This window comes from Nipponia nippon, unplaced genomic scaffold (genome assembly GCF_047370975.1).
Source record: "Nipponia nippon isolate SJK-2023a ecotype South Korea unplaced genomic scaffold, ASM4737097v1 scaffold_37, whole genome shotgun sequence".
NCBI classification, from domain to species: domain Eukaryota; kingdom Metazoa; phylum Chordata; class Aves; order Pelecaniformes; family Threskiornithidae; genus Nipponia; species Nipponia nippon.
The window spans coordinates 2,162,889-2,447,194 of NW_028262355.1; the positions used below are offsets into that span (position 1 = coordinate 2,162,889).

General features: G+C 48.3%; 4 protein-coding genes and 2 long non-coding RNA genes across 18 annotated transcripts; 4 read left to right on the plus strand and 2 right to left on the minus strand.

Annotated features, from left to right (window-relative positions):
• Window positions 1-1,625: 1,625 nt before the first annotated feature.
• TXNL1 (thioredoxin like 1) lies at window positions 1,626-20,177 on the minus strand. Its single transcript, XM_087772857.1, has 8 exons — window positions 19,767-20,177; window positions 17,542-17,638; window positions 16,262-16,435; window positions 13,025-13,147; window positions 12,593-12,662; window positions 11,781-11,953; window positions 8,843-8,947; window positions 1,626-1,883 (listed from the first exon to the last, which is right to left on the minus strand). The coding sequence occupies exons 1-8, from the start codon at window positions 20,042-20,044 to the stop codon at window positions 1,854-1,856; spliced, it is 1,050 nt and encodes a 349-aa protein (XP_087628983.1). The 5' UTR covers window positions 20,045-20,177; the 3' UTR covers window positions 1,626-1,853.
• A 396-nt stretch (window positions 20,178-20,573) lies between these two features.
• Window positions 20,574-172,069, plus strand: WDR7 (WD repeat domain 7). Of its 9 annotated transcripts, XM_087772849.1 has the most exons (30): window positions 20,574-20,724; window positions 21,949-22,098; window positions 35,399-35,570; window positions 36,767-36,873; window positions 40,075-40,153; window positions 40,707-40,881; window positions 42,751-42,827; window positions 46,781-46,900; window positions 47,097-47,242; window positions 48,323-48,425; window positions 49,453-49,594; window positions 50,156-50,404; window positions 51,947-52,167; window positions 52,925-53,120; window positions 54,262-54,476; window positions 60,595-61,364; window positions 61,955-62,043; window positions 65,771-65,860; window positions 67,856-67,974; window positions 69,609-69,732; window positions 76,916-77,029; window positions 99,516-99,737; window positions 120,780-120,966; window positions 131,214-131,331; window positions 132,149-132,298; window positions 132,934-133,016; window positions 139,336-139,435; window positions 167,006-167,110; window positions 169,253-169,457; window positions 169,633-172,069. In XM_087772849.1, exons 3-29 carry the CDS (start codon window positions 35,412-35,414, stop codon window positions 169,454-169,456), a joined length of 4,464 nt encoding a protein of 1,487 aa, XP_087628975.1. In that variant the 5' UTR covers window positions 20,574-20,724; window positions 21,949-22,098; window positions 35,399-35,411; the 3' UTR covers window position 169,457; window positions 169,633-172,069. The 9 variants fall into 9 exon arrangements, 8 of the variants coding, with proteins under 8 accessions (XP_087628975.1, XP_087628976.1, XP_087628978.1 ...); XM_087772850.1 differs by lacking the exon at window positions 20,574-20,724 and having other exon boundaries at window positions 21,064-22,098; XM_087772852.1 differs by lacking the exons at window positions 20,574-20,724; window positions 21,949-22,098 and adding an exon at window positions 22,476-22,624 and having other exon boundaries at window positions 40,716-40,881.
• A 12,263-nt stretch (window positions 172,070-184,332) lies between these two features.
• Window positions 184,333-187,527, plus strand: LOC148053781 (uncharacterized). Its single transcript, XR_015707901.1, has 3 exons — window positions 184,333-184,458; window positions 186,274-186,727; window positions 187,426-187,527. It is a non-coding gene; the product is annotated as an uncharacterized LOC148053781 (long non-coding RNA).
• A 22,762-nt stretch (window positions 187,528-210,289) lies between these two features.
• Window positions 210,290-214,503, minus strand: LOC148053782 (uncharacterized). Its single transcript, XR_015707914.1, has 3 exons — window positions 214,420-214,503; window positions 214,209-214,303; window positions 210,290-211,314 (listed from the first exon to the last, which is right to left on the minus strand). It is a non-coding gene; the product is annotated as an uncharacterized LOC148053782 (long non-coding RNA).
• Window positions 214,504-231,548: 17,045 nt separating this feature from the next.
• Window positions 231,549-242,691, plus strand: ST8SIA3 (ST8 alpha-N-acetyl-neuraminide alpha-2,8-sialyltransferase 3). Its single transcript, XM_087772839.1, has 4 exons — window positions 231,549-231,870; window positions 232,776-232,898; window positions 234,898-235,455; window positions 236,186-242,691. The coding sequence occupies exons 1-4, from the start codon at window positions 231,692-231,694 to the stop codon at window positions 236,466-236,468; spliced, it is 1,143 nt and encodes a 380-aa protein (XP_087628965.1). The 5' UTR covers window positions 231,549-231,691; the 3' UTR covers window positions 236,469-242,691.
• An 11,328-nt stretch (window positions 242,692-254,019) lies between these two features.
• ONECUT2 (one cut homeobox 2) lies at window positions 254,020-272,741 on the plus strand. 5 transcript variants are annotated; one of them, XM_087772821.1, is made up of 3 exons: window positions 254,077-254,234; window positions 254,295-255,181; window positions 272,372-272,741. In XM_087772821.1, the coding sequence occupies exons 1-3, from the start codon at window positions 254,077-254,079 to the stop codon at window positions 272,656-272,658; spliced, it is 1,332 nt and encodes a 443-aa protein (XP_087628947.1). In that variant the 3' UTR covers window positions 272,659-272,741. The 5 variants fall into 5 exon arrangements, with proteins under 5 accessions (XP_087628944.1, XP_087628947.1, XP_087628945.1 ...); XM_087772819.1 differs by having other exon boundaries at window positions 254,077-254,196; window positions 254,254-255,181; XM_087772820.1 differs by having other exon boundaries at window positions 254,077-254,196; window positions 254,257-255,181.
• The last annotated feature ends 11,565 nt before the right edge of the window (window positions 272,742-284,306 follow it).

Below are 284,306 nucleotides of genomic sequence, written 5' to 3' on the forward strand. Positions count from 1 at the left end.
CCCATCAAGACCAAAGCTCCAAAACCCCAGGCCAAGCAGCTGCGTCGCAAGCACTCACCCCGAGAGATCCCCGCGCAGCCGGCACCACCACCCGAGGGCAGTGCCGCTGAAAAGGCAGTACGGCATCGTAACCTCAGCGCCGCCAGTTGTAGCTCCTTGGGCACAATTCTACCCCATTCTCCATGAAGCGCAACATGCGACGGTCACCTCTGAACATTTATTTAGCTCTGTGCGCACAGTATCGTTACGGAAGGTATGCATCATGCCACCAAGCAAATCACAGAAGAGTCTCATAAACAATATAAATTCGACTGATCTTTTACAAAGATGAGAATCACTAGGTTATCAAATCTCTCGGGTATAAATATTATGAGGTAAGGAATACTTAAGATGAGGCACTTAAACAATAACCCAAAAGGTAAGTAGTGTACAAAATTATAAACAGGAACAGTTATTCATATTGCCCTCAATTATATTTAAAAACGATTTATATTCTATATACAGTGCGTTACATGCCTTACACCCCCACGGAAGCAAACCATTAAGGAAGTATGAAAGAAACCGAGTCGCCATCGCATGCCACCGGCGGGAATACAGGTAGATGAGCATCCGGGAGTACGCAGCGATCCAGTGAAAAAAAAAAAACCACAACAAAGCGCCTCTCAAAAAGAATGTTTTTCCTAGACAATCCCCAGTTTTCTGTCTGGAGGAAATATCTACGCTAACAGCAAGTTCACTCGGTATTAACGTACAAATCTGCCAAGGCAGAAGAGAACCACCCTACTGCGTTCAAGGAAGGAATGCCAATTAGGACAGGATTTAAGCCTTAGTGGGATTTATGGTAATTAGAAATGTAACAAATTTAACTTTACAAAGAAATTAATTATGCCAATTAGGACACTTAGCAAGTTTTACTGGGAATTTATACAGTATTATATGTATATGGTGCTGATCAATGCGCAATTTATTAAAATTACTTAGGGCGCACTTCCAAGAAAATTTACCAAAGTAGTACAGGAATTCCAATTAAGATGTAAAATTAATATTTGCAATAACGATTTCCTTATCAAGATCCAGAGAGAGGAAAAGCACCCAATAAAAGAAATAAGGAATTTACGTTCGGGTGCACAAACATCGAAATCCCCATAACTGCACAGCTTGCTAGAGTCTGCCTGGGAAACGAGGTCAATGTTTTCTAATAATATTATAAAAACCCAAACACTTCCAAGGGATTCAAGCATTCTCAGTGCCGAACAGCTTGCATCAGCACGCCGTTTGTGACTAATCTTCAAGTTAATGGAACGGTAACTTAAAATGCGCTTCCTCCTCCTATGCTTTTTGAAGGAAACGGACATTTCCAAACCAGGTGAATTGACTCCTATCAGAGAAGTGTCTGTATTTCGTGGGAACAAGGATCCTAAGGTCGCTCGGTCTTGTAACAGAGTAGCTCAGATGCTATTTTTAGATGGCCTCTGAAGGCCATCTATGTTTTACTTCTATTTCACATTTTAAACTCTCTGAACAAATGCAAGCTACGTTATATCTTCTGTTTCTAAAGATAAGCCGGTCGAGTTTTGAAGTTTAAACGGAACAAAGAAAGAGCCACAGTTACCAGAATAACAAAATTAAACTTGGCAAAAGTAATGAATTTTATTTACAAATACATGTACGAGGATTACAACAGAAACACACTAGGGAAAACTCCATCTCAACAAAAGCAATGATTTATTGGTAATGGCATTAAATGAAACAGATTGACAGTCTCTGGTTATGGTCAAGCAATTATCCAGGAGTTGTAGATAAAAGTGAAGATCTCTTTGATTGCGATAAGGCCTTCCAGTGTCTTTTGCGTCCTAGTGGCTCTCTCCTTTTTTGCCAACTACCTGATAAGAGACAAAACCAGAAATAATGTTTAACCAAAAAAGTCCTGCCAAGTATTTTTTTTAAAGTTAAGTCTCAAAATAAACAGGTGCGACTGAATTTTCAACTAAGTTAATGCATTTAAGCATGCATTACTGTAACACTTACAGAAGCTGTGAATCCCTCTGAAGGGTTAAGAGGATTGCAAGACAGACAAGAAACCTTATCTTTAGTACTCATACAGACAGCAAAGCATCAGCCTCATGTTGAGCAGAGTTAGAAGACAGTAACTGCAGCAGAACAGACCACGCTTAAAAACGTACGTGTTACATATCAAGCATTCAACCTTAATACACTATAGAAAAATATTACAGTGGGAAGAGAAGCACTGGGCGCTCGAATGTAAGTTTGTTCGTTTCCCTTGGCATCCTTGCCGTGTACCTCGCTGAGAACATTCACCTTATAATGCGGCTCAAACCCATAAAGAAATCTGGAAGTCGCCCGATTTTCAGTTATTCCTTGTCAACACGTTATTCCTTACCAAGTCTCCTTCCAATCTCCAATTCTGCAAACTCCACCTGCAATCAGAGTCAGCTTAGTGCTTCCCTTTTCTGAAAAGATCACCGCTGCCACCAGACTTTGGCGAGTCGATTTGCCAGGCAGCAGCAAGCACAACTCCAGCACTCTACATACTGCTGCGCAGGTTTAAAGTTAGCGCAGTCACTGCGGAAGGGTATCCAGGCCCCTCGTTAAGATAACTGAACACAAAATCCTGAGAGCAGAAAACGATGCCATTTTAGTCGCTTTTCTGAAAAGATTCAGGCGTAATTCTAGTGCTCTTGCAGAGCGTTGAAAAAAATATCCATTTATAAACCAAACCAAAATAAAAAGAAAATAAGTCTTAAAGTTTAAGACTTCAAACTGCAGGAGGGACCTTGGGCGAGGCACCGATTCCCCAGTCATTTCCATCTAACTAGAGAGCAGCACTTACAGCTCTGACACGGTGTAGTCAGAATTCACATCAACAGAGACTGGAAGATTACGCTAACGGAGCGTGGAACTTCCCATTACTACCCATAACAACGCTGACAACAAAGGAGTAAAACCTTTCTTGTATCCTAACCAACTGGCTGCTATAGCAAATGTGCTCGGTATTAATGACCTCTGCCGTTAAGTGACAAAATACCACACAGGATTCATACAGCCAGTAGTGAAATCTAGAACTAGGGGGAAAAACAAAACAAAAACCCAAACCAAACCAAAACCCCAAACCCCCACAGCCCTGACCCAGGGAAGTCTCATGGACCCACTGGAAGTACTCTTCCTGATCCTTCCCCTTTTTCCATTTCTTGTCAAACTTCAAGAGGGAGAATTTTTCACTATCCAGCTGCTTTTGGTCAGCTGAGTTATCGCTGTCACAAAGTAATTGAGATCTACTGATGAAAAGCACTCTTAAAAACCATGTTCACCTCCAAGGAACCCTTGACCGGGAGCGTTTCACCACGCTGTAAATTCAACCTAATGCTTAAAGGTCAGGAAAATTCCAATCTGACAACATGAGGAAAGAAGAAAAAAAAAAAAAATCAGAAGCCCAATCACTTGCATTAAGATCCAATTAATCAAGTTAAAAAAAAATACAGTTAAACTTGTCAAGAAGCAATATTTATTCTTTGGGTGTTTCAAAAGCACCAAACTGTGTTCACACACAGATCAAGCAAAAAAAAAAAAAAGAAAAAGAAAAAAAGAAAAAACACAGTCAAAAGATTAAAGATTAGGTGTTAGCAAGTGTAGAACATCAATGCCAAATATTGCTATACCAGTCTGAGGCAGAAATTGACAACTCGCCCATGTGTATTATCTGTGAAAATCAATCACATCAACATGGATATTTTGTCACCACAGGTCAGAGCCCCATTTTCTGACCATCCCACTCCACCTTCCCAAAAGGAAACAGGCTAGTTCAACTTAAACCAAACAGCTGTCATTAGTCTTTTCTCAGAAGCAGGCCCATTTTCCTTCCTTTTACAGAAACAACTGCCATCTAGTGCATCCTAAGGTGGTGGTTACAGCCTGTCATTCCCACACAAAAGATGCCGGTTCTGGAGCAGGCTTTTCCCCAAGCATCAGTCCGGAGCCTGACCGTGACAAAAACACAACCAACTCTCTGGTTTATGACCAAGAGTAGGACTGGAAACACCTCATTACTGAATCTTCTGGAGCAAAGTTGGTTTTGTTTGTTTTAAATATATATTTAAAGAGGTTGAGCACGGAGAATTAGTAGGATGCTGTTGGGGAACCCCAGTCAGGCCACATATGTACACTCGCTCACCAACTCCTCACCGCGCCTTCCCTGAGCAGGTGCTCGGTGCCACTAGAGGGCTAACAAAGAGTGGGACTTTGCAGCCCCTTCTGGCTTGCCTACTGCTTACTGAAGGGTCACAACAAAAGAACACCACCAAGCTCCACCAAGATATTAAAAAAAAGTCAGGTCTTGGTAGAGCATTTCACAAGCCGCATCTCAAACAGCTTTACAAAATTCAATACAGGCTGAAAAATGAGTTACAGAAAATCATTTGTAAAAGCACTGTATGGTATTGCCTTTAAAATGTCAAGTTCAGGATAACAGTGGGAGAGAAGCTTGGTAAGACAAAGGCAAAGAGAAGAGTTTAAGGCAAGCTTGGGAGTGGGGAGCGGAGGGGAAAGATGAGTTGATGAGTCAGAAGGTAGAGAAGGCTTTTCCTGATGGTGGAAGGTGCAGAGAAGGCGGCTCTTGCGTCAGTGCTGAGATTGTGGAAGGGGTGAAAGAGATGCTAGATGAGCAGAGGGAGCAAGGAAGGGCGTAGTACAAGACCACTTCCATCTTATTATTACTTTTTAATTTCTTCTGCCTTTTTAGTTCTTTAGAAATGGGAAGTTAAGCTGAAAAACAAACAAAATGTTACAAGAAATAAAGCAGCAGCATGTAGTGCAAATAAGCAGTTCCAAGTAGAAGGGAAGCCTTCATTCAAGAGGAGACAAAAAAACTCTCACAACCTGTCGATATTCATCTATGCCCCAGTCTCAAAACTGAGCAGCACTGTGTTTTATTCATTAATACCAGAAATAAACAAGAACTATATTGGACATCAATGGTTGCACGCTCTTCCAAAACCAAAAGCACCACAAGTTCACCACAAGATTCACCGGAACCTTCCTAATGCTAAGCTATCAATCAATAGTAAAAAACCCACAGAACTCGCCCCTTTATGCTCCACTGGCAGCTGTCTGCCCAACAAAGCAGCCCAGCTGAGCATCTCTGAGCATCAGAAGCAAACCTCAAGCGCAGCCTGCTACAACTCAAGCGCAGCCTGCTCTCGTAGTTCGCGTGATCAGTTGTGCCTTGAGTCAGACCCTGCGTGGCCAAGAAACAGCAGCATAAACACTTCGAGTGTTAAGGGTATTTTTTGAAAGAAGCAAACGTGCCTTTAAATCAAGCTTTTCCAAAAGCATTTCGGAACATATTAAATACCTATAGGAAGGGAATATTCATCCTAGTCCTCTGCTGTCAAGGGCCTCTTCATTTAAACAGGGCAAAGAACAGGTCTCTCCCCGCTACGCTGTGCTTAGCTCACTACACTGCAGTTAGTTCTAAGCAGACATTTTTTCCTTGGTGTCCCCCTTTTCCACCACTCCAAAGACTTCCCTCCTCCCCAGAGGATAAAAATCAGGTTATGCAAGGAGCAGGATACACACAACATATCAGAACAAGTTTGAAAGCAGCTTTTAGAACTTTACCTACGCAATCCAGCAACACCAACTACAAGCAAGAAAAGGAAAGACATTTTTTCCAGTGGGACCAATCCATCACTGGAACAACCTCCGCAGGGACGTGGCCGAGTCCCCACTGCTGCAAGTTTTCAAGATGTGATTATCTGGCACCCTGTCCAGTCTCATCTAGGCTCCCTTCCCCACACAAGGCTGGATCAGGTGACCTGAGGTCCCTTCCAACCGGGGCGTTCTGTGATTCTACGTACGTCCGAACTAACTTGAGGCCAAAATCGCTAAGGAAGGACTGACTTAACTACACCTGCTTAGTACTTCTGTTATTCTTCAGAGTAGATGAATTTCAGCTTTCTATTTGATAGTGTAAGTACCAGGAACAATGCCTCATTTATATTAAACACATGAACTGACTTCCTGATCCGGAAGAGGCGATTCTTCTTACAGCCCTGTTGGCGTTAGCAGAGCACCACACGAGCAAACACGAGTTTTCCCCAACTGTCTGAAGGACTTGGGACCTGCAGTTATGCACCTTAATCATCATAACTAAAAGCAGGCGTTCAGATCCCACCCCAACTGGGAAGCAAAATACATAAGCCTGATCCTTAGCAGCAGGCACTCAAACCAATGCGTTGTTTTTATTTTTTACCTTGAAACTGAACGTGCATACAATCAACTGAGCAGCAATGTGATCAATCATAAAAACATGACCGGAATCACATTCATGTCCACTTCTTAATTCAAACCCTCCGGGTAAGATACTTAGCAGATTCTTACAAACACTTTTCAAACTCAGGGGAAAAAAAAACATTCCCCCATCTTGTTAATCATATTGCAATACTATTTCTATCATAACTAGAAGAGAAATAGGAACAGTAGAGACAGACTGAGATGAGGGAGTGAGACAGATGAAAGCGTGAGGAGTAGTGTGGGTAACTACTCAAGGAGCTGAAAAGAAAAATAAGGTTTCCCAGTTAATCTACAAACCTAAATATAATTAATGCCCAACGCTATATTAAGGTTTCATAACTGACAGGATCACTGGAAGAGAGGAAACAAAAGTTAAAATTCTTAAGAGCACTGCAACTCTGCCAGACTACACAACCCATTTGTTATGATGAAATATTTTAACAGCCTAATATTAAAACTACATGTTCAGGAAGCAAAATAGGACTATTACATATAGTGTCGATGAGTATCCGAATTGAGACACGATTAGCTGCTTCATAACCCAGTAACACCTACTCCTCTATTTAGGGCTGTTCTGACCAGTTCCTGAACATCCTGACGCGACCAGCACAACGCTAACACCGTGGGACTGTTCCGTCTTGGAGGTTTGCGCTCCCTCCCCTTCCATTTAAATAGAAGTCACAAGACACAAAGGCACATCCTTGGTGGTGCCAAGACATTCACCTGCGAGCTTTAAGGAAACCAAAACTGTTAAATGGCACGGTATTTACCAGGCCATACAGCAGCTTCCAAGCATCCACACTGCACCCCAAACCGCGAGAGATCTGGAAATCCCCTCTAACTACAGCAGAGGGCTGAGATGCCTGGAGCCCCACGCTATTTTTAATGCCTTTATATGGTTGTGAGAGGGCACGTGTGAATTAAAAACCCGCTCCCCACACAAACGCTGACTGGAGCTCAGGTTGTTCCAGCAGTCGGTTTCAGGCCAAGGCAGTACTGCAGTGCTGCGTCCACCATACTAACATTTTGTCCACGCAACTTAAAATGCTGCAGGAAACACACGCTGTGCCGGCTCAACACTAGTCCCAAACCCACGTGACGTTCTACAAAAAAAAAAAATCTGAATTGCCTTACCAAGTGCACCCAATCAAGATTATCAATTAAAAAAAAAAAAATCACTGCTTGAACAATCAGAAGGTCAGGTTTAAAGAGGGCATTTGGCGAAAATAAACTTTCAGTACTTTAGAAAGCAAAACTAATCTACAGAGTTGACAGAGAACTGAAAGCGAGACAGAGATCAAATACCGAGTCAGAGTCCCACCCCGCTCCCAACAATACCAGGAAGTACTGCAGATTAACGATGGTAAAATAGAAACTGCACAGCTCAGTGCAGGGGATGCCCTAGTACCATAAGTACTGACCAAAAAAAGCCATATAAACCAAAAAATGTAAGCAGATTGTAAATCAACTAGCGTATTTCTACTTTTGGGAGAATTGGAAGTGCTATATTAGGAAGGTCTAAAATTCACATCCAGTTAATTTTAGTACATTAGAACAACTTTTTCAATGACTTCAAGTTTCACTGAAAGGCACCAAAACCTGTTAAACTTACTTATTAACTTAATTATTACCTGCAAAGACATTAACTTGTACGTGTAGAAGTTAAGATCAAGTTTTGACATTAAAAATTCCAAGTACCTGACATGTTGGTGAGCGTTAGTGTTATTTTTAACCTTCTGAAGTTACAGGTTATTTGTATAATAAACTCTGTGGTGCTTTCAGTGTTATTGGTCACTACGCAGTAGTTTGTAGGCAGGTGTTACAGCAGTATTTGCCCTTTTACAGAGGCTACTAAGCTTTAAAGCGGTTTATTTTAAAAAGACTTATTACATTTTGAAAAAGTTGTAAGTAGCTTTAATGTTTCAGTCCTTTCAAACCCGTTTCACATTCTCAAAAAAAAAAAAATCAGGAATTGGGAGTGCCTTATTGTTCAGCACTAGTGTGTCTGAAGTCATACTGCGACAAGTTGTTTGCTTCTTCATTTCCTCCTTAAAAAAGCAGATATGTTTAATATAACAGACACCTTGTGACCAAATATTTTTCAGATCTCAAGCTTACTTAATGTTGCCCTGTGAATAAAATCCTTCAAAGTAGAAGTCAAGTCAACCACAAGGAGTCTGTTTCATTTGTACATGCAATTGCTTCTCTACTTCCTGAACACCATTGGAAAGCACGTTTCAAAATCAAGACATAAACCTCCCACCTGTTAAAAACCCCAGCGTTGTCTCTAGTGTATATAACTCAACAGTGCCTCAAGTTTTCATATATACACTCTCACCAGTTAATTTTTACAAAGCTGATGAACAAAAACTCGTAAGCAAGATCAAAGATCTGTAAGATAAAGCTACACATTCTTTTGGATGCCGAAACTACCTTAAGTTGTGGAACTGTAGTAACAACCAAGTGTATTTGTTCCGTCAACCCATTTTTGAGGTTTAAACATTCAAAAGTGCTTTTAAGAAAGAGGACTCACTCGCTTGAAGTCATTCATATTTGTTGCTTGGACTGGAGTTCCAATAAATGTGAAGTACGTAATTCTTGTTGTCTCTTCATCACCATGATTGGACTGGACAAACAACTAAAGAAAAAAACCCAAACACAAGAGTTAAGGTAAACTGTCCATGCCTGAATTAATACATAAAAACGTGAGGCGCCCAAGATTTTTGAACTAACCAAATTAACACGTCTTCCAATTACAAAGGCCTCTGTAACCTTTAGAGAAGCTACTGTCCTCTTATTTTACATCATGATTATACAGAATGTTACTATTTTCCTGGTAGTTTGTTAAAAACCCCACACAGCTTGGATTTCCCCAGCTTCCACTTCAGACTCGAGACCACATTCAGCAAGCCAAAAGAGGATCTAAGAAGTCACAGTTCACTATTCGCTGGAATCTTCAAATGAAGTTAAATATCAATTTAACTACACTTGCTGAAGCCCCTAAGGCTATTCGTGTGTAGTTTACTACTACAGCTTGCACAACTCTCTTTTACAGCATGATTACTAGATCTATGAAGTTATTTTAGGGTTTCAAACAAATATCAAGCTTCTTTTGAAATACGAACTAACGAATTATTGCTGGAATCACTACACTTCTTAAAGCGGACAAATGAAAGAACAAATTTTTTGCATGAAGTAGTATTAGTAAGGAACTTGGAGTCAGAGGGGCAATGAGGTGCTTGTGGATCTTTCCACACTTTATTGTGAGCATGGAGAAAAAAAGGAATGAGAAAGAAAGCAAGTAGTGCCATCGGGAGCAGAGGGAAAAAAGGAAAGGGAGGACAACAGGTAGGTTAAGGAACAGCATGCATTGCGCCCTTTCCACAAGCCACAGCCAGTATCTGTGAAGGCGCCCTTTCTGCCTCAGAAATTGCCTGTGCCACAGACCACCAGACGCTGGAGGGTACGCACCACTACACGCTTGCCCTACACTTAGAAATTTTTTTGTGACGACACCAGATGCTTGCAAGTACGTGACAAGCAAGCTGGACTGCTGATCTGGACCAGTACAGACATTCACCCCTCCAAGCGGCTTCACTGCAGTTGAAGACCATGTATTTTCCTATACAAACAAGACGTATGGAAGGTGAGGGTTGAAATGCTGAAGAAGGCACTCTTCAGACAAAGAAACGGAAGAGCACGTCAAGGACCGACTTTTGTCAAACAGGCAAACTGCAGCGTATTCAGAGATTCTGTCTCTGTAATGATATGAAAAGTTCAACAAACACAGAGAAAACAAATGCCACTGAAGCAGCAGTAATGAAGAGAAGCACACAACAAATGGGGAAAAACAGCATAAGATATGATGGATTATATGGATTAGAAACTACAGAGCATAGAATTAATTAAAAAAACAGGTAAGTTAACTAGCAAACCTAGAAGTAATTATATATATATATATATGAAGTATGAACTTCCTAATACTGACACGGAACTGTTCAATAAGTATGTCTGATTACACATGGCAGAAAAGCAGGACAACTTGTGTATATGACAACTGTGCCTCCTCCAGTTGATTAGGAGCCACATGGCAGACTTATCCACAGGACTATGTAAGCAAGGAGAACTTCTTCACCTGCACCGAAAAGCCAGAGGGCAGACAAGATGACTGGCCATCTCCTTTTTAGGGAGCCCTGAATACAGAACCCAGGTTTAGCTAGGAAACGAGGGGAGCGCTACTGCAGTGTCACACGCAAAGAGTGCAAACAAGCAGAACATCTCTTTAATCACCTTACCACTTGTCTGCTGTTTGCACATCATCCTGGCTAAAGCTGACACAGGATTTTATTAAAGAATACATAACTTGCACTTGTCAGCACAGCTTTGTAGAATATAAGGCTATGTGACCGATCTCCATTTCATTTGGGGGAGGATAAAGTTGGTCGCAAAGGTAACTCCATAGAAATAAGAGATATGAAAAGGAGTTATTTAGGTTCGCCTCCCATTACATTTAAAATAATTGCTAGTAAAACATTGCTAAACATGAAAGTAGCCAACTGATCTAAAATGCAGTCCAACAACAGTAATTCAGGAATTTACCAGAAACGTTTTTACAGAAGAAAAAGTGTGATGAAAAGATTGAGGGTGGATCAATGTTTTGGAGTTACCTGTAACTCATAATAAGCTGGTGATTTCTGTGGCCAGCCCACTGAAATATAGTTTAATTCAATCAACTCTAAGTCCATACATTTGCCAACACGTAATTCAGGCCGTGAAAAGCATTGCCACAGAAAAGAATTCAGGGGTCATATTGGAAAAAACAGTTCAATGCAATACTGCGGGAAACAAGGCTAGCGCAGTACCAGATGATGCCAAGCACAAAGCAATTCCAGCATCAATTTAGTCATCGCACATATTGCAGTAGAACCTGCATCTTTCAAATAGAAGAGGAGAAACCGCACCTGCATTTAAGAGTCAAAAACCCTATGTGAAATCTGTGGAAGGTCTCTTAGAGCAAGAGAATTCGAGAGCTCATTAAAAGACAAAGGTGCTTTGATTACAGCATTTAAGAACCCTCGTAGAGAGCAGGTACCGAGTTTAAAGACATCGCAAGTACTTCACTCGATACTCAGAGAAATCCGTCATTTCTGCAATCAGATTACTGAGAAACTGGATTCCTTGTCTCCTCAGCTCTTCAAATGAAGACAAGATGCCTTTCAAGAAGCAAAAACAGCACACTGTGAAGAGGTGAAAGCGAACCTTATGTCTCATGCTAGGTCAAAAGAGACGTTGCATGCACATGGACCTGTCCAACCTTAAATTCCTGAAATACTTTTAGCATAAACATACAGTATGCAATCAGCAGAGAAACACTAAGAACATTTGCAACAAAATCAACAAACATGCACAGTGCTTTAAAAGCCTACGAAGTGTTCAGCTTGCACAGACCTCAGAACAGAAACTTTACTTACAGTTACACTGTTAACATTCTGAAATTTTACATAGCGAAGCTGGACAATACCATCTTCTTTAATATCATCTGGTGTCAGCTCCAGGGCTTGAGTTGGTTCACTTCTTTCTGCTTCTTCAAAATCCATAGATCGAGGAAGGTTGATAAAGATTTTTACGTACTTTGGACCTTGCCCTGTGTTAAAATATAGGAGTGGTATTCCATTGTTTAAATACATTTATTTTCAAAATGCTGCTTGAGAAGCCCTCGCTTATCACAGTCTCCAGACACCACTCAAGGAAGGCATGAGCTATATATAAAGTATACAATTCCAGTATCCTATCTGCCAATCCTACATCACCACCCTGGACACTGAAGGACATCCAAAGTTGCACTACTCGTCTACGCATCAGAGACAGAATTCCACAAAAAAATCCAATAAAAAGTCTAAAAATAATAGTTTTGCTGTGTCATTTAACACCTGAACATTTTATGTAATTGTATAATGTAAACTGAGTTGCCATAAGAACTAAGCTATACCCTTCAGTAGCTCTCACATTCACTCTTGAATTAAATGTAAGCTTCTCTCTGCAGCACATCAAACCATAGCAAATACTTATATTTGCGTCATACCAAATACCCATGCACAAGGTCAGTGAAAAATGAATGAGAGAATTTGTTATGTGATTCAGTTACAACAAATTTACCAAAGCTGCTGTGGGATTCTCAGAAGGAGAAAGGTTCCAGGGACAACAGTGTCATTTTTAGAAAATTCAGCTAAACACGGGCAAAGCCTCAGTTTCAAAGATATGATTAAGCAGACACTTCACTCACCGTTATCTGGCCCCTGAAGTTTCATAGAATAAAGCTTGACAGGTTGACTAAAAGCTACAGTAATAAGCAGCTGTGGAGAAAAAGGTTGCTGTTAAACACTGCTTTCTTCATTCTTAAAAACAAACATAGCACAGTAATTAACTAGAAATAAGTCTGAGCTTTGAAATAAAATTAAGTACTTACTTTCACTATATTCCACACACGCACTAGTCTGTCACTTTAAAACATCAGCAAATGCTACTCCGCTTGGAATTTTTTCCATACATAAAGGGATATGAAACTGGAAATACTTCAACCACCTTTGTACACTCATTTTACTTCCATCCTACTACCATCTCCCACTCTTACTTACACCACCATAACAATATAAAGTAGACAAGTTCTTAAAAAAAGGCTTGCAGACCAGACCATCGTTGCAAATATCCACCGTACCTGCTCGTCACAGTCTGATTCCAAGTAGGTAGAGTCTTTACGTAAACAATTATCAAATCCGTGCTCATCACTCTCATTAAGACATTCACAGCCGGCTTTATTGATAAACGGCATTAAATCCATCTGAAAGTAAAAGCAAGAGCGTTGCTGAGTGCTTGATAAGTGTGCCATGAACTCATCTGGGATTAGTAAACATTGGAATGAATGAAATTCTTCATTCAACAGATTAAAATAACAAGACACACACAAAACCTCAGGGGTTTATATCAAAAGACATTGCAAACAAAAACTATGAATAGTACAGTGCTCAGATGTATCCTGTTCGTAACTCAACAGGATTTTTTTCCCCTCCGTTCAAAATCCTGCACCCCTGGAACACGTGCTTGCCGTTCTGAGAGTAAGAAATTGGGCACAGGGAGAATTTTCAGGTACGCTTTTGATAAGCAAGACTACAGCATCGGAAGTCACACCACAACACAGACAAACTGACATTAGACTGAGCTATGATCAGCTCAAGAGAAAAAAAAAACAACAGAAATGGGCATCCCCAAAAATATACCATATATTGCAGAACAAATTAAAAGACCACCACTGTAGTTCTTAACAGGCTTTATACGCAAAGCTAGTCTTACTTTACTTCTTTTTCAGCACTGTATACAAATTAACTTCATGAAACCTTTTCCTACTCCTTTCTCCGTATACTTTGTTAAAAACACAGAGTAACAGAAAACAGAAGCTACACTATTCACCAGGAACCAGTTTGTTTCATTGCTCAGTTCTTTTGCAAAGGGTCCAACTAAAAGCTTTAACATATGTGCATTCTCAGATTGAAGCAGACCACTATCCATGCTCCAAGCCACTTAAAAGGTGGTATTATTGCAGAGGCAGAATAATCTGCATCCATTTCCAGATAACCAGTATTTTTTTGTCTGCAACTAAAGTAAACCAAGTCCAACTGAAGCACAATAAGCCAGGCTAAAAATCAAGAATTTCATATCTTAAGGCCATATCTTAAGGATGTATCAACATCTCACACCATAACAGGACAAATTAAAAGATCAGCGATGAGGGCTCCCCTCAGCCTCCTCTTCTCCAGGCTGAGCACCCCCAGCCGCTCCTCCCCAGCCTTGTGCTCCAGCCCCTGCCCCAGCCTCGCTGCCCTGCTCTGGCCACGCTCCAGCCCCTCCATGGCCGCCTTGGGGTGAGGGGCCCAGCGCTGAGCACAGCATTCGAGGGGCGGCCTCCCCAGTGCCCAGTGCAGGGGCACTATACATTACATTACGTATACTATACATTCCCACAGTTCCACAGAGGATTCCACAAGAACTATAAACATAAACATTCACATATAAAGTGAAGTGCAACGCGTGCCATGGAACAGTTAGCAAGTAGCTGAACTGCTAGAAATTCAAGTGACCCGTGCCCTGGCAGCTTATTTAAATGAGAAACATTCGGCTGGATTTGCACCCTGCTTACATTTGCCTGATAGGATACAGCTAGCTACGAATTTAAAATACTTAACCTCCAAAAAACCTGGTTCTGCATTTAACAACATAATTTGGGGTTCTACAGACACTCATCACAGCTAAGTTCAACATATTAGATCTGCTAATGCAAAGTAATGTGCACACTGCAGCAACTAGCTAAGCACTGAACTGTGACATACGATTTAGGCGAAATGTAATACACCACATAACTAACTGTGCTTATACTTTTGGTAGAACAATAGACAATCTCATTTAAGGAGTAATATTACACCAAGGATTGCTTGGAGAACACCACCTAGGACGACAGCTCTAGGAAAGTGTTCTGTCACATTAGAGTTCTCATTTACATGTGTTTGTTAGTACAGCTGTCAGACGGGCTTATGATTTGCAACGCACAATTGCCTTGAGGTAACATGAAAACAGGCAGAACACGGTGAAAACAATTTCCTGAGAGCACCAATATTTCTAAGCGGATTGCTCCCTTATTGGAATTTTGGCCAAAAATTCAGGTATCCCTACAAAGTTTTCGTTTACCTAGAAGACGTGGGCAAATCCAAATCACGCAATGATAAAAAAAACCCAGCCTGTTCATGAATACCCCTTTTTAAATTCTTCAAAAGAAACGTTAAAACCAAGTTTTAGTTATAAGAGATTTTGATGCAAGGTTTAAAAACCACTCAGTCTGAGAACATATATTTAGACATGCTCACTTTTCTTTTTCACAAATTACTAGAGAGTTAGAAGTTATTTACTTAGTTTATGTTATCTGGGAATGTGTGATCAGCAGTTACTGGAGTGATAGGCAGTACCCCTACAGAAACAAAGTGAGATGCATTAAGCATTAAATTGAAAGCAAATTCGCAGTCAGCAAGAAGTAATTCTTGTACGCCACTCGGACCAGGCACGTCATCTTTTCCAAGTATTCCTGTGAAGTTTTGTTACTTATGTATTTTTATATCCTTGTCATTCTTTTACAAGAAGACATCAAGAGAATACTTTGTAATACCATCCACTTTTGCAAACATTACCAATGAGGCAAAAGAAAATATATCACGAGATACCGTTTATCTAACAATACCCTCCCAAAGGCAGCCTATTTTCGGGGCAAGCTGCTATAGAAGAAAATGGAGCTGAACTCTTATGAAGATTAATTCCTTTGGCAACAGAATCTCTCCCTTTTTTTTTTTTAAGAGATGAAGTAAAGAGGATTAAAGAAAGAGTAGGGAGCAAGAAGAAGAAAGGAAAGCCCCACATGAACCTAGCACCACATAAACAACAGAGAGGATTTCTTAAGGAACAACTAGAGCAACTTCTCAACATTTTTGACAACCATGTTTAACAACGTCTTTCCCCATGGACATTTTTACACTTTAAAAAATGTTTTGGGAAGACAGATTGTGATGTCTGAGAAGAAGAACGAACGAGAATAAGCAGCTGCAGCAAAAGGTTCATCACAGAACATTAAATTCATTATTTTAATAACTAAGGGCTATGCATGGAGATTTTTCTTAAAACATTTTACAATTCTATAACCATACTTACTAAATATGTACATCTTAATTTTCTAATTTTGTCTGAAAAAGGAAACCCAGACAAGCAATCTTCTCAAAGCCATAGGGAACTTGCAGTTTTGCCTAAAGTAGTATTATTTGAGTTAGAGTATGTTTAGAAAGCAACAGATACTTTTTAAACATTCAAGTTACACAAACATTAAAAAAAAAAAAAAGATCTTAATGTAAGAGATGCATACATATCCTTTCGGGATATCTGTATCTTCACTGTTTCCAGGATCATTCTCCAGGTGCTGTTTAATTTTTTCTTCTAAACCTACAGCATCTGCTCCTTGATATTGGTCGATTCGCACTTTGTTTCGGAAAAACAGAAATGTTGGTGTTGCTGATATATTATTGGTAGCAGCTGTTCCCTGGAATGCATAAATTAGTTACAAGTGTTACCTAACAGAGTATTACCAATACGAGACAGAAACATTAGCTTGCTTCACCTAGATAAGAATGCACACACTAGAGATTAGTCAAGCTACATCACTTCAAACTTCACAAACAATATTTGTTGTTTTACAAACAGCTTTAACTCAGACAACAATTTTAAGTTAATTTAAATTCTTCAGATCCTCCTAATCCTTTACACATTTGGGCATTCTTTGAATGGACTTCATGTTGTCAGGAGATTTGTTGGTACACCATAACAATCATATTACTTATTTGCTCTCAAAATTAGAGGACGGCTTAATCTAACACTTTTACCTCACAAGCTTTCTTTACACCTGCATTCCTTCCTCTCCCAAGCCACATTCACACACACGCAGGAACTGCAGCCTGCTGCTGTAGAAGGTGAATCCCATTTGATTCCTGCCTGTATTCATACCTGTTACGCACCCGTAGCAGTTTTTCCAAAACTTTCCATAATTTAGTGTCATATGCAAACATGGTTACCACTTTGATGTTCACCTCTCTGCTTTGTAATTCCTGGTAATTCAAGACACTTCCTTTCAACATACCATTGTTAATTTTTGTTAACGACCCTGAAGTCAATCGATAGCTCATCTGCAATGCTGATGTCTGTTAAAAACAGCTGAGGAGTACTTGAGAGGAACCTAGTCCCACTAATCCTATCAGTTCATTGCATATTTCATCTTGCTCAATAATTACACCAATATTTGTTTGCAAAGACTTACTCTTTTTAATTCACGCTGGTGCTATCTTCTACATTTAACGGTATTATCTAAATAGTACAAGCAGCAGGAACCGTTAAACTGTCTATACACTGCTTAAAGAAAGGACATCACAGTGGTAACTGCAAGAATACTTTTCTAAATACAAGTGTTGTTTGTTGTGCATATCCTAATTTTGGAGAATTTCACAATATGGCTATTTGTGATTCACCAAACGGGTCAACAGCCACAGGATACTACTCTTAGTATACTGTCTGAACAGTTTTTCTTCAAGTTTCCCATTCACTACATTCTCTGCTCTTTCTCTTCCAACTGAAAATATGTTTTTGAATACCAACCTGGCATTGGTGCACGTCTACTTCCAAAAAAGTTGCCTGGGGATATTTGTTACTCAGAGCATTGAAAGCTGGGGCTATCCTTAAACAAGGGCCACATCTGTGAAAACAACACACAGTTTAACTTAACTCAATCTTTTTTTGAAAAACGTCTGCCCCAAATAGAATTAGCACATTCGTGTTCTTACTGATATCCTTGGTACATGTGAAAATAACCTTCCTACCTGGCTGACAGATGGTGAGCAATCTTGGTGATACAATTAAGAATGACATTTAGAAACACATCATGAAGTGCTAATTCCCACTTCCTCAGACAGCTTCAATGTCACATGATTAGCTTCACCTATTAATTAATACTAACTTCCTATTTTCCCTCTAATGGGTTTAGCTCCAGCATCTTTTACCACAAGCCGAAGTCCTGCTAACTAAACTGACATAAGGGAGGGCAAAGAGTTGCCTGCTTTTCCTGAAACGGCAAAAAACACTCTTAACAGAAAACTAGTACTCGCATTTCAGGTTATCTCCTGTGAAAAAATGGTATCTGCAGTAAAATCTACAGGTGACCTGAAATATTTAACAGTAATGATGTATCAAACCTTTTGCAGGAATCATAAAATTCTTACTACAATAAATCTCACTTCCTACAACTGTAAGCAGTTACCACCATACATATAAATGGTACATATAAAATACATACTTGTTAGTTATTATACCTTTGCTGGCGTATATGAAGCATACAGATGCAACTATTCCCGCAAAGGAGTACTCTTACAACTCAGCTTGCCGTGAAAGAAGCAATTAAAAAGCAAAACGGCAAAAAACCCCTGCAGAAAGCAATTAAAAAGCAAAACAGCAAGAAACCCCAGCAGAAACTCCCTCCAACAGCATATCAACATAGGCTGTATCTAAACCAGAGCGGCCTGTCAATGTGAATCTGCCAACACACAGAGCTGTAAAACAGCACAGACGAGATCCGCTTCACCTTTCCTATTCTCTCTTGACAGAGCGGGTATGGATCCATAGCAGCGTAGCAAAGCAAACTCAGAGATATTGATATTCTAGGACATCAAGCCATTAATCTAACTGGAACCTAATATATTGGGTTGTCTGCAACCAAAACATTTTCCTGGGCACACGTATACGGGGTATTACTGAGCTCACCAACACCTCTACAGTAACGGGTGAGGTTGATTTACCTAAAAAAAACCCAAACCTGACCCCATAACTAAGAAGCAGCAACCAGACATGGGATGCGGCAGAGCAATGCTTTTTTTCAGTACCCATTCAGATACACAGCTAGAGATTCCTGGGGCCTCTTCCGAGTGTAACATCCCTCACAACGTTAGACCTGAAGTCTTTTGAGCTCCAAACAGCCATTGGAAGTGGAATGGTTCAACTGTACATTTAAATAAGGGGTGGAAAGATGAAGAAAAAGAGTATAGGCACTAAAAGCTAGGACTCTGACGATAAAGAGGTGCACTTGGAAGCCCAGGACCCCCAACACTATCCCTATTCTCCCTAGTTCTGCAGATTACTGTGAATAATTGAATCGCTGAGATTTCCTTTGGCCGCCAATTGAGCCAGATTACACCACACTCGTATTTCAAACCCCCGTTGAGCAGGGGAAAAAGGACGTCTGTTTGCCCTAGGCAGAAAGGATGAGGACCCAGCTAAGTTTTGTTAAGGCAAAAGATGTTTTTAGCAGAAACCAGGAACGATGCAGCTCTCTCAACAGCGGCTTCCTGACCTGCAACTGGATTTTAAGCCTCCTCAGAGCACCTGAGGGATGACAGGTTCGGAGGGCGGGGGAAGTTGGCTCAGCTGCAAAAAGACGAATTTAACACCAGAAATACGAAATACCACCTTATTCTGTGACTATACTCGTATACTACAGAGAGGGAGCGTCACTAACGCTAAAGAAACCTGCCTCGCTTTCAAATAAATAAAAATACCAAACCCCCTCGAGGGTCTCTCGTTACGGGGAGCCGCCTCGGCCCCAGGCCGGGGCGGGAGAGGGAAGGGCGGCTGCCGGGGCGGCGAGGAGACGCCTCCCGGTGGGTCAGGCCCAGCTCCCGCTCTCCGCCGCCTCAGCGGGAACGGGGCCGGGCCTTGGGGCAGGGGGGAGGCGGGGAGCGACCCGGGGCGGCGGCCGCCGCCCCGGGTCGCTCCCCGCCTCGCCCCGGCCCGCGGTGAAGGGAAGCGGGAGCCCGCATCCCGCCCTCACTCACCCCCGCATGGTGAACTTCACCACGGCCAGGCGGGAACCGGCAGCGCTGAGCTCGGGTTGGAACTCGGTGTCGTTCGCGATGACTTTCACGCCCACCATCCTCGCCGGGCGGCGGCGGGGAACCGCGCTGAGGAGCGGCGGTAGCGGCCTGCTATCTGCAGCGTCACGGCGGGAAACGGGAGCCCGGCATGCACCGCTCGGATCAGGGCGCAGGCGCGACCGCAGCGCCGCTCCCCGCCGGGCGGACATCTTGAAGGAGGAGCGCCCGGCCGCCGCCATTTTGGGAGAGGGCAACGAGCGGAGAGTGAAGCCGCCGCCAGGCCGTCGGCCATTTTAGTTAGGGGCGGGCAGGGCGGGAGGCGCTGAGGAGAAGGGGGGCGGCTGTAGCTCGGCCGCGGGTCCTGCCGGCGGGAGAGGGGTTGTGCGCGGCGGCTGGGAGCGGTGGCAGGCGCCTAGATGCCATCCCTTCCTCAGGAACGGGGAGGAGAGCCTACCCGCGGCCTTCCTGGTCCGGGGCCCACGCCAGTGCTTTGGCCAGGGCTGGTTCTAGAAACATAGAATTAAAAATAAGCTGTGTTTTATCCTGCAAATCTTCTGTTAACGAGTGGAAACAGAGGACAGTAGGCTTTACTGTGATTTTTGAAGATGAGTGGAGCAGCACTCTGACCAACGCTGGCTGCTGAAGCTGCCTCTGAGACCACCAGTACCAGGTGCCCCAAACCGGCCAAGAAGCTCTCTGGGTTGTCAGAATGCCCCTTCCCACCGCCCCGGCAGGCGCCTGAAGCTCACTGAGGCGCCTCGCGTACCCTAACAACGCAGAACCGAGGAGCTCCTGCGGCTGGAGGGAGCCTGCCAGGCCGGCCGTGCCCCGGCAGCCACGGGCATGCCCAGGCCGTCCCGGGCATCGCCAAGGATGGAGGCCTCTGGGGAACCCGTCCCAGCCTCTGGCCACCCTCGAGGTAAAGAAGTTCCCCTTCAGTAAAGAAGGGCTCCCTCAGCCTCCTCGTTAACGCATTCATTGGTGACACAGGTGGAACAGTATAATTAACGTTTAAAGGAACAAAATGAAAATGGTTAGCATTTTTATTAGCACCTTATTTTAAGAAAACTTAATGCTTTCCGTAATGCAAAAAACATCCTCGAGCCTTTCATAGCAGCTAGTTTAAAACAATCTCTCTAAACACGAGAGCAAGAAAAAATACCTACTCCTGTTGTGATATAATGCTGCACGACTTTGACCAACGTTGGCTTCAGGAATTTATTATTATGGGACAACTGGAGAATCTCCATTCTCCCAGCTGAAAGCAGTTCACATGCTAAATAGGCTGCTGGTACAGGCAGGCATCTGTTCGTCTGGGATGACAGGGCATCCCTGCGCACTTGCCAGGCGCCGGGCGGCTGTGTGCGATTTGCTCTCTCTATACCGATACATTGATGTATCTCGGCATTACTTTGATCATCAAACACATACCAACACGGTGACAATGTTTAGCCATACTTTTATTTCAGCCATACTTTTATATTCCACAGTTGAACGGAAATCGCTTACTAATTCAACAGCAATAAAAATCTGGAGTGGCTTTGTCTTTAGGGAACCGGTGGTATGGAACGTATCAACACCAAGTCCCCACGTAGGTAATGCATTACGTGCCGACATATAGTAAAGCAAGTTGTGAACTAATTTCCCTATTTTAATTACTTCTGGCCAAGAGAAAATGTTCTCTCTAGTTTCAACTGCAGAAATAATTTTCCCTTTCTAAACAGCTGTGATGCATTGCTGTACGGTGTTAAACAGCTGATAGGAAAACCACCAGTGCCGTTAGCATCAGCATCTCTGATGACTTGCATGTGACTAAACCTGATTATTCACACATGCAAAAAGCTAACACCAAAAATGGTGCTTCGGTTGCAAAGAAAATAAAGAAATGAAGTCAACAACCTACCACACCTTCTTAGCATGGCCCACTGACAAGGCCCAGAGAACAAATCCAGCTTGGGTAGGTTGCCATCTCCCAGACCTCTGCTTTATTTCACCTAAAAATTGGAGAATGCGTCGGGTAGGAATTCTCTCAAAATGTGCTAACTTTAAAATTGTCCTCGCTTTGTTATTGACTAGTTTTTGTGACATTATGGGGATGACACTTCTCTTTTACAGACAGAAGTGACTTTTTTTTTTTCCCCAGTTTCCCGATGCTATGGTTTCTCATAAAGCAAAGTGAGCGTGGTAACAACTGAAAAAATGAGGAGGCATAAACGCCCAGAAGCAGGAAGGGGAAACAGAGAGAGCGAGATCGGCAAAGTGTTCGGATCAACCCTGTTCCAGGAGAAACAAGGTACAATTAAACCCAGAACGTTCTCTGCCCGGTTTTGCAACGTCATCGCTGACGACTTATCAGCGCGCTTTACTCGCCCGCACGTGCCTCTGCATAAACTCCACCTGGAGCCGGCGGCCGAGCGCGGCCCTTTCGCCCCCCGCTCCCGCAGCCGCCCCGTGCCCAGCCCCTCCGTGACCGCTACCCCCAGCCCCGCTCCCGCGGCTCCCCGAGGGGCCGCCCTTCCCCTCAGCCGGCCGCGGGCCGGGGCAGGGCAGAGCCCGCGGCCCCTCCGCCGCCCCGGCCCCGCCACCGGCCGCAGGCCCCGGCCGCGGCCCTCCCGGGCACGCCCCGCCACGCCCCGCCGCCCCGTTTCCATGGCGACGCCGGCTGCCGCTGCCTGCCGTCAGTCACGACGGCCGGGGGCTTTGCGACAGCGGCAGTAGGAGTCACGGCAGCCGGCGGTGTCAGCTGGGCGCCGCACCGGGCGCGGGCGAGGGGCCGCGGCGGGGCCCGGCGACCCTCCCCACCGCCCCGGCGGGGACAGGTGAGTGCCCGCCGGCTGCCGGCAGCCTTCGGGCGGGGGGCACCCGCCCCCGCCATGGTGTGCGGGAGGGGGCGGCGGCACCGGCACCCGCCTGGGGGCGAGGGCGGCCTCCGCCCCCGGGGGGCGGCAGCAGGTGGCGGCCCCGCGGCGGCCTGCGGGCTCCCGGCCCACGCCCGCTGAGGCGGCGGCGGCGGCGGGCCCGGCCGCAGTGCCCGGCCGCAGGGCTCGGCCTGGCCTGCCCCCGCCGGGGGGCGGCACAGGGGGTCGGTGCGCGGGGAGAAGGGGTCGGTCACGGCGCGGAGAGGGGCGGCGGTGGCGGGAGCAGCGCAGTGCGAGCCCCCGCGCCCTGGCCTGCAGCCCGGCCCTCCCCGCCGCAGCGGCAGCAGGCTCGGGGGGCTCCGCCTGCGCGGCGGTGCCGGGTGCCGGCCCCCACCGTAACGCCTGCGGGCCTCGGGCTTGCTCTTTCCACGAGTTTCAGCCCAGAATGCACCCCCCTCCGGTGTGCACCGCGGGCTTGCGCTTCTCTGCGACGGCTTGGATGTGGTACGGGAGTCAGTGGTAGGCGACCACTAATGGGATGGAGAGCTCTTCCTCTGGTAATGGAAAGCTATCTGAGGAGTGGCTCTTCACACGGAAATATCAGGGAAATAATCCTTTATAGGAACCTGAATTTCTTTTAATGCCAAATTTCCTTATGTTGCGGCCTCTCTAATCTATTTCCTTTTCCAGTGACAGCCATGTGATGTTACTGGCAGCTAGGGGTGTGATTTAGAGTTTACTTTGCAACTGCTTTGGATAACTGTCCTTCATGTGATTATGACAGTTTTAAACAGGAAAAAGATATGCGGATTTAATGTGTCATCAAATTGAGTGCCAGAAAAACCTGCAAATGGCTTTCAAAGGTATCTGTTAACTATAATGAAGGATTTAGGGTCCCAAATTACTGTTTCCTTTTCTTTCTCATAACCTTCTACATATATAGGGAGTGGTGGATTTTTGGGGGGATAACCAATCTTACCTTCACATTGTTAAATACTTTTGAATCAGACTTTTGTAGTAATTCCCTCAGCTGGGGCAAGCAATTACCTTTCATTGGATTGTCGCAGTTGTTATTGCCACCTAAAGATTAAGGAAGAGCTTGTGTCTTAACTAGTTACTTTTCAATTTCTACTTTGGAACACAAGTTTGTATTTGTTGAATTTATTTTTGTTCTTGAGTGTATTGGGAATGTCGGACAGTAACACGATCTTTTTATTTAGATTATTGTAATACGTTGTGGCCAATTCAAGACATAAAGTCCTGTGACAAGCATTGTCTCAGGGTGCTTGAAACACAGATGTGTTATATGATGTAGCATTGCAGTTTGGAGATAACTATTACAGATAAATTGACTTAGGGGGACGTAGAGGTACTGGTTGCACAATGTTACGGAGAAGCTCCTGATTTAACGGAAGAAGCAAAGAAGACTTGAGGTGATGAATTTTGAATGAACAAAGTACCTGGGGATAAAAGAAGGCCAGGTGCCATTAATTTCTTTATCCTTGATCAGCACCATGAGAATGATGGCCTGGTTTGTTAGTCATTGTTACCTGGATTGAAATCACCTTTTCACTTCACATAAACTTCAGTGTAGCCTAACAGTTTTGACCATGTTCAAAATAGTAGGTTACTTCTCTCCTGCAGATACGCTTAGCTCTGTTTTGATGAGTAGGGTTACTGAGGCCGGTGTGAATATTCATAGGAGTAAAATTAAGTGTGCTGTGTTTACGAAACCGGGGCCTTTGAAAAGTCCTTGCACCACTGAGTTACGTAGGGATACGTCAGTTCTCCTTGATAGCTGTTGGGGGCTTTTTTGTGTGTATTGAAACAAGTAAAGTTGAGTATCAAAATGAATGTAGTTGCCATCTACTCCCAGCTGCTGTCCTGTTGTGTGTGCGTGTTTGGGTGTGCATGCATGTCCATGTGCATGGGGTGGCATTACAACTCCCGGTTTACCTATCTTTTTGCTAAGCCAGTTTCCTGACTTTGCTGTCATCATGAACAAATTGTTTCTTGATTGTACAGCTAACGATTGCATTCTTCACCTGTTTACTTGTAATACTCTCTTAGTGAAAAATTACTTTTTTTTTTAAATACTTCTTTTTAAAGGTCGTTGCAATAATCTTTTTGTAGTTGCAAATCAGAAAGGTGTGCTGTTAATTGGATAAAGTATAAAGGTACAGCTATCATTCTCTAAGTTTTGTATTCAGTGCTTATCAGATGCAAGCTGAAATGATAATGATTTGCTACATGTGTCAAAGTGCAAGACCTGACCTGATAGATTGTTTTATAGCGTTTTGTGTCCTGCAGATATGGTCCAAAATTTCTTTTAGCTAAGGAAAAAAAAAAATCGGGGATTTATTTGCTGAAAAAGTATTACTTCTCGGTTGGCATGGGTTTACAAAGGGCAAGTTGTGCGTAACCAACCTGGTAGCCTCCCATGAGGAGATGACTGGCTGGGTGGATGAGGGAGAGCAGCGAGTGTTGTTTATCTTGACTGTCGTAAGGCTTCGACACCGTTTCCCTTAAGATCCCTGCAGACGAGCTGATGACGTATGGGTCTGGATAAGCGGTCAGCAAAGTGGATTGAAAACCCACGGAATGGTCGGGCTCAAAGGGTTGCCGTTGGCAGCGTGAAGTCCAGCTGGAGGGTAATCGAGCACTGGGACAGGTCACACAGGGCGAGGTGGCGGAGTCGCCGTCCTTGGAGATATCCAGAACTCGACTGGATGCGGGCCGGGGCAACCTGCTGTAGCTGACCCGGCTTTTGCAGGGGCTGGAGGGTATGATCTCCTGAGGTGGCTGCCAGCCTCAGCTGTTCTGCGATTCAACCTCCTTTTGTTAGGTTAATGACAGCTTAAGAAGGCAAAAATGTTTTGCGTTTGGTCCCTTTGTAGTGAGTCAAAACTAATTCCAAAATTACTCTGAAAATTACGGACAAATCTTCAGAAACAAGCGGAATTTAATTGACGTAGCAAACTCTACTGACCATTTGTATTTAATAACAGAATTGCTTATTTCTTCACCATCTATTTAAAGAAAGGTGCCGTTGTCTAAATATGTGGGTTCTGATAATGAAATATTTCTGCTACTCTGGGTAAAGTACTTAATTTTCTTCTCCCTACCTCATTAATCCTTTTTATCCATCCCCAAGTATTAAATGGAAAAGGTCATTTGTAATTAAATTTAAAATCACCAGATATTTATAAAATGCATTGGATTATTCAAATGGAAGCCATGATGTAACAGAAATGAGCCTTTACCGTAAACGTATGATTGTCTATATGTAAATGGTTTTAGGAGGGGTGTTACAATGCTTAACTAATGTGTTTTTGAATGAGAGATTCTGTATGCGTGAAAAATATTAGGCATAAAAATTGCTGTTCATTTGAAAATATGCAATCCACTTAGAAGGTTTGTCCTGATGTCATGGATGGCAGCCATCTCTGTACTTACTGGTGGCAAATCTGAATAATAACGTAATTTAAATTCTGCTGAAAATACAGAAAAATGGCATTAACATGTGGTAAACATTGATAGGGAAAGGGATGATTTATTCTTAACCTTTCTGAATTGCTTTGTTTGAACATAAGCACAGTTACATTTATTTAAAAGCAGATGTTCATTTGGCAGCCTTTAATGGTTCGTTTTGGAGCTCTTACATACTGAGAGCATATATGATAAAGAAACAGTCAATTCATAGATGCATTTTTTTTGGCAGATTCTTTTAGTGTCCACACATATCCTAAGATTAATTCTTTATATGCACGTGCTTTAATTGAAATAAATGTGTTTGGAAAGAGCTCTTCTTGGCTTTTGCTGTACTCTGTTAAGACCACGGTAGATTTATTTATCTTTTTACTTCTTTCCCCAAAGAAGTGTTCCTTTCTCCTGGCCTGCCTCGTACCCTGCCCGTGCGCCTGGTGTACCTGGATCCATCTCCCCGAGGAAACGGGCTCGAGCGCAGCATGGGGCTCGCTGAGCTCAGTCGGGGCAGTGTCGTGCCACGGTGCTGGAATGGGATATACGGAAGTATTCTGCGAATCTGGCGGGGTTTATGTACAGCTGACGCTCTCTGTTTGGGAGGTGCCGCTGCGATTTGCTCCAGACCAGAGCACTCTGTAGCACTTAGGCGTGCAGCGCTTCCGAAAGTGCCCAGGTCACTGCGAATTCCAGTGGGGTCACACGTAGCAGATGAGCAACGCGATGGTAGCGTAGTGTTCACGCACACAGACTAAACCTAAAACAGGTTTCTTTTTGGTGACAGAACAGAAGTTACTCCCCTGGTTTTGTCGTTGTAGCAATATTACCGATGTTTTAAAGTTACGTGTGCTAACTGTTAGGGCTAAGTGCTGTAAGAGGGTGAAGAATTTGTGTGCTTCTGTCTGCCTCATCTGTGCTTCGAAAGCCCTCAGCAGATCAAATGAGTTGGGCAGCGTGTTTAGTTGTACTGAAGGATGATGTTAATCTCGCCTGGAGACGTCTCCAGTCCCGTGTTCGGTTCTTCCCTCCTCTCCTTTAGCTTTGTTCTCTACTCGTGCAGTCTGCAGCATCGTTAGCCCTGCTTCTTCTTAAGCCTTTCCTCATATATCTACCTACTGGAATATATGAGGGCAAGGAAATGTACGTACGCGTCAGATGCTGTGCTGGCCACAACTGTTTTTCCGCACGCAGAGCCTGGAAATACTACCGGCTAGAAAATTATATCCACTTGCTAGTGACAGGCGTGAAAGGAAACTGGTTTTGTTGTCCCAAGGCAATGCAGCAGGGAGAAGTCGCTCTCACTTCTGGGCTTCCTACCATAAATTAATTTTGTTTGGGTGCTTTTTCTGTCTGTAAAAATCCTTATTATGGATGCTCTTCCAGGGTAAATAACTTGAGGTTTACAAGGTTTAATGAGGTCTCGTGGCTTCCCATCATGACTGAAAGCTGTGGGAAAACTTGAGGAAATCGCAAATAAAATGTTCCTGTTTCGGGAACAGTTTGTATGCAGGTGGAGGAAGGCTTGTGGATTTTTTTGCCTGTCTGTTGCTGTCACTTGGAAAAATAGAAGTATATGCAAAAACCGGACAGACAGGAATGCTAATCGTTTTTTGAAATACTGGAATTAGTTTCCAAGTGTGAGTTGTGGCAGAAGGTAATAACCCATATGATAAAGGCTTTGAGTCCTGCTGTGGTTTGTATGCAGAATGTTTCTGTTTAGGTGTTATTCTGATTTGCTGCATATTAGGTTTATTTTATATGACAGATGAGGCAGAGGACCAGAAAAAAATTACATGACTCTACCTTTAATCTGTTACAGAAACAGTTGTTATAAAGCTCTCTGACCGTGCATCTGACCTTTTGTCTTTACACCCGTGGCTCTCCTACCTGGACGTTCCCCTGATTATATTGAACAATAAGCTATTATTAACTTTAAAATTTTCTGTGAATCTGCCTTGTACCTTCATCATCAGACTTCGATTTGAAATTATTCTTATGTTTTCTGATTGTAATTTGGTTCAGTAAGTTAGCTGTGAATAGTTTACCATAGCTTACTAGTCCTGAAACTGCTAGTTAGTGTTTAGAGGACTATGGCTTGATAAAGATGTTTATGTGAGTCTTTGATTCAGTATTTAATACGTTGTACTTAAGGAATCAGTTTAATAGGTTTGCTCAAATAGGAATTTATCCCAGACTATGAAATTTGCCTAAATACCAGCTTCTAAGCAGTGCAGTTGAAAGAGTCACTTGACTATTCTACCAGATGAGCATATTATTTTTAATTTTTTTGGATCATTTGCTAATCTAAAGAATCACTCTCCCTTTAAATACAAAGGACATAACTGAGATGTACGTGTATATAACTCTAACTGGATTATATTTTGACGATATAGTGGACCTCGTAACAAAAGCATGAAAAAGGCTGAGGTATGCAGTGCTGTTTTTGCCTTGGTTTTTACAGGGAAAATAAAAATACATAGGACCAGACAGTGGCTAATGTGGTTAGGAGGCTGCTCTCTATCCTTGGGAGGCCATGGTGACGGCGGGGAAGTTCCCGATGACCACGGAAAGTCCTGGATCTGAAATGGCACGCAGGCCGGGGGATGACGGGCTGGGCAGCAGCTCTGCAGAAAAGGAGCTGGGCACCCCGGTAGATCAGAAGCTGTGTCTCCGTGTGGCTAAGAGTTGGGTGCTGGACTGTACTAGCAAGACGGCAGGCAGCAGGTCGAGAAAGGGAAGCGCCGAACAGAGAGGAAGGCTTAGGAGGCTGCAGGGCAGTGCTGCGTGCGGTCTGGGGCTCCCCGCTGCGAGGAGGACGTTGACGTGTTGGAGTGACCTGGTGGAGGGCTGTCGGGGTGGCTCGGCCTTCGTGTCCGCAGTTAGGTAAAGATACAGCTGCAGAAAAATGGAGATCTACGATGCTGTAGTTTGAATGAAATAAGACACACATCTTTATTTTATATTTTTCCAGTCGTCGTGTCTGGCGAAACATGCTCTGCTGGTCTGGACTATTCTGGTACGTCCTCAAAGGGCTGGCAGCTTACGGGTGCGAGTGGCGGTTGTCTGCTGTAGGCGAGGAGCGGAAGAGCCAGCGTTATGTAGAGGCAATATGGGAGACTGTATGGGTTTGGAATACTCAGCGGCACCTCTCAGGGCTGTGGAAAGGGACTGAAGAAGAGGGCCTTTGTGACTCCGAAGAAGTGAGTGGAAATAACTTCCTAAGGCGCTGCAAAAGATAGTAATGCTGTGATTTACATTGCAACTCTCACCTTACGAAAAAGCAAATATGAGGGAGAGAAAAGGTCCATTCTCGTGGGGCAGAGAACGAAAAAGAGAGCCTCCGCTTCTGTCTGGTCTTTTCAGGAAGGTCGTTTCCCACATCCCTGCATCTGTGTATCTATTGTCTCTTTGAGAGAGGTAATTGGAAAGTGAAGCAAAATAAATACAAGTATGCGTTTGTATATATATACACACGCACTCCTACATACGTGCAATAACACAAACTTATTCTTTTATTGGGTGTATGGAGGAAGAAAACGGATTCTGGTACTTGTGAAAGTGATAGAGAAAAACTTAACAATCCCAGTGAAGACAGAGGGACGTTAAGCAGGAAGAACTCTATTTCTGATGTCTCCGTTTTCCAGTTCAAAGTTCCAGTTCCCTTTTCTGCAAAAATAGTTTATTCTAGAGAGGTACAAATAACTAAAACATGGGGTTTCATTTGTAATGATTTACTGCGTGCTTTTCCACCATTTGTCAATGGGACAGTGCTTATTTGCTCCTGTAGTTTGTCATCATCGATGTAAAAAAATTATTGATTGTTTACAGACAATAAGTGAGTTTTGGTTTTTGCAGGGGATGTATTCAGTGTTTGCCAACGATAGCGAAGGGTTGTTCTTTGTAGCCTGAATTCTTCAGCTGTTAAAATGAGCTTGTGGTATTACCTGAAAATGAAGTTTTTAATGAAGGCATTGCGGTACCATAATAAAAAACTAGAAGGAAAGAGGTAGTTTTTCTTTTTGCTCTCTCTCCCAAGGATTGATATTAAATATTCTAAAAATTCTGTTTCTCTTAGATAAAAGTTTTGAAATGTGAATATCTGTATGCCTTTAGAAAGTATTCTGCTGTTAATGTTTTCAGTGCTTTCTCTCACGTTTTTCTGCATGGAAAATATAAAATACTTTAGGTTACTTATATGTGCTAATACCTTTGTATGTTGTAATATCCTCTACGTTCCCTTTGAAAATTCAGTTTAAGTATGTATTTATAGTGTTGTCGATTTTAAAGTGTTTATAAGTACTTTGGAGAAGCATTAAACTGACTGCAAAATTTCAAGGAACAATTTTGTGCCCTGGTAGGAGACCTTCTATATTTATTCAAAAGTGCAGCCCTTTGCATCCCTGAAACAATCAAGTGACATGTAAATACTGCAACTTGGTCCCTGAACTGTGAGCAATAGGAGACGAAAGGAAGGAGAAGAGATTTCTATGGTGCTTATCAGCATTTTTACTCCTAGATTTTTCAGCTCTGAAATTGATTGGATTGCTTTATTAACCATTAAAATTTAGTCCATAGATTACACTGATGATCAAATATCATTTACTGTCATCAAAAAAAAACAAACCTCGGAGGAAGTGTGGTCAAACAGGTACTTTTGAGATCACTGCTAAACCAGTGTGTCTTCTAGTCGGGGCGAGAGGGATGCTCTGTGCGTGTTAGCTGCGGGGCTGGCATCTTTCAGGATTAATCTGGGCACCGGTTTGCATTTCTAGCCCGCAGCAGCAGAGCTGCTGAAGGGAGATTTTTGCAGGTAGCGAGGGAAGAACACTTTGTAAAGAACGTTGTACCTTGATTGGTATCAAGTGCTTTAATATATATATAAAGCAAAGAAATTTCCATCTCTCCCCACCTTTTCCAATCTGTCCTTTGTTTTATTTCGTTACAAAAATTGGGTGGTAAAAGAGTTAAATAGGTATTTTCGTTTGGTTTTGGCGGTTTTTGTTGTTCTTTGATTGCCTTTTTTGTATTGCAGGTGGACACTTTATTTCTGTTTTTCACTATATTTTTATGATTATTTCACTGTAAATCAGGTATTTTTAGAATCGTAGCTCTTTAGTACGGTCACTGTATTCTTTAAAATTTTTTAATGATTTTATGGTTCTGTATTGTGATCAGACAGAACAATTGATCCAGCATTGCATAACAATTAACACTACATTTACAGGCATGGTTTACAACTACTAGTTTCAGTGTAGCTTGTAGCATGTTGCGATAGATTAAATGCTTGATTGTTGGTATTTATTTATACTTGTTTATTGAATAATAGCTCTTAATAAAATGAATAGTTCTTAATAAAGGTAGTCCAACGGGATGCAAGAAATGAGTTGGCATAAAATGGCACTTTGTAGTAAGTGGTATTACTGGTTTTATGATATGGATTTTGTGAGAAACCATGATGCATCTCTCGCTTTTCAGGAGTTTGAGGCTTGGTACGTCCAGCTGGCCCTGTAAGCTGTTTTGCAGTTTGTAATACTTAGCTATTCATGCTTCTGCTCTTGCTGTCTTCCCTTCCCCCATTTTTCCATGTACGTTATCACATTCGATTTCTCTGGCTGCAGACCTTGTTTGCACTAGGAGTATAGGCAGCGTTTGTCAAAATTAATAAAAATCTACTTTCTTGAAGAAACTGCACTGTAATTTTTATGTAGATAAGAGATGATGTTAATTTATGTTGAACTCCACGTAGTGTAGTAAACAATGTTTTGAAATAGAAGGTCTCCGATGCAGAAAGCACTTGTTTAAGTGTGGGAGTCACCACTGGGAATGGCCAGGGTAACGTAAGATCCAACGGTCAAGTTCGTGGTTGGTGCAAGCCAGATCTCTGTGGCTGCCTCTCTTTATATCCAATCCGAGTTTGTCTCAAAGGGGAGACACTGGGCTTTGCACGATAGTTTTCAGTGGAACTGAAGATTATTGAATTAAATTCCCACAACTTCCATGGAAATCTGAAGCTCGTTGTGCTTCCTTTGAAGAAAGGGCCGGCGGGATTGTTTTGCGGTGTGGTGCGTGGCCGTAGCCGGGCAGCGGGTCGGCGTGGCTCCACCAGTTTGCTGGTTCGTTCCTTCTAACCATCGCTGTTGTCTCGTCAGAGTATCATGGGGAACGTTCCCAGAGAGGAACTGGGGTTGTCACGGTGGGGAAGTGGAGTTGCAGTGAACCTGAGTTAGGTTCAGGATGGCCTTTATTTTTCCCTCTCGTAATTCAGAATTTTTTTCCCCTCTTCTGAAGTGCTGTAAAATAGGTTTACATATCTGTAAGCAGATGCAAACATTGCTGGATCGGTCAAACAAGAAGAATGAGTATGTATCTATAGAAAGACAGGAAAACATGCATTTTAAAATATTTCTTCAGTGAATTCTGCCTGTGTTTGATGTGTTTATACTCCTCTAAATCAGAAATTCTGCTCTGGTTTGAGCTGCGGTAAGTTCAGACCATAAACTGCCACAAGATAGTACATGGGAGTGTTTATTTATCTATTTCTCACAACCGTTTCACCTGTTCATTTATCACGAAATGCTCCAAGCAATAACTTTCCATAACTCAAACGTACCACGGCAGAGTAGAGTAACTCCTGCGGCTCTGTTTGAATCCGGAATAAGAGACCGATAAGAAAATGTCAGTCATTCTGACGTCTTTTATCTGCTTCATAGTTACACGTGCCATTTTTCAGTTGTTGCTGAGGCAGTAATAGTAACTGGAATGGATCTTACATATGTCTTACATAAACTTAAGTTACATCTCGATTGTGCTAACGATAAATTGCAGCATTTTTATTTATTAAATGCAGAATATACCTAAAAAGTATACCCAAACCAATCACGAGCTCAGCCGGTTACCTGGAAAGCAAAAGAAAGTCTGCTATTTGCAGTTTCCCGTTCCCGCGCGTGGACTTTCCCGTGTTCCCCGGCCCAGGGCGGGCAGGCCGGCAGCCCCTCGAGCTGCTGCCTGCGTCGGCCCTGGCCCGGCCGCAGGACTGGCAGCGCATCGGCCAGCTCACTGTAAGCAAACTGGGATGCAAGGAAGCCTACGTTATAAAAACAGTTAAGTGGTTGGCAAGCTCCGAATGTTGCTAACAAAAACAGTGGTTTGTTTTGGTGTTTAAATCTTGCGCTAATCCTCCTAACTGTTTTTTATTACTACAACTTGAGTTTCTACAGTGTGTTCTTTCTCTCTGAAGTTATGATTCAAACACCTTTGTTGTTCACCGTTTCCCAGTCACCAAGAAAATTTGGGCTTTGTGACAGATAAAAATTTCTCCATGTTATTTGTGTCAATATATTTTAATATATTAAATGTTGACATGAAGATAGCATTGCATCTATTTCTTTTTGGACAGTGGCCAGAACCCAGTCTGTATGGCAAATGGCAGTGATCAAATCTGCCTTCAGATATTAAATAAGCACATCTAGTGCTACTGTAGTTCCTCAAAATACTTCTGTTTGAGTGGCTAGCCGATTGATTGTTGCTTTGGATTTCAATACAAATTGACTCTTAAAAAAAAAAAAAAAAAGGAAAAAAAGGCATTTTAGAGCCACAGATGAACTTCACAAAACTTGTCAAATCTGCTGAGTCAGCAGGTTTGGCTGAAGTCAGACTGCCGTGCCCCTGAGTTTTACTTGCAGGGCTTTTTTTCTTGTCTTGGGTTTCAGCGGCGTAGCCAGCTCACAGAACAGCACGCTCGCTGCCCGCGGCTGTGCTGTGCCACGCTTCCCCCTCGGTGGGAGCCGAGGCTGGTCCGTGGGGGAGCAGTTCGCTCTGCAGCTTAAAGCTGGCCGGGGTCGGCGGGGCTGGGACCCGGGGTATTGTGGAAACCGGAGAGGGGAGAAGGGGGGGCACTTGTCGCAAAATCGTCAGCATCAGAATGACGGGATTACACGAGACTGTCAGCATTTATGCAGAATAAATGAAAATGCAACCTTTATTGAATGACAGGTGACGCCGCGGGTCCTGCAGTGCTGTAGTGCAGGGGGTCACAGGAATAACTCAGTGCCTACTTGTCAAGACTCGGTCTCTAAATCCCTTCAGTTCTGGTTTGGGATCCGGGATTGGTGGTTGGCAGCGGTGGAGAAAGGAGGGAGGATGAGGGGGCTGCGCTTGCTGTATTTATTCCTTTCCTGGCTTTTTTTAGTTCTAAATAGTGTCGATAATGCTGGTAAGAATTTTTCCCCCTAATACCACATCTTTTGATATTGCGTGTTCCAATTCCTTTTCCCTTATCACCCCCCTAAGCAGCTTTCGCTTGCGTGCGGCTTCGCTTGCGTGCGACTCTGCCTGCCGTGGAAGGCAGGCTATAGAAGTACACCTTTACTTCTATACCAACATTAGGGAGGTGACACTTTGAAAACATTTACCACCAAGGCTTAGAAACCAGAAACAGAAAGGTTCAAAACTAACATGTATCTTTTAATTAGGCTATTTCTATTTTTAATTAGCTTTTATTTGGTTCGTTAGCATCTTAAGCTGTGTGCGCGAGGGGGAATGAACTGTCAGAGTACGAATTAAGGAATGGCATTAACCTTGGAAATGTTTTCCACCTCTAATTTCACCTAATGCGGGATACTAGATGTTCCACCATAAATATAAATTTGAAAAAGCTATGTCAATGCGACACTGTTAGAACAGTATTTTTGAAAAGCGCATAGTCATCTGTAGAAAGCTCCAGAGCCTATTTTTGATTAAAGGTTGTTGCATTTGCAAATGGCAATGAACTCCACTATCGGGCATATAATGGCTGCTGGAGCCCTGGGACTTAAAGCACTTGTTGCTACAAGATTGTTGTAAAAGGAGTGATTTTTGGCAAAAGTGCCTGTGTGCACAGGGAAATGCTGTTGGTACCTATACGTGTAGGGAAATGCCACTTCGAAAAGTATATTTTGCAAAATGTGTAAGAAATCAAAATTGTGATGTTATAATACTACCACAGTTCACTGTATTTTTTCGAGTGACTGTTTAAAGAATGTTGCGTAATCCGTATGCGGAGATGAGCGCGTTCCCTGATGAGAGAAGAGGTGATTGTACTCTGTATTTTATTTGAAGAATGGCATATATAGCGACTATGTTTCTTTTGTATAAAGTGTTTATAAAGTCGCTTCAGACTAATTTTTTAAGTTTTTGTGGGGGTAAGAGTGTGCTAAGTGCAGGAATGGCATACCTGCTGAGATGCAATATTTATTATCTCGATTAAATCGACAGGCGTGAAAGCAAAATGGCAGGAAACAGCCTCGTGCTGCCTATCGTCCTGTGGGGCCGTAAAGCCCCCACGCACTGCATATCCACCCTGCTGCTCATGGAGGACGCGTCAATGATCGTCACGGGATGCCACGATGGACAGATATGTCTCTGGGACCTCTCTTTGGATTTAGAGGTAAGACTAAAGTCTGTATAATCTTAAGTTTTCTTTGTGTTTAAAGTGTGTATCGTTGTTGCCAGAGTGATTTTATTCTTCGATATTATAGTATCCATTCTGGTCTTCAGTTCTTTCTACGCCCTGTTCGCTTGTCCTTTTTTCCTCCCTCTCGTGAGGCCTGGATGTGACACAACATGCTTCCCGGAGTGAATATTTCAAATGAGAAAGAGACGGTTTTGCTCTTGAACTTTGTTGCTGCTCCTGCAGTGAGTTTTTTAAGTAATTACTTCCTCTTTTCTGGAGCTGCTCTAAACTAGTTGTTACTTTCAAGTTTAGCTGCTTAATACTGTTTTGTGGAAAGAGATTCCAGTGATCGGAGGACTGTACTTAGAGAACTTTTTCAGGTTATTATTTTTTTCAACCGTTTTTTTTCCCCGTGAAAACGGAAACAGGAAAAAGGCTAGTAGGAGAGAGAGAAAGGTTGATGATTAATTTTTTATGCCAGTGGCTGCCCTAGAGTTGAAATTTGCAAGTGTCTGTTTTGAATATGATCTTGTAGTTTGCCTTGGTGCAAAGAGTTTTAAACTCTTGGAATGGAATAACAAAACAATCCTTTCTTGTAAAAAAGCAGCATGCTTCAGGAAGAGTTCATACTGAATACCTAAAAATCTCAATGTCTGTGAGTTACCCCATAAATTATGTTCATGTCTGGTATATTTAAAAAGAAAGAACGGGAGAAAGTGACAAGCTCTTTCTAGAAAGGACAAACAAAGGGCAGTTTTCTTTTTTTATCTTTAATCTATGTATGGGCTTTATATAACCTTATTTATGAATATATAGGGTTGTGAACTATACTTGATCGGGGAGGAAACTGTTGTTGCAGTAGAACAGAATTTTTTTCATTCAAGGTGGGCCAAATTCAGCCTATGAGTTAAAATTATCGATAGCATGAGTTTGATGCAAAATGCATTTTTTCACAAATTTGCATTACAGCATTAGGTAGAAACTCTTTTTTCATGTGCTATAGCAGCATTCTGTGTAAACTCAGGATTATATATCTGTCGCTATGCTAATTAAATACGTGTGTGTGTGCATATATATATTAACACATATATTTATATAATACGTAAAATGGAAATCTGGAGTATGTATAGTCTGGTTAAGTAATAGTGCCTATGTTATTTTTACTTCACGTTTTATTTCCCTGATTCTAGATTAATCCCAGAGCTCTGTTGTTTGGTCATACAGCCTCAATTACTTGTTTATCAAAGGCCTCTGCTTCCAGTGAAAAGCAGTATATAGTGAGTGCATCAGAAAGCGGGTGAGTTTCCTGAGGATTTATTAATATGCAGATCTGTTAAATAATGGAAATGGAGGGTAGAGGAGAGATCAGGTTGTTTACGTACACAGTATTTTTTTTTTTTGCTTAATCTAATGTCTGTAGATATTCCAAACGATGGGACTTCTCCACTGTAGATACTGAGCGGGGTGTGAATTTTGGATTCATGGCCTGAGAGGAGCACGGGGAAGCACCCGAGGTCCTGGAGGGTTTCCTCTGTTCTACTGTGGGAGTCGGGGCAGGACACCGCACAGTTGTGTGTGACACAACACGTGGAGCGCTGGATGTGACTTACGTTTGGGTGGACAATGAGATGTGTGATGTTGTTGCCTTCAGTCAAGGCGCTAATATGCTTTCTGTCATCTTTTTGCTTGTGCAAGTTTGTCAGTTCGGTTGACAGTAGGTGCACGTTTTGCTTCTTTTTCTCTGCTTATCCAAGATATGTTTCTTGAGCGAAAGCAAGCTTGACTTGTAGTGGAGCTTGTTGGCAGGAAATGATGCCTAATACATGTTTTAAAACTTGGAAACCTGTCACACAATTTATCTGTCTTTCTGTTGCAGTGTTTTATTTTTGTCCTTAAGAAAAAATATGTCAGCAAATACATTTTATTTTTTAAGAGGTTTTATTTACTAATCAGAGCAACTTTTTGGAGGGTGGAAGGGGGAAGGATTTCTCATGCGATTGACATTAATGGGGATTGCAGTCAGGTAATTTATAAGACAAAAAAAAAAGTCAGAGTATGACTTTTCAATAAAATATACTTTGTACATTCACATTTTAGCCTAGATTTTGGGCTAATTTATTGTAAAGATACACAATTTGATAAATGACAGGTCAAAGCTTTGGGGCTAACTAGTTTCATCGTTTATAACTCACACGTTGTTTCCCCTTCACCTCTTCTCCTTCCCATCCTCTGCCTCAGGCTGAGTACAGGATCTTTAGTAACAGGCTGTCCTCTACTGGGAGAGCACTTTCAGCTGGCTAAATAACTTGTTCTGCTGTGGTTTCAGGCTGTAGCTTTTGCCATCTGCCTGCAGTTCCCCTCCGGTTATGCAGAGCTTTTCCCCCCACGCCCCTGGGCGTTAGTGGCCGTCAGGAGCTGGCGTCCGGGTCAGCACAGCCGGGCTGGCAGCGCAGCTCGGGCAGGACAGGGAAGAGGGCCCAGCTTAAACAGCCTTGCAGAGACAGGGAGCCCCTGCCGAGACAGCTTCCAGCGCTTTCTGAAGAGCTCTTCAAGGCCAGGCAGCAACTCCTCAGAGCCCAGGCCAGCCCCCACGAGTGGGGAGGATGCGTTCCCCATATCCTTGTACCTACACTCCTACTCTGGCTGGCTATATGAAAGTGAGTCCTCGTTACCAGCAAGCAGTTTCTAGGAAATGGGCCATGGTCTTGTTCTTCTGATAGTCATTCGTGAAGGCAGGAGCCTTTTTTCCCCCCAAAACATGAGCCTAGTTTTGGTTCAGGGAGTTGAAGTAACTGCTCTTGCTATCGAGAGTCTAGAATAGCTTCTGAGTCTCTAAGTGGAGGTACAAGCATTTCGGTTATAAATGAATCGTCTTCCTCCATGGACTTGCCTTGAACAAGATGGGTTGCCCTTCACTTCTGTCCTGTGGCAGGCCATTTCATAACACTGCTGATTTTTAGCATCGCTTTCTTGAGTCTTCACAGCCAGGGAGCGCTATATGTATTGAGGTGCCGGTATAGGTTTAAAATGGATTAGCTCTCTTTGCAGACACTATTATTCTGGAATAAAAGAAACTGTTTTGGAAAGGAGTTGTCGTGACTCATCATAATATTCCTTCTTAAACTAGTGGAGACTTTGAACACTCTTAATGTGGGATGCATGTGTAATTTGTTTTTAAAGTATGCCTTTCCGCTTTACCTTTTCAAAGTTTACTTTGAAAAGTTAACCTTCCAACACAGTTGTCTTTCACTAGGCAAAATATTTGACCTGGAAGTCTTTGCAAAGGTATTCCTTCCAGGAGCATCAGTCTGTTCTTGAGGGCTCTTTCAGTCATGTGCAGAACTCACCGTTTGAATGACAAACTTTTCTGCTATGCAGAACAAGCTTATGAAAGGAAAAAGAAGTTTGTGAGTCTGGGGTTTTTTTGTTTGTTTATTTGCTTTGTTTTTTAAAAGGCTGTTTACCAAAAGGTGGGCCTCCAGGCTGAGGCTGGGTTGATCAGCTCTGGTTGAGGAAGAAATTTCTTAACCTCTGCCTATATAAATGTAGCTGGCCAGGTATAGGTCTGTTATGTATCCAAATAAAATAGTTTTTTTTTATCTGGAAAAGGCAGGGAACAATATGACCGAACAACCTTTTAACCTGGAAGTTGAGAGTACAATGTGCCAAAACTTTAGAATATCCATCTTGTAGTGATTACAGTACTAAGCAATCTTTTCCTTTTGGATTTAGAACCAAAATATGTTCTCATTGTGAAATTACGTATCTGGTGTAAAGGGAAAAAAGGTGAGAAAGCAGCTGACGTTCTGTTCTGATTAAATTTTAATATAAAATCTTAAAAGTTCTTTTTCTTTTAAAATACTGTAAATAGGGGAAATAGCTGCTAATTATTACGAATTCATAAAGGAACTGTAATCTTTGCTCATAAGATAAGTCAGAGAAGTATCTACTGGTACTGTTTCTAATTTGTTGTTCAGTGCTCTCAGTTTGGTCTTACAAGTGCCCAAGAGTGCCAGGTGATGGATGCTTCCCCCCCTTACCAGCCCGGGCCTGCCGAGAAACCCGCAGTGTTCCCTGCCATCTGACGCAGCTCTGTGCTCTGTAGTGCTGTTTTCTTCCTCACAAATGCGGAGAAGGCACGCCAATCTTTGGACGACTCGGGGGATGCAGTAGGAGTGTATAATGACTTGAAACATTTGTGAGAGAAGGGAGGAATTCTCAGTTCTGTGCTTGTGTTTACTTCACGTTGGTTGTTTATGATGAACCTTGACATTTTGCTTGTTTCCCCTTATCTGTGTAGGGAAGGAGAGGTTGTGTAGATTCAGATAGAAGGACTGGAAATTCAAGCTGATTTTGAGTTTCCTTTGTCTAAATAGAATTTACGTAGTCACTAACAAATGGTTCAAATGGTGAAGTTTCCCCCAGTGTAAATGGTTTTTAAACCCTTGGAAGACTGAAATATTTTCCATGTAGTTTTAATCTGCCTTTTATATTTTAGGGAGATGTGCCTGTGGGATGTGAATGATGGGAGATGCATAGAGTTTACTAAACTAGCCTGTACACACACTGGCATACAGGTTAGTACTTTGTGTATGTTTCAGAGGCCCTATTCCATATTGCAATGCGTGGATAACTACAGATCAGTTATCAAAGCAAGGCTGTTTTGTTTCTTTTTAAGCTTAATGATGACATTATATACATACTTCGGTATCTCATAAATAGTTTATGCTGTATCATCAAATGCCCTGGAGCTGGAAATATGTTCTGTGCTTCAGCAGTTGAAAAAGTGTGGCATAATTAATGAGAGAGGCTGGAAAGAAAGGAGGAAAGGGAGAACGTGTTTGGAGGAGCACTGCCAGGGGAGGTGGGAGCGTGAGGATGACCTTAGCAGGGAAGGCGGAGGCAGGCTCCTGTCAGCTCCAGGAGCTGGGTGTGCGGGGTAAGGATTGCCTTGGGAAGGTAACAGGAGAACGGGGGCCTCGAAGAAAGCTCCCCTCATCAGTGCAGAGTAGTAGTTTTTAAACAAATAGGCGTTAGAATATATTTATGAAATTATGATTTTGATTAAAAATGAAGTAGCCAATGTCTCGCATGGCGTATAATTTCTGTATTTTGTTAATATCCATTTAGTTCTATCAGTTTACAGTTGGGACTCAGCGTGAAGGGAGGCTGCTATGCCATGGACATTATCCAGAAATTCTTGTTGTGGATGCTACCAGCCTTGAAGTTCTTTATTCTTTATTATCCAAGATATCTCCCGACTGGATCAGCTCCATGACTATCATTCGATCCAACAGAACACAAGGTAATTATTTTTGTTGCTTTTATGATGGCTTTGCCTCCCTGTAAGAGAAACACTGTTTCCAGCTTTTTCAAGAAGCTGGGGAGGAACTAGGATGTTATTTCTCGTGACCTTGGGCAACACCCCGCAAGCACTAGCCTTTTGGGAAAGCAAAGCATACACAGTTGTTTCTAGTCCCTGAAAAAGAGGCTAGTTTCATGTCTGCGCAGTATTGTCTCTGCTGCCGTTCCATCAAATGGGAGTTTTGGCTCTGGCTAAAATGTAACTGCTTTCTCATGAACAGAACCTAAAATCTACCCAAAGCACTCTGTGTGTGTGCGCTTGGCGGGAGCCAGGCTCACCTGGTAAACAGGTTCAGCTCTGTCATCTGCAGTGCGTGCGTGTGCTGAAACCTGAAGGACAAGGAACCTTCCTACAGGAAGAGTGATTTTTTTTTTTTTGAATAAAAGCGTATTCCACTAGAGTGATAACTTGGTTTCTCTTTGAGAATTGAGAAAGAGTTCTGGAGAGCACTCTGACAGCAAGACCCTGGAAGCTGGCACAAGACTGGAGGAAGGGTTGCAAGCGCTCTAAATGCTAAGGCTGTCATCTGCGTTACTAACATGACGTGTAGTATACGTTGAGATCATTTGGCAAGCTATACATCATAATTTTTGACAAGATATGTATGTACTAGGAGTATTTCTTGTGATTAGTAGCTTTACAAAAAGCACTGTCATAACATTTTCAAAGCTATTATTGCAGGAAATGTGTTTAAGGAGTGTGCTGATTAAAGTACACAATAGGATTAAAAAACCTGAAGACTGTAGAGGGAGGAACTTCTAAAAGTGATGACAGTCAGTTTAGCGGAGAGGTATGTGAGTAGGCTCGTGTTCGGTGGTGGATTAGTTGACATGGTTTGAAGTGATAGCTGTCCACACATCTGTTTTGCTCTGCTAGTTCGTGTTAATTCGCTAGGCTTTAAATTCTGGCAGCTGAGGCGGAGAGGTGTCTCATTCGGGTTTTCCTGCTGTGGAGGCTGTAATTCCTAAGAGGTTTGGGGAACACTAAGGAAGAAGATCCTGACAAAAGGAGAGACTTTTCTCTTGAGTTAAGGCTGACGGCAGTTGTAAACTGAGTGGTCCCAAAGTCCTGGAGTGGGAAAGCTCAATTGCTGTCCCCACAACATCTAAGTTGCTGGAACAACTGGAAGTGAACTCTGGTATTAAGTGTTTCCCGATACTGCCTTTAATTTTATTTCCTGTTTTGTAGTCGTTTTTATATTGTAATCAAGAAGTTACCCCTTGGATTTTGGTCTGACACCAGACTTGTCTGGTAGAAACAGGAGTGTCTAGAAAGTTTGACTAGTGCTTGATATACTTCAGTTTTTGTGAAGGTAATAACTCTAATGGAGTAATTTTGCAGAGATGCCCTTTGGGAACCCGCAGCGAAGAGATGCTTGGGCAGCTGTACAACTAGAGTAAGCTTCCCATTAAACCTCAGCGTCCTCGCAGGCTGCTGTGGACAGACAGCTAGGCGTAAGCAACAAATCTCCCCTTGCCTGTGGGGAGAGTGATGGGACAACCCACGATGTCTGATAGCAATACTAGAAACAACCGTGGCTTCCCTTCCTCCCATGTAATTTGAGCCCTGAGTATTAATTGAGAGATGTAAACACAAACCCATGAGATCTCTGTGTGTGTGTGCATGTGTGCTTCTGGAATACCACTTTGCAAATAAACATTTGATTTTGAAGCAAACACTTCAGGAATGTTTTGATAAACTTTTAACGTTGAGGTACTCTCAGTGTATTTTTGTACTCAGATATGCACAAGTGTGCAACAAAATGAAGACGTCCTTGTACTTATCATCCTAATGCTTGTTTTCCCCCAGAGGATACTGTTGTAGCAGTTTCGGTGACTGGCATCCTGAAAGTATGGATAATAACCTCTGAAGTTAGTCGGATGCAGGTAAACAAAGGCTTCTGAATTAATGATATTTCCTGTTGTGATGAAGGGGGAACTTCTATTAATGCTGTTTCCTGTTCTTCCAGCTACCTAATGATATTAGGTGTTTTTCCTCTTTGCCATTTGAAAATCAATTTTGTTAATTTTGCTTTACTGATTCTTCAAGTTACCAGCAGAACTCCTAATCTTTCTGATGTTTGACTCTGAGAACTTATTTCAAAATTATAGAATCATAGAATCTTTAAGGTTGGAAAAGACCCTTAAGATCATCGAGTCCAACCGTTAACCGAGCACTGCCAAGCCCACCACTAAACCATGTCCCTAAGCACCACGTCTCCCTGGCTTTTAAATCCCTCCAGGGATGGGGACTCAGCCCCTGCCCTGGGCAGCCTGGGCCAGGGCCTGACAGCCCTTTCGGGGAAGAAGTTTTTCCTAATATCCAACCTAACCCTGCCCTGGCGCAGCTTGAGGCCGTTCCCTCTCGTCCCATCGCTTGTTCCTTGGGAGCAGAGACCGACCCCCCCCCGGCTCCAGCCTCCTTTCAGGCGGTTGCAGAGAGCGATGAGGGCTCCCCTCAGCCTCCTCTTCTCCAGGCTGAGCCCCCCCAGCTCCCCCAGCCGCTCCTCCCCAGCCTTGGGCTCCAGCCCCTGCCCCAGCCTCGCTGCCCTGCTCTGGCCACGCTCCAGCCCCTCCATGGCCGCCTTGGGGTGAGGGGCCCAGCGCTGAGCACAGCATTCGAGGGGCGGCCTCACCAGTGCCCAGCACAGGGGGATGATCCCTGCTCTGGTCCTGCTGGCCACACTATTCCTGATACAAGCCAGGATGCCATTGGCCCTCTTGGCCACCTGGGCACACTGCTGGCTCATGTTCAGGCGGCTGTCGACCAGCACCCCCAGGTCCTTTCCCGCCGGGCAGCTCCCAGCCGCTCCTCCCCACGTCTGCCGCGCTGCCTGGGGTTGTTGTGCCCCAAGTGCAGGACCTGGCCCTGAGCCTTGTTGAATTTCAAAATTAAAAGTAGGATAATCTCCAATTTCTACAAATCTTTTTTTTTGTTATTTGTACCATGTAACGATTTGTGTTAATATACAAATGTTCTTGTTAATACACAAATATTTGTCTTTTAATTTTTCCCTCTCTAAAAGTCCTATTCTTTCATTAAGTCATCTTGTACTACATTCCATAGGAGTTTTGATTTCCAGAGGGAATTTTTTAGCAAAGATTATTACAGTGATGTTTAACTTTCCAAACTGATACAGATGCTGTACTGCATGCATAACTTTATTCAGTACAGGCAAAACTTTTATATGCAAGAGCTTGCAGTATAAGGACTCATTAGTTGAAAGAGATGATGCTAATAAATACACGTTTACTCTCTATAGTATCGATAGAAGAAATAAGTCACAGAGTTAAAGCTTGCCCTCGACTGCATAGGAAGTGTGTGTCTTTTAATATGGTGGTGGCATTATAGAAGAGACTTTGTCACAAGACTTCATTTTTTTTTAAGATTAAGTTCTCCAGTAAAATTTCTTATGCTCTTAAAAGATCGGTACCTAACTTTAAAAAAGTTTTCATTATAGTTTTATTATCTCATACTATATTACTATTATTATTATTAAATATAGTATTGAATTTTATTTAGTATTAAAATTTATTATTAAAGGTAGTGTTTTCTTTGAGAAAGATAAGTGAGATGTGGAGATGCCTGAAGGGTTTGCTGAGCAGAGAATCCAGTGTTTAGGAATATTCACTATTAGGGATAATCTACGGCGCGCTCTGTTATTTGGCAGTTCCTGCCTTCCTGCGTACTAATGAATAAAAGTCCTAGAGGAGGTTTGTTATGCACCTCATAGACCTCTGGCAAATCAGCTATTCACAGAAACTTCTTGTAAAAGATATATGTCACTATAGATGCTTGGCAACTATGGAAGAATAACCTTATGAATATAAATGAGCTGGTTTTTGATGAACTTGTTTGTTTCCAGAATAGTTGTAATGCAAAAGCAGCACAGTTTGCATTAGCTTGGAAGACCAATATAATGGAATTCCTTGCTTCTGACCCCAGCAGGGGACAGAGGCGGTATTCATGGTTTTTTGTTTCATAGTTTCAAACTTGATGAAATTATGTTTGCTCTCAAAGCATTTTCTGAAAACCTTTGTTATGCTGCTGGTAATGTTTTAGCTAACATCACGGGTAACAGTTACGCTTTAAAAAAAAAGAAAAAGGCAGCTGTGAGCAGTGAAGAGTATTGGCTGTTACGAATGTAAGAAACACAGAGGTAACTGAACAGGAGCTTGTCACAGTCTAGTCTATTTGGGATGGGGGGAGCCTTGGAAGAATGACACGTGAGCTGAATCTGCTTAGTTTCAGCTGACTCTCTGGACGCAAGGTAATTCATTGACAGTGATGATACTAAATAGGCACCACTAATCTGTCCAGCTGGGGAATTTGTTAGACTTAAGTGACGAAAGAGGATACCACATGCTCTTGCAGATCTTCTTATGAGGAATAATAGAATAAGAACTGCTACAAGTGTTTGGTTTTTCCTTAGAAGTTGGCCATCTGGCGTCTTACGAGACTGCATAGTCCCTTTTCCATCATGTGGTCTCTGTCACATTCCTAAGTTCAATTTGAGCAAGAAAAAAAATCAGCTGGGTATTTTCTTGTTGTCTGATTTCCATCTGTATGTTGTTCTGTGTAGAGACTCTCGGATTTAGACACTGGTTGCTGTCACACTGTCACACCACTTAAATGGTTCCTGTGTAGGACAGAATGCTTATTTCCCATCTCGAAGATGAGGAAATAATATTTCAGGAAAATACTATCTTGCCGGAGAGATCTGTAACAGGGTAAGGAGTTGTGATCTAGGACATCCGAGTCCTCGCTTCTGCCTTAATTGCCTGGCTATCCCGATTTGCTCTGCCCTGCCTCCGTAAGGTTGTGTTTTACAAAAGTGAAGAGCCCTGTGAAATTGGTTGAAGTGACTGGCATTGCAGACAGGTCTTTCTGTAAGTCTCCTGTTTATACCCGCGGCAGGGTATCTGCAGCCTTCTGTTGAATCACCCAAGTTTTTACAACTGCAAGCCAAGCTTTTCAGATGATGAATGCCGTGGCTGTCCCTCCTTCCTTCAAGGTATCCCCAGTCAGAGTGAAGTCAGTGAAAGTGAGGATTAGCTTGGGAGCTAGCCTGTGTGTGTTCTGGGTCTGGACAGACTAGCAGTGACCGCCCTCGGTGCCACCAGAAGAGCAAGTTTTGCTTTGAGGTGGGCCTGGATTCATCACTGATGTGACAGATCAGCCTGATACTCAGCGGAGGGTGTTCAGCCAAATGGTGGAGATCCTGTGCTATTTGATAGTGCTAAATTGAATCTTAGAACAACATGGTCAGCAGTGACTGAATCTTAACTTCTGGCCAAGGGTCGGTCTACAGCTGAAAACTTTGAGATGTGATCACGCTAGTGGACGTGACATGAGGAAGGGAACGGCCCGTGTATTCAGCAGTTCAGCTCTTCGGCTTTGCTGGCGTGCTAGTCAGTACTTGCGCCTGATTATGGCTATATACGTATGCTCTCTAAGCAAAAGTGATAACCTCCCGTTAGCGTCATTTTTGTCTGTCTCTATGAGCCAATTTCTTCCTTATCACTTCTTCAGTTCTGCTTTTCTGCACATTTGCTACTCTTGTACTTGTGACAAAGTCTGCAGACTTGGCTATCACAGGAAAGTTGGTATTCAAGGTACGATATACCCATAGGAGTATCAAAATAAAACATAAGTGTTTGTTTCAGTTAAAATTTACAGAAACATTGACAAGCTCATAACTTGAGCAAATTTAAAACCATCAAGAAATCTTTTTTGAAGATGTTTGTTGTTACAGAAGGTGATATGGCTCTATTTAATTTCAGATTTATAATTTTAAATAAAAGGCTGTTAATTTGATGTTGGTTTTGTTTGTTTTTAGGATACCACACCCGTATTTGAAGAGGAGTCAAAACCTATTTATTGTCAAAACTGTCAAAGCATTTCTTTCTGTGCGTTTACCCAGCGGTCGTTGTTGGTAGTGTGTTCCAAATACTGGAGGGTAAGGCAAGCTAGCTGCACAACACCTGGCTGCTTTTCACTGTAGAAGCTGATTTAATTAAATTGCCAGTGAGACATTTAGATCAAGATGCTCTAAGTCCTTTTAATGTGTCTATATTGAAACCGAAATTAGCTGCTGTCTGGGCATTTTAATCTGTAATTGGTTAATGATAACAGACTGTTCTGTTTCTTTTCAGGTTTTTGATGCTGGAGATTATTCCCTCTTATGTTCAGTCCCTAGTGAAAACGATCAGACCTGGACTGGTGGCGACTTTGTGTCAGCTGATAAAGTGATTGTATGGACGGAAGATGGACAAAGTTTCATATATAAATTACCAGCCAGGTAGTCAACAATGAAATACTCCATTTATTTATTTTGTGAGATAAAAAAAGGAGCAACTTTGAAGAAATGTTGAGTATCTCTGGCTTTTATTTTGCTACAAAATCATACGGATGTAGCAGAAACCAGTATTCCATGAGCGTATTTTAAAGTCTGCGTCCCCTAAATGTATCCTGTTGAAGCAATGCTCAGTAATTTAATTGCCTCGACCAAGACTGCTACGCTATTTTCTGATATTACACTCTTTTTCACGTCCTAATGGAGCTGTGTGATGGGAAGAGGTGCATTTTGCTGTTGAACAAGTGTCATAAATTAAAATAAAATATAATTTAAATATTTCCTTAACCAGGTCCAAATACGGAAGAAATAAGATTTTGCTATATGGAGACAACGTAAATGATGATCGTATTATTGTAACAGAGTATTCTTTCAGCCCATTAAGGGAAGGCACGAACAGTTGAGTTTGTGCACGTAAATGTGAAAACATAAAATTAATTTTAAATTAGGTATCAAAGAGGTTCAATAAATGTAGAATGACAAAAGTAAAATAAAAAACTTTTCTTCTGACATCTTTGTGACATGCAAACATCCCTTTGCTCTGGGTAGAGATACAGTTTTATCTTGGACATCCTTGGATGTTCTCACATAAATCAGGCGAGAAGTCCTTTCCTGCCCTTTTATGTGATCAGCGCATGAGGATGCGAGCAGATCTATCTGGTGATCTGTCGGAGGAGTCCTTGGGTTTGGTGCGTTTTGGTCCTGAGTGTGAGGCCAGATGTGTTTACGTCCCAAGCGGACCTAAAGCCAGGCTACCTTCATTCTTTTTTCCTTCAGTGCTGGCTGGGGGGGGGGGGGGAACGGAGCTGGACACATTTGGAGCAGTTGTTAATTGATGAAGCATACCCTGTGCATTAAAATTAGGGTAATGATCTGCTATACACTGTAGTAACAATTGGAAAAAAAGTAACGTTTAAGGGCTTGGGGGTTGGTTTTGCTTAGTATTATTTAGTTAGCTAGTGATGTAGTAATCACTCTCTAGTAATACAAGGAATTTTATTTCTTTCTTTTTGTTCTTAAACCCAGCTGTCTACCAGCTAGCGATTCATTTCGCAGAGATGTGGGGAAAGCAGTAGAAAATTTAATTCCGCCTTTATTGTACAGCGTGTTGGACAGAGCAGATAAACAGGTAAAATGTATTTCTCTGAAGTTTCTTTTATGGACTGCGTTTCTCTTTTAGAGAGTTGAAGCACGCATACATCATGACCAGTTCTCCTCTTTCTAAGTAGACCTTTAGGATTTCTTCTTTTCCTAGAGAAAGTGGATAGATGCAATTTCCCTGCCGTTTTGTTTGGTTCTTGTTGGGTTTCAAATAAGTGCAGAGGTTAGTCTCTGGTCAAGTGAATCTTCATTCCTGTGTACGAACAGTTTATTATTCATCAGTGCCTGGAGAACCAGAAGTCAAGTTGTGACGTGCATGATGATTAGGCAGTAACCGAGCAAGAGCTTTTAGAATCACAACTTTGAATTTGAAAGCTTAAATCCTTGCAAAGTAAAGAAAATCAAATTTTGTAGGCCAATGTTCTCTTTGAGCTATACTTCATTTTTATATTGTACTGTGAACTGTATCTGCCGTAAACTAATATATCTACAACTGCTGTGTGATATATCTAGTACTTACACTACTAGGTGTAGGTAACTGCCTGATTTACAAATGCTGTTACTACAAGACTATTGTAGGAATTTTTTTTTTATCTTAACCATTTAATCTGTTGCCAAATTTGGACACTGAGACATATTTTTTTTTTTCTTTATGTTGTCAATCAATACAAAAACTGTTTTGCTTCTGTTGTGGACCATGTTCCTTACTGAGTAGTGTAACTTCAGCTCACCATTGCAGTTAGAATGCTAACAATTTTAGAATACACACACACACATATATGAAGTATTCTACATATGAATATGTTTAGAACAAACCCAAATATATATAAAAATCTTTTTTCTTCTTCCCTAAACCTGTGACTTGTTTTGTAACTAACAACAATTTCTTCTGATCTGTATTGCTGGATTTATTCGTTCTCCTGTAAGAAAGATAAAGTAGCTAGTTTTTTGTCCTGCTTTTAAAAGGTACGGTGGATTATGTGGGGAAAGCAAATTTTGAGGTTAGTACATGGTTTGCATGTGTTCTGAAGTTGTTCATTTATTTTCTTTAACAGCTACTAATATGTCCTCCAGTCACTCGATTCTTCTGTGGACATAGGGAATTTTCCTATAAGCTGTTAATCCAAGGAGACTCTTCAGGGAGACTGTGCATTTGGAGTGTGCCTGATACTCTTGAACAACAAGATGGTGCAAAAGGTATTCTTAATTAACAGTCTTGTCGCCAAGTCTTTTAATGGGCATCTGTTTCTCTTGTTTTATCTTTTGTTGCTGGATAAAGCGCTGCTACTTTTCCTACAGATCCATGAAGTTTGTTTTTTTTTTTTTTTAATTGTTAGCTTTTTGCAAGAGTTATAGTAACTTAATTTTTTCATACATGATCAAAATCTTAATACCTGAAAAATATTCAGAGTAAATTAACTGCTTTATTCCAACTACTAGCTATGGTCATTGCTGTCTGCCTGTGTAACTTCCCCTTGTAGCTTAGATCGTGTTCTTTTCCAGTTCTCACATATATTGTTTCCATGTGTTGCTGTAGCTTCGCTCAAGTAGTCAGTAAATTAATCTCCAGTATGTACCTTTTACTTTGTTCAAAGTGTTGTAACATACTGTATTTAAACTTTTGAGATCTTCTCAGAAAAGCATTCCTAATTTCCGTTCTCGGGAGTTTTTTGGTGGTGGTTTTTTGTTCTTTAAATCCTCCTCCCACCTCACCCCTTCCTTTTTTTTTTTTTTTTTCTTTCTTTTCTTTTTAAACAGGACTGCAAACAACAACTTCAATATCCCTCCAGGAAGCTTTTGATAAACTCACTCCTCGCCCTGCTGGGATTATAGACCAACTAAGCTTAATACCAAACATCAATGAACCACTGAAAGTTACAGCCAGTGTCTATATCCCCGCACATGGGCGTTTGGTTTGCGGTCGTGAAGACGGAAGCATTGTTATTGTGCCAGCAACGCAAACTGCTATAGTTCAGCTGCTGCAAGGAGAGCACATGCTTAGGAGAGGTATGCAAATAAGCTTTGGGAAAGCACGGTTGGATTACAGTGTGCGCCTGTCACGAGGTGTACTGAAGTAAGAAATAGTTTCACGAAGCGAGCATGAAGTCATTTTACAGGTAGAAATCATATAACCGTTTTCTTAACAATTCTGATGTTCTATTATGTAATGAGAAACCTAAGTAATTCATTAACTGCGGCCAGCTGCATCAACTTTTGTGGGGGGGGTCCCTTCCCTGGAAAGCCTTGGCTGTTTCTCTTGGGTTTTTGAGATGCAGTAGCAACGATATGGCCGGGGACATCTCCTGTCTCCCTTCCAGTGTTGCTCTGGGCACTGGGGTATCAGTGTGCCTGGGGAGATCTTGGGAAAATAATGAATCTGAAAGAGAATTCCTCTTTGTGTATCCTGTAGTTAGTCGAGTGTTACACGCTGTTGTACATTTTGGTTCCAGAATTTTTAATACTTTTGTGATCACAGTCGCAGAACAAATATTTGGGTTTTGATTTTTTACAAATCCTGATCAATGAAAAAGACATGTAAATATTTTTCTGTGAATATACATATGAGCTTGTCAGTTGTATACAAGGCTGTTGGTTGGACTGTTTCCTTTATATAGCTGGTTTACTTCATATGACTTTATACAAAAATGATTTTTTTTCTTAATGTGAAGTTGAGTTGCCTCAAAGTTGATATATTATTCTGCAAATAAGCATTGGTGATTCTTGCCCTCGTCAAAATACGGAAGTGCCTGTGCGTATTCTACGTAAGGTTTGCTGTGCTCGCTAGAAAACGTAATCACATAGAGGAAAAAAGTTCAACTGTATCATGCAGGTATTGCATAGAATACTTGTTTCTGGTATTTATTTGGCCCATTTTGTCAAATTTGCCATCTAAAAAGACAGTTTTTCTAAGCATCTTTTGCAATAGTTAACTCACTCTCATTCTGACCTTTTAACTAATGTATTTGATCTCGGTGAGCAGAAGACTCGCCATTCTCGCTCTGTGTTCACACAAATTATTTTCCTTTGTAAATTTAAATGTGATGTCATTAACCTATTCTGCACAAGCACCAAATGCATACACTGCAGACTTGCATGCCACTGTTGTGGCCAGTGCAGAGTATGCAGTTTTCCCAGTACTGGTCCTTTTGGTTATAATCTTGGATAAATTTGTGTTTGACAGGGAAAGGAATTTATTTTTTCATATTTTTGTGGCCTTTTTAAATTTTTTTTTTTTTTTTTTTTTGCTGGTACTTTTTGGGGGGGAGGAGGCTGTAAAGTGAGGTTGTTCAGCAAGGCAAAAAGAATCATTCAGTCCATATCCCATAGAAAAGTTTGTGAACATTTTAAGAAGAGACAAGGCTAATTCTATAAGAACTTCTGTCAAAAACTGCAGTATGTCTGTATTTTTTTTTTTTTTTAATCAAGAAGTGTTTTGGATTGTTAACTGTTCTAAGACTTACTCTCTCTCTCTCTCTCTCTCTCTCTCTCTCTCTCTCTCTCCTCCCCCTTCTTTTCTTTTCCCCCTTTCACCCCAACCCAATTTCTCAGGTTGGCCACCTCACCGGACTCTCCGAGGCCATCGAAACAAAATTACATGCTTACTGTATCCTCATCAGGTTTCTTCTCGTTATGATCAAAGGTATTTGATCTCAGGTGGTGTGGATTTCTCAGTCATCATATGGGATATATTTTCTGGAGAGATGAAACATATCTTCTGTGTACATGGTGGAGAAATTACACAGCTTCTAGTTCCACCAGAAAACTGTAGTGTAAGTTTTACATAATGCGTCTGATAACCTTTCTCACACTTTCCATAAGCGGTACAGCTCCTCAAATCCTTCTTGAGAATGTGAATGTAATATGAAATACTGACAAGTCAGCACTGACCTAATGTGTAACTCTTGCAGACACTTAAAAAGAGTTTAACTGTTCTGTTAATCTTGGTTTTGTTCATATCACGTTTTAGCTACATAAAGAATTAAAAATAGTAGAAAAACAGGATACTAAAACCTAGCTGGCTAAGGAAATGCTTGGCATTTTGTGATATACAGCATTAACAGTGGGAGAGGATTTCCACGACACGGAAGCAGTCTTTCCCCTGAAGGTGTATGCGAATGCGATAGGCAGGCATTGCTCACCAGTTAGCCCGCAGGTTTTAAAGGCAATTTTGTTTTTCATCACTTGGATGAGTACGTAGAATTTAATGAACAAAACGACATTGATTTACTTGAAAACCGTGGTTTCTCTTTTTTGCTCAACAAAACAGGTTCTAATACCTCTTTGCTCTTTATGATGTGCAAGAGGTTGGACTCAAGAGAACTTCTGCAAGTGAAATTCTGTTTCTAGGGACCTCAGTGAGTGTAGCCATAGACTTACGTGCCTGTGATTTGTTTATAAAATAGCTTGTTGATCACCATATTGGTCCATTGAAGAAGATATTAAATGCAAACTGTCTGCATTATGATTAAGATTCTTTTCTTTTTTTATCTTCTTTTTTTTTATTATTATTTTTTCCCCTTCTATTAGGCAAGAGTCCAGCACTGTATTTGCTCTGTTGCCAGTGATCACTCAGTAGGGCTTCTGAGTCTGCGGGAGAAAAAATGCATCATGCTGGCATCCCGTCACCTTTTTCCTATTCAAGTAATAAAATGGAGGCCTTCCGATGACTATCTGGTGGTAGGATGCTCGGATGGGTCTGTGTACGTCTGGCAAATGGATACTGGTAAGGTTAAGTTCAAAGACATTGATTAAACTATTTTTTAAATAATATTTAGTTACAGTTCTGTATAAGTTGCATCTGAGAGAAGAGTTAAAATTTTTTCTCACGTTTCTATTTGGAAATGTAGCACTCCACATATTCCCAAAACTTGTAAGCCTTCGTTAAATACATACCTTAGTATTCGGAATAGCTCGTTCCGTTTTGGAGAAGTATAGCTTGCTGGGGCTGTCTTCCCCCACATGTTTTCCTAGTTATCTTTAGAGAGACTAGTTCAAGTGTTGGCTGCGCTTGTAGCGTGCTCTCAGTTTATTAGCGTCCGCGCTTCCTCAGCAGTTTTCTTGAAAGCTTGGTGTAGAAGCGCAGCACCTCGAATCTACAATAGTTTCTTGCTCTGCAGAGTGAAGAAAGTGTTTGTTGGGGTTTTTTGTATTGTTTGACTTGTTGTTTGGTGTGGTTTGTTTTGTTTTTAAAGAGAAACTAATACTTAGTTTAGAAGAAAGTAAAAATGGGCCTTAACAAAATGGGCAACAAGGGATAAAACAAAAACAGCTTTGTAGAAAATTTTGTGGTATTTGAAAGGGAGAAAGCGAGGGAAAAAAATGCATCCAAATATATGCGGTGTGTAATGACCTTTTAACTCCTTAACTCACTGAAGAAAAAACCCACAAACCTGCAATGATGTCTGAATATTACTTTCAGCTTATTGTGAAAACTAGATGAGAATTGTTTTTTATTCAAGCTCTAGGAAGCAAAGAGGAACCTGAGATCTATCGTGGAAAATTTAATCCAGACGGGTAGTTGGGTGGGAGAGGGAATTCAAAATGATTGAAAACCTTCTGCTAGAAAAGTTGAGCAGCTGCAGTCATCACTCTCTTGTCAGTACAGAATCACATTGTGGGGGTTTTTTACACTTGTCTTGACTTTTGTTAATGTGGTTTTTCTTTACACGCTTCAGCTTCATGGAAATTTAGGAAAATTCCATCCCCTTAGGAATATTAGTTCTGAAAGTAGCTGTTAACACAACGGAATGTTTTGTGCATTGCATCCTGTGGTGTAAATTATTCTCGCCCATTGTTGTACTTGTGATATTTTGGACATGCTGAGTTGTTTCTGCTTAAACTCACGCTTTTCAACATATTTCCAGGTGCGCTGGACAGGTGCGTGATGGGAATAACAGCAGTGGAAATCCTGAATGCCTGTGATGAGGCAGTCCCAGCGGCTGTGGACTCCCTGAGCCATCCCGCCGTCAACCTGAAGCAGGCCATGACTCGGCGTAGCCTGGCTGCTCTGAAAAACGTGGCGCATCAGAAACTACAGACTCTTGCCACTAACCTGCTCGCTTCCGAAGCCTCTGACAAGGTAAGGGGTGTTTCAGTTTGTCCGTTTTCAATGCGGTCCCTGAAACATTTATTTCCATAAATAATTGATTAAAATATGGGAAGTCCTCATTGTTGTCACTGAAAGGGTCTTGTCTAAAGCTCTCTGAAATCTTAGTAGAAAGACCTAAACTAGCTTTACCTGGCCTTAGGTCAGTCCTAGGAGTTCGCTTTCCTGGAACAAAAAGTATCGGCGTTCTTCAGTGTCATTGCGCAGTTTCTAATGCAGGTGATGTTATCCAGAGTTACGTTTTAAGAACACATTTCATTTATGTTTTTTCTGTTCTGTGCTCTCAGTGGTAGCGGTTTTCCTTGCTGGAGTCTAATGCTTTCAAACTTCCTCTTCGCTGTCTGTACTGCTTTCACTGTCTTTTTCTCTAGGTTCAGTAAGAACAGAGGTTATGCACCAAATAAACTTATCTCTTTCTAGATAGGCAATAATGGATTTTTAATATCAACCGACACAATCCCTTCTATATCTCTTTAAATGTTGTTCCCCAGTTTATGTTACTGTTCACGATGCTACCTCCCACTTCAGTGTGCATTCTGCTGTTTTGTTTTGGGCTGTTTTTTCAGGTTGAGTTTATTTAAAATCTGGATTTAGCAGCATTTCATAGAATCTGGAATATTTGCTCACTTGTGTATGTTCTGTTAATTTGTAGTATTGACGGGTAGACAAGGAACCAGCCCGTGATCCACATCCATCAGAAGCAAATCTCCCCTTTTTCGTTTTGTGCTAGCTTTGAGGAATGGAATCAGCATTGATCTGTTGTTTCCCTTCTCCCCCATACTGGACATGCTTTATACGTTCCTGCAGATCTTGCTAAAGGTGGAGCTAGAGCTCCATTTTATTTTATTTTGGTAATTGTTGCTGTGTGACAGTTCAGAAAAAGTATTACTAAAATATATGTACAAATAGATATAAATGGATCCAAAGTAACTTAAATGCTGAAAATTAATTACGGTTTGAGAAATATTTTACATGTCTAATGCTAGAAGATATTAATGGGCTTAGCTGATGCCTAAATATTTCAGTGCTTAATGTTAAGGACTTTTTAAGTTACGTTTTATGATTTCAGTGATGAATTCAAATGGAACTGTCTGTAGTAACTTGTTAAAAGCATTCATTAACTGTTCCTGAGTGCGATGTGTCTATGAATAGAGCGCGCGAGCCACAGCATGCTCACGTCTGTTCATTTAGAAACACAGCTTTACAATTTATATGGGCGTTACGGAGTGCAACACCAGGCTCCTTCCCACCTGAGCAGTGAGTAAATGCTCGGATTAAGAACCCTGCTAAGCAGATGTTTCTGATGATACCGGAGTGCTAAGAGTTCGGTAGCCGGGCGGTGAGCCTGCACGTTAGTCTCTGGAGTCAGAGGGTGGTTTTTCTCCATCCTGGCGGTTGTTGCATAAGCTGGAAGCACCTGAAATACTTCGAGATGTGGAGAAGTTCCTTTTTTAACAACTAGTAATGAGCTCTTTTTCCAAATTGATAGCTCACAATAAGAAATAACTTGGATTTCCGATTGTATAGAGAGTAATTTGTACATTTTAGCATTAATTTTATTGTTCTGAAGAGCAGATAGAGTACAATATGGCATGTATCCCAAGAACAGCTAGTACAACGTAAAAATTTTAAGGAACTTCAGTATGGCAGCTAGAACAGTACAAGAGTTAGTTCTGAATACCCTGTTAATTTTAACGTGCCTAATTATTATTCAGTCTGAGTTTGGACTGTCGATTTTGAAAACTACCGGACAGCTGACAGCATCGCATTGCAGAGGTGGTAGAGATGGAAGAGAAAAGCAAACGTGACTTTTAGATACAGGCTTAGTTATCGATGGTGGTTTAGCCGGCGGGCTCGATAGCACGGCAGGGCAGGTTGTCCGGGGAAGAGCTTTGCATTGTGCGTTTCTGTTTTGGCCGAATATAGAGAAAAGGTAAGTCCTGACCTCGCGAGGGTTTTATGAACTTTGTCACAGAAAGAATATGACCCCTGACTCTTCAAATTTTTATCTTTCTGTTAAAGATTAATAGAGGGAAGTGCAAAATTATCTTGAAGGAAACTGGGAAAAATCTCCTTGGTCGCGTATTCGAGAAGTACGTAGGAGGCTTTCCTTGCCCTGAGCAGCTTGCTGTAGCGGCTCCCACTTCGAGCAGGGGGTTGCATTAAAGGGTCGCCAGCCTTAGCCAGCCTGCGGCTGCGTCCTGCTTGCGCTTGCTCGTGTTGATGATTCCAGTGCTCTACCAGTCGTCATAACTTTTTTCGTAATAAAGACGCGTCAGAGTGGACAGGTAGTAAATTCGCTTAGTCTGTCAACGCCATTCAAAACTGTTACCTGAGCCCAAAGAAAACGAGCTTAAGTATTTTCGCTTCTGTTTTCCTGCCGTTCCCGCAGGCGGCTGATGTCCTGGCAGTCTGGGCCGCGGCCGGCAGAGCGCAGCAGAGCTCTGCTCCCAGCAGAGCCTGGCCGTCCGCCCGTTCCTGCCTTATTTTGCCTTCTCCTGTTATATTCTGTTTGGGAAAGCAGTGTCACTTGCAGAGAGCATTCCTTGGCACAGCACGTGTGCTCAGGCTTGCCTGCTGCTGTTCCCGCTGCGTTCAGCGTGACCGTTCGCAGATGTGAGGGTGAATGTTGCACTCGGACGTGCTGTGCGAACGGGTGTGTGTTATGCGCAGGTTCCTCGCGTCTAACGAAGGTATAGCTACCTATAGATGTAGGTCTGGCTACCTACAGAGGCGTGGTACGCAGCACAGCAAAATGTGCTCTATACCAGAGGTCAATGATGGTTAATAGCTAAAATGTTGAATTGTTGCTTTTGATATTACCATTGTGACCGTTACCGGAGACGGTTTCATAAAAAGTTACCCACATGACATTCTGAGAAATGAACTAGATTTTTTTTTTTTTTAATAAATAAGGAATATGTGAATAAATCAGTGCATTGTAGAATATAATTTGCAGCTGTTATTTATTGACAACTAATTATTTCCTCTTCTGGTTTCAGTTATCCTTCATTTGCTTCTCGTGGCAATAATAACTATGTTTAATAAGCATAGTTTATTCATTCTCCGAGCTGGCCACCGAGAAAGGAGCAGAATTTGGCCATTTGCTCTAGTGCTGATGGCGTTAGGCCCTGCCTGTTTGTCTGGCACGGTGAGCTAGCTAGCGCTGCGGCTCCTCCGAGCAACGTAAGGACAGGGAGTGAGCGGGATGGTCTCTGCTTAATTTTTCTTTCATAATCCCTGGGCCCAATGTTAATTTCCCTTCTGGTAGTGCCATAACTTTGTTACATAAGTGAAATGTATTTTAATTTGAAGAAAGGCAGAAATGAAGAAGGATTCGATTCTAGTGGAGTAGCAAATGGTATTGAAGGTTTTGCCAGCTCTGCATTTCGTTGCTGGAGAGTCTTTTGATATGTTTTGAACATTGCTCTGTGTGTGTGCTTTTGGTATCTGGTTTGTTTGTTACAAAACGAGTGCATTGGAATACTGTCAAATATTTATGTGTATTTGTTGAGAATCATCCCCTGGAAGTGAGCAAGAACTAGTGAGTATAGCAAGCAAACCAATAATTGTACTTGCTCTTCTCCAGTTCCACCCCATACAGTAAAATATACGTGGGTATTCATTCTAAGCAAGCAAAATGTTAGCAGCCTTAAATTAAGAGTCTGCAAATGAAATAAAGTATTAGTGTGGTAGAAAAATGAAGATTACAATATCAAGTAAGACTAACATAGTGGATTGCTTTAGGTAAATAGACTTTCTGCGTGTTATGCTTAGACAGGATCAAAGGAGCAGTTTCTTACTCTGGTTTTTCCCCCGCGCCCCTTGCTGTGAAGCAGTCAAGGGGAGAGGTCGCACTCAGAACCGAATTGCGAAGAAGCCGTGGCTGGATCAGCCGCTGCTCCTGACGGCAGCTCAGGGTACTGAGCCTCTCTTGGACAGGCTGGTTTCCAAATATAAAGCTAATGTAAAACTTTGGGGAGGTCAGTTTTTCCTCTAAGATTTTTCCTGTAAAAAGCAATGTTGCACTCTTCAGGGATATACAGCCACAGAAAAAGCAGAGTGCTTTATGAGAAACAAATCTGTGTGAAGGAGAACCTTGAGAATTAAAATAGTACGCTTATTTCAAAAGCAGGTTCATACACTGGAACAATAATTGAACATGATGTGGATATTACATTCTTTCATGCCAGCAGCATTTTGGGGGTCTTTACAGCTATAATGGAGAAGGAATGTATACAAATTACTTCAGTTTTCAAACACATGCTATGAAATCTGTACAAAACTTAAAGCAGCCAAGTAGTTGTAAGACTAGAAATGCTTACTGTCTTGGAAACCAAGTCCTTGAGAGAGACAATAAATGGTACATATGCATGTCCAATTTTCCAGTTATAAAATGTTAAGTAGAGTATGCATTTGTTTCTGTGATTCATAGCGATCAATACATTTGTTAGTATTCAGAAGCAGAATGAAAAGAGTTGAAAAATGCAAGATAATGGGTGTTGGTAGAAATAATAGTTTTACAGCTGAGCAGATTTTCAGTGGCGACCGCTCCTGTGGTCCGGGGTATTTAAGACTTCATAAGATGTGCACATTGCTTCACGTCAGTGAACAGAGGGAGCAATATATCGGGATGGATATAGCGTAGGATAAAAACCTATTGCAAATTAGTGTACGTGTACACATTTTTGCATGATGTATAGAGTGTATGTTAGTTATTTGTATAGTCTGTGTATATTTATAGTGTATATGTGTGTGTGTACACGCATACCTATTTGTAAATATATATACAGTGTATATATACAAAACTGCAAGCCCTGTTAATTTCTAAATAACCGTCCTGCTGTAAAATGTGCTTTTGTAGTTTAGAAAAGACCCCCGGGACTGGAAGTTTGAGAGACTACCAAACTGAAAGAGTTTATATTAATGTTAAGGCTGTTGAGTTATACATGAGGAAAGACATAGGAGCCTGGACTGTATTGCTTTTATCGGTGATATATTAAGAACGTTTGGGTTAATTCTACTTTCAGTAAAGGTTGATGTTTTCTGAACAAACCATTCAGCCTATACCACTTGTGGAAAAAATACCATTTCTCCTGCAGCCCTTCTTAGCCTTGTGTAGGGTAAGGGTGTTTAGGTGCTCCCTTAGACGTAGCTGTCAGTTGAGCACGGGGTTTAACTTCTGCAGCGACTAATACAAGCATCAGGAATGCTTCTTCGTCGCTGAACCCAGCAACTGCTTCTCCTGTAGGTTTTTCTTGCTCTGACTTTGTAATTCTGAATATTCCTGTTTGATGCACAACCTTATGTCCTTCAGACTGTTAATTCAATTGTAAAAGGGTTTATTTCTGTTAAGAGTCTCTTCTTCACTTGTCTGAAGAAAGTAAGTACTTGAGCATAATCTTGTGTTGGTTATGGAGCTAATAAATTTTCACAATGCTTAAAACCCGATGTTAACGTTCTTTTGTCTGAGCTCCTTTTCTGACTGTTTTCAGCTTTTATCCCATAGCATTTTAATTTTCTTTCCTTTTTTTTTTTTGTTTTGTTTTCCCTTTGGGAGGAAGGGACGGAGGAAGAAGATGGACTTAAGTAGTGGAGTGAACAAGTGACACACTGATTGCATATCTGGACAAATTTATTAGTAGCTTATTTTCCAATAGTATAAATTGCTGCTATACTTCAGTATCCAAATATGAAATATTTAATATGTTTTAAGTTTAATGACAAAATATTGACACTTTATTGTTCCTTGGAGTATAACTATTATCTTTTAGAATTCATGAGAAAGAAATGTCAACTTCTGTCTTATCTGGAGCGCTCTATTTATCTGATAACTTACGTAAGGGAAATTCCTGTATTTTAGGGGTGTAACACTTAACACAAGTCTGACATTCCTGACATTGTGAGAAGTGCTGTAAAATTCTTCACTGATACTTCCATAACGTTTATCATAACATGTTTTATACCCGTGTGAGTTTTCAAACTTCGATCATCCACAGCTTCCTTAGTTTGTGAATTAACTTTGTGAAAAGTGTTAAGAAAGTAATCCAATTAAAATGTCAATTTTTTTTTTTTCTTCTTTTTTTTCCAGGGGAATTTACCTAAATATTCTCATAACTCCCTGATGGTTCAAGCTATAAAGACTAACTTAACGGATCCAGATATACACGTGCTCTTCTTTGACGTAGAAGCCCTGATTATTCAGCTGCTGACTGAGGAGGCCTCCAGACCCAACACTGCGCTCATTTCTCCGGAGAATTTACAGAAAGCCTCTGGCGGGTCTGACAAAGGAGGCTCCTTTTTGACTGGTAAACGAGCAGCCGTCCTCTTCCAGCAGGTCAAGGAAACAATCAAAGAGAATATAAAAGAGCATCTTCTTGATGATGAAGATGAGGACGAAGAATCGATAAGGCAGAGAAGAGAAGACGGCGACCCAGAATATCGTTCTAGCAGATCTAAACCGTTAACTTTATTAGAATATAATCTGACCATGGATACAGCAAAGCTTTTTATGTCCTGTCTTCATGCCTGGGGCCTGAATTCTGTTCTAGATGAGCTTTGCCTTGATCGTCTTGGGATGCTTAAGCCCCACTGTTCCGTGTCCTTTGGCCTCCTGTCTAGAGGAGGCCACATGTCTCTGATGCTTCCTGGCTATAATCAGCCTGTCGGCAAACCGTCCTACGATAGCGTGGAGTTAGGAAGGAAAATGTCCGTTACAGAAGGACTGGGAAAGGGGACGTACGGCGTATCACGTGCCGTCACCACGCAGCATCTCCTGTCTGTTATCTCGCTGGCCAACACACTGATGAGTATGACCAATGCAACTTTTATCGGAGACCACATGAAGAAAGGTCCGACCAGGTATGGCAAATATTCCCTGGAACTTGTGAGAACTTTCTTTCAGAGTCTCTATTTTAATACAGCATTTCATTTTGTTTAATTTTACTGTGGGGTTTGATGTATTTAATAGCTGTGAAAAACTTTGGTACCTAGATGGAATTGAGTGTATTTCTTCTTTCTTGAATGTAGTATTTTTTTATGCTAAGATAGCTATATTGCTTTGAATGGAGTTAGGTAATTTACAACGTTAATAGAACCTGGAGTTGTATTAACATATGCGCCGGTAGGTCTGAGAGGCCGTTTTTGTCCTCCTTTTTAGTGCTTATTGTTTTTAACGAGTTTTTGTAATGACTAGGTCAAATTTTAAATAAATCAAAACATACAGATGAACTTTTTATCACCAAAAAATAAGCTTACCTAGGAATTGTAAATGAGATACTTCTTATTTTTTTTTTCTGTCAAGCCAACTGTTTTTTATAGGGTTGCTTTTCAAAGTTTGTTTAGTCACAGTATCTTTAGCAAATAATATCTTTTTTTATTTTTTTTTTCTGTTCCCCCCCCCCCCCCCCCATCCTCCTTCTTCTCCCCCTTCATGTATATTTTGTGTTTAGGCCACCTAGGCCAGGCACTCCTGAGATGTCAAAAGTGAAGGCACCCCCTTCAATTTCAAGTCATGCAGCCCAAGGACAAATTAAGCAAGGTAAAAATCACTTGCTTTGGAACAATTTGATATGTCGTTTCAGCTCGTGACACTGAAGTGATCACCCTACTGTGAAGTGATAAAAATATTGCTACCTTCTATGTGGGAATAAAAAGTAGTGTAATAGTCTAGATAAAAATCTTAATGACTAAGACCTTTTTAAGAATCAATATAAGGTGCTGATACCGGCATGAAGTCAGTCCCTGACAATGGTTTTATGCATATTTTAAGTGCTCCCAAACGTTCTGGTGTTGAGGTGATAGTAGGAGGTTTAAAGTCTGTAACTAAGGGCTATAGAGCCTAATACAAAACTGTTTATGTATGTTTATAAACCAAAGCATAAAGGCAAACACGTCTGAGTAGTATGTATACATTTCCTCTCCTTTTTTAGGAAGGAGGAAGAAACTAATTTATTTTAACACTACTTTTACCGCTGCTGCTGCTATTTTCATCACTTGCAGTTATGAAAGATGGCAGTGGGTGATACTGAAGGATCCTTTAATAGTCCGCATTGTATCTTTCCTTTCACAAGCGTAGTGGTGAAGTACAGGAACACCATGTGATGTAAAAGAAGGATGTACACAAGATTACACATAAATTTTCTACTGGAGTAGAGTGGAGTCGGGGCTGGAGCTTCCTCCAGAGAGCAGGAGCAGAGGGAAACAGTCCTGCTGGGACGGGAGGGATGGAGGAGGAGGAGGTGCCTTCCTGCTCGCTTGTTAACTTAGAGCTGCTGTCTGATGGGGCAAATGAGCTACTCCTCTTAATGCCAACAGTAAAGTAAATGTAAACCACCACGATGTGGCCAGTTCTGACTTGAGCTTAAAGCTAAGGAGCGAGTGAACTGTGGGAAGAGCGTGGGGCAGCTCTTGGAGGCAGCCGGCGCCGGCCCGTGGGGAGCGGAGGCGGCGCGATGCGGTGCCGTAGGCCTGCAGTGCCCGACAGAGGAGGAGCAGTACTTGCCCGCTGGGGCAACGGGGGAGTACAATCCGCGTGGGACCCGCTGAAGGTTGCTTACGGCTTGAGGGGAACGTGGGTTCGTAACCTCTGTCATACGTGTTTTGCTGTATGACAAAGGGGAAAGGTATACACATCATGGCTGCTCTTACAGCTCTTTGAGAGTTTTTGTGGATGTGCATATACTGTAGGGCAGAAGAGGAAAGGTTTGTCTTTTTTCCATCATGTGTTTGGTTATTTTTAACTAAAAGCAGAGATCCTTCAGGACTTACTTGAAATTCCCTTTGAAAATTGCAATTATCTTTTATTTTTAACTGTTAAAACTTCTGTCTTTTCAAGCCATATGAATACGGAGAAACTTGCAATTTGTAAAATGATTGCATTTTGCAGAATATAAATACATTGTCATTGTCGTATTTACCACAATGTACAATCTTTAAAGATGTACATTAAAGACATACGTGCATCTAAAATATATCTTTAAACTGTGGAACTGCTCTTGTATTAGAGAGCTAGTAAGCACAACAGGCTACGTATACATCAGCTGTGTGACTTTCTTCACTCACCTGCCAAAAAAGGGGGATGTTTATATCTGAGGAGGAAACTTGCCCATCAGCAACACTTGTCTGTATTTATTCTTTCCCTAAATATAAATATTAATTTAGTGTGATCTTTGGTTGGAAAGGGAAAATCAGTTTCAGGAGTGGTATGCATCAAGCTTTTTTCATGATGAAGGGTGCTACATAAATAGAGAAGTAGCAGTCAATAACAACAAGCAGAAATAAAAAAAAAAATCAGGGCTCTTGTCTCAACATGTGGGGCTTTTTTGGTTTCGTTTCTTTGTTTTGGTTTGTTTTTTTACAGCCGTTTACTTTTCCCCTTCGAAAGAGAATTATTTGAAAGGTCAGGGTTTCTCAGAGATGGTGTCTATATGGCAAATTCATTGCGAGAAAAAACACTTGTCACAGTGAGAGTCTGTGTTCATGTTTTTGTTTTTTAAAGATATAGTTCCATTATGGTTTTTCTTTCCCTAATAGCAATGATGTAATTTCTTTGAAATAGCTTTGCTAAGTTTGGGGATAGACATACTTCACTTACCCAGTGGAAGTATTTATAACGTCATGAGAAGCAATTGATAAAAATGAAATTCTTTGTGGTGTCACGAGTACGGAAGAGTACTCCTATTCCTAAACTGTCACCTTTTGCTGTGTCTGGTGGCACGTCTTGCATGCTCGGGGGGGAGATGGGTTTGCTTCAAAGTGGTACTCTTAGGTCCTAAGTATCCTCGGTGTCTTATCTTTACATCCCATTGTGCGCTGCTTGCAGTATCTTGCCGCTCATAAATTTCTGGTGCTGCTGTTCTCAAAAATCAACTGGCGATACAATTGATGCGTTTTCTGACATGCCTGATCTCCGTCAATTTGACCTGTATTTGTCCGGAGCTGGGCACAGCTCTGTGCTGCTCAGCTACTGGGCCAGCCGCTTCCATTGCGGTGCTTGTTGTAATTCCTGCTGCTGGAAGAGAGCTGGCAACTGCAACAAAAACGAGGCAAAAAAGAAACTGCAGGGTAAGACGTTTGGGGTGGGTTTGTGTTTTTACAAACCATCTTTTTCATCAAACGAATAGCTTTTCTTATACTTCTACAGAAACTGGGTTTTGCTGTTAGGAAGCGATTGGCGCTAGCCGTCCTGTCACTGTACACGTGCCATCGTGATGCATTTGGGGGGGGGAGTCTGGAAAAAGTAGTTTTGATGCAGATGTCCCACGGTGACAAAAGAAGTTCACTGCATGAAGAGCAAACGGACCATTGAGAAGACAATGCTTAATCGGTTCAGGAGCTTGAACCCATTGTCGTTCCGCAACGGAATAAGAGAGGGGGATTAATTTGAAGATGCTTGTGCATGACATATGGTAATTTCTCTATAGGAAGGAAGTGTCAGATAGTGACCTCTAAATCTCCGCCTTGACCCCGGGTTGTAGCATGTGTATGCCATAAGGTCTGCGCATCTTTTCATGCGATAATATTAAGTCGTGAAGCATTAGTGGAAGTATAACGTTTAGAACCGCTTTTAAGTTACATTTGCACCAAGAAACGGTGCAGTTTACAAAATAAATGTCACAGATGGGGTTTTGAGTACCAGGCTTGAGCGGTGCTCTCCTGTAGCTGCTTGCCTGTGGTCCCACGCTGTACGCTTTGTATGCGTCTGCTTTAGATTCTTAGCCCTTTCTTTGGTCTAGGCTTAAATTATTTGAAGGGAGACACGTTTAAAATGAACCTGTATAAAAACTAACCGTCGGTAATACATTCTGTGACATCCAGGAGTGACAGATGGGGCAGCCCGGGTTTAAAAGGGGTTATTTCTAGGGTTTTTAGTGAGTAATGCAAATTCCAAATCTAGCTAAACATGGGAAAAGCACAAGAAGCAGCAGTGAAACTCCCTGTTTTTTGAATTCGTAGTCAACCGTGCCGTCAAACCCAATCTAGCTATCTAAAGACACCTTTGTAATCGCTTTATTTACAGGTACTTTTGTCTTTTCAAAACATGCAAGTTCTGTGTAGCGTATCTGTGTTTCTCTGCAGTTGCGTCTCTTCCTCTCACTGGCATTGCACTTCTTGTAAAACCTAGAATTTTTTTAAGTTTAATATTATCACAGTTTCCTCTAGTTTTTTGTTTTTCATTCTTCAGTGATATTAATCTGTTTTTCAGAAGCTGCTATCCTCACTTTCCTATTTTTTTCTCTTTTCTTTCTTCTTCTTTCCTCTGCAAGTTGCTCCTGCTGTTTCTTCTAGCACTGAAGCTGGTCACTCTGGCTCTGACACTGCTCCTACTTTACATACCTGTTTCTTAGTCAATGAAGGTATTCTTTCCTCACTTTTCTATCTATTTGTCTTTTACTTTCAACTAATGTCCCTTATCATTGTTATGACATGACTTTAATTTGATCTATGTAGGAATTTTTCTTTGCAAAAAAGAGGGGCAATGAGTTTAGGTTTGTATACTTTGCCATTAATGCTGGCAGAGGCTGAGCAGATTCAGTTTGCGTCTTGGACTGCCTGTAAATGCAGTTCTCAACCGGTGAATCAAAGATATTTGGGATCTTGTTCGGGTTCGCTGTTGTCTTTTGACAAAAGCCTCAGCCCCTGTTAGGCAGGGCAAGCACGTGTGCCTTTCCCCATGGGGGGCGTACGCCGGAGAGAAGCCGCAGCACGCATGGCGAGTTCCACGCGGGCGCCGTGTCCCGGCCCTGCGCTGCGGGCCGCAGGCCGCCTCTCGGTAGGAGGGCTCGGCCAGCCTGGAGCCCGGGGAGGACCCGCTGGGGCGAGCACCCGCTCCCGGGATGAATGAGCACCAGCGCTCCGTAGTCCACGGTATAAATGGAAAGACTAAAAATTTAACGCTCCTTTGAAAATGGAACAGACAAAATCAGTTTCGTGTCACTTAAATTTATTTTTGGTGCTTGTGAAAACTTAGTGTTTATTTACACCACTTGGGTTTTGTGTCGGGGATGATTTTTTTCCAATAAGTATTTACCCACGTTATGAAGAATGTCTTTCTGCCAAAAAGATTGGCACAAAACCCAACCAACCAACCAAAACCCCCTTGTATCCCTGTAGGCAAGTTGCTTTAAATCAGGATTTTTATGCCCTTATTACTAAGCTATAAACTCCTGCTTTCATGCATCTCAAGTAGCAGAAACAGCGTTCTCTTAAATTGGAAATTCCTCTTTTTAATCCATTTTTCTTTAAGGAAAATTGACATAATGATTTCTTTTCTTGTAGCACCATGAAGAGCTTTATTAGTTAAAATACGTAGATTTTTATGCTCAGTATTGCTGACAATTAAAAAATATAGATCTATATGCTCACCTGAAGTATTTCTCAAGTCAATGTAGAGCACAATACTAAAAGAATTCTTTTGCCTAGAGTACTTTACAAGCGTTTTTACAAGCTATGTTGTTTGAGCTTGATACGCTTATCTTTACTGGTTTTAACTACGCAATATTGCAGGCTTGTAGTATGAATGCCCCTGAAGTAAGCGTGTTGAAGTAAGATTTAGGTGGAAAGATAAGGAAAGCAGACAAATGTGCACTTGTACATATTTGCACACCTTTTAAAACAGGACAGAAAATTCTATGTAATTTTTCTAGTGGTAATTCATATGCTAAGTTTTCTGTAATTGAATTATATCACACTTGCATGTAGGACGTTAAATATCATGATAAGTAATGCTAATTATGGTTTGAACAGGGCATCTAAATCTTGAACTCGGAACCATAGCTTATGCTTCTGAAAAAAATTGGCCATAATACTTTTAGGGACTTTTTTATATTTAGTACGTATGTGGAGCATATTCTTAAGGCTGCAAGTTTAAAATCCAAGCATGCAACTAGATACTGAGGTCTTTTTGAGAGGGGCTGGGGAGGAAGAGGGATGTTTGTGTTTAATCAGGACCGATTTGAGGCAATCTCCTGCTGATGTCTCATTTGGCCCTTGCCTGTGTTTGGGATCTGACCAGCTAGTTCACAAGGCACGACTGAGGCCTGGAAGAGCTCGTTCCTGTCTGATCCAGACAGCACATGCACTGTACCGCCTGCCCTGAGGTCAGCTGGCGGCAGTAAAGATGGGGTGAGCCCCAGGTTCCCACGGCAGAAGAAACGATTTTGTTGTTCTGCTGCAAAATTGGTTCTATTCTACTTTTTTTTTTTCTCCTCTCCCTCTTTCTCCCACCTTCTCCTGAAGACCTACTGCATACCAGGCCAGTGGCTAATGTAAATTTACTTGATGGCATTTTGAACTTAAAATTGCTTTGCTGTTTATTATGTTTATGTTCCTGTTGTGATGTGTTTTAACAGGGTGGAGCCAGCTTGCTGCTATGCACTGTGTAATGCTCCCCGACCTGCTGGGACTGGACAAATTCAGACCTCCTCTTCTGGAGATGCTGGCTCGCAGGTGGCAGGATCGATGCTTGGAGGTGACTTCAGTAGTAATGTTGTACTGCTAGGGTTTTGGGGGGTTTATGTTGTCTTTTACTGATCACATTTTCCCTTAGTATGAAAAGAATATAATTCTTCTCTGATGCAAGTTCCTGCAGTTTTTATTTCAGATTTAGTAAGTTAATTTTCCAGTTAACCTGTCAAAATGTTGAAAAAGTTACCATGTCTAAATATATATATATATATATATATATATATATTTTGTTTTTTACCTTCTGGATGCTGTACATATCTTTTGAAGAAATTATTGGATTAAACACTTCCGTGATTCCATTAAGAAACTTAAGATTAAAAAAACCTACCCTATATTTTTCAAGAGACTGCTGAGTTGCTTTATTTTTTGGAGTGTGTATACAGTGGCCAGTAAATGGTTTGTCACCCAACCGTTTGATAAATGACTAGTGGGCCTTAACACTACACCTGTGCTGTTGTGGCAAAAAATGTATTGACTGTGCAGCTTTCCAAGTGGGGAAGGAGTAACGGAGCTGGGCTGTAGGGCGCAGGTCCTCAGCGGTCCTGGAACTTAGTGGGGAATATGTTTTTTGCTACCTGATTGCCTGGTCTTTTGCTAGAGAGGATATACCGTGAGATGGTTTCCTGAGAGGGTAATTACTTTGAAGCTCATTAAAATTTGGAAGCAGCAGAAGTCCAGTTACTGGATACCTTAGGTGTCAGGGTAGCATATTTATATTCTGTTTGTTCACAATTTTTTATTTCACCTTGATCAAATCACTTAACTTCCTTATGCATTAAATCTTTTAGACCAAAAATAATATGTGTATTTATGAATGTGTGTGTTTATGAACTTTTCCGATGGAACAAGTGATATTAAAGGGGGACAAATAGTACAAGATAGTATTTTGTATTTGTTGACGTAAGAACCCAGTTGTTTTTTGGTTTTTTGGGTTTTTTTAAATTTGGGAAAGCTTTTTCTGTGTATTTTCCTCTGCTTTCATTGTTCAGTCTTCCGTAATATGTAGTAAATGAGTAAATCTCGTGGGGAAAAAAAAAAACTTTAAAGAGATATTTTTGCTTGCTTTTATATTGTAACATTCATGACATTTAGAAAACTTCCTTCATTGCACATTTGGAATTTTGGACCCAACTTTGGAAATGCTGTAGAGAAGGGTGATCACAAGTTGCTTCTAGAAAACCAGAGTTTTGGTGGCCTTTCAGTGCATCAGCGCGAACATAAGGTTCAGCCTTGAGTGAGAAACCTGTCTTGCCGTCACTTCACGGGACGGGAGACGGCCTCGGTCTGTGCCGAGAAAGGCCCGGGCGCGGAGGCCGGGAGGAGGTGGGACGGCGGTTCGGTTTGTGCACTGCCCTCGTGCCAGGGGCTGAGCGGTGACGGTCATCCCCTAGGTTTCTCATGGGGCTGCACATCTTTGCTGGGTCCTGTTGAGAGTCGTCATGGTTGGGGCATGTCCTGTTTATGGTTATTTTGCCTCTGTGCTTAAGGTGGAGAGGGGTGGGGAAAAATGAAGGTCTTCTAAAAGCTTCGGTTGGTTTTCTGTAGAAGTTTTCCTTTTGTTCTTGCTAAATTATACTGAAAGCATACTGATAAATATTTGATGTTTGAGTTGGTATGATGTTGCTCTTGGCTTTACAGGTGAGAGAAGCTGCCCAGGCCTTGTTGCTAGCAGAACTCAGAAGAATCGAGCAGGCAGGTCGGAAAGAAACCATCGATGCATGGGCTCCTTATTTACCACAGTACATTGACAGCGTTATATCACGTAAGTAATGCTGTGTTAAACCTGAAAATAACTTGGTTGCTAGATAAAAGAAAAAAACGCATTTTGTACACAAAATCGTGAACAGTACTACTGATCGAGGGGAAAGTTCTAGGGGGAAAAAATCTAGGCTTATATAGAAAAGCTTCTTGAAATTTTCAAAGTAATTTCACAATCATGAAATCGCTTAAGGGCACTAACGTCGATTAGGCAAATCGAACGCTTCAGTACGTCTCGCTGGGATTGGAGCGCCTTTCGCAAAGGCTGCCGCTGCTGTTGGGGGGGCTAGGCTGTAGTTTAGAGGTTTTAGGGAAGAAACCTGCTATGAAAAGGGCTGATAAGATTACAAGGTCCTGGTGGTAAAACGCTGACTTTCCTTTTCAAAGAATGTATAATTAGATTATAGAAATTGTTATAGAGGGATCCTTTGGCATCCCAAGAGCATAAAAGGATTCTGGAAGGAGCTAATGCGGGGTCGTGCAGTGTGTGTCCATCAGCGTCCGTTAAACACTCGATGCGACGCCTGCCCAGTCGGGTGTTCAAAGCCATTGGTTACCAAGTGCTGCAAGGAGATATTGGGCAAAGTTTATTCTCCAAATAAGTTAAATAGCTACTGACCACTATTTAATCGGTTGTATTTTTCTCCAAAATAGCTATTTTCATTTTATTCATTGTTATTAAAGCAGAGGTTGTACAGACTCTAAGATCTGTCAGCATCATGAGATACACTATTCACTTGTCCATCTAGAAACTTGCCTTTGTAGAATAATGTCCAAACGCATCTGCCTTACATAACAAACCAGTAAAAATTTATATTGTCATAAATGAGAATGTTTGCTTTTAAGTTGTAGGTGTTCATCTTAAAATGAGATTCTTTTTCCACTGAAGCACGTAGTTTCTATTCGGAGAAAGATCTCTATTAAATACCGATTGATTTTTGAGAGATGTGTAATAATCTTATTAAATCTAAATTGAACGCATAAATTATATGGAACACAGTACTTTAAAGTGGCGTTGAGAATTTGTTGGTAAGACTAAGCTGCTGTTAATTACAGCCTTTAGCCATGTAGCCTTTGCCTTAGGATGGGGATGTTGTTGCACGGTTAGATGTGCAGCCAAGCAGTGGGTAATAAGTGAAAGCATGTTGTATATACATGCCAAAGAGCCTCGATTCGTATTGGTAGATATTTGGGCTATTTTGTATATTAGGATGTATTTCTTAATTGATCTCCTTCTGAGGTCAGTTACGCGCAGTTTGAGGAATACAGCTGTAGTTGCCCTTTACTCTCAGGAGTAGCTGCTATAGCAACTGTTGATGATTACTAATTTCTTTTCTCTGGAGCGATGCTGAATGACCTGGTTGGGTGCAAGGTTACAGACATAATTGTGTTGGTGAAGTGTATATAAACCACTCTGTAGTGCCTGCTGTAGCCGAGTTGACTGCTTCCAAAAAAGGAACTTCTTTTTAACGTACTTGAAAACAACGAGTAATTTGTATTAAATTCAATAATTTATGATTTCTGGTGCTCCTCCTTACTTAAACAATTACATTTGAAGGTTTTAGAGAAGAGTACGCGGTTCTGTTTTACATGCGCATCAGCTGGAAGCATACTATTTTCTTCTGCCTCTGGTGCTTATGTTTGTGCTGGGGTTAGAAGCATGGCATGCATCCTTGTAGCAACAGCCAGGGACTGGCTGGGTTAAGAAACAGCTCGAGTATTTCGTATGTGTTCAATTCAAGTATGCACGCAGCAGTATTTTGGCCTTTATGTTAGTCGTTAGCAAATCAAAGCATAGCAGTTGTTTTAACACTAAATTAGGATGTGCTTACCTGCTAGAATAAGAAAGCTTTAAAACACAGGAAGAAAATCAGCTGAGCATGGCTGAATGAATGACTTGAATGTAAAGGTTCAGCGTTGTGAAAGCACTGGTATTGAAAACCTTTCAAACAGGCCACGACTAGCAAATTGGAATTAATTTTTTTATATTAATGGTCTTGAAAACTATGTGAATTAAGGGTCCAGAGTTTGTGGTTCTCCTGAATGACAGGGCTGAGAAGGTGTTTAATAGTGTTACTGTCTGTATGAATGTACACGGAGATGCTGACGCTCTGAAGGAGGGGGATAATTACCATATCAGAAAGGAGAAACAAAATGAGGAGCTACAAATGTTGCCGTTGTGGGTAAAGAGTAAAGTCTATATATTAGCTATGTTGTAAGACGTGATTAAAAGATGACATGATTTTTAAAGGTCTGGGGAGGAATTGAAGGGGATAAGGATTATTTAGGATGGCCAAAATGGATGCGCTGAACTTCTGAAAATATAGTTTTATGCTAGAAAGGTAAGGAGAAGCAATACGAGAGATAGAGATACTGCTTTGATTCCTTCATCCTCCGCTTCTCCCAATTTTGTCTCTTGATTTAGGGGCGTAAATTATTATCAGCATATTTTTGTGTCCAGCATATGTTACTACTCTGCAATAGTTCTTATATACATGATGTAGAAACAGTGCTTCTCTTGCATGTTAACAGGTTTGTTTTAATTAAAACAAGTGGTAATCGCTAATAGAAGCTTGCTGCTGATATAAGATACTTTGTCGTATGCATTTAATTGGCTCTTGAAGGAGTCACGCGTGTGGTGCTAGCAAACAGCGATGAAATCTTTCCCCGTTTGTATATTCAGTGCTCGGATCCAGTAGCAATTTTGGGACATGACCTTACTCAGACAGATCAAGCGCCTGGCATGTCTCCCAGCGTTCTGATAAAATGTGTTCGGGAGACTTGAAAGACAGGCAGACTTGCACAGGGTTATCTTTTAATAATCTTTTAACTGATGCAAGAGAGATTATTGTCCCCTGGAGGTGGTGGGGTGGAGGAGCAGGGAGAAAGCCAAGCAGATCTTATGTTCTCTTCTGAGGGCCTGCCAGCGCCCCACCGGCTCGCGCTGCGGGGACCCCCTCGGTGGGCCCAGTTCCGCCGTCACTGCGCCGAGCCACTCGCTCACGGCTGCCTGCGCGGCTTCCGCACCACGCGCTTCGCAGGTCGGGCATTGGGAGACGTTAGGCTTCGTTTCACAACGCCTCGTTAGGGGGAACAATAAATCTTTGTTTGATTTGGGCCTTCAAATCCGAAATTGGCACGTCGGCTTGTTTGACCCCACATCAGATGGGAATGGATGTAGAAGTGATGCTGCGAACTAAACCTATGAGAGATGTTGCAGGTGTTGGTATTTTTCAGGCTCCCACAGGGAGGAAAACAGTTAAGCTTTCAAAGCTTCATCTTGTATCTACTGAGATTATGTCATGCGACTGTAAATATTTGCAATGGCCTTGTCTGCTCCTCATTTTCACAGCGTGCGATTGTCTCTGAAATGCTCGGTGGTCCGTGGGGCGCTTGCCACGAGGCCGTGTTTTCAGGTGAAGTTCAAAAGGGGAAAAACACCGCTGCCTTTTTCTACCTGCTTATTTTTAAGAGCAAAGGCTGTCTTCAGTGTCAAATGGATTCTGCAAATTAAATTCTCTTTTTAAAGGGGGTCTTTTGCTGAATATTAGGTTTCTATTTTGTTTCTCTTATTTATTTATTTTCCCTTGGCCGGTGTAATGTTAGCTTAAAACGCTGAAGGCATCGTTTGGGGGCTCTGTGGCGTGGGACACCTGCAAGCCCTCGGTGGTGGGTATGTCTGCCGGGCCCTGGAGCGACAGATATATTTTTAAATATGTGATGTTACTGCAGATAGAAAAATGGCTACTATGGCTTTAATGGAAAGCAAAAGGTTATCTTGCCCCGGCCTTTGTGTGCGCGTGGGATGCGGATGGAGCCGGCAGACAGGCAGCGCGCGGGGCGGCTGGGAGCTGCCCGGGATCGATCGGAGCGGTGTGAAGTGAATTAATGCGAGGCAGGCAGGCTGCCTGTCACGGGCTGCCGGGGTGCGGGCAGCGCTGGTCAGTCTCTGCAGAAATCCGTTTTCAATACATTCTGCCCAGAAATTAAGCACAGACACTTCTCTTGCTTCCCGTATTGCTAAAACCCAGTTCATTCAGGTAAATGTTTGTATCAAATGACTGTTTCTTTTTAAGTGAATATCTTACACGTGGCAGCACAAAGCGGAAGAAATGTAAATAGATGTCCTTAAATTGTGTCGCTCTTTAAACTGCTTCAAGTAATAATCCATGTTATCACTGGAAAGCAGAATAAATATGAAAAGTCCATAATAACGAATATGCTGTTGTCAGTTTTTATGAATGTCTCTCTGGTAGGCTTATATTTCTGTTAGAAAGTTTTATTTGAAGCCAGATTAATTGAGTAAAACTTAATTAAACTTCCATCGATTTAAATGGGAGTCTTCACTGAGTAAGGATAGTTTGATTGGACCCCAAAGACTTTGCTGTTTGTATATGTGGTTGATCATCTTCCTCGTGCAAGGTTTGACTGAAAAGAGCACAAAGTAGTAAGGCAAATAATTTTGTGCTGCAACATTTTAATGTATTAAATGAATAATGAGTTTAGGATGCTGCAGTAAATAGTAAGTTGTAATAATGGTGTAAGTTTCTACTACAAGTATATCTTAATTTTCCAATATTTTCTAATATGTCAACTGGCTTATTTCTAATGCATTCAGGGTTTTATGATCTTTTCACTTCTAAAATGTGTTTCTAAGACATTTTCTGAGAATTATGCAGGAAACACTTGTGTCCAGGAATACACGTTCCTTCTTACTGGATTGTCATTGTGAGGAAACGATAGTTTATTGCCTGACATATTTGCGCGATGGCTATTTTTTTCCCCTTTTGGCTTTATCCATTCAGTGTTTGGGGGGGGGGAATGTTTAATCATTCTGATTAAATAGATTTTTTTACTTACATTTTTATTTGAATTGTATAAAATTGTAATAAACGTTTCTAACTTTTTTATACACTGTACTTAGAATCCCTCATGCAAAGGCACTTATTTCTGTCCATTGCGCTATAACTGGTCTCGCTAAGCTCTTTAGAAAGGTGTAGCACATCTAATACGGAAGATCAGCCTCTTTTCAGCAACTCGGGACTAGAAAACAGGGAAAGAGGTGAGGTAGTAACTCAATTTTGGCCCAGCCTAAACTTACCGTTTAGGGACTGCTTGACCCTTGGCTTCTACCGACTTGGGTGTTCGGCCACCCTGCCTCTGAGATGAAAGCTCGTCGGTCAGAGCCTTCATGCTGCAGGTTTCAGAAGGCATGCAAACTCTTCACCCGTCTCTGCGCGTGGAAAGGAAGCAAAGAATTTTAGACCGTGGAAGTCATATTTAGGCAACAGCTGGATGCTTGCTACGCCTGCAGAGATTAGCAGCTTCTCGCACTGACTGCAATGCAAAATGTAACGCAGCGCTTAAAAAATAACCTCCTCTCTCCCCCTCAACGCACTGGCCGACTCCAGTGGGTACAGACAAATAAACAGCAGTGTTAGAAAATAGTTGGTGCTTGAAGGTGAAGACGAAAAAGGATTTTGGCGAAGTGGTGCTGGAATCCTGGCGTCTGCGTGGAGGCTGGTGGAGAGCCCGCGGGGTGATGCCCCGGGGCTGCAGCAGCTGCACCCCAACAGCGAACTCCTGATTTTCAAAAGTGTCCCGAATAAGGTGCATGCGCAGTCTGTAACGGCGTGCGATCTCTGTGCAGTCATGCCAGCATGCTTAATGAAGTGCTATGCTATTGATTCGGCAGTGTGTTCCAGTCTGCTTGTGTATTTGTTATCGCTGGTTTTTATACGTGTTGACACAACGAGAAGGACGGTCAGAAAGTCATTAAAAGGTACTAGTTTCTTTATAAAAAGGTTATGTCAGAATAAGGTTAGAAATTGCTGTCAGACGATCGCTCTGTTATCTCAAGGTGTAAGTAATTCCTTTGCTGTGGATAGTTAGTATTTAAAAGCACTACTAAAAAAAGTAAAATCTGGAATACTCCTGAGAATGTTGATGTTTCTGAACTGGTTTAAAGGCGACGTAGAGTTAAATGGCTTTCAGGTGTGGATTCACAAACCTTGTTGTACGCAGCCGACAGATTCCCCCCTTGTGATTTATTATGATGCAGTCATCTTTTCATTTATTAATCACCAGTCGTGTTTGGAGAAGACTAGAAAGTTTTTCCATGAGGACTACCGAGAACTGAAGTAGTGCACGTTAATGATTTTATAAAGACGATCTAAAAGCGGAAGAGGAGCAGCAGCAGGTACAGCGGGCAGCTCTCCACCGCCCAGTGCCCAGCCGCCGCTGGCGCTCGCGTTGGTCAGCGAGAGCTGTCTGCCCTCCGCGAGGCGGGGTCATTTACGGAGACTTCGTTTCATGTTGAAACTTGGTTGGTGCCGACAAAGGGCCGTGGTGCTTTTTTTAACGGGGACTTAATGCCCCTGTGGATTGCAAACCTAATGCCACAATCAGTAAAGCAGCAATCTCTTCATATAATAAGATTTTTGATAGTATAAGCTGACATAGAGGATGTATTGGGAGGAAAGAAGTCTTATCAGGGCATCCCTTCAGTCTGCTTTTTAGCTTTCCTAAAGCTCTTCGGGAAGACTATTTGTGAGGCTTAGCAAAACACTTCTTTTGATAATGCCTTGATTGAATTGTGGTAAGGCTCATGTAGGGAATAATTAAAGATTATAAACGAGCAGAGTATAAACTGGTGAATGACAACTTTAACCACGTGGCGCGATGCGGCACGATTTGGTGTTCATTCTGTAATGTCTAATAGCAACTAACAGATGCATCCCAACCCCGCTGACGTGGAAGCAGTCAGCTGAATCAATACGCTCTGAAGGCAGCCTGGAAAAACCGCACTCTTCTTGGCACGAGAGATGAAGTATTGAGAGGGCACGTAAGAGAAGTCCTGCTGGAACTCTGCGTTTTGTGGCTAAATAAGTTGTTAGTGTGTACTATGTGTATCTAATGTTTTTACTGATGCTAGAAGACGGCAGAAAAAGGAGAAAATACAAAAGAGAGATTTACAGTGTGGAAAAGATTTCTAAAGGATAGGTTTGTGAAAAGGCCGCGTTCAGTGAGGAGGGAAACCAGCAAATAGTCGCTCTTTGCTTTATCTATGTTTCATAGAGTTACGTTGCATGGTTCAGAATATCAAAAGATAATTTATTTTTTCTTGATCTAAGGATGTTATCTACCAAAATGACTGACTTTTGTGGGCGTTTGGTTGTTTCTTTCAGCCGGAGTAACCACGGAAGCCATTCAGACTGGTAGCGCAAGCCCAGATTCATTGGGAACAGAAGCAAAGGTTCAGGAAGAAGAGCATGACCTGGTTGATGACGACATCGCGGCAGGTGAGCATTAATATAATGAATATGTTATTTTTTGACGTACTAGGTACTGTGCAGAGGAGATGGAACGCTTTCTGCCAAATAGCACATTTTTCATGAGAAAACAAAATACTGAGGCTGCTTAGGAAGTGTGTGCTATTAGAAATGAAGTTATTCAAAAGTAGAAGAGAGCTGTAGACAAAAACTAAATACCCGCTTAAGTCTAACTACTATAATACTATTGCGTTACTTTTGAATCATTGTCTGTATTTTAATATATGCGTTTTGAGCTTTTAACTCTGCCTGCAACCTACATGTTTAGCTTGTAGCTCTTGAATAAAGGCTTTATATGATCTTTTGTAGTTATCCCTTAAATTATTTACCTTGGTGGAAGATGTGATGTAAGGGTGCTACCATTAGTCTGCTTGATCGAATTTTTTTTTTTTTTTTCAACAAGGAGGTGCCTCTAGTTTGTCGCACACAGGACTCGAGTGCGTTTCAGTTCTACAGTACTCGTAGAGCTGATTACTGTTGCTCTAGTTTATTCTAGACTGGCAGGTAAAGTCAAGAGTTCTAGTCCACCGAGGCATATTCTGAAATGACAGACCATGCAAAAACGTGCATTTAATTATAAGTAGTTATCTTTTGATTCTTTTTTCATGCTTATTTATGCAGTGTCATAAGGAAAATATCTATATGCTCAATATCGATATCCTTGGAAACTGAATGATTACAGTATGCATTTTAGCATAGCACACTGCAGATTACAGAGCGTGAAAGCTATCTTTTTTTTTAATGGAGCTTTATATAGATTTTTGGGAAAGGCTAAAAGAAAACTAGTTATTTCTGTTGACCTGAAGACAGTTAGTATGCCAGATCTAGTTTGGGGTCACGTCTCTGGTTGAAGGTGCCTGAGACAGGATTACTGCTGGCGGAAGAACAGCCTGTCTGGAGTAGGGAGCATTAACACAGGTTGGGGGCAGAAGGCTAACTGGAACTAGCCAAGAGGGAGGGAGGCTGCTGGGAATGCCCTTGGCAGCTAGAGGATGATGCAGGACTTGTCAAGAAACAATGATGAATGGATGGACCCTCGAAAAAACAACAGTAAATTAATGAATGGGCTCGGCATACCCTGAAACAGATTTCCCCAGCATATACATCAGATCAGCGTTTCCTTCGGGAACATATACCGTCTCCGTGGCTCCACATCTGTTAGCGACCTTCTGGTTCTTTTTCTGGAAGCTTTAGCAATAGCAGTATTATAAACAAGCATGTGTTACATCTGGGACGGCGTTCTGCCCCTTCGATGTCGTGTGGTCTTTTCACGGGAAAGAGATTGAAGATGGGATGCTTTAATAGGGGAAGTTCCAAATTATGTGTGGTTTTTTGCTGTGTGCTAGACTGTTAAGTTTTGAGGTTTTCAGAAAGCTATCAGCTATGTTGCTGGAGTCTGATGGGAGTAACAGTTTTATTTACAGAGCAAGTGTTTCTCTTAGTAAAAGCAGTTGAGTTTAAAAAAATATCCTGAGTAAAGACAAAATTTTGGTCTACAATTGAAAACAATTAGTTTTGTGTTGGTAGAACACAAAACCAAAAAGTTTTGAGACAGCTTAACCTTATCTTAAAAAAATGATGCCACTTCTTTCTATAGTGCTCCTACTAAGGCTAATATTTATTGATTGACTGCACGAAGTAATGCTGGTGTGCAGTGGTCAACAGGATTTTTTTTCAGTTCAAATTGAGATTCATCAAATGCTTTCATTCATCCAAATAATTTTTTAAAAGGATCGCTTTCACATCAGTCCTTTTAGAGATTAAAGCATTTTAGCTTAGCTGGCTGAAAAGCACTGAAGCCTGTTTCTGGAAAATACTTCAGCAATACACTACAGTACCTCTTAAGCATTTAAAACCACACACGCAGGAGTTGCTTAGAAAATTGAGTCTGTCTTCAAATGCACTGAAAATACATGCAAGAATAGTCTTCCGATGTAGCAGTAGTATTTATTGCGATTTTTAATGCCTGACAGGCTTTTCTGGATAACGAAAAGTAGAGCAAATGTTTTGCTCTAAATAACTCGCATGTGGACAACAGCATTTTTTCCTAGTGGGGCATAAAATCTACTGGCTTCAGTGGTCAACATTTTGCAATTCGTCATGATGGTAAATTGGCTTTTTCAAATTTTTTTTTTTTTAATTTTGTAATTTGTAATCTATTTGTATTTTCAGTGTAATTTTAGGATCCAAGATAGCATCTAAGTTTTTATCTTAGAAATCCAAATAGGTTTTTCCAATAAATAAAGGAAGAGCAAGATACTTTAAATAAAAAAAAACCAAACAAACAAACAAAAAAAAAAACCCCACGCAACAAAACACCAACAAAGTACTGTTACATATTTGGACATACAAATATTTGTATTTGTTTTAACACAAGTACAGCAGCATCGGTAGGGGTAGTAAAACAAGGGCATGGCTGAGCACATAACAGGGATAAATGGTCAAATGTCACCGAGGCTGTGGAAAAGGCAGCATTGTAGTGCATCGCTGCCTCTGTGGACAGATTTATTTACTTACAAAGAAAATGACAGAGCAGCATAAATAGACTGTCTTTAAAAATCCACCGAGTTGACTGCGTGAAGCTGTTTTGGAAAGGAAGAACTTCAAGGAAGTAACTTTGAGGTTGCAGAGCTCGGAGGCAAAAACTTTGGCAACGTTGCCTTAGTAATGGACGTAAATAACATACTGGGGCGAAATATGAGAGAGAGAGATCTATATTCTGAATGTTGTAGGGATTGCTCTTATACCTAATCAACAGAAGCTTCTAGCAAGTTTAGAATTAATTTAGTTCTAATGAATTCCCAGGGTAACTGTAGCCGTGTCCAGACTTAGGCGAATGTCCTATGGGTGGTGTCCGGTATCGCTGCCTGTAACAGGAGTGCCAGCTTTCGGTTAAGACCTTGTTGCTGATGGTGCCACACAACGAAAGATGCCTCTTGCCATGAAGAGCTGACTCTAGTCTCTGTTCCACTCACTTAGATAGTCCCGCCAACCTCTTCAGCGTTGCACAACGTGGAATTTTGCCATGGCAATCGCATTTTGTAACCATGACCTTATTCACGTTAATATTGACATTGACACTTGCAAAGCACAAACCCATTCCTGGTTCTAATTAAACGCTATTTTATTTTTTTTTTAATATTTTCCCCCTTCCCTGAACTCTGCACGGCATGGACAGCCACCTTGGCTGCAAAGACTATGGAAGTACAGGCTGCCTCGGTTTTGCAGATACAAGGTTTTCAGAAACATGCTGCTCCAGTGACAGAGGTGGAAGCGGACGCGAGCGCTCCGAGTTCTGCTAGAGCGTTTGGCGTAATTCTGGGAGATTTGGAGGAGTTCTGTGTAGGACACCCGGCTCTTGGGGAGAGAGGGCTAGGTGTCCTTGGAATGTCGGTCCGACCGTAGCGAACGGATTTCCTGCCCCTTCATTGGTTCGATTACAAAAGCTGTTGTCTGCTATGAAATAGTACACAGTTTATGGTTTTGCTAAGCTTTGTTTTTAATAGCTGTGTGAAACCGAAGTGTCAGGGGGTGGGAAACTGAAGGCCCAGACTGCTGTGCCTGCTCCCGTGCCTGCTCCTGGGAGGTAACGCTGCCCCGAGGAGCAGCAACGCCGCACTGGCAGCTCGCTTTCGCGGGCTGGCTTGTGAAATGGTAACACTCGGACAGGTGGCCTGACAGGTAGCAAAGCTAAATACCCTCTTCTTGGAGCAATTATTCTGTTTGGGTATTTCTATAAATACAAACAGTAACAGTTACAATTTTCATTCACTTCCACTTGAGCCAACATAAACATTTATCGCTTTAGGACAGAGCATAGTCAATTGCTGTGTCAGGATAGCAGGGAATTGAATTGAAATGCAATTTATTCCTAAGGATCTGTCATTCCAAAAGGCTGGGAGATAGGGGACGTGGACCGCTTTAGCTACAGCGATAAGGGCTTGCTGTTTGGTCCAGTCCGTTTTCTCCTGCACGCCGCCGTGACGCGTCCGTGCGCGGAACGGGAAAAAATAATGTCAGCCTTCCCCTTGTCCCTTGGTGATCCTTGCACAGAGAGAGAAAGAGCTGTTTGGAAATGTCTTGTGGCAGGGTAAGGCCGTAAGCAGATGCTTTAAAAATGCTCTTTGTTTAGCTGTGTAACCAAAAGGCCTCTCAGCCAAGCAGACTCTTGTGCGTTGTACGGACACTTATTTCTGATATGAGAGAGTTCCAGCAGTTACAGTAGTGCGCATACAAAGGCTTATATGGCAAATAAAATCTAGGACTGCTACTGATAAATGTTCGTCAACTTGACAATTTAATCCTTTAAATCTCTTCTGTCAATATTCACGAATTTATTTTTGTGCATAACGCGTAGTATTTTCCTAAGCAATAACTATCCTTTAGCTGGCAAAGTCAGAAGCAAGAAGTATTGCTAGATCAACCCATACTCTAAACTTAAAAGCAGCTCTTTAGTCAGCGGCAGCGGTTCTGTTAAAGATGCAACGGTGTAAGGGCAGGGATTGCGTTCTTGTGATTCGCCTTGCATCTTGCGGCACCGTTCCCGCTGGTGGAACGCATTTCCAGACGTTTTTAACTTCCAGTATTTTCTCGTATTTTGAGCACTTCTTATTTTACCCCCACTGTCCAGACTTTCTCATTTTGGTACAATCTAACTATTCCAAGTAGTTTTAAATTAGTTCCTAGGTGCTGTATTATTTTTCTCTGTGTGTTATGACAATTTTTTACTCAAAGGCTTACACTGTAGCAGAAGAAATGCTTCAACAAACCGCAAACTGAAAGTTGTGGACAGTCAGCTGTTAGGTCATATACTCTGCTTTTTTTCCTTTTGTTAAATTTTTAACAATATATCGAGCTTCTGGACTGCTTTGGTGGTTTCTCTTCATTCTCTTTCTTACTGCTGGAGCTGGATTTCTTTGAAGCGGGAGCGACAGGTGCCGTTGCCCATTGCGTCCCTCCCGTTCCCAGCCAGCCTTCCGCTGAAAATTTGGGGTGGAGTGGAGGTACACAACAAATGAAACCATCTGCCATCGCCAGCAAACGAGCCAGCGGCCCACTGTTCAGCACAATGAGGGTGCCAAAAGAGTCAGTCTCTGGACAAAGTTCCTGCTGGGTTGCTTTTAAGTAGGTTAGACTGAACCTGAGCACCTTCCACAAACCCTGTCACATACATTTTTGTATCTCCAAAGCCCGCCATAGAGAGATCAAAGCAGCTTTTAATTTGTATTTAATCACTCATTGGAAAACCATTTACCATATCATGCACTGACTATTGTGTAGAACACCAGAAAAGTGAGGTTTTATCATCTAAAGCAAACTTCATCCCTTTCAGATGCTAATTACGAAAACAGAGAAAATACACACTGACTCATCTCTGTCGCTTGGTCTTTTCTGTTACAATTAAAAATGGAATGTGAATTCACAGACACGGGTTATTTAACATGTAAAAGTTAATTTTTAATTGAGTTTTTGAGTGTAATAACAGGAATTCTGAAGCACCTTGAGAAATGTGTCTAATAGATCATTGTATACAAAGTTAGTTGAGAATCTAGGTTCCTACAGTTTGTTATTAGCTGTCTACAAGGAAGCGTGAAATTATGGGTAAAATTCTATTCCTTTTTTTTTTTTTTTTTTAAGGAAACGTAATTCATGTAAAAACACGGGGTTTTTTCAACAAAGCTGCATGTGTTTGAAAAGATACGGGCATCTGCCAGTCAAGCAGATGTCACCCCGTAAACGCCATTAGGAGCCCTGCTCTCTGTGAGGGGGTTATGGGCTTGACATCTGTCTGAATGGCATCTGTCAGCGTTGGGAGAGGGCTCCGTGTATTCGTTAAGGAAGTACTAATGCAAGAAAACTGGCTTGCTTGGGGGCTGGTGGGGTGGCTTCTAATTAATGGAGACGCGCAGAGCAGTTGCAGAGTCGAGGGCCGCGCTGAGCCCCGCGGCGCCCGGCGGCAGGGTCCGGCCTCAGCCGGGGCTGCCGCCGAGCCAGATACAGACCGGGCTGGCAGCTTGTGTTTAGTTGTAAAGTTTTATTGATTTAGAAATAACTGACACTTCTACAATGGCTGTAGATTTAAAAACATAAATAAATTTAAAGCACCTTGGCTGAAAAAGCTAGCAAACTTGCATAAAAATTTCAAAATTATTTACTTAAGAAAAGGCAATATACATAGGTTTTAAGCTCTAACTGGGATTGCAGCATTGTAAAATATCTTTGTCCTCCGTGGGAAGCAACATCAGTTTTTCTTCAGCTTGTGAGCCACAGAGCTGAGAACAGAAAAACTCGGACAGCGGGACACGTGCGTTCAGCAGCTGCGCGTCGGCCGGCTGGAAGGAGCCGCTTCCAAAGGACGCGCAGAGCTTTGGCTGCACGTACCCGCCTGCTGCAGGTTTTGCATCGCTGAAGACTAAGAACTAGAGCTGCTCTCCGCGGCCGGCCGGGGCTGCAGGGCACAGCCCGGCCTCCCCAGTCCGCTGAGGGTAACAACCTGGCAGAGCTGCTGGGTCTGGAGGGTGGACGTCTGGTGTGTTGAAGAAGTTTAGCGTTCCCTCCATACCTGTGCATTTACACCGTGAGGTACTAATTTAGAGGCCACAACTTATATCACAGGAGCAAGTAACTTTTCAAACTTAAAAATACTTATCTATCGCGTAGTTCAATGAAATCAGTATATTACCTGAAAGCTGTACTTGGAGATAGTGTGGTCTTGAAGAAAGACTCTGTTAAATACTGACCTCGTTAGTGTAGCATGAGAAACAGTCTTCAACACGCGTTCATCTGCAAATGCTTGCTTTTGTATTTGACAAAGGTAGCTTTTTTCGTTTAGCTTCATATACTTTCTGATATCTGCACTTATTTGATGGTATACAGCTGAATGCTAAGCTTCGCATAGTGTATCTGAGTAGCGTCGGTCCTCACACCGTCCCACTTTGCGCGTGAAAGTGGGAAGTCGGCATCGTTGTGCGTGTTGTACGTCAGTACTTTGTGAAAAGCGATCGGGGACTCTTGTCTGCAATTCTTTTGTTGTTTTGGTGGCAGATGTCTTCTTCCAGCGCTGTGCAGTCTCCCTTTGTGCCACAGTTACTCTGAAAAATCGTATTAACTTGGAAAAAGTTAGTGTTCTCTGTCTCAGAGCAACACTTATACCTTAATTGTGTTCTTCTGGCTGTTCTTCTCTTCTTAGTGACAGCAAGCAGAAACGCTTCAGCGTGATGTTTTCTTTAACTCGCTCAAAGACTTTTGAACAATTATTACAGTCAAAAGCAAATTATTTAGAATAATCTCTTTGGGTGTAGAAGTGGAGTTTTAAAGAGCCGTAGGTTATAAAAGCCATGTGTTACAATGCATTTTTTCTAGTGTTCTTGAGAGTCCTCATGTTTTGGTTTTTAATGCTGTTACATCTCATTTTTGGTTAGCATTGCAACCAAAAGCTTCCTAAGTCTCATACTTTTTGGTTTTTCTTTTTTTCGGTTGTAATAATAGTGTAATGATGTTAAAGTGTGTGGCAGGATTACGCTTACATCTGTACGGTGTTTTCTCTGATCGTCGAGGCCTGTGAGCGTATCAACAGTTTCTGTTCTCTGTCATTGCTGGGCGATGTTTGGGATGCGTCAAGCTTTTGTACCGTTCTCAACCAACTTCTTTACAGCAGTTGTTTTGCTTAAAAAAAAAAAAAAAAGGCTATATTGTCATGTTTTTCTTGCATTTGAAGAATGCCTTCAGAGGCACAGCAAGTCTTTGTGTTTTGGTGCCAGACAGAGGGGTTTTCCTCCCCGCTGGTGCCCTGGCGAGGCGGCGGGCAGGGATGCCCCTTGCGGCACGTGCCGCGGCCCTGGCAAGGAGCGCAGCGGCCCCGAGGCCTTTGGTAAGACGCAGCTACAGCAGGTAACGTCACTCCCGTGCTGGCGTTGGGACGTGCGACAGCGTCGGTACGGCTCCTTCTAACGGCCGGCCTCTCAGAAAGGTGCGCGGTGACAAACCATTGCAACCGTCTCTCCGATTTCCCTTGATCCGCCTCAGTAAGTTTAACCTTGATTGCACGTGCTAAATAGAACAGTGCTGGCAAGGTGTAAGTGTCTTGGGATAAATTAGCTTTAATCATGGACTAAACACTTTAAGGAAGCTGTTTAGCTGTTAACGTGCAAGGTATACGTGGCTTTTAGCAGTATTTGCTTGCCTCAATTAACCATTTGCCTGTGGAAGACGGTTCTTACGGACGTCACCGTAAGAACTACTGGAGTCTATGAATTTCTGTGTGGAAAGTACTTTCCCAGAAGCTTGTGTTGGTTATTCTTACGTGAATCGTTTACTGGATGACCAGTATATTGTTAAATATAATGTAGAACTTCTTTAAGATTTCCTTTAGTCTTGAGAGCAACTTCTGAAATTTGGGAAGGGTTTTTTTTTGTTTGTTTTAAGTTTACTGGGCATCGGTAGTTTGAGATCGCTGTCCTCTGTTCTGTGCAACAAGTGAGCTGTTTTCCATCTGTAATCCAGCAAGTTCACTGCAGAACATGAATTTACTGCATCAACAGCAGTAATAACAATTCTGAAATTGCTGTGTTTATTACTTAGATATCTAAAAGCTATTGCCCTGAGGTTATACTAATTCCTGAGGCAACGAAGTACTGATGTAAAGCAAAGACCTGAAACCTCTGCACTTTTTTAATTTATGGTTTTGGACTCGCTGGTGAAAAATGGTATAGATGTTAAATAATGTTTAAAATGTCAAGCCATAATTTCATTTATAATTACATATAGCTTATTAAAAGAACCAAACATAGGTAGAGTTTACTGTGTGGGTGCAGAAACATCTCTCATAACTCAGAGTTAAACTGCTGGTGCCTTAGGGTCTGCTTGGAGTCGTGAAAGAAGAGATAAGGTCTGCCCAGAGCCGGCGGTCTCCTCACCCCCGGGTGCGTAAGCCTTTCGGGCGTCGTCTGAACGCTCTCTGTAACCCCAGCAGTATGCAGACTGCATTTCTTGGGGTAATCCTTTCAGAGGTCCCCGCTCCACCTGTATAAAACACATTTGCTCTGTGTACTGCTCTTGTGACTTCGATGCCTTATCACCTCCTCTGACCTGTTCTCCTTCTCAAAAGTATCAGGTGCTGTCTCAGCGCTAAGTCCATCTATGTTGGACTTAAGAAGAAAATATTTCTCTGTGTTGAAATCGCAGAGCCAGCCACGGCCATCCAGTAGCACAATAACCTGCTGAGCAGAAATTGTTGACCAGATAATTGTTTGTGATAGTGGGACTGTGGTCTGTACCAGTCTGCGTGGTATGCCAGGATGAGATCAGAAACATTCCCCGTAAAAACCCCATCCTTCACCTTCCTGCCCAAAGAAACTCCGGTGTGGTCACCTGGACGTAGCGAGTAGCTGTTGCATCTCATCTGCCCTAAACATTCATCCTTCTTGCGTGAATCAAAGTGCTCTGCTTCTCTCTCCAGAAAAGCCCCCTGGCCCATCTCTTTTCGTGCCGCGTAATGAGCTGTGCTGCTCGAAGCTAGCAGGAGGTAGCCATACCACCGTGAGACCGTGCCTGCAGGACCGTCCTGGGCTTTGCCTCCCGCGCTCGCTGCGCCGCAGCCTGCGGCCGGCCTCTCCTCTCCCCTTCTCCAGCCCCCCCAAGCCCGAGCAGTTGCTGTAGCGGTGGCCTCTTTCTCCTGAGCTCCAGCTGGACTTTCCTCGTGATATGTGACAGCTTGGTTAAATGCAGATGTGAAATAAGAGATCATAGAACCATAGAATGCCCTGAGTTGGAAGGGACCCACAAGGATCATCGAGTCCAACTCCTGTCCCTGCATAGGACAACCCCAAAAATCACACCATGTGTCTGAGGGCGTTGTCCAAATGCTTCTTGACTGCTGTCAGGCGTGGCGCTGTGACCACCTCCCGGGGCAGCCTGTTCCTCACCCACCTACGATGATGTAGCCATAACATCATTTCCTTACGCGTGGTCTCTTCCAGCGCCGGAAGAGTAAACTTCACACACTTAGTTTTCCTTACTTTTTTTCCATCATTGGCAGATCTTTTTCACTACTTCTCAATAATTTTTGAAGGCTTTTATTAGCTATGCATAATTCTTCAGTTTTCACATGCAAACCACCCTTCTTGACACGGGTTTTGCAGGACCTGATGATAAGAAGAACTTAAAACATGGAGGGGTTTGGCCGAGGTCAATATTAAGTGGACAAGGGAGCCGTTATCACAATATCAGATTGTGACTCTTCCCTGAGGGAGACAGGAGCAATGAAAAACCAAAGCTGTCAGAGGAACCAGGCTGACATTTAGAACAATAAACAGTGGGTACCACTCTGCACCTTCAGGCTCCTGACTGCTGTTCTGAATCTCCTCCCCTGCCTCCTTCCAGTGCCTCGGGGTCCAGGGTTGTCCTTCAGGCACCTGAAACGGTGATGTGAATTCCCCCAGGCTGTCTTGCTCCGTCAGCGCCGTTTGAAGGGGCGGCGAATGCCTGGTTAAAATCTTGCATTATTTAACAAGCGAAGAATTGCAGCTGGTTGGACTAGTCACCTTTGAAAGCATCTTCTTGCAGGTAGCTACAAAAAGAGAAATTGTGTCCGTTCGCTTGTAATAATTCTAGACTTCACTGTTTGATGTGTATGTGTGTGTATATATATGTATGCATTGTCTTAAGAATCCAGCTGGACCCTTTCCATGGTTAACTGTGTATTTTAAGCATAGGATTAGTCACAGCAAAGTTAGAGGATGTTATTCTTAAAATTAAGTAGTTGTATTGATAAAATGGTATTTCCTTAGTTTGTGTTGCAGTTTTTCTAGGTAGATTGATGAAAACAACTTTTACGTTCTGAAGATCCATTCCTGTGGGTGCTATCCGATGTCATTTTCTTCTAAACAAAAGTATTTTTCACGAAGACAGAGGTCTGATATGAAATGTACAGCAGTTTTTTGTACCAAGTTTTAATAGCAGCTGGTTTTATAGCATTTTATAGCAGTTTTCTATACCTTCTTCTGGATAGTCAGGTTTTCAAGCTAGCAGGTTCAAAACATCAGTTATCTGCATAGTATATGAAAAACCTGATGGAAGTTTAACAAAAAAAAAAGCATTATCTCATTGAATTGGAAATTATTTGTTTTCACATTTCAGCTGTAGTGTGGAGAGCTGTAACTATTCAAAAATAAAACCTAATGCAAACATATCGAGACTTGTTAAAAGATTACAATTTCAATAGTACTTTTTGTATGCAAAAACTTTAATTTTACCTACTTACGCAAGAGAGAAGATGATTAAAGTTCATACGTCTCATTCTTTTACCAGTCTTTGCACTTCGATAAATAAATAGATCATCTAAGATTCAATAGGCCAATTGCAGCATATAATAGCTATTCAGAGGCAATTAAACTGCCTTTTTTCATGCCGGCATGTGAGCGTGCCCTTTCACAACCTTCAACTTGATTTGTGGGGATTCAAAATTAACTTAAAAGTCTTGTTTGCTGACAGCTTAAAGCTTAATTGAGTGAAAGCCAAATAGAGTGTGTTCTGTATTCAGCGCCGGCGCCCTCAATAAAGCCGTCTGTAAATCGCGCGTGCTGAAAGGCAGCGCCGGGTCCCTCCCTGCCTGCCCCAGCCCACGGCGTGGCCCTGCCGCGGGGCGGGAGCCGCGCCGCAGCGTCGTGCGTCGCACCTCGCGCCGGCTGGGCCCGGGGGCTCCCTGGCCGCGGCGGAGGCCGTTCGGCTCCTGCAGGGCTGGCGTGGTTCTGGCGCTGCCCTGGAGCATCCTCCCTCCTTGCTGCTGCCTCTCGCTCCCGCGCAAACCGGCACCCGCCTTTGAAAGGGAGGCTCGTTCTGCCAGGTTCTAGCTGTCCTCGGCGATAGTGACTCAGAAAATGAGAATTCAGTCTCGTTGGTTTCGCTATTTGATTGAAATCATCCCACTGAAAGGTAAAGTCTACTACGGTTTGAATAAAATTTTTGACTGTTAAAGAATATCGGTCTAAAGACTCTCTATATTGCTAAACAAGCAACAAATAAATATCAAAAAGTGTGTTTCACAGTATTGGTGGAATCCCTTTCCATCCGTAGGTGCAGGGGGAGATCTGAAATGTGTTTGCGTAGCTATGCTGCCGTAACGGGACACAGCCGGCGTTCCAAGGCTGTACGCGAAGGCTCTGGAGCAGTGCTGAACAGTACCTCCCCGTGCCTTTCCTTGTGGGTTAAGTTGGGGGAAAAATTCCTGGTGAATTGCAACCCTCATCTCCGTCTAAATCCTCTTTGTTAGGCTGCTTTCCTTTTTCCCCGGGTATTTCTATATAGAACAACTTGTTTGGTTGGGGGGTGCTGCTCAGCGCTGCGTATCGTTCCCCCACCGCGGCTCCCAAAGTGCCGGGTTGGGGCCTTCGCAGCTGGAAGCTCTCCCAGCGACGGCCGATGCCAGGCATCGTAGGAGGTGCCTGCAAATAAATATCTGGTGGTGATGCTGCATTACAGAATGTTCTTAAGGATGTATTAAATCATTTCAAATTAAATAATGTCTTTAAGCAGCGGGAATGTATTTTAATCTGTCAAAATCGGAAAGGTCTTAAAAGCAAAATACCTGAAATTGTCAGACAAGATATAATAGATAGGTCAGAAAAATATAATGGCCCCTCACGTGTTTTCTCCTCTAAATTCTTAAAGTTCTGTTCCACATGCAAGTCGAATTTTAATGTGTAAAAGTTAAAGAACATGGGTTCTGATATTGCTCGATTTCTTATTGATTTCTTGGCAAATCATAGCTATCTAATTTCTTCTGCCTTCCTATTGATTTCCAATAGGAACAACATCTTTTCATAAAGCATCAGGAAAGTTGCCATTGGGTTTCAAAATTACTGTAACGTAAAATAGTTTTAAAGTTCCTTTCAATAAAATAATGTTACTTCAGAATGTGAGATCCAGATCTGTACTGGTTTTATTGAAGTCTTACCTATGTCTAGAGAGATCTGAAACAACAAGTTTCTTTAGTTGTCTCTTATTAACAGCTTATTAAATGCGGTTGAAAAAAAAATTTGTTATGTTTACATTTATCTGGCTTTAGTTATGTGCAAATCAGTTATTTCTAATACAAATGTTAAGAATGCAGTCTTCCACTGTTCCGTAATATTTGGTTTCCCCGACGGCATCACAAATTGTGTATCATTTGATGGCAGAGTTATTAGAATGCTCGGAGTCGTGATACATTTAGAAAGCTGCAAGACAGACATCGCTGTAATTTTCCTAAGCTTGCTGGGTGTAGAAACCGTGCTTTTCTACCTAGAGTACGTACTTTTTGCAGCCACCGTTCTAATCTCTGGCAGTTTACTGGAATTTTCTCTTCTGCTGTGCCGTTCCTTTTATGACAGAATATTTCACTGTGCTGCAGCATCTGGGAACACAAAATGGGTGAGGATGCTGCTTCCGTGCAGGGCTGAGAGCAGGGAAATGGTCAAAGACAAAATGGATTCTGCTGTTCAGATGGGGAAATACCAGGCACGCTTTATTCAGTGTGACTGGCTGTTTTTAAAGCACTGAGTTAATGCATCAAAACTTGCCTTGTTAGAAGTGACATTAAAGTGATTATAATCCAAATCTTGAAAAGGTGTGCTGAGCGTTTAAAATGCTTTTAGTTATGACTCATTTATGTAGACAGTAATGAAGAGAAATCCAGATTTCTGGAAATTGCAGCACAAAACCGCACCTAAAAATTGAAGCAGCAAGGTTAGGCGACAATTAACGCTTGCTTAACTGACGCCTCTGGTTTCTGGATGTGGTATGAAACAATCAAATGTCGCTGTGGTAAAATTAATTCTCAAGTTATTAAATACTTCAGGCTATATGACTTACGACGGGATTAGATTAGTTTAAGGTGATGCTTGCTTAGTCGAGCTTGTTGGTGAAAACCCATGCATACTGAAGAGAACAGCTAATTTGTTCGCTCGCTTTTTGAAAGCGAACAGACGTTTTCAGCGCAGAGTTCACAAAGCGTTAGTGGAAAAAGGAACATTTGTTGCTAAGAGAACACAGGTTAACCTCTATGCCTGTGTATTCCAAAAGTAAAATTTATTATTGCTTTACTTCAGGTATTTGCTAACTGTTAAACGTTTTTTGGTTTATTAGTGTGTTACAGACAGACGGTGACTGACAACAGCAACCTCAGTATCTGCAGTTACATAGATGAAATCAGTTTGCTGCTGGTTTCATATAGCCTCGTTATAAAGTAATAATTGGCACCCAGGTCAATGTTTCCTACTGCAAAACAAAGTTGCAGTGAGGCCAGGTAAGAATCTATAATTGTAGAAAGTAATTAATACGTGTCATCTCTCGCTAGCTTTAACCTGAGCGTGTGACGCAGCCTGGGATTTAGGCAGTGTTCTTCAGCTTTTCCAAGGTACAGAACGTTTTTGGTAAATCCTAAGTGCGTGGGTAAGCACAAATAGAGCCGTACTACACATTTGTCTCGTTGCAAGATAAAGCCAGGTAACCAAAACGCTTATTTGTAAAATTTTTAGGGTGTGCTTGGTGCACACGATGGGCCTGGCAGGCTGGGAGGTGTGTGAGCGCTGTGTTCGCGGTGGAGCAGTGGTTTCCAGGTGTGCCGGACCCCGGCAGCGCGTTGTTCAAGAGCGGTGCGCCCATCCCGAAGCGCTCGCGAGCGCGGGGGGGCTGTACTAACGCCTGGTGGATGCCGAGCAAGTTCAGGCGTTGAGCTTTTTAGGAAGAACGAATGATGGCTAATGATTATTTAATGACAGATCTCTGGACTGAAAGGCACTTAGCGCTCGGTGTGTACTGCAAAGCCTATTTCTCAGAGCTTCCGACAGGTTTATTTGGTCTCACCTTGAGTAGAGCAGTGCTGTATTGATTTCATTGGTGTGGATTTAAACACACTATTGGCTTAAAATAGCACCACCTATGCAGAAGAAAATCAGCGTCTTAACCCTTAAGGCTGCCGGTAGCTGCTATGTAATGCTTTGCTTGGAGGCTAACAGATTCCGGCCAGGTTTCGTTATCCTGAAAACTACCATTTTTAATTAACGAATCCATTGCCGTCTTTCAGTAGCGCGCGTTTCAGCGTACCGTGGGGCTAAACTGTGGGGATTTGCACGTGGGTCTGCCCTCCCCGGGTGTCCGACCTCAGGGCGGTGGTGGGGTCAGACCCTCTGCTTTGAGATAGGGTCTTCAATGGAAAGATTTAACAAAGGTGAACTTTTCTTTTTTCTCCAATTTTTGTAAATCTCTTGGTGGCCGCAGCAGTCTTTTCTAAAAATAAGACTCTCTACTCGCCTAATAAATATTATTATTCGCCATGAGAGGTTTTATAATTCTCTTCTCTTTCGAAGTCGCTGCAGCTGGCTACCTGCATGACACCGTGTTACTGGCGTCACACAGGGAATATAGTATCCAAGAGTAAACCAGAAAACGTCCTGCCTTTAATAATACAAAGCGATGCGACTTCCTGATGTTTAATAATTAAACTTGTCTGCTGTGAGATGTCCTATGAAATATTAAAGTTTAAATACTTCCAGTTTTCACAGTAGTAACAATGCTCCGTTATTCCAAAGACTTCGCTGCGGACACGAAAAGAAAATAGCAAGACAGGCATTATCAAATAAATCAGCTCAGCGTGCCAACAGGGAGGAGACCTTTGGGGGAGGAAAAAAGGCAAAACAAACCAACCCACCAAAACCACCCAAACCCCAGCTTTTGTTTTGATTCCAGAGCAGTTCTTTTGCACGTCCTTACCTAAATTTATTTTCAAGCGGTGTTATCAAGTCCTCTTTCTTTATCTAAACATATACATATCTCTCTTTAAAACGCGTGTATCTTATCAGTAAGAATAATAAAAATGTGCAGGAAATTCCCATAAAAGGTCTTGGTTTCTTCTTATGTGACCGTGTTCCCTATCTAATAGTTTGAAAGCAGATATCTTTATAAAACACAGCAAAAGATTTAATTTAAAAATACTAATTGTTATGATACCAAAATACCTGTATTTTTTCTCTTGAGCAAATTTAATTCAAACAGCATGCATTTGAACTACATATAGATAACGCTGTGGTGTAGTTCATTTTTAATCTCTTATAGTTCTGGTCTCAATTACAGGAATAGTAAAGAGATTAATTACAAAATGCGTTATGTCTTAATAAGCAAGCTAGTGTTTGAAATCTGTTAGGTTCTCCATCTCGTATGTGCTTCCTGGAACAGCCCAGTGTGAAGTACTGTGAAAACACCAAACATGAAAATGATAAAAGATGCTTAATAACGGTAGAAGGTAAATATTAGATGTCAGAGTCAGCAATCCCAGATAAGGTCTCTTTAACTTGCCACTGCATTGCCAGATTTCTGGGCTGTGCTCGGCCGCCACATATTGACTGTCGTGGTGGCAGTCAAGTTGGAAGATAGGGTTTGGGGTTTTTTTATGTGGGAGGAAAAAAAAATTAGTTTCACAAAACACGTGAGCTTTCTGTCTGTGCTCGTGTAAATCTGATAAATATATTGAAGACGCTGGAAATGCTGTGGTTTGTAAGAGGTAAGGGAATGTCACTTCAGGAGTGTGTCAGTTTTTCCATCTTTGCAGGTATTTTTTCGCTATTAATGAATAAAAGACTGAAAATAGAAAGAAGCTGCTCCAAAGAAAAAGCTTTATATATTTGCCTTGTTCTTGTAAGCGCTGGGAGAATGAGCGCCTAAGTACAGACTCGACAAAGGCAGCTTGAGCTGGGGCAGCGCGGGCATTTCACCGGCCGTGGGCCCTTCCCCGGTTTTTCCTTATACATTACTTTATCGGAAAAACATTCAGCACTGTCCTGAGCACCTGCAGCGACCGAGGAAGGCGGGAATGCCGCTGTGAGAAGGCCCTGTCTTGGGGCTGGGCCGACGGGGCTTCCCGGGAGAAGTTCCCGAACTTCCCCTTGCCGTCGGCGCTTCCAGGCGGGAACTGCAGCTCCCGAGGCTCCGCACAGCGGGAAGGAGTCTCGGAAAAGGCAGCCTCAGGCACAGAGTTATCGCTCCTTCTGGTGGACCGGATTTTCTCGTGCGTATTGCATTTACGCTCTGATAGGAGGAACAAATAATGTTTCAGAAGTCACGTAGCTTGAATTGCCAGAAGCGTATTTAGCAAAGAGCACTTGTGTGCAAAAGGCCTGCGTCCAAAATCCACGCTGTCTTTTGGGGGTTTTGGGGTGTGGTGGTTTTCTCGGTTCGGTTTTTGTCGCTGTTGCTGTGATGGGAAGGTGCTTAATTTTCTTAAAAGGTGGTTATTCCAAACTAAGCCAAACTGGAGATGAGGAGAGGCTGTACGGAGGCAGGTGATGTTGTGCAGTCCCTGCTGAGAGGCAGGGGAATGGGCCGGGGCACCGCTCGGCTGGGCACTGCGCAGGGGCCGCTGCTGCCCGACCCCAGCACCCCGCGCCGGTGCGGGTCGCAGGGGGGACCCTTCTCTGCGGGGCCAGTGGAGGGAGCTGTGTCTGTAGGAATGGCCACGCTTCAAGCGATCAAAATACTCGTAATAACCTGAGGTTAGTAATGAGTAACCACGGTTTTCATAAGGTCAGGTAAAACAGATTGCTTCCTGGCCTTCTGCGTTTTCCTCGTGGTCGCTTTCTCTTGGTGCTATTTCTTTATCATATTTTTCAGTTCTGATTTATTGCGAACTCTCTGGCTTTATAAGCTTGCTGAAATTAGTTATTATTCTTCTGTATATGATCTTAAAAACTAGAAATGTAGGCAAACCCATCGCATGGCTTTGACTGGTTTAAGAATCCTGAACAATTAAAGGTAAAGACCAGTATCTCTCATAGGCATGTTTAGTGTACAGTTTTCTTAAAGGTTTTTGCTATTTTCTCTCTAGGTCGCAAGCAGAGCGTTATGTAAATTTATTTGCTGTAAGAAAACAGTACAATTGACATGAAGAAATATTTTAAATTATTGACAGCCAAGATGAACGTAAGCAAAATTGCATTTCCCTCCCATAGCTCTTGTGTGTTCTTCTGTAACATCCCATCTGGTACAGAGAAACTATTACCGTCCCGAATGTGAACGGTTTCAGTGGTTGTTGCCCTAAGTTCTGTCTCTGCCACGTTTTGGCGTGTGCTTGCTTCCTCCCTGGCATCTGATGGAAGGACTGTGAGGATTGTCTGAGTTTAACTAACTATATATTTTTTCAGGTCTTGGAGAGAGAGGAAAAGGAAGGATGAATAGAAATCCTTATCCTGACCCACCCAGTTACACATTTCTCCCCTTCATAAATAAACAGAAAATTTGACCTAAGAAATGCAGATTGAGAGACCTGGCAGATAGGAGGGAGAAGTGATGAAGGTTTTCATGGAGTTTAGTTGGCAAGTTTTCATCCGTAGGTAGTGACTTCTGCACTGGCAAATAGGCAGTGACAAAAATCCCGAGGGCTTTGGTTGTCGGTTTTCTTTGTATCCTTAAAATACCAGATTGGCATGCAAGGTCTGAGCTCTCTTCCAAATTTGATACCAAATGTGTTTCTGGTCTTGAGCAAATTATTTTATTCATTTCCAATGTATTAGGTAGTTTCAAAATACAATCCGTTTTGATGGGCTTACCGCTGCCGAAAGCCCGCAGACCCTCGCTGTGGTGTACCTGGCGCTGTGCATCTGCGCTGTATTTGAGCGCAGATGAGGGTTCTCTCTCGGCCGTCGGAGCGATGGCAATGGAAATGGGGCTACCGCAACGCCTTTCCTAGGTTTTTTCACTTTAAAGAATTTTATGCACGTTAAATGCTGTGACTAAATCTCAGTGATCACCCGTATATTTAAATTATCGGACGTAATTGCAGCCCCGTAGTTAACTGTGTCGCGTTGCCGCTCACCGCGCCGTGGCTGGGTGGCTCTCCGTGGCGGTAGCCGTTTGATGGAGCAGGACTGGGGCATGGTTTTTGGCAGACCGGGGCCACTGGAGGCGACCGTTCCACACGCAGAACCACCCCGGCAGCACCACGCGTGCAGACGGTACGTTTGATAGGAATAAATGGGTCTGGCACCTACTTCTGCGGGGCTTTAATTCCTAATACAGTCCGGGAGGACCATCAGTATGCGCCTAATAGCAGATATAAAGTACCTGGTAGCAGTCCATCTCTCATAAAACCGCCTTCAGCCTTAATTCAAATCCATTGATTCCTATTCCAGTTAAACCTGGAGAACTTAATTTGTCTTTTAATCCTTTTATTGTAAGCTAGGATAAAATTAATTTTACCCGAGAACTGTGCAAAGCCAATTAACATGATCTTTAGAGTAAAGTGCTTCAAACTGTTAAATTTATCCTGACCTCATGGCTGCACTCTCTGACTGCTTTTTAAGTGAAGTAATCAATATCTCGCAGCCTTTTAAACAATTTAAACTTCAGAAATATTTTACCTATATTTTAAACACTTCATAAATATGCTTCGTGCTATCTCTAAAGCTGTCTCCTCTAAGCAGTTGTGGATGTTTAATTCTTAAAAACGGAGATATTTTCAAATATTTAATATGGTCATTTTGTCTGAAGAAAACCCAGCTGGGTAAATGCACGGACACGATAGATTTCTCTTTTTGGCGCGTGGATCTGCAAGTGTGTTATTTTTACAACTAAAACGTAGAACGTTTTTGTCCTTTCACCAGCGTAGCTTCTGTTTTCCACATAGAGCTATTTGAGGTTATTAATTTTCTTACCGTGATAGGGTGATCAACCGTCCTGTCAAGAAAATGGATCTCTGTGTCACCCTTTAGCATGATTAAATGGAGGCACGTCGCTGTGAGAAAATACCAAATTTTCATGAGACAAATGAAACTGTAGAAAGGACTACTTTTATAGACATTATTTCATTTTAAATTCTCCCGACTGGCTGTCAGTTTATTTGTAGGAAATCATTGCAATTAATTGTGTGTTTCCGCTAGTAATTTAAAAAAAAAGAAAAAGTAAAGGCAAAAATATTTAAGGGGTTTTTTTCCCCTCTCATCTAGAGGTTTGGGGGAGGAATGTTGCCGGGGGGAGAGTTGGGATTTCGTTGGTTTGGGGGTTTAGTTTGTTGGGTTTTAGTTTCTTGGGTTTGTTTTTTTGAGGTAGAAAATCCTACGCCGCAGCAGCGAGCAGGAGCAAGACCGTCATACGCCAGATTGCTAATGAAAGACTCGGAATATTTCCCACCCTGTTCCGGTTGGAATTTATTGTTTGGTTAACAAAGAGTTATCTCCGCGACATCTGGGTGCTGGAGTCGCGGGGTCAGCAGTAGGAATTAGCTCAGCTGCGAGTCTCCGCCGAGCGCGCAGCAACCGCAGGCCCGCGGCTTTTCCTGCTGGATCCCGTGTTAACTGCAGACAAAACGTGTCGTCGCGCGCCGGCAGCGCTCGCGTCCATCCGTGGGATGAGACGGAGCTCGCGGGTGCCCGCTAGTTCGGTATTTGCTGTTTAAGGTTGAAATGTGAAAGGTCTGTCGAATCAGACCTGTAATTCTAAGGACGCTCTGAAATCCGTCCTTCGGGATCTAATGAAGGGTTAACTTCATATTGCTGTAATCAAATGAAAGGCGGGCGGGGGGAGGGCGCAGCACCGAGTGCCCCCGTGGTTTAATTTCCTACTGGAAGCAGCACATGTGTTCGCTCTTCCTTTCTTCCTCGCCTGGGAGCCGTGGCCGGCGCGGGCGGCGCGGCCGGGGTCAGCGCCTCGCCTATTGATCAGCATCCCGCGGTCCCCTGCTCCAGCATCTGCTCTGCTGCCCGCTCCCCGCGCCTGCTGCAGCGCATTAGAATAGAAATCCATAACCAGAGCTGTGCTCATCCAAGCAGGGGAAGAAACTAAATTAAATGGTATAAAACAATCTTGGATCAGGAGTTTGTGCCAATTCATCTTGATCTAAGATGTCACACCGGGCTCTGTCTGAGCACCTGGGCTAGAGGCGGCCGCAGGGAGCGGGGAGGGAGCCGCCATCAGTCATTCGCCGGCCGGCAGCGATGCCCTTCGGCGGGGGGCACCGGGAAACGGGCCGTGCTGGGCCGCGGCACGCACCCGCGTGCGGCTCCTGCGCTCCCCGGGCGCTGGGGCAGCGGGGCTGCGGTACGGCGTGACGTGCAGCGGGCTATATGCAAATGGGAGCGAGAAACCGGTGTCTGCAGATGGCGGGAGCGGGATAAGCGATTGCGGAACAATTACAACTGTTACATTTTTTGCTTTGTCTGTTACAGCCCATTTTCATCCTTCTTTCTCTGAAGGCAGTTACTATTGATTTTTTTTCCTTTCTTTTTTTTTTTCCTCCCCTACCGTTGTTAAGCTTTCTGTTGTTTTTCTCTCCCCTTTGGCTGGTACATCGCTGTCGCAGCCGCAGCGTGGTTGCCTGAACGAGGACGGGCTTCTACCGCAGGTTCTGAAATTTGGTTAGCTTTCTTGTAGGTAGCGTTCCGTTTCCTATCAGCCACGTGAATGTCGTTAGCGGAGAGAGACGTACGGCGCGACTCGCTAATTCACCCTTCGTTAATCTGCAAGCCCGATAAGTCTCATTGAGGGCCAGGTGGTGCCTTCCGACTCCTCGGCACAGGTTTAACAGCGGCGTGCTGTAAGAAGGATTAAGACTTCGTTATTTTTGTAGAATATATGGCAGGGCATTTCCCAGTATGCTGTGAGTTAGTGTTATAGGTAGAAGTGAGCTGTACTTGTCAGAGTAAATGAATCAGGTATTTTCATTCCGGTCAATTTCTTTTAGGCTTTTGTTTCTTTACTCCAAAAAAAATAAACTTCATCTGCCTAGTGAAATTAAAAATCCCTGGGCTATATTAGACTAACGATGTGAATTTCAGTTTTAGTTAAAATTCATAATACAGTGAGGTTTCTTCACTGTTTTTAAGAATGTTTGTTAAAATACCATATGTAACATTTTAGTGTACAAAAACACGAGTTTGGTTTAATGGCATATACTGTTAGCTAAAATTTAGTAAGAATCTGAATGCGATGAGGGATCCTAAAACAAAAAGATGCTTTTATATAATACAAGTTCTAAAAATCCATCTTTAAAAAAAAAAAAAAATCGGAACTTGTTATGGAGATTTAAAATTAACAAGAAGCAAACCAAAAATCGCCTTTCACAAAAAGTAGAGGAACACAGAATTCCACAGATCTTTTATCAGCTGAACAAATAAAACTGTGAAATGAGACAGTTTTCTGGTGGCTCTTTTTTTCTGTGAGATCTTGACAGTTTCTGAAGGGTAGGTGTCACCGAAGACAGGCCTGGCAATAAGTGTTATTTAGACTTTTATCGTACGTTGTAGGTTTTGAGATGTAAAATGGAATCATCTCCAGCAGCCGAAAATCCCGGTAAGGGCAGTAACAGTCCTGGAGACGTGATTTAAGTTAACTGGAAACCTCTTTTATTTTCTCTGGGAAACACGATGTTGTTTAGAGTATTAAAGAACATCCCTGCTTTTTTGATTTTTCTCATATTTCGTACTTTTCATTTTAGGTTGTCTGTCTGGTCTCCCACAAATGAAAAAAATATCTACATCCTATGAAGAGAGACGGAAGCAAGCCACGGCCATCGTCCTGCTGGGGGTGATCGGGGCAGAATTTGGAGCTGAAATCGAACCTCCAAAACTGCTCTCTCGGCCACGTAGTTCCAGTCAAATTCCCGAGGGATTTGGTTTGACTAGCGGTGGATCAAATTACTCCTTGGCAAGGCATACATGTGAGTAACCCAGGATACTGTTTTCCCTTGCTCTGGTGTTTGGGGCAGGGGGCGGGCAGGAAGGGGTGTTCTTTACATTTCAGTACAAACTGGTTCATTTAAAATGTCCTTTCACTGTCAAGAAAAAGATTAGAAATTTTGAGCGTACAGTAAGCAGTTGCCAAGAAGTCAGTGCTGATGGAGCGAGCGGGACGGAGCGGTGGAGCTGGTGACAGGGTCTGGGGTTTGCAGTGGTGCTGCTGGGAGGGAGGCACCGACCGTGGGGGAGAACCGGTCCGGTGCTTCCTGGCATCAGCCAGCTCTTCTGCTGAAATTCCACCATCCTTTCTCCTCCTCCAGTCAAACCCAAATGCTTGCATTTAAGACTGCATTTATGTAATTCGCTCTTTGTTTTCAATCCTGAAAACATTCCTTGGGCTAGTAGAGAGAGAGGGAGGAGGCCGTCAGCGCTCATCCTGCCTCTTCCATTGACTAATCTTCATTTTCAGCACTTGGTAGGTCTTGCGCTTGCTGGAGTCGTTCCCCTGTAACTGAGCGCTGGCAAGGGTGCTTACTTCACATGCATACATTTTGGGATGTGGATCGGTAGGCTGTGGAAAAATGTGCTTGGTGATGAGGAGAGATGAGGGCACAGGGAAGCGTGCAAGATGTCTGATGTAAAAATCAAAGACAAATGCATTTAACAGGAAATGGTGGAATTCAAGGTGTGCTATATCAAGTGTTACGTTCTGGTCTTATATCAAAATTAGTACTGCAATGTTGATGTAATTATCCTTGTTATGGATGGTAAACGTGATCTTACCTAAGCTGGTAACATAACTGCGCGTTGACTGTTCGATGTTAATGTTGCAAAATCTAGTAGAAGCAAATGCAACTACAGCGGCCTGGGTTCATACGATTATTTTGGCCCGGTTCCTGAGCGTGCTGCTATTTGTTTTATGTGGAGTCTGGCTAAAGTCCCCTTTGTCATCTCTGTAAGATCTCTGTGACGCAGCACAGACTCATTGCCAGTATCGCTTGAAAAAACATCCCCTATCTGGTAAGCTGTAAAAGAATTCCCCAGCGGTGGATTTCTCCTCCTGCACTGGTTCAGTCCTCACCGGATGCCCAAGTGCCTTTGAGGAAAAGTGAAAAGAACCCAAACCATTGAAAACCAGCGTATTGTCTCAGCTCAAAGCTATTACGGGGGAGGACCTGGTAGTAATGATAAAAGAGGGGGACCGTCCTGCCGCCTGCAGCCCTGCTGACGTGAGCTGTACACGCTTACTTCCAGAGTGCGCTGTTCGGCGCATCAAACCGAAAAGTGATCTGGAGAAGCGCCGACTGTCTCACAGGGCTGTGTTCTGTCCATTTAGCACAAGAAGCCTTGAAGGCCTTGTCCTCAGTCGTGCTCCGGCAGACATGCTTTGTGTTGGCTTCATTTCTTATGTTTCTGCTTGCTTGTACTAGAGAGCAGCCTCGCTCCCAGTGTCTGTATCAGGCTACAAAAACTTCTGGACAGAAAAGGTGCAAAATTTATTCTGTTCTTTTTCCTAGTCATTTTTTACTCCCCACTCATTTTCCTATAAAATATGCAGATAATGAGTTTCATAATGATGATAAATTTTATATTTTTGTTTTAATGAAGTGCAGGGAGAGTGCTGCCTTTAGTTACATGGTAATGTAATACCATAACAATAATAGGTAAACATAGCTTTATTCCTGCACTAATAGATTAAACATACTGTAGACCGTTCCCTTCTGTTGAGGCCTGTTGGCGTGGGATGGTTTGCACCCATGCTGATAAATTTCCTTAGCCTCCAGAAAGGCTGCCCGCGGGGAACGGTCCGTTGCCCACGCAGCCCTGAGCGTGCCCGGGAGTTGTGCGGGAGGGCTGGCACACGACAGCACTGAGCTAGCAGCCATTTCAGCTAAATTGTAGAAGATCCTGTTCAGCAGCTCAAGAACATCGCGGAGCACTGCTTAAGTCACTGGTGTAGGCACAGCCTCCATCTTCCACGCAGCAGATGGTTGAAATTCGTCTTCCATGAAGCGTGGCGCTTCTTCCACTGATTTTGGAAAGGCAAAGGGAAGGCTGGCTGAGAGAGCATGCACACAGCACGGCGCTCGCATCTGAGAAATGGGCAGTCCTGGCGGTGACAGTGTGGAAGCGTGGGGTTGGCTGTGCAGCACCTCACAAACCAAGGCAGGTTTCTGGGAAACCTAGGGAAAAGGTCTGTCATTTTTTTTTTTCAACCGACATCTTCATATAACTCATTTGTAGATCCACAGCTTTAGTAAACAGAGCTATTCTGTCAGCCCTTTGCAAACGGAGATAAAAAGTCTGGCAGTTCTCTGCTTCCTCTCCTTTTGCAGTTTCTTACACGTATACAGAACTCTGCTTTAAATACTTGGGTTTGGTTTGTTTCTTAAGTGGGGTAATTGGGGGGCATTTTGTGTCTTTACTTGTTTTCTCGTGCATTCTGCGTTATTGCCCAGTTTAAGTTTCTAAGCTATTTTGGCTCTTCAAACAGTATCAGGCAATGAAAGGATGGAGAAGACTTTCCCGTGTCTCTGGATCAGCCAGCACAAGGGATCTGCAGCTGGACAAAACAGGTTCTTCCCTGTTTTTCTGTTACAGTGCAAGGCTGAGTCAGACTTCTTATCTTTCCAGGCTGATATTGGGGGACAAAGTCAAAATAAGCTTTGTTTGTCTTTCAGTTTCCTAAAATAAGAGGATGCTGACATCTTTATTAGACTCTAAGCAGTGCAGTGCTCCCTACGTTGTTTGGAAGCTGTTGGTGGTGCAGAGATCAGCTTTGTCTTCTGCAGTCTTCCAGTGGCACACTCCACAAGCGAAGTCCGCTTCATTTCTGCTTCGCTTCCAAAAGGCTATCAAGCCTCGCGTTGCCTGATCTTCCTTGAAAAGAGATCATTTCCATCAACAGTGCCTTGTCTTTGCCATTCTCACAGTCGTACAGGTCTGATGTGAGCTGGTAGTTGGTGGTGTTGCTTTGTCAGAAGCATGGCCGAGACGCTTGGGCCAGACGTCTTTGATCCTCCCAAGTTCTTGCCTCCAGTATCTTTGTTTATCTGTTTGCGAGCTGGTTTTGTTAGCAGAGTTATGAACTCCAGCGGTGAGCTCCTATTAATCATAATCTCAGAAACACTGCACAACTGTCTGGCTGACTGATAGCTCGAAATGCAGTCTTTAATGTAGATGAAGTTTGACATGCTAAAATGCTGAAAATTTAGATCAAGGCCATAAAGTCATATCTGAAATGGACAAAGAGCCGGAGGAAGACCAGAAATAAAGACTAGGCGGAGGAAAAAAATACAGGAGGTACTGGGTTATACTTTAGGTTTGTGATGGCATCAGCAGTAAATTCGATTATCTTCATCACGTTTTTACATACAGCCCTTACTATAAGAATTTGGTTGAAGTCAGCATTGCCGTCTCGGTGGTGTGACCTGCCCTGAACCCCCAGTGCAATGTCGTATTTCCGCAGAGGGGAGAGGTCACTATGTTCTCAGATATTTTGCTCAAGTAGAGGAAGTTGAATTGGAAAATTCAGTCATAACAACAATATTCGTTTCTTCAGACCTGGGTCTGTTTGCATGTGTGGAGGAGCTTAGGAAGCCTGAGAGCGCTTTCCTCAGTGGCAGGAGTAATTACCTGAGGGAGCAGAGACCACTAATGAGCTTTGGGGATAATGATTTGCTTTAGTCAGAAACAGAGCCCTCCTTCCTGACAAGCAAACACAAGTTACAGGTAGCCTGACAGGAAATACAGTCGTTTAAATGGCGCCTTTTTTTCCCTAATATGCCGTTTTCACAGAACAAGAAAACTCACCTTTAATGGTTTTAGAAGTATTACAGGTCTCTCGGATTTGTATGCGGTAGGCCTGAAGTATTTCTAAGCTATACTCTTTGAGGCGAGGAGAATTGGGGAAGTCTTTGGAAATTTCTGCAAGATGAACTCCTCTTCCTCTCAGATGAATGAGTTCGTAATCTTGGCCGTGTCCAAGTCCTGACATGCCAGTACCTCCAACAGCAGGTATGGTGTGGTATTAGGAACAGCTTTCTTTTGAGTCCTTTCCACCATATCCATCTGTGACGCATCTCCCCGAGAGCGGGTTCTTCGGATGGCCGTGAAGTAGAAGGGTGTCGGCGTGACGCCCAGCCCGGCATTTGCTGTTGGAGGTCTGCTCTGGTCCCCAGCCCAGCTCTGTGGGGATCGTACCCCAGCAAGGTGCCCCCAAAGGGGGACGGGAGAGGCAAAGACTCTGAAAATGGAAATACCGCTTGCCAGAAAATGCTGTTCTCGCGTTGTTTTTTCCTGATATGATCGTACTTGTTAAAAGGCCATTCTCATCTTTATTCCCCATATGTAATACTGCAGAAGGAGTTACTTTGAACACTGGACAGTTGTTCAGAAATTCAGTTCTTTGAACAAGAGCAAGCAAAATTCCTAGTACGTGCTCGGACTTACGTGTTTTCTTTTTGATACATGTCCTATTACGACTTTCAGACACCATAGTAAAATGCATACAGTTATTTCTTTGTCTTCCAGTGACACAGAAAATATTTTTGGCCTTTCAGAACAGGTGAAGAGTTGATCAGGTGTAGTCTGGTCTTGTGAAAGCTGGCTGTAGGATGTAAGTGATGGTGTCAACCAGCAACACTTAGATAAAGAAATTACTGGTTTCCCTCCCTTTCGAGCTGTTTCTTTGACGTGCCGGCGCTGCGGTACCTGCGGGGCGAAGGCTGGTGCGGGGTGGCCGCCCTGTAAGCGCTGCCGGGCGAGCACGGCTGCCTTCCCCCGCTCGCTACGGGGGGTGCGAGGGCCGGGGCGCGCCGGGACCTGCTGCCGCTTGCCGCTGGCCGCCTGCGTGGCAGCCTTTCCGGACACCTTTCCAATGATTCCTCTCCTCCCCTTCGGTCTAAGGTCTGATACCTTTTTAATCATCGTTTTGTTACCATATACTGAAACTGTGTGCTGTGAGTTACCCAGAGTAACAAGAGAAATTGCACGTAGCCTAAAGCCACAATATTTCCTATTTCGAAATAAGTTATCAAAATTAATTACTTCTTCATTTACACTGCTAATGCATGCAGAGTTTTCACCGTATAAATTGTCCACGTTGTGATTTACCGTGTTTAAGAAAATAACACTTGCGATAATGCCTTTTTGAGAGGGTGGAATTCTCTAGAAATCCACGCGGTGACCTTGCCTGACATCCTGCATTAATCTCTGTTGACCTTACAAATAGTTCATGAGATATTTAATTATAAAATGCCACCCAAAGAATTTCTCATTACAGATGCACCACATCACACTTAAACTGCAGCTAATGCTGTGTTTATAAAGTTAATGGGCTGATAAATCTGAATGACTGTTCTGTCCTGAATATGAAAATACTTGATTCTGTTGTTAATGCAGTATATTTTTCTAAGCATCTGCCATCAATATAGTTATTCATGATAAGCGTTTTGCCCTTTAGCTCAGTCAGTGTCATATGCGACAGCATGTTCACGGCATCGAGTTATTTATATTGTGTTTGTGGGCTCCGTGTACCTAACTCCTTCCAAAGCGAATTTTAGGGTTTCCACGGTCCATAATCCGTGGCGGTCGCTCCACTTCTGCTGCTTTCAGGATTAAATGAACTAGCCAGCGGTTAGGTTCCTAACGCAGACTCATGGAACCATTTTTCATTTTTTAATTATGAGGTCCCAAATTCACAGCAGCTGACCCTCTTACTTGTTGGGCAGGAGGGGAAGCAAGCGACATTTCTGGACAGAAATAGAAATATATGTGTCTGCATAACTGCGTAGGGTTGTACTGCCTGGTGTGAAGACACTTTTTCCATTACAGAGCCGTGTTTGGAAAATGTTACACCTTTGAGCAGTTACCTTTGGACTGTTCAGCCATGCCTCTGGAAACCCTCAGCCAAAACAGTTAAGTCATTAGGTTAGGATGAAGAAAATATTTATTTTTGCAAAGGAAATACAATTTCAATAACATTGGAAACTTAGCACATCCGTGTTTGAAGCAGGGATTGGCCGTTAAGGAATTAGCTTTTGCATTAGGTGTGTGTCCACCTTGTCCCTCTCTGCCCTCTCCCAGGGAAAGCCCCCAAAGCTGGGGATGAGGGCAGCGCCGGCAGACCCGGTGGGGGTGAGCTGGGCGGCGCGGGAGCGGGGTGGGAGAGGATAAGCAGCGTGCGATGGGGATGGCGGGTCAGCTCTCTAGTTCTAGTACGGGACTGTCGCCGTACGAAGTGGGTGAGGCCGTGCGCCTTTTCTTATTTCTCTCAATTTTGGATTTTTGCGTTTGTGTGTTGTTTACTGCCTGATATGCAGGCTTCACCACTCAGTAGTATCTCCTAAAAGTCTCGTCACTGCAGCCTGTGAATGCCTTTTCTAAGCAATATATTTATTTTCACAATATTTCTATTGCTACTGGAGTTGTGTCTGTGTGTGTGAGAGAGAGATTTGCCTTTCAGTGTGGCTTTGCAGTCCATTTTTACACATACGTAGGCACACAAAAAGTCAGCAAGCACAAAATTACTTGGGGTGCAAAGTCGGGTATTTCACGTGTTTTGCTAAATTGGGGTTTCCAGCGTTACAGATTTTTGTGTAGTATCCTAAATGCGCTTAATCTGAAAATAGAATTTAACGTGGGGTTAAACTTGAGACTCCTGGCAAACACAGGATTTTTTGTACTCCATCAACTACCTTGTAACCTACTCTAATGTCTTTTGATCCATCATTAGTTCGGTATTGTGAAAATACTTAAATCGCCACTCCGGGCGAGGAGGACCAGCCCTGGGAGGAGGAGGCCGCTGCCCGCTGGCGTGCGCACCTCCTGCGGAGCTGATAGGCCGCGCCAGCAGCAGCGGCCAACGCGGGCGCCAGCGCTTGGGAGCATCGCTTACAGCAGCAATAAATCAGTCGAGCACCCGAACAGCAGCCTTTCAGAGCAAATTAGGCAAACTGGCTCAGTAACTTAATTTAAACAAAACCAAAAACACAACAGTGTGATTAAAGCAAATAGCTGGTTTTATTGTTCGCAGTGAGCCTGCTAGCGGAGCATGCCGGTTTGTTGGCTGTATTTTTATATCAGTTAGGTAGAAACCTACTCGGATTTGCATGGGTCCCGTGGTTCATGACGTTATGCTCCTTCTTTGGGTCAGTATGTTTCAGTCAGCGTGCGGTGAAATTCGGCGTACTAGTAAGTCTAAAGTGTTCTTCCCCCCCCCCCCCCGAGTTAGTGTGATTAGATCACTGTCTTGAGCAGAATTTTGTCCCTGAAGGAAGAAAAAAAAAAAAGGGAAAAATGGTCGTTTATGAAAATCTATATCTTAGCCTTAGAGGTAATATTTAGAGAAACAGTCAGTCTGTATGGCAGAAAACAGTCAATCTTTGTGGCAGATATTATGCCCTAATTTAAATCTGTTTTTTGGCTTTAGCAACAAAATCAAATCTTAAAAATTAAATTCACCTTTTCCGCCAAATCCTATAGAAGGTGAGTGATTTGAATTTATATATTTTTTTAATCAGAGATTTCCTTCTTGCATATTTAACATCCTGGCTTTTGTAATGGGTTGTGTCTCAGTGAACTAAAGTCTCTCTTCTTTGTGTTTGGACTGTGAGGAAGGCTCAGCACCGAACAAGTCCCCATCGGTTGTTTTCCACCGGTCCGTGCCCCTCTGTAAGTGAAGGCTCAGCTTTGTCACCGATACCCCGTTTGGGGATAATAAAAATTGAAGATACTGTATTTTTTCATCCAATTTCAGCTTTCCAGAGTCCTGCAGGCTGCTCGGGTGAGCCGCAGGTTGTTCCCCGCAGGGTGTCAGACCCACCAAGAAGGGTCTTGGTGATGGCCAGCCGTAACCGCGTTTGTGTCCGTGGACCTTTAGCTCCTTGCTGTTTCCAAACGCTCGAGCACAGGCTCTTCTATGAAATACTGGACAAAATGCGGGCACTTCTACCAGAGAACACATTTTTGTCTCACGCGAAAGAAACCAAGCCAGCCCGTTTTTTCCGGGCCGCTTACGGGGCGGCAGCACCACGGGACCCGGCGTGCTGGTGCGCGCGAGCAGACAGAGCAAAGCTTCGTTAGCCGGGGCGGGGAGAGGCTAAACCCAACGAAGGAGGCTTGGGAAGGTGCCTGAGGGAGAGCTGAGCCTGCTGGGGGCTGTGGAGAGGAGGCACAGGCTTGTTGTTTGAAGAACACCGAGGTTGTACGCTCAAAGAGTTAAAGCTCAGCCTTCAGCACCGCTCCTCCGTGCTCGCGCCCTGTCGCAGGCTGCAGCTTCACGGTAATCCCCAATCTCACCCCGGTGCAGCGAAGCATGCCCAGTGTGCGGGCGAGCGCGCTGGGAAGGCAGGTGCTTGCGTGTCCCGCGGTACCTGGAGCGTGAAGCGCGTGCCTGCACGGCGGCCTGGTGCCGAGGCCCTGGCTGCCCCGCGGGCCCCGTGCTGAGCGCCGCGGGTTGGTCCCCGTCTCTCGTGCTCTTCCCTCGGCAGGACTTGGGGCCGCTTTGCCAGCAGCTGGGCGCTTGCAGGAGCAGCTGATCTTGGGGGAAGCTGGTTGAAGAGAAAAGGTTTGGTGTATCCAATATCCTAAAAAACCTGCTCTACAAATATGTCAGATGTGAGTGGGGGTTTTTAAAACTTAAAGGGACAATATTATTCCCATTTTACAGATAAGGAGCAGAAGTTTTTCTTGTAGAAGTATGCAAGGGGAACTCGGGTATCTGTTTGAACAAAAAGTGTCACAGGAGATCCCCACATTCGTCATTTCCTAAGAAAACAAAATGTGTATGATTTTGCTGCTGGTCTGAGCATGCCATCCCTTAGTGCCCTTTGAAAACGCTGCCGATGCCAGCAGAGCCGGAGATGTTTGTTTTCTGCAGTTCCTGTAGAAATGGGAGGTTGGATAGGTGTAGGCATCGTGCTGGTGTCTGATGGAAAGGTATGGAGAGCACGGCCCCGGTGGCTTTTGGCGATCTGGATGGATGGTGTTTTAGGGTGAGAGGCAGGTCAAGTGGGATTCTCTTTTTAGTCCAGACACAAGAGCTCCCTTCTGACGTCCCAGAACCCCTTCCCCGCTCCAGTCACGTCTCACTTCAGCCCCTTGTTCTCCGAAACGTGCCTTGCACGGCTGAGTGCCTCGTGTTGCACGGCGGACCCGAGGGATCAGCCCTTTGGGGTTAGGTCCAGTCCCACAACGGTGCCATTCCCGTTGCTCTTCCCAGCCCCTCCTTGAGCCGGGGTGAGATACGTGAGAGTGTAACGTTGCTGAAAACCTCGCGGCGTTTGTGAGGTGTGTAATTCCTGTTCTAAGCTCTTCTGGCTTCAGGCTTACAGCCGTGTGTTTTCAGGTCCTGAGGGAAATGTACGTACGGGAAGCGGCTGTAGTTCCAGAGGAGAACTCCTGCCCGGGTAAATGTCGTATCAGGCTAGCGCGATGTACCGTGGTTAATTCGAATGGGTTTCATTTCCACGTGTTTGCGAGTGTATATGCCTTTGGGCTCCTTAGAAACGGCATTTGTGTAAGGATCGCAGTCCAGTGGCAAGCGTTTCTCGGCGCCGAGCAGATCTGCGGGGTTGCCCGGTGTGCCAGCCCAGGGCAGCAGCAGACGGTACCCGCGCCATCAGCTGGGCTCGCCTCTCCTCCCCGTCTCCCGGAGGCATCGTCTTCATCGACGGTCCTTGCCTATGAGCGTCTGAATATTTAAAAGCAGTTTCTGTAATACCAATTTTTGCATTTAGGTGGGAAATTCAGGAAAACAGATACGCCTTTTTTTTGTTTACACAGCTATTTTGCTTGGTTGTTATTAAGTTTATTGTCAGAGAAGCAGAACTGATGCTGCCAGCCCTACGCCTGTCTGAAGGAAGGGATAGCTTCAGCTCCAGGGACAGGTAACAAAGAGAACTGGAAGCAGGGATGCTTACCCGTTTGCTGTGCTAGAGAAGGTTTGTATTTTGCAGCCGTGGCTCATAATTGCGATAGATGTTGTCTGGCCGCAGAGCGTTGTGATCGGGCGTATTATCTGAGATTCATTCTTTCCTTCCTGATGTGGGTGGTGAAGGGCCTTCTCTATTGGAATCTGATGACAATTTCCATTTTGCACACATAGCCAACCGGTTGGGAGGCTGATGAGATGCGCTCGCTGCCCTTGATGGCGCGACAAGCAATAACGGTCTTTAGCAAGACGGATCATGCGCAAAGTCTAGATTATCGTTCCGTAGTGGTCACGCACGTGTTCTAGCTGGGATAGCCGTGCTAAGGGGAAAAGAGGCGTTCTTTCCCTGAAAAAAATCTCAAAAAATTGTAGGTTTGTTTTGCTATGTTTTATATGGCTGATACCTGCTCTTAAATTAATGTTACATTTAGAGATGGTGTTTGACACGGCAGAGAAGTTGTATTTAAATGTTACAGGGGGCTTAAGCAACCAGCAAGCGGTAGTGTGTTTGAGGATTCAGTTACATTATCTACATGCGACATTACCAACTTAAAATATGTATTTTTCTTATGTCAAATGGAAAATCAAAGCTACGTATGCTTTTTGCTGTTCAGCGTCTGTATCTAAGGAAATAGTGCCCAAACGTTGTCAATCAATAGTTTGCATGTTTAAAAAGAACACTTCAGAATAACTTTCCTTATGAACTGCTGCTTTATAAGCTGTGACAAGTCAATAAATCAGCCTGTGCTTGCCTTTGTAATGAGTGAGATGAAGAGAAACTCAGAAACTAATTTAATTCATCATACAAATTAACATTATTCCTTCATTAGGGTTGCAAATGCCAAGCCCAAGCGTCCTTATCTTAAAAGAATAGGAGAGGAATCAGAGTTTTATTATCTTACAGATATGTGTGGTAAGAATAATGGCAAACTCAGGAAAACACCTGTGAAACATTAGACTTGCTCATTTTAGGAAGGAGAAATGTGGGAGAAAATATACGAAAATAATTGGCATAATATTGCTTTTGAGGCAGCTAGGGATTTGGATTTACAGTGGATGGGTTGATTAATGCTTAGTATTATAATTGCTGGAAATTATTTCTCTTAACTCTTCTGGAGTTTCTCCTGACTTTTTAATTAATAGTCTTTGCTGGGAGCTCTTGCACTCATTGGGAAGAAGGGAGGATTTGCTGAGTAAGAAATGTGTGAAAATCGTAGTTGTCTTTTTGTTGCCCTTGCTCTTCAGAGAAGCACCGGCTGCGTGCCAAACCAGCGATCAAGCAGGAGGGCTCCGATCCCAAGCTGCGGTCCTGCTGCCAGAGCCTTGTGAGCGTTAGGACCACAGGCACGTCGGGGTGCTGCCGGGTCCTCCCGTCACTTCCCTGTCTCTTCCCCGGGCTCCCTGTGCTGCTCCAGCACCGAGCACATGGGACTGGCCCGGGGAGCTCACTGCTTGAAGGTGTAAGCAGGGTTAAGCGTTTATGGAATAACAAGGAGCAGTGAAAACTGCCATAAATACAGGGTATGTTGAAGGGTATAACCCTTAATGCAGTCCTGCCTGCTGGCAGTTAGGGAGTGGGAGCTTGGGGGTTTTGGGGCAGTTCCCCTATCTACTTGTCTACAGCAGGAACTTTTGTAATAGCTACTATTTCAGTGGCTCACGGCGATAAGATTAGGTGAGCAGTCTTTTATCTAATCCAAAATGGCACGTCCTGTCCTCACATGTATGTGAGTGCATATGTGTGACCATAAATTTTGAAGTGTTTTATTTTACGTACACAGTATCAGTGTTATTTTCCAGCTTTTCATCACATACGTGCTCTTTCCGTATAGGCAACAGAGTTGTGTCATTGTGCAACTGGCTGTACTCAGCACTTAGAGTGTAAAAGAAAGCAAAACCAAAAAACAACAATGAAAACAAAACAAAGCAAATCAAAACTTGTTTAAATATATACATCCCTCGTTAACTTTGAATTTCTTTAATTTTATGTTTTATAAGCATTTGCATTCATCTGTGTGAAATGTCATGGCATAGGAGCACATAACCAACTCAAAGGTGTATGACTTGAGTATCATGTTGGGGGTCGTCTCTGAGATGATGGTATGGAGCTGGCTGCAATAAGCTGCTATGGAGGACAGCGGTAAAAATTATAGAATCACGGAACAGCCCAGGTTGGAAGGGACCTCGAAAGATCATCTGGTCCAGCCTTTCGTGGGACAGGGAGCCTAGCACTGTCTAGCACCCTGTCCGATCGCATCTTGAAAACCTCCAGCGATGGGGACTCCACCGTGTCCGTGGGGAGGTTGTTCCAGGGAATGAGTGTTCTCATTGTAAAAAAAACCTCTTTCTTACGTCAGTATGAAACTTTTCACGGTGCAACTTGTACCCATTGCCCCTTGTCTTCTCTGTGTGGCTCCGTGTGAAGATCTCCCTCCGTCCTCTTTGTAGCCACCCTTTAAGTACTGGAGCACTGTGATGAGGTCCCGCTGAGCCTCCTTTTCTCCAGGGAGAAGAGACCCAGCTCCTTCAGTCGGCCCTTCAGCTAGTCCTTGTGTCCCCCGCAGCGTAAAGACGATGGCACGTTGTCTAGGAGCACAATTTCAAACTGTCTAACACAGCTAGCTGCTGCCAGGGAAGCAATCCATCAGCACCGGCACTGGGCTGACACGTTAGTACGCTGGTTCGGAGATCTACGTGTTGGAAAACTAATCGCTGCTTGTGCGGTTATCTTTCTGTTGCTGTAGTTACCATTTTCGCATAAGAGATGTTATTGCTGGTGTCTTTGTTTCAAGCTGTGGCTCGAACGGGTTGTAATTCAAAATGTGTAGCAATAGGTAAAAAGAAAAGCAGCTGTTTTTACCCTGCGTCCTGGCCTTTGGAGAGCTTTGATTTCATCTTCAAAACTACTCAAGTACACGCAAACGTAACCCCTTGCTCCGGTAATGCCCGGTCACTCAGGTTTTACTTTCTCCAAAGATAAATCTGGTTGAATCAATGACCGGGTTGCCCTGTAACGAGCCTAATGAGGATGAGATCAGCTGCAACATAGACCCGGCTATAGGTGTGCTGCCGAAATTGAGGGGACAGGCACCTTTGGGGTGACGGAGCTGGGGGAGAAAGGAGCAGCTTCACATAGCTGGACTGCCACGTATTGCTCACGTGGCTTGGCAGTAGTTGAGAACAGAGTGCGCATCGTTGTTGGTAGGGGTGTGCTTATGGATCAGGTGCTATGGGGAAGGTTAAGTTGTGATCCCTGACTCCTGCAAGTTGTTGCGTTGACTTATGTTGTTGCTGTTGTGCGTCTTCCGCTGTTACGTAGGTCCCGGGTTGTCCAAACCGCTTAAGAGAATTCATTACAATTATGTGTAACGGGAGGAAACTTCAAAGATTAATGTATAGTTTGGTCAGCACTGTGATGGAAAAAACAGCTACTTCCTATGAAATTATGATCATTTTTATGGAAATAGCTTTATTTAGAAAACATGATGTAATTTAGATTAAAATAAATAGCATGGTTTAATGGAATTACGCAATTAACAGGAATGAAAATACAAAGTTTAATGCGCAGTTATGACCTGAGTCATATTGGCTTTCTCCTTCCTGCTAGATTATAAACAAATTTTGGATTAAAATAATGATAGTTTACTCTTTCTACAGCACTGTAATATAATTTCATAGTTAGAGGAAGAATGCGTTTAAGCCAGCATAGTTGGATTCTCTCCATAAATTGAAACAAGTCTGATCTAAAACTCATTTACTGTCTTGGAACAGAATTGATCTTGCTTTCACATTTGATTCCCCCACTGCAGATTTTGAGAGGAAGAAAAATGGCGTTGTTAGGTCGGTGTAACTAGGCCAGAGTTAGACTGAAGAGATTGGGAAACCGGCTATTATAAACATTTTCTTCTTTTTCCTTTGTTTCCCTTTCTAATGAATTATGCAAAATCTTACAGAATTTTAAAACGACTTCGGGGCAGCCTTCGTCTGGCCCCACTTCAGTAATGTTCTTTGCTTGCTGTTCGCTTCATGTAAAAAAACAATATCTGTTGTGCTGTTTAACAGAAATGCTGGGAATTTGCTGCATCCAGGGTTGGGCGTTCTGACCCGGTAAACCTCTGTTCCGTTTCCAGAATTTACATGGATAATTAACACGGAGGAAATGTTCCCCTTAAGATTAAATAACATTTCTGATGTTTTTAAGCCTTCAAAGTGAATGAGAAAACTTCCTTTCTGATCAGACAGGAGGCGAAAAAACTTTTTTTTTTTTCCTGTATTGTTAAAAAATGAAATCTGAACTGTCCAGTAAAGCACCGAGTTATTTATGTGCTGCAGAAACACGTTCGATTAGGAAGCATTTAATTTTCAGAACCCTGAGAGGTTGTTACAAATTTCAGGACAAACTTTGCTCCCTCGGGCGGGCTGGGAGCCGGCGGCACCGGCGGGGCGGCAGCGCGGGCCTCGCGGCGTCCTGCTGGTGCGATGTATGCATGTCCCCACATTTCCCTTTCCAGTATAAATGAGCAAAAGGACTTACAGCGAGTCCTAAATGTCGTTTAAAATGTACATTTTTGCTAATCCCAACTTTTGCTCCTTTTCAGCTAATGGGAGCCTCAAGTAACAAATGTACTGACCCAATAAGCTGGGACTCCTTTTCTCTAGATATTTTTCAAAACTGTATTACTTCTTGAGGGTTTGTGATAACGGGGCTGTCCGTCAGCCCTCGGAAGAGCAAATCCCCGACGGCAGCGGGAGTGGGAATCGTTGCCCTGCCTTTGCAGTGGCGGGCTGCCGATAGCCTGCGCGGTCCGTGCCCCGTTGTTCTCGGCCGCCGGCAGGTAGGGGCAGCCTGCGCCGCCCCCGGAAAATCCTACTGCGTCGGGAATCGCGAGGATTCGTTTTGAATTGTTGCCCAGCGAATGAATCAGCGCAAAGCGAGCGACCGGCGGCGCGATCCAACGGTCCTCGCCTGAGCGCGAGCCACGGGTAGCGATCTCGCAGCTATCGCATCTGATCCGCAGGACAAAATGGCCGCACAGCAATCCAGGCTTCCTGAAGTGAGGAATTTCTGACGTGTAGGAATCGGGGTTTATTGCTTTTCAGCCTCTTTGCTTTTCTCCTTTTATGCAGGAGCAACTCAAATTTAATTCTCAATTGTTTTTTACTTCGAGTAAAATGCAGTCTCGGTACTGTCATGTGCAATAACTACTTAGCTTCTTAATATACTCTGAGACCGTACTTTTGAAAAGAAATAAAAACCTACTTATTCCAGTCAATTCTGAAATTACCTTAGAAGTTGCAAGCATTGCACCTGTTGCAAGAGTAGTACTTAAATGACTCGAAGAGGTCCTCAGCAAAAAGGAAGGCTCTCCTAGCATAAGTTCAGTTGAAAGAATTTAAGTGTCAGAATTATATTAAAGGCCAAAAATAATGCTGAAAATAAATTCCATAAAAATCAGGAAATTTGACATTGAGCGTGATTGAAAAAAAAAAAAAAATCTTTTCATCATTACGTTTTTAGAAAAAAATTCTTCAAATAATATGACTAGTTAATTTTTAATTTAGGCCTAAAAATATCCTCTGGTTTTATACCTGTCTGAAAGATGAGAGAGATATGTAATAAAAATTCACTGCGCTAGAAGTAGGAAGGGATTAAAGGATATGGATTTTTAACCCAGCTATCCAAATTTATATTTCTGTCTTTCTGTGGCCATTTCACACAGGTATACATCAAATCATCCAGAAAGGGTCACAATTTGGTTTAATTTCTTGTAGAAAAACACTATGCCCGCAGACACAGGGAGAGAGGGCAGACTGAAAAAAATTAGAGCTATGATTCTTCACTTTTTTTTTTTTTTTTACATAAAATCAGAAAAAGATGCAAAGCAAGTTAAATCGTGTTCTTGGAGTCCATCATTTTTATTTAGTTGGAACTTGATCTCGTGGCAAATTATGAGAATGGGAATCAGAGTTATCAGTGTCTCGTTCATGCCTCTGCTATTGATTTTCCTGAGCAAATTATTTAATTTTTTTAAATCTATCGGCAAAATGGGGGTAACAATGCTGACTGATGTAATATGGTTAAAGCTCCTGAGATTCAGCGAGGAAAGACGTTTTAGAAATCCAGGCGGGTGTATGCATTGAAAATAACTGATAAGCTTTAGTATTCATGCCACATTTCCATTAATAAAAATGGCATAAGGATCAAAGACTCAAACCTTTATTTTAGCGTTCAAGTAAACACGTGGAAAAGTAGGCAGGTTTTTCACTCCGCCACAGTTTGGGTGTACCTTTGGGGGGTATCCGCGTGCCGTCGCACAGGGTGCTTCCCCTGGGGATGTATAGAAAGAGTTTCAGAGAGCTGCAGATTTGCTCTCTCTATCCTAAACACTGAAAGCACTTCAATACTTGCATCCGAAATTTTATCCTTCTCTACTGGTTGACAAAAATCCGGTCTGGTTTTGGTACTCCTGATAACTCCCTTGTACCGCCAAGGTGGTCGGCTCTGGCCAGGGACAAAATCACTGCCTTCTGCTCTCTGGGTTACCTCCTGTGCTGCTCTCTTTATTTCCGTACGCTTGTGGCATACGGGTACCAATGCAGAATAAAGCATCTGGAACAAAATTATATTTTAACATAAATTTGTATCGGAATGTCATTTCCTGAGCTACCTTTCTGCCAAGTTACTGCTTGAAGTAATTCCATCTAGTAAGTCACACTCTAATTTTTAAGGAAAAGAGCTTTTATTTCTTAATGTCTTGTCGGTTTGTTTTCTTAATGACTTTTTCTCACAGAAGGTACGTGTAAATCATCAAAACTTAGATTTTACTAGGGCAGATTTTTTTTTTTTTTGTTTAAAGAGTACGGTGTTCTCTAGATTTCCAGCAAGAAAGACAGCACCCCCTGCTTATAGTTATTCCAGTATGCGTTGAATGGACGAGCCCTTCCAAGAGCAGGAGGAGCACGCTGAAGTCCAGTCACAAGCCGCATTCTGGCTTGGGAGGATCTTTTCCATCACATCACCATGGTGGCCCAAACTTCTGCTAAAATACCTTTAAATAGGTATTCTCCAGCCTGTTTGATGGTAGCGCGAGCGCGTGGGTCCACTAAAAGACGCCGAATCAGCGCCAGGCGTGAGCGGGGAGCTGCCCTGGGCTGCGCGGGCCGGGCTGCGGTCCTGGGGACGCCCGTTAGCGTGGCCGCTCCCTGTCCTGCTCCGCGTAACGGGCTCAAAGGTTAAGAGCAAAGGATCTCCGCAGCCCCAATCAGCAGAGCTTTTCCAGGGCTAATTACCTCTTTACTGCGCTGACTCTAATGTGACATGTTTATTGCCTTAACTAACAACTCATTAGCTTAGTTGATGTTTTTGTCAATATTAATTCGTTCGTTTAAGCCAAGTCAAAGCTTAAACAAAGATGTCCAGGCTGAGAAACGGGCAGCAGAATTACTTTTGTTTAGTTCATCTTTTCCCTTAGCTCCGTATGCACAAGGTAGGTGTCAGCAGGAGCAACGCTAGGAGCGTTTCAGTGAAAAAGGTAGGCATATTTCATTGTAGTAATGTTTGAGTAGTCACGCTTTTTAATAAGGTTCTTATATTTGAGACATAAAACTCACACAAATTAGAGCTTCATGGCCTGCTGTGCGCTTCAAGAAGAAACTTTCAGTTCTTCTGTTAGACCCGTATAAGGGGTTAGTGTGCATGGACTAGAAAAGTTGTGTTTGTTGTTGGCTTTTCTGAATGCTTAAACTGACAGGCGGTTTATTTAACAAACAAAAGAAGCAACTCATAGAGGACGGTTCTGAAAACTAAAGAAAAATCTATTAAAATCAATAGGTTATCTTTATCGCAATAGCAAGCTAAAGGAACGTTATTAAGAGGTAACAAATAATTATTTAGAGATAATGATAAATTATCTTTATCTGGGAGCATTGCTTGTTTTAGCCCTCCTACACATTTATATATATGTAATTATTTGTATAAAAAATAGTCTATTAAATGAAATTAATCATGTTTCCTCAGTATGCAGAACCTGGATCAGAGTTCAGGTATGTTGAAGTTGTTTGGGACATCATTTCTCTCTCTTTCCCCCACGCCCTTAAGCTATATTTCTCTCTAAAAGAAAAAAAAAAAAAATTAAGAAGGCATTGTGGGGAGGAGGGAGAGTGAGTTCATGGGGACGGAGACCGATGCTGTAACGTAATCGTAGTAAAACGCAGAGGGAGGCGATGCTGCGGGTGGGTTACCGGCGTGGCGGGTGCCCCCGGCCCCGCCGGCTGCCTGCGGTCCTCTGCGGCGATCAGAAGCGATCTGAACATCATCCTGCTTCTGATTTGGGAAATCCGTTTGGCTGGTAGCTCTAGACTCTGCTGCCGCTTTCGGTAAGGAGGGGGATCACGGCCAGCTTTTGTTTGTTTTCAAGAGGGGCCAGTGCTGATGGCAGAGTCTCTCTTTAACGTGAATGTCTGAATGGCCAGGACACTCAAATGGAACAGAAATGACCCAAAATTCAGTTCCTTCACCTACGAGAGCAAAACGTTTGAGCTTACGTCTCTAACTGACCTTAACCGCCAAACACCGAGTCCTTCAAAGGTGGAGGTGTGTCCAGCAGTTCCCGCTGAAACGCGGCCGTGGTTATTCTCTAAAAACAGAGTTGCAGGTCCAAAAGCGAGCGCAGCTCTTCAGCCTAGCCTGCCCCAGTACGGGGTGCTTCTGCCCTCTCCTGAGAGCTGCCTGGTTTATCCCCCAGTGCCCAGCGCCGGGGAAGATGGCACGGCTCAAAACAAACCGCGGCGCTGCAACAGCCCTGCCCCAAAACCCGAGAGTGCTGCGTCAGTAATAATAATGATTTACCAAAAGTCTTCGCGTGTAAGATACGCGTGAGACAAGACTGGCAGTGGGTCTGTAAAACATGGACTAAAGTGGACGAAGTACATTGCCTATTTGAGAGCCGATTCTCAGTTTTAATTGTTTTTTTAATATATGTCTAATGCTCATTTACTGAGGTGCGACGCTGGAACGGTGAAAATTATACATCTGCTTGTGAACTTTCAGGCAGATCTTCTCAACATACAGCTTATTTGTGGGCCCACGTCGGGGAGATTCCTGCTCGGTTGCGTAGGGCGGTGGCGTTATTTAAATGCTCACGTGCTGTCAAGTGTTCCCTTAGCAGAAGACCCAGGCACGGTTCTGGAGGTGCTGAGATCTGGGAGCAGAAGCGGTCACAGCCGACATCTCAAGAGAGAGCAATACGGAGGCTTTACAAATAATTTCGTTCCCTTTCCCAAATGAAGCATTCCTAATCCCTACGCGTCTCCTGTTGAGGAGGTGTCAGTAGGAAGCATGTTTTGCAAGGAAGAAAAATCCTTGCTTTAAAATTGGGTATCTGGTCCCAAATCGCCCATGTCTGGGAGCCGATGCTGCCGAGCATCGCGGTGACAGGCCAAGGAGCTTTGGTGGATTATCGCCCAGGCTTGCTTCTCTGCCACCTTCCCCTTCAAAACCGTACTGGGGCAAGAGCAGGACAAGTAGGCAAATCCCCTGAGCTCCTGCTCCCCGTTTGTCAGGTTGTCGATATGTGTTTCGCTTGCGCATTCCTTTTTCTGCTTTGCGAGAGGGAGCTGCCTTGCCGAAGGTTCGCTGGGCGAGAACAGCGGGGTGACTGCATGGCACTGCCGGCAGCGCCGGGGCGGCAGGGCCGAACGGCCCCGCTGCCGGGGAGCCGTGCTCGCCGGGGGCGCCGGGGAAAGGGGCAATACCGCATCGCACCGAGACACCGTCGTTCGTGCACTGTTAGTCCCCAGATAGTCAGTTCGCTTAAATTAAATGTCACCTCTGCTGCTTACTGAGGTGATGGCATCGTGATGTAGCACAGGATTTTAATTAATTTAATTAATTAATTGAAGAACAGAGCTGATTGTGCCACCTCATCTGAGCCCCGCACGGGCAGGCGCATGGCACTTTTGGAAATGAGCAGTGGCGAGTTTTGGTGACTTTGGTGATACTTTTGCTGTGTCTCGCTCAGTTAAGCGCGCCCGGCAGGAACCGCTTCTAGCTGTAGCCAAGACACTGATGAAAAAGCGGGTCATCTCAGCATGGTTTGTTTTAACTGGTATGTTCCCAGGTTTAATCTTTTAAGCTTGTTTTTCTTAGATATCTTTTCAAAACCAAGTACCTTTTTTTTTCTGAAGACTTTACTTTGTATGTTAATGTTATTACAGATTTTCAGGGTTTTCTTAGCAAGTGTCTATTGAAGGGAGGATTTTTTTTTTTTATCATTTCTGTTTTCATTTATTTTATCGTTTTTGTTTTGCTTTATTTTATCGTTTCCGTTTTGATTTATTCTGACTTTTTTTGAACAATTTTCAGGTAGAAATATTTAGGCATGTAGACTTTTTATATTTTTTCCAAGAATACATGTAGTACTATTTCTTTTGTAGTGAAGATACTATGTTTAAGACCTGACACTGGCAGCATCGGCACGGGCCTGTTTGATTCAGGTCACTGTGCCACATAGACCGATGCGTTCCAGTAACAAACTGGCCGTCGTTGCCATTGGGAATGCTTTAAAGTTGTCGTGGGCGGCAAATGGCGGGGTGCAGCGTTGCTAACGGGGCGCACGCTCCTCATCCATCCTGTGCTCCGGCGTACCAGACCAGCCTCCCTGTCGTCGGCGGTTCGCTGAGCTAAGAGGGACGACGGGGAGCACGGACACCGTTCGTCCGAGACAGTCCGTACTAGTATCCCTGCCTTTCCGAGTGTCGTTAGTGTCCGCGTTCAAGGACTGCTGTGGGTTGCCATCCTGGGCTCTGCGTGAAATCCATGGCACGGGGAGTCTCTGGGCATCACGTACCCTGCGGTGAATTAATGTAACTGATACCCACAGAACCATGGCTTTCCCTTGTTCGCGGACTTTGGGAAGACCCTGCAGTTGTAAGCTTCTGCACTTTCTTGGTGAGACAAAGCCTGAATATGGTGACTTACGAGCAGGTTTCCATACTATGTGTTTCTCAACAGCAAGTGTTTGGAAACAAGGCAAAATCAATTCCGCAGCTCACTTTTCACTGTCCCGTTCTCTCCCGCTCCGCACGGCAGGCAAGGCGCTGACGTTTCTGCTGCTGCAGCCGCCCAGCCCCAAGCTGCCCGCGCACAGCACCATCCGCAGAACCGCCATCGACCTCATCGGCCGCGGCTTTACCGTCTGGGAGCCCTACATGGACGTCTCGGCCGTGCTGATGGGCCTTCTGGAGCTCTGCGCTGACGCGGAGAAACAGCTCGCGAAGTAGGTGTCTCATTTATTCATTTACAAATGCTTAGGCGTATCATTTCTCGGCTGCGGATCTAGGATTTGCAGCAGTTGGTTCAAATCCTGACGGCTGTGGTACTTGGCAAGAAGGTGGGACAAGGAATAACTCCTTGTTTCAAATTCTGCATTTGAACCAGTACCATCAAAATCACCATTTTAAGTCTGCTTTAGCGTGGCTCGGTCTGCGGTCTCGAGCGGCTCTGGTGGCCGGTCTCAGGAAGGGGAGGGTTTAACCACGGCGGGAGAGATCCGGTCACTTGTGCACGGTGGCACTGCGGTGCTGGCTTCTCTTGGCACGGGGAGGCACCCCATCTAAAGCCGGGAGACACCACGCACGTGGTAGGCATTGCCTGGGCCTACACAGCATTAATCTTCCAGTCATATGCTAGTAATTTGAGAAAAGAAGCGAGTTAAACATTTGTGTATCTAAAATATGTCTCTCTGTCTAACATAATATTTTTTTACCCTTTCTTAACTGCAAAAATAGTATTTTCAGAAGGTGTTTTCCACTGGTGTGTCTAAATACATGGATTTCTTTTTTTCCCTCGTGGTCTTACAAACCATCCTGTCAGGATGTGAGTTGTTTTGGAAGGTACCTTTTGGAAAAGGTGGTTATTTTATCAACAGTACCGCTATTAATAGCATCGAGGTAACTTGTAGATTTAAGGATTGCTAAGAAATCATAAACTCAATAGACCACAGCCTGTCTCCGGGGTCAGAGAACAACTTATTAAAGTGTCCTAAATCAAGATTTATATGGTATACTGTCTTGGACCTCTGTTCTAACCTCTTTGAAATAAAATCTTCTTTCAATTAGGTATTTGTAATTGGGGTTGGGGGGGGGGGGGGGCAAATTTCATAAGGAAGTCTGACACTTTGACATAAAATACGCAGGAAAAAATGTATTACTGTGGGGGTTTTGGGGGGGGGGGGGTTGCGCGTGGAACTCTATGTGCGTATGTGTTCCGTTTCTTAAAAATTACTATAATTGTACAACTTCTAGTTGTGTATACGCAAGTACATATGCAAGTTGTTACACTTGATAGTGCTACGTACTATCAATCGTGCCATCAAATAATCATGGCTAAATCAAATAATTACGGCTAAATGCGTAAGCGAAGTCATTAAGATGACTTGTGTAATAACGGTAGCGTCTTTCCTTTTTTAATGCATTTTGTAGTAGAGATAAGGGGGTTCTTGGATATTAGTGTTTGGGATTTATTTACCGTGTGCAGCTTTGCGGGACATGAGTAGCATTTTTGTTAAGTATCCGTGAATTTTATGATGCGAGGCCTAAAGGTAATAAATTCCAACCGGGGCCCCGATTCTCACATGAACAGTCTTTACTCACACCATTAATCTGGTTAATGACAACAGGGCTATTTGCGCAGGAAAGGGTTTTGCGATATAGTCCTTATTTTTCTTGTTGTTTGTTGTAAAATTGATCATCTGGAATTTATTCTAAATATCCGAGCAATTTTTTCTGTATTTAGTTTTCATAAAAAAAAAAAAGCACACCGCGTAAACGTGCAAAAGGAGAGGCTCTGACTTCTATGTATAAGTAAAGAAAAACTAAAAAGTCGCTGTAAGAAGCAACCACGGTAGGCTGTTTATATGAATTAAAACAATGATCCTATGCTTTATGTAATTGGCTTTGAAAGCTACTTCAAGCTTCCTGCTTTTAATGGAAAACCTTGAAAAATATAAGTGGATATACATTAGCGTCACCGAGACAAATTTCTCATTGACGGGTACGGGGCTTTTGCATAGGGACAAATCGGTCCCCAGTTAGGACGTACGAAGCGCGTAGCTCCTGCTCTAGGAGGAGGATCGCCTTGAGCAAATACCAATTTCTATTTATTCAGCTGTTAGTACGAATTAATACTGTAGTATTAAAGTTCTGCAGACCCCCACTTGGAAAATGACTGTTACTAAAAATATTTAAATTTAATAATAATTTTCATCACATAAAATATAGAAATCATTGATCTTTCTTCTAATAAAACCTCAGCACGTTTTTGCTGTTGAGCACGTTTACCTTGGTAAGCGCGCAGGCCGTTACCGCGTCGGCAGCTCTGCGTTCGGCCCCTGCGCTGGCGGGCTGGCCGGCCCCTCAGCCGGCGTGCGGAGTCTGGCATCCCAAGCACCCTCTGAATATCCCCTAGGTTTTGTTAACATATTTCGTGCTTCGTTTTTAATTTCGGTAGTGCTTTCTCCCTAATATTTTAATGAGTGGTGTTCATTTGTAAACCGTTCAGTAATTGATAAACCGTTCATTAATGGGGAAACAATTTCCTTCCTAAAGGAAAACGGCTGACTGGTCTGTGATATTTTCTTTGCAAGGTTTTTGCTTGGGGGGAAAAAAAATATCTAGCGTCTGAAATTGCCGAGGCCATCGTAACTGATTATTTAGGTATTAATTTTCCTGTATTTCTTTTCATGAAACGTAGAGGTTCGCTTTTCATCAGGTAATATTTTACTTGATGGCCTTGCTCGTGCCTGTCAAGCTTTCTGGGTGTGTCCTGAAGCGTGGGGGAGAGTTTTACGTTGGAGGAGAAGGAAACGCCTGCAGTACTTTAAAAGTATTTTAAAAGTGCAGTAGGCCTCCAGCGGTCCGGGGGGTATTCATCTGCGTGTGAAACGCTGTGCTCAGCAGAAGGAGGGGGTTTGCTTAGCTTACAGATGCTCTTGTTTACGGCATTGCCATAATAATATTACTTTAGATATTTAAAAAAAAAAAAAAATCCTTTGACAATTAGCCGGTTTTCCATTTTATTCTAAGGCTATTGTTTGCTAAATCACAGTAAACACTGCTCTTTTCTGTTGCAATCTATGTAACTGTACAATAGCCTCATGATTACAGATATCTTAATTATAAGCATTATTGTCAAGTGTTTAAACTATGTATTGATATTTTCAGTTGCTTTTCTATTTTAGCCGAAAATTTCTTTTGCTTGTAGCAATAACATTTAACGCCGTGAGCACTTTCACACGCCGTAGCGTTTAACCTTAGAACTCGGCTTCAGATCTTACAGTTCTGAAAACTGCTCTGTTACGTATGAGTTTTACTTCACAAATGCCTTTACAAATGTTTGTTTACAAACACGCACATTTTAAGTGCTAGATGAATAAGGAACTGACCGGGGTTGTCTTAATACCGGTATGCATTTTATCGTCCATCTGTGGGGGTGTTAAGGTTTCTGACTTTTTTACGTTATCCTAAGGCGGATAGGACCAATTTTATATAGCGGTTTTAATTTCCTCAAGATTTAAAGAATGAATGATTGCCGTGTGTTGCAGGGGGCCGGTTCTGGAGAAATACATACAAATTGGATGACCGTTGTTATTTGTCTGGACTTCAGTTAGTTCTTGGAGTGTGCCCAAAGAAGCCAAAACGCTCGCCTTCCCGGAGAATCTCCTAAGCCCTATTGTATGTAAATGCAGACTTACAGAAGCCAAGCAAACACAGTTCTTCAGAAAGTCATTTTCATCTTGCGATTACATCCTTAGCTGTCATAAAGATTAGTATGGCTCTCTATCCACAGAGCACTGAATAAATGAATGTATCAGCATGTAGCCTTGAGGAGCCCAATGCAATTTTCATCATGATAAATTGCATAATAAGCGAGAAAGTGTTTGCTTATTAATCCATAACAAGATTTAGATTGAAAATGGCCTGTTACATTCGTGACAGATACAGTAGCGGCTGCAGACAGACGAAGATGGAAAGAAATAGAGCAACAATGTGTGCAGGGGGTTAAGTGTGCATCTTACCCTCCCGGTGCCCTGCTGAGCTGCCCCTTTTGTGCCTGATTTACCGTGTACACAATAACAGCGCCTGGCTTCTCTCCCTGATGTTAAGGATGTTTTATGAAAGAGCTTTTATGTCAAGCTTCTGCTTTTAAAAAAAAAAAAAAATCACTTCATTTATTGACCAAAAAAAATAGCAGTGTTTTTCTTTTTTCCCTTCTGAATTAAATAAATATCTGAGCTGTTATCCAAAACTTGGGTATTTATAACTCCTCCGCTCTCCCGGTTCATCCTGGTCCCCAAAGATTATACTGTGCTAGCCTGCCATACCGAATGAAACTGCTCAGTTGTGAGGATTAAGAGCATTTTTCTAGCATTTATTAGGCTTTGATTTCTTGGCATGGATGATGATAGGGATCATTGCTGTCTGTTATTTTTGCTCTTTAAATTACAAGCTCCAGTTTGATATAGATGATGATATAATATTCCAAAATTAGCAAATTGCATTCTAATCAATCCATATGTTTTTATATACATATATATATATATCTGTGTGTACTAAAATAATTAGGCTGAATATCTTTAGTTTTGATTGTGTTTAGTGGAAAACTTTACTATACTTTCATATTCTTATGGATTCTATCTGCAGAGCCATAGGATATATAGTGGGGACATCCCTGGTTTGCAGTGACGGTGGAACATTTTTAGAATGTAGCCTAAACAATTGCTAAAACTGAGGGTTTTAAAGGAGAAACGTGAGCCGGGTACTTGGTCCTAAAGGCGATGTGGCAAGTTACCGCGCGCTGCCACTACAGAAATGATTCAAACCTGGAGATAGCAGGGATTTGTGTCCGTGTCGGTTCTGGTTTATACCTTGGGTTCCAGGAGGCTGGAGCCCAGCCTGGATGAGCTGCAGCTGTACCACGCGGAGGGCAGCAGTCCGCCGGCACCTGCAGCCTCTCGTGGCGGCCGAGGAAGAGGAGTTACCACACTCGCCGGCTTTATGCCGCGGAGGGAGTTTGGTTCCTCCCGTTCGTTCAGCCACCACTTCAAGGCTGCCTGTATCAACAAGAGGGTTGTTGGGGTGTATTGATGTAAAGGTGTCTGTTAAATAAGATGGGATATACCCGTCTTCCCCTTTCCCCTCCCTCTGGCTTCAGGGCATCAAAGCGAAGCCTCCGGCCAGAGGAGAGAAAGGGGTCTGAATGTCCATTCCGCAGAGTAGCGGCTTTCCCTGAAAGGCGAGGCGGCCCCGTCTCTGCACCCTTCGGCAGATCCCTGGGAAACACGTCCGCTCGGATCTCGGTGCGACCAGCTGGGTCAGTGCTTGGCCTCCTCCTTTGAGTCCAGGTAGTAAAGAGAGATTAATCAAGACCATTACCTTTTATGCTGACATGTCACATTTGTAGTCCCACGAAGTTTTCTTCTGGCATTGCTTTATGGAAGTCAAGAAATGTAGGGGTCCAGTTGCTACATTTTCTGTTCACCGCCATCGAAACCTCTTCTGCCTGCCTTTTTCCTCGGTATGACCTACAGCTCTGCCCAGGGAGCTTGTTCTTTCCCACTTGTCTTAAGAATCAGCTTTTTGAATGCATCTTCCTTATTTTTGGTAGATAGGGAAGTACATAAACATTACTCTGACGTTGTGATAACTTGTGCTAAACGTATAAACACGTTGTCTCTTAAAATAATCTATATTTCATTGAAAACATTATTCAAGTAGTATAGCGGTTCCCAAAAAACTCAAGATGTTCAGGTTTCTGGAGGGAGGGAAGTTGGTGATGGATTTGGGAAGGGAGAGAACATCATTCCCTGATGATGCAGGATACTGGCCCCCTAGAAATGAGCTAAAAGGCACAAATCAAGCGCACAAATAAATACAGCGATAAATCCAAGCTTTTTACTGTTGTTCGCAGGTAGAATGTCGTCTCTGGTGTTAAAGGCATGCGTTACAGGACAAGCTGCATCCATTTTGTCTGTTACGCGAACAGAAGTGATTCCTCAAATGTCTGCTTACAGTGCAGTGGGAAGTCGGGGGGCAGGATGAGGACAAGAGGGACAGCACGTGCTGCCGACTCTTGCTGGACGTACAGAAGTCCTAAAACTCATCAGTACAAGAACAGAAGCCTGGGTGTGAAAGGCAGCATTTCCCCCCGTACGTTAGCGTTGCATCTGCTTTGGTTTTGTCCCGGGGCTTGGTGCGGTGTGCCTGTCCCATCGCGCAGGGCTGGCTCTGAAAGAGGACGGTGCAGAGCAGCTGGCCCGCCCCGGCGGGGGGGTGATCTCTGCCCACATACTGCCACTGCTGAGCCGTGCTAATGAATGAACGAAAAGCCTGTTGCTTTTCAGGAAAACGCACGCTTTACCAAGCACCCTGTAAGGAAAAATACTGCTGGCAGAAACACGAAGCCCTTTTAGAGAGAAAAAAGTCCTGAGGCGCTGGGGGTTTGATTGCTTTCAGGAGATAATGAGCCCCTCTGAAAGCCTGGCTCCGATACCTCCTCCGTCCTGGTTCATCACTTCTGTCTGCACCATCCGTACAGGATTTTTTAAAGTTATATTCAAATGTGGTTTTACAAGTAAAAGGCCTGTGGGGGCATCTTTGTTGTTGCAGAGACCTTATTGGTTTTCACATTCAGTCATTTTAATGCATACGATGATGGTGAGGAGTGGGGAAGAAAAGGACAACAAACTTTGGTTTGTATTTATGTGAATTCAGGTCTGTAACATGGTGATCCAGACCTCCTCTTGTTGTTGCTCTGGAAAAGTAGTTCATTTGGCAGAGAATGCGTTAACAACCTTGATGTTCTTTGTTGCAAAGTATGTAATTTGTAAGCTTCCACAACATAAAATCAGATATTGCATAGAGAATTATATTTAAGGACACTTAAAAAAAAAAGAAACAGAGAATGTGTCGTCCTCTATAGACACCTCTCTCTCTAAATTAAAGAAATAAGTGAAGTAACACGTCAGGTGCCGCACGCTGCCTAAATCCTCTACAAGAGCATAAAGAGACCTTGCAGTAAGCCGTTGGGTTTGTACACTTCTGTCGCTTTTTACAAAAAAAACAGTCACAGAGCACTGGGGAAGAGAAGCCCCTTCAAGCAGGGCCCGAGGGGAGGCTGCCAGCGCAGCTGGGGAAGTGCCCCCTCACGCTCCTTTTCTTACATTTTCACATGTGTCCCTTGTTGAAGTGTTGGGGGAAAAACCCACCTTTTGTGCTCTTCATCCTGGCTCTGGAAACGTAGATTTCCTCCCGTCTCACTTCCGAATCATGTCCTTGTAAAGTCTAGCCCTAAGAAGCATCCGAATAACTTCTGCCGAAGGTAAGTCATTTTTCTGGTTTAGCCTGAAAGAAGAGAAGCTCTCGGATGTTAGTGTCACAAGGCGAACAGACAGATTAACCCAAATATTTCTGGAGTTTGAACAAGTGAACTGATGCTTTTTCTTGCCACTTTGAGCCCTGTGGGTTTGAACTCCATGGGCTTTGTGGCAGAGCGTGATGGAAATGCTGAGGCTGTGCTGTTTGGGGGGTTTGGTGTGCCTGGAATACGAGGCACGTGCATTGCGATTGCCATGTCTTTTGGGTTGTTGCCATTTCTCCTTTCCCTCATTTCTTTTCAGAGCAAGTTGTGTCCAGCTCTGGTTTCAGAGCAGATTGAACTTTGTTGACCCTGATAAACCAGTTTTTACAAGTTTGGAAGCATATAGAGATGCTAAAGGGATAGAAGTCTGGAGTGATTATACTCTTCTCCATGACTCCGCTTTTATTTTCTGTGGCCTGCCTGCCATAGAGGTTGCTGGCAGCTTTCTGGTTTAAAGAAGCCTTGAGGCTCCTCAAAGGTGTAAGTAAGGGCTACGCCAAGCAGCCCAGCGGGTCTGGAGGAGTAAAAAGCTCCTTTGGCCCTTTGCCTCCCAGGTACGCTGAGCGAGGCGGACGTAGCTGAGCCTCTGAACTCGCGTGGGCAGGCGGGGGATTTGGAGCCGCGCGTCCCCGCTCAGCCATTCTAATAGCATCAAATGTGTAAAATGAATGCAGCGGGAGAGCTGGAAGCGGCAGCCCTGACTTCAACGAGTAATCCCTCTGGCAGCGGCGGGGCCGCACGGGCGCGTGAAGGCTGCGGAACGAGAGGTGTCTGGTTGGGGTTGCTGGCGGCGCAGGGCCGCTCACGGCGCTTTCTGGCGCGCTCTTGTCACCGCATTGTACGCGGTAACGAGCCATAACTTACCCAACTGAGCCAGCCTCGGCGTTTGGAAACGCGTGGCATCTCCTGCAACTGCAGATTCTAGATAAGATTATTTCACTGGACTGGTACTCATTTTATTGAATGTATTTTTATCTCGTGTGCATCTGTCAAAGCATTAAACCATTTGAAATCACACCGATGGTAGAGAAAGCTGCAGATTGTATCTTTTTTCATATAATAAAACTACCTTGTATTGTTAACGTGCACTTGAATGACAGTTGCTTTAACGAAAAACCTCACTTTTATTAACACTCAGCTTTCATGTATACCTGTACTATAACCAGCTAAGGTGTAGGAGCTGCTTTAAAACTCGGTGCCTGCGTGTGGGCCGGTCCGTGCCGTTCGCTTACGCGTGCTGGGGAGCAGCCACCTCCTGCGCGGCGTGGGGGATCCGCTCCCTCTCTGAGCCTCGGAAACGGCGATGGCTGCGCATGGTAGCGTGCGGGAAAGTACCGCGTTTCCACAGAGAAAGAGGAAACCTATGTATGTTGTTCACAGGTTAATACCTTTTTTGTTACTTAATCTCTAAGCAAAACAGCACAGAGAAGGGATAGCCGAGGAGAGGTTTCAATGCATTCGCAAAGATCATTTTTCATGACTTAGCAAAATCCATGAGGAATTGCAGCATACTCAAATGGCGGACTGATACCAGGAATGATCAAAAGAAGTGATCTTTTGTTTTGTCTTTTTTTCGTTTTATTTAAAAAGCCTTCAAGGGCTACTGCTTGCTGCTTGGTGGAAGTGCGGTCGTAGCAGCAGGATTGATCAGACCGTATGTTATAGGAAAAGTTTAAAATGTTTTAGGGCTGGCAAGCTGGTTTGTGGTCTCTTTCCTTGCTGCAAGTCATGTCAGAGAGTTTCCTCTGTGGGATAGGTTGAATGTTTCGGGTTCATCCCAATGCTCACGGCTCCCCAGGTGTTCCCTCCCCGTCTGTCAAAGCCCGGATCCGTATCGGAGCACGTTCCTCCCTGTCTTCCCATAGCTCTTTCCCCAGCATTTCTTCCCCCCACACTGCTGCAGTTTCCCTTGGTGAAATGTCCTCCCCCAGGGAGACCCGTGTGCCTGCAGCGCATCGAAGCCAGCGCTGAAATACTGCCTGGCCGCAACGCTGCTCCTCCCTCGTCGTCCGAGTGCCTGTGCGTGCTGCCGAGTCCCGTACTCTTGTATTTAGACACAGATCAGGTGGATCGTTGTGTGTCAGGTTGATTTAGTAAAGGCACAAAGTCGCCAGCCTGGAGAGGTGCCCGTGCTCTGGGCCGTGGACTGGGAGCGCCTTGGGTGGCCCGTGGATGGGAGCGCAGGAGGGGTTTGAGGCGTTGCTGGATAAGGTACAACCAGCCTAAGGAAACTGGGCTCTGCTGCGACATACGCACCAGTGGTAGTTAAATAGTACAAGTTTTAGAAAGGAAGCTTTCAGACAAAAATAAGCTTATGTATCTTCTTTGTCAGGTACGTATTCTCTCAATTACCAAATACTAGGTTTTATTTTTCTTAATATAGTTATGGGGTACTTGTTATTACCTTGTTGTTTCTTGCATTTATCTTGCCATAGCAAATAAAAGCATTGTGTATGGAAAATTTAGATGCCAGTTAGCCCCTTGGTGTTATTCAAAGAATTGCAGTAAAAACCTCAGTGTTAGAAATTCTGAAGAGCATTTGAATAATTTCAGGAATCGGAAAGCAGAAGGTATGGGGCTGTCTGTCATCTCATCGTGCTGCTGCAACTGAGTCATGCAGTAAAGAAAATTAAACCGAATAGATTTGGTGGGTTTCGTTCTTCAAGAAGCTTCTTGTTTTGCTCTCCTATAACCAGCACTTAGCTGAATTAAGGAGAATTACTATGAAAAGGGTATTTTTCAGCCTGGGTTTAAAATGTTGTGAAAGAATAAACCATAAATTCTTGGGGAGACATTCTTCGTTTGCCTTGTCCTCAGTTGGGTGATATGTATTCAGCACATACAGATAATTTGTTAACAAGGCCTTTTTAACACTTTGGACAGATGCACATACTGTTTTCAATCTTCATGGTTAATTATTCGATTTTGTATTTGATGATAGAGCACCCTGACTCCTAATCACTGCTCATTGTTGGAAGTCCATTATATTCTAACTGTTTGAGTGCTCCCGTTGACCTTGAACTGACATTATAAGCTGTTTCTAATCTTTTCACTCTATATTTCTAATGCTCCTTTTCTTTCTCCCCTCTTTGTCTGGTGCCTGTTTAGCATCACAATGGGGCTGCCCCTGAGCCCGGCCGCCGACTCTGCCCGCTCCGCACGGCACGCTCTCTCCCTCATCGCCACCGCCAGACCACCCGCCTTCATCACCACCATCGCCAAGGAGGTGAGCAGGGCCGGTCGCCTCGGCTGCCGCAGCTTTCCCCCCGAGCTGTGAGGCTCCAGGCTTACGAACGGAGATAGAGGATCGAACGTCCCTCCCTTCCTCCCCAAAAAGGGCGACAGCAAGTGTAATATTTGTATGCCTGCGGATATCCAAATTGCCCAGAATTTATGGCAGGAGCGATATTTAACTGATGAATCATGTCTGTCTTAATTTGTTGTACCCTGGCTATATAAACTTCCAATAGCAATGTGTAAAATCCCGCTTTCTTTAAGCGATGCACGCGTGACCCCGTTAAGTACGAATTAAAACGGAGTGGAGGCTTAGCCCTGGGCTTTGGAGGGTGAGGAGGAGGGGACGCTGCTGTGAGGTTAGTGGAGCTGGGCACGGTCTGTCTGAGTGAACCCAGATGCAGCCTGGAGCTTTGGCTGAGCTAAAGCAATAGGATGGACCGTGTTCAGTGGCTGGCCAAAAAAAGACCTTTATAAAGCAGCTGTCTAATGCCTAAAGACGGATGTTCGAGTATGTGAAAATCATGTAATCAAGACCCAGGCATTTGCTTATCTTGACCTTTGGTTTTATGAGATTAAGAATTACTTAAAGCAGGTAAGCCCTCGTTTAAAAACTGCATCAAGGATAACCATTAGTGACTCTACTGATGATGAGTAACAGGAGAGGGAGAAATAATCCATAGGTCTCTAAAGTAAAGCATTCTGCAGAGTACAGACTTTCTTAATGTAACACATGTGTATAACAGTAAGCACAGGTGGAGAATACTTGGAGAGTCACAGTCTCCACGTGTAACCCTGCTCTTTGGTAGGTGCACAGACACACTGCCCTCGCAGCGAACACGCAGTCTCAGCAGAATATTCACACCACCACCCTCGCTCGGGCCAAAGGAGAGATCCTGCGAGTCATTGAGATACTTATTGAGAAGATGCCGACCGACGTTGTGGACCTTCTTGTGGAGGTAAGGCTGTTCTGCCGTATCTGCTTGTGGGTTTGATGCAACAGTGTTAGCCTGGAGACCATAAACCTTTTTGTGCGTGAAGAGGGTTTGTTGTATACCACCCAGCTCATTTTTTGAACTTTAAAAGCTTAAATTGCATTTAAATTGCATTAAATTGCATTGTGGGAGAAAAAACCCAAGCAAGAGAATTTGCTGGAGGTACGGCGTGCTCGTGGCCCTGTACTTGGAGACGCTGCGGGATCGTGTGGATGTTTTCATCTGCTGCATTCACTGATGCTGATGAATATTGTCGAAGAATGGTACAGATGATGTAACAGATTTGTAACTTTGATACTGATGCCCAGAGGCCTTTTTCACACCAGAGCTACTGACAGAGCTCCAATAGCTTATGTCTACCAGCAGTTTGTTGTTTCATAACTCTTCACAGGCACTCTGGTTCCAGTTGCCAGTACCATTGCTGTTGTAAACTCTATCATATGCAAGACAGTTCTTGTTTGTTTTATCCCAATTGTATCTTAAAGTTAGATATCTAAGACGCAGTCAGGCACAGCAATTCTCTAGTTTTGCCTGTTAGAACTTGTATTATGAAACATAAAATACAGTACATTAAATTGATTTTAACTTTTGTTTCCAAGGTTATGGACATCATCATGTATTGCCTTGAAGGATCTTTAGTTAAGAAGAAAGGTCTTCAGGAATGCTTTCCAGCCATCTGCAGGTGAGCTCTTCCTCCAAGAATACTGTCACGTAAATCATAGGGTCACCAGCAGGATGGATTTCTTACTTAAGAGCGAAACAATCTTTTACATGATGCTTGCCCCTTAAAAGAGCAAATGTGAAGAGTGTTTTTAGCTCACCCGTAAGCCTTTGTAGGCTTTTAGTTCTCTGCCACGTCTGACAGAGATGTGCATCAGAAGAGAAAAGCATTAACCGCTCCTTGAAGTCTGGATATTTTAAAAGTCCAAAAAGAGGAAAATATTGTGTACTCTCCTGAGAAATTCTGTCCCGCTACCCCTCCATATATCCTAGCTACCATTAGAACAGCCACACAAGCTGAGCAGCTTCCTCCAAAGGATTTATCGGTATCTTCATCGTTAAAAATGAGAATAAGGTACTTGAGTAATAAGTTGGATTCCAATATGCACAGCCTGCCTGAGTGCATTAGTTGCCACCATCAAAGCAACTGGGGAACAAAGAAATGGGGACAGCAGAAAATAAGGATGTGGTTCGGGGGGCGCGGTGGTGTTCGGAGACACCCCGTGCGGGGGGCCTGCGTCGCGGTGGCTGCGTAAACACCGTGCAGCCAGCTGCTGTCCATTAGGACGCTCAGACCAAGCCGCGAGCAGCCGGGGTAAGGTCAGAGTGAGATTTCCCGGCGTGCTGAGGAGCCAGGGCTTGTCAAAGCAGGAGCTCTTTACTCGCGTTTCAGGGTCTGTTGTCAGCAGCACAGTCCTTCAGCCAAGCCTGCTCTCGTACCAGGAGTTTAGCCAAATAGCAAAAAAACTTTTCATTCATAGGAAGCTTAAGCCTGATGGCGTTTTGTTCCCCGAAACATGCTCTTATGGAGAATTTTGAGAATAAATGTTATTTCCTTTATGGCAATAGCTAACTGCTGTAATCCGCCTAGTAGCTGGCAGGAGGGCGTAGTTATCAGAGGAGATCATCTCCTGACCAGGTACCTCCGGGTCCTTCTGAGCTGTTCGCACAGGCGCATAGCAGTGCCACCCCACAGGAAAGGTCAGTGAAATGGAGACGATAAGGAATAGGAAGTACCAGGTGCCTTCCTGGACTAGAGCCTTGCTTTCTCTGCCCTCTGGCTGTCTCCCAGGCGTCCGCCAAGGGAGCAGGTTGTGCTCCAAAATTGTTGTCGTAGGCAGCGAGTAGCACCCTCGCCCTCTCCCCCGGTTTTGGAAACGTTTCTGGGATGCTCGCGCTGGGCACAGGAGGTTCAGTTGAAATGAAACCTCGCAAAGCGTAGAGAGCACTGCTGGTTGCTTAGAGCCGCCCCGCGCTGCGGCGCGTGGAAACGGCTTCGGCAGCGTTTAAAGCTCTCCATCTGCGGCGACGGGCAGCTCGGTAAAATAACAAGTATGAATTTGCACAAAATCAAAGGGCAAGGGAAGCGCAGCGGCTGTCTTGTGCTCGCGTTGTCGGTGACTTGGCAGTTGGGAGGGCGCCGAAAGGCACGAGCGCAGTTCAGCCGCCGGCTCCCGCTGCCCTTCGGCGGGAGTTCAGCCTGGTCAGTCGTCTTTGTCCTGGGCTAGTTCTACTTCACGCTTCAAATGGTACTTTTACATAGTAAAATGTGATTTACAAAATGGGAACATTTACAGTATCTTTAGACTATGATAAATATCGCAGTTATACTGTTAAACTGGTACAACCAATAAATTATAATAATCATCTGTCGACCATTACCTTTTAATTTAATAAGCTATTAAAATATTGAATAGTTTCAAGAAAAGAACACTCATCCTGTTGACAGGTAGGATACTGATAGAGGCAATCTTCCTTCTTCCCGATACTTAAAAAGGCTTACCTTAAAACGTAAACGCAAGGGTAAGTGGGAATTAGTGCAAAAATCTCCCTATTCCTGCTGTATTTTTATAGTTACACATTATCTTAAAATTTTGTTAAATTACTAGTAGCATTGCCTATTCTACATAGTTATAGCCATTGTAAAAATGATACAGCACCCCCCCCCCCCCCCGGTGGGATCGTTCAGCCCAGTGGAAATTTTCATCAGATTTTAGCAAGTGCTTGAATCTCTGGAGAGATTCCAAGTGGAAGCGCTTTGACAGAATCCCACTGTTAATTCTTTTAGTATCGCAGTGCTCTTTCGGCTGCACTGCATTACGTGCACCCCTGTTGTGGCAAAATCAGTCAGGTGTCTCGGTGCTGGGTGTGCAAGCTCTCCTTCCTCGGAGGACGTTGTGGAAGGACCTGGCTCATGGTTATAACGGCAAACTGTTGGTGCCTCTGCGGCCTCTTGGAAGCGACGTTCCTGTTTCAGCAGCACGTTACAGCCAGGACTGGGAGCAGCGGTGTGCTGGGTTAAAGTACCTGATTATCATTCCTCTCGGGTTTTCAGGATTTTTTTTACTGTTGTACAAATGTAGCAGCCATGCCGTTAATTGCTGTGAGCGTGACTCAATCCTGATGGGTGGTGATGAGGTAAATCCGTGGCCGTGGGTATTTTTGGATATCATGTCTTACAGCATATGATTATGGTGTCTATTTGTTTTTCCCGTAAGTGTTATTCTTTACAGAGGATCGTAATACCTTTCGGCACGCTCAGTGCAAATCCATTTCTTATCAAAATAAAATAAGCATTGAAATACAATGCGACAAACACGAAATATTTCTGAATTCTTTAAAATTGCGAAGGGTGATATTGAAGGCTGCAAAATTCTGTTTGAGCATTTTCCAGATTCAGCAGTTGCATTACAGCTGAGTGGTCCCTGATGGCCTCTGCTTGGTCAGGTCATGTCTTTAGTACAGGCTGCTGAGTTAAAGCAGTCTGTGTAACGGCTTACTCTCACACGGGAAGATAGATTCAATTTAAAATAACAAGTGTTTTATATGGCTATATTCAGGTTTTAAAACAGCCGGGGGGCCTTCACCGAACCACAGTGTTGCTGCTGCTGGCTGCTCCAGTATCAGGCTAAAGGCGATCCAGCCCCAGCAGCCCCGTTTCCAAGCGTGCTCGCTAGTATTTGGTGGAAGAGGAGAGATCGTTTTCCTATCCAGTCGCTAACCCAGCTTGCTTAGGCCGAGTTCCCGCCCTGCAGCGTGCCATCCGGGTGGTCAGCCTGCTCCCCGACGCCAGCTGCAGCGCGGCCCGCAGCCCTCGCAGCGTGGTGCCCTCGCAGCGTGGTGCCCTCGCAGCGTGGTGCCCCCGCAGCCTCTGGCTGCTGGCTTCTGCTGGGAGGGCCCGAAGGCGCGCCTGGAAGAGACTGGGGCCACAGGGGGACACCGGGCCATCTTTATCTTCACGTTACCCGGTTTTCATTTGGAAAAGATAGGGGGAAAGGCTCTGTGCAGGCCACAGCTCATCCTTTACTGTGGAGGATTAGCTGGAACCAGCAATAGCAGCACAGTTCTGTCGGTTCCAGCAGAGTTCCTCCAAAAGCTGGCAGAAACGGTCCGCTGGCGGAGGGAGGTTTCTCTGCAGAGCAGTAATGGGGCAGCGCTCCGAGCGGGGTCTCCGTTCAGATGCCGACGATGGATATGGATGCACCAGCTAGGCTTGCAAAAACGAATTTGTAGGGTAGTCTAAATGCGTGCTGGCCTATCATTCGCTATTGAACTCTACCATACAGACCTTTAGAAAGGGGTGCAAAGGATTACAATATTTAAATCTGTGTGTGGTTGTAGCAATGCCAAGCTAACTAAAAGATAAAGAATGAGGGTAAAGGGCTGACAACTGAATGTCAGTTTAAGGGGGAATTTTTTTTAGAAAATTAAACTCAAAACCATCTATTTCCTTGAAGCTTTTGTCCCCCAGACCCTCTGTTGTTATGTAGTCTGATGGATTCTTCTTTTCAAAGAAAAATACTGACTCGGCGCTCTGTCTAAATGGGGATTTAAATGCCGTAAGGAGAGAAATGCTGTTTGCTCGCATGTAATAGTACGGGATATTCTCTTCCGAAATCTGTTGGAGGAGACAAGTGGACTGTGCCCGTTCAGTAGTGCGATAGAATTAGCGGGGAGATAAAACATTTTATATAGAAACTTTCTGTTGTAGTCCATTTGACTTGTAATGATCAAGCAGTGTGGGGATTTTTTTTATAAGTTTGTATGTAAATCCTGAGTTTGCTGATTATATAAAATAGCCTTAAAAATAGCCCCCTCCCAGTTCACCTGGGACACCGCTTTAATGGTGCAGGTGTTTGCATTTTGACATGAAATGGTGAAAAATGTGAATGCTCACTTATTTCAGTCCCATGCCTTATTCACCGTGCCCGGCGGGCTTCAGCCCCGCGGGTACCTGCTTGCCCACAGCATTACCTCCCTGCTTTTTTCTCGTGACGGGCTCCTGCCTCTCCTGCTCCCTAGCTATTTACCAACAGCTTTTGGTTTTTCTTCTAAGCACTCCTTTTTGTTGTCTTAATAATAAATGAGAAACTATTATTATTATTATTATTATTATTATTATTATTATTATTATTATTATTATTATTATTATTATTATTCAACAATAAATAAGTTGTGTGGCCGCCACTGACCAAAGGAATATGAAAAGCAGATTGATGAGGCAGACGTTGGCTGCAAAAGGAAGGAACAGAGCTGGTACGGAAAGACTTCCATATCCCAAGAAAAGGGAGTGTGGAAAAGCTGCCCGTCATCCTGCTCGTGCGCTTTGGGAAGGGAGGGTTCTGCGCTGGCCCCAGCGCGTGGTGGTGTGGGACAAGCACGTCTGATGGCTTGGGAGGCTTTCATGAAGCTCGTTGCGGTGTTGGTTGGCCGTGCCTGGCAGAGTCCGAGTTAGATAAGCAATAATTGGCGTGGCCCAAGTAGGTTTTGCCTTTGTCTTGTCCTCTCGCGTGGGAATTGCCAGCAGGGCTGCCGGGTCTGTCACGCTCGGTGCCTTCCCTTTGGTCTTGCGTGAAGTCACCTGCGTCCCTCTGCTGCGGCACCCTCCGTGCAGGTGCAGCTGGTAAGTGAGCCTGGGCCGAGGCACCCGGCCGCGGGTGTTGGCGGCCGCGGTACGGCGCGGCGGGGGGCAGCGCCTCGGAGGGGCCTCCCCGTCTCTGCCCCGCTTCGCTCCGAGGATGCGGGGTGGCGCGCCTTCCTCCAGGAGGGGACGGGGGCTCGCGTGAGGGTGTGGAGGGGGAAGGGCAGGGGAAGGTATTGAAGGGCAAGGGGAAATGTTTCATGGAAGGGACCCTGAGAGTCCGAGGGCGAAACTGCAAGCGGCGAGCCGGGGAGGGGTGATGGGCATGGCCGGCGTCCTCGGGGACGGATGGACAGGGATGCAAAAGTGCATCTGAGCTGCTTAGTCTTGCCCTTTCTCCTGCACAACAACTAGCTATTTTCTTTTTTTTTTTTTCCCCTGTAACACCATGTTTCATGCTGTTTTTCTTCCCGACTGCTATCCTGCACTGCAGAACAAGTGTATCCTACCTGTATGAGAGCAGTTGCTATGGCACTCTGGGAATCCTGAAGAACAAGGAGATAGATCATTGTAAGATTTGCTGTTTGAAGCCATAAATATGGTCAGCAACATGGTTTTATAGACTGATTCTAGAAATCTCTGGCAGATGTTGTTGTAGTAAAATCTAACTGTAAAATTAAAATTTAATTGGAAATGCAGTCGGCGGTTTTCACAGGTCTGCTGTCCCTTTTAGAAGAATGGCACGATGATATTCCCAAGTATTTGAATTTGAAATAAGGATTTTGACTCTCTTATGTTTCAAGGTGTAGAAATCCTTTGAGTTTTGCAATTGTTTGAATTCAAATTGATGCCTGAATGTTAGGGACTATTGCATGCTTCTCAGTTCCTTTTCACCCGAAGGACGTTATTAGAGTGTTTGATAAATTTTCCTTCTCCCCCATCCCCCCCCCCCCATGCCAAACAACAATTTATGAGTTTGCATATTTTTCCCTGTGCTTCCTCTCATTCTTTCCCATTTGATTTTCAAGGAAAAGTGCTTTGAAATCACTCAGGGTGTTGAGATTGTCCTGTTTAACCATGCGCCATCCAGCATGATTATGATGTTCCACTGTAAACAAGATATGCACGTGGACATTCAGGGGCCTGGTGATTATCGCATAGATTATTCCCAAACTCAATGGAAGTGCTCAACACCGTGTAATAAAACTAAATAAATCTGATATGATTCTGCGGTAATGTATCAAACATCAATTGGCTTTGTTTGCTGAATGCCAAGTATGAAAACTGGCAGCTGATGGATTTTTAAATCAAATCTCTGTTCTAGCACTAATGTTAATTACCCAGTGGCATTGCAAATTAATTTTGCCATCATGCAGGCAGGTCAGATCTCACCTGTTACTTGTTGTGATGTTCAATTCAGGTTCTACATGGTCAGCTATTACGAGCGGAGTCACAGAATAGCAGTGGGAGCTCGCCATGGTTCAGTGGCCCTCTACGACATCCGGACTGGGAAATGTCAGGTAAATAAATCATTGTGACTTCCTCCCCATAAAGGATGGAAGTTATTGAAAGGAAAGAGCAGCGAGCTCTGCATCGGTTGACATGCTGAGCTGCTGGAACATTATGGATAATGCTGAGGGGATCAATAGTTTAATGAAGGACTCAAAGTATATAGAGCCCTAGTGTCTTCATTCACTGGAACTGAATGGGTGCCACAGATGGGTTAATAACGAAAGCCTAAAGTTAGGGGATACCCCTGCTCTGAAATAAATGAAAAGATCTGATTTTTGAAAGTTAGGGTTTATAGCAGTGTACTTATCTACCATAGAAGTCACAGAGAAAATCCACTGAGGGTTTGTTTGGGTTTTTTCTCCACAAAATGCCATGGTGCTTATGTTTGAGGTATTTACACTTCTCTGATGTGTAAGTAAGATACATATTTTCTTACCAGTTGCCGGTGACCTAGAAGAGGGTATACTTAAGGATAATGTTGAAATGAGTGCTTGGAATTAAAAATGTTTAAATTACAAAGTCTCTCTTTTCAGAAAAGTTCATTGGTAATGTTCTCTATTATTCCTTGTACTATGTGGTCAGCTATTATTTCTCATTGAATTTCCGTAGTCTTGATGTAAAGCTTGGATAAAATATCTGTATTTTGAATCTGCCTTATTCTTTTTTGTGTGTGTGTAAATATATTTTGTTGTTGTTGTTTCTAAAAGCTGTTATCTTTAGTCCTTACAAGATGTGAATTTTGGAGAAGGTAGCATAGGTTTCTTCCTGCGAGGTCTGCAGTGTCGCTCACTACTCCGCTGACAGAGCCACGTGCTTAGCTATACCTGGCTGGTTCCTTGTCTGTGCTGAAATTCTGGGGTTATTGTCCAGTTCTAGTAGCTGACAACATTGTATGTTCCGGTATTTTTTGTTGAGACTGCTGGCCTATGGAAGCTGAGATGGCCAGATTTGTTTTATAAACAGCTATATTATGCAGGCAAATAGGAAATGTGGACTGCTCGATCTTGTTTTAGCTGAAGTCGTTTGGATCATGACTTATTAATGTAACCAGAAAATGGGTCCAGAAGAACTGCTGTATACGGATATGTCCCATGTCAGTGAGCATTTTTGCTGTCCTGCAGTCCTGGCCGAGATGCCCACCGTGCTGCAGAGCTGTGCGTATCCCACTTTTCCCTTGATTGTCCGTGTGAGCGCCCTGGGCATGTTGCATGACTTTTTTTCCCACCTCTTCAGCAGCCGGCGTGATGAGGCAGCTGAGCATCTCCCGCTGGCCATCAGGAGACACTGGCCACAATCCCTTTCAGTGTGCATCATCGCACTGGAAATGGAGAGTGCAAGGTCCACGTACGTCTGGGAAGCCTTGGCATCTCAAACTAATAGCTAATTCCTGATGCTGTTGGAAGGGAGAGGTGAAGAGCACAGCTGTACACTTCCTTACATCTGTTTTCAGAGCGCAAGGAGAGTGGTGACAAAACCTGTCCTTCCATTTAGCAGCAGCGTTTCACCAGTGCCGTCATCATTGCACTTTTAACTCTGTCTGATTCCTACTTCAGCTACTGAGCTGGCTCCAAGGTGAGCAGAGGAGTTTGTTAGTATGGGGCGTAATCCTGGCACGTCTGGCTTTACCGTGAGCTCCAGGGGGGTCTGTAACACGTCTGAGACAGCCTGGTGATCCGCAGCAGTCCTGCAGAAGCCCAGAGGTGCTGGTAGGCAGGACAGCAAAGCGTTCTTACAGCTGCATGTACGTCTAGGGCTAAATCTTCCATGAAAGCCATCCCTCTGGCTTGATTTGCCCTTGGTTCGGCAGGCGTGCTAACATACCTTCTTTTTCTCGTCTTTACTCTTTCCGTCGGTTCTTTCAAAACAGATTCTGTGTGATACCCACCAGCTGTTTGAAGGGGATTGTGCAGAGCTGACGTTGGCCAGCCTTTTCTCCAAAGCGCGCTCTCCTCCGTGTCAGCTGGCAGCCTGTTCTCTTGGGCTCCTGGAACTAACGCCAGATTTCTACCAGTAAATTGTCCGAATGATTAGCTCGGTTAATCTGATGTGGTGGGGAATATCCACAACACTTGATTTCTTACTTTCTTAATAAGCTTCCACACAGATCACGGGAAGCGGAGATGGGGGTGACTGAAGGGACTTTCAGGATAAGTAGGGCAGGGTCCTTTGCAGATTTTATTAGTATTTATGAGATAGAAAAATTTGGTGAGTGCTAGATATATGATTATTAGGGGGCAATGCCATCTATTGGATACAGGTTTCTTATTCTAAATCTGATCTTTAAGTTATTTCTCACAGTTGCAGATTTCAGGCTGCTCAGAAGACGTGAAATAACTCGAGGATTCTGTAGATAAAAAAGTTTTGAAACTGGAAAAAAGCTCAAATTTTAAATTAACTTTTTTACAAAAATTAAAGCCTTCCAAAATGTTTATCAAAACACTTTAATTGCCTTGGTATGTTTAAATCGAGCATGAATTAGACGCTTACCTGGGGAGTACCCGTGCGGCTCAGGGCCCCGCTTAACGCGGAGCGAGCAGGGGGCGAGCAGCCGCCGGCGCTGGGGGGCTGCGCCGCAGCCCTTGGCCAGCCTCCCTCCCTCCTGCTCTCCTCGGGGCCTTTTCACGTTCTGTACCAATTGCTGCTTCGTTTCTACCAAGAAAAATGTTTGTTTAACACAGGCCATTGTCTAGCTTAAGCTATTTCTTTCGGTTTGTAATGTTTCTGGAACAGCGTTACCAGAAACACAGTATCAAAAAATCGACTTAGTCATTCGCTATTTTAAAAAAAAGAGGATTCTTTGAATCTTTTCCTGAAGCCATAAACATAATTTTGCATTCAGTAAATATGTTAGTGTTTTGAAAGTAAGAGTTTGAAATACATATGAAAGTTTTATTAGTTACCCCATCACAACTTGCATGTAAGCTGTTTTTAATCAGGCATCAGCATTACTTATTGGATAAGAGGAGGGGGAACTGCTTTCCCCTTCCCCCCCCGTTAATACTTATCATTAAGGATCTACGTTAATTGAGACCAGCGCTGAGGTAAGCAGAAGGGGAGAGCAATAAGCCGTGGCTATTGCAGGTGGGACCTCCTTGGGACATGAAGGCTTGTTCCGCTGCAGCAGGCCTCACGATATCTAACAGCTGAGCAAGCTCTGTCCGAAAAAGCCTGGGGCTTCGCAACACCCCGTGGAAGGCTGTTCCAGAATATCGGTGGCTTGAAATATCAAGGGTTAGAAATCTTTTTTTTTTTTTATATAGTTATAGAATCATAGAATCGTTAAGGTTGGAAAAGACCCTTAAGATCATCGAGTCCAACCGTTAACCTATCGCTGCCAAGCCCACCACTAAACCATGTCCCTAAGCACCACGTCTCCCCGGCTTTTAAATCCCTCCAGGGATGGGGACTCAAGCCCTGCCCTGGGCAGCCTGGGCCAGGGCCTGACTGCCCTTTCGGGGAAGAAGTTTTTCTTAGTAGCCCACTTAAACCTGCCCTGGCGCAGCTTGAGGCCGTTCCCTCTCATCCCATCGCTTGTTCCTGGGGAGCAGAGACCGACCCCCCCCCCCCCCGGCTCCAGCCTCCTTTCAGGCGGTTGCAGAGAGCGATGAGGGCTCCCCTCAGCCTCCTCTTCTCCAGGCTGAGCACCCCCAGCTCCCCCAGCCGCTCCTCCCCAGCCTTGGGCTCCAGCCCCTGCCCCAGCCTCGCTGCCCTGCTCTGGCCACGCTCCAGCCCCTCCATGGCCTTCTGGGGGTGAGGGGCCCAGCGCTGAGCACAGCATTCGAGGGGCGGCCTCCCCAGTGCCCAGCGCAGGGGGATGATCCCTGCCCTGCTCCTGCTGGCCACACTATTGCTGACACAAGCCAGGATGCCATTGGCCCTCTTGGCCACCTGGGCACACTGCTGGCTCATGTTCAGGCGGCTGTCGACCAACACCCCCAGGTCCTTTCCCGCCGGGCAGCTCCCAGCCGCTCCTCCCCACGCCTGCCGCGCTGCCTGGGGTTGGTGTGACCAAATATAGTATATATAGTATAGTGTATAGTATGTTTTGTATAGTATAGTTATGGTTATCTAAGTCTTTGTACCAGCACTGACCTTTAGCTTAAATAAGCAGTTCCTCTTCTTGGTTTTTACCCTTCAGCCTTATTTACAGGCAGCCTTAATGCTCACTTTCAGCCTTTGTTTTGAAAGGTGCAAAGAACAGAGGACTGTAAAAACTCCTTCCCTGTAATGTACTCTCCATTTTTCTTAATCCTTCGTAGGCAAAATATTCGTTTGTGTTCTGGGCTGCACACAGACTGACTTCAGTGTTTATTATTCCAGTCTTACTGCTGAGCTTCCTCAAATCTTTCCCTTCTCACCTTTTATGAAACCACACAAAAGCAGCACTTTGAAAGGCTTTTTATCTGAATACTTTGCCAGATGAATCTGCACATCAAGGCTCGTGTTTTTGACGCGTCCCTGTAGTGCCCGTGTGTGTTCCCGCAACGCGTAACCTCCTCTTCTCCCTTTGGATTTGTTACTCGCTCCTGATGCGCTTTTTGGTGGTTTGTTACCCAGTTACTGCGAAGGCCGTCGCTTAGCGTAGGGTGCGGGTCTTGGGTCGTCGAACCCCCACGCCTCAGGAACTCGCGTGGGGAAATACATCTTGGTATTTCGCTTTTCTTTCACACCAAAGCCAGTCTAAACCACTGTTGCCTCTGTGGTCCCAGGGAGTACCAGGGAGCCGCGGCTATGAAGAGCCTTAGGGAATAAAGATCTCCATCAATTAAAGCATTGCAGCTTAAACTCAACCCTTGGCTTACGCCAAAAGGCGTTGGAGACAGCCAGCACCCTTCTTCTCGGCCAAGGGCGTGCGGGTGCTGTCTGGCCCCGCTGAAGCCGAGGGTTGGGGTGCTGTGGCCGGTGGTACCGCCGGGATGTCACCCGTCTCCCAGGCAGGGGGGCTGCGCGGTTCCCGCTCCATGTCAGCGCGCGGTCCCCCAGCTCAGTCCCGGTGTCCGTCCGGATCTGCTGCCCCTGCCCATCCCCTCTGAGCGTCACCAGCACCTTCGGAGAGCGGCGCTGGGAGACCTGCTGGTAGCATTTACAAAGCATTGAATTCAGTACATCGTGCGTGTATAAACCAGAGTTAGATATATTATCACTAAAAAAATGTTGTTCTTCACTCGGCTTTTCAAGAAACCTGAACAGTAGGATTTTCCAGGCTCGCCCCAGGTTCCCCATGCTTACCTTTCCCAAAAACCGGGCGGTGTAGTTTGGTGCACTTGATGTGCAGTAGAGGACCGCGCTCCGACAGCCGTCTGATTGACGGTCATGAGACTGTTCAGGAGGGAACCCGTGCCCGTACCAACGCGCTCCCGTTCCTTTGGCTCGCGTGCCAGAGCCGGCAATCCTTCCTGGAGACGGCAAAGGGCTTTCTGCTTCCTTTTCCCTTGAACTGAACGTCTTTTTCTTCCTGCTTGGTCAGTGCAGCATCTCTGCTCTGCTGCTTCCAACTGGAAACCTGCTTTTAGGGGCAACATTTTTCATTTCTGAGCTCAAGAAAGCAAGCCCAGGTGAGCTGTGATGGCTTGTAGCAGCCTTGTTTGGAATGGGGCATTTGAGCCATGTCTGCTGGAGCTGCTGGGGATCCCCCTGTGCAGGTCTGGGCAGGGGAGCAGCTGTGCCAGTGGGCTCCTCAGGGCAGGCAGGAGGGCAGGCAGGCTTCTCGTCCCCAAGGATGCCAGCGGTTGCTGTAAGACCTGTCTGCTGGCTCAGCACAGAAGTGAGATGAGTTCCTCGCTCCGAGATCTTTGCTCCCACGCCCCGCGGGGGGATGCTGCGCGGGCGGGTATCGGGGCATCACTGGCACCGACGGCGTGCCGCCCCGGTGCGCCGCAGCCGCCTTGCTCTGGAGGCGCCTGAAGAAAATATCAGAAATCTCCATAAAAGAAAGAGATTTCCTTGCTTGCAGTTGCTTTTGATTTTGTGATGTTTGCGTTGAATAATTCATGAAACTATAATCTGGTAACTTAGCACTGTGCATGCTAACATAGTTATGGTGATGAAAATAAAGCTTAAAATGTTAGTTTTTCATATCACCCAGCCATGCTAAAAAAACCTAAAAATCCCTTTTAAGTTCAGTCGATAGCAGGATCTGAGCAGTGTGGGGTTTTGTGTTACTGAAATTATGTCACTGATTTAACACGGCTTATAGTTGGTAGAAAAAATTGTAGTAATTATCAGCAGTAGAGCAAACTGCTGGCCTGAATATGCACTCTAACTGTGGTTACTTTATTTTTAAACTATAGGTGAAATAAGGTGCTAATGACAGGAATTTTGTGATCCGCTTGAAGAAAAAAGGGAGGCGTTTTAACTGAAATAGTAGGAAATCAAAACATTTTGTATGGGTTTTTCCTTCCAGCACATGTATATTTTGTTTTCCAGAAAGGTGGTTGTATGTACTGACCGAGAAATTACATCTAATGATTAATAGAATGATGGATGTCAAGAATCACCTTTTTTAACAAATAATAAATCAACATTTATATATGATAGGCTTTTTCCAGTAAAATTTACTATATTAGTATCACTTATTTAACAAGATGTCAATTATTAATACTACCAGTAAAATGTTGCCTCAAAGCCAAAGTTATCTGAATTTCAGTATTTTGCTTTTGGTCTGCATTGTTGCCATTGTTCAGATAGGCGTTTTAACATGTGAATTCTACCTAATATTTTAAAAGATAGATTATTAATTATAATATTTAAAAATTGTAAAATGTTCTATATGTAGTCTTACTTTCAAGGAAATACCTTATTCATTTCAGGTGTTTTGGATTTTAGCTTATTTTTAAAACATTAAATGGGAATGAAAATTGCAGCCCCTTTGTATCATATCATGAGTATTCCAAATACATACCTCTTTTTATCTAATTTTTTCCATAACTTAATATAGAGATTAGGCTCGCTCTCGCTCTCTTTCTCTTTTCTAGTCAATTATTTATTAGATATTTTCCAAGGGTTACTTGGTATTCCCAACGCCCAGCGTTAGACACAAGCCAAGCTGGAATTCATTTGGTTTTTCGGGCGCTTTCCTGCAGCAGGAGCGGTGTATTGTGGGGAGCGGAGCCGGGCAGTGTCCTTCCCATGGCGGTATTGATTTGCCCTTCAGCTGTTTGCAGCGCGGAGAGAACCCAGGGCCTTGTTGTTGATTATCTACACAATGTCTCGGTGAACAGTATTGACCCATTGCCGCTTACTGCCTATGGCTCTTGATTTTTCACGCCGTCTCCATGACACTCATAATAAAACATACTATCTTATTGCTACGCGGCTCTGGAAGCCAAGCGATCTACCCGTGGAGCAACTGCCGCCTTTCTGGAGAGCGTTTCGTTGTACGGGGGCAAGCGTTGGAGCCGTCGTAGGGTTGTCTTTGTATCTCCTGTCAAGGGGGACCCGTACCCCGCGCTCGGGCCGCGTCCTGCGCGGAGGCAGAGGGCTTGCAGGAACGGGGCTCGTTTGGTTGTGCTTGCTTTCTGCAAATCTCGGAGGACGGTTGTGCGAGGCTCTGTCAGCACGGCTTTGGAAATGTTTGAATAATCAAAAGAATTCATGAGGTTTTTAAGGGAAGGAAAAAAAAGAAACAACAAAAAAAACCCTGTTATGAGAAGTGAGACAATATAAAATGTCAAGATCACTCTTAAAATTTTAAATGCTTTGACAATAAATTCCAAAATAATTATGACAAATAGAAATATCAAACAGTTTAGCTGCTTTGTTTTAGTTAATAAGTTACCAGCTTTTTTCAAATTCTTTACAGTATCATTTACTATTAAATAGCCATATCTTGGAGGAGATTCTGGGGAGGACTCCTTTGCAATAGTTTCGTCTTTTACACTAATATTATTTTACACTGTGCTTTAGATTATTACCATGAACTGCTGCTGTGGGGGGATTTCTTTGTTTTTTCCATCAATAGAACTGTTGCACAATAAGCAATTTTCTAGTATTAAACTGCGCTAGGAACTCTGTTCTGAAGTTGAAATTAGAATTATTTAAAATCCTAGCTAAACTTCGATATATTTTCATACAATATTTGCTGTTGAATCCATTTAGCGTTTTCCGTTGCTGGAGAAGTAGTGGGTTTGTGACCAGAATATTTTTGAACCCTTCCAAAGCACGGTGTGCTGAGACAGACGATGGGAGGTCAAGGCTCCGCAGGAGGGTTTCCCGGTCCGGCGGTGTGCGGAGCAGCCCTCTGGGAGATGCTGAGCCCCCTCCACACCTAGGGAGGACCCAAGTTCCCTCTAGGAGCGGATTTTTTTATTTTGTTAATAGTCCCTGGTGCCCCATCCATCAGCGTGACGTCAGCGGTCTCCAGAGCGGCATTGAGCAGTTCGGTGTGTATTCATCACAGGTGACGTCTCTCTCAGGAAAGCAAAATTGTAAATGGAGGGAGCTGATGAGTGGCGGCTCCTGGGCGAAGGGAAGGGGAGAAGTGAGAGGGGATCTCTGCGACCGTCGGGTCTGACCTCCCGCATGGGGCAGGGTCCTTAAACCCAGCATCACTGGGCAACGGCTGTCTTCAGAAGATCACCCCGTCTTGATCTTAAATTTTCCAGTCACGGAAAATCTGCCAGAATCGTCATCGTTTGTTTCAGTAGTTACTGATTTTCATTATTAAAGCTATATTATGTTTCTAGTTTGACTTTGCTTTAGCTCCAACTTCTGACCGGTAGGTCCTATGTTACCTTTAACTGTTAATTTGCGTAAGAAATTGTTAATTTATTTCGGCACGCGAGTGCTCTGGACACGGTCAAAGTCCCACCATCGTACTTGATAAACCGACGAGATGAGGCTCCTCGGGGCTGGGGGGCCGCTGGCAAGCCCAGCCAGCCCGGCATGCTCTCAAGGACTGCGCTCTTCGCGTTTTTCCTCCCCAGACCCTCTCGGCGTTCTCCTCAAGCTCTAGAGGCAGCAGCGTTTGCGTGGCTTTTAGCTTGAGACAGGCCCTTCTGGGACCCCAGGAGAAATGCACCAATTCAGCAGTTTTTCTGTTTACAGCTGCATTCCAAACCACATCGATTAACCAATATTTAATCCATCTAACAGCCAACCTGTTTGTTATGTATCATTTTCATTTCTCCCAGGAATGTACGAGACTGCACCAAACACCTTTCAGAAGTCTTGCCACATGAGAGTTTTGACTTTTATCATCAAAACCATATATTTCAGTAAGCTTGCTTGCTCTTTTCTATAAAACTACATTGTTGACAATGTTTAGATTGTATTTATATAAACGTTTCATTAGCATCAAGCTCACGTGAAGCATACCTTTCTTTGGGGGGTTTTGCAGCAGGTAGGTAGGCTTTTAATTATGCCGGTCTTTCTCTTTGCTCGTGAAGGTACAACCTGGGTGTAACTAATGCCATGAGCTCTCTCCCTTCCCCTGGAACGTTTTCCTAAGGGTTGGTGGGAGTCCGTGTTAACGAGCTGAGAGCTCTTTGGCTGCTTCACTCAAAGCTTTATTAGTGCACATTACTAATTTTTTTGTTTGTTTGTTTGGAAAAGGAAATGATTGTGTTGCAATTTATTCTTTTGTCTGAAAAGAAAATGCAGCACTTTTAAGCCAAATTCTGAAAATACCTGGCAGTGGGTATAGAATCATAGAATAGTTTGGGTGGGAAGGGACCTTTAAAGCTCATCCAGTCCAACCCCCTGCCATGGGCAGGGACATCTCCAACCAGATCAGGGTGCTCAGAGCCCCGTCCAGCCTGGCCTTGAATGTTTCCAGGGATGGGGCATCTCCCACCTCTCTGGGCAACCTGGGCCAGTGTTTCACTAGCCTCATGGTAAAAAATTTCTTCCTTATAGCTAATCCAAATCCTCCCCTCTTTTAGTTTAAAGCCATCACCCCTTGTCCTATCACAACAGGCCCTGCTAAAAAGCCTGTCCCCATCTTTCTTGTCAGCCCCCTTTCAGGACAGCAAGGCCGCAGTGAGGTCTCCCCGCAGCCTCCTCCTCTCCAGGCTGAACCCCCCCAGCTCTCAGCCTGTCCTCCCAGCAGAGCTGGGCCACCCTCGGAGCATTTCGGTGGCCTCCCCTGGCCCCGCTCCAACAGCTCCATGTCCTTCCCGTGCTGAGGACCCCCGAGCTGGACGCGGGGCTCCAGGGGGGTCTCCCCAGAGCGGAGCAGAGGGGCAGAATCCCCCCCCTCGCCCCGCTGCCCACGCTGCGGGGGATGCGGCCCAGGAGACGCTTGGCTTGCTGGGCTGCAAGAGCACATGGCCGGCTCATGGCCAGCTCTTCATCCCCCAGCACCCCCAAGTCCTTCTCGGCAGGGCTGCTCTCCATCAGTCTTTAATCTTGCATATCAGTTCTGGTTTTGCCAGGAAATAGACGTTATCATTTTAGTCCTCCAGTGTCTTCATGTGCCTCTTAGAGGTTGAGACTGAGATCTTGAAATGGGCCAAACAACGTAACAGGAGTTTGGTGTAGGAAAGGGACCACGGATTTGGTGTTTTGATGATAACTTGCTGAATTGAAATGCAAATATATTCTGAACTGATTGTTGGTTTTACATCAGTTTTCATGCCCTGATAGGCCTGAGGAGTTAATGCCTAAGAGGTAATTTTTATTTTTTTTTTCTGCTGGGTCCAAGTGACTGGTTTTGTACTGAGCTGCAATTCTGCGCAGGCAGCCAGGGCGGCTGCCGCTCTTGCAACTGAGGCAGACAAAAACGTCACACCGCTGAGGAGCTCAAGAGCCTCCACGAGCAGAAGAGGGGCTGTTGGAGTAGCTGGGACCCATGGAGACTCCGGTGGGGTGCAAGCTCTTGGCGGGCCTTCTCCCGCCCCACCTCCTGGTGCAGCTCCCCTCGGGCTGGAGCGTCCTGCTCGCGGCCGGGCCTCTGCGGTGTGAGGGCTGGCTTGTCCCGTCGACGTGTTGTGGTGGCCTGGAGATATACGACCGATTTTTCAGTCATAATGCTGAAAGGTATTGCCAGATCCCACAGAATTTGTTGAAGGTTTATGAAAGCCGTGTTCATCAAAATGCCAGACAGTTTTTGCGTTACTTGCTCGGTCTGACCAGCAGTGAACTTCCACAGTGGTCTTGAGTGCTGAGAAAGCTGGACAGGGTGGTGGCGTTTGTTTGGTTCTGTGTTTGGGGTTTTTTTTTAAGGTCATGAATGTAAACACAGCCGTAGCTTTGTGCTTACATGTGGTTTGTCCGGTGCCCTTTCTACCTAAACCTACCTTTTCTACCTAAACACTGTTCCAGCCCAGAACCTTAGAGATGTACGTTCTCCTTGAAATTCCCATTCTGCTTGTTCATGTGACTTTTGACAAATTTCCTCAAATTTCTATTTCTAGAGAAACTGATGGATAGCTAAAAGGGAAAACGTATGGCTGAATCACCTCTCCATTCTTCACGGGGAGGTTGTATTCAGGTTGCAAATTACTCATGCTCTGCTCAAAAATGAAAACCCAGTACAAAATGTTTACAACCTTATTCTGTGCCTTAATTCTATTTTGAAAAGAAATTATCATAAGAAAAGGGCTGAATAAGAATAAGAACTTTAACAGAAAGGCTGCTATGCGATTAGCCTAATGCATGTATATTTTTATACTTTTTTTTCCTTTATCTGTGTGATCTCATCCCGCTTTTATTCTGGATACCAGAAAGCTGCCTACATTTAAATAGACAAAGACTTGCTGGCAATTTTTCTCTTGGTCCTCTTCGTTGTTCTGCACAGGTTGTCCTTTTTAGGCTGACCTTTTACTGGTACGGCTTTAGGACCGAGCGCGGTTCTCCCTTCTTGGAAGACAATCGTTTGGGTATAAAAATCCCCGGAGCGGGTTTGCGGTGGTTCTGTGTCCGCTGCCTTGCTCGGTACCAGAGGGATGTTTGATGGCGTGAAGGTGCTCTCCACTTCAACCGAGCGATTCCAGCGGGGTTTTGAGCAGTCAAAGCTTTTAAGCGTACGCAGAGCTGCCTTTAACGGAGTCACAGTTATCAGGTATTGCAGTTTATCAGCTGCACAAAAAAAGGTTGAGGTTTCATCAAAAACTTCCATCCTCGCAACCTGTCGACCACAATGTGATGATGATTATTGATTATTTCACAGCCTTTCACTCACTCTGGCACTGCGGCCAGCCTTGATATACAGATAGGGCTGCAGTCCAGCTAAAATAAGACTCCATCTTGATAATGGACTGAGATGAGATACTGTTATTTGATAAAGATAATTGATGTTTCACAGTGAATTGGAAAACAGTTCTGAGTGCAGCAGATCTGTGGCTGCTCCATCTGCAAATGTGGCCTTTGTTTACAAAACATCGCACAAGACATGCCCTGACACCTCTCGGCCGCCGCGCTCTGCGCCAAACGCGCCGTTTCAGCAGGGCTGGCGATTTTTGACCAAAAATAAACCACTTGCACCGAGAAGCACGATTTGTAATTTTGCAGTCACGGTGAAGTTTCTTGAACATGTATGTACCTTAGCGTGCTTCTGCTGAGGCACCCTGGAGATCTCGTTTCTTCTGCTTGGGATGCGCTTTATTTATTACTGGTGAGCTGGCATCCTAAAATCCTTTTTTTTTTTTTTTTTTTTAGTATTTATACGTGGCAAAATGGCACTTGAAAAAGTTGGAATTTGTCAAGGGAAAATAAGGCCTAGCGTATGTCTAGATTTCTTCATTCCCTTGAAGTTTCAGCTCGTTAATTTAAAACACAGTGCATGCTTGTGGTCTCCCATCTATGCCCGTGTTGACTACGCACGTGCTGCCCCCCGTTTGGAATTGATTTAAGGTATCACTCGTTGCAAGTTCTGTTCGCCCAAGTTCTTTTAGTCCTATTATAACCTTCGTAACCCCTAATTAAGCAATAGGAGATGGCAGGGAGTGGGGTTATCATGAGCTAATGACACCCCAAGTGTGCTGCGTGGCCCAGGGTTCATCTGTGTGCTGCTAATCCTCCAGGGGAGTGATTATCTAATGATAAACGGGCCACACAGCAGCTCATTGATGCCGCCACAGCGTGCTCCTGCCGCCGCCGGCGTGGCCGAGCCACGCTGCCCCTTCCAAACGTCGCTTTTGTCATTGATTTTACAAACGGACAGTTTTGAGGGTTTCTGAAGTGACTTACGTACTGCGCAAAGTCACGACCCAGGCGATGTGCTTCTTTCTTTCTTTTTAGAGAGATATATTTATTAAGCATATGCGAACCAAAAAAAAACGCATAGTCATTTTTGCTAGGCTAGAAGCAGTCTCAGCAGATTGAATGCAACTAAAGGGTCGTGTTAAACTCAAAACAAACAACGTTTTGCATAAGATTGTAAATTATCATCAACATGCAGTTGAAATTCCTTTCTTTAGGGGTGCGTTACTACAGAAAAAGAATGATACTCTGCTACTTTTTTTTTTTTTTTTTTTTTCAAATTGAACACTAAATCAGTGTTATCAGACTGTAGGGATATATTTCAGGTAACTAGATTTTCGGGTACATGATTGTATTGGAATGATGGGAAAATATTAATGTCTGAAAGTTGCTCAGTGATATTTTGCTCATCAGAGTCTCTAGCACTATTTTATAGCCAAAACAGATTCAGTGTCATTATTCACAAATTATAATCATGATAATCCATAAGTATTAACTTGTCTACATACTTTGGGGGGGCTTTCCCTCCCTGTGCAGGTAAGCAGCAGGCGTTTCTTCTGGCTTTGTAAGGTGTCTACCAGAGAGGGATGCGTGAGATCCGGCACGAGGCTTTTGAGTATCCCTTTCTCTCGCTGCCTGTACGTGAAGCCCAGAAACTTGGGGTTGGTGTGATTATTCAAAGTTATGTCAGGTAAATTCTTGCTGGGTAAGAGAGTCTACTCCAAAATCCCCCAATTAATCCATACATACAAGCTACCTGATAATTTTTCTTTTCCTTTAGAAATGTGTTTGGGTGTATAATGAGAGGCTGGCCCTTACAGAGTCACAAAGCAAGACTTTGGTGAAAACCTGAGAACGAAAGCTGCCTGCTGCTGTTACATCTTCCGGGCCCCTTACCGGTGTAGGAGGTGAAGCCTTTTTCAGAAAATACATCTTCTGTTCTTCCCACCGGGAGGGCTCAAACTGGGCAGGTCCACGAATTTCATGAGAAAATATCAGTCTACCTCCAGTACTGTTCTCGTTCTTAGGGGCTTTTTGGCTGTTGACTTCAGCCTGGGTGTTCTGCGTGCCTGTCCGTGCGTTCCTGTTGGCTGGTAGCTCCGGGCTTGGAAGCATGGAGAATTCCCTCGGAAAACAGAAACTCTTCACCAGCACTGAGCTACAGATGATATAGGGTTGTATAGGTGGCTGTATATATTTTGATGTGTAATTTATGAAAACCTTGTCTCTTGTAAAGAAACCTGCTGAAGCCAGTGTCGTTGCTGTTACTGATAGGGTTACGTGTACGCCGAGGGCTTCCCAGGGTCTGGACACCAGCTGGGACTTGCAATCCGGCCCGCGTTCCCTGCGAATAGAGAATGGCTCAGTAAAGCGCACGCAGGGAAAAGCACTCGGTATAGTCAAGAAAGCCATAAAATGCTCTGTTTTCATTGATTAAATCCTGCGTTTCGTCATAGATATTTAGAACTGCGTTTCGTAGAGATACTTGTAACTGATATTGAAGTGAGCCGTGCTTAGCCTAAACCTGCTGTACGCCTGTAGTACTGGATGCGGAAAGAGCTTGTCGTGGAAACAAACGCTTCGTTTCGCTGAGTAGTATCCCATTCTTTAGGTGTTTTCCTCTGTAAGCACTCCCTCACCCTGGCGCTTGCTCCTGCCTGGGCGCGCGGCCGAGAGGAGGGCGGCCGACGGAGGATCCCCCCTCGGTGGGATCGCTGCGGTGAGCATCGCTGCTTCGGCAAGGAATCTGCGGATGATGCAGATACGAGCTTTTGGACATAACTCCGTCATTTTTGCTGGAAGATTAAAGAGAAGGCTGAGGTTTGGTTCGGTTTATTTCAAAGGAAAAGATGCTTTTAAACATTGGCTGGAATCAATACTGTTTGGTCCAGGGTACTATATTTGGCTCACTGCAGAATTAAAATCAGAGCTTCAGCAGTCAAAGCAGTAATTGAATTGCGCATAGTATTATTTTATTTCAGTACCTAGATGCCTTTGCAAATTTTTATTCTTATATAAGGCAGAAAACTGTTTCATATTATGTTTGTAATGAACAGTTGCTGATGTCAGATGACTTGTTTTAGCTAAGTTTGATTACTGAATAAAAGACACTGTTCTCAAATATGGCATTTTAAAGGTAGAAAAGGAAAGATAGCTATCCTGCAATCTGAACCTGTAAGTGCATTTACTGACACCGTCGCGCTGACGAGTTCAGATGAGGCAGGAAAAGTTGTTGCTAGAAACAGGCATCCTCAAATTGCAGATAAAAGATAATTACTGAGTGTAACCTTTTAACTTTATAGGCCAAAATCCTTTTCTCACCGGAGGCAGCAGGGAAGGGAAGCCGTTAGCTGCAGCGCGAGCGCTGCCGTGCTGTCCTCCAGGCACGTAGCACACGTGCCAGCGCGTGTCGTGCCGGGTGCTTCTGCTCTAGGAATACCCTGCTGTGCCGGGGCTGGGCACAGCCAGCGTGGCGGGGGGCTTTCTGCTCGGTTTTGCTTGGAATCTGACTCACATAAGCAATAGCAAAGTTCACAAGGGAAATTCCATAGCGATGTAATACAAGGTAGCGATGAGTGCGTCGCTGGCAAGCGGGGCAGGAATTTCAGGGGACGTGCTTCGGCTGCACCAGGACTTAACCGTACTTACATTTCCATGTCCTCAGTGGTAGAGATGCAAGCCTCGCTCTTTAGTTCTTACCTTGTGTTGCCAGCGCAAGGTGGCCTGGCAGCAGCAGGACGGTGTCGTGCTATCCTGCGCGTGGCAGACCCGTTTTCCCTACAGGCTGCAGCAGCTTTACCCCGATTTTCTAAACGTGCCCGATAATTCAGTTGAGGGATTTTATTCATTTTCATTGTAACTAGAAATGGTCTCATCCTATCAACAGCAAATCCCAGCCACATTAGGGATGCAATAACAAAATAGCCACTTTTTTCAAGTTTCTCAAATGTCTTTTAAAACCAGTGTTTAATTATGCCCAGTTGGTTAGCTGGTGGTAATTTACAGTATATTTTATGAGAGTAAACTATGCTGATATGCATCTACACAGGAGGCTGGTGGGGATTTAGCCAAGGTGTGAATTTACAGCACACTAACTCCTCTGCATTAACTCTCCACTTGGATATTGTTGATCTGCACCAAATCTGCTTCTGTGCATCACAGATAAATCTACTTTGCACATATAAATATATGCATTAAGCCACAAGTAACAAATGCAAACTGAGAGTCCTCACGTACAGCCTAACGAGTGCACTGTAAATTCATACCCTAACTCCGCTCCAACTTCCCAGCCTCGGTAGGCTAAGTAATGAGGCCTCGGGAATCACTAAATTTGCTTTTTAGGTCATGCTGATCAGCAATGCTAGTTTGCTAAAAGACAGTTTTTTCTCTTTCTGTAGTTTTTTTTTTTTCTAGTTGATTTGGAGAGTGGTTTAAAGGAGCTTGCCTCTTCTGCCTTTGCAGGCGTACCGCGTTGGCAGATACAGGAGCATCTTGTTGGAAGTGGGAAGGCAGGGGCAGATGCCAAGTGAGGACTGTGAGTCCAAGAGCAGAAATCGGGACTGCTCTTGAATAATCGAAGTTAGTAAAAACTAAATAAAACATTGATTCAACTACAACTTTCTACACAACTCTTATGCCTCAGGCAACAGTGTCATCCATTCCACGAAGGTTTTTTTTCTTTTTCAAGTGGCACAGTTTGGTATATAAAAGTCAAATCGACTGGAAAAAGATACTAAACTTACTGGCCAGCCTCGGCCGCCACAAGCCCCCTGCTGAGTTACAGGTTTATTACAGCACTGAGTTAGTAGCGTCCCAAGGAGCAGTGACAGAAAGGTAGGTACGCAGATTGTATACCGAGCTCCGTAAAGAAAGCTGAGTTTCCATGTATCTAAAATTACATCTAATTTAGCTGTTACTTCCTATTCAGACACTATTTCCTACAAAAAAACTGGCCTCGCTCTTCTTTTTCCCCTCTGTAAAAAGCTTTTCTCTTCAGGCACTGCTAAAGCACTTTCCTGGAGCCGTCCAGGGAACCATCCAGCTCCGAAGGGGAATAAGGATTTTTTTTTTTTTTTACATTGTTCTTATAACTTTCATAGAAAATAGTTTCTCAGGCGTGCTGGTTTTGTTAAAGACAGAATCCCTAGATTACCCCATGCAGATTTGGCAGTGTTTAGCCAGATAAATTGTCGTCAGTCACCTCTGTGTGTAAGAACTGTCGTCCTTTTCCCTGTCGCTTCTGTAAAGAAAAGCTGAAAAAAGAGGGCACGCGAATACCTTTTAAAAACAAAACTTAAGTCTAATGTTAACTCACAATTCATAACTTGCAAAATCACGTTTAATTTATGTTCCTTATTTTAAGTATAAATAGAGCTATAATATGCACTCGGTGGTGACGGTCAAATCTGGGTTTCTCCCTTTAGGGTTGCCCGTGGCCAACAAGCACATATTTAAACATGAGTCTCTGGAGATGTAAAGAACTGTTTAAAACGATGTTGCTAACACATTTTTCTAACTGACCTGTTTCTCCAATCTAGACATGACCTTGTGAAAGCATTTTTGCTTTCGGGGGTTTGTTCTCTGTTAGGGAAAACCACAGTCCTGAACTCGGGCTTTGTGCCCGATTGCTTTCTGCTTTGCTTCTCGCATCCATAAGTGCAAGGCCTATAGGTGTCTGAGCACAGGGAAGGGCTGGAGTCCCGGTGGAGCAGGGACTCGGTGAGACCTGCTGAATCCAAAGGAGCACTGTGCTGCCGGGGCTGGGTTTCTCCTGGAGGCACCGGGACGCCTGCTTGTGATTCAGCCCCAGCGTTGCTGCGAGCGGCTGCAAAATGGCTTTTCAGCTGCGGAGACAGAGGGACTTAGACAATCTGCCATGAAACCAAAGCTTTTAATCCAGATACCAAAGTACATTTCGGAAGGAATTGACACAATTAACACCAAGCAGGGAAAATCTGTATCCCTAACATATTTAATAACTCATAACCGGAAAAATTTGTGAACATATCGTCTCTTACGCTTTGTCAATTATTGAGTAATTATTGATCACTAATTTGTTTTAAGATCTTATAGCTGTACAACGGCATAGAATCGTCAAGGTTGGAAAAGACCCTTAAGATCATCGAGTTCAACCGTTAACCTATCACTGCCAAGTCCATCTATACCATGTCCTCGAGCACCACATCTATCTGTTCTTTAAATACCTCCAGGGATGGGGACTCAGCCCCTTCCCTGGGCAGCCTGGTCCAATGCTTGACCACCCTTTCGGTGAAGAAGTTTTTCCTAATGTCCAACCTAAACCTGCCCTGGCGCAGCTTGAGGCCGTTTCCTCTCATCCCATCACTCGTTACTAGGGAGAAGAGACCAATATAATGCTCCAGGTATTATTACTATTATCGTGAATGAATTTTCCTAAAGTTTAGAGCAGTTGTGTGAATGATGTGGCCCTGATACTATTCACAGGGTTTCTGAAAACCCAGATGCATTTTGAACGCAAGGCCCAGAGTGCTTCACCCTCTTCCTCCCCACCCGTCCCAACCATTGTTTAGTGGTGTTTTAATTGCAAAAATGTCCGTGATCTGCGTAATATAAAGATATTTGCTTGTTTGACAGTAGAAAAGTGAAACTCTTGTTAGGTGGAGGACTTTTTTTGCAGTAAACTGGGATGTACTGGCCGGGAGGACTGGTCATTACACACTGCAGTTCTGGTGTTCCTATCCAGCACCGCTTGCGGTGACAAGAGGGTGGCACGGCGTCCTGGTGGAGATCACTGGATCTGCATATTTGCACATGGGGCTCTAGCCAGTGTTCCCAGTTAGGTAAGGTGGGTCTCGAAAGAAGCTTAAATTCTTTTTTTTTTTTTTAAAAAAAAAAAAAGGTCAAGAAGCTGCTGTGTTTTTCAAACGCAATGCCATTGCATTGCTCGGTGTAAACCATCATGCACAAACTACTTCTGAGAAAGACTTAGACTTGGAAGCAGATGTTCTCCAAAAATTTTTAAATTGAGGACTGCGATTTCTAACTTTCCACTTGTTTTGATCATCCTGATGCTGATGCTCGCGACCCTTGGAAGAGGATGCGAGTGGGAACCGCGGAAAGAACCAGCAGCATCGGGGAGTTCTGCAGCAGGGGACAGTTTGCCCAGAAACGGCTGAAGATCTGGAGATACGTCCGGTGTTGATTAGAAAGTCAGGGCAAGGAGCGGTGAGAATCAGAAGGCTGGCTTCGAAAATGACAGCAGAGTTGCTTTCCGAGAGTCCGCAGGGCAGAAGACACTTCTAGAAGGATAATTAAGTCCCCAAACCCCACCGTCCTGGCGGGAAGCACTGATCTCGTTAGCTTTTCCTCCTCCGTTGGAGTTGCAGAACACTTTTCTTTAAAGTCTCGGGTCACTTGGGAATTAGGGATTTTTGTGTTTTGCCAAGTGCATTGAAGGCTCTGAAGTCAAAGGTTAAAAATACTCTGGTGCTCCAATGGCGGTGACATTGTTTTAGCTAGTTTTCTTGAAAACTTGGGTGAGTAAAGCTGGTGCTGAAAGAAAAGAGCTGCATCCTAACAGTAAGTAACTATGTAGGAAGAGGGGATGCTCCCGTTAACTTACTGTGGTGCATTTCATTCTTAGTCTAGTTAGAATTTTTAATAGCTTTTTCTTTCAATAGGGACTGATTTTTAATGAAAACTGTGAGGTTTTGGCAAACAGTGTCTGTAAGAGAGCGCATTCTCTCTCTCGTCACTGTCTGGTGCTGAGAGCCATACAGGGTTATCTAGGTGACAATTTATTTCTTTACCTGTTTCTTATGTTTAAAAAAGACTGTTCTGCTAACTCGATTGTTTCAGTACAGTTCACTGATAAGAGTTGTATCAAACTTAGGTGTTTGCTAGGCGGATAACATCGCCCATCCTATCTGCTCCTGAAATCTGTTTTAATAATTCTTACTTTTACTCTCTCTTTTTAAAATCGCGAATCGTGCCTGAATCGTGTAGCCGGAATCCGTTGCTCTGCTCAGTTCGTGTCTGTGGCTTGTGTGTTGTCCCGTGGCCGAGTAACGGAGTCGACTGGGTTTTGCTTGGAGCGTTGCCCTGCCGCGGCAGGAGTTGTGCGGGGCGCAGGGGCAGCGCTGCTGCGTGGTTTGTACCGGGCTGGGGGTACCGGTAACCTCCACAGGCTTCCTCCCTTCTGCCGGAGCTCTCACAAAGAGTATTTTTCCCTAAGCCCTTCAGGTAGTCACTAAATGACCTCGGTCTGACCAGCACGCCCATACCCTTGCCTCCCTCCTCGCGCCGCTTCAGCTGCGATGCCACCTCCCATCAGCCTTACACCGTGCTGCTTGGATTGCTGTTGTTTACTGTGCTTTAATGTTGTCTTTCAAACAATTTATACAACTCTTCCCATTAAGGATATGATCTGCATTTTGATAGTTGGTTAGATGAAGTCCGTGCAATACATGGTAAATCTGGTCCGTGCTGGGATTTTCTGGGGAGCGTTCAGGGTCTCTTCTCCCCGTAAAGCGCGCTCCGGCGCTGGGATGTCAGCCCGGACTTCCTCGCTACCGTTGAACGTCAGCCTTGAGGGACCGGTGCTTCAAGACCTAAAGCTTTGCAGGGCTTCCCAGCAGTGAGTGTCTGCAAACCCAGAGACCTGGTGTTTGGCCAGTATGAACTCTTGTCTAGATTCCTATCTATAGTTCTTGGGGTTTTCTTACACAAACTGCTTGTAATTATTATTATACCCTGTTGAGCAGGGATTTAAATGAATTCTTCTATATCTCACAAAATACTACTAAAAAACCTGGAGAAGATACTCAGCACCTTCTTCTTCCATTTTCATTGGTAGGAATATCCTGATCATACTCAGAATTCATATTTTAAATTATTCTCTTAGAAGTTAAAGCATAAAGCTTAGTCTATGAGCTGTTGAAACCTCTTTTAAAATGGTAATTGTCAAGGAGATACGGATTTCGATAACAATAGCAAGTTGTCTAACACGTCCTCATGCAGATATTGTGAGGTTACATTACAGCATTACAAACCTTTAAATGAAGTACGGCGGCATTAATCTCGCAGAGGAGAAAATCACTGCTGATATTATGGAGTGGCTGGCTTACATGTTCGGGGGCGATTAATTGCCCTATGGATTTTGATGGTCCACGTGAAGATCTTGAACTGACAAGTATATTCCTAAGCGAGAGCATCCCTCAAAGGTTTGCGAAGGCAGGGGTGTTGGAAAGGCAGGCTGGGTTGGTTTCTGGGGATCCAAGCGCACGCTTTTATTACGGCGTTGGCTTTGGGGAAGAGAGGACCGGTTCTCGGCTCTCCTGTGCAGCGTCATGGAGTGGTTTGGGGCTGGAGCCGTACGGTTTGGGGGCGGCTTTAAACCGTCCCGTAACACTTGGGTGGCTGCAGCTGTCATCTCATTTTTTCTGGATTAAGTCCGGTCGAGAAAGAAGCTGCCTCATTTTCTGGTTGTCATTTGCCCAGGAAGTAAAAGCAAATTGTAATGAGGGACTCGCAGCAGGAGAACCTCCTAACAAATGAGAGGCATATATTGACCGACAGCCGGCCTGCCACGCCGGTGATAAATGTATTTTTATACGCGGCCGTTCAAGGGCACTTTCTGCTCCCGTTGAATGCTGCCTGTCAGGTCACGCGTGGCACATTTGAATACCGAGTGATTGTAATGGCTGATGAAAATTGTATTACTGTAAGGTTAAAAATTAAGTTATATGTTCTATTAAGTTAAAAAACGTAATACATGCGCTTTGACTTTATCTTGATAGTATTGAGAAGCCACTTGAAGGACAGGAAGAAAATTAATTTAAAGATGCAAATATACTCTCTTTCTCAGTACGGTCCAGAAATTTTTACTGCAATTGTTAGTATTCCTGGAACTAACATAGAAATTAAATTATTAAAGATACCGAAACTGTTTTAAGTTAATAGTATTTTAGATATTTCCACTAAATTGCTCGGAAAGTAGGGATTTATTTTTTAAAGTGTTCATAAAAACCTCTGAAGGGCCATCTTGAAAGAATTTACTTTCGGTATGAAAAATGAGACCTTATTTTAGACATCTTTTCAGGGGAAGCCGTTTAGTTTTGTAGAACTTTGGTTTTATAAAAACCATCAGCTCAGGGCGCCCTGGCCCTGCCTGCCCCCTTCCCGCGGCCGTGGCCACGCACGGGGCCAGCGCGGTGGCTGCGGCAGCGCGCGTCTCGAGGGAGCGGCTCCTCTTGGCTGGGGCAGCCAGGGAGGACAGCTGTAAACAGGCGGGTTGCCGCCTTTGCCGAAGCACAAAATTAGCATACTGACTTTACATTATCCAAGACTTTTAAGCGCGGGACTTTAAAGTTTCATATTATTCTGAATCCATCATATTTCTATAAAAACAGAATTAAAATATAGTAAAAAGCTACATAAATCCTACTTGTGGTGGGGGCGCGTGAGTAGGTTACATCTGCTATGTTTAAATACTCATTTTATGTGACCCTCCGGGCGGGTTTCCGTGTTTTCCGCGCTGCTCGTCTCCTGGAGAGCAAGGGCTGCAGATCCCAGAACCCTTCCGACTGCAGGTTAATATCCAAGAGGCCCAGCTATAGCAACCACTGCTGGAAACGAAAGGTCAGGAACATAATGGCAAACGGTGACTTCCTACCATCTGTTGAAAATCCCCGGTACCCCCTCCGTTGTAGGTACCGATCCTGAGTGCATATATTCTGAAATAAGTAAATTTGTCACATGAAAGTGTGATGCGAAGAACCATATAGCAAAAGAAGACAGATGTGCAGGAGCCCAGGAAGGAGTGCTGCTGCAAACGCAGATAAGATTCACGATCTCCGAAGAAAAAAGAAAAATGGGTCCTGGGCATAGTACATCGCAGCCCGGCGAAGGTGCGCTTAATCTCCGTGCGGCTGAAGTGAGAGCAGCCGAGCAGGCGCTGCGGGGGCTTCTCTTTACCTTTGCAGCAGGCGTCGTAAGTATTTCTTTTTATATAGTCACTTCGTAGGTCTGCCGTTTTTATCGTTATCTCGAAGGCCGATGTTTATTCCTCTGCTCAGTTTGGGCTCTATATATGTTCTGCGGGGGGTTTTTTTGCACCCTACATGAGCGTTAAAATCTAACTTCTAATTTTTAATTAAAAAAAAAAAAAGAAAAAAGAAAGGCACTTTTGTTGGCGTGATGTGGAATCGCTCGGTGCACGCCACTGCCAGGGGACCTCAGAGAGGTATATGCGTGTCAGTAAAGCACTGCTAACCTGGTTTTTCTTTGTGGCTCATTTCTAAGACCGAGTGATCTGTCAGACCTAGCTCTGTTTATTAAGATCTGTTCTAAGAGTGCGTTATTTTTTATTTAGCTGGGGGGGGAGTAGAGAAAGAGTTACTTTTTTTCAGTGCTATCAACACCAATGATTTTCAACTTAACATTTCAGTTGTTAACTGTCTTATTAAGCTTTTTTGCCTTTAGCATAATGAGCTTTAGATCTGTGATTTATTTATGTCCTTGTATAGAGTTGCGTTTCTGCCTGCTTTCTGGAGGCCGCTTCTCGGTGGTTGCTGTGGCAGGTCACCCCCGCTTGGCTGCTGAAATGCCCACGAGACCATCGCCAGGGACTCCTCGCTGATCGATGGAGGAGTTACTGAATCGCCGCCTCCTTCATTTTCAAATGCCCATTCCTTGCCCAGAGAGGATTTGTATGCTGTGCAAAAGCTGGAGCTGGTATTTTCCTCCTGCTCCGTGCTAAAAGCGGGCACGTCGTTTTAAGGGCATTGCTTAGCTGGGGCAAACCTCGGCTGTTGTACGTCTTTGACGTGATGGGGACTGGAAGGGCAGTGCTGCTGGGGGATGCGCTGGGCGCGCCGCTTTCTCAGCGAGGGATTTTTTTGTTTGGCTTTAGTTAAGGTACCCCTAGAGATTAGGGATATAAATATCTAATAATAAAGGTGGTAAAATATTAGTATGTCTCTATAGCAGTACATAAGTTACTTTATCAATTTAAAGTATGCATTTCAGTATATTTATTAAACTAAAATTGCTGCAGTGATACAGTGTTTATTTTTTATGTCACCTTTAAGAGAATATTGCAGTTCAATGTAGAGTTTACCAAATATTGGGCTTAGAATTAGGTTGTCATAGCTTCAGTATATCATGTGTTACAGGACAGCGATGGTGGCAGGTGCAGAAGTCAAATAGTCTCCCAGGAGCATCCTCCCATTAAAAAACAATTGCTTGGGCAGAAGGAAGCTGCACACAGCTGCGCGTTGTCCCACCGTCTCTGCCGTTCAGAATTAAGACTACTTCCAAACCAGGATCGCACGGATTTTTGCATACTTTTCATTGCGTGCTAGTATAGCTGCTTCGGAGCTGAAAAACTGCACCTAGTAACTCGAAAGCAATCCCAAAGACGGCGTGTTTGGCATGCGTTCCCTCTTGAGGCATTAGTGCTGTAATCCATTAACGCGGTGTTCAGCACCGCAGCGAAACGGGGCCGGCCAGGGGAGTCTAAGCACCAAATGGATGGGCGCAAGCAGAATATTTTGAATGAGGAGCAATAATTTGGTTTTGTAATGCTTACTCCTTGGCCTCGGAAACGCAAGATGAGCATTGCAAAGCACACGTTTAGATGGTGCACTAAGAAATAAATCTTGGCTTGAAAGGATTAGCATCAATTAGAGAAGCACTTCCTTTAAATAACAAAGCAGATTAATTCCCTTAAGGATTGTACTTATTGGAACGCATTTTCAGTAGTAAAAAGAGCAACAAGTGTGCTAGTACTATTGATTTTCTACCTTTGTATTACCAAAACATATTTTATTGACAAGTATTACTCGCTTGTTAAGTGCTAAAGAGTTTGATGGGTCTAAGCATCGGATCATCTAATTAATTGCCCTTTCAAACTTTCATCTGAAGCTGCGGTGATTACATAGAAGAGATGGGTTTGGGGTTCTATTGGAGTTCACGCACCTTTTACACGATAAACAAGAAATGAATATATTAATGGGTTCGTAATACCTAGGGCTGACTTGAGATGCAGTGCACCATTCTGAGCAGGTCTTCGTCTTCTAACGTCCCAGAGATGGGTACAGGAGCACTTCTTTTATTTTTTGCAGCCTAATTTTATTCAATGAACATTACAAAGTCTTTTTTCGCACAGTTAAGCCCTGCCAATTTAAAGTTGGCACAGAGCCTCGTAATGCAGAAAGAGCTGCTCTTGTGTATTTTCAAAGAAATACTTTGTGCGCTTCTGAGACCAGCCCCGGCGCTCGCCGGCGCTCTCCCCGACGCTCGCTGGAGCCCGTCCTCGGGCCAGAGCCCGTTCTCGGGCCGGAGCCCCGGGGAGCTGCGCTCCCTCAGCCGGGTGGGAGAAGCCAGCCCCTGGTGCTGCCCGGAGCGGGGCACCAGCGGTCGGAGAGGCTCTCGGGCTCCTGCTGCTGGGGTATGAGACGGGAGGGGAGGTGAGCTACCTGGGTTTGCCCGTTTTAAGATGTCTTAAGCGTTTGAGAAGACATAACGCACATGAGTGTGCCTTATGTAAAGCATCCGCGTATTTTGCAGTTGTTAAACAGTAACCTCAGGTAACGAGTAAATAACATCTTAATGGTGACTCTGACCATGGAATAAGTGAGTAGTTGTTCATGGTGTTTCTGACAAATGTGTTTATATTGCTGGATATTATAAGAAACAAGTATTTAATGCTGGTGAGACCACAGCTGTGAGCGTGGCGTGTGAGCAGAAGGACGTGTGACTTCCTGAGCTGACGCAAGGGACCGGTGGCACGGCCGGGGTGGAGCGCCCATCTCCTGCCTTGCCTGCGGGGAGTCCATCGCGGCCGTAACGCTGCGCAGAAGGGTGCGTTGCAGGGGAATGATGGGAGCGGGGTATGTAACGTTGAATATTGTCGAAGATTGTCCAGAGCTAGGAGCCCTGGAAAATTTTTTGATGGCAAAAGCTGTGCATCACAAATGCGTGCTGTGTGTCTATGCATCTGTGATGCACTGCCATGAGAAGCATGTGTTTTAAATTATAGTTGAAGCTCTAATCTGAGAAAATACTAGGTACCTTCCAGTTGGTGTATTATTTCTGAAAAAAATCTCTTACACTCCATCTACAACATAAGGTTTGAACTTTTAATTACACTTATTATGGCAGTAGCCCAAAGGATTTTAATTGCACGCTCGTATTCGAATCAAGATTGGGCATAAAGGGTGCCCTCGCTCAGCACAGGCTGTGAGGGGCGGCCGTGCCTGCTTTGTCAGGACATGTCCGCTCCCCGAGTTCAGGATATGTTCTGTGGAAGCACACCTGGATCCTTGCAATGGAAATATTTCTGTCGTCTGTTGGAGTAGAGAGGACTCTCTGAGTGAAACGGTTGCCTGTGCACCCAGAGGTGCAGCTGTAAAGGAGGAGCCCGTACAGCTGCGGGTGGATGTAAGTCTGCAGTCCATCATCTTAACTTAAACCCCCGTGGTGCCCCGGCGGCGGGGACACGGGTGCTGGAGCACCGGGGCTGCAGCCGTGCCGGCTGCCCAGCAGTGCTGCCGGTGCCGGCCCTTCAACGGCCCCTGCCGCTGACCCTGCCGCTGGTGCCAGGCAGCCCCTGACAGCGCTTCGCACTCCGAATGGGTGACGTTTCTGGAAAGGCTGTTCGTAAAGCTGGGGGGTGGCTTTGTGCTTCTTACCATTCCCTGCCCACCGCCTAGCCAGCTGGAGGCTCCCAGCCATCCAATTTACAGCCTCCTTTGCGGAGTATAAGTATTAGATTTTTTTTTTTTTTTTTTTAATTCCCGTTAAAGAGACATTTATGTTCACATACCTGACAAATTACTTTGGTTTAAAAACTGCATTTGGCAGGGGATGTGTTCATATGATGATTTAATTTCCTTTTATTGGCTAAGCAGCTATTAGAACACTTAAAAAAAATTGTCACGGTATTTAATACTGAGCAGCATGTGCTTAAGTCCCACCTGATAAGACATTTCAGTGGTCTGCTTTCATGTTTTGGGTTGTCCGGAGGCGTTTAAGTGCCCTGAGGAAAGGGCGTTCTCCGTGCTGAGCACAAGTCCCTGCGTGTGACACGGCAGGAGTTAGGTTTCGTGCCCGTCCTTCAGGAGCAGCACGTGCCGCCGTCCCGTCCTCCCCGACCGACGGGAACCAGCCTCTGCGAAAGGGCTTTGCTTTGCTGCTCAGGGGTATTTGCCGGTTGGCACAATGACAGTCAGAAAATGAGCGCTAGAATAGGAGAAAATGCAGGTGAAAATGAAGAGGTATTTCCCCATGGTATTTAATTTTTACTGATGGTAGTGGTGTCCCTCGGTCTTCCAAAAAAGGTTTCTTGTTCTCGTTCACGTACTCGTGCACTTGTGTTTGCTTAAAAGTCTGTTCAGCATCATCACGGTGACAGGTAGTGAATCTTCTACGTTCCTGTTCTCTCTCCCTCTTGCCAGACTATCCACGGCCATAAAGGACCGATAACTGCGGTGGCCTTCGCCCCCGACGGCCGGTACCTCGCCACGTACTCCAATTCCGACAGCCACCTCTCCTTCTGGCAGGTAAGGATGCGTTACCGTCCGTCTGTCTGCGCACACGTGGCTAACGAACTCACATTTGGGACTTTGTTTTCAGTCATGGTGTAATATATAAGGAAATGCTGGCAACAGGAAAGGCCCAGAAGTTAGGGCAGGAGCTGAAACCTCAGCACGGAGTTTTGCCGTTCACCAGCCCACCCCGCCGCGGCCCCGGGCTGCCCTCCCGTCTTGCCCTCCCACCCCACCCAAAGCGAGCGCGCTCCGCTGCCGGCAAGCACCGCGCAGGCAGGGCCGGGCCGGCTGTCGGACCCCCGTCCCCGGCACCTCTCCGCTGGGCAGCTCTTCCCTCACCATCCCTGTGGGCTCGGGAAGGCAGCTCTGAGTAGCGGTGTCCCCGTAACACGGGGGATTGTTCCCATTACTGTTTCTATTTCAGCATTTCTTGCAGCTGTCCCTGGGTGAGGGATGGGGCTGTTCACATTCACATCAAAACCAGAGAGTCAGGCCACCATTTTGTGAAGTACCTAGAGGTTTATTTTCTTTAACATATGAGCAATCTTTTTCTTTGTAATCCCATATCGGTAGGAATATTTTTTGTCAGTTGTAGGCTGCTGTCTACGTTCCCCAAGCAGGATTTTTTTTTTTTTCTTCCTTCAAATGGCTTTAGACTTAAAAAATAAACTGATCTGATCTGGCAACGTGCGCTATCAAAATCATTGAGTCTTACAGTAATCAGACTATAAAGCAGAACTCAGTACGCCCGTAAGTACCAGTTATACTCTTTAACACACTTCCCTGGTTTTCTGTCATTCGGTAGTTCTACAGGTGCCATAAAAAATTACTAAATGATTATCCATCACTATATTGTGCGCTTTCTGAAACAGTAAATGAGAACAGCAAGAATCTTCATCCATCAGTTACGTTCATTCCATTTAAGTGCTCAGGGAAAATCTGGAAAGCAATCAGGCCAGATCTTTTAGAATTGGCAGGGAAAAGAAGTCGGGCACGAGTTTTAAATTGTGATCTGCCATGCTCTTCCAGGTGTATAAATGTTCACGTTGAAGTGGCTTTTACATAAAGAGTTAAATATACCTACACGTTTAGTTTTAAAATGTGACCTCGTGCACTAGTGATTTTTCCCTTCTGTGTTCTATTTGGCACTATTATTAATGCAGGAAAATCAGTAACATTAGTCATCTTAAAAGGGTTATTACTCAAGATGATTTAAATTGTGAAAATGTCAGTGGTGCTTGCATGCTCCCTGCTAGAGATGCCATGATTTACACTCTCTGACACCGCTCTGCTGCCGAGAAGAGCCAGGAAAAAGTAATGGCTTGTACTTTGTACTGATCAGAATTCAGGACGTGGCATCAGCAATAACGCGCCTTAAATGTCCCAGGATTTGCCAAGGTTTCGTGGGGCACGTCTCAGGGATGCGGCCGGCCGCCTGCTGATGGAAATCCTAGGGTTGCGATGCATGCGGATGGAAAGGTTTTTGAGAATAAAGCAGCGTTTCAGAAAGCGTAGGATTTTGTGTATCTCTGTGGAGTAGATCAGAGAATCTCATTTTTAAAAACATGGAGCTAGACAAGATGCAGCAGCAATAATTGGCCTGCTTTCCAAAGAATAACTCAACTGATCTCTTCTGGACGGCCTCTTCATCTACCAGACAATAAAAAAAGCTCTTGCTCTTGGGGTTTTTTCTGTTTGTACCTATGACGACGACTGCTCTTTAGTCTGCATATCTTTAGTGTTTTTATGATTTTGATAAATAATATTCTGGCGTAAATATAATCGTATTAATACTTCATGGTTTTTCCTTAAGTTCTGATTGTGTATGCTTATGCTTAGCGTGCCTTTATAAATCGCCCCCAAGGAGCACAGTAAGGTATGCCCACCGAGTCCATCAGTGCTTCCAGTCTGCCCAGTTGTGTACCGTGGTCATGAACCACCATCCAGACCACCCAGCTCAGCTCCCCTTCCGTTAAACGGCGTGGCTTGGCCCAACTCTAACAGCATTTTAATTAAGCCTGGTTTGAGACAGCCGCTGGTCCCCGGGATCGGAGGGGTGTTGAAGCTCCAGGGGAGGTCCGGGTGTGCGTGGCGGGTGGTGACCCTCCCCAGAAGCCTGCGGGCAGGGTGGGTCACCTGTGGGTGTCTCTGCAGATGAACACCTCTCTCCTGGGGAGCATCGGCATGCTGAACTCTGCGCCCCAGCTCCGCTGCATCAAAACCTACCAGGTGCCCCCCGTCCAGCCGGCCTCGCCGGGCTCCCACAACGCCCTCAGGCTGGCACGGCTCATCTGGACCTCCAACCGAAACGTCATCCTCATGGCTCACGACGGCAAGGAGCATCGCTTTATGGTCTAGGGTAAATCCCCCGCACTAGAAACCCATCTCTGTTTCAAAGTTCCTCGTAATTCTCCCTCTCTCGGTCTCTGCGCTCCTCGCGCGGGATGCCCACGCTGGTGCCTGCAGACCGCCGGTGGGCTCCTGCCCGGCTCTGCGGGGCGGCTGCGCTGACACCGGCTGGTTTTTCCTTGCAGCCGGGAGGAGGAAGGCGACGGCGCTGGGGAGCGTGCTCCTGCGTGGCGCAGCAGAAGCGGGGGATCGATAACACTGTGACGGCGCTCCTCGGCCAGATCCGCAGCGGCAGGAATCAAACCAGGCTTCGCAGCCGGGCTGAACCCGGCCCCTTCCTCACTGGATGTTGAGTTCACGCAGCAGCCCTCATTAAACACGTTTTTCCTTTGGAGACTCTCACAGAATCTCAGTGTTTACCAAAAAGGCTCGTGTTTACATGTACTTTCTCCTAGTGACCACTGAATGATGGCAGGTGATGTGTCTTAGAGCTAGCCACGCGGGTTAGTTAATGCGGGGCTCGTTGCCTCGGGGTGGAGAGGGAAGGAGTTTCAGGGGGTGGGTGGCCTGTGTTCTGATCCAAAGCGGATGGTTCTCATACAAAGTCTCAGTTTTCCAGAGAATTGGAAGTGCTGCTGTGCCCAGTCACTGTTTGCTGTAGTCTGGAAGAAAGAATAATAGTCCGCATGTAAATAAAAAAAAAAAAAAAAAAATCTCTTTAAGATAGAATAGCAAACTTGAAAAAAGGAGTATTTATATATAAAGGTGTTTTTTGCTACCAATGCAGGTATTTATTTAAAAAAAGAAAAGGACAAAAAGCGTTTTCTTCCTAAAGCCGCTCCCATTTGTGCCGGGACGCGCAGGGCGGCGAGCCCCTGCGCCCGCGCCGTGCCCCCCCCAGCTTGTGTCGCAGCCGCGGCTCCCGCGGTGGCTTCACGGGGGGACCAGAGGGGAAGGACACGGGCCCCGGAGGGAGGCGGCACAAATGGCATCGGCGGGGAGCAATTCTGGCTGGAAAAATGATGAGAAGTATGTAGAAGGTAAGTTATTTGAATGGATATATCGAAACATTTCCTTCAGTAGGAATATTCCTGTGTAACACTAGCTGTGACTGTGTTTCCCTCTTCTTACATATCTAATTTTGTGAAATATTTAATAGTGTGAAAGTATGCTAGTTTATGCTCACAGTAAAGAAAAAAATCTATAAAATACTATTTTATTTAAACATATTGATGTATATGTTTGTATAGCTTTTTCTTTCCCATTTTTGTCTGAAAAGCTCACAGAACTAAGGCGGCTGTCTTTACGTAATAAAGTAAAAATGGTACTTATAGAATATTCCCTTCCCCAAAAAGGAATAAATGAATTTTTAAAATGGCTTCTAAATATAAAAAGCATTGATTTTTTTTTTTTTTTTAGGTGGTCTGTGTAGTACACTGTACATGAAAGTGAGATTTACAGTCCAGAAGCTACATATCTGTTTGCTGTTTTAAAATAATTTAAAAAAAAATTAAAAAGCAAGAAATTAAGACCATTAGGAATGTTTAACACAAACTGCCGTGAAGTTTAATCTTTTATCTGGCGGGAATGTAGTGTATAGTGGAGAACTCTGTAGTAGAATATCAGGGTCTTTTCTAAGTGAATTAATGCAACATGCATGTACATTGTGTTTATACAGATATATATGTAACCTTGGAGATCAAGGAAAAAAAAGAGGAGAGCTAACAGGGCCTTCTCATCCGTAGAAGGAAACGCTGTGATTTTCAGCGTAGGCTTATGAGGAGAGCGCTGAGGTGCCCTGTAAGCGTGTCCCACGGGCTCCTGTCCGTTAGCGTACAGTAGCTACCACGTGTGTATAGGTGTGGACTTCCCAAACAAAATGCGGCCCCCGTAGGAACGCGGACCGTGCCCCTGCAGTGACTTCCTTTGTGGTATAGTGATCAAACACCTTGAATTATACATGCGTTACAATGTTTGTTTTAAGCTAGAAGCGTAATGGATTTTTCTCAAATGCAGAAGGGAGCTGGTAATTTTCCTCGCAGGCCTCAAAATCAGTTCACGGTGCGAGAGCCGAAGCGTGGTGTGTTTGCCGAGGAGTCGCTGAGCCACGGAGCGGCTGTGAGTGGCGCTGGGGCCAGCCCGCCCCGGCCGTCGGGCTGGGCAAGGGGCCGGCGCGCGCAGTCCCGATGGAGAGCCCTCCCTGTCCCGCCGGGATGCGCGCGCTAGTTAAACCCAGCCCGCCGCTTCGGTGGCTCTGTTAAGCCCAGTCCTGAACTTCAGCCCGGCCTCGCGCTCTCAGCACCGCAGTGAAATGTGTATTGTCATTCCAGTGTAAGCTTTTAGTGCTTTATTGATTTGTTAGTACTGTATTTGGACTTGTCCTTGTAAACGTAGAGACGTATGTGGCTTCATTGGCAGCTTACAAGCAAAAGATGACATGATGAGACACCTGTATGAAAATGTTGTGATGATTGAAGTCACCGTGTGTGGTGAATGGTTCAAGTGGCTGCCTCTCCCGCAACTTCTTGACGAACCCGCTCCCCATCCTCTGTATGTATTCAACTTCCCGGTGTAAATATGCTTGTGAAATAAAACTGAATCGTATCGAAGAGCGTTGGTTTCCTGGCATCAGCCTGACGGTGTGTATATGATTTCCTGCTGCTGATTTACTGGCCGGTAATCTGAAGTCTTTTCACCGTTTAAGAAACGTCTTCCTTTCCATTTGCAAATCGGGATGACTGAGAGCAGAATGAGTCGCCGGCAGAGCAGGCGGGGGTCACGTCGCCTTCGGTACAAACGATGGAGGTAGGAGGATGCTGAGAGTAAGGTTCTCTTGACTCCCAAAGCAGCGTGTCCAGGCAGACAAGGGGATATGCATCTTCCAGGAATTCAGCAACACCAGGTGTGCCCGGTGATGCTCCGGTTTGCGTTCCCCCAAAGAAAGTAATTGAAATAAATTAAACACCGAGATTTTTCTGAGGTGGCGTGCAGGATTACCAAGCGTATTTAATGTAACGTTGTGTTTGGGCTGGAATCTGCGATACGCGTAATTTTTAAAAAGCGGCAGTTGTGTTTGCCTGCAGAGGCAGCCCCGGCGCCCGCGGCTTGCAGAGGGGCGTGGGGTGAGCGCGGGACGGTGAGCCGGCGAGGGTCAGGCATGGCCTAAGCGGCCTTCAAAGCGAAAAACCCACAAAGGAATTGGGTGAATCCTCCATTTTCGGGGTGCGTGAACCTGTTAGAGCGTCGGCGGCTCCGGCGTTCCCTTGCAGGTGAAGCGCGCTGGTGGCAGCTGGGCGGGCGATGCCGGCGGCTCGGCAGCGGGCAGGGCACGGCGGCGCAGGAGGCAGAGCCAGGCAGCGCCGGGCGAACTCTCACCTCTCCCCTCCTCGGCTGACAGGCAGAGCTGAGCCTCGGAAAATCAATACTTGGGAGCCAGGAGGGAAATATTTCCAACCTCTAACTAGAGAATGTATTTTGACAAGGCCAAGATAATCCAGGCTGCACAGGAGAAAGAGAAAAGAAGACTCATTTTTAAAGCTTGACACTTCAAGGTGTTTTTGTGCAACGGTTTAGAGAGAGCATCGATACGTACAAATACCAAAGGTCAAAAAGAAAAGCCAGAAGAATTTCAAAAATTAGATGCGCTGGTTTTGCTGTTTACTTCGCAAAACACAAACGGTTTGATTTGTGTAGAGAGATGGTCAAATGTAGCGAGCTCAGTGTTCGCCGCCGTCTCCTCATTTAGTAGAAATGAAAATACACTAAAGCCTAGATTATACCTTAAGCAATTTACCTCTAAAAGGTATGTGCCTATTTCCTGCTATATATCTGCATTCAAGGACATTAATTGTTTTTGATTTGGCGTGATTACATTTTGATGCAAAAAGATCAATATTTTTTTCATTTATGCGGCATCATTTTTCGATAATTAAATATCTGGCTGTGTACTCGGGTGCTACACGAAGCGGTCAAAAGCGCTACGGCCCTTCTTCCACAGCTTGACCCAGGCTTCGTTGGCACCCAGCACCTGCGGTTTCTGCCGGGTGAGTTAGGTCCGACCGAGCCGTGCGCCGGCAGTGCCCGCGCTCCTGCCTGCGCTGCCGGTGTTTGCGCAGTGCCTGGCGCTGCGGGTGCCTCCGCCTTCGGCGCGTTGCACCGGGCAAAGCGAGGGAGCGGGGCGGCGGGGCCGTCGTGGTGCCGACCCCTTCCCCGCTGCGGCTGCAGGCAGGGTGCGGGCGAGAGGCGCGACGCAGGAGGTCGCGCCCTCCTTGGCTTTACGCCACGCTGGCTGGGAATGTCCCTCCCGTCCTGGCGCTGGACGTAAAACCACACCTTTGGCCGAGAGGTGTAAAATCACATCAAGGCAACGCAGCGCAGAGTAGTGGGAACGATTAGGACGTTGCACTGGACTCGTTTAATACTGATCCAAGTAACGAACCCGCCCTGAAGCGTCACGTAAAGCCAAGCAGCGTCATGCGTAACCTTGGCAGGAGGAGGGAGGAGGTGGTACCCGTGCCACGGCTGGACCGACCGGGACGTTTATGGCAGCAGCGAGGAGCTCGCGGCCAAAGGTAAGGAGAGGCAGGGGCAGAAGCAGCCCTGTTAGGCGTCAGAGCCGGAGGAGGTGTAGCACCGGGGCCCGAAGGGGACCTCGTTAGTGACGGAGCGGCTGCACCAGCGCTCAGAAGGTGCTGGGGAGCGGCGGGGCAGCACGGGGAGGACGGACTGACGGACGGCTCCTGGCACAGAGGAGCGGAGGCAGAGGAAGGGGCAGATGAGATCAAATGGGCAGGTGCTCCCTTCTCCAGCTTGAAAGAGCATGCATTAAGGCTGAGGGAAGCGAGCCAACCTGAGAGAAGGTGATTGAGATACGGAGCGATGGACTTGTGCATTATTAATTGCATATGCGCGATTGTCTCCCAGCTGTCACACAATATTCTGCCTAAAGTGAGGCCGTGGAGATTGTCTGTCCACAAATTAGCGTTATTTGGAGTTAGATACTGGAAACGAGAGGTCCCTTGAGATTTACAGAAAAAAAAAAAAATCTAGAAAAACTATACCAGGGACTTCACATTTGCTGCTTTCAGTTGCCTAAAACAGGAGGGAGGGCTCCCGCGCTTTCCCACGTCACAGCTCCTCGCCCAGGGGCTGGCGGGGGTCGCGCTGGGCCACCAAGGGCCTCGGCCGGCGCTGCCTTCGTGCCTCTCCTCCGGAGGAGCCGGGAGCTGGCGTTGGAGGGGCGCCGTCCCGCCGGCTGCGCTGCCGCCGCAGCGGGAGCCAGGTCGCGTTCGAAGCGTGCGTGTGTGTTTGGTTGATGTCCTCAAAATACGTCAATCGTGCCTAAAACCAAAGCTATTTGAAAATGCAGACCACTGAGGTCGGGGTAAACTCCATCAAATGTATCGATCAGAGATTTTTTTCCAAAGAGCATAACGTTACAGTTGTACGTGGCGCGTGTCTTGCCGACGATCAGCATTCCTTCTAGCTGACTCAGAAATCCATCCCCGTGCATCTGGCTGCCTCCAGCCTGCTGCGAAGGCGGGCACGGCCTCTCCCGCCGCCTGGCAGGATTCCCCGCGCCTTCGGGCAAGGCCGTGCCCCATCGGGCGCAGCCAGGACTCGGATCTCGGTGCAGCTGGTATTCTGCAGGTTTCTGGGATAGGCTCACCTTGGGATCCCCTGGTCTTTTTCAAATTGACGAGTCGTATGCAAGCAAAGAAGTGTAAATAGAAGGCCTTTAACATGCTTAGCAGTAGCTTACATATTTAAAAGCCAATGCGTTAATAGCAGAAATTGGAGAGGACCCGAAAGCATTTTGTCCTCTGGATGCTGCAGGAACTTCCATGAGCAACCAATGTGCGGAACCCAAAACCGCGTATATCTTCTGCACATCACCTTGCAAGCTCCGCAAGCTGTGCCACTTACTTCTCCCTTTGGACAAGAGAGTTCCCGGCCAGCTGCGGCCCCTGCCTCTCTCCCTCTGTTTCTGATGCCGGGAAAGCCCAACCAGGGACCGAGTTCCTCATCCCGCCTGTTCCCTCCTGTGCAGAGGCGGCAAAAGCGAGGGCCAGGTTTGCTGTCTTGGGAGCGCGGGAGGCTGCGTGGGAGCTTCGGAGAGCTCAGGGGCGCCGGGGAGCACCCGGCAAACCGAGCCGGGCTGTCGCGGGTATTCAGTCCCAAATTGCAGTTCAAAGGTTTGCAAAATTGTCAGGGCCCTTTGTGGGACTTGTGGGACGTTGGCCCTGTAAGAAACTCAAGAGTATCCCAATTTGTAAATTAAGCCTTTCCGATGGTCCTTCCTGCGTTTAAGGTCTCTGAGCATGCGTGGAAGGAGTTCCCGTCCAATAACGTCTACGCCACTGCGATTTCAAACCCAGGTTTCCTGGCACGACGTGCGGTAGGGGAACTCCGAAGGCCCCGGGCGCCCGCCGCGGGGCAGGGACAGCGCTCAGCGGGCTCGCTGGGGAGAGACCCAACCAGGGATTCCTCCTCTTCTCCCAACAAGCTATCCAGGCCGTGCTTGGCTTTTAGCAAGCACCGAAACTTTACCAGCGATAATACTTCCGTCTGAGCAAAAATATCAGTAAAAATCTGCATCAGAGCCTTCAGTGTGATGAATTGACACTTGATGGCAATAGTTGCCTGGAGTGCTCTTTGAACAGGAGGGCTCCTGGGGAACTCCCCTCTCTCTCTGATGTCTGAAAATTAAAAATTAATCCTGTATGAAAAATTAAAAGGTGAAACTTTCTGCTGCAGCAGCATAGCTTTTTGAATGTTGATTTTGTTTTTAAAATGAAGGCTGAATGACATCTACGGGAAGATCATTGTTGGTCGTTACATTTAGAATATATGATTTTAATTGATTTTTGTAAATTGGAAACCTATTTACAAATGACTGGAGTAGCTTAAAATGGGGGGGGGGGAGGTGTTAGATATTTATTTACTGAAGTAACGGACTTTAAACAGGCGTTTATTCACTCCTGTAGAGCTACTCCCAACTTACAATATGGTAAAAGAAAACTGCTGGTTTTATCATAAAAATGATGGTGGAAGCTGCACATCTTGCAAGTTTGAATTTGATTTTTAAGCAAAAAACACCACCTTTCTGACATCAAGGAGTGCCTCCTGCTCCTCGCCGTTCAGGTGCGCGTCCTCACTTACTGCGTTGGCAGCGTCACCGCTCGGTGCCACCCTCTCGTGCCCGGTGTCCTGGCAAAGCCGGGGGTCCCGGCCGGGGCTGCCCGCCAGGGAAGGCTGCTGTACGTCTTCCCCCAAGGTCAGCCTTCCTCCGTGGGCAAAGCAAACCTTGCGGTCAAGTCTGAGTGGTTTTAGCAAGACTATTTCTTCTTACAAGTTAATCCAGAGCCAAAGGGGAGCAAAGTCGCCTGCACTCCTGGTTTTAGCAGTATTCACATTCAGATCTCACCTGTTGCAAGTTTATTTTAAAAGACCCATTTCTTCAGCTTCTGCGGGCCTAGGACTTCCAAGCTGTCGTCAGCTGGCTCGGGCAGGAGGCTGCAGTCTCGGCAGTCTGGCTGACTTCATCCCAGCTTTGCTTACCAGTCCGGCCGGCAAAGACACAGCTGATGAGATGTTCAGGTGACGGAGCTCTGGCTATGTGTGGCTGGATGATCGGGTGGCACCCTACCTGGGCCATGACTGCCAGAATACCCAACGTCCCCTTCAGGAACCCACTTGGGACCTGACGCAGTATTATGGCATTTACATCTTCAATATCTCCAATATTTCTGGCTTTATTTTTTCTGTTTCTCTCTAGTAGGCCACATTCTTCCACCCCCGGTTACGTATGGCATTACCTGCGTGCGGGTACCTTGGGACCACGGCTGCTCAGGCCGGTCCAGCAGAACAGAGCACTTGAGGGAGCATCCCACCGTGTCCGAAACCCGACGGTGGCTTTCCCCAAGAGCGCAGCCACTGCCCCCACCATCGGACTGCCGGTACCAAGCTGCCTGAGCCGAAGGGAAAGCCAGAAAAGAAAACCACGGCTGGGGTTGCCGCGAGTTCATGGAGGTATGTTTGATGGTTAATGAGCATCAGGGATACCCTTCTGCAGTTCTCACCGCACCTGACTGCTGTTATACTATAGATGATGAAACATCGCGTATCTTATTAAATAGAGCCATCGTAAAAACCGGTTCAGCCCTCATCCTCTTCCACGGAAGGGAGTGGGGTGACGCTGTTTATAAATTGAGCCCAGACTATAGCATGAATGATAATCCTTTCATTCAGGTCTCGTTAAAGGAGAAAGTCTTCTCTAGCAGCCTGCAAGGACTAAGAGTAACCGCGAGCCGTTAGGTCCGGTGTCATGGTAATCGGTTCATAAATACATCCGAGCAGCCACCCCACCGACGGGCCAGGGCCGAATCTGCGTCCCCGGGGGCTCGGCGGGGCTGAGGAGGAGAGCGGGTGCTCTGGAGGCGGCCTTTGGAGACAGGACCGTCGCTGCGGCCGCGCCAGCCGCTTTGCCGTCAGCCGGCCGCCCGGCTGCGTGGGCAGCTGGGGGAGAAGGTGTTTTCTGCCTTTCTCTCTTGAAGGATAATGTTGACTCGTTTTTAATTGTCTTGTTACTCCAGAAGGATCTCCAAGGTGGATTTTATGATATTTCAAGACAGAAATGGTATGGTAATGAATTGCGATGAAATGCAGAACAGCGTGGAGCCAAACGGGAACCTGTTCAGCAATGCACAGCAGTGCTGCAAAGGCGCAAAAAATATTTATCTCTGCTTAATAACAGAGAAGTTATTAAGACAGGCTGCCTATTTTCACCCTGTTCGCAGTTTAGCCAGAAAGTGGATTAAAATCCATTGTAGAGCAGATCCAGATTTATTGCAGAAGCAAATGCAGCTATGGTTCTGCCAGCTGCCGGGCTGCCCGGCTCAAGGAGAAGGAAGGCAAGAGGGAGGAGGACGGGGAGCGGAGCGGAGCAGGAGCCTTCGGGGTGAGCACCAGACGCTCCGGGGCCAAGCCCAAGTCCCAGCGCGATCCGCCAAGGCGTGCAGAGCCATTTCCCTGGGCTCGCCGAGTCAAACCTGGGTGATGTTTTTTTTATGAGCGGACTGCTAGGCCTCCTGTTAGCTCTGCCAAAAAGCTTGGGCCAGGCAAAGTCATTTCAGCAGATCATTATTTTTCTGGAAAATGCCGTTCTGTGCGGCCAGGTTATTCACAAGGTGACGCTGACAAAGAGCGCTCGCCATCGACGCCAAAGGCAGAGATGAACCAGGAGCGCTGCGGGGGGATGTTCCCTGCACCAGGCGGCTGCGGGGCTGGGGAGGGGGTGCGATGCTCCGGGCTGGGCAGGCGCTGGAAGCCCTCAGCCTCCTCCGAATGCGGAGAGGACGCTCGGACTGCAGCATCCCATGCAGCGAGGTGGGAAGAAGCTGAACGGGTATTCATGCATTTCGTATGGCTGGAACGTTTGCAGGGGGAGAGACTGGGAAATACCCTCTCAAGAAAACCTTCTTGCCCAGTGCTTGCGATCCCCACTGCTCTGAACTCCAAGGCAGCCTGGTTTGTCCTTGTCCCCGAGCAGGGACGTGGGGATCTGAGCCCGGGTTTCACATTCACGTGAGCTTTCTGACCAGAGTGTGGTAGCCAAAAACAGGGAGAAAGGGGAGGGAGGTGGCTGTGAGGGAGCTCACAGGCGCAGGCTGCCCTGGGAGGCTGTGCCCTCTCCATCCCTGGAGATGCTCCAAACCCAACTGGACGTGGCCCTGGGCGGCCCCCGGCGCAGGGCTTTGGGCTGGGTGGCTCCAGGGTGGCTGGGCCTCAGGAAGGGTTCTCTGACGGCGCCTGGGGAGCCGGGACGGGCGAGGTAAAGGCAAACAAGTGAGAAGGAGGAGATGAGAGAGCTTTTGGCTGAAGAAGTGCTTTGCTCTGCCGGTGATTGCTTGGGGATGGCGGCTCAAGGGCAATCCTCGCTCACACGAGGCGTGTGTGTAAATGTAAGGTGGTCACAGACCAGGGCGTGGGGCCGTGGGAGAGGACAGGCGAGTGCTGCCCGTGGTTAGGCAGCGAGAGGGCAGGAGCTGCCATACGAGTCCGGCCGGCGGCCAGCACGGAGGGGCCGAGCTGCAGATTGGATCTCAAGGTGACGGTCACCTCTGACCTCCCCCAGGTCCTCTGCCGCTGGCCATCCATCTTGCGGCCGCTCTCCGCAGCCCCTTCTCCATTCCTGTAGCCTGCGAGCGTTCACCATCGATCTCATTGATTAAAATCTGCATCTGCCCTGGAGTGAAGGAAACCATCAGCATGCCCAGGGACTTCAGGCTGGGGTTTTCTTTCCCCTCCTGGTGTGTTTGTCAAGAACAGGTCCGTTTTCTGCCTGGAGGGTGCATCTGAAGAGAATTCGTTTGGAGGTGTGAGAGACGCGGTATGCTGGGGGGCCGAGGAGAGGCACAGCCGCCTGCAGCACCCTCTCCCAAAGGTTGCTCGGTGGCCCCACAGGAGCAAGGGTCTGCCCGGGGGGTGCGGGGGGGTCTTGCACCCCGAAACCATCGTTCCTAACTCTTCCCAGCACATGCTGATATTTAGCTGTGCATGTGCCCAAGACTCATGGCCAGGGGGATGGACTCAGGCGTTTGGCCCTGCCTTGCCCAGGCGAAGGCAGAGGTGGGAAGCTCGGCCCCGAGCGGCAGCAGCGCGCTCTGCCCATCCAGCCTCGTGGCAGCAGGTGCCCGGAGAAACGGGGGCTGCATCCCCGCCGGGGACCCGGCCCAGCCCAGGCAGCCAGGCTGGGATGGGACAGCCTCCTCCTGGGACGGGGCTGATTTGGAAGGAGGCAGGAGGTGGGAAGCAGAGCTGAAGGAGCATCGCTGGAAGAGCAGCATCATCTGCCTCACCGGAGTGCAGTGCAAATGCCCGGCTGTTTCACTGCAGGGACCTGGCAAGCAAAGGTGGACGTGCAGCGGCAACGGGAGAGGATGCACGAGCACGTGAGAGTCCTCTGGGCTGGTGCTGGAACGGGGACTGGGGCGGAGAGTGAGAGGTGCGCGGTGGCGGGGACGGGGGCAGAGGGGGCAACATCGGGGTTGGCAGGGTGGGGTTACACCTCCCTGGGGTGGGGTACACCACCCTGCTGTGGGGTACACCGCCCTGCATGTTGCAGAGCAGTAGCTGTCAGTGTCTCTACTACCTTTTCCACCCAAACAGCTTTCCTTCCTCCGTGGCCATTTTCTCCCCATTCCTCCCCAGGAGGAGCCGCGGCGGTGGCGCAGTCACCACCTGAGTCACAGAGGTGTCGGCAGCGGGCAGGGAGGGTCAGCAGGCAGCAGCCATCGGCCTGCGCACCATCGCACGTGTGCCCGTGAGCATGTGCGACACTGGAACAGCATCCTTCAATCACAGTTATTTTAAAGAATGAAGCGGACCAGAGCAGAGATTAAAAGCTAACCTGACACGAAACCAATCAAAGTTATCAGCAAACCATTAAATTGCTTCCAGAAATAAAATTCCGCTCGTCTCGGCAGGGAGAGAGGTGAGATGGAGGTGCCTTCCCGCTCCCACCTTTCCCACCCCCCCCCGCGGCTGCCCCCGGGGATGCGTCCCACCTCCCGCCAGCGCCTGCTGGACCAGCCCTGGCCGGGTACCGGCTCTGCCAGCCCCCGCGAGCCCCTTCCCACATTCCCACCAGCACAGGAGCCTCAGCTCCGGGCCAAGATGGAGGTCATGCTTTCGGCTGGGTCTCAGTGGGGTTTGCCTCCTCGCGGGGAGCACCCCCGGCTCCCTGAGGAACCACTGGGGAACCACTTGGAAAGCTATTTTCCCCAGGCAATGCTTGAGCCTCTGCGGCCCCGGGGCTGTGTGGCACCGCCTGATGCTCAGCTCACCGTGCTCTTTCGGGTTTTTAATGCCACTAGCTCTGCCGAGCCCAGGGAGCGCGGGTCGGGGACCTGCGCAGCATCCCTGGCCAGGCTTCGCTCCCAGCCGTCACATGCCAAGCGTGGCTGCGTGCCACCGCTTGGGCGCAACTGAGCTGCTTCTGGAGCTGCTGGGAAAATCCTCTGCTGCGTCGAGCGGGGCTGACAGCCACGTATGTCTGCAGAGCTGCTGCTCCTGCTTGTGCTCTCTGGCATCACCAGGGCTGGGCTCGTACGGGTGCACCACGGCCCAATGGCAGCAAAGACCGAACCAGGGCCAGGAGGAAGCCGAGGTGCCGGGATCGCGGTCTGCCGTGGCCGCTGCAGCACTCGGCTTTCCTGCGAGACCCTCCGTGAGCCCCATTGATCATTCACGGGATGTCAGGTGGCGTGCAGATGGGAACACAGGCCTATTGATTTTTACTAGCTTACTAAAAATTGAAAAGGGGGAGCAAAAACCCTTAAAAAGCTGGCGTTAAAGCATCGTTTCCTGAGGGTTCATTCCCCAGCACGGGTTCGTTTTAAAGGAAACACAATATACGTATCCGTGTCTTCCATGAGAGCGAGGGTACCACCAAATGTCATTTATTTCACAGGTGAGGCCGTCTGGAATGGGAACAAACAAATAAAGCCCAGGGCCCAAACCCAAACCCAATCTTTGAAAAGCTGCGTCAGTGAAATGGATTCAGCCACCTCTAAATTGGCAGCGGTCCCACCCCTGGAGATCCGCGGGGGATGTAATCAGGGGGAGAGCAGCAAGATGAGTTCCCATCAAGTGCATTGGCTTGGAAAATGGGGAAAGTTTAGGGTCAGGCGCACGCATTCTCGGGGGAACGCTTACCACGGGCAGCGGGAAGCAGAGCGAGCTTCAGCCAACGCCACCGTGATTACTTGTTTCAGTGTCAATTTTCTGTACTTCTCAGTTTGCTGAAGACATCCACCTGCTCACGAGGTGTTGCAGAGCTCTGGCTGCGGGAGGGAGATTCTTCCCTTCCACGAGCCAAACGCTAATTAGCAAAGCCTGCATGAGGCTCGCCGTGGTTGACGTACGTATCCCACCCCGCGGTTAATGGGAGCGCATCGCGCCATCCGCGGATAAATTAGATGAAAACATCGCTCGGTGTTCTCATTTTCCTCACTTGTATCCCCGTGTTGTTTTTCCCACAGAAGAGATACTTTGACTATGTACAGCAATTCATCTTCGCGTATAAGCCTGCAGGTAAGGCTAATATCAACTCCCTAATGGTCTGCTGTCTTACAGATGATATAGGGTATTTGGAAGGAGCATAAATGGAACTCGTGAACTTGGAACCGCGAGCCGCCTATCAGGGACAGCGTATTTATTCCTCCCGCAATGACTGGTAATGACTGGTTTGGGAGGGAGGGATCGCGCCGGCTCTGTCCCTGCCCGTCACGCCTCCCGCGGGCCTTCGGCGCCCCAACCCTCGTGATCCCCCGGGCGCGCGTCGGACGCGGGCGAGCCTCTCCCACCCGCTTTGGAAGAAATCCCCTTGCCTGCACCTTCGGATGGATGCGCTGGTACCACGAGGATGCAGGGAAAACCATACGGGAGAAAAACTAGATTGTGCCATCTTTTGTTATTTTAAAAGAGATTAGCCTAAAACTTGAGTGGTTTTCCAGATTTATGTTGGGGTTTTCTTCCCAGAGCTTTTACAATCATTCATCAAAGTCCGTTTTCACACAACAACAGATAAAAGCCCCTGCCCTAGCTCTTTAGCTAAATGAGCAGACGGCAAGGAAAGGGCCATGCTAGGAAATGCAGCCCCCGCTCGAGTGTAGCCAGGTTTATTTTGCACAAGGTAATGTCAGCTTTGAATTATGTAGGTGAGGAACGGTACAAGTCATTAGAATTGATGTCAATGCAGCTGATAATACGCCACGAGCAAGGTGTATGCAGCGCCAAATCCTGCCATTGCTCCGGGTTTGATGACCGATAACTAAAAGAGCAAACCCCCAGCCCTGCGCGTGCCGGGCGGATCCCAGGCGCGAGGGCCCCGGCACTGGGCGGGATCCGCGATGCTGTAAGCCCCTCGCTTCCATGTGCTATTTTTAAGAGCCCATCTCGTGAGGCAGCCGACAGCAAAGCTTTCCTGGGCAAGGCTTCCTGGGATTTACAGAAGGATTGTTTCCAAAACAACGGTCCTACGTTCAGTTCTGTCCCAAGGGAGGCAGCGTGGGATGCCGAAGGTCATGGTTTTCAGGTCAGAGGTCTGAGTCACAAGGGATTAAAAGAGATTAAATATCTTCTTCGCCAAAACTGGAGGTTTGGATAATTAATTGCTCCCTAAACATGAAAGCTTTAAATGATTGCCCTCCATATATGCCAGATTCATTCTCCTGCCCTCGTTATTTGTGTCTGCAGGGGAAAACACATGCGGATGTTAACAATATTTCTCTTTTTGTAAAACAGAGTCAGCATTAATCAGAACAGGGGTTGACTCTAAAAAGTTAAAATTTTGCTAGTTATGCTTACTGGATTTTCCAGGTAAATCAATACTATGCTTAAAATTAAGAATTCATACAAATTCCACCCAAACCGCTTAGAACTGCCACCGCAGCACTGCACCTGTGAAGGACAAAGGCCAGCAGCCAGCCGCCGAGGAGGGGATGGCAATCCCTTTCTGCCCTAAACACCCCGACCCTCCACCGTCCCCAGCATCGCCACCCTTCAACCTAACAGACCTCTTCCCACAGGGAAAAAAGAAAAAAATCCCCCCAAAGGAGCATCGGTGCTGCGGGCTGAGCTCTCGGAGACGGCGGCATCCTCAGGGATTAGCCACGGTGGCCATGAGCTCTCCGGCGATGCGATAGCCGTTCGCGGGCTGTGCCGCGCTGGGACGCCACGGGGCTGAGCTCCGTCCCCGCTGCAATCCCCCGGCGTGGACGCTGCTCCGGGCAGGGACCCCTCGCCCCGCTCAGGGCCGCGCTCTCGTCCAGCCTCGCGCGGGGCTTGTCGCAAGCAGGCGTCGGGGAGCAGCGGGGCTGGCTGCCGTGGGGCGCGTGCCCCGGGAGAGGCAGGGACTCGCGGCCAGGGATGCTGCTGGGGAGGGCGCAGAGAAGAGCCCCTGGATGCGGAGCACGGCTGGTTTGGGAAGCCACGCGTTGCTGGGGAAGGTGAGCTGCAAAACAAAAGGTGTCTACAAAAAAAATCCAAAGACAAATACATTGCAGCATGGCTCAAATTTACTGGGCCTCCTTCCTAGACCTCTCAAAGGAATCCAATGTTTTGACAAGAGATGGTTTTTATCTTCCCACCCCGTTTATGGGCTTCCCCCCGCAGGTTTCCCTCCGGAGCCGGGCAGGGCGGCCGCCCTTCAGCCCCTGGCAGCCCCCACCGCTTCGCCTCCGAGCGTCTTATCCCACTCCGCTAAGGATTTAAACACACGTTGAAATTAATCTGCTGGATAAAACCTTTTCTTCATAGTCTTTCATTAATCAGCCATCCTTCCCATATTTCCTTGTAGAAAAATAGATTTTTAAGCCTGTCAGATGTGGTTTTGTGGGATTCATTTCGTGCCTTTTCTGTCTGTTCTGCTGTGCTGCCAGGGAGGAGGGAGACAATTAACTGATGTTTTAAAAATGCAGAGCACTCATTACCGTACTTAGCTAATAGATGTGAATTATGTAACTATTGGATGCGCTTAGGGTATTAAAGATAGATTTTTATTTTGGGATATTAGGCTTCCCAGCAAGGCAGAGGATTGACACAGCTGAATATTCAGTTCCCAGCCATATATAAAATAGGTAGCTGCAAAATCTGGGCCCAAATTTGGAAAAAAAAAGAACAACCAGCAGTAAAACTGGCATTCGAAAGCCGTATTTGCTTTATTTGCTTTTTGTCAGACCCAGCCGCCCTGCCGCCCGTGCTGGGCTGGATGTGCTGGGTGCTGGCGGCGCGAGGCGGGGCGATGCGATGCTGCTGCGGGGCGATGCGACGCTGCTGCAGGGCGATGCTGCTGCGGGGCGATGCTCCCTGCCAGCCCCGGGGACCGTGCCTGGGGGCTCGCCCCAGCTGCCGGGGACAGGCGCTTTGCTCGGAGAGCTTGGGAGAAGGAATGTTGCTATGAAAAGGCCAGACCGCGGCTCCCATCAGCGTGCCCGGCTCCTGTGCCCGTCCTCCCAGCGTGTTGTAATCCTGGCGGCAGGTCACTGCTCTGGAAGCCCGTGTCCCTGCCGAGGGCGGCCAGGCTGCGGCCACGTGCGTTTCCGAGCCGCGGGCTGGCTGGGCACTGTGCCGCACCAAGGCAGAGCTGATCGAAGCCCAGTGCCGGCACCGGGGCCGTGCCTGCCGAAACCCCCCAGCAGCCGCAGCTCCCTGTGTATGTCCCCCGCCCCGGGCTGCCGCGGGGTGCTGACGGAGAGGGGCTGGTTTGCCAAATGTGGAGGTTTTTGCCTTCAGACGAGTGCCTCAGTTAGACAGTTTTTAGTTTGTAATTTGCAGCTAAATGTCCCAATTTAGTGCTCTCAATTTGACCACTCCTCTTTCTGGGTTAATCTAAATCCTGCTGGGCTTAAACTCCCCTGACCAAATGCTGTCTGCTCCGCTCGGTGAGGCCCCGGGGCTTTGGCAGGCATGACAGTGGCGGCAGCGTGCCGCGGATGGGGACTTGTCCCAGGGCCACCTTCCAAGGTGACGGTGGGGGCAATGCCAGCCACAGCCACGTGTCCTAACGCACATCTGAGAGGGGGCAAGGACCGCGCGAGGAGGGGCTGCAGGGACGGGGCTCCCCGCAGGAGAGCAGTGCCGATGGGCAGCTGCCCCGGAGTGGGGCTGGTGGGACTGCGGTGTCGTGGTGAGCAGCCCCAGCCAGCTGTGTGTCCGAGCCCTTTTTAAGCCCATTTTAAGCTGTCGCAGCATCCACTGGAAGTGATATTCAAGGTTTTGTTAGGCACAGGGTGAAAAACGTGTTTCTTCTTGTTTGCTTACAGCCTGCTATCAGCTGACCTCCCTGAGGCCTCGCAGAGCGAGGAATGGCCACTGGCACTCCCCGTGCTGATGCTCTGGCCGGCAGCAGCGTCCCCTCTGCCCGGTGCCCTCCCCAGCACCTGCCGTGCCAGCCCCGGTGCCGCGCTGGGACACCGTGCCCTGTGCCAAAGCCCTTCTCCCCCCAGCGCCGGCTCTGCATCCCCAGGGTGGGCTGGGACTCGGCACGGGCTCTCTGCCCCGAGCACGTGAACCACGGAGGCCGAACAGCAACCAGGCAGCGTCCCTCAGGCACGTCGCAGGCTCTGCTGACCTCGGCCACGCGCCCACGGCTCCCTGGCTGCCGGCTCGACTTGTGCGTCTCGGGGTGAAGCATTTCCAGTTCCCGAGCCTCATCGTTTATATCAGTCCGTGAATAACGAGCACACCGCAGGCAGGTTTCTATACAAACATATGCACGTACGTATTACCCACGTATATAAAGCGAAGGCGGTGGGAGGTTTATGTGGGTGGTTTCTGGTATCAGGCAGGATGCGGTCCATCACTCGGGCTGACCAAAATGTGTGCACACCAAAGCCCAGCTCAGTTTCCCCACTGGCAGGGCACCTCCAGGCAACAAATCGCACCCTGGTATCAATTACGGGTTGACGCAAAAATGCAGGGGTCGGGGAGGAAAAACTTCCAGGAAAGGCGGCACCAGAGCCCCTGGGGAGGGATGCGACGTGAGGGGAGGGAGGCTGTCACTCCCTAACGAACCGGGAGCGATTAGCGGCTGTTGCTGACGGGAAGGGCGTCTGCTCTGCCAAGCCGGCACGGTATCAAGCAGCTTTAATTTGTCAGGCGTGTGAAGCCATCGCCTGAATAAGCTGGTGGTGGACGTGCTGCAGGGGATTGAGTGGATCCCAGAGGGTGCAGAGGGACCAAGAGGATCCCAGGGGGTGTGGAGGGATTGAGTGGATCCCAGAGGATGGGGAGAGGGATGAAACAGCGGATCGCAGGGGCAGCGCTGGGGGTTGCCCGCTTTGCTGCCAGCTCCCTGGCCTGGGTCTCACTCACCTTGCTCCAGGCCAGGTTCTGCTTTAGATACCAGGCATTTCACAGTTACATTTTAACTTAGTTGTATTTCTGCAAAGTAAAGCTGAATTTGCTTTTTCTAGAGGAAAAAAAGCCCAACTTTTTGGGCAAAAGAAGTTCTGGGGCTATCGATGAGCTTTGCTGCTTTCCTGCATCCCTCGCGGTGAACCTTTGCCAGATGCATGCCCTCGGGGAACAGAGGCAGCTGTGCTGTTGGCTTGGGAGATGTCTCATCGCCCGAGACAGACATAATGAAGACCCTAACGACGCCAGCAGAGATGGGCCTGAGGTAAAACATGCGATTCCAGCCGTGTGAAAACATCCACCTTTTAAAATAGGCAAGTTGAAGAGGCTGAGGCAGAAAATAATGCTGCTAAGCCCAGACGAGGATACGTGCCCGCTCCGTGCCCTCCAGCTGGCGGGCACTTGCGGGGCGACGGAGCCAGCCGGGGGCCGGGTCCGCCGCCGGGACAGCCTCCGGCCCTCCGTCTCTGTGCCGCTGTTCGGTTTCTGTCATGGTTCTGCTAGTTAAGGTTTTTGAACTTGTCCATGGAAAATCTGTAATTTGTGGTGGGGTAGCCACAAATCTGAGTTGTGATTCATTTAAATGAGGTGCTCTGCACACGGGGGGCCAGGAGAACTGCTTGTCCTTCAGCATCTCTGCTTACGGCCGTAGCACGCAGGGTGGAAACCGCAGTCCGGAGAATCCCTGTGTGTGATTAACCACCGAGGAGATGTCAGAGCAGCGTGAGAGGAAATATCTGAGACAAATATGAGCCACAGCTGTCCTGCGGAGGGCAAAAGGCAAAAGAAGTACAGAGCTAAGGACAGCTGGAGGGACGGAGTGGGCAGGGGGTAACAGGGGCTTCCGAGGGCCCCAGGTCCACAGTGATTAGCGGGACCAGGAGTTAAACCAAAACAAAACCAAACAAAACTTGGCTGGGAGAAAGAAGCAGCTAAAGATCCAACAGAGCTGAAAAACAGACAAGGCTTGGGATCAGAGCTGAGAAAGAGCAGCGCAGGGATTGGCACACACCATGACGACCAGGGTGAGTCAGGAGAGCGTGCCATGGGAGGAAAGATGCAGGGAGCGCTTTGTAAAGGTCCGTGAGCATCTTGCAATAGAAAAAATGATGTTACAGCAGTTAAAGCCAGGAGGATTTGCTGCTGAACACGGCCGCAGCAGCAGACCAACTGGAACGTCCCTCTGGAAGGGAAGGGATCACGCGTTCATTTCAACTGGGACACAGACGCGCAAGCCTGTGTGTTGGTAGGAGCAGCAGCGTTGTCAGGAAAGGAAAAGCCACAGGGGTGGAGGGAGAGAGAGAGCTCTCACCTCACGGGGGTGACTCCAGCTAAAGGAGAATTTGAACTAATTCAAGAAGGAAAATAGGAAACTTCATGTTTTGGAATAAAAATCAGCATGAGACCCAAGAGAAACGCACCTGCTGCAAAGCAAGCCAAAACCTCGGCCAGAGGCACTCTCCTGGGGGAGGATCGTCATGGAGGAACACGGGAACAGCGGGGAAACCCTCAGCAAGGCACGGAGCTGCGCCAAGGGCCCGACGGCCCCACGCTCCTGCCCGTGGGAAACCCCTGCCCTGAGCCGGAGGCTGCAGGAGGGTTGGTACCCGGAGCGCCAGAACGAACACAGCGGGTGCACTGGGGTGCGCTGGGGTGCACTGGTCTGTACGCACCACCACTGCCAGGAGAAAGAGCAGAACCTGCCCTCAGCTGCGGCCCAAGGGCAGTGCAGTGTCAGGAGAAGGTGTTCCCCAAGGCTTACAGGCAGAGTCAAACGTTGGCTATGCTGGTGCTCCACTCCTCTCATGAACGGCCAGGGCCACCGCTGCGACCCAGGACGGCTGTAACGTCACCATGCCCTGCCTTGCTCGGTGCACTCCTCTGCTCGCAGCGGGGGACCGGGTCCACCCCCGGGCTGGGCTGCTTTTACTCATTCTAAAATCCAGAGCATGAGGTAGAATCCAGATTTATTTCTTTTTGCCCACTCCGCAGGAAGGGTAGGTGGTGTGGAGCAGCCCCCAGGCTTGGCTACCACATAGTGAAGGCATCCAAAAAAATGAAATAGTTTTAACCTAATTACCATACGTCTGGCACAGCTCTATTAACTAGCACGTGTTACCGCCTGCTTACTGTTATAGGTGGGAGAGGGAGTCCGAATCCTGGGCAGGAGCAGTCTGAAGACAGGAGCAGTCAAAATTTGCCAGATAATCAGTGATTAGGAATTATTTGTTCGGCTTTGCTAACCTCGCGGTGCAGCCTAGGATGACAATCCACGGGGAGGTTCAGGGACAAGAACCAGAAGAGCAAAGGAGGCAGGAACGCTTTTCAGATCTGACCTTGTCTAACTGAGGAAAATTCAGAAGTTTCTAACAGAATCTGAGATTAAAAAATAAATAAAGCAAATTAAAAAATATCGATTTTGAACTGCAAATTAGCAAAGTAGAGCATGCATGAATTTCGATGCATCTGCCCTACAGCTGTATTTAGGGTGTTAGATGTAGGGCAGCTAGCTGTGCACATCGCCTGCTTATGCATTTCCCAGCAGGAGGAATCTCAAGCTTTGCAGGCGCTGGGCATGTGCACGTGCAGAGGGTGGGGGGGCCTGGCCCCATGGAAGCGGTGGGAGAGGGCGGTCGGTGCGCCGCAGCCTCAGCCCTCCCCGGGAGAAGGCTGAACCCCCGGTGCTGGTCCTGCCTGGGGAGCACCCCCGCTATCGCCCGGGGCCAGGGGACGAGCGTTGGGGCCAGGGGACGAGCGTCTCATCAGCTTTCGGCCAGCAGACAGCAGGGTCACCCCTGGGTGGCCGGGGGCGTTGCCAGGTCTAAGCCAGCCCTGCTTTGAGCCAGCAGTTGGGCCGGAGACCTCCAGAAATCCCTGCCAAGCTTCATTATTTATGAATCTATGATTTCAGCCTTGCAGCAGGACTGTGCCTCTCAGCAGTTTTGCTTTGGCCGTGGCAGAGGGCTGGGCATGGCCAGCTCCTCTGCTCAGCAGTTTTTCCAGGTGGGCACCTCCTGCTCCTCGGGGTAGGGGACGGTCCCAGCGCAGACGCAGGTGGAGCTGCAGCCTGCACCCAGAGCTACAGCGGAGTTTAGTGTGCCACACGGGTGTAAATGTGAGCTCTCAGGTGCAAAATGTCCTTGCACCCTCAGCTGTCACCCTGTGCCATGCAGTCCTTGTGCATGAATCGGTTTCTTCCCCGGTGTTTGCGTGCCAGGGTGGCATCCAAGCTGTGCACAGTGCCCCGAGAGAAGAGCTGGAGGCACTGACCCTGCTCCGGACACGCTGCTCGGACCTAACGATTATAAAAGACTCACAGGGATGTTAGATTAAATATTACATCTTCTGGGGCACTCCTGTAAACTTTGCGAAGAGGCCTGCCAGAGCAGGCCATGGCTAGCAGAAGGCACCAGCAATACGCAGCCTGCGCCGGAGAGCAATGAAGTGCCTGGAACGGTGCAACGCTGCAGACCGGGGAGAGCAAAGGGTATAAAAAAATCCCCCTGGCATTGCTGGTGCTGAAGGATAAACTGCTCTGCGTGGTGATACCCGTGTTACAATGTCAATTGGCGGAGGGGTTTGGTGGTGAATTGTATGATGAAGAAAGCGCCATGATTCAAAAGCTGTCACCAAGAGGAACCTCTGCTCTGTATAAATAGTGCACAAGTCATCCGCTTTAATAGGATGCAAACAACGTTGTCATGTACCAGATGAGACAGGTCGCAAGTCAACCTGTCATATTCTAGGACAATTGAATTGATTTGTGTTTGCTATCTTGTTTTGTTTCTAAACGGTTCGCATGGAAAAATATGAGGGCACCGAAGCCCCCGCACGCTGCAGCACCGTTGCCTTTCAGAGCCAGCAGCCGCAGCTGGGCTCGTTGCTCCCGCTGAAACTGGGGCAGAGGCGCTGGGCCTCTTCATTGCATTTAAATTTAGCATTTGGCCAATGCTAAAACATGAGAGAGAGAGAGGGGAAAAAATGATACACAAAATTAATCCAGAGAAAGCTGCCTTGCTCTTCATTCTCCAATGAATAAATGTAAGTCACGGCTTTGTTTCACAGCTCATAATGTCTGGGAAGAGGAGAAGGCGTGCTGCAGGTGAAGGCAGGCACCGAGCAGACCCCCAGCGCAAGTGAAATCATGGGTTAGGGGCTCTTGGCGGCAGCTCGCTGGCACGTTTCATTTGTTTCCCATGTTTTTAAGATAAATCCCTGAAGTCCTCAGCCTGAGGTCCCTGCGTGTGAATACCAGGGGGAAGTCCGCAAGCCAGAAGTCTTTGCCAAAAGCCGCTCTGCAGTCCAATGCAGTGGCAGCAAACCCCGCCACAGAACCAGCTGCGGATTTTGTGGCCACTCGTTCCTCGGTTTCTGCGGCCACTCGTTCCTCGGACATTGGGAAGCGTGGGGGAGGATGGGAGATGGTGACAGCCGAGGGACGGCTCCTGGGGCAGGCGTGCGGGGAGGACGGGGGAGACGAAGGATGCGGGGAGGGTTCTGGGGTGAAGAGGGAGCCCAAGGGTGTGCGGTGTTGTGAACTGAGCTGGTTTTGTGTCTGCTTTTCCCAGCTTTGCCTGGTGCTTCTGAGAGGGGCAACCCGCAGCGACAGTCTTCTCGGCGCTGAATCTAAGGAGCAGGTAGGCGCTTTGGGTACGTGCCCGTGTCCGGCGTTCAGCGAGGGCGCAGTCTGCCCGGGGCGCCTGTGCCGCTGGCGCACGGCGGGGTTTTGCCCCGCGCCTGCCCTGCAGAGCGGCACTGCCACAGCTCAGGCACCGGCACCCCCCACAACTCCCCAGCTTTCAGTAGATACATTGGACGGGATCAGGACTTTCAGCCCGGGGGCACATCCCACGCCCTGGCAGAGCATCGCTGCACGGCTGAGCTGGGCTGAGCTGAGCTGAGCTGAGCTGAGCCCAGTGCAGGGAAACGGGAGCTGCAGCCACCAACCCCGACCCCCAGGTCACTTCTGCAGGCTTCAGCTAACTTCTGGATTTCCTGGCTTTCAAATCTTAGAGAAACTACTTCTGTCTGCTAAATGTGTAAACGTCCATGGGCGATGCTATGTCTTTGCAACTTTAGCCTTGTTTTAACTACACTTCAACTATGCACCAACCTATGCAGATATCTGCAGCCTTACCTTACCCTGTATTTTCTATTTATAACCTATTTTCTGCCCTAGGTAAATATATTCTGCAAAAATCTGACGGCAGGTAATCCCACCCGAGCACCCTCTCCTCCTGTTGGAGGCGTGACGGTCGGGCCGGGATCGCGGTGCCTGTCCGTGTCCGGCTCCAGGGCTCCGGAGGTTCCCACCCGGGGGCCACAGGGTCCCGGCCCCCCTCGCTCCGCACTCAGGAGGACGAGCTGGGAAGGGTTTCGGGGCTGCTCCGGGAGAGAAGGAGCTGATCGCTGAGCTTGTTTTCAATAGAGAGAAATCTATACACGCACGGTGACATTTTTAGGGCACGCTATTTTTGCCTTATGAGTGGGCTGGAAAAATCAGAGTGGCTTTCAAGAAATGAAAGCACCTTATTTATTCTGAGAAAATAGCTCTTACTGATTAACCTCAAGCTTTTCCACAATGTCTTTTATGACATAAGACTTAATCCCACGAGATCTAAGGTTAAAAGGACAGGTTTAGGGGAGAAGGTTGAAGATGGTGTGGTGGAGGGCCAAAATGGGTTTTACAACAGAAAAACCTCTTGCAGCTGCTGAATGTGGTGATGTCTTGTAATGCTATAAAATGGTCACCCTGAAGAAAAACCACCCCGATGCTGGAGTTCAGTAGCTGTTCATCAGCAAAGAGCAACGTGACAAAACAGCGCGAGAAGTTATAAAAATGTATTCTCCAATGGAAACTAACTGGGAATTTAGATGGACAACTGGAAAGGGACAAAGGGGCAAAAGACAGAAAATAAATTACCCCAAACTTCTTCTTACACTTCATCTGCTCCAGAGTTTGCAAAATTTCTCATGTGCATTGATTTTTTTATGCATGAAATTCCATGAAATTTATGACAATTCTGGGAAGTGAAAAATGGCACGGATCGCCCATCTCTGGGGGCATATATACGGCGAGGGGAATTTAGCTCTTCCAGCCTTCTCGCGACACAGAGGCATACAAACTGCGGTGTGAAGAGGCTCCCAGACTTTCTTTTTCTTTTTTTCTTTTCTTTTTTTTTTTCAGTGGGGATAATAATAACAGTGTCAAGGACACCATTCAAGTTGATGCCTGGAGAGCTATTCAGTATAGACCTATTTACGGCCATTATAAAATGCCTGTGGATAGTTCAACGACCGATTTTCAAGAGTCTTTTTCTACCTTTTGAAGGATCAGGAAAATCTATCAAACTGGAGAAATTAAGCTATTTTTCTTCAGGGGAAGAGAAACAGAGTAGGGAGCTTCTCACATTAAAATGCTGCCGTAGATTCCCGATGAATGAAAAATTGGTCTGCATAATAATGAGCCGGGAGATGGATTTTTAAACGGCTTAAACCCACTCTTCACAGCTGCTGCTGCGGCGTGGGGGATTTGGGGCGACCTGCCTGGGTTTTGCTTTATGAAGTTGAAAGATCGCCCTTCTCCGGGCGGCTGGCAGCGGATTTGGCTGCTCCCGCTGTCCGTCCGAGCGGGCAGGGAACAGGCAGGGGAACAGACAGCGCTCGGGGGATGCAGGCAGGCACGGGCTGGGCTTCGAACGAGCATCAGACATCAAGTACGGCGTGACCGGGGCCGTCCTTCACATCGCGCAGGGTGAAGGGCAGCTTCTGCCACGGAGGATTGCTCTCAGCTTTGGCGATGGCTGAGCCGTTATCCCTGCCGGCCAGCCACCAGCCGCTCCCCGGGTGTGCGCCCACGGCCCTGGGGAGAAGGAAATCACCCCTCGCACGCCCGTGCACGCCTGTGCCTCTGTCTTATGAGGGGCAAGTATCCTAAAGGACGGCCACCGCTCGGGGTGGAGCCCCACCTCGGCGTGCCCTTGCTGCTGCCCTGCCTGCCTTGCAGCTCTTCTCACCGCTGCTATTTTCCTCCTCCTCTTCGCTTGTGCTGCCAGCCACTAACATGCGTCACTTGAAAATATCGTATGAAGTAGTTTGCTTTAGAAAAATGTGGAGTTTGAGTAATGCGTGTTAATTACTTGCACGATAAAAGTCGATCGATATGCTAAACAAACAACTCTCTCTCTGCTCAAATGGGCTTCCGGCATGATTTTGTTATCAAATGCTTGCCCTCCTGCCATCCTGAAGCCATAAATGGAAGCCCATTTTCTTTTCCAATGCCTTAAGTTACATTTAATTGAGTGGGAAAGACATTTATTTTTCCCCTTAAAAGACGCCAACTCCCTCCTGCCCGTAACCACAAAGAGCATCATCTCCCTGTCCTCCGGGCAGGGCGGGAGCCCCCGCTCGCCCCGGCTGGTGCAGCGCGGGCTGAGCCATGGCCCCAGCCTGCTCCCTGCGGGCTGGGGCAGCTGCCCGCAACGAGAGAGCGACCCGGGCTCCACTTAAATGATCTCAGGACGCGTCCTCGCCTGCGTGTACAGCACGGGCTCCTTCTGCTCTGTGTGTGTGGTGCACGGGCTTCCAGCCGGTGGGCAAGGATGGTCACAGCACCCCGAATCATTCATTTCCTGCATCTTCATTAGATGCAGCTGCCTTGTTTGTGCTCAGCAATTCTCCAGCGTCTATTTTGTTGCTAGTGCCTTCTTGAGCCGAGTGGGGCCGGTGGGGGACCCCAGAGCGGTGGCACGTCCCTGCCCCCGAGGGCTCCCGGGAGGCTGTGCGGGGCTGCCATCGCGCCGCTCCCATGGCACCTACTGCTGCCGTAACGCTGCGGTACCCGAGTCCCGGCGACGCTGCGGCACACGCTGCGTCCTCCTGCTCCGAGCAGCTAGGCGTGCTGCTCTGCGCTGGAAGAGCTGCCCTGCAGCCCCGGCAGGCTCCGGCCCTGCTCCCCGCAGCCAGGGAGCTGGCTGCGCTGCGCCAAGCGGACAAGCGTGTTGCAGGGAAGGTACTCTTGCCGGGAGAGATTTGACTGCGGGCTTAGAACAACAGTACCGGTTGTTATTCTTTTTAATTTTTACAACACACCGGTCGTCGTTCACATTTCTTCTTTTGCAGACGATCTGGAATTTCACTTTCAGATTTCAGGTCCCGTTGCTGTTTCTCCTTCACTTTCCAGCCTAACCCTGCATAGCAGGTTTCCTTTTTTTGTGCTTTATGAGAGGTAGCAATCGATTGTGTCTCTCTTACAAACCAACAGTATATACAATGTGAATATTAATAAATAATGACGTTTGGATGAAGGGGATTTGGATCTGTCACATGCTCGTTGGGTAAAATTCTTTACTTTAAACATTAGCCTTTGCATGTGCCACTTCTGCATTTTATTTTCTGCTGCAGAGGATATTGCTTCCCGTTAGACTGTGTCTAGGAAACATTTTCAAGGCGTTCCTGTGGGACGATAACTTGGATGGTGAATTTCCACAACTGACATTATGGTATAAGTGCTCCAGGACCTGCAGCCTGATCTTCGTTTGCTTGCTGTGCTGCAGCGACGGCTCCGGCCGGCCGCCTGCAAGCGCTGAGCCCCGGGCCCGAGGCCGACAAGGTGCTCGGTCAGTCCTGCACCTAACGCGAAGGCAGAGAAGAGCATCTGTACCTGGGGCCGCACTGCGGGGTGATGCTTCGCTATAGGGGCTTGGTTTACATCACAGCAAGCGTGCATTTGCACCAGCGTGGGTAACAGGAACGCCGAGTTGCTCCGCCGGGCCATATCTGGTTGCCCAAATGCCAGCAGAGGCAGCGGCTGGGGTAACCATCACTCGCTAGGGTGGGCACCCGGGACAGAGCCGCCTGTACGGCCTGTGGGAAGAGGTGCCCGTGGGAAGGTGCTGCCCATGTCCTGCCCCGCGCCGCTGCCCAGACTGGGTGCCGGAGGGATGGGGAGGGTCTCGCAGGCAACTGTGGGCTTCACCAGGCTTGTCCAGGGCTGCGCCTACAAAGGGGGGACGGGGAAGGGGTTGAACTGGGCTGGGTCTGCCGATGCCCTGCAGAACCGCTTTGGGAACAGGAGCGTTGCTGATCACACCAGACCGATTTGCTGCATCCCGCACTGCAGGGTCCTCCGGCAGCACAGGGCTCCCAGGGACCGCTGTCCCGGTCTGAGAGCTCTCGCCAAGGTCACAGAAAGGCTTTTAGCTCCTGGCAAGGTGAGGTTATCTTTTCTTTATTGTAATTTCTGTCACTGCCTGCATAGCCTCCAGATGCATTTACTGCAGGAGAAACTCAAAGCGTAAGCGACCGGGAAGGTTCAACTGGGTGCCCTCGGGAAGGACGAGGCATTGCAGCCGAGCAGCTGGCGGCGTTTGCTGACGCCAGGCTCGCACCAAGCTGAAGCCGAGGTCCCAGGCTGGGTCAGAAGCCACACTTGTGGCTGGGACAGCCCCCCGAGTGGCACAGGGCTGCTGGGGGTTAAGCAGAGGAGTGGGACAGCATCTGCTGGGGAAGGTCTGGAGGAGACAGGGCATTCGGGCAGGCAGGGCAGGCGCAGGCAGAGCTTTGCAGCAGGGCACAGGCATGGCTCAGTGAAGCTGGCCCCATCCCACCGGGGCTCGGGGCAGCGAGCGCTGCCTCCTGCCCCACGGGCGCAGATGTCCCCGTGTCTCACACAGCCCAGCCCCCTGGGACAAGGCGTACCCGGGGCACCAGGGCATACCACACTACTCTGTGGTTTCCTCCAGTTTTTCACCCTCTCCCAGCTCGTGAGCAGCTTGCCCAGGATCTCCAGTGGCAACGCAGACACTTCTAGCTCTTCTTGACCTGTAAAGAAAGGGAAAACCCTTTGCTCCTCGGAGTCAGGCAATAAAATGTCATCATTACCAGCTGTCTGCCGGGTGCAATGCAGCAGCCAGGGCAGATCTCCCTCCTCCTCACATGCAGCGATAGACACGCCAGGCTCCCACCCAGCCCATGTCAGGAGCAGGTTTCAAAGCCCTTTCTGGAGTTATCTCCAGCCTCAGCTGGAGAAACCGAGGCTCAGGGCAGGGCTCTGGCTTTCCTGGGGGCAAGGGAGCCTGAAAAATCCCCTGTGCCTTGCGGCCAGCCCTCTCTGCTCTGCAGGAGCCGCGGCTGCCCCTCGGTTCCCTGCGGGATGCTCTGGTGGGCGAGGGCTGCTGCAGGGCAGGGGCTGCACGGGGGGGTCGTTTGGGGACCCCCCCAAGCCAGTGCCGCTCCGAGGAGCCTTCGCCGCCCCCAGCCCGGTGACGGTCCCCGCGGGCAGCAGCTGGCCGCTCCCGTGGGAAAGGCGCGCTGGCGTGCGGCCGCCCTCGGCTGCCGTCCCCTTTGCTGCCTCCCTCCCATCGCATGACTTTGTTCTTTGTTAAAAGACACACAGTTGAGGAGATGCAGCCGCTCTTTGTGCCAGCAATTTGAATTTGACCCTTTCCAACACCAAAAATCAATACTCCCGTGGAGAAGCAGTGGGTGCTATTTTTCTAAACCCTGTTTACAGCAGTACAGTCCTTTAAGGCAGATGTTATCTGCTCCAGAGTCCGCTGCATACTTTACCAAATTTTACAAAGCATTTTCTGAGCACATAATGACAGTATTATCTTTGTCCACCTGCTGAGAATAGCAGTGGGCTTACAATAAATATCTGCTTCCAAGACGTACAAGTAAGAGTCCATCTTATCTGTCCAGATGGGGAAAAAAAGCCCCTAATTTACATCCCAGAAAGCACTGGGGTGTGACAAAGGTCATCCGCTGACACTGTACCCTCAACTGGGATGAAAAATATATGAGCCAGGACTGCATTGTTTAAAGCGGAGATAAGCAGCACCAACTGCTCCTGCCGTTTCTCCTGCTCTTCCACCCGGTGTTGCCACCCCCGGCCCCATGCCCGTGTGCCAACCGACCCAGCCTCCCGCGGCAGCCCCTGGCCAGCGAGCGGCAGGGACGCGTCCCCACAGGAGCACCGGCCTCACTCAGGACATGTCCCCACGGTGGGTGACCTCGTGGCTGGGGCAGCCGAAGGCAGTCCCGCGCAGCGGTGCCCGCATCCCTCCTGCACCGCAGGTGTTGCACGCCCAGGAGCATCCCTAGTCTTCATTTTGAAAGCCACTTGGTGCTTTAGCAGTGTTGCTTCACTGAAATCCCAGCTGGCTTGGGTTTCAGGGTGGCAATGCCAACAAGAGGGAGGGAGCTCTGACCTTTGGGAGGAGTGCCACCCCTTGCACTGGGTTTTGCAGAAAATCACAAGTGCGAAGGGCTTGCACGTGACCAGATCAGCGTTCCTCCAGTGCACAGCTCAGGTATAAGCACTCTCTTTTATTCCTCCACTTGATTTCTTACCACATGCCATGTTTGCACAGGTCCTTTCCCGTGAGGCTCCCGGGATACCTCTATGTGCCAGCGACGATACAGCAGAGAGCAGGTCCACATTTCTGGGTACCGGATGAGCTGGTGGCATCTGCACCACGCTTAGCTGGCCAAAGGGTGGACCACCCCGTGGACCCATCCCTCCTCATGGCAGTGCCAACAAGGTACGTTTCGGACGGTGCATTTCCCTTTTCTGGGGGCTAAGACCTCTTCAGACCGTCCCAGCACATGTGCCACCTCCCGTGGAGCACGCGGTACCTTGCTCCTCCTAGCTGGGGTGCACGCTCCATTTCCTACAGTTCCAGGAAATTTTCTGAGCTTTACCAAATACCCCACAATTAGCTAGTTAATGAGCTAATGAGGCAACGCTGGCCAGCTTCCCCCATGTCTGAAAGCCCTGCAGCATCCTCCCTCCTCCGGAGGCAGACCCCGCTGTTCTGCTTCTCAGCGCCAGACCGAGCAAACCGCCCCTGGCGAATCCCCGGAGGCAGCAGCCCATTACGGCGCAGCCAGGTTCCTGGAATTAGTCGTCAGATTAAGAAATGCGTCCCTGGAATTAGTAAAGGCGCGTGTGATGCTGAGTCGGGGCCACACGGCAGCGCGACGGCTCCCGCGGGGCCCGGAGGAGCTGAGTGAGCCGCCACGTGCCGTCCGGCAGAGCCGGGGCTGCCAGAGCAGGCGCTCTGCCCTGAGGGGTCGCGGAGGCTCCCGGCCGTGGGGGTGTCGCTGCGGGAACGCGTCCGGCCACCCCATTAAAAATGAAAAAAAGACAAAGAAAAATGAGTAGGGAGTCAGAGGGGAATATAAAATCATTAACAAAACTCCTAATACAGTGGGAGAAATGTCAATACGAGCGCTGAACTAATGGGCCAGTCTCCTCAAAAATTTTATTATCTCTGAAGTTTTAAATAATGCATTGCATTCAGATCGCTGATGTCCCTCCTGACATTAATCTTTGATCTTCCAATTCAGCACAAGGAAAGTGGTAAATCAGAGATACTGACCCTTGTCTACACATTTTGCAGGTAGTAATTGATCAAAGATTTATTTATTAGCCAAGCCGTGATTGATTTATAGGAGTTTTGCTTGATCGAGTTAATTACAAACAATAAGTTACTGTCCTGGCTGCCTGGGCAGCCCGGCAGCCAGGTCCTGCTGCCGCCGCTCGGGGGGCGATAACGCCAGCAAAGTGATAAGATACTGGTTTGTGTCCAGTTCGCCACGGGGTTTGGGATCAGTTACCTGCAGCAGATAAAACAGTTATCACCATCAATAATCAACTTGACGTGGAGCCAGAGGATTTAGCGAAGTCAGAGTTAAAGCGTTACTTCCTTGGGCTGGGCTAGGTCAGGACATTCCTTTTCAAACAGCAGAAGGAGATGGTTAAACGGTGACTTATTCTTGGTGTGACAAAAGGGAAAAACACCTCAGTGAGGTTGTTCTACTTTACAAGAAAAATCAGCCCACAGTAGCCCTTGACATTTGTTTTCAACATGGGAAGCAGGTAGAGAAACTTTGCCTGAGTGGCAGCTGCGGGACGGCTCATTGCGGCGCTGGCACGAAGGGCAGCCCGGGAGGGGACAGCCGCGCACGGCGGCCCCGGGGGGCACATCCAGCCCTCGGGAGAGAGGCAGCAGCTCTGTACACCCCGCAGAACGTGGCCAGAAAGGGCTGTTAAAAGGTAAAGCCGGGGCTGGCAGGGATCCCCTGGCTGCTGACCCCAGTCCTCTGCAGCAGCGGCTTAGCCTGTCCCATAACCTCCCTCCAAAACCCTCCTGGCCAGGGTCCCTGAGCAGCGTTAGGTCTCCTCTCCCCTCTCAGGCCCAGCCAGGCTTCCCAGAGGCCGTTTTGGGGCTCCGTCCTCCCCGCGCCGAGGCCGGGCACACGCAGCCTGGGGCTGGCTCCCCCGTCCCCGCCAGGCACGGCGGCGGCACATCACCAAACCACCGACGCAGGGTCACGAGCCGTGGTGCAGCGGCCAGGAGGGCGCACCTGGGCAGTCGGGTGAAGAGCCGGGCTCTGCAAAAACCAGACCTGGGGCCAGTCCTGCCCAGCCCCGACACTGTGGAGACATGGGCAAGCATGCCCATATCCATCCTTCTCCCAGAGTTTCTTCCCAGTTTGTGTCTCTTTCCAGAAACAACACAAATAAAAAACTGTTACAGCGTCTTCTTGCTCTCGCCCGAGCTCGTCAGCACAGTAACTTGCCAGCCAAGTCATCCCTTCAGCAAAGCACCCACCCTTGTCTCTAGCACTTCATCCCATAGCACAGCCGACATCCCTTACAGCAGGAGCTACAAGTCCACTAAACGGGGAAAAATCTGCACGCGTTTGACTTTCTGCAGAGCCTCACTGCGGGGCCAGTGTCACCCTTGGGGACCCCGGCCGGCTGGGGGGCAGGGAAGCCCCGCCGGGACCAGGGTGCTGTGCCGAGACCCGCCGGCAGCGGCGAGGAGGATGCACCCACGGCAGAGACCCCGGGCAGGCTCCCTTCCCCAGGAAAGGGAGGCAGAAGGAGAAAGCAAAGGAAACACCTTGTTTCTGAGCCAATGCACATCTAAAAAATTAATTTGGGGCTGGGATTTTCATGATCTTGTGGGAGCTAGGCACTTAACCCAAGTAAAATGCTGGCGGCTTTGACATCTAAAAGCTCTTTTAAAGATCCTAGTCTTAATTGTTCGGATTTTTTTTTTCTCCCTCCCAGCTGTAGCTCAGGCTTCCAGCCTTTTCCAAACAAGTTTATCCATCCTTAATTACTGCTAAGAAAGTGACCCCGCATGAGCCCTGCCGCCGCACTCCTCTTGGCTGACAGACAACTGCCAGCCAGGCAAGAGCTACTAATTAGTAATTGATAAATATAAGTGTGCTGTCTTCCCCAAGCAGAGTCCCGCTTGATGACAGTAATTAATTGTTCATTGATCCCCCCAGGTTGACGCGAGGTCTGCGAGGTGCTTCTCGGCCGCTGCGCCTCGAGGTGAGGGCTGCCGGCGGGGGCGGCCGGGGGCCCGCGGTGCCCAGCCCCACCACGGGAGCAGGGACGCCGGCCCTGCCTGCCCTGCCTGCCCTGCCTGCCCTGCCTGCTGGGGCTGTCTGGCAGGTGGCTTTAACCAGAAGAGTGCGGGCCAAGCGAGGATACCAAGGAGCAGCCCGGGAGGAGGGCCCCAGCCCAGGGGCCAGCACGGCATCCCTCTGCAAAACAGTGCTGCCAGAGGAGACTCCCACAGGTCGGTTACACAGTTCATCACGAAATCCGGGTGTCACGGTAAAGCTTAAACCAAGCACTTATTTTAATTCTTCACCTTTCTTCTAGTCCTTCATAGTTGCACATATTAAAACAACGAAAAATTAAAACCATGCAAAAAAATGAATAGAGATATTAGAAAGGATGAAAAAGGCCCTGGGCTTGCAGAAGTTTATGCACAGGTTTTGCTTGGTACGTGTGAGCAGTCCCAGCCTACCCTCACGCGCCGGCGGGCTCACGGCCTGCGGCGGTGTTCGGTGAGCAGGAGGGAGGAGAGCGCGTGAGGGGAGAGGAGCTATTCCTGTGCCTGCTGCAGTCAAGGAGCATCTGCTTTCAGCAGGAACAAAAACGAGACCTAAAAGTCTGACCTGAAAACAGATTTGCGTTTTGTCATGGTCCAAACACAATTTTTCCAAGGGGAAAAACACTCAAACCACTTAGAAAAAAAAAAACAACCAGCTTAACTAGATCTTTAAATTACATCTCCCAAGGCAAATACTTGAATGTCAAGTGTCAGTCCCAAGGTTTTTTTGATGCTCATTATCACCCCATAAACTCCCTGCAAGAGGGGTTATTTCCTGCCCAGGCGGCCGGGTTTGCTGCGGGAAAGCTGACCCGGCTGAGCAGGAGCAGGAGCAGGAGCAGGAGCAGGAGCAGGAGCAGGAGCAGGGCAGGCAGGCCGTGCAACGTGCACGCTCCCGTTGGGAAACTGCCCCAGCATGTGGCTCCTGGTGACATTGCCGTGCTTGGTGACGGCTCAGCTGGCTGAGGGCACCGCAGGGTGCACGGCCCTTTCCAGGGGGACTTTCACCTTCTACCCCAGGTCCTGCAGCCCCTCACCCCAGCTGCAGCACCAAGGTGCCTTGTCTCGGCTTGGGACCGCCCAAAATGTACCCTGGGCCGCCCTCGAGAGCGGCACGTGCATGGCCACCATGCCTGGGTCCGTCCCCTCCTGTGGCTCTCGGGGGATGTCCCTCTCTCAGGTTTTAATTAATTGTCTTTCTATTTTTTTCACCGTTTGGGTCAGGCTCCCAAGCGCCGATCTGTTTGATGGCACCCCGGGGAGCCTTTTGTTCTGAATAGGTGAAAAATTGTACCCACAAAAAGAGTTCCCCCTCCGATCAATTCCCTCTAACAACTTTATTGATTAGCTGCAGTAACATTTTTCATTTATTAATTATGAAGAAGATGTTCCAGTGATTTCTTAAAGTTAACTGTTGTGATTTTCCCCCTCCCCTCCGCCCTCCCAGCCCAGCCGGGGTGGCTGCAGAGCTGCAGAAAGGCTCTGCCCGCGCAGACCCCAGTGCTGCAAGGACGGACGCCTCTCCTGCACGCAAACCCGCTTGGCAGGACCTCAGCTTGCTCATCCCGTCAGAGCAACGGCAGCTTCGGGTGTTCTTCTCAGTGAGTTATCCAACTCCTCCTCTTCCCAAAAGCATCCGGCAGCAGCTGTGAGCCCTGAGCAGGGCATCCCCCGCCGTGGGGCTGCTGCTTGCCCCGGGACAGTGCAGGGCAGCCCATGCTGCGGCTGCCTGGGCACCTCCACCCCTCGCCTGTCCGCAGCCGGAGCCAGAAGGTGATGGAGAGAGAAAAGCAGGAAAAAAAACCCCAATAGCCCAGATACGCAAAATCAGCTGGGGACATGGGGGTGAGGGGACAGAGGCACATTGGCTCGGGCAGCTCTGGCCATCTCTGCGATGACGGCAGCCCAGCAGAGTGAGCTGCCCTGCCCTTCCCCTGCCCTGCCTTGCCCCTGCCCCTCAGCATCAGCAGCAAATCCCTCCAATTTCAGGCAGCTCAGCCCGGTGCCGCTCCCAGCCCAGCCTCTGGCTCCTGCAGCCCACCCACCCGCTCCCCACGCCGCCGGGCCGCTGCTCTCCTCTTGCTTCTTCACTGGTTTGGACATCCTAGGCTAGGTCGGGCCTGACAAAAAGGAGCATCAGAAGACGAGCTCCACCCTGGAGCATGTACTGTTACTTGGACACGGCAGAGAGAATTGCTGGCACCATTTTATAGATAAATTAGGACTACAGAAAGATGACATGCTTTGGCCAGTGTCACACAGGAGGTCTGAGGCAGAGCTACAGATTAAAGCTGCTGCCCCACGTCTGCCAGCCTAATGATTTAATTACCGCACTATCACTGGTCAACCTTGGAAAACCAATTTTGCCTCCATGCTTTGAGGGTTTCCACTGGATGAACACAGAGGGAAAGAAACTCATCTTCATAAAACCACGCAACCCAGTCAGACAGCACTTGAGCCGTCTGCAGCCAGCACAGACCTCCCTGTGTTCGCTGCAACCGCCGAGGCCGAAGCAGCTCACCATGAAGAAAGCAGGACGAGCCTGCGGGCTGCTGCGCGCTTCTGATTTTCAAAACCTGCCTGCTCTTTCCCAAACAATCCCCATTTCCCCCCGGGACGCACATCTCCATCACAGCAGGACGCTGTCAAACCGCTCATTGCAGCCGGTCAGAAAAGGGCCATAACGTTGTTTCCCCTCCCTGTTATCACCGGCCCAAACTTTTTAATATGCATCAAGCACGTCCTCCTTGATCCAGGATCCCAGAGCTGAGGCGCAGAACCTGGCTGCGGGCTCGGCAGCGTCCCTGCAGCGCTGAGACCGGGTGGTCGCTTTGGCTGCTTTGGCCAAGGTCCTCTGCACACTGGAGAAGCAGGATGTCTTCATCGCTTTTATTGTTGGGAATTACTGACATCAGAGGTGACAAATCCCAACACCAAGGCCAGGTGTTGTTTACACACAGGGAAGGCATGTGGCAGTGGTTTAAACCCCCCGAATGAGTGATTCTCCACGTCCTTTGCTGTGGGTCTTTGTCAAGCAACGTGCCCGGCTCCAGCCCGGCAAGGGGCTGCTCCCGCCTCCGCTCCGGCCTGGGGAACACGCCGCCCCCAGAACCCCAGCGCCACCGGGGCTCGAGGCCGTTCATAAACCATGCTCACACCGTAAATTGAGAGAAGGAGTCAATGGAGGGCAAGGAAGCCCAAGAGCAAGCTGGAAGGAGGAGTAAGGAAGGAAAAGGAAGGTCAGAAAGAGGGTAATTAAGGAAATGCAGCAAAGAGAAATTATACAAGAGAGGATTAGGAATGTACAATTGGTGTCGGTACCTGGGAACATAAATCACATGGAGTTGGAAGGAGATCGCACAGTGCTGAAGGAAACCTAAGGGTGATAGTGGACTGATTATGAGTTTGAAATATGGCATGTTGGCAAAAAATTTGCGATGATTTATCTTCTGTCACAGGCTATCCTGGGAAGGTGGCAGGCCTTTCCCATATAGCTCTTCTGAGACTGAAACTCCAGCGCTGAATTGATTTCTGACTCTACCAGTCTGTGCTCGGCTGAAGATGGTAACAAATAATAACACAGAGAAGAGAAGGAAAAATTAGGAAATCAAAAAGGAGATTACAGTCACGGGAAAACAAATGCATCAAGCACACCCTCAGCACAAGAGATGGAGGACAAACAGAGATTTGGGTACCAGTTTGCCATTTACACCCTTATAAACGAACATAACCCAGGTGATTACCCAAAATTATCCTTTAACGTGGCACCATGGGTATGGAAAGGTTTAATAACAGTTTTGCAGTTGTACCCAAACCCACCAGTGATTACCAGTCCATGTGAAAGTCCGAGGTAAAAATCCATACTTTTTGCAAATATGTATATCTAAAAATAAAAAGGGAATACAAATCTAAGCAATAGCGATACGGAGGAGTTTTAGAAGATGAATTAGATATCTGGATTAAAATATGAAAGGCTATTTGAAGATATGCTCTGCAGTAATTGCAAATGCGAGGCACCAGCAGCACAAACCCGCTCTGCCGGCGGCTCATCGGCACGGTCTGGGGGCCGAACCCGAGCGGCCGGGGCCGGGGCTGCGTGGGAAGCCAGCAAGGAGGACCTGGAAAGGGCTGTTAGGTGCTGCAGTGACAGCGGGAGGCAAAAAAGCCTGAGAAAAGCTTCAGAAGGAGCTGCTGGCAAGAAGCATAAACCAAGAATACGCAGTGGCAGGAATAAAGCCGAGAGCGGGGAAAATGGAGAAGATGATCAATACCTGAAGGCCAGAAACAAAAAGACAACTGTGAACAATTTTTATTCCTGACCTATGCAACCAGGGCCTGAGCTGAAGACCTGTTTTCTCTTAGAGAACGGGTAGGCATACTCAAAAAAAAAGAAACAGATCTAAATGAGGGCATTGACTGCCATGTCTACCCAGTGCCTTTAGTACTCCCGAGCCCTTCACGCTGCCAGCCTGGATGGAGGTCATGACACAACAGGAATGTGCCCCCATCCCAGAACAGTGACCGGCTGATGGCTGCTGCTGCCCTGGAAGCGGGGAAGATGAGGGCCAGCGTCCCGCAGCCAGCTGTGCCCATCGTGTTTGCCCAGCCCGGCCGACGAGCCACGGCACGGCTGTGCCTGCTGCACCACGGCGCATCGGGAAATACAGCACGGAACCAACCACATCGGACGGATGCAAAGGCAACAACATATTTATTTCATAAAAGGATACATAGCGCTCAAGGGCCTAGATACAGGGGTCGTGGCTTGTGTGTGGTTCACCACCATTAGCCTGTGGGTCCATGAGGTCCTGAGCATCACCAAAGACGGTGGGCGGGGAACAACTCTCTTCCATCTCTTCCACAGTAAGAACTGGGGGCCTCAAACAAAACCAGCAGGGGAGAGCTCAAACCAGGAGGAGATGCGTTGTCATACAGCATGTAATTACAGTGCAGGACTTCTTGTTTCCAGATGCTGGGGCCCTCGACCAGACCCCACGCTGGTGGGAGGCTCCAGGCCGCCAGCTATGGGATCCCACAGACTCTCCAGGAGACCTGCACTGGTGCTTAGCCATCCTCGCCATTATGAACATTCCCCACATTTCCCAGAAAATTAACCTAAATCTTCCCTGAACTTCATTAGCAGCAATGCAGCACCTCAGTTTTGGTGCTGTCCTACTTCCACGCTGGCTCCATCTGGGTGACAAGGAGGTCAAGGCACCGGCTCGTCCAGCATCACCGAGTGCCTTGTTGGCAGTCAGGATTAGAGCTGGGGAGTCCCAGGGTTCCCAGTCCTTCGCCTGAACCAGTCTAAGCACAGGACTCCTGCTGTAAAACAGATGGTAAAGAAAAATCATTGGAGGAGATTAATAATAACACTGATAGAAAACTAGATCAAAGGGATCAGGACATAACAGAGGGGCTGAACAATAATGTGACGCCTCTGCGGTAAATGAAGAGGACAGATGCTTGCTTAAATTTGGGGATTAGATTTTGTACGCTAAAGAAGATAATAAACGAAATGATTACGGTATTAAAACATTGGTCCTCCAGCGGACAAGCAGTTTAGAAAGACCCTTGTCATTAAGAGCTGGGGATGAGGGGGCAGGTCCTTGGGAAAGGCAGGGCTGAGTTTTAGGGCACTGCCAGCCAAGTGCGGTGGCGGTGCCGACATCCCCAGCCCAGTGGTCACGTTGTGGGAATGGTTTGAGCTGAATGTGTAAAATGCTGAGAGACGGGCTGGGTTCATCAGTTGTTTATTTAGCAACTTATTTGAATGCTCATGCAGATAGTAAAATAATAAATAAGAGATGTGAGAGAGGTACTTTAGCCCAGTGAAAACTCAGTCTTCAAGGGTTCCCAGGGCATGGGGAGAGAATCCTTTTGCCACAATTTTTGAGGAAAGTTTAGCACAACATACCTCTCTTCTTTTTATCTGGCTCTTGTACTATTTGGGCTTTGGTAAAAGCTTGATTTTAGTGGGATAATCTAGGTATATGACTGTAAGGCAGATACAGGAGCACCTTACCGGAGTAATCGAGGAGGGAGGATGCACGGAGAACCCGAGCCCAGGCTGCACAGGCAGGAGCAGGCGACAGTGCTGGAGCCGGCGCGGCCCCGCCATGGGTTCAGCCCAGCTTCAGGGACTCTCCGGGGCTGTCCTTGCTGCGCCCTCGGACCCCCTGCTCCCCGCAAAGCGAGCCTCGGGAACAGACAGGGCACCGTCCGCTCGGCTGGCTGTCCCCCAGTCTTCACATTTAGAGAGCTGCCCTAAAGAAATAGGTGCTTTGGGTTTTTTGGTTTTTCCTTGCTTTTGTCACAAGCTTTGGGTGCAGAAATGGCCTGAGTGGCACCACTTATCATCAGAGCTAGACCCAAGGTGGGAACCCAACCCCAGACCTTTGCAGTTCCCTTTCAGGGGTGCCTGGACAGCGGTGGAGGTCTGGGGAGGCTCCCGCGGGCTCGGTAATGCGGCCCCGCTCTTGCCTGCCGTGCCTGGGAAGGCTGGCGCTGCCCCCGAGATCCGGAGGGACGGCTGCTTAATCCCTCTCTTGTTCTCCTTTTTGGCTCCCTGCTCATTGTTAGTCTAATTGGTACATCGAGGTTTATGATAAAGATCAAGCCCACCGGGTAATGGCAAGTACTGTAGCTGCCTGGGGTTCATTTGCTGCAGTTCCTGTGTTTATTATTGCTAGAATTAAATAGTTTCCCATGGAGAAATGGCTAATGATGTCACTAAAATATGAGGAGGGAGGAGGCAATTACAGCCGCTCCTGGCCTAGCTGTTCTCGCTCAGGCAAACAAAACGGCCTCGTTTGCCGTGCGCGATACGAAAGGCTGCGGCGGTGGGCTGCGCCTGGTCAGCCCGGGGAGGCAGGAGGAGGAGAGGGAAGTGCTTTACGAGGGGAGAGTCTCCTCTTCGCACACAAATATCTAAAAACTATTAATTTTGGGCAGCAGCTAGGAAGAAATACATGAAAGGGAAATTGATTTCTATTTAAATGGTATGTTTTCATCACCTTTTTTCAGAGCATGAACATTCATCTTTGAGTACCTGTGCTAATTGATTTCAAATGCAATTCAACACAATCACTGTAGAATAATAAATCTAGGGGCGAAGAAGTAAAAGGAGGGCTATCAGCGCGGCGCGGCACGGCTGGGGGACGCGGCTGGGGAGAAGGGCGAGCTGCGGCACGGGGGGCAGCCCACGGCCCCCGCAGCCCGCGCAGAGCTGGGTCCCCATGCTGACAGCCCCGCAGGTGCAGGCAGCAGGTACCTCAGCCTGTCTTAAGGACAAAAGGTACACAGCCAGCCTGCAAAAGGTGGGTTCAATCCCATTAGAGGAGTCATTTGGGGATCAAGGAGGTTTACGGCTAATACAAAGGGTCCTGCTAATCCACGTAAGCTCTCAGAGAGAGAGGAGATTACAAGGGAGATGGGGCACAGGACTAAAATCAGGAAACGGAGCCCGAGCTGGCCAGGCGGTGCCCGGGCTGTGGGCTGCGGAGAGCCGAGCATCCCTGGGTACCACAGCCACCCAGCCGGGCTGCGCTCCCCAGCCAAACCCGCCCATGAGGCCAGGGCCGCGGGGCGCAGGAACGAAGGGGTTGCTGGGGCTGGGAGAGGGCCCGGCTTTGCGGGGAGGCGGAGCGGGGGGACTGGCAGGTGACAGAGAGGGCTGAACCGCGGCCAGCTCCTGGAGGTGGTCTTTCTTTTATTAAGGGTTTTGTGCGCTCCCGCACGCTCCTCGGCCACGTCGCTCCGTGTCACGCTGGGTTCCAGCACTCTGGGGTGTAAAATGCCATGCTGCAAGGCGCTGCCAAATGGAGAAAGTTAAAAGAAGCCCTTTGAGCGCTCACAGTGTGAGCCGCTCCTCTCAGGAGCACTGTTAGTCCTCGCAAGCACCTGAATTAAATTTATTGCCGGGGATATTGGCTACAGTGTCTCCCAGCGCAGGAGAAAAAGTAAATAAAATTTCCTTCAGGCACATTGATCTTCACCGTAAGCCGTCTGATGGTTAGAGAGGAGGCAAGAAATGAAAAGAGGCGACCAGCCCGCAGGTGAGACGGTGACTGCTGGGGCAGGGGCAGCGGGCTCTGCCCACCTGCGGCACCCAGACTGTCCGGCCCAGCAAGAAGAAAAGCAGGGAGACAGCTGAGGAGCTGGAAGGGGAACAGTAAGACCTGAAGATGAAAAGAAGCATTCCATGCCATTAAACAGTTATAATGTGCCCCAGCGAGGGCTCTGGCAGGCACGTGGGGTGCCAGGCACAGCCCTGGGGACCAGCAGCCGCTGCCGTGTACGAGCACGGATCTCCTGCTATGACAGGGTCACTCGGACCAAGGCATTTCAACATCGTCTACTGCAAAGGACGTGGATAGGAGGGCACCACAGAGAAGGCTACTCTGGGGAGCAACGGCTCTGGAAAACATCTAGCTTTTAGGTGTTTATCCTCAAATAAATAATGGAACATGATACCCAAAAAGCTGCTGTGGAAAAATGGGCTAATGGAAGCCCTGGCTAAATGTGAACATGGTGGGTGAGAAGGAGGTGAGCTGCTCCTATCTCAGCATGTGGCACTTAGAGACAGATATTGCAGCGCTATAGCCTGTTGTGGTACTTACATCCCAAAAGGATGTTGAGAAATTGGGGAGGGAACAGAAAATAGCCATAAAAACTACTTGCAAGCCAAAAATACACTGCACAGAAACCAGCTAAAAGAGCCTGACCTGTTGAGCTTGTCAAGAAAAGAGTGAAAGATGCCCTGATTACAGAATATGGGAACTTCTGCAGGAAAAAACCATGGAATAACAAGGCGTCTTTAACCTGAGGCCAGCTCCACGAGGAAAGAGGGGCCCGAATGAAAGCCATGGGGGCAAAATACCTGAGGGGCAGTAGCTTTGGTGTCTTCTGCCAGACTGGATGCCCTTCCCCACAGACCTTCTACACAGGAACAAACTATTGGGCACGACACAGGATTAATGAGTGAAATTCAAAGACTTTTCATAAATGAACAATCTATGAACTTCAATATGGCATTGTAGTATAAAAGCTCAATAGCAATATTCATATTGAGTTATCTCCCGCTTTATGGTGCATAAGATTGACTGGTTTGACTCTCGTTTAGTCTGAGTCTTTTCATACCTCCTTGGGAAGCAGACATATGTAAGAACTGCCCAAAATTGAGACTATGCTGCAAATTATCTGTTCTTTTGCACTCTCCACCGCTGGGATGGAGCTGTGCATGTTTGCCCACGTAATAGCTGGACCATTTCGAAGCAGTATTGTATGGGCATCATCTTTTCCAAATACACCTGGCTCGTTCATTCCCATGCGTCCTTGCTGGCAGTGAGGAACCACGGCGGGCAAGGCGAGTGGGAGCCCAGGGCTGTGCGGAGCCGCGGTGGCCAGAGGGGGCTGGTGCTTCCAGAAACGAGGAACCGCTGTGAGTCAGGACAAAGCTCGGGGAGCGCATTTCTCCCTCTGTCTTCCAATGCCTGCTTCTCTCCAGATGAAGGACCTGTAACCCTGCCAGGGAAAGGGTTAAAGCTTAAATAAAAAAAGCACCCTGATCACTGCTGCTACAATTAAACCAGGAACAGTTGGAATGCTTATATTGATGCTGCTGGGACCGTAAGCAAAATAAAACCAGTAAAAAAACAGCCAGTGGACAGTCAGAGACCACGGAAAACCTATTGATTGCAACAAGGTCTCTTTTCTGTACGGCAGAGTGATCTCGGAAGAGCAGAGCTTCGGGTAATTTCTAGCAAACAATGTACTGTACACCATTACTTGTGGATCCTGGAAATCGAACCGGAGCATCCGGGTCTCGCTAGTACACGCTTATTTAAGAGCAGACTCTGGTAACAAGGAGCTGGTCGCTGCCAGAGCACGTCAGCTTGCTCTTTTGCTGCACAAATACTTTTGGTTTATTTGCTGTGCAGATCGGGCAGGGGGAGGCCATGTGCCAGTAAGCAGAGACCCCCATCGGAGCTCCCGCCGTGCCACCAGGCTCTGGGGCAGCCAGGGCAGCAAAGCAGGAGCAGGAGCAGCCCGAGAAGTCACTTACAGTTTAAAATAAAACCCTTATCCTCTGTTTTACATGAGAACGGGGAATAACGAGGACCAAAGCTGCCGGGCACTGGCTCCAGGCAGCACCCATGCCCAGTTCTGAGCGCTGGAGGCGTACCTGAGCCTCCCCGGACCTGGGCTCGGGGCGCAGGCCAGGAGGGCGAGTGCGGGTTTGTCGGGGCGGCAGAGCCCGGATGGGCAGCGGCAGGAGCACCAGGAGAGATTGAACATGCAGCAGGAGCAGGGAGCACTGAGCAGCGCCATGTCCCCTTCTGCAGCGCGGGTCGGTGCCACGGCGCTGGCCTTCGCTTTCCCGGGCACTTTCCTTGGCACTAAAGGTCTCATGGTGCATTTAATTTAAAAGGGGACTTGCCCTGATGTTTCTGCCTGAACGATGTATCTGTTGCCCACCGCTGCGGTGTTCATTGCACGCCGATCACCGTCACCGGCTCACCGTTCAGCCAGGACCACTTCCACCAGCCAGCGGCTACGGGAAACCCCAACAGATGACTTGAGAGAAGGGGGGGCTATAAAACAGAGGGAGGGACATTTGATCTCAAATGCTGGACTTTGGGGTAAAGAGGGGCCCCAGCTGAGGATCGGTGCTCAGGACAGCGCTGTTAACTACCTGGGAAGCAGGGGAGAGAGGAAGGGTACGACTTGCTCCCGGCACGCCACAGCCCCGCAGCAGGGCTGGCTGAGGGGCACGGCCCCACGCCCGTCGGCACGGCCCCACACCAGCCAAAGGACTTTGTTTAAAACGTGTTTATGGCTTCACACCACAAGTCAGCGTGGAGGAGGCCAGCACAAATTTACAGCAGCAAAAAGGAGAAGCCCTAAAACACAGGGTGAGAATGCAGGTGTAACAGTGTCAGCAAAAAGAAAAAGCCCAGATCAGGAATTCACACCATTACACGTTCCCGATGTCAATAGAGGGAAAAGTCCCCAAAGTTTTACAGTTAATTTGTATACTTTACCGTGGATGCCATGGAAAGTATAAAAGAACCGAGCACAACTTCTAAAATGCTTATAAATTGCCAAGCAAAAACTCTAGCATGATCTGTGCACCATCAACCAGGTTCTGCGTTTTCTGCAAAATTAGTAATCAGTTCTAGCAATTAGCTCTATATTTTTTAGGACTTGGTGCCAGCAAGATCTCAGGTCCCGCCAGCCCTGCAGGGCTGCTGCGAGGCTGGCAGCACCGTCCCCAGGCAGGGATGTCCCGGCGGGACGGCTCGCAGGGTCCGGCGAGCACGGCACAGCAGGAGCCGTCGCTTAACGGTGCAGCCGGCGGCCATTCCCCTACGCGTGCTGCGCGGAGAAGATTGCCCTGTGGATGCACTGTGCTGGTTCAGAGGGATGATACATCAGGGAGGTTCTATTTGGGACTGTTATATATGAGCGGTTGTCTAACGGGTCTCTGTAGTTACAGCCAGTAGCCGGTGCCTTGAGAAAAGGAATAAAAGCAACAAATCAACCTCGAAACAAAATTAAAACCAGCATGCTTCAGGGCCCAGTGAGGGCCAGGGCTCGGCTGTGCTTACCCGTGGCAGTGGGGATGGGACATTGGGGTCCTGCCATCGCTGCCGCAGCCCCGGGGGACAGCAGCACCCTCCCCTAGGTCTGCAGGCCATACTCTGCCCCGTAAAACCCTCGTCAAATCATAAGCGAAATAAAGTCCAGCCACAGGGGTGCGAGGCCGGGCTATTGGGAAGGGGCAGGCTGGGCAGGCCAGGGATGCTGCCGTGGGATGGCCAGGGACAGCAGCTCCTAATTACGAACGTTCCTGGGATCCATACACCGGCTTGACGAAAACAGTTGTATTATTCATATTATTTACTCGAGCTGCTGACATTTCCTGCTAAAGGATTTTGTAGGCAGAATACGTCTGTCCGTACGGCAAAGGCTGTCAGAAGCACCGCTCACCCCCGGTCCCGCGCGCCAGCCCCGCCGGCCAGCCCCAGCAGCCCACGGGCACCCCGGCCAGCGGGGCAGCCCCCGGCGCTGCGAGGCAGGCTTCACGCCAACTACCTTCCGCCTCGCGGGTAACAAAGAGATTTCACTGCGAGTTCAGAGGTTGTGAATTTGATAAACTGTCTCATATTTTTAAATGAAAAAATGATACTTCATCTTTCTAATGACAGAAAACTTGGAGATGGTTTACAGTAATATATGCCTTTTTTAATACATGGCTTGCAATCTCAGGCCAGCGGCTGTATGAAGAATGGAGTAGCAGGCAAAAGGTTAATAGAGCATTGGTCCTTTTTTAATTGAAAAAATGACTGAGGGACCATGTAGCAGACCGAGCAGTAATATTATTACAGACTGTAAGTACTGTTCCAGAGACTTACTGTTCATCTGGGAGCAGAGTAATGAGCACCGGGCTGTGCCTCCTGCCTCGCCAGGAATGCGGGCTCGCTCGCAAACAGGTTCATAACCAGCTCGCCTGTGAAAATGGAGATGATTTCATAAATGTTTGTCTTCCTTTGCAAACTTTGTGGCGTGGTCCTGCAGAAAGAAGTATGCTGAATCACTGGCAAAACTGATTCCTCCAAATCACACCTCGGTAGCATCACACCTGATCGGCATCAGTGTGAGATGGGGCTCAGGGCTGGGCTTTGTGCTTATGGGGTAAGAGGATGCTATGTGGTGCCTTCCGATCTGGCATATCTGGCAACACTCTCCTGGGTGTAAATCAGCATTGCTGTATTGCTCTCAGGTGAACTACAGCAATTTACATCACCTGTGGACTGGGTGCCCATCGCCGAGACCCTCCTGCAGCTCTGCCAGGGCTCCCCGAGCAGCTCTTGGTCACTCTTAAAGGTGACCCCGTGATTTTACGTGCAAATTCACCCTGCCAGGTAAATAAATGCATGCTGTATTGAGCAACGCATGGGGAGAGCCCCGCACAGCCCCTGCAGCCCTGCGCGTCGTGGGGTTCGGTTCCGCTCCTCCGCAGCCCTGGGCAAGGGAAGGGGCTTGATTTGCACAGACAAAGTGGAATCGCTTCGCTTTTCTGCTATAAAACAATTATGAAGCTTTTATACACCGGTCTTATCAGGCTTGATGTGACTCGTAGAGCAGGAAAAAAATCACAGCAATTTTGCCAGTAAAGCAGCCAGCGTGCTGCAGGCCCCCACCGAGCTGGGTCCCGCAGGAGCGCCGGCGCAGGGCGGGAGGGCTTGTCTGCGTGTGGGTGAAGCGTGGTCCTTCCCTGCAGCTCCCAGGGCGGGTGCCCACGTCGGCAGCTCTCAGCATGGGCCCGTCACCGTGCCCCGCACGCAAGGCTGGGTACATACCTATCTATAGGTGACCTGTGTGTATAGGCCAGGCTGCACAGGCTGTACCTGCGCTGAACGAGGCGACGTTGGTGCTTAAGCTGGAGGTTTCTCCTCCAGCAGCTGGGTTTGAAACCCCAGGGAAAATCTGTGTGCACCAATAGAAGAACCAAAGATAATAAATGAAGCCAATAACATGGGGAAAGCTCTCTGAAAGCCTGCAAAAATGGGCTTTGAGACTAAAACTACTCTGAAATCCTCTGGGGGAAAGATGCTCAAACAATAAATAAAAGATGAAACTTGTATAAATTATGGCACTAAATTATAATGTGAAGAAATACTGAGCTTAATGTCCTGCTTAGGCTACGAAGGGGAGGAGCAGGGCTGATGGTCATTAGTCGCTGAGTCCCCCGAAGCCGGGGGTGTTGCTGAAGGCATTAAAAATAGAGGAGCTGGGGAGGATGGAGGAGTGGAGGAGGCGGTAGGGGACAGGGATTACTTTCAAAATACACGGATGCAGCAGGAAGCCAGAGGGTCGGGGTCTGCAGGGGCAGCCAGGCTGGGCAGGCACCCGGGGCTAGGGTGTCCCCATCCCCACGGCCCCATGGCAAGGGAGCGTGGTGGAGGCCGAGGCTGGAGGAACTCAATAGCAGTGATGGAGGGTTTTAGTGCTGCACAGGTCACTAATTGGGGTAGATGGCCCTCAGGACTAATTACAGCGGGGAGGCTTCGGCAGCCGTTGCACGGTGCTGGTGGCGGGGCGTGTGGCCGGCCGCTCAGCCCCGACATCCCGGGGAGCACCGCGACTCCGCAGTGCCGCCTTCTCCAGAGGCCAGCAACAGGGATAAACTGCGGTCTGACAGCCTGCGGGGCAGGGGAGGACGAGGGGGAGGAAGGTCTCCTGCAAAACCTGACAGGCGAGGGGAAAGGCACTTCAGCCTGCAGGGCCGAAGGGAACCCCGTCCCTGGGTGGTGGTTAGCAGAGGACTGGCCAGAGGCAGAGATGGGTAACCCTTGCGGGAGGTTTATTCAGGAGCTGGCGTTAGTACCCGGCTCCGACCAGGGCGACTCCTGAAGCAGAGGTTGAGGTGGGGAGGCCCAGCGGTGGGGACAGGGCTAATTGATGAGGAATTGCCATCAGAGCGCTGTGTCATCCAGAGGAGTTGAACTCTGGGCTGGCTGGGAAGCCAGGCTGTTAAACAGGTTGTGGCGGTACTTTGGGCTGGTGAGGATTTATGCTCCGGAGAAGCAGCTCTATCCGTCATCTGTGAAAAGCCTCATTTACAGAGAGACACCGTGAGGAAAGGCAATCAGCTTGAAACCTGCTAAGCTGGGAATTTATAACTGCTCTGCAAGGGAGAGCTCGTCCCTGCGTTCCGCAGGAGCTGCAGAAGCAGCAACGGGAAGCAGCCCCAGGAGCCACGGGGACCTCGCATCCCCCCGCGGAGCACCCGCTCCGGGGGCACGCTCCCACCGGCGGCTCCGCTGTCCCCCAGCAGCCCTAAGTCCAGAGAGTAAAAAAGGTGATGGACTTCTTAACCAGCCTCTGCTGGGAGACGGCCATCTGTGGAAATAGCTGGGAGCACCTCCGTTAGGAATATGCCTTCCTGTCCCCAGTGGGCAAAAGGGAATTCTCATGGAAAAAAGAGGGGAAAAGTGCATTTGGGAGGTGCTGCATAATCCCTGGACCTGGTGATGCCACCCGGGCTGTCCCCTCTTGTGCTGGAGAAGGACCTGTAGGCATGGGTGTTCGTGGTTGGAGAAGTCTCGCTGCAGCCTGGCACGGATGCCTCCTCCTTCCCGTGGGCACATGGCCTGCAAGGACCTGCCACACTACGGGGAGCACTGAAGCCGGGCTACTGCCCTCCTGGGGTGCCCACCCACGGTCTGCACCCACTGCCTGCAGCAGGGGGGACATCTGCACCCACCGGTGGAAACCCTCCGGTTCCTGCGGTGCCGCCTGGCCTGTGCGGAGCGGGGTGTCCCACCGTGCCCCCAGCGCTCCTCGGGGAAAACCTGCGTGCAGCAGCCATGTCTCCCACCCGGCTCTGCCACCCGCTGCTCAGGGGAGGGAAATGGTGGTTGTGGTTTATTGGTTATGTTTATTGGAACCGCTCCTGGCAAAGCAGTAAGGCTGGCTGGGCATGTCGCAGGGATGGCCAGTGCCCTCCCCTTGCTTTCCGTGGCCCTTTTCATTCCCCTCCCCAGCCTGGGGATGAATGGAAGGGAGGGATTTGGGATGGGGTTGCGGTGGTCCCCCCGTCTGCCCGTTGGCACTGCCCCTCCGAACAAGTCCTTACAAAACCCTGGCCCTGGCCCCTTGCTGCTGGCGTGACAGCCTGGCCACAGACACCGATGCTTCAAGGGAGAGCCAGGGGACTGGGAACAGTCAGCCCCCGGGCAACCTCATGGGGATTTTAATTTTTTTACCATTTGTGAATATTTGCTGGCGATGGATTATTAAGGTTGCACAGGCACCTGCATTAGCAGAGCCCCCACTCATCCCGCGCTCGGGTCCTTCCGTGATGGACCTCCATATAAAACCCCTGACTGAAGGATGGATAGCTAACATCATCATTTGTGCTGCATTTTTCTCCCCCGTGGAGGATGAGCTCCAGTTACTCCCATCCATCTCATTCTTTCAAGTCATCTTCATTCTGCAATTTCCCCTCACCCCGAAAAGAGTAAAAAATCGATCCATTTCTTTCCAATTTCAGGTCGGGAGAGGGAAGGAGCCAGGTGAGAGGCAGAGGATGCCTTTTGCCGCTCTTAGCACATGCCTCCGCGCGTTCCTCCCGACGCCCCCCGTTCAGAGCGCGCCAGTGCGGCTGGTCGGGAGTATTGATTCCTCCCCGGAAAGTGCAGCAGGCTGCGCCCGCACCCTGACCTCCAGCTCACCCTGCCAGAGCCAAAAATACACAGCTTCAAATCTCTGCAAGACAAAAAACCGCAGCTTCTCCGCTCGAGAAGGTGAAGGCTGTCCCAGCCAGGCCAGCAGTTTGTGGCTGCGTGTGCCCCAGGGCTGAGCGGGATTGCCAACACCGGCAACCCAGGGGATGGCCAGAGCTGCTCCGCCTTTTCCGTCTTTCCATTAGTTCTGCATTTCGGTGACATTCCTGCACCGTGTTGACATGCACCTACAGGAAAATGATTAATCCTGTGAAAACCATCTTTTCCTTTAAAAAATAAGGAAAGAAAGAAAGAAAGAAAGAAAGAAAGAAAGAAAGAAAGAAAGAAAGAAAGAAAGAAAGAAAGAAAGAAAGAAAGAAAATTTAAAAAATCAGCGCATTTCTCAAGCAGTCACTCCCATCTGCACCAGGGGGACAAACCCTGACAGGCACTCGCAGTTGAAGAGCTTCATCCCAGCCCAGCCCTGCCGTACGGCACTGGAATGGCCTGGCGAGAGGGAAGGGGCCAGTCGGGAGCGTGGAGCAGCAAGGCTTCCCGCGGCAGGGCCAGGGAGCAGAGCCGCCGGAGAAGGGGACGGTGGAAGGCAGAGCCAAGCGCCTGGGCTGTCCCCAGCCCCCTGGCACGGCGGCAGCCACCGTGCTGGCCGTCCGGGACCTGGCCATTCTGCAACAGCATAGAAAGGATTTAGCAAATGTATTAAATCCCTTAAAGGAGAAGGACGGGCCCTGTCCCCATCTTCAATGCGTTGTATTTGATTTCAGCTGCTCTGTACAGTTTCACTGCAAGGTGGGACCGCTAATAACGCCGGCGGTGTGGGCTCTGGCATGCCGCATCACATATACTTTTTAGAGGGTTAACAAAATAAAAGTCAAATACACACCAGCATAACGTTCTAGAGGCAAACGTCTTTGCCGTAGCGTGGTTACTCTTACACTAAATTTATGCTATAATACATCACTATTGTACCCTGTGCCATATCTGACAACAAATATGATTTTAGGTGTCATGCAGCAGGCATTTAATTATTGGAGACATGGGCTTAATGGTATTTGTGTCACAGGAGTGAACGATACAGATGTATCTTGACTCAAGGAGACTGAAATGTTTGCTTCAAAACTACCTCTCCTGATAATAGGTAATTTTACAAAAATGGTTAAATGAATCAGATTCAAACAAGGTCTGTTTTTTTCATCTGATCAATAGATCCAAAAGAAACAATGCCAAATATCATGAGTTATTGTGCAGCACTGATGACTGTCAGGACAATGGGAATAGCAAAGACAAATACACACCTCTTCCTCGGTTATTACTTTAAGCCTTTTATTATCATTATTATGGGTGATTAAAAATCCCATTAATCAGATGCTAAACAGATTAAACTCTATGAATTAATTTTCTGGAAATAACTAAGACAAACATTCCGTGCAGAGCTCATTTAATGAAATAGAAGCTGTTTATCTGCAAAATGAGGGCTTGCTCATATCTGAGCTTCAGCTGGAAAAATCCACTACCGTGTGGGCACGGCGGGCGCAGGCTGGAGACACCACCTATTTTTTAGCCATTCTAAGTAAAAGAAAGATCTTGCTCTAAGTAATTTATGATTCATTACACAAAGAGCTCATTAGCTAGGACTAGAAAATAAAATTACAGTCATTTAAGGAATAATTCCTTGATTTAGTGTTTAAGAAAAGGAGGCTGCAGGACAGAGGAAGCGTGTGCCGCCCGACGGGGACCGCGGAGCCCTGCTCAGGGAGGGGGGCTGCCGGGAGGGGGCTCGGCGCAAGGCTTGGGTCCTCGGCACAGCCATGCCTCTTCCAATCTGTCAAGGGGAAAGCAGAGCCAGCTCCGCCCTGCGGTCACTGCATCCCCCTCCGGCACCGCGTCGCGCACCCCGCGTGCGGCGGGACGGCACCGGGTCCCCTCCACGGAGGAGCCGCGGGTCTTGCCAGCATCATCGGCTCCGCTCGCCAGCGCCCGAGCTGGCGCCAGTCGCCATGCGCCGGGTAAGGGATGGCATCCTCCAGGTACGCGGACACCCGTCCATATTGGGGACGTGACAGCTCACGTAGCTAAGCCAGCGCCGGGCACTGCCTTGGGACTAACGGCAGCTGAGGCAGCGCCAGCCTCAGCTCCAAAGTCCTCCTAACTGTGAGCCCTGCAGTGACTCACCAATGCTAAAACCCTAAGCGTCTACTTCATTTCACCTTTGCACTCACCTGTGCTATAAAACTACCATAAATAATTTGTTAAAAGTTGTGGATAATAATAGGTAATGTTTTAATTGTAGAAACACATCTCTATCTGGTTGAAGTTTGGCCTGTTATTCATTAATGTAAACAAAAAGGTGGGGAACAATCACGGCAGCCGCCCAGGAGCCCACGGAAACACCCGGCGCCTCATCAAAGACCAGCGCAGAGCCTTCGGTGTGGCAAGTTCAAAATCCCCTCGCTCCACACCGCCCTGACGGCCCCAGCGCGTTTGCTGCGTGGGCACCACGGCTTCCTCAAAGCTGCTGCCCAGCGGGACTGTGACTGTCAGCAACAGGAGGACTTGGCAGAGGAAATCTCTAAGTCAAGTTATGTTTTCTTGGAAGCAATTTTGTAATCATGTTATTTCATTATCATGAATAATTGCTGACATCTTTTTAATACGACCGTGTATCGCATAGGTCCTTCCCATGCACCTGCTGCTGGGGCCAAACAACCTTGTGCCTGGTACTGCAACAAGGACGAAGAACGACGACCTTGAAGGAGCGCCCTACAGTAAGATGTCTTCTTCTGGTATGCCAGCAAAACATAAATCTGGGGAATTCCAGGTTGGGGCCAGCCTCAGAAGTTGAGATTTAGATAAAAGGCAATGTGTTTTTCTCTAGGCTGAAGTGCGTAAGGCAGCAAAGGAGCACAGAGTTTCATCAGATTACACTGCTCAACGGTCTCGATTCAGCCCCTGAAGCCCACCAACTTAACAGCGGTGCAATTTTAAGCCAATCTGAGGCTTTTCTTGTTGGTTTATCTACGTCTGCATTCCTGTGCTAGTCACATCCTCAGCCTTTTCTCTGTAAGTAGGAGGTAACCAGGAGGTGAGATTCCTGTCCAACCGCAGAAATCAAGACAAGAAGTACAAAAGTATGGGAGTTTGCAAGCGTGTATGTGTCCTACAGAGCAGCAGCCAGGTCAGCTGGCTGGAGACACACCAGGCAGCACTTGGCTTAGGGTTTGCTTCATCGGCTGACAGCCTGATGGCGCAGCCCAGGCTCCCTCCGTGCACCGAGCCCTTCCCCGCGCGCCAGGTCTGGGCCGATTCCGTTTTGAGGGAAGGCGGGTACTCCCAGGGCACCCGGGCCACGACGCACGTCACCCACCCCAGCGAGCGCTCCTGGGACAGGCACGGCTCTGCTTCTGTTTGCAATGGCTATCCCTCCTTAAGGCGTAACTTTTACCTATTAACTATTAAACAAGAAGATGGTGCTTACCAGTTTTGCCATTAATGACAATGATACAGGAAATGAGCATTAACTGTTTTCTCACCAATATCTTTCCCTCCCACAATTATGGAGCTGCCTTTGAGTGTAAAATATTGGAGCCAACGTGCTAAACAAGTTTCATCTCTGGTGAAATAACACCCAGGCCAAGTGGTTAAGCAGCGTGGCAGCAACATAGTTTGCCTTTATAGCTTAGGTATGCATGTGATGCACGAAGCCCCTGCGTGATCGCGCATGAAAAGATGGGCAGAGCAAGGAAGGGGTTCCCTGCAGACCCCGTGCCACCCCGCAGCCCCGTGCTGCCCCATAGGCCCCACACTGCCGCAATGCCCTTCCCTGCGGGTACAAGCGTCCATTGCCGGAGCCGGCAGGAGCCGGGACAGGAGCCCTCCCTGCCCCGCTGCTGCAGCCCTGCCTTTGCCGCAGCCCCCCAGGGCACCCAGGCCCCCAGCGCTCGTTCGCCGCTGGTCTATATGATGCACAAGCGACTTTATACTCTTGGTCCCGTCTGCCGTGCAACTGTGGTGGTGTCCTCCTCCTGAAATTATCCAGCTACTGAGTGCTGTTACCCCCATCGCTGGTGTGACGAACAATCCCACTCTCTAAGGCATTCCTCTGGTTCCTAAGTAATGCTTTTGTGTTAAAAAGGAAGCACTGAAGGAGCTTTTAAATCCAGTATCCAACCCTTAAAGCATCATCAGGGACAAGCGGACCTTCTGTTTGCATTCATTTATAGTCTTCTCTAGAAATTGCCTATTGAATTACTATTTCTCGTGCCTGTTTAAATAAATAGGCATATTCGTTATTGCTGTTGAAAGTTCCATGTTTGGCCTTTTTAAGTCATTTGATTAGGAAGCAGAGAGAATATTTTAGCAGCAAAGAAGGCACTGACAATCAGCACTAGTAGGAATAATCCAATTTTCTTTGCAAAGAAGGGCAAGGGTCCTCCTAGGAGGTCAAAGCTCCCTTAGCCCAATTAGAACTTTAATTAACGAAATTGGTTGAGCCTCCGCCAGCGGAGGCAGTGTATTTGTCCCTGCCCGGCAGAGATCTAGGAGGGGAGACGCAAGCTCCCCGTGCCGCGGGGCGGTGGGCTCTCCTGGCCGGCACGGCCGTGGGCAGAGCCGTGCAGACCCCCGCTCCCCCAGCTCCCCCCAATGCAGCCGGACCCCCCTCCCCAGCCATCTCCTCCAGAGGTGCATCTTTTGGCGCTTCGTTTAATGTCAAGAGCAAAATCAGCCTTCTTCAGCGGCTTTGTGACGAGCGGCATGACTCTCAGTATGTCGTGCTGTTCAGACATGCTGTCTGCAATTAATATTGCATAACAGCCTCCTGATTCCTAAATTATGTATTTCTCCTTCTCAGCATTGTGTATTTTTTACAGGGTTAATTATTTTCCATCATTCTGCCTTTAGCAACAGCCGTCTTAATTAAGGGGGCCAAGTTCCACTCTCATTTCTGCCTGGCGGATCCTAATGAAATCAATGGAGCCGGACGGTGTAAATGGGAGAGGAACAGTGGCCATCTACATAAAAATAACATGCTCCCTCTCTTGTTGATTAATGCGTAAAATTAAACCAAGGCGTAATCTCCAACTTCTGACTAAATGTCACCGAGCAAATTACTGCAAAAGCCCCACTCGGAGTGGCTTTTCCCTGTGCGGTTCAGCTTTTGCTCGTTGCCCTCCAGCCGCCCTGGGCCACCGAGGTGGGGACCGAATTGAAGCGCGATGCTGAGATGAAACCCTGCCTCTTGGAAACCACAGCGGCTCTGCCAGCGTGCCAGTGGGTGCCAGACCTTGTGGCTTTGCTTTTGGGGATTAAAAATGATTGCAGAAGTTTGCAGTGGGACGCCGAGGTCACTGTCACCTCGCCTTCCTCCTTCCTCCTCCCTCCCTGCCCATCGGAGCTGTGGGACACTCAGCCCCTGGAGCTGGGCACCCACCGGCTCCCCGCTGCCCGGGGCTGGGTGCTGCGGCGGGGCCACGCTGGCAGCCTCTGTCCCTCCTCGCCCCCACCCAGGCTGTGCCGCGGCTCCGGGCAGGACCATGCTGGTGGTCCCTGGCCCCTCGCTCCTGCCCGGGGCTCTGCCAGCAGGCAGCCCTCCCAAAGCCCTGTGCGGTTTGCTTTAAGGCTAGGAATCAAACAGCTGGGAGGAAAAAGGTTTTAAAACAGCCAAGAGCACCCATGCCTGCCAGTGTCCCCCCTGGCTCAGCACAACGGATAACCCACCGGTCTCTCCTTCCCCAGCCCTGCTGCTCCCTGTCTCTTAATAGCCCTCCACTGCTGGCAGCAAAAGGGCTTATCTCGAGCTATTCCTCCCTTGCTTGCATTTCCTGACAGCCACCTATTAAAGCAGACCCAGGCATCCATGCAGCAGAGGCTCCAATAAGTGGATCCACATGCAATATTCATGGATCGCTTCAGAATAGTTACAGATCCATCACGCTTGGCAGCAGGACAGCACGCGCTCCTAATGCTGGGCTTAAGCACCTTTTTGAACCGGAGCCCTGAGGATGACCGCACAGCTCGGCCCGGAGAGCGGGCGGGCGGGCAGCGATGCCCGCGGTGGCCAGGTGGTGCCTGGGGGACACGGGCACCTTGTCTGACAGTGCCGACGAGGCCACAGTCCCTTCTGAGATGTTTCCCGTAAGAAAAGGCAAAGGTCTCTGGGAGGGGACAAGAGCCACCAGAGAGTGTCATCGGCCTGTCTCACCCGTGTCCCCATCACTACCACATTCAGCACAAGAGCACTGGGGTGCCCCGCACTGTCCCCGCTGACGGCACAGCTCTTTCCCATCAAAGCCCCCCACCCGCTCTGCAGCCCCCCACTCGCCTCCCTCGCAGCCTCCGGGGAAACCCTGGAAAGCCCTCCGGAGACCTGGGGCTGCAGGGCACGGGCACCCAGCTGAAGCGATCAGATAAGCCCCCACAACGCATCGAAACCAAGGGAGCCCGACCAGAGCTTAATTCCCTCGCTCTGGGAAAGGTTTGTTTACCAGCTTCTTCTGTGTCTGGCCAGCACCACACTGCAGCTCCAAAACCGATCTCATCCCCCGGGATTAATTTTTACACAATCATTCCAGAGTCTGTGATAATCACTCCATAAAAAAATGAAGAGATTTGGGATTTTTTTTCAATGCAGAGGATTAGGTCTAAATACAAGTAATCTGCAGGAAGCTCAGCTGTATGCACACCACTAATCGCTCCCTTACTCTTCCCAGCTTTAGCCCTTTCATTAGTATTTTCCGTAGTAGAGCTGTTTGCCCTTGGTGAGGTCAGGCCTACGCAGACAGACAGACAGACGCGTCCCTGAGGGCCACAGCCACGTGCCAGCCCACGAGGGGTTGCCCCGGGAGGCAGAGGACAACATCCACAGCAGCAGCTCGGGCGAGTGGCAGCGCCGTGCATTGCTGCGGTGCTGTGCATCGCCGCAGTGGCATGCATCCCTGCAGTGCCGTGCATTGCTGCGGTGCTGCGCATCGCCGCAGTGGCATGCATCCCTGCAGTGCCGTGCATTGCTGCGGTGCTGTGCATCGCCGCAGTGGCATGCATCCCTGCAGCGCCGTGCATTGCTGCAGTGCCATGCACTGCTGCATCACCATGCATCCCTGCAGAGCCGTGCATCACTGTGGTGACGTGCATCACTGCGGTGACGTGCATCACTGCAGTGCCATGCATCGTTGCAGAGCTGTGCATCATTGCAGAGCTGTGCATCGCTGCAGCGAGCAGCGGAGCGGGCTGGGGGCACAGCTGGGCTCTCTGCCTCTTGCTCCCCTCCAGGGAGGAGGCTCTGACGTGGGACCACTCGCGCTCTTCACTCTGGGATCTTTCTGGTTTGCTTTGGGAGGGAGGTGCAGTTATTAGCATGGGAAACTTCTAATGCAGTGCCGCAGACCAGCTGGTTTAAAGCACAGTAGACTATGAAAAGAGATGACTAGCTTAAATCCTGAAGCCTTCAGTAAATTCCTGGTGGTTTAACTAGGTGAAGCGTGAATAATAACCTGGGAGGTGGCGACTTCCCCAGACCTAGGGCAGTTGTCTCTGTGTTCCCGTGGGTCCCCAGGAATCTCCTTCGGCTGTCGCAGGCAGCCGCTGGCCAGGCAAAGGCAGCCTGCCTGCTGCCCGCACCACCTCCAGCCGTGGGCCGTCTTTGAGGGCTGCAGGTGGGGACGAAGAGATGGAGGCCACCAGGCTGGTGCGAACGCCCGCAGCCTTTCTGTTCCCATCCCCTGCGTGCATGTGAGCTTCCCCCTGCTGCAGGGCTCTCACTTCTGCCTAACTCCCACCTGCCAGGCTTGCGAGGCCCCGCTTAACCAACCCTTGTCTTGTATTTATAGCAGCAGCGAGCGGAGGAGGCAACTGCATGTACACCGCTCCCTCCCCGTTGGCACACCAGGGTTATTCCTCGGTTTTGACGTTGTTTCCCACTGAGGCTTGGGGGCTGAATTCCCGCACATTCCCGGTGGGATGTGAGCAACACATGGGCCAGCGCGTGCCTGGGGCTCGGGGAATGGGCAGCAGGCTCCTGGGGCTGCCAGAAAAGTGAGGGCTCCAAGGCTGAAAGAAAATCCTGTACGTAGTAAAGTCAGAAAGAGACACATGCCCTTTATGTCCAGCAAGCATTTTTGCAAATATAATTAAAATAAATACATATCTGGGACTGGTCTGACCGCAGGTATAAGGATGCAGTGCCAGATTTTTAAAACAAAATAACTTAAGCACTTAGAAAAGGACTGGAGCAGACTTTGGGTACTTATGTGCAAAATAATTGTCCCAGGAAACCCAATTCAGCAGCCACCCAGGCTGAAAGCACTTACGCACACTCGGGCAGGCATTCAACAAAGCATTTAGCTACCCCGGCGCTGCATCAGCAGAAACCTCGGGGCCTCCCTTCAGGGGAGTGACTCAGGGAAACTGCAGGGGCTCAGTGCTGAGACGGCCGGGGTCCCGCCGGGGTCCTGCTGGGGTCCCGCCTGGGTCCTGCCTCGGTCCCGCTTGGGTCCCACCTGGGTCCCGCCTGGGTCCTGCCTTGATCCCACCTGGGTCCCGCTGGGGTCCCGCCTGGGTCCTGCCTTGATCTCACCTGGGTCCCGCCTGGGTCCTGCCTCGGTCCTGCTTGGGTCCCACCTGGGTCCTGCCTGGGTCCTGCCTTGATCCCACCTGGGTCCCGCTGGGGTCCCGCCTGGGTCCTGCCTTGATCTCACCTGGGTCCCGCCTGGGTCCTGCCTCGGTCCCACTTGGGTCCCACCTGGGTCCCACCTGGGTCCTGCTGGGGTCCTGCCGGGGTCCTGCCTCGGTCCCACCTGGGTCCCGCTGGGGTCCCGCCTGAGTCCTGCCTCGATCCCACTTGGGTCCAGCCTGGGTCCAGCTCTCATGCTTCTACGGCCACTAAACAGCAATTTTTGCAGGCATCCTCTGCTGCTGTCACGGCCCATGGTTGATGCGATGTCCTTGCCAGGCACAGGCAGCAAAGCCTGTGGGATGCCCACCCCATTTCAGGTAGTTCTGCTGTGTCCTCCTGCCATGACAGCCCCAGGCCGGGCTCTGGGTGGCCCTGCAGGAGTGAGGACGAGGGCCTGAGCACCCACCACGGTGCCGTCCCCTGTGCCGCTCTGTTTTCAGCTGGCTCCTGCCTCTGCTGGCTGCCGCAGCTGCTCTAAGACTTGGGGAGAGGGTGGTTCGTTAGCACGGCAGCGTGACGGGAGCCGCAGGTGGCTCGCTCCTCGCCGCCTTCCCCCGGGAACGCGTTTTCACTACAAGTGGAGATGCTGCAAACCAGCAGCCCTGGCTGCTAAATGCGGCCGAGGAGGGAGAATGCTGCTGGTAATAAATTCATAGATCTTCACACACCAGCAGGCTGACAAGCACCTGGTTTTAAAGAGACTTTAAAACTATTTTGGGTGCAGTCAGTCAGACCGAGGCCCCCTTATGCTTGGAGACCCTAAACACCAGCTTCAAAGGAGGGAAGGAAACCGCAAAGATAGTCCTGAAAACGTTGATTTCAGTGGGGGCAAATCTTCAAGTCACAACTTTCCTGTAGAGTTAAAAAGACCATGCCCCATTTCCATGAGTAAGTCAAAAAGTGGGAACCTCTCCTAAGTGCCCACCCGACCCAATGGGTGTTTCCTTGGTCAGGCCTGAAAGCAAACCGATGGTCCTGGTTTCTTTTATGAAGCTGCACTTCTCCTCCACTGAAACACCATCTCTCTGCTCTGGCTGGTTGAATCCTTTTCCCTGTTTCAAACACATTTCTTTTCTAGCGTCAGTAAAAATCCCGTCAGATGCATCTGCTGGCGGTTATTTTCTTCTTGGCAACCGGGCAAATGCTGCTCGTGGCTGATGGCTGGTGAGGACCTGCAGGCTGGTCCTCCTGCCCTGCCCAGCACCCACCGCTCCCTGGCAGCTGCCCCGGGTACGATGCTAACGCCGCTCGCCGTCACAGCCAGGCCCTCTCCCGACCCCTGCTCTCCGCACGCACCGCAGGCTCCATTTCTCATCACACCAAGCAGCCTCGGCGGTGCCAGCCCTGCCTGCCAGCCCTGCCTGCCCGGGATGGCCGCAGGAGGTCTGCGCTCTCCTCCTTCGGGTGCAGGAAGGGAAGTCATGGCCGCGTTGTGTTTTGCTGCAGCAGATTGGACTTTTGCACGACTTGCAAGAGGTCTGGAGGAATACTCCACCCAGCGCTTGCCAGGCACGCGTCGGAAATCCAGCACCTCCTCGTCGGGGCCAAGCATGCGGAGTGCATCAGAGCCACTGGAAAGAGCACTCACCCCTTACTGCAAGTCGCTCTGGGCCGGGGGGGACATCTCCTTCCAGAAATCCCCTGCCCGGCTGCCAGCCGGCGGGACAGGGGGGCCATCGAGCGCCCGGGGAGCAGGGTCTGCCACCCCCGCTGGGGCACCGCAGCCGCAGGCACAGGGCTTTCATACGGAAGGCACATTCCTCCTTGGAGAGCCTCAAATCTAATCTAAGCAGCTGTTCCTACGAATTTCCTACTGTGTGCCACTGTTGTGTTTTCTAGCAAACGCTCACTTAAGGACGGGTCTTTATCACCAGCCAAGGACTAGGTGTAACCTGCACGCCAGGGCTTTCACGGCTCCTGCAGGGGCGGTGGGAAGCAGCTGGTGACGTCAAGGCACGGGACACATCCTTGTATGCCCCTTGTCTTCAATGCAGCTTGCAAAACACCCTGTGACTAGTGCAAATGCCGGCTTACCAACCTACCGCCTCTTTCACAGCTTCACACAAAATACAAGCCACCTAACTGAGGAGAAACGTTCCCAGGATCCAGGGCAGGGAGCGCGGTACCTGGGCCTCCCCACTCCTCTCACCCACAGCCTCCGGCGAGCCGAGCTTCTGTGTCAATTACAGGAAAATCAATGAAGATACTGTTCAGGACTCCTTTTCACCATTCAGTGCGGATGATATCCTTCACTTTCTAGCACTGATTCATTTACTTTCAGCCTCTCCAGGGGCTCCTGACATATTGCTATCTCTGAAGAATCTGAAGCAAGAACTGCCTTTGTTTCCACTGCAACTTGTTGGCGTGCGCAGGCACCGGGGACGGCGCTGCTGGGCCTGGGGCTCACAACGGGGTCAAAAGTAGAGCAGCTGCGGCACGCGGCAGGGTTTTTAAACATTTCTTGCCAAAGCACCTCTCCAATGGCCTCTCGGTTCTCATTTGCAGAGAGGTTGGGCAGAATCAGGGGGCAAAATGAGTCCAAACGTGGGGCTGGCGTGCCGTCGACCTCCTTCCTCCAGCTCCGCGCTGTCCTGGCTGAGCTGTCCCCAACAGTGGTGACACAGGAGCACTGCTGCTCCTCCCGCCGTCCTGCCATCGCCAACACATCCCTCCCTAAGCATCAAAGCTCTGCCTAGGCAGCGTCTCCTGACAGGGTTCATCTGCTGCCAGGGGCTTTGCCTGGGCCAGCGGGACAGTGCCTCCCCTTCCCACGCCGCTCACCCTCTCGTGGTAAAAAGCCTCTGATCCACTCACACCTTGTGCCCGACCGCCGGTGACGCATTTGGTGTGCTCCAGGGCACCGCAGGGCCAGCCGCAGAAGGGGGAAAGCCCCGCTTGTCCAGCTGGCAATAAATACTCTGCTGTCGCTCATTAACTTTCACGGAGGCAGCTGGGAGTTTTCTACAAAACCCGGCGGCTGGGAGTTCTTCTTCTGCCCAAGGAGTGCCAGAAAAGTGGAAACGTGTGTGACACGGGGGCTGTACACTCTTACTCTGGGGTTATACCCAGCCCCAGGACGCATGGTCAGAACTATGCAAGACAATGTTAAGCAGTATAGAATTGATTTCCAAAATATCTAAAGGCAAAAAGTTGTGGATGGTGTATCCTGGGACGCCTGGGTGGGCATGCTGAAGCTGGGCACACCATGCACTGGGTGGACAACAACAGAAACCATGTAAGGAGTCATGTAAAAAACCTATCTCCTATCTCAAAACAGTGTTATTTTCTACATTTCCATCCTCTTCTCTCTCCACCAAAGCCACAAGTATCCTCCAGGCCGTACTCAAGCCAAACTCCCACCGAAGGCTGAAGAACCACACCGTGACGTAAAACCCAACCCTGCAAGCTCCTCTTGTTCCTCCTCTTCAAAGAGAGCTTCATGCATGGAGAGCTGGTAGGATATAGCCCAGAGCAAGGATGGTGCTACAAAGACAGTATTTATTATTTATAAGGCACTTCTGTGAACTCAGGGCTCAGAGGCAGAGCTGTCTATGGGGGCAAGCTTTATAAGGAAAAAAAAAGGTAGCTTGAAGAAACACTGAAAGTATTGCAGCGTGCAGAAGTCATGTTCATGAGAGACATTCCTCAGATTACAGAAGTCAGGCTCTCTTGGAGTTCACATGAAATGTGCGGTGTGATTTATGGGGCAGTTTAATTACCAGTAGGGTTCTTCTAGGTGGTAGCGTGCCCTAAACACCAGGCTTTTAAAGATCGAGGGGTCTCCTGAGCCAGCCTCGGGTTTTGCATTGCCCAGGTGCAGGCTGTGGCGTAGACTCCCGCAGCGCTGTACGTGCCATACGGTAATGTATAGCGTCACACTGCGGCTCTGCGGCCTTGTGCTGGGGAGCAGGGGGACGTTGGGCACCCACCGGGACACTGGTCCCCCAACGAAGGCACAGGGTCCCAAGCAGTGCGGGCTCCCCACGGCTCAGGCAGCGGCACGGCTTGCAGCCATGCTCAGCCCCCACAGGCACCCACGGGGGCCGGGGGTCACTGTGGCACTGGGGCTGTCCGGGGGGTCACTGTGGCTGCCAGGCTGGGCCGCCCCCGGTCTTTTGGGGAGTCACTGCAGGGCACCCCAAGGCGGTGGGAAGGGCACTCTGGGCACCCCGGGGTTGTCAGGGGCACCCCGGGGATGTCGGGGTGGGCGCACCGGGGATGCCAGGTGTGTACCTGGGGAGGACACCCCGGGGCTGTCGCGGAGGAAACCTGGGGCTGTTGGGGGGCACACTGGGGCTGTCAGCAGGGCACACCGGGGCTGTTGGGGGGCACACCGGCGCTGTTGGGGGGCACACCACGGCTGTCAGCGGGGCACACTGGGGCTGTCAGCGGGGCACGCCGGGACTGCTGGGGGGCTCATCGCAGCTGTCACCGGGGCACACCAGGGCTGTTGGGGGGCACGCCGCGACTGTCAGCGGGGCACACCGGGGCTGCTGGGGCGCACACTGCGGCTGCTGGGGGGCACACCACGGCTGTCGGCAGGGCACGCCGGGGCTGTCAGCGGGGCACACCGGGACTGCTGGGGGGCACACCGGGGCTGCTGGGGGGCACAGTGGGGCTGTCGGCGGGGCACACCGGGGCTGCTGGGGGGCACACCGGGGCTGCTGTGGGGCACGCCGGGGCTGTCGGCGGGGCACACCGGGGCCGCTGGGGTGGCACCGGGGCTGTCCGGGGTGCAGCGGGGCCGGCGGGGGGGGCACGCCGGGGGGGCACGGCGGCGCTGCCGGGGTTGCCGGGGCCGGGACGGCGGGGCGGCCGCTCCCGGCTGCCATTTCATCGCGCCGCCGCTCCGTCCCTCCATTTTCTCTGCGGCTGCCGGCGCTGCCGGCCCCGGCCCCTCCGCCGTCCCGCGCCCGCCGCCCCCCCATGTAGCCCCGCGGCGGCCCCCCCGCACACGCCCAGAGCGGGGCCGCCTCCCGGCATGAGGAGCTGCAAGATGGTGCGGGTGGCCAGCGTGCTGGGGCTGGTGATGCTGAGCATCGCCCTCCTCATCCTCTCCCTCATCAGCTACGTCTCGCTCAAGAAGGACAACATCTTCGGCGCGCCCCGCGCCGCCGGCCCGGGCGGCCCCCGCATGTACATGTTCCACGCGGGATTCAGGTGAGGGCGCGGCGCGGCGTGGCCGGCCCGGCCGGGCACGGCACGGCACGGCTGGGGCACGGGGGCCCGCCCTTCCCTTCCCATCCCTTCCCATCCCTTCCCATCCCTTCCCTTCCGTCCCCCGCCGGCCCCGCCGCCTCCCGCGCCGTTCCCGGCGGAGCCCCGGCTGGGCGGGCGGGCCCGGCAAGGCCCCGCGGCCACGGCCCGAGCGCTCGGCGCGGCCCCTCGCCCGCAGCGGGGATGCGGCTCCCCCCCCTCCCCGCACCCTGCCCCCGCACCCGGCCCCGGGGCCTGCGGGGAGCGGGAGAGGCCCCCCGGGACGGCGGGACCGGGGCGGGGGGCCCGGGCCGGGCGTGGGAACCGCAGTGCCCCGGGGGTGCCGGAAGGCGGGGGCAGCCCGACACCACCCTGCCCGGCACGGTATGGCCCGGCACAGCACAGCACGGTGCGGCCCGGCCCGGTACAGCCCAGTGCGGTCCGGCCCGGCCCAGTACAGCCCGGCCCAGCCCGGTGCAGCCCGGCCGGTACAGCCCAGTATCCCCTGGTGCGGCCCGGCCCGGTACAGCCCGGTGCCCCCGGTGCAGCCGGTCCAGTACAGCCCCGTAGATCCCAGTAGAGCCCAGCAGAGCCCAGTGCAGCCCGGCCCAGCCTGGTGCCCCCGGTACAGCCCGGCCAGTACAGCCCAGTAGATCCCAGTAGAGCCCAGCAGAGCCCAGTGCAGCCCGGTGCCCCCGGCGCGGCGCGGCCGGCGCTGTCCGCGGTGCTGATGGCGGCGGGCGCGGGCTGCGGGTCGGGCACGGCCAGTAACGGGCTGCGGGTCTGTCTGTGTCTGCCTGGGTCCGTGCCTGTCTGTCTGTCTGTCTGCCTGTCTGTCTGTCTGCGTGGGCCCCTGCGCTCCTTTCCAGGTCCCAGTTCGCGCTGAAGTTCCTGGACCCCTCGTTCGTCCCCATTACGAACTCCCTGACCCACGAGCTGCAGGAGAAGCCCTCCAAGTGGGCCTTCAACCGGACCGCGTTCGCACATCAGAGGTGAGCGTGCGGCCACCAACCCGAGGTTGCCCCCTGCCCCCCAGGATTTCAGAAAATACAGTCAGGGACTGCTAAATACTCTGAGTAATTTGCCGGCGGTGAGAGACAAAGGCTGAATCAGAGCATTTCCCCAGATGGTTGCAGCTATCTTGGAAGAACGGATTATTTCAGAGCAGGGCGCCAGGCTGCAACACGCATTATTTTACCAAACAGAACGTGACCCAGTTTCTCAGTGTGCAAGTGAAATTGTCATTACTTCAAGATAAATGGCTGGGTTTTTAAAACTTGAAACAAATCGGACTGTATGAAATGCCATGAAATGCCGTGTGGGTAGGGGCCAACACAGGCCCGGCTAAACTTCCCAGCTAACGGCAGTTCTGAGCAAGTGCAGTGCGGCTCTGCCTCCAGCGCTGCTCGGGCTGAGGGGGCGGGCAGAGCGAGGGGTTCCGACGGGGGCCTTCCAGCCCAAATCCACCCGAGACGCTCGCTTTCTGCACCGCCTTCTGCCTGCTGCCCGCAGGTTGCACTGACTGCCCTGCTCTGTGGCAATGGAAAGGGTTTCCCGGTTCCTTCTGCTTCGTCAAAGCTGCTCCGTACTTCACGGGAAGTAAAATGTGCTTTCAGTTTTCTCGCTGTGATGTGAACGTGGTGGTGTCTGGCCGGCCTCTTTTATTTATTGGCTTTACTGAGAGAGGGAGAGAGAGATCAGTAAATATATACTTTATACAATTTTTATATATATACTTACTGATCTATATATAAAAAAAAATCTGTAAAGGAAAAGAAAAACATTTAGCCATTTAAGATAGCTGTTACCATCTTGGACTGCAATTGTGTCCGGACAAATGCCTGCTGTTTTAGAGACTCGGCTGACATATCCCGCCCCAGAAGCAGGAGCCCCGGCCCCTCGGCCCTGCAAGGAGCTGTGGGCCACAGAGAGGAGACGTCACTTTGCCTGCCCCGTCCTTTCCCCAGGACCCGCCAGGCTGCTGTGACAGTGGCCGCCCCTCGGCATTGCCGCATTCCTGGCACCACCAGCTCATCTTCCTAAGCCTGTCCCTGTGCCACCCCTCTGGTGATGTTAGCTGATGCCTCGGGAGCTGCCTTGGCACTTGTCCGTTAGCCGTAACCCCTAATTAGGGCGCCCGGTGGGACTCCATTAATGCTTAGGCATTGGAGGATGCGAGCTGGAAGAAAGGTTGTTTGTTTTCCATAAACATGACCAAATAAAGTAGTATTGGTTTTCTAATTTTATGCCCTGCGAGGGAAATTCCCGAGCAGGGTTGGTTTTGTTTGGTTTTTAAGTATCTCTAATAACCCTTGTAAAAATGCCAGCGTGCTTGCCCAAATAAGACATTACGGAATTATGTTTACATAAATGGAGACAGCGACAGTCACTTGCTTTTGTGATTCAAAGCTTCTTAATGAAAGCACAAAAAATATATGTATTTAAAAATCAGCCACTGTTAATTCAACTGCATTTCCTGGACTGCTTGGTTTTGCTTCGCATACCTCAATGCAAACCCATCATTGCCAAAGACCCGCGGTCCAGTACCACGAGTGAAGTGCAGGCAGGGAGCACCAGCAGCAGGCTCGCCCCCCCGGCCCGTACGGCAGCACGAGCAGCCCCGTGTTGTGCACCCCTCTTGGCAAGGCGGCCGGGGGAGGGCTGTGCTGGTAGCCCCACGCCTCCGACTTACACAGCGAACCCAATATTTTAATCCTGACACCGTTCCAAGAGACAGGGACACATCCTTAGCTGGCGTCAGTCAGGACCGCCCGATAAAGCCAGGCGGAGCACTAGGTAAGGAGCCAGCTCCAGAATTCCTAACTACTTATATTAATTTAAAAGCCATTGCACCACATTGCTCAGGAAACTACTCTACTACATTTAAAAAAAAAAGAAAAACGTGAGTCTAGCGGTAAAGAAAACCTCTCCACCACAGAAAGAGGGGAACTATAACTCCATGTTTTCTTCTCTTTTTCTGTTCTATTTTAGGCAAGAAATCCTTCAGCATGTTGATGTAATAAAAAATTTTTCTTTGACCAAGAATAGTGTTCGGATTGGACAGCTGATGCATTACGATTATTCCAGCCATAAGTATGTGTTCTCTATTAGCAATAACTTCAGATCGCTGCTTCCCGACGTGTCGCCCATCCTGAACAAGCATTACAACATCTGCGCCGTGGTTGGAAACAGTGGGATCCTGACCGGGAGTCAGTGCGGGCAAGAAATAGATAAATCCGATTTTGTTTTTCGTTGCAATTTTGCTCCAACTGAGGCTTTCCAAAAAGATGTTGGAAGGAAAACCAATCTTACAACCTTCAACCCCAGCATCCTTGAAAAGTATTACAACAATCTTTTGACCATTCAGGATCGCAACAACTTCTTTTTAAGCTTGAAAAAGCTTGATGGGGCCATTCTTTGGATCCCTGCTTTTTTCTTCCACACATCAGCCACAGTCACGAGAACGCTGGTTGACTTCTTTGTTGAGCACAGAGGGCAACTAAAGGTCCAGTTGGCTTGGCCAGGAAATATCATGCAGCACGTAAACAGGTGTGGATTTTTGCCTTGCTTTTAACTTGTCAAAATAGGTCTCTCTCTCTGTACAAATACAACTGTATTTATTTTTCTGTTCATGCCTGATCTGCTAGGCACTGTCTAGCAAGTCAGGACCCGACACTGCTTGCTTTTAGAGCAAATGCGGGTTTGTTACTGCTCCAGTAAGTACTGCGGTTATTTCTTTACAGCTGTGGTGGGTTGGTTGTTCGCGCCGGGGCACGGTCCGTCACTGGGCTCTGCTCCTGCTGCTGCTCCCGTGGATGGGAGGAGTACGGGGGAGCCGAGGGAGACGCTGCAGAACCGAAGCACCGCTCACGGAAGAGCTTGCTGTTCTTGGCTAGCAAACAGGGATGCTGACAGACAGCTGCAGGGTGGTCCAAGAAAAACTGTAATAAATCAGAGGAGGATAACGTTGCCACCTCTTTAGCAAATGCACGTGCGAGCAGGAGCCAGTGACTTGTACTTTTCTGGATAAGGCACTACCTCTCCTGGTTAAAAACCAAAAGCGTTCAGAAGGGGACCCCAAGAGACCGTCGGTCCGAGTGCTGCTAAGGCTGTTCCGCGCTGCTGGTCGTTACAGCCTGACCTGAACACCAGTCCGTGCCTTATCCAGGCTGTCAGCTGTCAGCACTGATGGTCTCCAGGCAGCAGCATTATTTTTTCTTACAGCAGACCTGTGGCATTACTTGCACCCCAAACTAACGTGCCTTTCTTTTGTTCACAGATACTGGAAGAACAAACACTTGTCACCCAAGCGGCTGAGCACAGGTATTCTCATGTATACCCTTGCCTCTGCCATATGTGAAGAGATCCACTTGTACGGATTCTGGCCCTTTGGGTTCGACCCCAACACGAGGGAGGACCTCCCGTACCACTACTATGATAAGAAGGGAACAAAGTTCACGACCAAGTGGCAGGAGTCCCACCAGCTGCCTGCAGAGTTCCAGCTGCTCTACAGGATGCACGGTGAAGGACTGGCCAAACTCACCTTGTCGCATTGTGCCTAAGAACCTAAATCTTGAAGTGCCAAATGATTGTCTAAAAAGTGCCCAAAACCGAATTAAACATTCTTCTTCAGATAGAATTCTAAAAAAAACAAAACCCCGCCCTAAAATATTTTCCATAATCTAAAGATGCTTTTTAGTCACCCTTGTCACTGCTCATCAAAGGGTTTAAGCATATTTAGCAGTGCAGAAGCATTTATCAAGTTCTGTGGATGCTATTCATGCAGCAGCAAAGTTGAAATATTTTGCATTTATAGATATGCTACTAAGTAAGTTTTAAGATATTTTCATATTTTAGCTTTCCACTAAATGCCCTAAATCTCTTAATTTTATTGTCCCTTCCCGATTAGAATTAGAAATGCTAATTTTAAAAGGTTTTGCTTCTCTTGTATATGTTGCTATCAATAGCTCAGCGTACATACATTGCTGTGGCCGATGGAGAAAGCCACTCGGAATTCCAGTTCACCCTCACTTGCAAGTTCTTCAGTGTGGATCCTGATTTCCACCACTTGCATATTTTCAGATTTACTGAATTTTACATTTTTTTTAAGAATAACGTGAAGAAGAAGGTCACAATATGGCTTGTACCTTAGCTAGGCGTTTATATGGCTCTCAGAATACTTCAGCGTTTTAATTCAATTTGGGCCAAATCCTAGCCCAAATTAGCCAGGCTGAAACATGGTCATTCCTATCCGTGTGATGCTATTTGGTCTTTTAATTTTAAAGTCAAACCACCAGGACAAACAGTATTAGGTTTCTCTGGAGGTGTGGTGGGTGAGAAGAGCCCCGAAGCCCAGCGTGGGCACACCTCCCTCTGTGCTCTCCGCACCCTCCGACGACGACGGGTCCTTCGTCCTTCAACGAGGGGTCCGTCGGTACCCAGCATTTCCGTCGGCAGTCTCTGCGTTTCGGTATGTCCCGAAGTGCCATCCCTCCCGTGGTGGTGATGGGGTGCGTTGCCCAGCGATGCAGGTCCGTAGGGAGCGGTAAGAGCCTTCGTTAGCCCAGTTAACGGTGCTGGGTTGTCCCCCCGCAGCGGCGGGGCTGGCTGGGCAGGGACCGACTGGCCGGGCAGCAACGGCAGCCAGGTGCCGGGATTTTTAAAAATGGTTTTCAAGGGAGGGGAGCGCAGCAGGAGTGCAGGGAAGAGGAAATACAGTTGCCAGATTTCCCCGTTTACATCTCTAAATCCACGGTCAGACAACTAAATGAGTGGCCCCATTTTCCGGTCACCAACAGCCACCCAAGGCAGCCAAAGGAAGGCATGGCTTCCTCAGTACCGTTGGAAACCAGGCTGTTTGTAGAGAGGACAAACCTTAGGGTCACTTACGGTTTGAAAACGTTGGCCATTTTGTCTCAGGATAAAGGAGCCTGTAAAATAACTGGGTTTCTTATTACAGCGAGTATACTTACAAGTATTTTACCATTTTTGTACTATTCTGTATGATGCTGAGAACTGACTATACACTGAAAGAAGATGCAAAATCCAATTTAAAATCATACTTTAAAATGGCACATTTTAATTTTTTTCTGCCTCTTTACCTCCAAGCAGACGTCGGAGGTGAGGAAGGAGATCTCGAGTACAACACCAAACCTGAGCGGCCCGGAGCATCTCCGGTGCCCACTGCCGCCCCGCCGCGGCACCGCAGCTCCGCCGGCCCCCGAAGCCGTGTCCCCCCTCGCCCCTGTGCCCCAGGTGGAGGAGGAGCTGGAGGCTTTCTTCCCCATTTTAATTATCCCACATTTTCTGGCTTTTGCTTTTTCAGAGGCTGTTTAGGGCTGGGGCGCGCTGTGGAGGGGCTTGGGTCTCCCCCGTGCCGCAGCGTGCGCAGCCCCGCTCCCGCAGGCAACCGCGGCGCTTCCCTCCCCAGCTGCCAAGCCTGGCTCAGCGTTCCCGGGAGCTCCGGCTCTCCGTGCTGTCGTGTCGGTCCTGCGCTCATCGCCGTTCCTACAGCAGAGTACAACCTCTAGCAACTGTTATTATGAAGACATAGTCGTGCAGTGATGGTGGTGTCTTATGCCATATGGTGCAATATGAGTTGTTCTTGATATTATCATGTATTATTTGTGTCGTAGTCGCGCGCGAGGGCCCGGGCCAGGGAGCGGAGTTCGGCTGTGCTGGGCGCAGACCACCGCAGAGCACAAGGAGAGGCTGTCCCCAGCGCTCGGAGCTGCCCGCGTCCCCGGGGGAAGGACTGAGTCCCCCCGACCTCTGCAGGCCCTGTCGGCAAGGTTTGCGGGATCACTGGACGCCGGGACCGCGTGTCCGAGCAGGCAGTGGGGAGCTGCTGGGGCCAGGAGCAGCTGGGCAGCACCAGTCCCGACCAAGTCCTGCGGGAAACCTTCTCTAAGTGTTGGAGCACACGGGTTGGTTTTGCCCAAAAACAGAAAAAGAGAAATTGCGCAGGGAAGGAAGAGTTCTGCACTAGTTGTTAATGAAGTACAGTAATTAATCATTTCCGATATCATTTCCTATGATGCATGTTCGCTAAGGCAGGGGGATCGCTTTGCGGTCACTGAGGTGCGCGAAGGTGGGCCCAGCGGCCAGGAGCCAGCTCGGCACAGAGCCCACCAGCGGAGAAGGGTCACCCCGAACCCCGAGTGATGCCTGTTGGCTTGTGGTTAATGCCAGATATTTTAATTAAGCATTTTATCAATTTCTTGTAGGGAGCGATCATTTTTAATCAGCAAATTAAAGAAATGTGAACTATTATCATTATATTGGCATGAAAGTGGAGGCAAATGTGCTTTATACAATTTTCGGCTGCTGGCTCCCAATGGGAAATTGCACTGGCAGATCCTGCTTGGCTGCTGCACGGCATTTACATGACATAACTATTTTAAATTAGATGTAGTCACAAGTGGACATTCATTAGCCTAAACAAACGTATTTCCGTCCGTGCACCTCGTGTCTCCAGGAGGCCCTTTTTGCAACGGGGATGCTCAGCCTGGGGCGAGATGGCTCATTGCACATCTCCCCCGGCGGCTCCACGCACCTCCTCCCTGACAGCAGCGGGACCGCTGGCAGGGCACGGACACTGGCAAGGGCATCGGCTGTTACCACGTCCAGCGTGGAACCAGATGAACCTGCCGTGTAACTGCATGGTGAGACTGGGATGGGAAGGTCCCCAGAGTCAAACCGGCCGCGGGTGCGCCGTGAGATGCTGGGAAGCTGTATGGGATGCTGCGACCCAGCCTGTCCCCAGCGTCTCCGGAGAGGGCTGGCGGCAGAAGTGGATTTCCCCGCGCTGAAGGTGCTGCAAGGGCTTGCGTGGCTGCTGCACCTGAGCGGCAAAGCTTGCGTGGAGGTGGTTGGGACAGAGCTGCAGCATCGTGCCTCTGCCCGAGAGCCCGTGCGGGAGGAGAGGGGGTCAGTGCTGGCATGCCCGAGGGCCTCGGTCGGTCTTTCCTGAGCAGTGCACACATCTCTGCTCAAACTCCTGCTTTGGAGCACCCAGGAGAGAAGAGAAAATGTAAAAATTAGCAGTTGAAACCAAAAACCTAAATTGCCCTGGGGTGATTTTTGTATTTTTCATAGTGTATTTTTTTTAATTTGATTTCCCTTCCTAATCACAATGAACTTGGGAAAACTGCCCATAGTTCGAATTTCTGTTCCCACAACTCACAGCCCCGGCCTGTTTCCCGCAGCTGTGCACGGGAGGTCTGCGATGCCCGGCTCGCCCCCAGCCCGGAGAGCACCCGGGTGCCCTCAGATTGTGGGGAAGGTGGCGATGGAAAGGTGGTTTAACGCACCGTACCTTAATTTGATCTTGCTTAATTCAAACAAACAGAGTGTGCCTCTCAGGTTCATCCCGCTTGCGGCGAGGTCCCGTTAGGACGGAAGGACCCGCCGTCGGTCCCGGGGGATGGCCCTTGCAGCACAGCTGGAACTTTCCAGAGGCACAAAGAGGCACCGAGTGCGGAGAAGGAAGGAAGAAAATGACTGCAAATATTCGGAAATGGGAATACAGAAAAATTATTGACAGAGCGCCATATTATATCATTGATTTTTAAGCAAAACTCCCCATCGATTTTTCAGAACCACATTGAACATTTCAGAATCATTGATTTTAATGGGGAGTTCTGCCCCAAAATCAATGGCGCAATACAGCCCAAAGTAAATTGCTTCTTAGTATCAATATTTTTTGTCCGAGCCGTTGCAATGTGGAAAACCATCTTAAAACGTGCATCTTTTGGTTTTGCCTGTTTTCTTAGATGCTCTTTGAATTCTGCTGTTACAGAGGGACCAGAGGGGAAGGGCAGCTTGTGCTGCCCGGTGGGACCAGCAGCGGCCCGGGGGGGCTCTGCTCCCCCAGGCAGGGAAAGACCCTCCCGAGGCCTCGTGGTCAGACTGGGCGCTTTCCCAAACCCCGTTTTCAGGCTGGTTTTCTTGTAGGGCCTGGCGTTAGGGCACTGCGCATCCCAGAGCATCTAAGTGGGGTCACCCCCCCGTGTTTGCTCTGATAGGTCTGGGCTTGGCGTCCCCGTCTCACCGCGCCGGGCTTATGGCCTGTGTCATTCTGGTTTTGTAGAAAGTCGGGTCTCCCCTTGAGCTGGAGGAGGTCAGCGCTGGGTGGCGGGGAGGAGCCCTGGAGGAGCCCTCGGCGCTGGCTGGCGTCCCTCAGCCCGGAGGTGCCCTCTGAGAAGGGCCAGGCTTGGCCGCTTGCAGTGGGCTGCGGTGCTTCGGGAGGAAGGCGACAGGTTGTGGTGGGGTCTGATGGAGAGGTGAGGACCGAAGGGTGCAGAGAAGACAGCGGCTGAGGAGGAGAGGCTCGCTGGATCTGCCTCTCTCTGGCAGAAAATGCCTTTCATTAAATACACAAGCTGCTCCCCTCTAGCGAACGCGGGTGCCGCCCTCCCTGCTCAGGACAGCAAACGGCACCTGCATTCGGTATCACCTTGGCTAGGCTCTTCCTTCCCCTCTCTTTGGCCCAAAACCTTCCTGCCTCTGTCTACCTGAACGAATTCCTGATGGTTCGGTGAAAAGGCTCACCATTATTACTGAATGTCTAGACAAGCGAATACAGCTAAAGGAAAGTATGCATAATGCAACGTGATCAGTATTTGTAAGTACAAAACATTTTAGTTTACAAAATCAAGAGAAGTCCTGACTAGCTCCAAGGGACGGGTCCGGCGGGGCGCAGACCCCAGTTGGCCCCGGGCTGCCAGGACAGTGTCCCAGGCGCTGCGGGCAGCCGGAGGCGAGCGGTGGCTGCATCCTGCTCCAGCCCCGCTGCCGACGGGATGGGTGCTGAGGACCCACACCCGCAGCAGGGACCGTCAGCGGGAGCTCGGGGCGGGCGCTGTGCGGGGCTGGGTGCTGCGGTCGGGGGGATCAGGCCGCCAGGCAGGGGATGTGAAGGTGGGGTGTACATAAGAGTGGAAATACGTGCGTTACCTTCTCTTCTTTTATACATCTTGGGTTTGTATTTTCGTTGCTTGCATCTTTTCAATGAATGGTAGCAAGATACATGAACACAAAGTCATTTTGGCTACCGGTTTTAATTGTGGAGTATACCAAAAAGCAAGCGTTTGTGAAATATAACTAACTGTGAATGGAGGTTGCAAAAACAAATCGTTTAGAAAAAAGCAGGTTTTCTGTAAATGAATGTGTCTTTATTCTAATGGCTATACAGTTCAATGCCTGATGGAGTTGTTTTCAATAAAAAAAGATAAATATTTAAAAAAAAAAGAAAAAAAATGCCATAATTGTAATAAAGGATTCATTATTTAATGGCCATACTAAAAGCATTATTTATTTTTAAATGGCTGATGTTCATAGAGGGCCAGGGCACGGTCTCAGGTGGAGAGCAAAGCTGCTCACGGTGTGAAGTACGTTGCAAGCAAAGCTGCCGTCCAGCCTTGCTCCCACCGAGGGCCTCTGTGGCGGCGGCGGGACCGGGATCGGGCCCGCAGGCTGACGCGCTTCGCACCGGCTGCGGCCCCAGCCCCGAGGCCCGAGCGCGGCCTGCGCGGCGCCTCGTGCCTGTAAATACGCGGGCACGCTGGTGAGCAGGGCTCTGGCTCTTCTCGTGACGGAGTACCGCATCCTCCTCGTGAGCATCCTTTGTGGAGAACAACGCGACGATTCATTCGGGATCTCTCAGCAATGTGATTCTTTGGTGTGAATGTGCCTGCAACATTGACTCATGTGCCAAAACACAATATTGAATGCATTGTTTTTAAATAAAATGTTTTATTGTGCATTGAAAGTCTGTAAAACTCAGCTGTGTCTGCCTCTTCCTTCTTACTATTTCCTGAACTGCTATCAATTATATATCTATATATCTATATATATATATATATCTCATTATATATCAATATCAATAATAATGACGGGCCTGCGCTGGGAGGGCTTCCGCACCGTGGGCACACTCTGCTGATCGTAATGTTAATCAAAAAGCCTTCAGTATTTTAAAGGATACGCTGTGGGGTTGGAAATGTGCTCAAATTGTATGAAAGCATGCCACGGATACTCCACCCTAGCTTCGTGCAGCCCAAGCTGTGCTCCGCTCAGCCCCGTGCCTGGCGCACGGATCTCCACGGAGGGCCCGGTGCTGCCCGAGGCGCGCCCCAACGTCCACCCGGCCGGGCTCGCTCCCTCCCCATGGTCTCAGCCCCGCGTCCCTCGCTCTCAGCCCCGCATCTCCGCGGCCGCATCGGGGCAGGCAGACTGGCTGCCGCTCTCCCGGCTCCCCGCGCCACCCGGCCGACAGGCAGAGTCTCCCCCGCCTCCTTCGGCACCATGCTGATGGGCGCAAATTACCTTTCATGCTAATGAGCCCAAACAGCTAATGCTGTCTCCCACTATAACTGATTTTTTTCCTCCTGAGTGGGTAAATATGAAGACTATTCGCAGATTCAAACACACTTACCGGCTCGACAGTCATCCAACTGAAATAATTATCCACAACACCACACATGTCAAAAGGGAGCAAAGTCCCATTTTCAGAAAAGTTCCCAAATTCAAGGTGGGAAGACACAGGCACCCGGGCGCGCTTCGGGTGCCCCGCTCCCAACACCTGCCTTGGGATGAGCTGCCCCCACGCACCTCCGGCCGGATACCAACAGTAGTACCGAGGAAAGTTTGACTTACGCATTTCTCACTTTGAGCTGGTATATGGAGTTCTAGTTATTCTGTTTCCATGCAAGCTCCACGCGTATTTTATGCCAGTGAAACCCGTGTTAAGTAACACCAAAAATGCCCCATCAAAAATCCCCACGTGGGAATAACTGACCCACGGAAATGCTTGCATGGGTAATGCTGGGTGAGCAACAGTACTCGGCGTGAGACAAACACCAGTGGTGTGGTTGCAAAGGACCAGACTAGCGTTTAACGAGTTCCCACGCTGCAGACGCGTTGACTTGGTTGGCAAAGAGTGAGAAGCAGCATCCAGCCAAGCAGCAGGCAAAAACCTGCCCATCCCTGCTGGCCCCGCGGCCGGGAAGGAGCCGGTCCGGGGAGCAGCGGCGAGCCCAGGGCTGCGTGGGGCGGTGAGGAGGGGTCCCCGGGGCCGCGCTCAGGCTCTCCTTTGACACAGGGAGCCCTGCAGGGTGAAGGGCTCCCTCGGGGCATCAGCCGAGCCCCGCAGCTCCCCACCTGCTCCTGCCCACCTCCCCCGGCTGTCCCACGCTGGGCTTGCGGCCGGCCGCCCTCTCTTCTGCAGACCCAGGTGCTGATCCCCGTCCCTGGCTGTGGTGTTAATCCCAGCTACGCTCCTTTGGGCTCCTCCGTGCCGCACCGCAGGATCATTCCTAACTCTCATCCCATCCTCCAGTGGGCTCGCAGCTCCTTCCAGCTGAGCGCTGCCCACCAGTTTCATAAGCGCACTCCCTACCCCACCATGCTGGCTGCTAATGAAACTATCGGAGAGTGGCTGGCGAGGACAGACCCCCACAGAACCCTGCCCGATACCTCCTCCCATCTTGATGGCAAAGCACCGAGAACAGCCTCTGCTCCCCATGGACAGCTTTCCCTCCCCGTAGAGCAGCAGAACAACTCTCCTCCGTCGCCTTCTCCCCATTCTCCCCAACTCACAGAAAGTTTTATTGGTGTTTTTAAACTCCCTTGCTAGCTGGCCGTCATTTGTGCCTCAGGCTTTCTGATAGTGTTCCCACTTTTTTTGGTGCTTTTATACTCATCCTCAGCCATCGACTACACACCACTTGCTTGTGCTGAGGGTTCTTGGAGAGTTAGTGACTAAGTTGCTCCCCCAGCACCCTTCTTGTCCTCTCTCCCTGCACCCGGACAGGGTGGGCTTGTGCCCTTGACCCCCTGTCTGGAGGTGGCTGCTGGACACGCTGAGCAACTTCTCCTCTTCTGCTTTTCACGGGCTCCCAGCTGGCCGGTCTCTGGGTGCCTGCGGGTGCTGCGAGCAGCGGGGAGCTGGGCAGCGGGCACCCTGGGCAGCACGCAGCGGGCAGGCGGGGATTTTGAGGGCTAAACTGTGGACTCCAGGGCCTGTGTTCTGCACATCAGCTTTTCTGTGGATCTGGTCTTCCACAAAAGGTTTTACTGGAAAACTTCATCCGAAGAGTTGCCAAAGGTCTTGTTTATTGCTCCCAATATTTCATTATACAGTGCAATACGCTTAGTGCGATGGATCAAATTCTGCACTCCCATTAAATCTGTGGCATTACAAGGCATGTAAATCAGTACACAGCTTGGCTCAGGGTATTTGTTCATTAAAGTGAATTACATTCCCAAGAACATCTCATAACCCACTTCCATTACCTACAAAACACTAGTAAGAAGGACAGATTGCCCCGCTTCAGCCTGAGTTTTACCTTCTGTTCCAGCGGAGGCCATAGCACAGCAGCCCTTGACCTTGAGGACGGCACATCTGTCCTGATGCCTTCTCGCCAGACCCTGCAGCAGGCGGCAGCCCCGCTGAGCTCTCGGGCAGGGGGATGCCCGTGGAAGGGGCCGGCCAGCCGGCCAGCCAGCACACACCGTGGTGGAGAGCAGCCGACAGTCCTGGCGGTGGGACGTGCCGAGGAGCCCTGCCAGGGACGGCGCCTGCACCGGCCGAGGGCGCAGCCGGCTCGCCGGCGGGGCTGGAGACTGTCCCGAGCCCCGGCGGTCAGCACCGCTCTTTTCCTGCTTTCACCTCTGTCAGTGGGTATTTCAGTGGACTCACGCCTATGTGACCACAGCCTGAGCCATGACCCTCCTGGGCTCCTTGCAGGTGGGTCTGGAGCCCCGGGAGCTGCCACCCTGCTGTGTCAGAGCCGGTCAACCCTTCCTGCTCTATTTCTGCCTTGTGGCCAGTTCCCAGGCCAAGAGAGGACTTGCTGCTTGCCCCAACACCGCTTGGTGTCCTTACCAGCTTCCAGAGGAACTCTGCTGTGGGTTTTTGGAAGTTCACATAAACTCACGGCAACAGACTCTCCCAGGCTGGCAGGGGCCGTAGCGGACCCTTGGCCAGAGGTGCACTGCGCTGCCCAAGCGCGTCGCGCGGGGGCTCGGGTGCCGTGCCCCTGTGCCGCAGCTGGAAGGCAGTGCTGATTGATTTAAGGCATTTAAGATTGTAAACTGACAGATTTAAGGACTTGTACTGCTGCAGAGCCCGCTGCCTTATTTTTAAGTTCTCATAGTGGTTTTTTCCCCCCCATTAAAAATGTGCTTTGGATCTCTAGTCTGTTATTACAGGCAGCTTGTGGGTATTGGATCCTTTTATGCCTTTATGAAATTAAGAGGATGTCCAGCAATGGGAACATTCTCCCTGTACCTACAAATTCCTCTTTACTGCCTGCTTCAGTGCCTGTGAGAGCCATGCAGGAGTGCCCCGGCTCCCTCCCGTCCCTCTTTAGGACTTACCAAAGCCCTGGTGGCGGTGGGGCTCTTGGGGAACAGCAGCTAGGCGGGAGCTGCGCCCGTTCTCCCTCTAATCACTACTGAAGCCTAAACAATTGCCAAATCCATCTACATCGTCAGCGTTTATTGCCTTACAGTAGTCACTATGGGATGTTTTGGGGATACCGAACGCCAAAATTATGTAAAAAAATGACAATTTAGGTTCTAACCAAATATCTAAAAATTCTAGGCAGTTTCCAGCAACTCTTTGTAAACTCATATATATGAAAACAAGAAATCATATATATGAAAACAAGAAATCAGCTGCCTGATTCCTGGTTCCCTCCCAGTTAATGCAGTGACAGTATTCTGCACCACATTTTATACTCCTTCGTTCAACCTGATGTTCAATACAACGGCTGACTGCTGAGGCAGGAGTAACATCAGGATAAAACTCGCATGGACGGGGCCGACTGCGACCTCCTGCCCGTGCTGGCCAAAGCCCTGCTTCTCGGTGCATTTCTGCTCTCTGACTGTGGCTGGTATTCAAACCCACCTCAGCACATCGCTGCCTGGGACAGCTTGTTCTGGGTTTGTTCTCCTGCACAAATGGCTCTGGAGAGGTTTGCCTGGCCGGCGCAGCACAAATGCAAGTCAGCTCCTGAATAATGTTTGTCGCTCTTGCGCACATCAGGCACTCTCACCACCAAAATATATTTAAACCCCACACTTCTGTATAAACTGGAGGGCTCGCTGTCCTGGTACACCTGTGGGGATGTTTCCAGAGCAGGGCTAACAGTTTGGGCAACCAGTTATTAATCTTTGAAAAATGTTTTAGTAGGTAATGTTTAGTGCAATATAAATGAAAAAGCATTATCTGCCTATGCTACTTGCATGCTTCCCATCACTAATATCTAATAAATCCGATATATTTATCCTTGAAATGATCGTGGGAGAGAGGCAGGTGCCACTGTCTCCATTGGAGAGGCAGGACACTGCACAAGCGTGGGAGGGGAGCAGCCACGTCCTAACTGTGGGGTGCCCCCGTCGCTGTGGGCCCCTCCCTTGGGTTCTGTCCTGTCCTGCCTGCGTTGCCAGCACCGCCGCGTCCCCCGCTTGCTGCACCGGGACTGCCGGGACCCCGCGCCCCCGCGGGGGCCAGCCCTGCCGGGTCTCTCCACGCCAGTGTCACCATTTCCCAACGCTTCCCACAAACCAAACAAGCCGGGGCCCTCCTGCTCCCAAGATAAATATTGGAAACTGGATCCAGTTTTAATCTTTAACCATGGCTCTCGCCAGCCAAGTGTGCCATCAGCCACGCCGGGACGGCCCCGCTGCCCCTCTCGCAGCAGGGGCCGGGGTGCACCGAGCCCAGGGCTGATGGCACACTTGGCTGGCAGAAACCCCCAAGCAAGCGATCACCCACCCGCTGCCCCAGCCCCTGCCTCCACCCGGCACCTCCTGGTTTCCCATACCCCCATGCCATGGGGACTGCACTCCCCATCCCTGAAAGAGCTGCTGTTTCTGCCTGGCAAGGACGCCAGGGAACAGGGGGCAATGGGGCTGGCAGCTGCTCAGGGAACCCCTAGCAAGAGCAGCCCTGCAAGTACCACTCAGGCTGGGATTTATTGCCCCATAACCCCATTTCTGGTGTAGTGATGGGAGAGGAAAAATCCTTTCCTTCATCTTCCCACTGATAAACCTGAGGAGAGCTCCCCAGAGCCTCTGCCCCTCCGTGCCGGGGCCGGAGCGTGCTGGCAGTGGAGGCAAGCAGCCCAGCCGGGACCTCGCTTCCCCCAGGTAGCCCCTGTTTATCAATTTGCACTGATAAAGCTGGATACAGCTTTCTCAGGCCTGTTTTACCCTCTGACCTGCCCCCTGAATAACTCTGGGGAAAAAAATCCCATATTGTCCAACTGGTTTTTTACTTATAAATAACTGAAATCCTGTCTGGGAGGAGAAAAATCACAAGGAAGGTTGGTTCTGCTTCTCAGAAGCAAAACTTAGTCCCCGGGCAGCAGATACACCTGGGGCCAATACAGGTTTACGTCCCCTCTGGACCCGCGTCCAGCTGCGCTGCCGTCACTGGGACGACGTCACAGGGCGCTGGAGCTGGCCCCTCTGCCCTCTGCAGAGAAGAACGGACTTGCGACAGCAATTTCATAATACCAAAAGAAAACACTTGCAATATTTGTTTAAAAGCAGGTGAAAATTATGTGTGCCATCCCTGGCCAGCTCGTGCTAGCTATTCTAAGGGAAAGCTCACCTGTGCCCGCACCACCTCCAGCACTAACATGAGCAGGGCACGCAGGGCTGTGAGCGCAGGTGATGAACCCCTGGACTCACCATTTTACGGGCAGTTTGGGTCAGCCAGTCAGTTTTGCGGCACTGAAGGGCCAGGGCCTTCTCTTCCCCCCGCTCAGAGGCGGGTGTGGGTGCTGGAGAAAACTGTGGAGTTGAACCCCTGGTGAATAAAAGAGAAGAGGAATTAAAATTCAAATACACAGGGGAGGCACAGCCAAAAAAAGAAGGATGCTGAGCAAGAAAGCCTGGGGCGAATGCGGCCGGGCCAGGTCAGCCCCCAGGTCCATCCCATCCCGGTGGCCCCCGGGTACCGCACCACACCTCTGCCTGTTTCAGGGGAAGCGAGGGCACCTGGCAGCGTCTCCGAGAGTCCTGGCTGCAGGCAGGGAGAAGGAGGAAAGCTAACAAAGGAACCTCCCTCCCCCCAAGAGCAGAGGGAAAGCCTCTGGCAAAGGCAGCCATGCAGACAGGGAACGCCGCTTCCCGCTGGGCAGCCAAAGCTCGTTAGGCTGGAAGCAGTGACCGGCCGCCCTGGCCCTCCGGCACTGCTCCTGCAAGCCGTGCCCGCGCCTGCTGCCGGCGACACGGCAGACGGCAGGGGTTTGTTTGGCGTGGGTGCCAAAGGACACCCGAGCACCCTCCATCGCACCGGGTTAGCGGGCACGGGGGCCTCGGGCAGCCCCGTGGTGGATGCCGAAGCAGGCGGCACCCACGGACAGAAGGGCAGAGCTTTCCCTGGCGCTGTCTCCAGTGGGGCTGATGGCAGCCCTGGGCTTCGCAGCCCCCGCCGAGCCGCAGCCCCCCGGCAGCGCCCGTGCTGCCCCGGCTGCGAGACGGCAGGCAGAGGACAGGCAACACGGCACACGAGCCACACCACGATGTACCCGCCGTGTTGGTCACAACTGCACTGTGCACTGATATTTATACGTTTGTGGGTTGATTACCGGGAAGATTTTGACATCAATTTGGCAAGACGCCAGAATTAGACACTACCATGCGTAATATAATCATGGAACGCAACAATCAGGCACAGGTTTAAAAAGAAAAGGTCAAAGTCAGGCCTTATCTCCTGAATTTTGAAAATATCATTTTGTCAGGAAAAAAAAAATCAATTTCTCATCTTTCCTCCGTTAACTTCAAGGGAGCACAATGGATCGAAATGACAGGCGCAGCCCAGCCCTCCGCAGGCGCGGCAAACGCGCCGTCCCCCTGCACAGCCCGTGCCAGCCTGCGGCCCCGCCACGGCGGGCACCCGGCAGCTCTGCTCCCTGCCGCCGGGACACCGCTGCTGCCGCTCCGCCGGGGCTGGCTGGTCCTGCCTGCTGGCCAGAAGCGGCCAGCAGCCTGCCAGCCCCTGTTAAGCCTCCGAAGGGCAGCCGGGGAAAGCCACGTCACCGGTGGGCATTGACCAGAATGGGAGCCTTGGGGTTTTTTATTTTTAGGAGAGAAAAATCTGCAGCGCTTTAAGCAAACAAAGTAACCTAAAGGCAGCCAAAACGCACCCAGCACTTAACAGTTACAGCGATAGCAACCAGTTCTCACACAGAGCAGCTGCCCAGTGCGACTTAAAATGCTTATCAAACCAGCTCATCTTAAAGATGGGGGAGACAGGCTCAGACAGCTGGGGGTGACAGTCCCCCGCACCAAGCAATATATATTCACCTGCAGTTGTAATCAACCGCCACATCATCCACAAATCTCAGGGTTCCTGCTGGGTTACGGACGTTCCAAGTCTCGTGCCCACCGGCACAGGCCCCACGCAAGCCGAGTACCACCCCAACCAACAAAAAGAGGGGCTGGGTGCCTACCGAGCGAGCTGAGTGCAGCTGGCTTGTTGAAAGAGAAGGGGATCAATACACAATCAAGTAAAACAGTGCAGTTCATTTTTTGTTCAACAAAAAGTTGTATTTCATTTAAGTTATGAAACGTGTTAGAAGGTCTTTGCAATCCTATGGAGCTAAAATTCAAAGTATGATTAATCTTAATTTCTAGGTAACTGCTCCCACTCTGTAAGAGAGTGCCGGTTACTTCCCAGGAATGGCAGGAGGGGATGGAGTCGAGTCCCTAAAAATGCATGTCCTGCCGCCAGCTCACGCTTGGGTGACGCGGTTTGAGCAGGGGCTGGAGTGCCGGTCTCAGGAGGTACCTTCCTACCTCAGCTCTTCTGGGAAAGGGGAAGGGGAAGGAGAAGGAGAAGGAGAAGGAGAAGGAGGAGAAGGGAAAGGGAAAAAGGAAAAGGAAAAGGAAAAGGAAAAGGAAAAGGAAAAGGAAAAGGAAAAGGAAAAGGAAAAGGAAAAGGAAAAGGAAAAGGAAAAGGAAAAGGAAAAGGAAAAGGAAAAGGAAAAGGAAAAGGAAAAGGAAAAGGAAAAGGAGGAAAAAAGGACTCCAGCACATCTGCAGCACCTGGCTCCCATCGGGGTCTGCCCACCCGCTCCCCTCCCCGCCTGCCCACCGCGGCACCTCCGCCTCCGGAGGGCTGCTCTTGCCTCTCTGTTCCCCAAATCAACTGCAACTTTTGCCTTCCTTTAGGAAGGACAAAAAGATTTCACGCATAACTTGCCCTGAACAAAGGCACCTCATGCCAGGGCTCTCTTTTTCTTCTTCCTTCCTTTTTTCTTTTCCACCACAGGCTGACAACAGCAGGGGTGGCTGCAGTGGGGGGAGCTTCATTTTATACCCGCTTGGTTAGTGCCAAAAAGCAGCTTGGGAATACCGTGAGCTCCAGAGACACACGGGGACGGCAGCGTGGAGAGAAACGGGTTGTTAGCCTTAGTGGGATCCACAGTGGAAATCTGTAGGAAAACTGAGTGCTATCATACACAACCTGTCTGTAAAGAGACCCTGGGTGCCCCGGCGAGGGGCCTGGTGACGAGTGGTGTCTTACCTCGGAAGAATATAAAATACAGCCATTTTTGGACTGGACTCAGCCATTCTCACTCACCAGCTGTGTTTCTTTACAAGCCCCACGGTATTTCCGCATGTCCCAAAGCAGAGGGATGCCCAGCACCCATCCCTGCCTGCACCCGGGCCCAGGCGGGTTGGCTCGGCACGCTGCCCGCACCACGCCGCCCACACCGCGCCGCCCACACCGCGCTGCCCACGGCTCCCCGCAGCCCCCGCCATGCCGCCCCTGCACGCCTCTCCCCCTTGGCCCTTTTCAGAATGTTACTCCCCGGCGTCCAGCCCAGGCTGCACTCTGGCTGATCCTCTCCAAAAGATGACATTTCCCCCCATTTTTCCCCATTTCGTTACCGGAAAGACACAGCGGGGGTGGGACCTTTACAAACGTAGAGATGGTTATCGGGGCCCGAGATAAGGATGACATAAATGCACGTCTCTGCGTTACTGATTAAAGCGGGGGGGGGGGGGGGGGGCGGAGGCAGCGAAGGGAACCGCATGGCTGGGAGCAGCTGCATGGCCTGGCACGGCACGGCACAGTACAGCCCTACGGTCAGGCACAGCGTGGCTCGGCACAGCACGGCATGGCACACTCCGGCACACCCTGGCACGGTGCGGCACAGTCCAGCACGGCCCAGCCTGGGATGGCACGGCACGGCCCAGCACATCTCGACATGGGTGCCCGGCAGTGGAGCGTGCCGACGGCACAGGGCCTGGCTGGAGAAGGCAGGTCCCTGCTTGCCAGCTCCGTGCCAGGGGCTCCTGTCCCCATGGCCCCTGCTCCCATTGGGCCCCCACCTGCCTGCTCAGCTGCCTGCCTGCACAGCTGCCTGTCTGCCGGCCTGCCTCCTTGGCTGCCCACCTGCCCCTCTGTGGCCTGCCTGCCTGCTCCCATCCCTCCCTGCCTCTCCCCACAGTCCCCGCAGTGCCGACACTGTGCCGTGCGCCGAGGCTACGGCCACGCTCGAGGCCACTCTGGGAACTCACAGGCTGTTTCCCGCCGTCGCTTCCAGCGCAGCCCCTGGGGCAGGACGGCGACCGCGCACCCGGGGGACGGGGCGCTCCCGGGGGACGGGGCGCTCAGCAGCCGTCGGAGCCATGAGCGCAAGGCTGGCTGCCGGTAACAGGCTGGATGGGCACGGGGGCTCGCAGCTCCGCACCGATGGCCCCGCGATGGCACACCAGATGGCTTTGGCGAGGGCAGAGATAAGACAGTTCAAACCGGCTGGCGGTGACCAGGCCAGTTCATGCCCGTGGAGCGGCGGTATGCCACTGTGCCTCCCGGCCGCAGGGGCTCGGGGGGCGCGGGGAAGCCCCTCGCCCTCAGGAAGGGGGAAGACGGGTGCGAGTGGCGGGGGGCGCATTAGCGACAGGAACCACGCAGCTGGGTGACAGCAGACTGACACGGGGACACAGATTTCTTTTGTGACCGTATCGGGTCATTTACTGCTGGATGTTCGTGATGCGCTTTTGCTAAGCCGTGCTTTCTGCCATATTTAATGCAATTAGTAACGCGGATCAGCACTGCGCCTCGGTTTGAAAAAGCAAATCGTGAAGCAGAGGAGCGCGGGCGCCGTTCGCCCGGGCCGGCCGCGCCGGGCGGGATCCCGGGGAGTGCGGGGCCGCTCCGCCGGGGAAGCGCCGAGCCGGGGCCGCGCTGCGGGGCAGCCCCCGGCCCCTTCCCGCTCCGGGGGCGGCCTCCCCGCGGGCGCGGCGGCCGGAGGGGCCGGCGGTCCGGGCCCCCTGCTCGCCCTCCGGCAGCCGAGCGGGAGAAAGGGGTCACGGCTCCCCGGCCCCCCTCGCCGCCTCCGCACAAAGGCGACATCTGCGCGGCCGACCCGCACCGCACCGCACCGCACCGCACCGCACCACGGGCAGCCGGGAGCGCGGGGCGGCGGCACCGGCACCGGCAGCGGCACCGAGCGGGGCTGCCGCCTGCCGGGACTCGGCGCGGTCCCCTTCGGGGGAGCGGGGGTCTGAGGGGGCTGGAGTGGGGCTGCGGCGCCTGAGGGGACGCGAGGAGCCTGAGGGGCTGGCGGGGGCTGCGGGGCCGGGGCTGCGGGGCCGCCTCCCGGGAGGAGCCGCGCCGCCGCCGGGCGGCCAGGGCCGCGCACCCCGGCGCGGTGCGGTGCGGTGCGGTGCGGTGCGGTGCGGCGCGGTGCGGCGCGGCGTGAGGAGCCCCGGCCGGCGGCGAGCCACCCCCCCCGCCGCGGCTACAAAGGGCCGCGGCAGCTTTAAGGGCCCGGCGGCTGCCGGCCCGCCCCGCCCGGCGCCGCGCCGCCATTGGCGGGCCCGCCCCGCGCCGGGGCCCGGGCGGCCGCGCCGCCTGTCAGTCGCGCAGGCCCGGCCCAGCGGGCGCGGCCAGGCGGGGCGCGCAGCGCGCCCTGGACAGCTCCCGCCGCCCGCAGACGGCGGCGGCGGCGGCGAGGCGAGGACATGGCGCGGGGCCGGCGCGGGCCCGGCTGAGCGGCCGCTGCCCGCTGCCCGCTGCCCGCGGGGCCGGCGGAGCGGGCGGCCTGGGGCCGCGGCGCGCCGCGCCGCCGCCCCCATGAGTGAATGAGGAGCGGCCGCAGCGCCCGTCGATGCCTCGCCAGGGAGCCGGGTGCCTGCGCCATGAACCCCGAGATGGCGATGGAGCCGCTGGGCAGCCTGCACGGGGCGGCCGGCCATGAGCCGGAGCTGATGGGCAGCCCCAGCCCCCACCACGGCGGCCGCAGCGCCGGGCCGCTCCGGGTGCCCCCGCCGCCGCCGCCGCCGCCGCCGCCGCCGCCGCCGCCGCCGCCGCACCAGGAGCTGGCCCCCGCCGCCGCCCGGCCGGCCATGGTGTCCAGCATGGCCTCGCTGCTGGACGGCGCCGCCGAGTACCGCCCCGAGCTCTCCATCCCGCTGCACCACGCCATGAGCATGCCCTGCGAGTCCTCGCCGCCCGGCATGGGCATGAGCAGCACCTACACCACCCTGACGCCACTCCAGCCCCTGCCGCCCATCTCCACCGTCTCCGACAAGTTCCACCACCCGCACGCCCACCCGCACGCCCACCACCACCACCACCACCAGCGCCTCTCGGGCAACGTCAGCGGCAGCTTCGCCCTCATGCGGGACGAGCGCGGGCTGCCCGCCGTCAACAACCTCTACGGGCCCTACAAGGAGATGCCCGGCATGGGGCAGAGCCTCTCGCCGCTGGGCAACGGGCTGGGCCCCCTCCACAACGCCCAGCAGGGCCTCCACGGCTACGGGCCGCCCGGCCACGAGAAGATGCTCAGCCCCAACTTCGACGCCCACGCCGCCATGCTGGCGCGGGGGGACCAGCACCTCTCCCGGGGGCTGGGGACGCCCCCCGCCATGATGCCCCACCTGAACGGCATGCACCACCCCGCGCACCCCGGCCACCCGCCGCCCCACGGCCCCGCGCTGCCCGCCGGCCGGGAGCGGCCGCCCTCCTCCTCCTCCGGCTCGCAGGTGAGCGGCTCGGGGCAGCTGGAGGAGATCAACACCAAAGAAGTGGCACAAAGGATCACGGCGGAGCTGAAGCGCTACAGCATCCCGCAGGCCATCTTCGCCCAGCGGGTGCTGTGCCGCTCTCAGGGGACCCTCTCGGACTTGCTGCGGAACCCTAAGCCTTGGAGTAAACTCAAGTCCGGCCGGGAGACCTTCCGGAGGATGTGGAAGTGGCTGCAGGAGCCGGAGTTCCAGAGGATGTCGGCCCTGCGGCTGGCAGGTAGGTGCGGGACGCGGGGAGCGGAGCCGCCACCCCCGGGGCGCCGAGCGCCGCCCCGGCCGGCCCCGCAGGGCGCTCCCCGCCGGCCCCGGCCCGCCCGGGCGGCCTCCCCTTCCCGCGCTCTCGGCGGCCGGGACCGGGGCCGGCGGCCGGCCCGTCCCCCGCCTCCCCCCGCGCCGCCTCCTGCGCGCCCGGCCCGCAGCCGGCGGGGCTCGGCGGGGCTCCGGGCCGGCGGAGCGGCGCTCTCCGCTGCTCCCCGGGGCGGCGGGGCCGGTGCAGCGCCCCCCCGGCCGGGTGCCGAAGGGCGCCCCGCGCGCCTCCCGCACCGCTCCGCGCGCTCAGCGGGCGTCCCTCGCGCCGCTGCCGGGCTTCACCGGCGGGGACTGGCCGCTGCCGGGCGGGGGGGCACCGCGTGCCCCGGGGCGGGCGGGGCCGGCGGGGGGGGCAGCTCCGCGCAGCCCCGCGCAGCCCCGCGGCCCGGCCGCATTGTCCCGCGGAGGCCGCGCGGGCGCCCCCTGGCGGGCCCGCGGGGCGCCGCAGCCCCCATTGTTCTGCGGGCGCGGCGGGGGGGGGGGGGGCGGCGGGGCGGCCGGCGGCGACCCCCGGCAGCGACCCCCGGCACCGGGGGGGCCCGGCGCAAGCTCTCCCGCGGGGGACGTGCCGGCGGCGGGCAGAGCGGCGTCGGCGGAAGAACCGCGTTCGCTACCGGTGGCGCCTCCGTCCGGCCCCGCGGCCGGGCAGGACCCGGTCCTGCAGCGGAGCGCACCCCGTCAGGCGGCTGCCTCCCCCGCCCTGGAGACGGCGCACCTCGCCGGCACGGACGTGCGGTAACCGGGCGGGCTGCGGCAGGCGCGGACACGCGTGGGCAGAGGCAGGGACGCCCGTGCGTGCCGGTGTCCGGCTGGGCGCCGTGCGGGGCAGCGGGACGCCCGGGAGCGCGGCTCGGAGCCCGGCGAGGTCCGTTCCCGCCGGCCCGTCCTCCTCTTGCTTCGGTCGATCCCGGTCCGGGGAGATCCCCCCCCTGCGCCGGTGCCCGCGGGGGCAGGCCGCGGCCCCTCGCCCCGGGCCCGCTCTGCCGGCGCGGGCGGAGGGGACGCGGAGGGGACGGGGGTCCCTGCCGGAGCCTCCCCGCCCTCCGCGGTGGCACCGCGCCGCTCCTGCCGCGGAGCTCGGCGCGGGGACGGGGCTCTGCGGGGCTTCGGGGACGGGGGCCCGGGGGGCCGCGCTGGCCGCTCGCCCCTCCTCTGTCCCCGGCGGAGACGGGGGGGAACAGTGCGGTTTGCGGGGGGGGGGGGGGAGGGGGCCGCCTGCAGACCCGCACCCCAGCCGCGCCGAGATCTCCCCGTCTGCCGCGGGGTTCCCCCTGCCACAAGTGCGCGCAGGGCTCCGGGCCGCCCGCTCTCCCGCTCCTGTTCGGAGGCGGCGGGATGCTCTTCCCCCCTGGCAGGGGGTCCCCGCATGCGGGGGTGGGATGCGGCAGAGCGGGGGGACGAGGAGCCATGAAGTACTGATGGCCGTAATCCCTGCCCGCCCCCCCACCGGGGATGCTGTGGGGTGACCAGCCACCGGCCTGGGGCCTCCAAAAGCCTCTCGGAGGATGCTTAGGGCTTTCTCAAGGTGAAGGGGACTTTGCAGGGCCGCCGTTGTCGGGCTGCGGGCCTTGCCCGGCTCTGCAGCCCGTTTCAGAGCCTGGCTTGGCCGGGACGGGGACGCTGATCTCCTCCTCAGCTCTAACAGCGGCTACAAACTCCTCCCGTGCTTTCCAACAGCCCCTGGGTATCCGGTTCTTCTGGTTGATCAACCAAATGAAGGTCCCGGGGTTTGTCTGCAAGGGGAGCATCAGGGGAACAGAAAGGGTTTGGGTTTATTTTTGCAAGCGCACGCGGTGATGTCACGTATCTAGAGGGAAATCGATGCAGATAATGTTTAGAAGATTAAAAGAGCATTAATGCTGGCAACAGGAGCATAAACGTGTGGACCCAGTTTTCATTGATCTGGAACCTGAGCCGGCTCATTTCCAGTAATGCTGCTGGTGCTTTTCCTTCCCAGCACCGGTCCCGGGTGGGGGGTTCCCCACGGAGCCGTACATATTGGGCAGAAAATCAGAAATCGCACGCGGAGACATGCATGTATAATTCTGGATCTCCGCTTTCCCAGTTCCCCTTGAATTCGTCGCAGTGATGCCCTTGCATCCAGGAGTAAAGTTTGGAGAGAGCTCGGTGGCCGAGTGAGCGCAGGTTCCCTGTGGAGTGGGAGCCGGAGCGGGAAAGACCTTTGCAAATTACCGTCCCCTTCGGAAAATCGATTTTTTTTTTTTTTATTACCACGTGTGAATATGCAGCCTCATTGCCTCGGTGTTTCCTTCTTCCCCTTTACTCGCCTGCTTAAATCCCTCTGAGCAAGGGGAATAAGCCAAAAGTATTTCAGATTTCTGAAAACCGTCCAATTTGCCCCTTGCTCCTGTAAGTTTTCCCAAACGGGACAAAAATCTGCTGTCCTTTGAGGGAAATCCCCCTCTCCCCGTGGCAGCCGTAGCAGTGGGGTGTGCTTATTATTTCTTCTTATTATAGAAGATATATAATAATATTCTATTCTATTCTTATTCTATTCTCATTCTAATTCTATTTTATTCTATTCTATTCTATTCTATTCTGTTCTATTCTATTCTATTCTATTCTATTCTATTCTATTCTGTTCTATTCTATTCTATTCTATTCTATTCTACTCTATTCTATTCTATTCTTTCTTATTATTTCTGTGCTTATTGTCCCTCCTTGGGAGTCTTTAAACGCCTCCTGAGCCGGCGGACGGTGCTCAGCCGCCTGTGCCGAAGCACGGCCGGGCAGGGAGGGCTGCCTGCGGGCAGCGCGGGCAGCGGTGTGGGCAGCTCACCGTGTGAGCGGGCAGTTTGGTGCGTGCTTTGGAGATCCGAGAGTAAAAAGGCATCGTTTTGGCGCGGCCGTGCGAGTGTCGCTGCGGCTGCAGCCGGGGGAAGCGGCCAGTGCCCTCCCGGGGACACCGGGCTCCCCCGGCCGCCGGAGCACGGACGGGGCTTCTGGGGAGCTGCCCTGGGCTCCGGGCAAGGGCTTCTCCCGCAAAGCAAACGGAACGCCAGGCACCCGGTTCCCGGGCTGCCCCGACGGCGGCACCACCCCCGGGACCTCGTCCCCACGGCGGGCTGGCGGCCCCGGGGCGGCGGGGGGCTCCGGGGCAGCGGGGGGCTCCAGGGGTCGGGGCCGCGGGAACGTCTCGGTGAAGCCTTGACCGGCTGCGGCCCCGTCGGGCAGTCCCTAGATTTCTGCCGGGGTGGAAAACATCACCGATCTGTAGGTGAGCCGGCATCTGCGCGGCGAGCTCGGAGCGCAGGGTTCAGCTGCGTTCGGGTCCCTGCCACAGGGCGCCGCGTCCCGGGGCCTGGGCTGCCTGCAGGGCGCCGATCGCCGCGGCCCCGCCGGGGGAGCGCGGCTGAAATAACTCCCGGGGCTGTGCCGGTGTCCCCGGGGCTGGCCCGGCCGGGGGGGGCCGCTCTGCCCCCGTCCCGTCGTGCGGCTCGCCCGGGGCTGGCGGCCGAGGCAGGGCGGGGCGGGCGGGGCCGTTACCCCTTCTCCGGGCCGACCAGCGAAACGCTCGCACTCCCTGCTTACGCTTCCCGGCTGCTGAATCACGTTACTGGTGATTAAACATTTTGGTGCCAGAACACCGTCAGCGGCTCCTTTCTGCAAAGCGGCGCCCTGGCCTCGCCGCCGTTGCCTCCCCGCCACCGCAGCGCCTTTCGCGGGGGGCGGCTGCGCCAGCCCCGCTGCCGTCGCCTGCCCGCGGCCGGGGGGCAGCGGCGGCTGCCGGGGGTCTCTCCCCCCCCAGGGGTCTCTCTCTGCCCCCCCGGGGTCTCTCCCACCCTCCCCCCCCGGGGGTCTCTCCCCGTGCCCCTCAAGCCCAGTTGCCGGAGCCGCGGGCGGACCCCCGGGGCGGGAGCGGCGGCGGCGGCGGCGGCGGCGGGCGCGGTCCGTCAGCACCACGGAGAGCGGCGGGGAGCGGGGCGGGGGCGGAGGGAGGGGAGAGGGGAGAGGGAGGGAGGGAGGGATGGGGGGAACAGGGGGATGGAGGGGAACGGGGGGATAGAAGGGAGAGGGAGGGATGGAGGGCAGAGGGAGGGATGGAGGAGAACAGGAGGGATGGAGGGGAGCAGGGGAGGGATGGAGGGGAGCAGGGAGGGATGGAGGGGAACAGGAGAGGGATGGAGGGGAGAGAGAGAAGGATGGAGGGGAACAGGAGAGGGATGGAGTGGAGTGGGAGAGGGACGGAGGGGACAGGCAAAGAAGGAGAGAGGGGAGCAGGAGAGGGGCGAGGCATCCCGGGGCAGGCTGCGGCCTCTCCCTGGCTCAGAGCCCGGTAAGCGAGGGCCGGTGGCTCCACACCCCACCAGGGCCAGGGCTGCGCTAGTGCGGCTGGCCCTACCGCACCCACCACCCCTCCAGCGCCCGGGACAGCCCCTGAGCTGGAGCCGATTGCCAGGGGTGGGCTGTGTGCAGGCGGGCTGTTGTCCGTCCGTCCTCTGCCTCTTCGTGTTCTACCTAATGCTGCTTTCTCTGGATTTTGAGACTATTTTGTTGTCTGCAGGTACAGCTAAAAATTAAGGCGTAATAACATCTGTATCAAGTGCGTTATCTATATATAAAACTATTTCTTAGTGTTGAACTGAATATACAGGTACATAAAGATCCTTTGAAAGGTGCTTAGTGGCTTGAAATATTGGTACTCTCTTCAGATATAGATTAGTGGTTATGTTTGAACAATCCATGTGGTAAATTGTGGTGCTGGGTGATAAATTATATTTCTCGCGTACCAACTTTCTGAAATAATATCCTGCCCTATCTTTTTGTTCCACATTATTTCTGAAGACATTTCTGCCCTGCAGAAATTTGAATACCGTTTTTGTTAAGCAACCAGTTTTTATCAGTTTCTTGACTGGTTGATAAAGATAAATCTGACCACATTTGTCATTAAATGCACTTCTATCTTTTTTCCCCTCTACTTTTTTTAAGAAACAATTAGACTATCAACATGTGTTACTCATTCTGAGCTTTTCCAATCTGTTCTTCACTATTTCCTTACTAGATTTTTTCCCCAACATCTCATTCTTTCCTAGTATCTCTTGGCCATCACCCTTTGAACCGAAATATCCCAAACTCAAATATTCCTCTGCATTTGAAAACTGACAGAATTTATTTGTGGCGAGGAACACATAAAGGAGAGAACATTTCTGCCAAAAGGGTTATTTTCCAGTAACTGATGCTGTTTCTTCCCTCGCTCTTTATAGGGGCGTTTTTGACTCAAACTTCGCGCTTCTTTTTTCTGCACCGTGGCCCCGCAGCTCATCCTTAGCACTCCTCCCTTGTATTAGCCACAAAATCTTGTCCTAGATGTTCCTGCCATCCACCAGTTGCAAGTGGCTTTTTCATCCCTTCCAATTAGACATTACTCAGAGATGACAAGCTTCTTGCCGGTAACCCAACACGTCTATTCTGAGTCTCCGAGCACTAAAAGTAGCAGACTCCTCGCATCAGAGGAGCTCCCCTGTGGCTGCCTTCAGAGTGGAAACAGGGCTCTGCAGGTGTACGGAGAATTAATCTAACAGGGAAAGCAGGGCTGAAAAGGACTTGAGACATCGCTTGTCCCGACAATCTGCCCCATTCTTCAAGAATCTCCAGTGATGGGGATTTCTCAGGCTACCTAGGCAATCTCTTCCAGGGCTTACAGGTACAAAAAAATCCTTAATGACTAGCCTTAATCTCCCTTTTTGTCTTTGAAATCCTTTGCTTCTCATCTTATCCCCGCTAGACACAGCAAAAAAATGACTCTCTCTCTTCTGATAGCAATCTGTTTGTATTTAAGACTACTATCTTGTCTCCTGTCTTCTCTAGAAAAAGCCCCATCATACTTCGGAGCTGAATATGCAGAGAAAGCATTATGTCCAATGGGACAGATAATACATCTCTTTTTCCAAGGTAAAAGATTTTGTATCCAGCTCTATCAATCTTGCAGACTTTTGCATAAAAGGCTCTCTGATTTATAGAGGATTTTTGCACGCAGAAATCATACAAAATAGACTAATCTCAAATGGGTTCGGTGATAAGATCAACCAGACAACTCACTGATGGCAGATAGAAACGCAATCAAAAGAGAAATTGGAGTGTTTTGGGGTTGTTTGGGGTTTTTGAGCTATAAAATCAAACTACTCCATTGTGAAAAAAGGGGACTCAAACCACTGGTAAATGCTGCACGGAGGAATTATTAGACAAGCGATAGAGGCTGGCAGTTTCCCAAAACGCAAATTGTCTCCGAGACCAAAATATCTCTAAGTAAGCAGGGAACATATTTATGAGTAGTGGTGATTTTCCAGCAGATCTCATCTTGTCATAATGGGCATTTAAGAAGAGGGGCCTGCGCTGAGGCATTAAGCTTTGGCAAGCAGCACACGGCTGAAGAAGGTAAAGGAAGAGCTTGAGGAAGTCTTCCTCGGAGAGCTTCCCACACACCTGCTTCTCCGTTTTCCCTCTCCTCTGTGCTTATCCTGCCCTCTCGTTCCCGTATCGGGCAAGGACACCGCTGCTTTCCTTGGGAGCCGGTGTCACAGCGCGAGCTGTTGCTGGTAAGGACCAGTGGCACCATGGCACCGCGCCAGCCCCCACCACAGGCTCCCGGCGTGAAGAGACTCACGCAGATTAGGTATAAGCTCCCAAAGCTTTCCCCCGTCCTTCTGGCATCTTTAGTGCCAAATTTCTCCTCCATCATGCCCGGATCCTGCCAGGGTGCAGCGTCTTGGCTCTCCTCTCACATCCAGCCCTGACGGTGCACTGCAGAAAAGGTGTCCTGTGGGTCATGGCTGCACGGACCCGACGCCAGAGCCACGCTCGGCGTCAGCTAGCTCGTACCACTGGGGTGGTAGGATGCAAGTGCTATCACCCCCATAGCCTGCTGAAGAGCCATCCCATCTCCCATCCACCAGCTGCCTGGTAGCATGTTCGCTGCGGAGGTGGGAGACCCACGGCCCCTCTGCCTGGAGGGAGCTCACTCCCTTCCTCACCTCCACGCGCTACCTTGGTGGTGCTCGGGGAGGAAGGGCGCTTACCTCTCCTGCTGAAGCTTACTGTGAAGTAAGCCCCTGGGAAGAAGGAAACGTGAACCTGACATTATGGCAAAGACCATCGCTCCTCCCAGGCCTGCTCTTGCATTCCGTATTCAGCAGTCGTTGTCTGAAGTTCAAGGAGAGCTCGGAGAGCCAGGAGAGCAACACAGGTCTGGCTTTCCCAGAGAAGTCGGCAGAGCTTTGCTCCTGCCCTCTCCTGTTCTTCATAATTGTGCCCTGTCAATAACAGCCATTAAAAGGAAATAATCATTGCCTCCTTTCTCCTGTGAGTCAGAATTTCTGAAAACAAGCTGGTTCTGGAGGCACGCAGCAAGAGCTCAGTGGACCCATACCTTTCCCTGCAGCAGGGCCCACAGGACTCAGCTCGCGACTCTGACTTTTACGGTGCGGTGCCAGGAGGGAGCTGCAGCATGGGAGGGTGTCAAAGCGACATAGCTACGGGAAGGCTGCTGGACATGATCAGCAGAAAACAAGAAGGCAAGATATTTCAAATTCTAATCCACTCTACTAAGGCTTCAGACTCCTATTCAGTGCTTGCTCACCTACCTCAACTGGAAATTCCCAGTCCTTTCTTGGAAAAGATGCCTGAAGCACTTCCCTTTCTCCATGGGGAGAAGGCCACAGCTGTATTCTGGTACTTGAGGGGGTGTGCTGGTGCATCGCTTGCAGATGCCGCTACAACAGGCAGAGCACTCGGTGTGGGGAAGGTCTGGTTTCAGCTCTGTGCTCTGATGAAGGGAATATAAATCCTCGTTACAGAAAAGTGTTATAATTCAGGTGGAAACTATTTTGGGATTCAAAAGGGAGAATCTCCAGAACAAGAGGAAAGATAAATCTCCCAGGCGTTAGAAGTGAGGGACTCGCAGAGTGCAGTTTGAAGGGTCCAACGTTTTGCTGTGGCTGGGTCGAGTACCCGAGCAGTCTTGCTGCTGCCAGAGCTGGTGGTGCGGGGAGCGGTACGTCAGCGCTGCAGGCGGGCCGACACTGCTCAACACAGTCGGGTGATGGCATTTAAATGCTACTGCTTCTACAGTTTCTGTCAGCTCGTGCTTCTGAAAGCAGCTGGGACTCTGAACCAGCACAAGTGTATTTTGGCACCTCGGCGAGGTTGATGCCATTATGGCGGGTATGTGTCCGTCTGTCCCTGCAGCCCCACTGCTCCTCTCCGCACAAAGCCACTGGTACCCTGCGGGGTGCCCCAGGGGGTCCCTGCACCCAGGAGCAGAGGTCTCACGGGGAACTGCAGGCGGTTGTACCCGTGTTGTGAAAGCAGAAGGCTGTGGAGAGAAGGAAGATCCTGTGAGCGCCTGCCCTGCAACAAGGCTACGGCACGAGCTTGCGCCACGCTGGGCGGTGATCCGGCAGGAGGGAGAGCTCATACATCCCCCAGCTGTTGGAAAGGAGACCTTACGAGCTCACGATCAACTCTGAAACAGAAATCGGTCAGAAATCGGGTCTGTTGCTTTTGCAGCTCGGAGAAAAGCTCGTTTGTAAAGAGGGCTGGCTATTGAGTGTCAGGGGACGCTCCCTGCCTCGGCCACAGAAGAGAAACCGGGAGGCTGCCTTGCAGACACTGCTTCAGTGCATGGCTGGAGCTTGCAGCCGCTCAGCAACAAGGAGGACGTTGAAACTGCGCTGCGTGCTTACCAAGCCTCCACTCATTCTCACCCTAGAGTGCAATAAATTGGCCCTATCCCATCTATTATTTATTATTCTGTATTAATGATGGAAGTATATTACAATAGTACTTAGAGGCCCTTGTCAGAGATCCCACGCTGAGATGGGTGTTACAGCATTGCATGGGAGGAAGCAGCCCCTGCCCCGCAGAATTTACAGCCCAATTTCAGCCACCCAGCAGATTTACAGGAGATTTGACACAAACAGCCTGAGACCTGCTGCATGACAGAAAGAAATATAAAAGGACCGAATCCCCAAACCCATCCATCTTTCCTTCTCAAGCAGCTGAAGGATGCGAGACCTAGACAGAGGAAGGCGTTCCCGCCGTGACAGAATTAAGAGAGAGGAAAATCAGGCTGAGCACCCAGAAAGCCCATTCCTGGCAGGGAACGGCGAGGCTGGGCGCTCCTTTCTCGGCGTGCTGCAGGAATCCCCGCTCTCCAGACGGGAATTGCCGTGTAGGGAACATCTTGCCGTTACAGGTTTGGGCGAGCAAAGAGACCTTCTCCAATAACGGCGGATCTTCTCTAGAAGAACAGAATTTTGTGCTACACTTCTCATTTGGGGGGATATGCTGTTTTTTCTAGATAAAGGCCATCGGAGGGCAATGATAGGGATTACAAAAATGGGGAAGGTTCCGTGGGTGCGGGGCAGATGGCAGCGAGCAGGTGAAGGCGCGCCGGCTGCGCACCCCGACAATGTGATTATTTGCATCTTCATTCAAATTGTTTCTTGTTACATAATGATTCTGTACACAGTGGAGTACTTAACCTAATTTGTATTGATCTCGATTGCTTTCATTTGTGCATACTTAATTCAGAGAGGTAATCAAATTGATTTTTGAGGCCTAGTTTTTAAGAGGTTGTAGTAACACAGATATACAAGAGGTTGCTTTAAGTGAATCATAGCGAAAGAAAAACATTTTAAACCTTTGGAAAACCTTTTGATGGTCATTTCATTGTGTTCAGTATTACTAGCATAATTAAATTTCCTTCACATTGAGTCCTCTCCGAAATCAAATTGCGGAACATTTTTTAGTTCCATCAGACAGATAACTGGGTTTAGTTGACTTTGTACTACACCCGCATGAAACCGCATACGGGAGATCAATATTCACGGCTTATCCTTACGAACGATAGAGAGAAATGACTCACTGCTGGATTAAGGGAATGTTGTTCTCTACTTGGCTCCTTCTTAACATTAGCTATTTGTTTCATAGTTCCAAAGTCACTTGTGCCATTAGAGTAAAAACATCGTAAAACCGGTGATTCTCTGAGGGTGTTAGTTAACTCAAGAAGCTGCAGGAAACCGAATTTAGAGGAGGTGAGGACAAAGGGAGGCTTTTTCCAGTGAAGGTGGACCATGAAGTATGGCCCTGAGAAATTTCAGACTGCTAAATAGTCGTCCAGGATTTCTGGTTTCCCCCCCTCGCCTAATGGGTGTAAAAGTAGAGATACCTGAGGGGGGAGGTGGATTGACGTCAGATTTATGGTGGGGTTTGTTTGTATGAGCGCTGGGCTTGCGCTGTGGTTGTGCTTCACGGGACATGAAATCACATGAGCTCTTTCATTGACGTTTCCAGTATCCAAAGGAAACTGGCGTCAGGCTCTTGGAAGAGAAATGGGATGGGTCCGTAGTCTCCGCAGGTCCCTCTCTTCGCCCCGTCCTCTGCCAGCGGCACGGTCCCCATCCTCTTTCTCAGGTGTGGGACGTGGGCTCCCTCCCTGTCCTGCTCCTCCTCCTCCTCCTGATGCTGGTGACCCTCATGTCCTCGTCCCTCCTGGAACGGCCGTCTCTGCGCAGGGAAGCAGAGGAGCCGAGGGAGGAGAGGGGCCCCGGCTCACTCCAGTGAGCATCCCTGCCCCGTCCTGGGCATTCGGAGGGTGGGATTTGGCTGAATGCTGTTGCGGTGCTGCCGGTCGGAGCGGTGAGCTCCGCATCAATCAATTTTGGCCTACATATGGCAAAAGCAGTTTCTATAAAAAGGACTGGTCTTTCTGTGCCTGCATAAACAGCTGATAGGAACTATTGCTGCCTATAGGGACAGGCAGCGCTGCTGCTGGGTTTTGTAAGGCCAGCGTTACACACTGCGGATTCATTGCTCTGAGCCACACGTTGTTTCAGCCATTAACGATGGAGCCCGGTGGACATCTTTGAGTGAAAAAAACTGTCATGAGAAAATGCCAAATCGTCTGATCTGAACCGTTGCATTTTGCCACGCTTTCACCAGCTGCGTGGCGGACTTGCCCCGGACGGTGGGTCCCAGCCCGCAGGATCCACCGGCTGCCGCGGCTCTCCCGAGTGAGCTGGGCTAGGGCTGGGGCACGGTGGGATCCACAGCCTGGCAGGAGGGCAGGCAGGGCTGGGCAGGGCTGGGCAGGGCTGGGCAGGGCGCTGGGGACCACTGCAGCTCCTGGGGGATGAGCGTTCGCCTCGTCGAAGGGCAGAAGGGAGACCCCCACGGTGGCGGTAGTGAATCCACTGCCTATTGCTGGTAGTTGCCATGCATTCGTCTTTAACGATAGAGTAAATTTCTCAGTGCTTCAGTCTTTATAAACGGCAGTGATAAGGCAATACTTACTTTACATATTTTTCAGGATTTATAGCTATTTGTAATGCAGGGGCTGGGTAGGTGCCTCTCTTCTGAGGAAGAAGATGGAAAATAAGAGTTATTGTTGCAGAAAATAAGACAAATGAACTATTAGTGGAAATATTCAGTTTAATGATACTCAGTGACAAAAAAAAATGAGCTTAAATTAGAAGTGTGTGAGGTTCACAAGGAAACCAAAACTCAGACGGGCTTGCAGAAATAAAATCAAAAAGATCACCACTTTCCTGCGGCTCCCTTTCAAGCAGATGGGGTTGCAGATTGGTACAGTACACATCGGTAGCTCCTGGTTGCAGTGGGGTCATGATTTCTTCCAAAGCAGCGTGATATGATTCTTCTTTCCATGTAAATTGTATTGAAAGCTATGAAGGGCGGGCAGTTTAGAGCAGATTTTTGGGAGAGGTGTGTACCAAGACGCGATGGAGTCTGTGGCAGTCGCGAGCGGGGGCCGTGTCCTTCCCCGCCGTCACCCTCTGGCAGCGGGGCGCCTGCCCGCAGGAGGGGACGCACCCCAGCTGCATCCGACGCTCGTGCCCTGGCTGCGGGGGAAGCCGGGACATGGGATGCCCTGCTTTTCCCTGGCTCATGTTAGGCGAAATGAGCGCCAGCCTTACTGATCGGAGAGCTGGCTTACAGGCGCGGGGCATTTGGGGAGACAGCCCCTTAGCGAGGCTCTGCGGAGACAGAGCGGTGGGCTTTTACCCGGGGCTGCAGCCGCGCGGGGCAGCCTGGGCCGACAGCTGGATTTTGCTTCCCTGGCTGACAAACGGGGCACGGTCCTTGGGCGGCCCAAACGTTCGCGCAGAAAGGTGGGGCTGGGTGAAGCTTTCGGAGAGCTGCTGTACCTGTAGCCAGGAGGGACGGCTGCCTGCCTGCCTCTGCTCTCCCTGTCTCTGGCATCCAGCAAAATATTTCAGTACGCGCTTAACCTCAGGCTTGCAAACACGCTAATGAAAAATCAATGGTGTGTCTTGCATATTTGAAGTTGAACATCTGAATAGTTGTTGTCTTTGTGGAGAGGAACCTCATTAGCGCTGAGAACTGCAGAGATTCTGGGGCTCATTCCCGTCATCTCCCGGTGCCTCGCCTGGCTCGCCTCCTGCCTCTCCACGCTTCCTCTGGGTGCTTTGGTTTATTTGAAATTTTTTTTCTTTCTAAGCAATACCTAATTCCAGTTGAAAGCAACATTTTTTAAACCTTCCCTTTGTTTTAGCTGCAGGACAAAAGCACGCTCACTGAAGACAGACTGTCCCTCCTTGGGGACGCAGCCCCGCAGTGCGGTGTCAGGTCTCTGCACCGCTCCTGATGCCCTCTAATTCAGTGGGTTTCCACTTCAGTCAACATTAAGCGAGCCAGCACTGAATCTATTTCTGAGCTCTTTCTATATTGTTTCTATGTAAAGCGTCTTTAGTCCAGTGTAGAAGAAAAGGGAAGTTTGGGGTTTTTTTTCCCACAGTTATGGCTTTCAATTCTTGCCAGTTGTCCATTTTCTTCCATAGAATATGTTCAGTATTAACTGCAGTTAATAAATCAAATTGTTCTTAGAATCAAGATGGCCGCTTCCCTTCCCTCTACTATTAAAACATTCCTCTCTGTAGGCAGGTTTCCTGGATAATAACTTTATTTTAGTAGAGTGCTCACTCCATTTTTCTCTGCTGATAAATGCATGTCAAGGAACAACATTTGCCTTCATGGTGCCTTTTCAAGAGCAAACTTAACAGTTCAAGGAAAGTATTTACTGAATGCATTGAAAAGCACATACCTTTGCATTATTTATTATAAGATACCAATAACTGTAAAACGCAGACTATCTCTGGACATAAATTAGTGATGTTAGGAAACACTAGATTCTTCCCAGTGTCCCGGAACCTATTAGAAACTGCAGCAAAGACGCAGACGCTCGTCACATCCCCAGTGCTGGGTGTAACGCCGCGTGGAGTCCAGACAAAAGGCGAAGTAAAGCGTCGAGTGCAGAAGTCCAGCCTAAAATCTGCTTTTTCATCTCAGACAAGCAGTAAAACATTTTCTGTGGAGCGTGTTATCTGGTAGGTTAGAGATGCAGAGAAGGAACCCAAATTCTTCCCGCGTGATGCCTTTGGGCTAATCACCTCCAGAGACCCGAGCCCGGCCATCGGGCCGCAGAAGCGGGCTCACCCTGCAGCCTCCGACGTGCCCACGCAGCAGCCTCCTTGCTGCCGCCCCGCTCCCTCGGGTCCCAGCAGAAACCCTGTGCTGGTGCCGCTGCCTCCGGCGGGGCCGTGCTGTGAATCGCTCACCCATAGCCCGTAAGTCTGGGTTTGGACCCGGCTCTCCGGAGCATCCTCCTCTCACATTTTGGCCCTCTTGGGATATTTTGAATGGTCCGACCCCAACCTTCCTCCGAGAGGCAGCTCTGCTGCAGCCACTGGAACTTGGCAGCTGAGAACGGATGCAAGAGAAGGGGCCAGGATCAGCCACTCCAACAAAATATGCCATTTTCCTGCAGAAATCCTGTTAAATACCGTCCCATGCACAAAACTAAACTGATCAGCGTAGGCTGTTGCGCAAACGGCTGAGCCAGGCTCCCTGTGGAGCTGTGAGCAGGCACAGGTGGATGGGTACGGCCCCGAGTCTGGGCTAATTACAGGCATTTCCACAGTCTTAAGTTTAACTTTTTGGAGCAGGTTCTCGTTTCACATTCTAGATGCGCAGAACTATTTAATAGGGCTGCTTAAAAACCCATCCACTTATCAATTCACCCTACTTGTTTTGTCCCAACACATTACCTAACCATGTCAACATATGGATTTTTTTTTTTTTTTTATCTTACTGCCCTGGGTAGGCAGCCTTATCAGGCTATTTTTAAATCCGGGTATGCTATGGCAGCGATATTGGTTTCAGCACTTGATGTTCTCTCTGTGCTAATAAATACAGATCAGCTATTAATGCTGATTTTTTTTTAGGATCCATTAGCATCGCTTGGCACAGCGATGGTCAGGCGCTGCTGCCCTGCCTGACCTGAGCTCTGACGGGCATTTCTGGCTGGCTTCGCCCTTGCCCTTGGGAGATGCCCCGGGAAGATGCCGCTGACCCCCGCAGAGCACCGCCAGCCTGCCCGAGGGCTCTGCAGCTGCGCTGTGGCTTTCAGCCCTTCACACCCAGCCTGTAAACCCAACTGCAGATAAACTCAAATATACAGGGCCCGGGTTTGCAGACAGCTCAGTTGGCTTTATGCCTGGAGGCCTCCCCTTGCGCAGCCCGGCTGTGCCGGGGCTGGAGAGGCATCCCCCGGCGTGCGATGGGCTGCTGCCGCGGCTGCGCCCCGGCGGTCTCTGCGTGGGGCGGAGGGAGAAGAGGCACAGAGCCCTGGGGTGGTGACACCGCCGGGAGTCACGCTGGGGCAAAAACCCCAGGGGAGCAGGGGGAGAAGGACCAAGGTGAGCCAGTGCCTGACCCGCTGCTGTGGAAGCCCGAGTGTTGTCGCCTCCGCAGAGACAGGCTCTGGGAACCGCTGCCGGCAGACATTGGGGAAAAAATCAGCCAGTGTGTTTCAGCAAAGCGGCATGTTCATAGATGCTTTCCGTTGGGAAGCGTTACCTCATTTCTGGTGCAGAGCATCGTGCAGGGTGAGCCTATCGCGCCGTGTAATGCCATGCCTGGTTTCAGCGATGCTTCCGAGTTTGCTTGCGGAAAATGCAGTCACTGCAGTTTAAGACCCCGCTGTGAAGCAGTGATGAAGAGGAGGAGGCCTGTGGCTGTGCAGGGGGTGTGAGGTGCCTGGGGGAGGCTGCAGGCGGGGGGAAGAAGCTTTGGTTGGCCTTAAACCCCGTGCATCAGGTGGCAGCTGCCGGCGGCAGGGGACTGCCTGGATGCGCACGTGATCTCGGGAGGCGTGGAGAGCTAATTGCTGACGAGGGACGTTGCCTCAACAGCAGGTACTGCTGCCATGACCTCTCAGAGATACGTGATTTCACTTCTTTCCATTTTTTCATAGCTTTTCAACATTGTAGTCTGTGAGAGACCCCATGAAAGTGCAAACCTGCAGAGAGTTGTAGAATTTGAGACCCGCTAGGAGATCTGGTCATTTCTACGCGAGGCCGTCGGCAAACGGTCTCACAGAAGTTATGAGTTTATCTCACAAGAGATGTCTGGAGTTTGGGCAGCTTTTTCAGACAGCAGCTGTTGCAGCAGTGGATAGAAACCACAAATAAGTTGGTAAATGATTAAAAAGTGGCCACGGAGGTCTCTCGGAAGAAAACAAGCAAACGGAAGGTTCAGCTGGACGGTGGCAGTTTGTGCTGTCGAACATGATTTTTCCCCAGTGGTGGTCACACAAAGTTGCTGCCACAGGAGCTTTGACCAGGGTTTGCTTTGGAGTGTTTAAAGTAAAAAAAGCTCCTGTACAAATGTTAGACCTGTCTGCTGGGGAGGCAGAACCAGGCCTCCTTTTGGGGATGGAGAAGACGAATGTGGGGAGCGGAGCAGCCTGTCCTAGGTCAGGCAGAGCAAAGCTGGGAGCGGAGTTCGACTGTGCCGTGGGGTTTCACCCGTCCCTCTCTGTCCGCGGGCGTTATCGCCAGCACCTCTCCGTCCTGCGGACATCTTCTGGGAGAGGATGCGTTGGCGCGGGTGCTGCGAGCATCCCTGCTGCCGGCCAGGGCCGCCTCGCCAGCCCTCGCTGCCGCTGGCGGGGAGTGAGTGGGGACAGCGGGTGCAGAAGGCTGCATCGGCCCCAGCTCCCGGGGGACTGCCTGTCGGGAGTCACCCGCATTCGCTGGCAGACAGGAAAGCAGCCCAGTATGCTGGGGATTTCAGCTGATGCCCAGAAGACACCCCACAGCCCCAGACCGAGGGCGTTTTTGTGTTGCAGATCGTGCAGGGAGCGTGGGGAGGGCGGGGGCAGTTTCTGCTTGCTCAGCTCTTCTCTCCCCTGTAGTAACAAAGCGGGTTTGGGGGGTTCCTGCCTTCACCATTGTGCCCCGGGTAATTGTTTTAAGTATGTGTTTGGAATGGCAAATCAAAGCAAAGGCTATTTGTCCCAAAATATGGACAGATTTATTCTAAATGCATGAACAGCAATTTCCAGTTGTGTTTCCTCTGTCCTATACATTACCCGGGGGGGAGTTTACATTATGGAATAGTGGCCTGCACAGTTTTGTTAAAAAACAGTAATCTGCCCTTGTTATATGCTATGGCACACGAGAAGTTTCTGCAAAGAATTAATCTTTGTCTTAGCTACTGAGGGGAAAAAAAGGATGTGCTTTGCATTTTCTTTCCTAGACTGACTTGAGATAAGCTAAATTGCTCATGGTAATGCTGCTGTAACAGAAAAGCAACACATTTCTCGGATAGTGGCTTTATAAAAAGTGTGGAAAATCTCAAAGTTGTGCACCGTCCAGAAATGGCAAGTGAATTCGAGGGCTCTGTCTGGGGATGGTCAGGGGGAGTGCTCCGAGTGCCTAGGAACTCAGTGCCCGAATGCCTAACAACCAGGTGCCCATCCAAAATAATTCCTGAAAATGCAGGTCTCTGGAATGCGAGCGCGAACACCAGCGTAGCCCCCCGGGATTCTTCCGCGAGCCCTCGGATCCCGCGTGCCGGCGCGGTGCCGGCTCAGCTGGCGGCTGTGCACCGCTGGCTCTGCGGGTCCCGCAGGAGGGTGACAGCTCGCGCCCACCGTGCACCGGTCTCCGTGCCCAGAGTGGCTGGCGGGGTCTGCGGGCAGCCACGCGCGTCCTGACGCTCGCTTTCTCTCTGTCTCTGCCCACCCCTTCCCCAGCCTGCAAACGCAAAGAGCAAGAGCCGAACAAAGAGCGGAACAACTCCCAGAAGAAATCTCGCCTGGTTTTCACGGACCTCCAGCGCAGAACGCTTTTCGCCATCTTCAAGGAGAACAAGCGCCCCTCCAAAGAAATGCAGATCACCATCTCCCAGCAGCTGGGCCTGGAGCTCACCACCGTCAGCAACTTCTTCATGAACGCCCGGCGGCGCAGCCTGGAGAAGTGGCAGGACGACCTGAGCTCCGGGGGCTCCTCCTCGGCCCCCAGCACCTGTACCAAAGCGTGATGGGGAGCGGCCGGCGCGGTGCGGCACGGCGCGGCACGGCGGAGAGAGCGGCTTCGCAGCGGGGCCCTTCACTGGTGACTTAAAGCACAATCCTCCTGGAAACGAACCCCAGCCTAGCTGTAACAGAGGACACTTCTTACGGCTTTTAGTCAGTCTTAGCAGGCGCAAGTTAAAAATTAACCTCTTTCTATACAATACTATGCTCAGGATAGGCGTAGCAGGTCTGAAATATAGGGGAGTCGTTTGTGAGGCAAGTTTCTCCTGAGCCCCAAAGAGCCGCGGCCGGCGGGGTGCCGCTGCGAGCCTGGGCAGCCTGCCCATGCCCAGTGTTTGCCCGCAGGGCGCCGGTGCTGGCCACACCGCCCTGCACCAAAGCTCGCCGCCGTGGCGCAGCCACGCGAGAACGGAGCACAAAGTCTGACACGTAGACGCTAAAGAATCCGAAAACCTGTTTTTAAAACTCAGGCATGGTTTTGTTAAGTGTTTTAAGGGAAAAGAAAAAGATCAAATTTCAGTTTTTGTTTGGGTTTTTTTTGTTTGTTTGTTTAATTTAATCAGCAAGTATAGCTTGATCTCGGATCAGAAAAATTCAGTTCACTTGAGCTCAAAGTATCAAGCACAAAGCCAGTAGCTACAGGAATAGGTACGATCCTGGACTCGCTGCAGCGATTGTTTCGAGACGCAGTCGCGCTTCCCAGGGCGGTAGGGAGCACCTCCGTGACCACACGAGCCTCAAGCACAGTTTGCAGTTTGTCACAAGTTCCGTGTTTGTACCTAACGCAGATGCACACTCAGGAGGTCAATTTAACTGCTACAGTACATGGAGCAAACACAACGTTTTGAAAGATCTAGATTTTTTTAGGTCATTAATACGTCCTTTTTCGTTACCAGGAATCTAGTTTCTCCTCGACAATGTCCTTGTTACTGAAACGTATTTAGCGTTCAGTGTATTTTTGTTCATTTTTTTGGTATTTTATGGTACTTTCAAGCAGGAAAAAAACAGAAACGAGCCCTTCAGATGCCACTGACCATTTTAGATGTGCCGCATATGGCTTCAATATGCCATCTAGATCTGTTGCATCCCTAAGTTCCTTTCATCCACCAGTTACCCAAGCTGGCGGGAACACAGCACACCAAAGAGACAGGATTACTGCAAGCCAAAGATGTTTATAACTTGCCATTTTCTTTCCGTCATCGCTGGTGTGGCTGGTTGTTTGGCGATGGGGAAGCCTCACAAACTCCAAGCCCTCTCTCCACCTCCGGCGGCTGCCATGCAACGGAGCGGGCAGGCAGCGCTCGCAGCCGACGTCAACAGAGCCCCGGCCGCAGCCGCCGCGCTCGCAGCCACACCGACGCCGCGGCCCCGCCTGCGCCTCGCAGCCCCGACCCGCGTCGCCGAAACGGCCGCGGCTGCTCGATGTGCGCACTTACCAGTGAATGGCCCCTCCTGGACCGCCGGCCGAGTCCCCGGCAGCAAGCCAAGCGCGGTCGTGGATCTTTAGAGACACTTGAGACTTTTTTTATGTACTACTTAATCGAAACCAAAGAAACGTTTTCTGCACCTACTTCTTCTGCAACAAACTGTTCCATTTAAAAATAAAATAAAAATAAAAAAAACAAGGAAGCACGTCAGGAAGCAAATGAGTAACACACTGTGTTTTGACAGACATCTTGGACATTTTAGGAAGCAGATCTCAAAGAAAGGGTTGACAAGGACGAGAACAAAGCAAAGCCAGTACGATTGCTGCTTCATTTGACAACTCAGTCATCTTAAAGTTGAAGATTGTCTTTAATTTGTGCCTATGCAGTTTTTTCAAAAGAACAAGGAACAGAGCAACCAAAACCTCAACAGCTACAATACCAAAGATGAGGATTCTCACTACTTTTGTTTCAGTTCGTTGTCTCCTCTTGCACGACTAAATGCATATAGCACCATTGATCTGTGTACAGGTAATCACTTCTGTTTCTTTGAGCAACCAAAAGGGTGGGTTTATTTATGTTTTTCCTGTTTCTGCCCCACACGGGATCTCTCCAAGAGCTGCATGGACTCCAAGTGCAAGATGTTGGGATACTACGCTGGTACATCTCCTCTCTCCAGAACCACGTAGGAAAAACGTGTCGGTTGGGTATGACTTGTTTTGTCGGGTAGAGTTGGTCTCCTGTATGTCTAGAGCTTTGAACAGCCATCCTTCTGTATGTGAAATCGGTTGAGTAACCTACACCCTTCTTTCTCTTCCCCAGGGATAAAACTTGCAATATATATGTACCGATTTATGCCATTGTAAGTGCTGAGCACCACCACAGCCTGGCTCACTGAGATCAGATCCCGATCTGAACCGAAATTGAGGTTTCAGCAGTTCATGTGGCAGTTCAGTCGTTCGTTTTGACATATTAGACATGTTACGTTGGTTGATCAAAGTCATGATGATCCAAATGACGGCACGCAGCCCTAGGTCCAAATTTATCTTTAGAGCAAAATCTTCGTTTTGGTCCGTCTCTGCCTTTAAATGAGGGCTTCATTTTAACTACTTCGCAAAACTGCTGCAGTCATTTTCCAGTGCTTACACTTAAAAAGAGGAATAAAATCCAAACGCCTTGTCTGCTCAGGACAGGAAAGGTTTCTGAAAAGTAAACTCAGGATCCTCACAGCTAAACTGACAGCACATACCAGCTCTGGGAATCAAAACGTCCTTCAACATAGATTTCCAGAGAGATCGTGCATGATTTGAAAATGATCCAAAAAAGCCTCGTAGTCAGACATGGAATAAAGCTGCCAAAAAATGGTTCAGGTCTGGGCTGATGCGTACCGACACCTCCGGGCATTTGAGTGAGAAGTTCTGCGTCAGCACGCTGTAGAGCAGGCCCAGCTGAGGTGGTTTGGTCACGTTGAAGTTTCACCTTCATTCCCACCCAAGAGGGTCCCCTCAAACCAGCCTCTCCATGTGCATTTTGAACGTGGCATTGCCCTCGTGGGAAACGTCTCATTCTGAACGTGTCCTCCCGCAATCTGCAGCAGTGTCAGGCAATGCTGGGTTTCAGTCGCTTTTCTCATGCTCCGTTCCATCGTGCCCTTGCAGCTGCTGCAGGAGATGACGCGCCTCCAGTGAAACCCAGCCTGCCGTCCCTTACCTCCCCTTCCCTTACTGCAGCCACAAGGCAGAGAAGTGCATCTCGGGTGAAGAGAGTCCCAGGCATCCTCTAAGGCGTGCGCTTGGCAGTCGGTGTCCCACCCCAGAGGTGGGCACCGGGGACACTTCACGGTAGGGACCTCCGCAGACGGGCGGTTTTGCCTCCCGAGGCAGCGAGGAGCCTGCCCTGGGCTTCTCGTGAAGTCTGTGAGCAAAGACCTGGGCTTTTTATTTCTCTTCAGGGTTCATCCCAATAGCCGTAACGAAGTAAGTCCAGATCAACTACTGAATTATAAAAGTATATATATTCAATGAAATCATTAATTTTCTCCAAATTGTGGAAGTTCTTGTTATGCGATATTATAGCTTAAGTTCTTGCCTCAATCTTTCAAATGTTGATCCGCAGTCTCACACTGGGAACAATATAATTCCATGGGCCGAGTAGTACTGACCCTGATGTTACTGCCCGCGCTGCATCATTTGTTTAGCAAAATGCGTGAGGCTTCTCTGCGCTGGGGATTGCAAAGATATCAACGCCCACGCTTCCTCTATATTTGACAAAAATCATTTTCATTTGAACAGCTGAAAATGCCGCTGCATTTTTTATCCCTGCATCTTTCATGGCCCTGTGTTACGTCTTCCATTTCACTGTCAACTCTGGTAGGCTTTTATGTAGCAGCTATCTCAGAAGAGGAGTGTCGATAGCATATACTGTGGGTAGATATATTTGTATGTACATGTATGAGCATAATATATGCTATATTCTGCCCATACTAAAAAAAAATCAAATAGATATGTTACGTTTATATACCATATATTTATGAATCTATAGAGCTGTGTAATGTAACTTGTTCCTTTTATTTATTCTGATACGAAAGACTAGTATGTACAGATAGTATCCCAGCATCTTCCGTACCGTGTACTTGGAGTTACTACCATGGGCACATCCAAGATGAATTCAACTTTCAAGAAACCTTGGATATTGTTTAATCATCCGTGAAGGAACAAAGAATGTGCTTGATGACTTCGGTTGAATAGCTTTATTCTGGATCTCTCTTACCTAAAGCTGAATCCAAAGACCTGAGAAGGACTAAACCAGCAAACTACGCTCAAACCTGCATAAGGGAATAGGGATCTCCTCTTCCAAAGCCAGACACGGTAACAACATGGTATTGCAAAGGGTGTGCTAGCTTCGGACAAAAACCAATGTTTTTCTTGCTTGTCACAATACCTAAGTGTTTTTAAGACATGGGGAAACTTTATACTTGGCCTCCTTTATATTTATTAAGGGGAATTTTTATTGTTTAAATTTTTTAAAAAGGCAAAGCTTAAAATGGTTTTATTTTTTTCCAGACATTTGTGGGTTTTAACCCAATATATTATCTATCAATAATGTAATTTATTTAATTTAGTCTTAGAGTAGGTCCCAAAATCTCTGTTCAGTCTAAACACATCAAGTTTCATTTTAGCTTTAAAATTCAATGGGAGTTTTGCCTGAATATAGACTGCGGGATCAGGCTCCAATGTTAGTTATTTGTAACTATTTAATTCAATGATTTATGAATTAATTTGGGATTAATTTTGCTTATTTATCCATTTTACTGTTGCAGCGCATCAGAGATGCGAAGCCTATGTTAGTAAATACACTTAAAAGTTAGAATTGCTTCACAGAGCAGCCAGGCTCTGTTACAGACGGGAGCAAAATAACAAGTTACATCAAACAGGAGTCTAGTTTTGATTTCTTCTTTTAATTGATTTTAATCGTTTAAATATCAAAGTTTAAATTATTTAAGTTAATCTCCTCCCATCTGATTAGAAGTGTGATGTACCTTTATTATGGCACATAAAGCCTTCATAATATAACTTATTTATTTAACTTATTCATCATCATCATCTGAGGATGCCCTTGTATAGTTTTTATTTTTTATTTAGAATTACCTTTAAAGCACTACAGCTGATTTTCTGTAAGAGCAACAGAGCGAATTTGGAGGACAAGCAATGAATATTCAACCTAAAACTGTGCATTCAGAAACAATAGGGAAAAAAAGACACTGGGATACTTTGCCTGAACTTTGTGGCTTCTTAAAACTTAAGCTGGGGGCAAAATAATACACGCCAAGCAAAAAGAGAGAAACCCTTAACCTAGCTGCTTCCAAGAATGAACTTCTGTGTGTGTAAAAATAAGAAAAAAAGAAAAAAAAAAGAAAAAAGAAAAAACGAAAAAACCTTTCTATTTCTAGTGAGAACCAAAGAGGCTACCTCACTGACTTTTTCCATTTGTAATTTTAATCGTGTTGATGATACCAAAGATACCAAAGATTTCTTTCTCTGTGCGGTCTGCATTTTGCTTGTGCTCTTTTATAGCTTCAACTGTTCTCTCCTACATACAGTAATGTCCCGCTGCAACCCAGATACCCAAAGAAATACTTCTTGGGGAAGCTGCCAGTCCTGGTGACGACGTTTTCTGTGTTTCCCTTATGCCTTCCTGCCAGCCAAAAACGTTTGGAGACGTGAAACCAGTTCACGTCCTTCCCCACGCCAAATTCCGGTGGATGGAGCAGTTGTGTTGACCTGGAGATGAATCCAGGCTTTGTCCGTCAGCCGATTCCTTGGGGAGAGGGATCTGCATGCTGCCAGCTGCAGAGGTCCCGCTTAAGTATTTATGAGTGTGCATCGGCAGCAGAACGTAACATTAGAAATTATTATTTTCAAGCAGTACCATGCTTGAACATAATCTAAGGGGCTGGTCTGTGGGCCCCCAGGCTAGCAGACCCACTGCTGACAGCTAGTCCGAGGGGAGGGGGATTATTCCTAATGTTGGCCATCTGGACGCCAAGCAGCAAGCCCTTGGCTGGGACGCAGGCCAGTTCTGCCTGGCCCCCGCGCCCGCGCTGCGTCTCTGGTGAACCCGGCGGGCACGGCAGGCACAGCGGCTGCTCTCTCTTGCTAACATTTGGTTGTTGTTGCTTGCAATTACCGTTTTCGTATGAAAATCAATTAATTCTTTTTCTCAAGTTAGCAATGAAACAAAGCTACATTAAGCTCCATTAGTATCATGTTCCTAAGCGATTACTTAAAAGTTGGTTGCTTGTCTTTGGGGAATTAGTGGTGCCCTTTAGCATTTGTTTCTTTTAGCCTGTTTTATCCTGTTTATGCGACTGAACCAAATGCTCTGATGAGCTGACTCCGCTCCTGGGCACTGCCTGTCCTTCCCACCGCTCTGTACCTCCGCAGCTTCCCACGGGCCCGTTCAGACGCAAGTTCAGCTTTTCTTTAGGAGCCCCGCTGATCCTGCCATTAGCAGAGCCTCTTCCGCAGTAAAAACAACAAGGCGGCGAGCACTGGCTGGTAGGTAAATTGAAAAGAGAAAACCAACTCAATCAGATTGCAGGTATGCACTTTTGGCTGAGCTTAAAAGCTGGTTTATAAATGTCTGGCCCTGCCCCGCATGGGTACAAACACCTCAATTTAAGGACAATTAAGGCAGGCGACGCTCGCCCCGGCACAGCAGCTCCTGCGCTGGTGAGATCCTGCCTCGGCGCAGAGCGCGGATGAGCCGCATCCCGGGGCGGGACGGGGGCCGTAAGCCGGCACCGCCGGCTGCTGCGGGGGCTTGAGCCTTTCCCTAGGAAATTGGCCTGAGCAACGCCTTTGGATTCACACAGGCAGGTTACCAACAGCTCAACACAAAAGCTCCACTTCAATTAAATGTTGCCTTTTATTTTGTATTTCTTTTTGGTTTTAAGTCTGTATTGGAAAAGATAGGGACTTGACAAGTGTGCTTTTTATATCTGTCTATATATATATATATATTCCTTCAATAAAAAGCTATAATGATTCTCAGGATGCCTTCTGGGCGTGGAGGAGACGATCTGTCCTTGTGGTAGGTGAAACCTTCCCGCCGTGCCCCTCGCACCCCCTGCACAGCACGGACGGGTGGCAGGCTGGACACAGAAAATCCCCAGAGCTGGCAGGGTCCTCTGCAGCAATCACGTTTCTCACCAGACTCATGCTTCACTTGCAAAGTGTGACATTACCACGGGACGAGTGCCTTGCTTGAACCAAAGCAACGATTTTGCCAGTCTAGACCTCTCTGTGCTTTTTTTTATTCTTCCTGTGAATACCTCAGCTTCAACTGGGCCGCCGAATCGTACCTGGTGGGCTTTTTGTACTGTGGTGCTTTGCAATGCAGCCCTGCAAAGAACAAAACCCCTAATAATACCAAAGGCCCCTCTCCTGCCTCCTCTCCTCCTCCTCCTCCTCCTCCTCCTCCTCCTCCTCCTCCTCCTCCTCCTCCTCCTCCTCCTCCTCCTCCTCCTCCTCCTCCTCCTTCTCCTCCTCCTTCTCCTTCTCCTTCTCCTCCTCCTTCTCCTTCTCCTTCTCCTTCTCCTTCTCCTTCTCCTCTCTCCTCTCCCTCTCCCTCTCCCTGTCTCTCTCTTCTCCTTCTCCTTCTCCTTCTCCTTCTCCTTCTCCTTCTCCTTCTCCTTCTCCTTCTCCTTCTCCTCTCCCTCTCCCCATCTCTCCCTTCTCCTTCTCCTTCTCCTTCTCCTTCTCCTTCTCCTTCTCCTTCTCCTCTCCCTCTCCCTCTCCCCGTCTCTCTCCTCCTCCTCCTCCTCCTCCTCCTCCTCCTCCTCCTCCTCGTCCTCCTCCTCCTTCTCCTCCTCCTTCTCCTTCTCCTTCTCCTCCTCCTTCTCCTTCTCCTTCTCCTTCTCCTTCTCCTTCTCCTTCTCCTTCTCCTTCTCCTTCTCCTTCTCCTCTCCCTCTCCCTCTCCCTCTCCCTGTCTCTCTCTTCTCCTTCTCCTTCTCCTTCTCCTTCTCCTTCTCCTTCTCCTTCTCCTTCTCCTTCTCCTTCTCCTTCTCCTTCTCCTTCTCTTCTCCTTCTCCTTCTCCTTCTCCTTCTCCTTCTCCTTCTCTTCTCCTTCTCCTTCTCCTCTCCCTCTCCCCATCTCTCCCTTCTCCTTCTCCTTCTCCTTCTCCTTCTCCTTCTCCTTCTCCTCTCCCTCTCCCTCTCCCCCACTCTCTCCCCCTCCTCCTCCTCCTCCTCCTCCTCCTCCTCCTCCTCCTCCTCCTCCTCCTCCTCCTCCTCCTCCTCCTCCTTCTCCTTCTCCATTTCTTCATGGTTCCAAAGCTTTAATATAAAACTGGGCATGTTGGCAACGCAGACCGTGCAATCCCTTACCGAATTTTCTCAGATATACCTCATAGAGAATAGTTCTTTAGAGTAATGTTATTATAGCGTATGTAATAAATTATTCACTGTTTCTTTTTGGTAACTGTGATTTAAAAAAGAAAAAGCTTTATACGTTTTAGGTTGTGCTTTTGTAATAGACGGAAAAGGTGCGCTTAAAAATGTACGTCAGTCTTTCTTCCCGTTGGGTTTTTTTGTTTATTACGGATTGGGGAAAAGTTGCAGAATGAGCCCAAAGTTTACAGTTTCATATTTTGCTGAAGAAACAATCTGTGTTAATTTGCTCTGTTGAAAAAAAAAAAAGAAAAAAAAAGATTATTTTCTACATTTGTGCTACTTGGTCTGAACAGCTAATTGTTCTGTGTGACGGTGTAGTATTATAATTAGCAACTGCCAATCAGCGCTACCATTTTTATGCATGAGGCGAAACCTTAGCAGTGTGATGCATCGTGGTTCTTAATGGCAACTTCCTTTTTTGAATTTGAAAATAGGTCTTTTGGTTTGATGGTATTTATTTATGCATGGAGCCTGTTATCCGTTAGCAGTTGTGGCGCAGTTGTGTATACATTTCAGCTGTGAAAACATGCACAGTTTTGCCTCATACGATTAAGAACTGGTAAGAACCGATATTTAGATCAGTTCTCATCTAGCCGTGTTTTAAACACAGACTCAAACTGAATTCCAGTTAAATTAAATTTTTATTAGAGGAAAAGTTTGGCCAACTAGCAGCTTTTTCCCGGCCAATTCGACTCGTCAGTCGGTCACTTGAAAATACGTCTTGCTCAAAACGGAGCCAACTGTGCGTTTTTTCCCAGGAAGAGGAGTTACTTTGGCTTTATGGCAGACCCAGGGGCACGGCACGGGGAACCGGGCACGGCGGGCGCACGGGGGAGCCTCGCCTGCACCCCTCGCCCCGCCGGTGGCCCCTGGCCCGGCCGATCATCCCGCGTGCTGCGACGCGGCGGGCGCTCGGCAGGACACAGACGGGTTGGGGGTCAGCAGCGCTCTCCCAGCCACGTCGCCTGTCACGACGGACAAGCCTGTCGTGGAGCCTCGGTCCGGGCGGCGCAGCCAGACCCCTTGCGTCGCTCCTGCCTGCGCAGCCCCGCTGCCGCGCTCCTACCGGGAGGGAGCACGGGCGCCGGCTCTGGCAGCCCCGTCACTCACCCCCCTCCGCTCTGGGTTCAGGTTTCTTAAAATGTGTTCTGCCCCCTTTGGTTTGTCCCTCCTGTCCTAAACCGGTTCCACGCTCAAGACCCCCGGTGTACCAGTACCGCTAGCGGACTGGCAAATTGGTTGTCTTTTATATCCGGGTCCAGCCTCAGGCTCTTAAGGTAACCCTGACTCGCTGATCATACTGGACATAAAGCCAAATCAACTACTAAATACACTTTACTCTGTGTGGAAGAGTGCCACTTGGGGAACAGGAGTACGAAAGTCGCAGTCTTCTAACGAGGCATCTGAAGTAACGTCGGTAGAGTGTTTATATTGTCTGTCATTAAGGATATATTAGAGATGTGCTTTCATTAGTGCAAAGACACATATTTTTATTTGGCCTTATACAGTAGATTGTGATAATGAAAGCTTTGTAATATAGTCTGTTTATTTTTTTTCTTATTTATCTGCCAAAGACAGTAATGGATACACGAATTTTAAATAGTTTTTTTTGTAAGACAGTTAATGATTGTAATAGTGTTTAATCTTCCAGAAAGCTTTATATGTTCTTCCGCAATAAGCAGACTCGATATTTGTTTCGGCAGACTCGACTCATGCTAGCAGATCCCAGACACTACTCAGACGACACGCAGTTGTTGTAATACCTACACGCTGAGTTCACCTGCATTTTTCAGTCCAAAGGCAACAAGGGGTATGTGAGACGATGACAATGTTCACTACTGTGGCCCACAGTAGATGGTCCAGCTTGCTAAAATTTGCCAAGGTACTTGTATTATGAAATTTAAGGTATATTTTATTATGTCATTTTATGTCATTTTTTAACTTTGTGGAAGGTGATATGTTGAACTGAGTGTAAGCTGAGTTTTTCAGACAAATAAAGTAGCTAAAGAGTGAATGTTATTTTATCATTAAAGGGTTTTTACTCAATGATTTGTGCCAATAGATGTCCTTTATCTTAATGACAAGTATTACATTGCTTTCAAATTTTTATTTATAGCTATTGATGTAAAACCCACACACACATATTATTTGCCAAAGTTCAATAAAGGAAGAAAACAACGCTTTTGCTTCCTTGTGCGATGAAAAGTTCCTGTTTTTTTTCCAGGTGCCTTCCTAGCGTCTGGCTGCTGACGGCAGCCTGATCCCGCGCCCCGGGGCGGAGCGGGGCTTTGCTGCTCCGGCCCCGGCACAGGCGCGGGCTGTTACCACCGTCGGGGTAAAGCAGAGCCGAGCGCGGCCAGACTAATGCAGGCCCACATCCCGAAAGCGCTACGTCGCGTGTAGGGTCTGGCCAAGCATGAGCAAAATGTGCTTGAAAAAAGATCTGACCCGTTCTTCTTTGGACGCAGCTCGTGCAGCTCGTGCCAGAGACCTCACAGCAGCCTTCCAGTACCCGAAGGGGCCCTGCAAGAAAGCTGGCGAGGGACTTTTTACAAGGGCCCATAGTGATAGGACAAGGGGTGACGGCTTTAAACGGGAAGAGGGGAGATTTAGGTTAGCTATAAGGAAGAAATTCTTCACTCTGAGGGTGGTGGGCACTGGCACAGGCTGCCCAGAGAAGCTGGGGCTGTCCCATCCCTGGCAGTGTTGAAGACCAGGTTGGACGGGGCTTTGAGCACCCTGGTCTGGAGGAAGGTGCCCCTGCCCATGGCAGGGCTTGGAACCAGGTGATCTTTAAGGTCCCTTCCCACCCAAACCATTCTGTGATTCTACGATTATAATGGAAGAGGGACAAACCAGAGCATGGAGAGAAGCAACGTCATTATCCCACAGATGATTTCTCAAGTGGAGCGTTTTGCAAACCTTCTCTCCCAGGTCTCCTCTCGCACAGACTTTCCAGTGCATTAACCTTTACTCCTCCTGCTTATCATGCGTGGTACGATGCATACACATTGACTTCAGTGCCACTGCTCGGGGCAGTGAAGGGACTCGGGGCTCTGGCATGGGAGTATTCAAGGTCTTTTGTAAAGAAAAATCCTATAATTATGCAGGCTGACTGAAAATGAAATGGAGCACTGCAGTCGCATCTGTTCACGCCATAGCTCCCGAGCAGCGGGCTTTGCTCTAGAGGCTGAGAGCAAGAGAAGAAAATGGGATGAGCACTGCTGCCTGCTGAGCATCCTTCTTCCCACTGAAAGGGTCTCGGCCCCCTGGGC

What these genes read in the sequence shown, in the direction of transcription:
- TXNL1 (XM_087772857.1), bottom strand. Translation starts at nt 20,044, where the DNA reads ATGGCGGCGGCCGGGCGCTCCTCCTTCAAGATGTCCGCCCGGCGGGGA. An exon ending in TAGACGTGCACCAATGCCAG is followed by an intron (nt 16,436 to 17,541) that starts GTTGGTATTCAA and finishes TATGCATTCCAG; the next exon opens with GGAACAGCTGCTACCAATAA. An exon ending in ATATGAATGACTTCAAGCGA is followed by an intron (nt 1,884 to 8,842) that starts GTGAGTCCTCTT and finishes GTCTCTTATCAG; the next exon opens with GTAGTTGGCAAAAAAGGAGA.
- ONECUT2 (XM_087772818.1), top strand. Translation starts at nt 254,020, where the DNA reads ATGAGGAGCGGCCGCAGCGCCCGTCGATGCCTCGCCAGGGAGCCGGGT. An exon ending in GTCGGCCCTGCGGCTGGCAG is followed by an intron (nt 255,182 to 272,371) that starts GTAGGTGCGGGA and finishes CCCCTTCCCCAG; the next exon opens with CCTGCAAACGCAAAGAGCAA.
- WDR7 (XM_087772849.1), top strand. Translation starts at nt 35,412, where the DNA reads ATGGCAGGAAACAGCCTCGTGCTGCCTATCGTCCTGTGGGGCCGTAAA. An exon ending in TGGACAGAGCAGATAAACAG is followed by an intron (nt 48,426 to 49,452) that starts GTAAAATGTATT and finishes TTTCTTTAACAG; the next exon opens with CTACTAATATGTCCTCCAGT. An exon ending in CATTGACAGCGTTATATCAC is followed by an intron (nt 69,733 to 76,915) that starts GTAAGTAATGCT and finishes TGTTTCTTTCAG; the next exon opens with CCGGAGTAACCACGGAAGCC.
- ST8SIA3 (XM_087772839.1), top strand. Translation starts at nt 231,692, where the DNA reads ATGAGGAGCTGCAAGATGGTGCGGGTGGCCAGCGTGCTGGGGCTGGTG. An exon ending in ACCGCGTTCGCACATCAGAG is followed by an intron (nt 232,899 to 234,897) that starts GTGAGCGTGCGG and finishes GTTCTATTTTAG; the next exon opens with GCAAGAAATCCTTCAGCATG. An exon ending in ATCATGCAGCACGTAAACAG is followed by an intron (nt 235,456 to 236,185) that starts GTGTGGATTTTT and finishes TTTTGTTCACAG; the next exon opens with ATACTGGAAGAACAAACACT.